The sequence below is a fragment of the Gnatocerus cornutus genome, chromosome 2, assembly GCF_029298725.1.
Source record: "Gnatocerus cornutus isolate USDA-ARS CGAHR chromosome 2, icGnaCorn1.1, whole genome shotgun sequence".
NCBI lineage: Eukaryota > Metazoa > Arthropoda > Insecta > Coleoptera > Tenebrionidae > Gnatocerus > Gnatocerus cornutus.
Window position 1 is genome coordinate 10,158,843 of NC_142234.1, and position 232,662 is coordinate 10,391,504.

General features: G+C 33.9%; 24 protein-coding genes, 1 long non-coding RNA gene and 1 pseudogene across 26 annotated transcripts; 18 read left to right on the forward strand and 8 right to left on the reverse strand.

The window, feature by feature from the left end:
• The first annotated feature begins 921 nt into the window (after window positions 1-921).
• On the forward strand, window positions 922-1,993 carry LOC148178866 (odorant receptor 46a-like). Its single transcript, XM_088029487.1, has 4 exons — window positions 922-1,367; window positions 1,413-1,512; window positions 1,580-1,684; window positions 1,919-1,993. Exons 1-4 carry the CDS (start codon window positions 922-924, stop codon window positions 1,991-1,993), a joined length of 726 nt encoding a protein of 241 aa, XP_087885613.1.
• A 29,343-nt stretch (window positions 1,994-31,336) lies between these two features.
• Window positions 31,337-95,202, forward strand: LOC148178867 (odorant receptor 46a-like). The gene is made up of 8 exons (XM_088029488.1): window positions 31,337-31,662; window positions 31,708-31,807; window positions 31,854-31,958; window positions 34,063-34,787; window positions 34,833-34,932; window positions 34,978-35,082; window positions 94,369-94,524; window positions 94,904-95,202. The coding sequence occupies exons 1-8, from the start codon at window positions 31,337-31,339 to the stop codon at window positions 94,961-94,963; spliced, it is 1,677 nt and encodes a 558-aa protein (XP_087885614.1). The 3' UTR covers window positions 94,964-95,202.
• On the forward strand, window positions 53,056-54,699 carry LOC148178868 (odorant receptor 46a-like). The gene is made up of 3 exons (XM_088031390.1): window positions 53,056-53,264; window positions 53,309-53,513; window positions 54,673-54,699. The coding sequence occupies exons 1-3, from the start codon at window positions 53,056-53,058 to the stop codon at window positions 54,697-54,699; spliced, it is 441 nt and encodes a 146-aa protein (XP_087887516.1).
• Window positions 54,948-55,508, forward strand: LOC148178869 (odorant receptor Or1-like). The gene has a single exon (XM_088031391.1). It carries the CDS (start codon window positions 54,948-54,950, stop codon window positions 55,506-55,508), a length of 561 nt encoding a protein of 186 aa, XP_087887517.1.
• Window positions 66,833-69,250, forward strand: LOC148178870 (uncharacterized). Its single transcript, XM_088031398.1, has 3 exons — window positions 66,833-67,314; window positions 67,361-67,460; window positions 69,233-69,250. The coding sequence occupies exons 1-3, from the start codon at window positions 66,833-66,835 to the stop codon at window positions 69,248-69,250; spliced, it is 600 nt and encodes a 199-aa protein (XP_087887524.1).
• A 757-nt stretch (window positions 95,203-95,959) lies between the features above and the next one.
• Window positions 95,960-97,924, forward strand: LOC148178871 (odorant receptor 46a-like). Its single transcript, XM_088029489.1, has 5 exons — window positions 95,960-96,675; window positions 96,732-96,831; window positions 96,882-96,986; window positions 97,535-97,690; window positions 97,865-97,924. Exons 1-5 carry the CDS (start codon window positions 95,960-95,962, stop codon window positions 97,922-97,924), a joined length of 1,137 nt encoding a protein of 378 aa, XP_087885615.1.
• Window positions 97,925-103,902: 5,978 nt separating this feature from the next.
• On the reverse strand, window positions 103,903-105,395 carry LOC148178872 (4-vinylanisole receptor-like). The gene is made up of 5 exons (XM_088029937.1): window positions 104,659-105,395; window positions 104,513-104,612; window positions 104,242-104,346; window positions 104,035-104,193; window positions 103,903-103,984 (listed from the first exon to the last, which is right to left on the reverse strand). The coding sequence occupies exons 1-5, from the start codon at window positions 105,378-105,380 to the stop codon at window positions 103,925-103,927; spliced, it is 1,146 nt and encodes a 381-aa protein (XP_087886063.1). The 5' UTR covers window positions 105,381-105,395; the 3' UTR covers window positions 103,903-103,924.
• A 2,482-nt stretch (window positions 105,396-107,877) lies between these two features.
• Window positions 107,878-108,777, forward strand: LOC148178873 (angiopoietin-related protein 1-like). Its single transcript, XM_088029490.1, has 4 exons — window positions 107,878-107,943; window positions 107,993-108,263; window positions 108,307-108,537; window positions 108,590-108,777. The coding sequence occupies exons 1-4, from the start codon at window positions 107,878-107,880 to the stop codon at window positions 108,775-108,777; spliced, it is 756 nt and encodes a 251-aa protein (XP_087885616.1).
• A 5,346-nt stretch (window positions 108,778-114,123) lies between these two features.
• LOC148178874 (dopaminechrome tautomerase-like) lies at window positions 114,124-115,468 on the forward strand. Its single transcript, XM_088030028.1, has one exon. It carries the CDS (start codon window positions 114,157-114,159, stop codon window positions 115,369-115,371), a length of 1,215 nt encoding a protein of 404 aa, XP_087886154.1. The 5' UTR covers window positions 114,124-114,156; the 3' UTR covers window positions 115,372-115,468.
• Window positions 115,469-116,431: 963 nt separating this feature from the next.
• Window positions 116,432-163,460, reverse strand: LOC148178875 (sodium-coupled monocarboxylate transporter 1-like; annotated as a pseudogene).
• LOC148178876 (sodium-coupled monocarboxylate transporter 1-like) lies at window positions 120,712-122,811 on the forward strand. Its single transcript, XM_088030138.1, has 6 exons — window positions 120,712-120,948; window positions 120,994-121,494; window positions 121,543-121,683; window positions 121,729-122,218; window positions 122,266-122,477; window positions 122,526-122,811. The coding sequence occupies exons 1-6, from the start codon at window positions 120,722-120,724 to the stop codon at window positions 122,809-122,811; spliced, it is 1,857 nt and encodes a 618-aa protein (XP_087886264.1). The 5' UTR covers window positions 120,712-120,721.
• On the reverse strand, window positions 123,704-125,059 carry LOC148178877 (uncharacterized). Its single transcript, XM_088030142.1, has 2 exons — window positions 124,527-125,059; window positions 123,704-124,476 (listed from the first exon to the last, which is right to left on the reverse strand). Exons 1-2 carry the CDS (start codon window positions 125,010-125,012, stop codon window positions 123,817-123,819), a joined length of 1,146 nt encoding a protein of 381 aa, XP_087886268.1. The 5' UTR covers window positions 125,013-125,059; the 3' UTR covers window positions 123,704-123,816.
• On the forward strand, window positions 127,808-129,325 carry LOC148178878 (protein yellow-like). The gene is made up of 2 exons (XM_088030140.1): window positions 127,808-127,998; window positions 128,046-129,325. Coding segments are annotated over exons 1-2 (1,224 nt in total). The 5' UTR covers window positions 127,808-127,996; the 3' UTR covers window positions 129,268-129,325.
• LOC148178879 (uncharacterized) lies at window positions 129,486-130,850 on the forward strand. The gene is made up of 2 exons (XM_088030145.1): window positions 129,486-129,990; window positions 130,041-130,850. Exons 1-2 carry the CDS (start codon window positions 129,517-129,519, stop codon window positions 130,686-130,688), a joined length of 1,122 nt encoding a protein of 373 aa, XP_087886271.1. The 5' UTR covers window positions 129,486-129,516; the 3' UTR covers window positions 130,689-130,850.
• LOC148178880 (dopaminechrome tautomerase-like) lies at window positions 132,305-133,597 on the forward strand. Its single transcript, XM_088030139.1, has one exon. It carries the CDS (start codon window positions 132,308-132,310, stop codon window positions 133,574-133,576), a length of 1,269 nt encoding a protein of 422 aa, XP_087886265.1. The 5' UTR covers window positions 132,305-132,307; the 3' UTR covers window positions 133,577-133,597.
• LOC148178881 (dopaminechrome tautomerase-like) lies at window positions 139,858-141,081 on the forward strand. The gene has a single exon (XM_088031399.1). It carries the CDS (start codon window positions 139,858-139,860, stop codon window positions 141,079-141,081), a length of 1,224 nt encoding a protein of 407 aa, XP_087887525.1.
• On the forward strand, window positions 141,278-142,568 carry LOC148178882 (uncharacterized). The gene is made up of 2 exons (XM_088030144.1): window positions 141,278-141,810; window positions 141,860-142,568. Exons 1-2 carry the CDS (start codon window positions 141,340-141,342, stop codon window positions 142,517-142,519), a joined length of 1,131 nt encoding a protein of 376 aa, XP_087886270.1. The 5' UTR covers window positions 141,278-141,339; the 3' UTR covers window positions 142,520-142,568.
• On the reverse strand, window positions 142,695-145,040 carry LOC148178883 (uncharacterized). Its single transcript, XM_088030137.1, has 5 exons — window positions 144,793-145,040; window positions 144,371-144,625; window positions 144,167-144,323; window positions 143,124-144,121; window positions 142,695-143,074 (listed from the first exon to the last, which is right to left on the reverse strand). The coding sequence occupies exons 1-5, from the start codon at window positions 144,992-144,994 to the stop codon at window positions 142,761-142,763; spliced, it is 1,926 nt and encodes a 641-aa protein (XP_087886263.1). The 5' UTR covers window positions 144,995-145,040; the 3' UTR covers window positions 142,695-142,760.
• Window positions 145,558-146,897, reverse strand: LOC148178884 (protein yellow-like). The gene has a single exon (XM_088030141.1). The coding sequence runs from the start codon at window positions 146,861-146,863 to the stop codon at window positions 145,661-145,663; it is 1,203 nt and encodes a 400-aa protein (XP_087886267.1). The 5' UTR covers window positions 146,864-146,897; the 3' UTR covers window positions 145,558-145,660.
• LOC148178885 (uncharacterized) lies at window positions 148,947-149,617 on the forward strand. Its single transcript, XM_088031400.1, has 4 exons — window positions 148,947-148,977; window positions 149,072-149,233; window positions 149,280-149,423; window positions 149,490-149,617. The coding sequence occupies exons 1-4, from the start codon at window positions 148,947-148,949 to the stop codon at window positions 149,612-149,614; spliced, it is 462 nt and encodes a 153-aa protein (XP_087887526.1). The 3' UTR covers window positions 149,615-149,617.
• Window positions 149,606-159,594, reverse strand: Prp16 (ATP-dependent RNA helicase l(1)G0007). 2 transcript variants are annotated; one of them, XM_088030135.1, is made up of 11 exons: window positions 158,344-159,594; window positions 158,171-158,295; window positions 157,882-158,121; window positions 156,582-156,734; window positions 156,333-156,526; window positions 151,556-151,819; window positions 151,246-151,494; window positions 150,968-151,195; window positions 150,496-150,667; window positions 150,143-150,445; window positions 149,606-150,095 (listed from the first exon to the last, which is right to left on the reverse strand). In XM_088030135.1, the coding sequence occupies exons 1-11, from the start codon at window positions 159,510-159,512 to the stop codon at window positions 149,662-149,664; spliced, it is 3,531 nt and encodes a 1,176-aa protein (XP_087886261.1). In that variant the 5' UTR covers window positions 159,513-159,594; the 3' UTR covers window positions 149,606-149,661. The 2 variants fall into 2 exon arrangements, with proteins under 2 accessions (XP_087886261.1, XP_087886262.1); XM_088030136.1 differs by lacking the exons at window positions 156,333-156,526; window positions 156,582-156,734; window positions 157,882-158,121; window positions 158,171-158,295; window positions 158,344-159,594 and adding an exon at window positions 151,870-151,960.
• On the forward strand, window positions 151,959-156,325 carry l(1)G0469 (lethal (1) G0469 NlpC/P60 domain-containing protein). The gene is made up of 4 exons (XM_088030146.1): window positions 151,959-152,106; window positions 153,848-154,162; window positions 154,209-154,489; window positions 156,143-156,325. The coding sequence occupies exons 1-4, from the start codon at window positions 152,085-152,087 to the stop codon at window positions 156,206-156,208; spliced, it is 684 nt and encodes a 227-aa protein (XP_087886272.1). The 5' UTR covers window positions 151,959-152,084; the 3' UTR covers window positions 156,209-156,325.
• LOC148178888 (uncharacterized) lies at window positions 160,414-161,296 on the forward strand. Its single transcript, XM_088030147.1, has 2 exons — window positions 160,414-160,703; window positions 160,763-161,296. Exons 1-2 carry the CDS (start codon window positions 160,640-160,642, stop codon window positions 161,224-161,226), a joined length of 528 nt encoding a protein of 175 aa, XP_087886273.1. The 5' UTR covers window positions 160,414-160,639; the 3' UTR covers window positions 161,227-161,296.
• A 1,128-nt stretch (window positions 163,461-164,588) lies between the features above and the next one.
• On the reverse strand, window positions 164,589-166,614 carry LOC148178889 (sodium-coupled monocarboxylate transporter 2-like). Its single transcript, XM_088029986.1, has 6 exons — window positions 166,403-166,614; window positions 165,856-166,356; window positions 165,676-165,816; window positions 165,139-165,628; window positions 164,912-165,093; window positions 164,589-164,864 (listed from the first exon to the last, which is right to left on the reverse strand). The coding sequence occupies exons 1-6, from the start codon at window positions 166,612-166,614 to the stop codon at window positions 164,591-164,593; spliced, it is 1,800 nt and encodes a 599-aa protein (XP_087886112.1). The 3' UTR covers window positions 164,589-164,590.
• A 223-nt stretch (window positions 166,615-166,837) lies between these two features.
• LOC148178890 (protein-L-histidine N-pros-methyltransferase) lies at window positions 166,838-210,117 on the reverse strand. The gene is made up of 5 exons (XM_088029776.1): window positions 209,676-210,117; window positions 200,768-200,958; window positions 168,829-169,038; window positions 167,973-168,151; window positions 166,838-167,931 (listed from the first exon to the last, which is right to left on the reverse strand). The coding sequence occupies exons 1-5, from the start codon at window positions 209,844-209,846 to the stop codon at window positions 167,723-167,725; spliced, it is 960 nt and encodes a 319-aa protein (XP_087885902.1). The 5' UTR covers window positions 209,847-210,117; the 3' UTR covers window positions 166,838-167,722.
• LOC148178891 (uncharacterized) lies at window positions 202,326-205,162 on the forward strand. Its single transcript, XR_015769693.1, has 2 exons — window positions 202,326-202,755; window positions 205,014-205,162. It is a non-coding gene; the product is annotated as an uncharacterized LOC148178891 (long non-coding RNA).
• Window positions 210,118-232,662: the final 22,545 nt, after the last annotated feature.

Consider the following 232,662-nt stretch of genomic DNA (forward strand, 5'->3'; position numbering starts at 1 on the left):
TAATGAATATATCTTAGATATTAGAAGTACTGTAAAGTTTTGCAATTCTATCGATGATTTAAAGAACGATCGTAACAGTAACAGATAATTTAACAAACATACTAACTTAATTATGTCAGGGCTTTTATTTATTAGTTTATTCTTTTATAAGAAGAAGTTTTTTTTTTAAATTATTACAAGTTAAAGATTAAAGATCTCCCGTTGATATTAATAATAATCTGTGTACACTAAATGATTCATAATTTAAAAAATTTGCGTTATTATGTATATGACAGACTATAAGACTACATAAAAGAAACCGCATGATGCGACGTTGGTAAATTATAGATCTGATATGTGGATAATAATACACCATTAGCATATTCTTCTACAAGCATTGGGAAGGGGAGAACACGGATACACCATTGAGCGAAGGACCATAAGGATATTTGCACATGGTTCAAAGAAAGTTGTGGTTAGAAACTGTTCCGCGCAAGACTGAAAGAAAAACGTGGCATGAGACGTAAGGTGGCGTCCTTTGTTTAAAGGGAAGGGGGGAGAAACAAAATTTTACATGTAATAAATTTCAGTTGTCTTTGGACGTGCACACTTGTTCGGATTATTTCAGTGCATAACAACCGTACTTTTCAAACGGTTTGTTTATATTTTCAAAAAATGAAGACATTTGAGTGGAAAACGGTGATTAAACCCAATACTTTTTCGCTAAACTTAGTGGGATTGTGGCCAAAAGAAAAAATGGATAGATTAAACGCATACACTATGTATTCAGTGTTTGTAAGTAGTTGGGCTGGTTGTAACAACATCTTTCAGACAATTTATATTTTCTTTATTTTCACCGACTTACAAGCCTTTGCTGCTGCTATTTTTATACTCTTCGCTGAATGGTTGACTACAATAAAAACTTACTACTTTTGTGTTAAAATGAAGCAACTACAAGAATTAATGATGGAAGTAGATAGTGATGAATTCCAACCGAAGACTCACCAAAAAAATATGCTTATTCCTAGCTTTAATCAGTGGAAGTCTGTTTACTGGATCTTTGAAATTACAGCAATAGTGGCTACAATTTTATTGGCTCTTCTACCTGTGATAAGTGGCGTGATTAAAGAACACAGATTACCGTTGTTTGCTTGGTATCCATATGATACTACCATATCGCCCATGTACGAAATTACGTACGTCTACCAATTTGTGGCTATGTTAATTCTAGCCGTCACTAGTGTAAATATAGATACTTTCATAGTCGCTTTAATGATGTGTGTTGTAAATCAGTGTGACGTTCTTTGTGACAATTTAAGAAATATTACTAGCGCCGGGTTTAAGTGGAAATTACTAAATGCCATCAAACATCACAAGAAAATTTTGAGGTATGATTCATTAAGATAGAATTAATAAGATTTCTCAGCTTTTAGTTTTGCTGATAAAGTGAATAATTTTTTTCAAGAAATCATTTTGATACAATTTTTTAACAGCATGGCTTCGTTAACTTTGACTATGTTTCAACTTAGCTTGGTGAGTTAATTTTGTTCAACAAAAGTAGTGGCCAATTACAATAAAAAATTGACTGTCTTACAACTAGGTTAACCCTTTAAGCAGCGAAGGCTACTCTCTTTTACTCTTTATTAGTGGAATAGTTATGGAAATATTGTTCTTTTGCTGGTTTGGAAATGAAGTGGAATTTAGGGTGAGTTAAGTGTCACAATTTTAACATCTGAGTAATAATCATTGGGAATGGTTGTATTATGGTCTAGCGCACAAATGTCGTAAGGGACAAAAACGTAAAACTGATTTGAAAATTTTGTTTGACATATCTTTGAAAGACTACAAATATCAATTGACTATTTTTTTTATAAAATCACTTACCAACCACTTTTCTACACAGACCATCGTATGGTATAAAGATAATGTTGTTTTATAGTGTAGTAGATCAGAAATGGTAAAAATCCACATGGGCACAATAGTTATTTACAATACAAGTGCCGAAAAGACCTAATAGCGAAACGAGCGGAAATGCAGTAATGAGGTTTGATGGCGTAGCCGGAGAGATGCATATGTGCGAGCTTTCGCTATGAGCCTTTTGTGAGACTACTGTACATGATTTTTTATATTGGGTAGTATCTTTGTTGGGTAGCATTAAATGACAAAACTATGTAAAAGCAGGAAATGTAAATCTGGATTTTAATCATCAAGAAAGTAATGTTATTGATTATTATAGATTATAGTAGTCTTCACAATTACATTAATCAAACGTGTTAAGTTTGCAAAATTTATTTTAAATTTTTTTAATAAAGGTTTTTAAATATTAATTTTTTGCATATTTATCGTCAAAAATGAGATTTGAAATTATAATGAACAAAAATAGAATAGTCCTGAATTTTAAAATCAAAACACATTTTTGTCAACAATTTTGCACTGTCAAATTTGAAGTACATATTTGAAATATTTTAAATAGAGGTATGCCCGAATGTAAAGTGTCAATCAATTTTTGAATTCTAGTTGATAGAATCGGAAGCAAGATTTGATCCAGCTATTTAAAAAGCATGCAACGAAAGTTTGCGTATCTTACCTTTAGTAGAGTTCACATTCACCGAAACGCGGCACATTTTAACTTGTTTCCAACGTTAACTAATATGTAATATTTTTTTGAGAAGTTCGCTAAATATGCACTTTCTCGCCCCTTGTGTTATGCAGCAAATCAATAAATCCAAAATAGCAAGCACACCCACAAACTTGATATAAACCATACACGCACATGGGCGTAACTCGCAATTTAATGATCATTGGTTTCAGTACTTTTGAGGCGGAGTTTAAACACGAAACAAATATCGATAATTTTGTCACATTAAATTGGTATTTCTGCTATTACGTTTGAAGCGGGGTAATTTTCTTTTATTTAAACACCACCTAAACATATGTATAATAGTCTCATATGTGTGTATTGTATCACCTTATGTTTTCTTGAATATTTTATTGCGCAAACTGCAATGGAAAATGTGTAATTTTAAAATGATGGTTAAATAATGAAAAATACACATGAAATTATCGCCATGAAATTTACTTCACCATGAAATATCAATGCCTTGCTAAAGTGAGGCAGAAATAAAATTGAAAGTGCACTGAAAGTGTCGCCAGTTGACTTCCAACACTTTTACTGAGATTATAACTTGTTGTGTGCAATGGCAGTTTAACTGGAAAGAAAAAATTAAGGTTAACACTTTTGGACTGCGATTAATTGGACTGTGGCCCTCACCATCCGTCAGCTTTGAGAAGTACACTCTATACATGGTGTCCCAGAACTCGCGCCCCAGAGAGAAAAGGCTTATGGAGGCAACAATTCTGGACCAAAATTTTGAAACCATATTTTTTTAACTCAAAAAATAACCGAGATAAGACAAAAAAACTGTAGCCAATCCAGAAGCCGAACAGAATTTAAAAATTGGTAACTATGGACACATACTATCATCCATTGGTCAGTTAAGCATTAGACTCGCGTTGCCTAGGAAATTAGGATGGCCATTTACTCCACTTATCAGTTCTCGAATACTATTAAACTTAGTCAATTTTTGTTTTGAAATTTATCATCTGTATTGCTGTCGGCACCCTCCCTTGCTCTCTGGGGCGCGAGTTCTGGGACAGCCTGTATACATCGTTTGCACAAAGCTTGGTTTATACACTGGGTGTTTTTCAAACAATCACTGCTTTCTTCGCTCGCGACCTTTAAGAACTAACTCAGATACTTCTTCTTACTTTCACCATCTATATGGATCTGAGCAAGTCGTTTTTTTTTGCTCTGGCAAATGAAAGGTTTGAAAATCCTTTTGAAATTTGTTCAAATTGACAAATTCAAGCCACAAAACCACCACCAAAAAGACTCTGCATGTGTGGAAAAACGTTTCTTTTGCATTTAATGTATATTGTGTTGGAGCTTTGGTATCTACCGTCATGGTAACCAGTTCTTGATGGAACTCACAAAGACCGTCGACTACCTGATGTGCAATGGTGTTCTTACAATTATATCAAATTTCCGTTGTTCGAACTCATCTATCTAGGTATTTCAAGCCATTAGTTTGAATTATATCTTGCGCTTAGTATTCCTCAAACAAATGGAATGTCAGCAGCTTTAATGACGTTGGTGGTTCCATTGCCAACTTCTTTCAAAGAATCTAAAACACATAAAACCAGAAGAGTACGAATATCAGTTACTACGGTGTATCCAACACCACAAAAAAATTTTAAGGTTCTCAGAAATCTAAGTTATCGTCTTATTAGATTTTACAGATTTGCAGAGGGTAATCATGATTTCTTTGCCGAAATTATAATGATCCAGTTCTTTGTAAGCGTGTGTGTGGTGGCGATGAGAACTTTTTTTCTGTTAAGCGTGGTATGTTGAGTTTTTTTTTTAATTATTAAAATGACATCTACGTTGATCTTTCGAGTGCTGCAGCTTTCTTCTACATGTTTATATTTTAGTGCAGTTTTATTGCAACTTATGTTGTATTCGTGGTTTGGATATGAGGTGAAAAATCAGGTGAGGTGAGTTGTACGTAATTTCTGTAAAAGTAAATGTCGCTTTAAAAATAAACTAAATTTTTTAACTACTTCGAAAGAATCTCTTCAAATTTACGTTTAATTAAATAGAATTTTATAGGATTTCCGAAAATTATATGTATCTTTTAAAATTTTATTTTTTTCATATCTATGTGATGGTGCTAGTATTTCAAAATTACTGTTTTAAAAAAAAAAATTGAATTTTGGAAATGTAAAATTTAACCTTAAACCTTCTTTTTTACATTTTGTAGTCATTATAGACTTACCTTTTGAAATAAATTTTAGATGACAATTTTAATATTTGTCATGTAATACAACTGAATGCTTCTTTCTTAAGCGGCAGTTTTAAAATGCTCTAGCTTTCATTAAAAGGAATCATGTAGCCTGTAAAAAATATATACACAATTTAATTCTCAATAAAAGCAAATATGTAGTTATTGCACATGGGCCGTTTATAGTGTTAATTCTTTAAGACTGGACATCATGATAATCGTAGATTTTAGGAAACATTTCGTGTTATTAAAAATTCAAAACAGACTAATTGTTCTTGGTTTCGTTTAGTTAATCTTTCATTAAACCTTGCCTCTCACCTTTTCGGTTGTTGTGAGAACTGAACAGGTGAGGAACCAAAATTATACAAGTAGAAAAACAAAAAACGAATTTACTTAATGAGGCATTCATTATCTTCTGAAACCTAGTCATTAAATAAAAACTTCAGTCTGATTATAATTACTACAACAATAAATAAGTAATTGATTAGTTAATATTTAAAATTTCGGTTCAGTTCAGTGCGACGATTGTGATAAGTTGGTGGTGATTAGATTGTTTCTTGAGAGTGTAGTTAGTTGCTTCCTTTCAGTAAAATGAACAAAAAAATTAAATTTGATTGGCATAGCGTTATGAGATGGAACCACTTCTTTCTCTACATCTCGGGTTTGTGGCCAAAAATCGGTTTCTATAAACTTAACATTTATACTATCTACGGAATTTTATCAGGCGTCCTTTTCTTTCTCTGCAATACTCTTTCTCAGATTATAATAATAGCGTACGTCTATAGCGACATGTTGGATTTAACCGACGCAATTTTTCTGTCGCTAGCCGAAGTTATTATGACTTCAAAATTTTTCTGGTATATGAAGAAAACGCGGCTTCTTCACAAGTTTATGGATATGTTTCACTCTGAAATTTTGCAACCCAGAAGTGTCAATCAATTCTCTTTAATTCAACCAAGCATCTCTCATTGGAAATTTTTTTCATGGGCTTATGCCTCCACAGCTTTTGGCACCGTATTTCTCTGGTCAGTTTTCCCACTTTTAGATGAGTCGTTTAGAATATACCATCTCCCATTTTCGGCTTGGTATCCATTCAACACTTCCTTTTCTCCTGTTTACGAATTAACTTACTGTTATCAAGTCGCCAGTATTTCTTTCATTGGTATTGCTGACATCAACATGGATATCTTTATTACTTCTATGATAATGTTCATAGGAGTTCAGTGCGATATTTTGGCTGACAATGTGAAAACCATAAAAAATTCGTCGTACAATAAACACCTCGTCAAATGCGTGAAACACCATCAGCTGATTTTAAGGTAGAAATCCGTGAAAAGTTGCCTAAGCGGAAACAGAAATTTGTTTCAGTTTGGCGGAAGAATGTAACAATTTTATTTCATGGTTTATTTTTGGACTTTTTAGTGCTGTTGTTGCTTCAAACAGTGTGAGCCTGTTTCGTATGACTGTGGTGAGTTCCATTTAACGATAATTTTTTGTTTGCTACATAAAAAATTTGATGTCAGGTTGCACCATCCAGTAGTGAATTTCATTCCTTGATTTTTTATCTGGTTTGTAGCCAAGCCCAGATACTTCTTTATTGCTGGGTTGGAAATGAAATAGAAATTAAGGTAAGAGCGCCTACTAACAATATTGAGTAAAACTATAGTGAAGCGGTCTTTCTAAAAATTACTCCTAATATTTTTATTTATATAATTTTTTATTATGCCATATTTAAATGAGATGTTTTTTAATAACAATAGTGGCACTAATAAGACACACAAAGCCAGATTCTGTAATTTTGCAAACACCCAAAAGCCATTTGTTGTACAAATATTTTTTTCTCTAACCGCAAATTTAAATAGCAAAAAAAGAAAAAATAATAAGTTTACATCATTTTGTACCATTTTTGTGGTAACAGATAATCCAGAAATATCCTGTCTATTTAACGAAAATTTGTTAAAACGAGAGAAATGCTAAATTATAAGTGAGTGATAACATATATATATATATATATATATAACACATATATATAAGTATGATAAACGACGTTTATACACAACCGCCCATGCCTAAAAAAATGATCTTAACATTTATCAGGTGCTCAATTTTTTTTGACAAAATGAATGTACCCAAAATGAGATGTATAATAGAAATTTGTGATGTTATGTAGCCACATTATATCACATGTTATATAAATGAGTACGTTATTAAATGCTTTTTTTATTACACAAGTAGATAATGTAGTTAATATCCATTCACAAAACAAAAAAATTACTATGGTAACGCGATTTTTAGACACGTGCCGTTTTTATGAAAATTGTATGGATTATAGTCAGAATTTTATAACTTTGGTTTAACTCCGCCTACTTTTGAGCCAATTGAATTTTAGCTGGAAGTCTGATTTACTCTGCAACATTTTTTTAGTTCGTTGATATATGCTAGAGGCCGGGATAGAAATGTCCACACATTAGAAGACGAAACACGATAAAAATCGACAAAGGTTTCACGAGTAATTGAATTCCCGCAAAACTGCGAATCTTTTTGACAAGTGTGGCACTAGAGTTGTCAAATTTTGATTATGTTGTGTAAAGGAGGCTGCTATTCCTCGATTCGACAAATTCAAATCGTCATTTGTTCATGTGGGCGGAGTTAAACCAAAGTTACAAAATGCCGACTATAATAATTTAGAACAGGAAATAAGTAAACAAAATCAAATTTGACTAAGAAAAACAGAAGATCCTACCTTTTTCGTGTTGATAAAACTTTACCAGTCCATGAATAAAATTAAAGAAGGTGTTTTAAGTGACCAACATTATTTTCAAAACAACACTTTGCACGTTTTAAAAATCTTTCATGTAAAGTCTTTTAGAGCCCAACCAGCATTGCATTTTGACCAGGCTCTCAGAAAATCAATGGTTATCTTAAATGGTTAACTCGACGTTTGAAAAATTAAATATTTTTTTGATTTAAACACTTTCACTCTTCGTAAAACAATGATCTGTTTCCGAAACCGGCAAAATTAAAACTAAAATAATTTATGAAATCAAGTTTAAATCGACAAAAACGTTATCAGTTTTCATTTTTACGTGGCTGCGGTTTGCCGTCTAGCTGGGAATGCGTTTTTCATTTTTCTGGGAATTACGTCTACGAAAAGTGGAGTTTATAAATTAGATTTTCACTCACATTTGAAACCTTATTAAATTTTGATCCATTCTCACCCTGCCCTTGCTTGTTTTACAAATACTTACTTACCTACACTGTTGCGCCATCCAAAATCTATCTAAAAGTATCGTTGGATACTGTTGTTGGTTTTTATTAATACAACATGAATTAGTTCAATTAGCTAATTTCAGATAACTGACTGAATTCTTTGCTCCATTAAACTCTATTATAAGGATGTAAAAATGGTGGAGGCGCCGGGTTATTGATGGTTTTGGTTTTTTACATTATTTTTTAAAATGTTTAATTACCTAAAATGTATTTTTTACTTTTGTGCTTATAACCCACCTTTACATTTTCTTTATATTTAAATTCTCTAATTGTTAAAATTTGAGGAAATTCTACAGCCCAATTAAAAAAAAATAGGATTAATGCTGACAATTTGTTTTGGTACGTTATGACCTGACCAAATCAATTTCTCTACTGAAAGCTCTTGTCCGGTTATAATGTGGTCACAAAACTATTAAATATTTAAACACAAATTTCAGTTTAAGTAAGTTTAACTCCCCTAATTGAATGAAACAAAGATCAAAGGTTCTCATTTTTCTTTGTAAAAGCTTTCTGATTTATTATTTATTGTTTTCTAAACAAAAGCTTTTAATTAAAAACATCGTGATAGTATTTTATCACAAAGCTATGTGTTTTTACGCAGTGTAATTATAAGTTGTACCTATATAACAATAATGTGCTCAAGAAGGAGGTCAGTATTACACTGAGTGCTTCTAATCCAAAATGTAAGTGATCTTTGTCTTTTATAAACTAATTTGTTGGAACTTGCAACACGTTAACATAATTGACTTTCAAAAGAATGAAAATTTGGAGTTGTATTCATTATGTCTTCAATAGAAATGCATGCAACAACTGAATTTTTTTGTTTGCTTTGTTTACTTGGGAGTAAAAAATTTCACCATGTTATGCTGCTTCTTCCCAACAGTAATGTTATTTTATGGATTTTCTTTTAAAATCTAAAAAAATTCAAATGTTTTCTTATAATCAGTAAGATTCTGTTAGTTCTGTTAGTTTCTTCTATTGAGTAATAAAAAATATAGTAGTGAAGAAAGTAGTAGTAAGAAACTAGAAATAAATTTACTAGGAAAACATTTCGCTAAAAATAATGTTTTGCTATAATAATAACATATCTAAAATTGTTGGTAATCATCAAACTGGCTTGAATTCCTAAAGAGACAAAGTGAAGTTTATTTTGTTATTTAATTGTTTTATTGCTTATTGAAAACGGAATTGAGATTCACGCTATAATAAATACATACCCAGTTTAAAACAATCATAACAAGCAACAAATTATTTAACTATAAAAAGCATTATATTTTTAAAACATTTATAATATAAAAAATACTAATGAGCGCAAAGTAATAAACAAATTGAAACTAATTTATTACCATTATTATGAATACAATAATTTAATTGAGATTAAGTTTTTCTCGCATTGAAAGTGATAATTGCTTTTTTCATTTGATTTGGAAACATATGGTCATTTTAGCTGTAACAACCGCTATTTAGTTGAAAAAACTAGGTGGCCCTCGGAATTCTGCAGATCTCGCTTCTTTCGTGAACCTCGCTTTTCCGTGACGTTGAATTATAATTTAAGATTGCTTATTTATTAGATCTACAAAATTCCGAGGACTACCTATTTAATAGTATTTAGTCATTTAACATTTAAAAAAGGAAATTTTCAGATAACTTCATATTTTGTGTTTTTCGATTCTTGAAACTTTGTTAGAAAGTATTCGGCATGGCAAAATGTAAATTTTCTTGATAATTTTAAAATGAAAGAAAAGAATAAAAAGTTTAACAGAAAATAAATTAAAGAACCAACGGGCTTCGCTATTAAAAATTTAACAGTACCACGCAGAAAATTCATAACTATCTGCGCCTTTCGTGGTTTCTAAGTCCATTGCAAATTCTATTTCAATGAAAGAAGAAAAATATAAGACACACGGTGTAGTTTCTCATTTTGGCATCACGTCATAGCAAGAAAAAAAGATATAACAGAATCACGCAAATTTATATAAATTGGTGAGTTTCTAAGAATAATTTCGTTAATTCGCGAATAAACATTGCATTTTAATATCTTTGATAATTAGAATTATTATACATACAGGATTTTTGAGATTGTCGCTGCCAAATTTAAAACAGGCATACCGAAAAATGGTTGAGTCAAGAAACTATATAACATTTTGAGATTTGAGCAATAATTTATAAATGAGCCACAATAATTTAAATTTTGGGGGCCATTGTTTGAGAACAACCTGCCTTGTTTAAGTTTATTAATTTATAAATTGGTATTCACCATTGCTTCTCAAAAATTACATACATCTGAGTTCACCTGATTTCCTCGTTGATTGTCTTGTGATTTTGTCAAACGTTCCCTGATTTCTTTGTGATTTCGTCTAATTTTATTTGATTTTATTATAATGTCGTCTAACTCCTGATTTTCAAGTAATATTCGCTGATTTTCTAATGATTGCCCCAGATATCTTAATAATTTTCCCTTATTGATATTATATTAATTTCTTATTAATGACATAATTTGTCAGAGGTTAATACTTCTCAAAAATGGTATACACTTAACTTCTTCTTATTTCCTCGCTTATTTCCCGTGATTTCCTTTTGATTTCGTCTAACTTTTTTGATTTCCATGTAACTTCGTCTGATTTTTTCCTAACTTCCTATTGATTGCTCCTGATGTTCTAATGATTTTCCAGTGATTTCGTCTAACTTTCTTTAATTTTTTTTTTTATTTCGTCTAAATTTTCCTGATTTTGTAACGATTTCCCTGATTTCTTAACGAATTCCTCTGATTTATAGCGATTTCCTAATACTGATACACTGATTTTCCAAGAAAGTTAATCCCAAAGATTAATATTTTTTTAAAATAGCATACGCCCTTGAGTTCTTTGTGTTTTCGTCTAACTTCCTCGAATTTTCTTGTAATTTTTCAGTAATTTCGTCTTACTTTCTTTCGTTTTTTTTTATTTCGTCCAGGTTTTCCTGATTTCGTAACAAATTCTTCTGATTCATAGTGATTTCCTAAGACTGATACACTGATTTCCTGGGAAGGTTAATCCCAGAAGTTAAGACTTTTTCCTTGTGTTCTCGTCTAACTTTCTCCGATTTTCTTGTAATTTTGACTAAATTTCCCTGATTTCTATGTGATTTTTCTGATTTTCTAGTAATGTTCTCTCATTTTCTATTGATTTTTCCCTGATTTTTTAGTGATTTTGTCTAACTTTCCCTGATTTCCTAATTATTTCCTCTGATTTCCTATTGGTTGCCCCTTATGTTTTAATGATTTCAACTGATTTTCTATTGATTTCCCTGATTTCCTCGTAATTTTTTAAATACACCGATTTTCCTGGGAGGTTATCCTTTCGGGTATTAATAAGCAAATCCGCTGTTTGCGAAAAAGGTTTATTTGCGTTCTGTTTTGAACTCATGCAATCACACAATAATAGATTCTCAGTTTATGAAGAAAGACTGCTGTTGATAATTTTTGTGAGTTTTTTGACTACAGCTCAATTCATGGAATTCCACAGTTAGTTACCTTCCGAAACATTCTATTTTTACCCAAATAGGGACATAAAAAACTCATTTAGCACACCCAAAGCAAATACTTATATCCCAAACATGCATAAAAAATCGTATTTTTTTTGTAAATTGAGAGTACGGTTTCATAATTAATTAATGTCAAATTATGTTTTTTGCAGAGCTCGGATTGATTTTATTAAGTAACGCTTCTCTGGAGGTAGAGAAGCCGCAACCCTATATTATATTTAATGTATTTAAACATTGTGTAATTATAATTAATTAATTATAGACGTACGTTTTGGGGTATTCAAGAGTTCTATTTTTTTTTGTTAAACTACTATAAAACGAATAGAATGTCCGATCCCACTCTTCCGAGATTTCGAATTCTTCATTCCTTGTGGATTTATTGTTCTCTTCGAATTCATATTTATTTATCGGTTCATTCGTAGTGAACATTACTTTATCCAATTCTTATCTCCGCTTGAACACTTGTCGGCATGACTTTATGGCTTAATTGGAGTACTCACTACACAATAGTACTAAACTACCGAATAGCAGATTTTTTTATTGATGAAAAACATCGGTAAAATGTGCCACCCGACTATCCCTGTCTGAGGGTCAGTTTTTTTCTGGTGAGAAAGGGTGTGAAGTGGATGTCGGTCATAAATAACAAAACTATCTCAAGTAATGGTTTACTCCTTTTGTGTAATAAAATACCCCAATTAATCATACATACTTGCATTTTTAGTCTCTCTAATATCTAGTTACTGCTTTAGAACGATTAAAAGTCGGCCGAGTCGTAAATGGTACTTACGTTTTGGGGTATTTATGATGAACGGTTCGGTTTTTTTTGTTAAACTACAATAAAACGACCATCAGGACGTCCTGTCGCATTCTTTATATAAGTTTCGCATTTTTAGACACCTTTTAATTTATTGTTTTTTTCGAATTCATATTTGTTTATCGCGACTATCGTTGTGTGATGGTCGTTTTTTTAATTGTGTGAAGGGAATGGAGTGATGTCAATACATGTCATAAATAATAAAATTTAAGAAGAAGCACCACAATTAAGAAGCCATACGCATTTGCATCCCTCTAATATCTACTGCCTTACAACGATTAATTATTGACCGAGTCGTAATGGTCACCAAAATTTGAATTCGTTGCATCAATTTGATTTATCTGTTAAACTTTTGTTAACTCAAAGTAGAATCCTTTTTACGTCTGCCATGACTTTAGATAAAAACGTATAAATCTGTTTTTTGATATTTTGTCGGAATTGACACTTTGAAAAAAATGGCCTGTTACATGATATTGAAAGTGTGGCAATATTGCGTAGTGAATATTAAAATTAAGCGCCTAACAGTCTCCATTTTTTGTAAAATTATTGTTCTCTTCGAGTTGTTTATCCGTTCATTCATTATTATACAATCAGAACAGAATAAGTTAGGATTTATTTGCAGATATGTTTTTTTTGTAACTTCTTCTCGTATCAAAATCTCACGCTTGCAATAAAATTTCCATCGGTAACTGTTTCGAGAAATATCCCAATATGCGAAAAATTAATGAAAAATCGTATTCTTTCGATACGCTACAGTTTCGGGGGATAATAGAGTACGACTTTGTTGTAGTAGGTCGGGAATGGATTAAAATTTAGAAAAACGAAATTCATTAAACGTTTGGTTCTTTGATTACGCTTTAAATAATAAAGTCTTCGTCACCCGGAAGAGGCCAATTTGTTTAGATACCACTTCAGATCCCGAGAAATGAGGTGAAAAATACTGCTCGGAATACTCGGGCAGTATTTGAAGCTCCGTTGTCAAGTTACAGTTACAGCAGGTACCAAATAGTGATTTTATGGCTTAATTGCATTACTCACTATACAAAAGCATTAAACCGGTAAATTAGCAGATTCTTAAATTTTCTTATTTTTTACTCCTTTTGTGTAATGAGTCCCGCAATTAAGCCTTACACACTTGCATTTTTTGTCTCTCTAATATCTACTGCCGTCGAACGATGAAAAATCGACCGAGTCGTAATAAAATTCGATACTCGTCGCGTTCATTTCATTTATCTATTGTACTTTCGCATAAGTATCCTTAAAAATAGCCTGTTAGATACTTGGTATTTTTGCAAATTTTTTATAGAGTATCTAGAAATGTTTGTCCATCAAATGATGATCTGTGATTAAACAATTAATTCGCGCTTGTAAAGAGGAGCTCCGAAACATGATTCCAGACTTTCAAGTGTAAGTTACGCATACAAACCCAAAACACACCTTGATGGTCAAAGAGATCCTGTATTAAAAATAAGCATTAATAAATCAATTTCCGCTAATGTTTTCTTCCTTGTTCGGACAGATTTAAATAAGTGCTGAGACAAAAAAGCCGCTACCGTATGTTGTGTGTACAAAAAATCAGACCCATCTTTATGACTCTCTCGACTTAATGGTCATGGTTTTGTCCCCACGAAACCGACGTGCGGCGATGTCCCAGAATCCATAGGAATCGAACCCAGAGTTTTAAAAATTTATTTTGCGAAAACCAAACGGCCGAAGAGGACGAAAACCGGCCACTTTGTTAGTTTGGAAACTCGTCGATTTTTCTAGCGGGGCAAAAGGAGCGAGAATGGTACGGTTCGGGAGGAGATAATTTTGAAAGTACGTACACGCTCAAACTCGAACATCTCAACTTCAGAGTGAGGGTTACCCTACACGTTTTAGTATAGAGTTAATAATTTTTTTTTTTTGAGTGAAATCTTGCGTGGAAGTTCTATTTTTGAATTGATCAAAACCTTACACTGCCATCTCATTACTTGTTTAAACTAGGTATAGCGATTTATATAATTTTACTTAAAATTGATATCTGCAACACAAGATACTATATAAAAAGAAAATTCATTTTTTCATTAAAAAAATCAAAAATAATAAAATTGTCACTGGGAAATAAAAATATTTATAGAGGAGACATACAAAAATTTGCAATATTAGAATTGCCATAAAGACTACAAACTAAAAAGGGTCCGACAAAGAATTAAATAATTATTATTACTGTATTATTACTAAAAAAATTCTAAATTATTTTCGATAATCGGTAAAAACGTTTTTTTAAAAACAAACATATGCAAATTAATCTGCATATTTTATAGTTTATGAGATTTTTTTTTTAATTTTTAAATATGGAATGAATTCTACCAGAGCTAACTATAACTATAGCTTTGGTTGGCTCTGGTACTCCATATAAAAAATACGAGTTAATAAGAAAAGAGGGTAAAAACAATTAATAACACTGGTCAACAGTGATTTTGTTGCCCTTGATGTAAGAGTGGTTTCGAATACTTCTATGCCAACAATTCACGAAACTATGAATGGTTTTGGAAAATTGGCTCTGATTTTTTTTCAATCTTGATTTTCATATTTTACTAAAAATCTGTAAAATTGAGAAAGAAATAGCATGTATATTCTCAAATATATTTTTTTGGAAATTATTACAAATTGTTTCGTTTGAATGGTTAATTAATGTACAAAGAAGTTGAAAAAGAAAAAAAATTATAAAACTTATGTTAAACTTTAATGAAACGCATTTTATAAGCGCGTCTTTTATATTTTTTATACCCTTATTTACTGAAAATCCTGAAGCATTTCAACTCTTGTTGGTCACGTGGCGTGCACAAAAGCGAATTTTAACATAATAATGAACAGTTTATTATAATTCGTGTTCTGAAGAGCCGACTCAAAGTCTAAATTATTAAAAATATAAAAAACGCCAAAATCATAAAATCCAGAGCCAATTCAGTACTTTCAAGAATATATTCGAAAACTATGGGTCTTGAAAACATAGAAATCCGCATAGATATTCAGGGCAACAAAAAAAATTTTTTTTTTGTTGAGCTGTGTAATTAGTTTCATTTGTGGAATTATTTACTAAGAAAACCTATTCCATAAAGAGCTAGATTTTGAAACATACGGCAAATTAAAAAATAAAATATACTTACATTAAAAAAATAATGTAAAATTTGGTACCAGACTTTATACAGATAAAAATTATAAAAAACGGATTACATTTTTATTGTATGTGACCGCAAATACTGTCGGGGGGCAAACTGTCGGGGACGAACTGCCTGCAAATTGTTTTCATATGATATTTGGCTTCCATTTAGGTACCAGTTTTTCATTTTTATCAAAACATGTTTGACAGTAGTATATTTATTTTCTAGATAAGTACATATTCCTTATTTTTTCAGTTATTAAATTTTTCTTCTACATATCCTTTTAGTTTATAATCGTACTTTCTGTTTTTTTCCAAATCCTTTTGATTTTTTTTGTTTATTAAATATTTTATTTATTAGTGTTTTTGTCAAGTTTTTCATGTTTTTTTTTGCTATATTTCCGGTCTTCATATTCTTCCTAAAACAATTATTTCTTTTTAGTTGAATATCTACACATTATTTTTTGGAAAATTTATGTGCTTGAACAATTAATTTTCTCCAACTTCATCTTCGTTCAGTAAACAAATTCGATTCATTTAAAGCCATTTCTTTTTGTTTTTCAATATCACTAATAAATTGTACGATTATTATTTTCTGTAACTGCTAATAAAAAATATCTTCGTTTTTTGGTTACTATTTTTGTTCGACATTTAGTTTTTCTTATTGTAAAGTACTTTTCTCGATTGTTACTTGAACATTATTAAGAAAATTATTGCTTTCTTTTTCTACCTGACAACATAAAACATTTATTTCTTTTTAGAAATAACGAAGTTGCTTATAACTATAATTAAGTAATGTTTTATTAATATTGTGTTAATTAAGAGCTGGAATTCAGTCAGATGGTCTGTTTTTTTTAAACTCCAAATATTTCTAAACCCTCTAATTATAAAGGGTTGCGAGTGACCTAGTTTTAACGTTATAAGAATCATAAATAAAATATTATACATTTTTCATTTTACCACTTTTCCGATGGAGAAAGTTCAGTTACAAATTAACAATTCGTGAACATGTTTGATTTTGAAGCAGTTTTTAAAGTCAATGTCTTAGTGTTAAAACTGATAGGACTGTGGCCGAAAGAAAAATACAGTTTGAATTTATATAGTCTTTACTTCTTCATAGTAATATTCCTCTTTGTGACGTTACATGAAATCGTTTTAACGTCCACAATTATTAACGGTTATACAGACTTTGAAGTCGTGGCAGAAGTAATGTATGGCTATGGTTTAGAAACGTTACTTCTAATAAAAGTGGCTTATTTTGTTAAATTTATGCCAGTCATAAAAAAACTCGTATTCAACATGAACTCTGAGCTATTTCAACCCAAGAACAAATATCAAATAATTTTGATACAAACCGGACTAAATCAATGGAAAGTTAGTTACAGCGTATTTTCTGTAATAATGGCTTGTTGTATTTTTTTCTGGACGTTTTACCCCATTCTGGATGGGTCAGTTATAGAGAGAAAGTTACCATTTGTGACAGTTTATCCGTACGATGTCAAGAAGACACCACTTTACCAACTCACATATTTTCATCAAATTACAAGCACATCTTATATGTCATTTTTTGCTATTAATATTGACAGTTTCTTATTTGGGCTTATGACATTTCTCCGTGTGCAGTGCGAGCTTCTTTGCGATAATTTAAAGAATGTTGAAAATGATGAATTTAATACAAATATTCTAAGATGTATTTGCCAACACAAGGCAATTTTAAAGTACGTTAACTTTTTTAATTTGGAAACTTAATTTTTGAAATTTTAGGGTTGCAAGCGATTTTTTAACTTCTTTTGATGTCATGATTTTGGGCCAAATTTTAACAAGCGGTTTCACCATTGCATTAACTTTGCTTCGGTTGATCTTGGTAAGATATCACATTAAAATATTTGGTAGTAATTAGTGTTTTATTAGGTGGTTCCTTTAAGCTCAGAATTTTATTCAGTTCTTTTCTATCTGAGTAGCGTTTATTCTCAAATTTTTCTATACTGTTGGTTTGGAAGTCGAGTTGAAATTGAGGTAAGACATATTGAAAAATTGCTATAAAAATTTAATGCACTTATAAATAAATTGCATGCATGTTTCTAAGAATAAATTCTGAATAAAGTTAGGAAAAAAAAAGATTATTCTAAGATTTCTCTTCTAAAGTAAATGAAGCACTTTCCATTGTTTACACCTTAATATAAAAATTTAAATATGATTGTAATCACGAGCAATCTAATGTGTTAAAACTAATGTGATGGCTAGCGACGGCTAACTGTACCTTGACGTAGAATACGGATTGTTCGTATAACTTACAACCTTTTTTCATTGATCATTCACCTATGCCTTTAAAACAATGAATGAAATTCTCCATTGAGTCGTCTCATCAATACTAAAAAAATCAATAATATGGTAATAGCCATGGAAATGGAAATTATCGTGTTGCACTGTTCTTACGAAATTGTTGCATGTGGCGATATCGTGGCTTCTAAGAAGTTTATTTTTTTCAATCAATAATGATTTGTTTCACTAGGCTAGAAAAAGTTTCTTTGGAAATACCAGAAAAGTACTGAAGTCTGAGCCCGAAGAGCAAAAATTTCAATTTTCAAGCTATTCTAAAATATTTTTGAGGCGTTTTAAACACAACATTCTGTGCGCCCTCAATTTAGAGTTATTTAAAAATAAATATTATTTAAGAATCAAATAACCGAAAATTAATTTAAGTTGAAATGTCAGAATTTCGTGCTTCATTAAACCAATTATTTTAAATGTCACAGTTGTGCTTCAACACATTCAAAAGATGGTTTTCTTACCGCAAATGACGTATCACAAATGCTATGAAAAATAATGAAGACGCGTTAAAATCATTTTAATTATTAATTGTATAAATTAAATAGAAAGTTTAATGTTGATTTCTTTACTAAATTGATTGTCAAATAAGTTTGATATTAAGATAAGACACGATTTGTATAAAAAATTTGTACGTAATTAAACTTAAATGTTCTTTGAATGTTTGTTAATATTTTGAAAATTATTCAGTGATAAATTTAATAATAAATAATTCGTTCGTTCTTTGCCTTATCAACAATTATACATAACTAAAACAATTTTTATCTTGTTATTCTTAAAGATATTTTTAAACAGTAAATTAAATAGTCGTGTAAAATTAATATAAAAATTAAATTTAACAAATGGTGGATGCGTTGGGTTCAGATATAGTATAACTTGCTATAGGCAACTTCTTGGATGCTTGGTTTAACTCCATCTACATTTTTAACCAGCTCATTTGTCAAAATTATGGTATGTTGTGTAAATCCGATATTTATTCTTTTATTTAACGATAAGTTAGAGTGTTAGAGTTTAAATTATTCTCTTTTTAATTCACTTTTACGATGTATAAAATGTCACATTTATATTTCTTGATCTTTGTTTCATTCCAAACTGTAGTATTACTTCATAAAAGTTGTATAGTTAGAACTATAATTTTCCCTGCAAGAAACAAGAATAATCATTACTTTAAAAAATCTAACGTTCATCTCATTAATAATGAAAAATATAATTGCAAGGTACATAGATACAGATACATATAAATTTCTTTTTCTTCCTGAATTTTATCAGTCACACTGAAACCACTACCGCGAGCGGACTTTTCTCCACTTGTCCTGTCGAAAAAATCATAGTTCTTGTGTCCCGTGTCTGACGTGGTTCGAGTGTAAAAATCATCTCGATATGGAAAGTAACTCCGACTTCTCCGAGTGGAGAAACGTTTTCAAAATCAACTTGATAGTATTAAGATTAGTAGGACTTTGGCCGGGAAAAAAGTATCGTTGTGATTTCTACAGCTTTTACACCTTCACTCTTACAATATTCATGATCACCTTACATGTCATCGTTTTAACATTTACAATAGTTATGGTTTATTCTGATTTTATCGTGCTATCCGAAGTTTTGTTTGGTTATGGACTTCAAGTTTTGCTTTTGGTAAAAATGTATACTTACATCAAATATTTTTCATCAATCAAAGAACTGAATCAGCATATGAATGGTGAGTTATTTCGGCCCAGGAATTCACATCAAATTTCGATGATTCAACCCTCGTTGAATGAATGGAAGGTGGTTTATTACATAATGTCTTTAAGCGTACTTTTCTGTCTGTTTTTTTGGACGTTTTATCCTATTTTTGACGGGTCTTTAAAAGAGAGAAATTTGCCGTTTCTTGCAGTGTACCCTTACGATTTCACTAAAGTACCTCTATATCAATTTACGTATTGTCATCAGCTTATGGCCGTTCTTTTTATGGGTTTTTGTGGAATAAACATCGACAGTTTTTTTTCTAGTGTGATGACATTTATAAGTGTACAATGTGAACTTCTTTGTGATAATCTAAGAAATGTTAAAGGTTATAAATTTACTGAGGATTTTTTAACATGTATTCGTCAACATAAAGCTGTGCTAAAGTACATCTCCGTTGTTACGAATTGTTTACTTTTTACTTTTTTTAGTATTGTGGATAATCTTGAAAGATATTTTAATAGGATTATTTTAGGGCAAATATTTGCAAGTTGTCTGACAATTGCTTTGGTATTGTTTCGATTAGTTTCGGTAAAACACCATAAACTTTTTGTTTTAAAATTATGCACATATTCTGTTATACCAGGTGGTCTCTTTCAGCCCGGAATTTTACTCTCTAGTGTTTTTTCTTTGCTCGTCTTTTGGTCAAATCTTTCAGTATTGTTGGTTTGGGAATCAAGTTGAAAGTAAGGTAAGATTTTTTACATCTTTCATTTCTTCATATTCTTCATAAATATGTAACAGTGAATTAATTTAAAACTTGACGTGGAAGATTAAAATAAATAATTTAGGTTTTCGTTATATCAGCTTAATTTGTTTTATATGTATAAAAATAGAGGTACAATTTAAATATAGGACATTTAAAATAAGCAAGTTGACCATTACTGCCGATACTATTATACTATTATTAGTATACTCTTAGTATTAGAAAATCTCGCTAGATTTATTTGATTCTTCTCGTTGCTTTTTTAATCTTGTCTTGGCTGTATAGTATATGTATGAATACTGTATACAGGGGGTTTTTGAAATGCATATACAAAAAGTGTCTCGTAATTCGCTACCACAAATTGAGCCTATTAAGAGAAAAAAGTTTCAGTAAAAGTCTTTTGATTTTCTAGAAATTTCAATAAATTTGCTTGTGCGCCTCTGATTTAAAAGTGAATAAAAAATCTAGTTGTTGGTTGCTTAGGAAAGAAGTCAGTTTAGTTGCGTTTTTTGTCAGTAGTGTAGAAAGTACGGGGATTGGGGTTAATTTTACCTTATCAGTTTTTTTCATACTTCATACTCCTAGAATACCGCAGAACTGTTTTATACATGCATTTTAAAAACAGCCTTTTTGGTATGTATTGAGAAAATTTAAACTTTTCGACACATTACGTATAGTTCATAATAGTCGTGCGGAAAGACAACTAGTTTATGAATATTTTCAGTTATAATCAAAGGCATTGACAATTTTCTCAAATTATATGGCCGGCCGCACACACAGAGAGATGAACGTGTACATCAACGCACGTTCATGAACGCACGTTGATGTTCGCTGGTGTGGGGCATGAATGTTAATCATTTATCTCCGTTGAATTCATATGCACACAAACATGACTGCGGGTGTCTGGGCCAAATTTATCAACGCATAGACTTTTACGTCAGTACCGTGTTATAGGAGAGAGCCGAAGTAACTTAACCTTAGAACTCTACCAATACTAATTTTAAAATTTTACATTTTATTGGGAGTAAGTATTGGTAGAGTACGGTAGATTTAAAAAAAAAACAAGTCCCAACATTTTAAAACTATAATTTTTATAATAAAAGTAGCGATGCAATCACAAATAAAAATAATGACGTCGACTTAAGTCGTAAAGTTGCTAAGTCCAATTTGCAAAAAGTCCAAAAAGGTTTAGCGTTGAATTTTTTTTTTTGTGTTATTATTTTAACAAACATTTTGTTTTTAGTCTCTAAAGGGTCAATTTCAAGTTATTTGGCGACGTCGCTAAAGGTGTTTGAGACGTAGCAACGTCAATCATATCATAGCTAAATAGCGACGTCGCAAACGACTTGAAATTGATCCCCAAGTTTTTAAGTTTCAGATTTGAAAATAAACATGAAAAAAAGTAAAATTTCCCGATCTGCGATAAAAAAATTGAAAACGGACTTATGTTAATTTGCTTAACGACTTAAGCCGACTATTCTATGCTTATAACTTAACATCCAATCAGATTTGATATCTACCGTGGTATTATCGTGGCAAGCCATAGCACGGTGCTGGTGTTGTCAACTCTAGTTACATAAGCAAATATTTTTTTATTATAAAAGATCCGTTTAATCAGTATCCTTAGGGCCACAATTTGAACCATGCGGCACAAATCTCTAAAGCCATTATTCATTTTAGCAGAAAATATCCAACCCACATGCTCCCTTTTCTGTTTATGAGCAATCCGTGACTATTTTTTATACTTTTGAAAAGATTAAAAAAAAATGTACCATTTAATTATTTTTCAAGCTAAACTATCTTAAAGAAAGTACTTCTGTTGAAGAAGATGTTGACGTCCAGATTTTAAAATTGGGGTAATAAGATTTCTCTGTTGTGAATATTAAATTAATTTTGAGTACCTTTTTTGAAAGTTGGTGTCTTGTAATCTAAACAAAGTGCTTAACAATATCTTCATCTCAAAAACTTTGTATCACGTACCATTTTTTTGTTATGTCAATTTAAAAAATAGTTAAAAAACATAGAAAAGAACTTGTTTTTTTTCAGGTTTAAAACTTCCTTCAAAAATTGGAAATTTGCAGAACTGTTGAGTGATATTAAGTAATTCATAAAAAACTTTGACGTTAACAAGTAAAGTTCTCGTTCATTATGAATTACTTAATATCCTTCTCAAATAAATAGCTATAAATATGTAGGTACTATTGACGACAATGAAATGTGTACGGCAAAATTGTTTAGCGTGATTTGCACTTTATGTCATAGGCGTACTTTTCAAAAATTAAATTAAATTAACAATTAAAGTCAATTGTTAATAAAAAATACCTAGACATTCAACTGTAGTCAAAAAAGCAAGAGCCATTGCAAAATTAGAAGAAAACTGGTCGCTAAAAGCAGTTGTTGCTGATTAGCAAATGTTGTATAGCTAAGATAAAATGTTTAGAGAAAAATAAAAAAACGCCATTGCATAAACCCTGATTTACATTATGGAAATTTAGAGAAAATTCCCTGACAACGAAAAAATCATTCACATTTTGGTGTCGTCAATAGTATATTCGTGTCCGACTTACGTCTTTCGCTTTAGTTGGAATATTTTGTCTAAAACCAAACTATGCACACAATTTTCGTAAATACGTATCTGTAAAAACCAAACGAGTATTTGATTTAAATGAAAAAAAGAATAGTTTGTATAAAATGATTTGTCAGTGGGGTTTCTTTATTTGAACATAAATTTTTTGAATGTGTCATTTTAACATATTTCCCTCTTTATATTCAAATTTTCAATATCACAATAATACTTACGTATTCAATTATCCATTGCCAACCGGAACAGTGTAATCAGAATCACCATTCATGACGGTTAAAAATTATAACCACCTGTTGCCTTCTCACCCTTTGCTCATTTTCAATGAAACGTTCAACAAGAAAAAATTGCTCATTTTGTAACCAATAATTTAAATAAAATCTTTCACTGTAACGTGTCATTGGTAGCGAAAAAATAATTGTGAAAACGTGCGGCAATTATCATTGCAAATGGAACTTGAATTATTCTGATTGGAATTTAAAAGGTTCGTTTACAATGTTTCTGACTTCTAGTTATAAATTTTCTCAGTTTATAATTTAGATTAGGTATCATCTGCATGAATTTCAAAGCTAAATGTTTGTTGATGTATTCAATTGTCTGAGATCAAATTAGTGTAAAACTGAAGTGTAGAAATCGTTGCGGTAACCAGTTACACTTCAAAATGGGCTTTAAAATAATAATCTTTATAAAAGGCGATTCTGGAACAGCCCTAGAACCAACCGATATTATGTGCAGAGTGATAAATAAATAAATAAAAAAAAAAGTTTAATTTGTTCACAAAAATGGTGGATGATGATGAGGTTAACATATCTGATCTATCTAGCTCTTGTTAAATTTTAATTTACTATAGGCCAATTTAAACTCAAATTAAGTTAGTCTCGTAACTAATTTAACGATTACTGACATTTGATATATATAGATATATAGATAGCGGAAAAACGATATCATATGTCACTTTAACATGATGTTAAGTGTTTAATCAAAGTTAAAGGTTTAACATAGCTTCTGTAAACCCGCCCTAAATATTATGACTGAAGAGAAATTACAATTGTCTCTAAAATGTGTTATTTTCGTAATTTGAACATCCAGAAGTTTACATTCTAATTTTACCAGATTTTGGTTATTTACATTTTTATATTTATTTGGTTTTTTATATTTCAATTGGGTTGACAATTGGATTAAAACATTATTAAGTTTTCCTATTCACTGAGCTTACTTGAACGTTTGACGATGGTGATCTCACCATTCAACTAAGCTCATCAGTGAATAGTAATAATGTTCCGAAGATTTGTCCTCTGTTCGGGAGAATTCGGGTAAAGACCCATGAAAGGGAAAAGGTCCCGACCAGGGTTTACCTGAGTTCTTCCCGAACAGAGTTATTCATTCCCTCTGAATCATCTAACCAGGGCAGATGTTTTAAGTACTTAGTCGACGGTGTAAATAGTTAGTAATAAACTATATAGTTAAAATAAATCTCAATTCATATGGTCCTTCGAGCTTACCTTAATCGAACCGGGTTTGGCAAACGCTTCAAACCCGCGATTACAAATCCCAAAAACAAATAATAATAGTATTAATAATAGTCATAATAATAGTAATAATTTGTTAACATTTTCAAATTTATTTTGCCAGAATGCATCAATTATTTACTTATATTAAATAAGTTCTATTGATCTACATTACGAAACACCGTGATAAGAACGCAAAATTAAATGGCTAATGCTATGCACCTACAAAAAGAATTCAAAATTTTTGTTATGGATAACAGAACATCTGGCAAAAAACTCCTTACATAAAATTTATTGATTTTATTTTTATTTTACAATTGCAATGAACCTGTTAATTGCTTTTCACTTTGTGGGACAATCGTATAATTATGAGACATAACCAACCGTAACATTATCCAAAAATATCATTCGATGGAACTATAATTTAATAGAAACCAAGGTTTCCTACAGCGTCTCATTAATAATAAAAAATATAAATAACACAGAAAATCTATCCACTTGATCCATTTGGTCAGTTGGCTTGAATCCTCGATTCGAAGAAGACTGATATATTACGTTTCAATTGGTCAGTGAAAATAATTATACTATTGGAGTGAAGTGTTTTGTGTCACAATACCGAATAGTGTATGTTTGTTTTTGTATTTTGTGCTCTAAAACAAGCTACGCCAAAATGCTTCATTGGGAAAATATCTTCAAAATAAACATTTTCGTTCTAAAATTAGTAGGACTCTGGCCAAACAAAACGTTTGGATTTGATCTTTACAGTATGTACTGCTTCATTGTCGTTGTGCCCATCACCACATTTCACAACTTAGCTTTAACATACACAATCTTCAAAGTTTATTCTGATTTTGAAATGCTTACGGAAGTTATTTTTGGTTACGCAGTCCAAATGTTGCACCTATTAAAATTGTACGTTTTCATAAAACTGTCATTACCCATCAAAGAACTGGTTCGTCATATGAATTCTGAAATATTTCAACCAAAGAATGCAAATCAAATTTCTATAGTTCAACCAGGATTGAAGGAGTGGTACATTGTTTATATGACAATGACTGCAAGTATGACAATGGCATTACTATTTTGGGGAGTCGTTCCTATATTTGATGGCTCTGTGCATAAGAGGAAGCTAACATTTACCGCAGTTTATCCTTACGACCACACGACGACATTGTCAATATTTCTTCTAACTTATTGTCATCAATTTGTTGCCGTTTTTTTTATGTCATACAGTGCGTTAAATATTGACAACTTTATGTGTGCTGTAATGACATTTCTTGGAGCACAGTGTGAACTTCTGTGCGATAATATACTAACTATTATAAGTAGTAATTTTGAAAGGGATTTATTTCAAGTTATTCGACAACACAAAGCCATTCTGAGGTATGTCTTTAATTTTGAAACTTTATGTAAACTGCTTATTTCTAGTATCGCGGAGAAACTTGAATCTTTTTTCAGTCTAGTTATATTTGGGCAAATTTTTGCAAGTTGTTCGACATTAGCACTAGTATGGTTTCGTCTAGTCTCGGTAAAGTTTTACTATGTTTTGAGGTTTAAATCTTTAATTTAATATTAATATGTATTGTCATACCAGGTCTCTACTTTAAGTTCAGAATTTATGTCTATATTAATGCTTCTCGGCGGGGCTTTGTGTCAAATTTTCGGATATTGTTGGTTTGGAAATCAAGTAGCTCTCAAGGTAAGAATATTAAAATTTATGAATGTTTTAAATAATTATGTGTTTTTTGTCGGAATGTACGTATATGGGCAGTTGCAGCCACATAAAAGTAGTATTAAATTCGATTATCTATGCCTACCTCACCGCTTTAGTTGTAGGAGTAATATTTTGTCTAAATGTTTTTTTTATAAAAACTAAACAAAAGTATGCACAATGTTTTATTGATTACGAGTAACTGATTTAAATGAAAGAGGAAACACTGTTGACAAAATAACTTTTACTTTATTTAAATAGGAGTATTTTTTATTTTCTTAAATACATAAATGAAACATTTATCATTAATTTTCAAACTTTCTCTGTTAAACGATCGATAATAAATTAAAATCACAAGTTGATTTATATTCACATTCAAGCCAACTTTTAACGATCGAATAGAGCTGGGACCTTTATAAATTGTTCTGATATCTTTCCACCCTTTTTTATCGAATGGAAAAAATTGATACCTTTTGATTATCATAATTTGAGCGCATTCTTGCACAAAGAAAAAAATGTTGCAAAGAGAACTTTCTATGTTTGTGAATCGAATTTCTTCAACAAGACATTGCGATCAGTTTTTCTGTCTTTCAGATAGACACATTAATATAATAAACTGGATGTTTTTGAAGTACACTACCAAAAATTAAACACCGTCTTTGTAGTAGGGGAGCCCACGATGCTAAATCGGGATTTACTCGAGCGTCATAGAGCCTTCTGGGCTGCGAAGCTTAGATGATAAGAAAAAAAAAATGTCATATAATATATACCTTTTGATCGGTGGGGGGAGCGGCTATAGATTTTCAAAAATGTAAAAAAAAACTGTTGCATGGACATACTCGAGCGCGTCAGATATTGATATCATCCATGTCCTACATATTTCTAAAAATGTATGTATGTTAATCTGATTGTTTCCATGATGGCGGTGATCGTCTGTAAGGGTTAAAAATGAAAAAAAAAAAAATTTGATCGAGCGCGTCAGATTTTCTAAGGAGATGTTAAGTGAACCTAAAAAAAAGCTCTTATATGATAATCTGACGATTTGTATGTGACGCAAACTCTCAGCCATTATTAGGATGTGCAAAAAAAAATCGCTACTTTGAAATACTCAAGCGCGTCAGATTAAGATATATATCGTTTATCTTTATACCCTAGACATGCTATTACATAATCTGACGATTATCTGAAGGGATTCGCCTAATCTGATAATTAAACAAATTTTTTTTTATTTTTTTAAATCGTTGAACTTAATTAATTGAAAAGCACAAGAAATAGCATGCAAATAAAAAAGTGTAGGTTTTTTTAAATAGAATACTTGTATTTATAAGAAAATAATTATAAGAAATTAAATTATAAATATAGGCATCACGTATCTGCACGCATTAAAGTTTATCGGTGAATTTTTATTACTTCGGCTTGTGGAAATCGTCAGATTATATGTTTTTCGTAATCCTTGAATTATTCCCTTCAAAATAAAAAAAAGTTCAGCCACGCTCGAGAATGTCACGATGACGTTTTTTTTTTACAACTTTGTAGCTCTCCCCCTTTTTTATGTCACTCTCAAATTGTCAGATTAGTGGAATATATGCGTTTTATTATGTAACTAACTCATCCTACCTTAATCTGTCGAGCTCGAGAATTTCAGATGATCAATTTTTTTTTACTAATCTGATCCTTTATCCTTGACGAGCGGCTATATATATGGAGCTCATGTTTGGTGGAAGTACTTAACCGGGTACAAGGATTCTCCCTGTATATTAATCTGCCACGCTTTAGTAAATCCCGAAATCCCCGCTTGGGCTCCCCTACTATTGGCAGCCTTTAGAAATCGATTTGAATATTTATTAATTTTTTTCTCATAATAAAAAAAATAGTACATTATGTCATTAAGAGCAAAAATGAAGCTTTGTGTGCTGAGCCTGTTTGTGTGTCTGCCAAACGTAGCCCGTTTTTAGTGTCAATCTAATTGAATCAATCTACTTTATTCATTTTTCAATACTGGCCTTAAATAATCAATGAAATGGTCGATTTATTTCAAGATTGTCAGTTTGATTGATCGTCCGGAGACGATATGACAACAACGATATGACTGACTAATTGAGAATTGACAACCCAACGATTGTGGACTAATTTCTAATAGCACAGCAACTACACGATTATTAGTAGAAATTATATTCTACACTTGATAGTAGTATGCCATCTAGTAATTCTCATTTTCGCTTTAATTTCTTTCAAAATAAAATAATAAATAAATTATCCACATTTACTTAAATTTTATCTACCCAAACTTCAAATTAGCAAGATGAGACCGGACTAAATTAGATGCGGACCAACAATGAGGTTAAAATGTTTACATTATAATAAAACATCTGACCAAACCCACGTTTCATTAAAATTAAATTGATTTACATTACGATTACAAGACGTCCCAGTTACTTTGTAACCTGTACTACATTTGTATATTACCCTCGTAACCGTAACATTATCCAACTTCATAAAATGTTTATAGAAAAAATGTCATGGATGGAACTATAATTTTAATAGAAATCCAATGCTGTCTCTAGTGTCTGATCAATAATAAAAAATAACATATAATTAACATAGAAAATCCATCCACTCGATGTATTTTATCAGTCGTATTCATTATCAGCCACCATTCGCAGTTGACTTTGATTTTTTACTCTCGTGGTCGTGAAAATTATTTCAGTTCTGTGTAGTGTTTTGTGGCACATCTTTAAAATCATACTGTGTTATCATTTCATTCTTATCTTAAGTGTCCGAGTAGAAATGTTTCACTGGGAAAATTTCTTCAAGACCAACATCTTCTTTCTAAAATTAGTAGGACTTTGGCCAAACAAAAAATATTTCTTTGATTTTTACAGTTTGTATTGCTTCATTGTCATTGTGCTCTTTATAACTTTACATAACTTTATTCTAACATTCACAATTGTCCAAGTTTATTCGGATTCTGAGGTTCTAATGGAGCTTATCTTCGCCTACTCACTTCAAATTTTCCACCTATTCAAATTGTATTTTTTTATAAACTTTTCTTATCATATCAACCAATAATTGAAAATCCAATTTCTAACATTCAACGGGGGTTGAATGGAAGTTAATTTATTTCGCAATGTCTTTAGGTATGACATTTTGTATAATATTATGGGGATTAGTTCCAATTTTTGATCGCTCTCTACATAAAAACAAGTTGACATTCACCGCTATTTATCCTTACGACTACACCAATACTTCTTTAATATACATCCTTACTTATTTTCACCAAATCATTGCCATTATTTTCATGAGTTACAGTGCGGTAAATACTGACAGTTTTATGTCTGCTGTAATGACATTTATAGGGGCGCAACGTGAACTTCTTTCTAACAATTTAGTGCAAGTTAAAAATCGTAATTTTAACAAAAATTTATTACAATGTATTTGTCATCACAAAGCTATCCTAAAGTATGCAGATAAATTTGAAACTCTTTTTAGTCCAATTATTTTAGGCCAAATTTGCGCGAGTTGTGTCACTATCACTTGATATGGGTAAAGCTCTACACTTTTTATATTTTCATATATATATACATATATTAATATTTATAGTGTGTTATAATACCAGGTGACTCCTTTTAGAAGAATTTCAGAATTTTTCTCTGTGATAATTTTTCTTGGCGGTCGTTTTTGCCGAATTTTCGAGTATTGTTGGTTTGGAAATCAAATTGAATATTAGGTAAGACTTTTCTTAAATATTTATTTTTCAGTTTGAATGTGTTCTCATTAAAATCATAATTTGTATGTAGGTATTTATAACTAATAACACTAATACATAAAATGTGATAACATTTAAATAATATACCTACACTTAAATCGTTTACAAAAAAATTATAAGACGTGTAAAAAACTCATACGCAAGTGTCAAATCAATTTTCAATAAATTGATCTGTGTACTTATTCTACAAGTTTTATATAGGATTTTTCTGACATACCAACAAAGAATGAATGGCTATTTACTACAGTAAAGTGTTATTTTTAATTTTTAAATTTTAACCGATATTTTGTCCAAAAAGACGAAATTGTTTTATCTCGGCAACTAATTGATCACAGACACTGAAAAAAATGCACTGCAAAACATTTCCACATTCTCTGTACTTACAGTCATCCTATGTTGTAAAATATGTCAACTAGGCAACAAAAGTTTGGATTAGATTTAAACCACTCTCGTCAAAAATGAGGGATACATCGTTAAATTTCTTCAATTTTGAAATTGATAAAACTATGTGATTAAACGGGTAGGCCTTCCACATAAATTTTTAAAGAAACCCAAACTATTTTAATTAACTTCAGACTTCAAAAACTTAATTTTTTTTGCAATTGAAAACTATGCTTGGAATTAGTCAATTACTTGTTTTTTCTTTATTTCCACAGTGCATCTAGATCTAATAATGAGATTGTTTTACTAACACCAATTTCATCTTTTCTCATTTAACGTAATGATAACCCAATTTTACCAATAACACCCTTTATAAAATTAATAAGTTACTTGTGCTCTATTTGTCTTTTTACTGGAATTAAATATGCAAATTACTGCTTACATTAATAAGAAAAATTAAAAATTAATTACCGTTCGACCGAATTTATTTTTCATTAATTGCTTTAATTATAATATTGTTCTTTCATTTGTAACCTACTTTATAATTTCCCTTAAACCAAACTGTGAATTTACATCTAATTAACGTTCAGCCTAAAACTCCGTATAAAATCTTAATTACCAAGTTAATAAGAAGACGACGCGACGTAAAGTTTCAGTTAGTTCGTGATGTTGTCTGTGTGGAAATCAACAGTCAAAAAAAATATTTTAATGTTGAGACTAGTAGGATTATGGCCTAAAGAAGAAGAAATTTTTAGGCCGAAATTATACACGTTGTACGCTGTCATTTCAACGTGTGTGTTTATTCATTGCCACGTATTTTTCCAACTCTTGCAAGTGTACAATATTCATGATATGAAGGCGTTAATTTCACTCATTGTTGGATTATGTTCTGAGGTACTTGCTGTAATTAAAACTATTTTCTTCATGAAGAACGCGAGGATTATAGTCAAAGTGTTCCATAAGCTAGACATAGATTCGTTTCAACCAAAGAGTAAAGAAGAAACTATTGTAATAAACCAAGATTTACATGCATGGAAACTAATGGCAAAAGTTTTTACCATAATGTCTTACATGACAATTTCACTGTGGTTGTGTTTTCCAATTCTTGACCACAGCGTGAAAAATAGACGTTTACCTTTTGCTGCATGGTATCCATTTAATACTAATATATCTCCAATTTACGAACTCGCGTATCTATACCAAGTTGTGAGTCTCTATTTCTTAGTAACGGCTCATATTAACATGGACATGATAATGATAGCTTTGATAATTTTTGCTGGTGTGCAATGTGATATTTTGTCTTGTCGGATTAAAAAACTTCCAAAATGTGGGCCACAAGTTGCTGAAAAAATCAAGGATTGTGTAAAACATCACCATGACATTCTAAGGTAGATTCTTACCACTAAAAATTCTTTAAAAACACACAATTTTAGCTATGTCGAAGACTGTAATCAGCTGATGAGTATGATCCTTTTAGGACAGTTTTCAACGAGCTTAGGGTCGAAAGCTTTGGCAATGTTTGAACTCTCAGTGGTACGTTGTAATTTTTGTTTTCTTACCAATAAAATGGATGACTCAGGTGGAACCTATGAGCAACGAGTATTACACATATGTGATGTATGTGGCTGCCATAACATCGCAAAATTTTTTGTACTGTTGGTTCGGCAATGAGGTCGAGTTTATGGTAAGCAGTTTTGTGTTTTTAATAGAACAGATACTTGCCATTGCCTTCAATAAAAAATATCACACATATTAGACTAAAAAAATTGCATAGTAGGTATATGGCATATGGTATTCGCATTGTCCTGTTACTGGAACAGTTGCTGTTTTCAGAAATTGTCGCGTCTAAAAAAGCCTTTTATCTAAAATGCATTAATAAAGCAGTACTTTATTAACTCATTTTAGACAAATAATAGATATTTATTATACTCGATTATTTTTTGAGCTAAAAAATTTTTTTTTTTAATTTTGGTTCCGAATTGTTGCCTCTATAAGTCTTTTTTTTCTGGGTCACGAGTTCTGGGACACTCTGTATAAGAGTGTAAGGACGCAAATTATTCACGACAAAAATCAGTTATTCTCGATCGTAAATCGAGAGAATAAGATTTTTGGAGTGAATAATTTGCCCTTACACTCCAATATAATACTATAACAGATATGATTTTACGCAAGTTGCAGCTACGTGAAGTTGAATTATCACGTGCTAATATTTTGATGCGTTGACTGGTCTTTTTGGACATATTATAATGTCGAAGTCGAACGGAATAAATAAGAATAAATTATATTTGGGCATGGATGACTTGAAACTTAGCTTATAGTGAAAGTGTATAATTTCATCGAATAATAATCTATTAAGAAAATTGTTTTTTACATGAACGATGAGGTATTTCTATTTATTTTCAATCAAAAATATAGAAACGTTTTTTCTAACCGTTTCATCTCATTTTTATCTTATTTTAAATTTTTGCAGCGTTGTCGATCAGTTTTAGAATTTAATAATTGGGATTTTTTTTATTTTGGTCTCTGGAGAAAAACGCCCACCGTAAACTATTATATAACCTTATTCCTTTTGGGTTACTTTACTTCAGTAAAATTACATACCTATATTAGATAAAATGTATGCTAGCTGTGCGATTCTTATCTTGGTGTTCTATCGATCAGTTTCAGTAAAATAATACTATTATATTTTGCGTAATGTTTATAAGGTAATTACCTTGTGTTAAACGAGGTGGTGTCTTTAAGCTCGGAATTTTACTCGGTGGCAATTTTTCTTAGTATGGTTTTTGGTAAGTTTTTCAGTATTGTTGGTTTGAAAACTAAGTTGAAAGTACAGTTATAATAATGGTTTTATTTTTACATTTTTAATATTATGTTGTAATAAATATAAATGACATAAATTGTACATGTACGTTCTTCAGAATTAGTGGAAAAGCTAACATTTTCTTCTATCCGCCGGTAGCTCAAGTTTTTTTTTTGAGTTTCTAAAATAAGTTTTGTAGTGTAGTTCACACATCCTTAGCATCGGATTTGTTTTTTACTTACATTTTGGTTTGTCATCACACTAAAAAAATGAAGAAATTATCTTAAATTAATTTAAATTTTAAATTGATATAAAAGTTCTAAAGTTTGGTCAAAGGATTAAACGAACAATTTTTTCGTAAAGAACTATATCAATACATACCTACCAATAAAGAATTTTTTGCTGCTAAGCAAAAAAAATAGAATAAGCTTTTTGTAGATTTTAAAAACTTATCTCCGAAGATTGTATTAATACCTACCCATATTTTCACTCTTCAATAAAAGTATAAGTTTTTCTAAAAGAAATAGGAATTTGTATTTAGTTTTCTTTTATATTTATCACCATTCTACTTTTCCCTATTGAATACTTCGGTTCATTGCTTCTGTTTGTTTGTGACAACAGTGCACTTTAAAGCTAAGATATTTACACCATTTCTACACTTCATTCTCTCATTTAGTATAATAATAACATCATACAATACTCGTAATATAATTAATAAGTTAGTTGTGCTCTAATTGTTTTTTCACTAAAATTAAATATGCAAATTACTGGTTACATTAACGAGAAAAATTAAAAATTAATTACGGTCCGACCGAATTTACTTTTCATTAACTGCTTTAATTACATTGTTCTTCTATTGGTAACCTATTTTATAATTTCCCCTCTAACAAAACTGTGAATTTATATGAATTTAACGTTTAGCCTAAAAATCCGTATAAAATATTAATAACCCACTTATTAAGAAGACGACGTCAAATTTCTGTGTCAGTTCGTGATGTCTGTTTGGAAATCAACAATCAAAAAAAATGTTTTAGTGTTAAGATTAGTAGGATTGTGGCCTAAAGAAGAAGACATATTCAAACCTAAATTATATACGTTGTACGCTGTTATTTCCACGTGCCTGTTTATTCATTGCCATGTGTTTTTCCAACTTTTGCAAGTGTACCATGTCCACGATATGGAGGCTTTAATTTCACTGATTGTTGGATTATGCTCTGAGGTACTTGCTTCAATCAAAGCTATTTTATTCATGAAGAACGCGAGGATTATGCTAAAAGTGTTTAATAAACTAGACATTGATTCGTTTCAACCAAAGACCAAAGAAGAAAACATTGTAGTAAGCCAAGATTTATACACATGGAAATTAGTGGCTTTGATTTTTACGATAATGGCCTACATGGGAATTTTACTTTGGTTGTGTTTTCCGATTCTGGACCACAGCGTGAAAGAAAAACGATTACCTTTCGCTGCGTGGTATCCTTTTAATACTAAAATATCACCAATTTACGAACTCACATATTTATACCAAGTTCTGAGCCTCCTATTCTTAGTGACGGCTCATGTAAACATGGACATGATAATGACAGCTTTAATGATTTTTGCTGGAGTTCAATGTGATATTTTGTCTTCACGCATGAAAAACCTTCCAAAATTTGGGCCACAAGTTGCTGACAGAATTAAGGATTGTGTAAAGCATCACCATGAGATTCTGAGGTAGATTCTTCCTGCTGAAAATTTTTCAAAACAACGTGATTTTAGCTACGTCGAAGATTGTAATCAGATGATGAACATGATCCTTTTAGGACAGTTTTCAACGAGCTTAGGGTCTAAAGCTTTGGCAATGTTTGAACTCACAGTGGTACGTTGCAATTTGTTTTTCTCATTAATAAAATTGATGACTCAGGTGGAACCTATGAGCAACGAGTATTACACATATTTGATGTATGTGGCTTCTATAACATCGCAAAATTTTTTGTACTGTTGGTTCGGCAACGAGGTCGAGTTTATGGTAAGCAGTTTAATGTTTTTCAATCGAACAGATACTTGACATTGGTTCCAATATAAAATATTACAATTGGACTAGAAACATTGCATATTTTATGGTATTTTGATTGCACTGCTGCTGCAACAGCTGCTCTTTTCTTAAACTGCCACGTTTATACCTGCCATTTGTGCCTAATTGAGCAAAAAAATTACACTTTTTGTTCATTATTTAGGAATTCTGTCACGATTATTCTATATTATTAGGTTACAGCTGACGATTAAGTTACAGTTCGAATGACGTCACTTATTACCACTGCATTTCCGTATAAACTGAGTAATAAGCACCTTCTCTTTAAACCAGTAATTTTATTGTTGCGCTATTTGCATCGCCCTGCAGAACTTTTTATGAATTATAAATTGTAATTGTTTCAATTATTTGAGAATATCAATAACCCAATTTCTTTGGAGTCGACATAACTGTAGATTTTTTGGTGTTTTAAACAACAAACATTTAGAACGTGACTTTGATTTAGTGAAATAACTTCGGAGTATCAAGGTAAAGTAATTCATTTATGGGTCTGATTCCGAAAGATTTTGTAAAAGTAATGCAATTTTATCCGCATTCTCTGTTGAGTCCATCCATCAAACGTTTTACATATGACATATAATTAACAGCAGGTGTTTGTTTATTTTATGGACTTCTGTAAATGAGGAGAGAATAATATAGTGATAATCTTTTGTACCCGATAGCAACGGTGCTTAAATTTATGATAAGTTTAAGAAAATTGTTCGTTTATAAGAACATATGTATACAGGGTGAGTCAAGATTGCGTAGTCCTTCAGTGACGCTTTTATAAATAACTATTTTTAAAAAGATGAATGTATATGTCTAAATAAAATGCACATCTTATAATTAATTTCAGTTCTCAGAAGTGCACCAATATTGCAGGGCCGCATTCAACTTTTTTTCTTTAGTGGAGAATTTTAATGAGTTATTTAGTAAGCTATTCAAAACTATTAACTTTTAACTTTTTGGTCGTAGCGTTGTCAAGGTATGGTTTGTTTGATTTAAAAATTAACATTATATTAAAATAAAACTTGACACGTTCAGTATTATTACTTTAATTATTTAAAGTATGCTTTTCCTCTTAATTTGACCAGAAATTAATTGTATGCTTAAATGAAAAAATATGACGATTTTAAATTTTAGGATTTACAAATGGCCAGAACTTGATTTTTTCAAATAGAACCGACTGTAAAAGAGACGTTTTTAACGGAAAACGTGTAATCTCCAGAAATGTCACTAATTTGACACTTGTTTTTTTATCAGATAATTTCTCTAGGCGACGTTGCTGATTGTAAAGATTGCGGTGTTAATGGTTTAAAAAAAACTCTAAATTAGTTCTACGAAAATGAGGTAAATTACTCATTGCTCGCATTTGATGTCTCAGAAAAAGCTATAACAGCTATAACATAATTAGTTTATTAAGGACACAAATATAAAACAAAACAAAACATAAATGAAGTTGAATCATAATTTAAAAAAAAATTAAAAAAAGTGATAAAATAAGAAAGCTAGCGACCAAAAGACTAAATAAAGTGATTTAAATAATGTAGTGATGAAAATCTAAAAGTTTAAAAGGTCCTGAAAAATCTTACTAATTTACATAAACTAAAAATCCAAAATAATTGGTAGAACAAATAATTTTAAAAGTTGGAGAACCTGGCAAATTATACAGGTAATATAATAAAATTTGACAGATAATATTGAAGAACATTATGAAACATCAAATCTATTTTAAAAGCTCAGTTGCATATTTTCGCAATATTTTTATTTTTCTAAAACAGGTATTGGAAAAGTCTTAAAGAAACCTTAAGTTTATCACGTTGATTCAAAGACTTTACATACCGACAAATACAGTAGACTCGCGATAGTGTGAACTAATTAAGGTAATAATTAAGGTCCACATTAACGAATTGTTCATAGTGTAAGTGAAAAATACAGCCGACGACAAAAAATCGGTCATCTAATTGTCACATGGTGTAAAACTCCACTTAGAATTGGTAACCTTACTTTTTGCATTGTCAATTTTTTTTATCTCAAAATGGTTAGAATTTTCCAATATTGTAAGAACTTGACTGTAGATCATACCACTCTGTACTAAAGAGACTATTCTAATTGTATCGGCTTTAAATACTTGAGTCATGACAATTCTGAATTGACAGCTTGCCAATATTTTGATGTTTTAAACGTGAGTAATGACAATGACAGTAATGCACAGACTAGTCAGAAAAATAACGTCAAAGATTTTGTGTCCGCGGCTGTGTCCTTAATTGTAACTTTAATCGATGCCAATTTTATTTTTTAATTCAATTTTAATTTTTTTAATGTGAAAAATGGCAAGCAAGAATTTTTTGACAGAAGCATATGGCTGTTTCTTCAATCAAAGACAAACTTGAAATTTTAATGCTATCTGAGTTTTTTTGATCTTCTTAAAAGTAGGCATTTAAAATTTAACGCCCTCTAGTACTCTTCTATTGATTGATTTTTAAACAAAATTGAAATAAAATATAGAAAAAAATATATGCAACAACATGCAACTGAATTATTATTATTATGAATTATTTTGGACACAAGTTTTTACACACATGTAAATTTTTTCAAATACAATTGAAGATTGGATATAAATAAACAACGGGCTTAGCACCAAATCATATTTTAAGATAATCAAACGTTTTCGGTTAGGTACATATACTAGACATTGTTATCTTAACATGACGGCTAAAATTACACTGCAAGTCCATTACCCCAAGGCTAATTATATAATTTTTGCAGTCAGGTTAATATGACAAATTAACTTATAATATCAGTATGATTGGCGCTTAGCCCGTCCTTTATGTCAAGTCTTTAGTTTATTTAACAAGATGAGACAGATTGAAATTTCTTGAAAATTTAGTTTACCCCAAAGTTTTATTGAATGCGCTTTAGTAATTCGTGAATTTTCCGAATTACGAAACATATAGGTAAGGAAAAAAATTGATCCGAATTATCGCAGGACTGGAGTATCGAGTCACTGCTGTAATAAATAAATGATTACTTTAATTCCTCCTAGAATTTTTTCAGATAGCATTTTGGTTTTCTCATAAAGATGTAATTCAATTAATTTTTATTTTTTCTGCCACTATTCAGAATTCATTTCAAAAAACTGCAAGCAATTCAGTATTACCACCATTAAATAACTTAAATAATATAGTAACAATAATAACTGCCCTGAATATTTGATGATATTTGAAAACAGTAAAACACTTATTTATTTTTCACTAATTTAAGAAACGATGGCTACGTTTACACAAATTCGACTCTTCATAGCAAACGTAATTTACATTTATTACGATATTAAAAGTTTCACTTATATTTGCAAATAATGCTTTTTTAAACACATGTTTTTTACAACTGCCATCACGTTTTCTAAAAAAAGGGGTCTCTTACCCTTTCACATTTTCGTGTAAACTGAACGAACTGTATTTATTCTAAACTAATAATTTTCTTGTACAGTTATTTGCGGAATTACTATAATTTTTTACGAAACCGTTGGAACAGAGGAGTTTTAATAAATAATAAAAGACATAAATGTCTTCAATTGTTGGGGTGGGCATCACTATATAATTTTAAAACGTTTCAGTATGCTCAAATTATTTGGGGAGTTCGGTAGAAATGATAACATAATTTTAGATTTTAAATTTTTATTCCTACAAATTCCACAAACTCATGTGAGTTATTTTTTATAATATTTACTTAAATTATGTTAACGTGTTATTAGTGTCCTTGCTTACATTTTGACGACCCCACCTTTTTGTAGACTAAATATTCGAAATAGTGAAAATGGCCACACCGACCTCAGTATGGAAACAAACAATCCAACGAAACATTTTTGTTCTGAAACTTGTTGGTTTATGGCCCGACTCTACTGAAATCTCCAATCCCAAAATTTACTTTTGGTACGGAATCATTTCCACAACGATCCTCATCCATTGCTACGTCTTTTGCCAAATAGTCAACATCTTTTTCGTCCAAAACCTAGAACAATTAATTTATCAAATAGTTGGATTGTGTTCTGAATTTCTTGCTGCAGTCAAAACATTTTTCTTCATGAAAAACGCGAAAAATCTATTGAACATTGTTAAGAAACTAAACACTAAGTCTTTCCAACCAACGAAAGAAGAAATGGAGCTAATTAAAGGAGACTTACAGAAATGGAAATTCGTGGCGAATTCTTTTATAGTGGTAGCGTACATCGCCATTTTCTACTGGCTCTGTTATCCAGTATTGGATGGCAAACTTGGGGAGTATCGCTTACCGTTTCCGTCTTGGTTTCCGTTTAATTATAAAGTGAAGCCAGTTTACGAAATCATGTATTTCTATCAGTGCATCAGTTTGTTTTTTCTATTGTCTGCTCATGTCAATATGGACATGGTTGTTACTGCTTTGATTTTATTTATCGGGGTTCAGTGTGTGATTTTGGGCCATCGCATGAAAAACATTCCAAGAGAAGGAAAAGAAGCGAACATTAAAATTAAAGAGTGTGTGGAACATCATAAACGAATTTTAAGGTACCTGGTTACAAACCGAACGCTTAAATAGGCGAAAACAAATATACAGGGTCGTTTTTTAGTTTTGCAAAAGACTGTAATGAAGCCGTTAATATGATCTTGTTGTCACAATTCGGTACTAGCTTGGGATCTAAAGCTTTGGCGATGTTTGAGCTTTCAGTGGTATGTGTTTAATTAATTTTATTTCTGAAAATAATTTGGCGAATTAGGTGGCACCCACGAGCAACGAATTTTTTACTTATGTGATTTATGTCACTTCCATTACTGTACAAAATTTTTTGTACTGTTGGTTCGGAAACGAAGTCGAATACATGGTAAGCATTAGATGTTTTATAAGTCGTAAATGCATTTTTGGAGTTCTGCAACAGTAATTTTTACAGTATTACTTACTGTTAATCAATTTTTAATAAGAAGCCTTAAAATTATCTAAAATATTCCGCGAAAAGATTTTGTAGATTTACTTGCACTCTATCTTTACTAGCATCAAATATGAAGAAAATTACAATATAATCGATGCGCTTTCAATTAATCGGCTATAAACTTTGAACACTGGATTACCCACAAATCAAAAGAAAATTAAATATGCAATATCTCATTCAATAACGGTCCCGACTAATTACCCATTCTCTTTAGCAGACCACTCATAAAATATTCATTAAAAATATTGAAAGTGCCACTTTTATATTTCATTTTTCTTAATCAAAGAGACTGATAATTGTAAATTATATTTACCTTACTCAACAACTTCAATAATGAGTAATTCATGTCAGGTATCTAATGCTGTATGGCAATTATGTTAAAGAGAAATAAAATGTTGTTTTTTGTGAAGAGGTGTTAATGTGTTATTGCTGAGCGATGAAAAATCGAACACTATTTACCGTTTCGAGCAACACAGTTCACACCTGAAAATTGTTTTTTTCTTTATAGTACCTAGATATGTAAAAATTAAAAATATATCGACTTTGTTTAAATAAAATCAAATTAGACTTCGCAACTTAACGATTTAAGTCGACGATACATGTTAAAATGATAATTTTCAATAATCACATTATTGAGGCCACTAACCGACACTTTTGTTTAAAATAAGTTACTTGAGAAAAAGGAAGAAAAAATTAATGTTACTTACCATAAAAAATGTTTCTCACATGACGTTGTTTTTAATTTTAAGAAATCCTTCTAATAAACACAACGATAGATAAAATATTAAATTAGAAAAGTGGTAGTTGCACCTGGAAAATTGAAACTTATTTAGAAAATTATTTTGACATCGACCATAATATGGAAATGACTAAATTCAAATTATTTATAAAACCATTGCATTTTTCATAAAGTTTCTGCGAAACCGGGGCACTTATTTAGCATCTACCATCCACTGTATTCAAGGACAAAGCTAACCACGTTTGTATTGACCAAAAACATTTTATTGTTTAAACATTTTGCAGTTTTGTTACCTCGTAATTTTCGCTTATTTACATGTAACCTCCAGACGTTTTTCTATTTTTTTTTTCATGATTTTTACGTCATTTTTTTGATACTGTATCCTCTTCGTGTAAACTGAGTTTCCTACTTCAGCCCGAAACCAACAATTTCCATAGTGAGCTATTTGAAAATTACTATAATATTTAAAGTCCCTACAATTGTGAGAACATTTTTTATTAATAATTAAGTATATAAGTGACTTCTATTATTTGAAATATCAATAGATAATTTGTGTTTTGACCACAGTTCAGGGCAGACAATTTTGAGTGGTGGTGACAGACAGATAGTGTAAATTAATTAATATAATTTGAGGGGTGAGGTAACTTGACGTTTTTGCTATGGATTTATGTAAAATTGTTGAACCTTTGCTCTTTGTGAGATATTACCATCTGCTTGATTAAATTTGATGTTGGCATGATCGCTTCCAAACCACAAAGAAAAGCAACAACAATTAAAAATTCAGTAGCTAATCGAATAACAGTAAGCGGCTAATTACTTATTCTCTTTCTAAAGTCAGTAATTAAAAATGTAGTGTTAAACATAAAAGTTCAACTGTTTTATGTCTTGGCCTATCAATTATCATTTTAGGTAAAAAAGCTGCAAAAGAAATGTTTCAAACCTTCCTCAACATTATCAATAACGTGACACTCCTTGCAGGTTTTGACACAACAATCCACTCTCAATAATGTCAAAAACCAATAAAAGTGAGAAAGAATTCTCATGGATAGTCCCAACACATTTTAATATTATGATATTGAAAATAGTGGGTTTGTGGACCAACTCTAGAAAACTGTACAAGATATACTCCAAAATATTAATTTATTTTTTTGCTCTAGGCAACACTTTATCTTTAGGAATGTTGTTTTTTAACATCTCGGATTTGGATCAGTTTTCGGAAAAAATGTTTTTGCCGGTTTCGCAATTATACGTCGTAGTGAAGTTAATTTTCTACTCGTTCAACCTTGACACCATTAGATATTTTAATGACTGCAAAAAGGAAGTTGAATACCAACCGAAAAAATCACAAATCACCTTTATTCAACCAAGTATAAATTTTTGGAAATTGTGCTACCACCTTCAGATATTTGTGGCAACAACGAATCTTTTTTGGTGGACGTTTACTCCTATTCTTGATCAGGCATACAAACAGAAATCGTTGCCTTTTGTAGGATGGTTTCCCTACAATACTCAACGAATCGAACTGTACATTGTTACCTATGTTTACCAAATTATAAGTGGGGCAATTTCGGTTTTTGCCGATCCTAGTATGGATATGTACATTGTTTATATGTTAATGTTTGTGGGGGCTCAGTGTGACATTTTATGCGATAATTTTCGAAACATAACTTTTGAAAATTATGAAGAACAATTTATGAACTGTGTACGTCATCACTACAACATTTTGGGGTAAAATTCATGTTTCTCAAAATTTTATTAAAATCATAATTTTTAGTTTAGCTGAAGAGTGTATGAATTTTTTCAGTTGGATTCTATTGCCCGCATTTTTTCTTTGTGTCGTTTCGGGCGCTTCTATTATGTTTCGTCTAACATTGGTGAGATACAAATAATGGAATATTTGTGATAAAATTTAGTTTCGATAGGTTGACAATTTTGCAGACATTTTTTCGCTTAGTGCTGGTATAGGACTGAATACAGTCCAACTGTTTATTCTTTGCTGGTTCGGGAATGAAATGCATCTAAAGGTGAGTCTAAATTATCATTATTATTACCTACAAGATTTAATCCCAATCGATTTCATAATTATTATCACGTAGGTATATAATGTCTTTTCTTCAATTTTGACATGTAATAAAGCACTTTCTGTCATAGTTTGATAACTTAAAAGTTTAAAATTTTACTTACGAGTGATTTAGCTGAAATTTCTATTTATTAGTGAAGTAAATTTAAGCCTCTCTATTACCAAACAATAACAGCAAGACATCTGAAGTCATCTGACATTTAAAAAATCACTGATTTTTAATTTTAAGTTTCAACGAATTTGGGAAAAATCGTGTACTACGCTTTTGAAGTAATTTAATTTCTAATCACTCGTTAATTGTTTTCTCATAAAGCAAATCGGATCTTACCTCATAGGTTGAGTAATGTACTACTTCTAGTTATGAATGAACTGTTCAATACAAGGTGTTTCTAAATGTTTCTAGCATCAAGAATCAGTTTCTTTATTTTTTTTTTTCTTAAAACAATTTCAAAATCGAAACCTGCCAACTTCCTTCGTATACAATAAGCAGTAATGGATTTTTTTTCCGCCTCTATTTCAGAATCACCCTGTATATGAAACTTAGATAATTTTGGTTTTTAAATTCGTGAACACACTGAAGCCACTAGCTTATACTTTTGTTCAAAATAAGGTACTCGAAAAGATGGAAGAAAAAATTAATGTTACTTAGCATAAAAATGCTTCTAACATCACGTCGTCTGTAATTTTAAGAAATAATAAACACAACGATAGATAATATTAAATTAAAAAAGTGGTGGTTGCACCTGAAAAATTGAAACTTATTTAGAAAATTATTATGTCTTCAACCTGAGTATGGAAATAACTGAAATCAAATTAATTTATAAAACCATTGCATTTTTGATTATGTTTCTCCGAAACCAGGGCACTTATTTAGCTTCTACAATTCACAGTATTTAAGGACAAAGCTGTAACCACGTTTATACTGACCAAAAACAATTTTTTGTTTAAACATTTTTCAGTTTTGTTATCTCATACATTTTGCTTATTTAATTTTAAGCTCCCAACATTTTTTATAATTTTTTTTTCATACGTTTCTCTTTTTTTTTTGGTATTGTATCCTCTTCGTGTAAACTGTGTTTCCTACTTCAGCCCGAAACCAACAATTTCCATGGTGAGCTATTTGCGAAATTACTATAATATTTAAAGTCCCTACAATTGTGGGGATATTTTTTATTAATAATTAAATACATAAGTGACTTCTATTATTCGAAATATCAATAGATAATTTGTGTTTTGACCACAGTTCAGTGCAGTCAAATTTGAATGGTGGTGACAGACAGATAGTGTAAATTGATTAATACAATTTGAGGGGTGAGATAAATTGACATTTTTGCCATACATTTATGTTAAATTGTTGCATTTTTGCTCTTTGTGAGAAATTTGCTTGATTAAATTTGATGTGAATAAAAGTGGGCAGCTAATTACTATTTCTCTTTCTAAGTCATTAATTAAAAATGTAGTGTTAAACATTAAAGTTTATTTTTTTATGTCTTGGCCTATCAGTTATCATTTTAGGTAAAAAAACCGCAAAAGAAAATGTTTCAAACCTTTCTCAACAATATCAATGACGTGACACTCATTGCAGGTTTTATGAGAACAATCCACTCTGAATAATGTCAAAAAAGAATAAAAGTGAGAAAGAATTCTCATGGATAATCCCAACACATTTCAATATTATAATACTGAAAATAGTGGGTTTGTGGACCAACTCGAGAAAATTGTACAAGATTTACTCCAAAATAGTGATTTATTTTGTTGCTCTAGGCAACACTTTATCCACAGGAATAATGTTTTTTAACATCCCGGATTTGGATCAGTTTTCAGAAAAAATGTTTTTGCCGATTTCGCAAATATACGTCGTGATGAAATTAATTTTCTACTCGCTCAAACTTGACACTATTAAATATTTCAATGAGTGCAAAAAAGAAGTTGAATACCAACCGAAAAAATCACAAATCACTTTTATTCAATTAAATTTTAAGTCTTGGAAATTGTACTACAAACATCAAATATTTGTGGAAACAACGAATATTTTTTGGTGGACGTTTGCTCCTATTCTTGATCAGGGATACAAACAGAAATTGTTGCCTTTTGTAAGATGGTTTCCCTACAATACTCAACGAATCAAATTGTATCTTGTTACCTATGTTTACCAAATTATAAGTTCGGCAATTATGATTTTGGCCGATCCTACTATGGATATGTATATTGTTTACATGTTAATGTTTGTGGAGGCTCAGTGTGATATTATTGTATGCGACAATTTTCGTAAAATAACTTTTGAAAATTATGAAGAACAAATTTTGAAGTGTGTACGTCATCACTACAATATTTTGAGGTAAAACTGCATGCTTCTCAAAGGAATACTAAATCCTAATTTTTAGTTTAGCTGAAGAGTGTGTGGATTTTTTTGAGTTGGATTCTATTGCCTGGATTTTTTCTTTGTGTCGTTTTGGGTGCTACTATTATGTTTCGATTAACATTGGTGAGGTATAAATATACAAGGTGTCCCAGAATTCATGACCCATAGAGCAAGGGAAGGTGTCGACAGCAATACAGATGGTAAATATCAAAACAAAAATTGATTAACTTTAATAGTATTCGAGAAACAACCAATTCCGGACGCTTATTCTAGAGATGTAGTAAAATATCCTAGGCAACTAGAGTCTAATGTTCCTCTGACCAATGAGCGATAGTATGTGACTATAGTTACCGATTTTCAAATACTATTCTGCTTCGGGATTGGCTACCGTTTTTCGTCTAAACTCGATTACTTTTTGAGCAAAAAAATTTTGTTTCAAAATTTTGGTTCAGAATTGTTGCCTCCATAAGCCTTTTTTTTCTGGGTCATGAGTTCAGGGACATTCTTGCCGCAAATGAGTATCACAAATCTAATGAAAAGTGACGGAGGCGCCCAAAATTAATTTGTTTGAAATACATTGGGCCCTTAAAAGGGCCAATCTTTTTGTCGATTGAGTGGTGGTGAGGTGACTTTTCCCGACTCGCTTTGTGGGGCAAACTGAAACTTTAACTTAATTTTAAGAAACTAAATAATAAAAAAAGTTACCTGAAGTTGTTAGGAAAAATGACCAATGTCCTTCATTGGACAATCCACAATGTAATCAGGTTATTACGCGTATAAATTCAGTTTTACCAGTCCACAAATCACTTTTTATAACGTTAAGTTTATCATAACACTAGCAAAGAATAAAAAATAACCCAAAACAATCCAAATTTGAACAATTTGGCACTGTAAAACCCACATTTCTGTACCACGATTATTGATAAACTGACGGGAACTCCGAAAAAGAAATTTTTTGCTGCTTGTTTATTAGCGTTTTTCTTCCCAACACTTAACCCATTCCGTGACATTGATATTGAATCCTCGACCTGCCCCAATAATCAGTGTTTCGCGGCATTTTTTACAGAAAACTTTAATAATTTTTTTCTCAAAATCGGTGACGTTTCGGAACGCGAAATTTGGGCATTATGTGAAAGAGCGTTCTCTGATATTGGGGTTAAAATCTTTGCACTTTTTCGGGTTCACCCTGTATTATGTTGTTTAACCATCTTAGTGTACCAATACGACAAAGGAAAAACAGTAGAATTTAATCCGTAAAACTTGTTGTAGATCACAAAAATTATTATGAAGCGCTTGTAAAACACACAACGATATACGAGATACGCCACTAGCCACTGAGCAGTTTGATTGCTAGGCTATTCTCTTGTCGATAGTACATACTCTAAAAAATAAAGTTTAAAAATATTTGCTTGAATTATGTTTTTAAGATTTTTTTTATTTATCGTTAGTATGTTATAGCGTGACAAGTGGAACCCATAAGTAGTTTCTACCCTACATAATTTTGTTTCACTTAAAAAGTACTGTCTTCAAAATGATCTTCACAAATTTCTAGATTCAATTTTTTACTGAAGAAAAGCCAGCTGAAAACAAAATTGCTATTTTTCCCCCTCAATAAGCTTTTCGAATTGTCCGACTTCGGTTCTGTAATATGAAATATTTGGAACGATTCTACTTGTCCTATCAACAACAAAAACAGAACCACATACTTGATCCACTAATATTTTCTTTTTTATTTAAATTTAACTACTACTAAAGATTTCTGGACAATTAGTTAAATGCATTTACTGAAAAAAAAAATAGGAAAAGAGGAAATTTTGATTCCATTGGTAGCACAAAAAAATGTAACAGGTTACATCATATGCAAATTTTTGTCTGAACGCAAGGAAAATTTCTGTAATTTCTTTACACCTCAGGTGTTTTCGTCAATATATTTTAAATTTAAAGTGGAGCGTATTCAAAGTAATATAACTAATAAGTTAACGAAATTGTGTTATGTTCCACTTACCCCGGGATATTTTAATAAAAATTGACAATTTTTGGAATTTTACCATAAACAGTAAATTCGTGCTCGCATTTTTTCTGAAACGTAAATCTTGGACAAATAGCAAATGACAACCTAATGGGATTTTTCTTTTTTGACCACACATTATAAGGTTCATTCATAGTTTCGTTGAATAAGAACTGATAGAATACTTTGTTGTCTGTTGTCATAATCACCTCTAAACCACAAAGAGAATCAATTAAAAATGCATAATTTGATCGAAAAAACTAAGTGGCTAATTAGGAATTCTCTTTCTAAAGTTAAGTCACTCATTAAACACGCAACTGTTTTATTTCTTGTATTATGAATTTCCTTTTTAAATATAAAAGCCGCAAAAAATCTCTAAGCTTCTCCGAAAAAATGTCAATAACGTGCCACTCATTCCAGGTGTTACTAAAACAATCCACCTCCCATAATGTCGAAAAATAACGAAAGTTTTTCGTGGACAACGCCATCAAAGTTAAGCGTTTTTATATTACAAATGATGGGTTTGTGGTCAAGTCCTAAAATTTGGTACAAAATTTATTCTAAAACCATAGTTTATTTTTTTGCTGTAGGCACCACTATTTCCCAAGTAATCACAATGTTTAACGTTTCCAATGTGGATGAATTATCAGAAAAACTGTCACTACCGCTAGCTGAAACATACCTCATTATAAAACTTATTTTCTGCTCTTACAATGTTGACACTCTTAAATACTTCAATGACTGTAAAAACAGAGTTGAGTACCAACCAAAGAAGTCACAGTTGTATCTCGTTCAACCACCGATAAATCTTTGGAAATTTTTTTACAAACTTCAACTAATAATGGGAATAATTAATGTTTTTTGGTGGATGACTATTCCAGTTTTTGACCAGGGATACGAAGAAAAAATATTGCCCGTTGTAGCATGGTACCCTTACAATACCCAAAGAACCGAGCTTTATGTTATGACTTATATTTATCAAATTATAAGTGTGGCAATATTGTTTTTCTCCGATTCAACCACGGATTTGTATATTTTTTATATGGTGATATTTTTGGGTGCACAGTGCGATATATTATGCGATAATTTACGAAACATGAATTTCGAGGCAAATCAGAAAGAGTTTAGAAATTGCGTGCGTCACCACTACAATATTTTAGGGTAAAACATTTTATTTTTTAACTAAATCATAATGATAATTTTTAGTCTAGCTCAAGAATGTACAGCATTTTACGGTTGGATTATTTTGCTTTTCTGTGCAATTTGTGTAATTTCGAATGCTGCCTTGATGTTTCGACTTACATTGGTAAGGTAAATTTCGTGGAATATTTGAGGCTTAATTTTATTTTGTTAGGTTGAAAGTTACACGAGCGAGTTCTATTCTCTATTTGCTGGTTTAGGAATGAATATGCTGCAGATATTTATTGCTTGCTGGTTTGGGAACGAAACGTTACTTAAGGTGAGCCTTGAATTTACTTAAAATCCTATAACATAAAAACATGATTAATACTGTTTCTTGCATACCAAAAAATTTTCTATTCAAATTTTACCTTCATTTTTTTTATAAGTGCCGGTTACTAAAAATCGCCTTTTTGTTTTAATACATTTAAGCATTAAGATCTAATACACTAGTCAACAAATTTTGGAAAAAAATTGTATTTGTACTGAAACAGTCAATAGTAATTTCTAAAGTAGAATTGTCTCCGATTCAGCAAAATCCGAAGTTTCCATCATGTCAGGGTCTGAGATATTAAATATAACAATATGTATATAAAAAAAATTTTTTAATACACCGCGTCAATTTCTGTTTTTTTTTTTCAGTTTTGCTTAACGTACAAAATCATCAAACTATGTAAAACATACATTATTGAATTAAAGAAAATTAAAAAAGCTTTTCATAGAACTGTAAAAGTCGGTGATAGAGTCAGTGTTTGCCAAGATATTTGATAGAAACTAATGCAAATGTCAAAACTATCATTTTTGAAAAAAAATAAATTCAATAAAATCAAGTGAAGCTGCAAGAATTTTCAGTCACACTCACTTTGTGGTAACTTCTCATCAAATTGGCGGCTATTTGTGTTTAATTAATTAACTAAGAACTTTTCAAAAATGCATCATTTAGCACTACGTTTGCATTAAAATCGTCTTAAATTTTAAAATGTGACTAGAAATTACTATTTTCTAAGCAAAAGCATCGATTTTTTTTAAGAAATTGTCATAATATAGAATTTTGTACAGTAAAACCTAAAAAACATTTTTTTTTAAATATCTCTGCTTGATAAAGCGAAACGACTTCCGATTCGGAATCAGGCCTTGTCGACTAGTGTTGTGCAATGAAATATTATGGATGATTACTAATAATACTGGCCGACAAAATAAGAGTTAAAACATGTCGTCTTGATAAAAATTAATGTACCCTATGTAATTTTGATCGGAGAACAAGATGGTGACCTTGAAAATTTTCCAGGACGTCTAGTTTTTGAGATATGAGAAAACTGCTAATTTCAGTGCAAAAGCATCTAAAATCATCTTAAGATAGTGTGTGCAAAATATTATGAAAATCGGTGAAACCGTTCTTGAAAAATAAAGATTTTATATTAAAATTTCCGAAACTAGATATTATATATTTGTATCGTTTTCATTTACTTATTCATCTAACTAACTGGAAGTCTTAGTTTTAATTCAAAATAATTTTTTGATAAAGAAAAAAGAAAAATATGTAAGGTGAGTTGGGGTAATATCGGGCGCGGGGTAAGACCGAACGAGGCTGCCTATGCAGGCAGCAAAAGATTTGTAGTGGGCTGTCCACGTTTGAAGTTATTTTTGGCACATACTCTCTTGAAAACACAAAATTTTTTTTATGAAAATTGATACAAAGTCATATTTTAAATGTTACCTTTTTTTCTTTTTTGATTTTTTCATCATCTCAAAGATCTTTTGAATAGAAAAAAGTGTTTATCTTGAGTTTTTATAATATATCTTAAAAAACTGGGGGTCCTAGCAAAAAAATTTTTAAGATCACCATCATGTTCAGGAGATCAAATTACATAAGAATCTCAACTTTTTACGCCGACGACAAAAATCGTGTTGACCACTGTAATTAAAATTTCTAATTTAATTTTAATTGTAAAAACCACTAATACTGTGCTTTATTTATCATTTTTTCATGAAATGACTTGTAAAGCGATGAAAACTTCCGTTTGTATTGAATCCTTATACAGAGAAACTATTCCGACATTAAAATTTAAATCTAAATATAAAGTTTCCTGAAAACATTAATAAACGGTATTAATATTTTACAACAAACCCAAGAACTTAAAACAGTTTCTTTCGATTTTAAATTAAGCACGTTTACACAACGCTCAAATCGTAACTGCAAAACTAAGAGTAATTTTTATGAAATTTCAAAAAAAAAGTTAGTTAAGGTTTAAACTTGTTTTTAACTAACTTTGTTTATTAACAGAATGGAGAATAATATAGAAAAGTTATAACATCAGTCTTAGTTCTGCGTATAAACTGAGTTAATACCAACTGCTGTTCCCAAGTAATAATTTTCTTGTTCCGCTATTTGCAAAATTACTATAATATTTCAAGAGACCGCTACAACCCTTCAGAGCATTTAATAAATAATAAAATATATAAGTGTCTTCAATTATATAAAACATCAATAACTCAATTTGTGTTTTTAAAACTGCTCAGTCGAAAGAGTGCTGTTTCGGATACGGGAAGCAAACTGTCCTGTGTTGATTTGCTTACATTTTTCATTTTTTTATCGAGGTAACGATCCTAAATTCTAACAGTGTAAAATGTGTAAACAAATTTTCTTTAACTGGAAGCACGTCACAAGATTGAACCACTTTTCTCTATACATCTCTGGTTTGTGGCCTGACGGCGGTTCTTATAGCTTGAATGTGTACACATTATACGCCATTCTATCCGGTGCTTTTTTCTATCTGTTTAACACCTTATCCCAGCTTCTTATCATCGCATACGTTTATTCTGATTTTCTGAATTTAACGGACTCTATTTTCCTATCGTTAGCTGAAATCATAATGACTGTCAAATTTTTTTGGTTCATAAAGAAAATCAGATTACTTCGCCAGTTTATTAATACTTTTCAAGTTAAAATTCTCCAACCCACCAATAATACACAATTCCCTTTCATACAAGAAAGTATTTCCAAATGGAATTTTCTTTCATGGGTTTATGCTTCCACAGCAGTTGGAACAGTACTTCTATGGTCCGTTTTTCCACTTTTGGACCAATCATTTCGAGAGTACCAACTCCCATTTTCAGCTTGGTACCCGTTCAACACTTCAGTTTCTCCAAATTATGAACTAAGTTACTGTTACCAAGTTGCTAGTATTTCTTTTATCGGTGTTGCTGACATTAACTTGGATATTTTCATCACTTCCATGATGATGTTTATTGGAGTTCAGTGCGATATCTTGTCCGACAATCTTAAGAATATTAAAATTTCCTGTTATAACAAAAAACTCGTGAGATGTGTGGAACACCATAAATTGATTTTGAGGTAAATTTACGTGAAAAATTTCAGTCAAAAACACAATGTGTTTCAGTTTAGCAGAAGATTGTAATTATTTTATTTCTTGGCCAATTTTTGGACTTTTTAGTGCGGTGGTTGCTTCAAATAGTGTGAGTTTGTTTCGTATGACCACGGTGAGTTTACATTGAACCTTATCTCAACTTCTTACTAAAATTTGATAGGTTGAGCCATTAAGTAGTGAACTTTTTTCGCTCGTCTTTTACCTGCTTTGCACTCAGGCCCAGATTTTTATTTACTGCTGGTTTGGAAATGAAGTAGAGACGAAGGTAAGGGTTAAATGTCACTCAATTATACAAAATTAGTTACCTTTTACAGTTTATATACTTATTTACAATAGTTTCCTAAGTAAATCTTAATTATCTTTATTATTATTAATATTATTTTAAGAAACTAATATTTCACAAATAATATTATAAACTGCTCTTTAATTTTTAACTCGCTTTCATTTCGACCTAAAATTTACCCAACAGAACTCGAACCTTATAATTAACATCGGTAATCTAAAGAAATTTAACAAACTAACAATTATCAAACCATTAATTAACTTTAATTTTTCGTTGTCCCTAAACACAACTTATGAATAATGAAAACTCGCTTTATAATAGTGAACCTTTTTTATTATTAATGCCACCAAAAATTATCAGTTTCGGTAGTAAAATCAGTTAGTCACTCCACGCTTTTGAAACCATATCTATCATGCCAAAAATCTGGTGGGCAGAAACCATAAAAACAAACATTCTCACACTAAAAATCGTGGGTTTATGGCCGAAAAACAGTGAAAGTTATAAATTTAATTTTTACACTCTCTACGCCCTATTTTCTGTAATTCTATTCATTGATGGTTCTATACTATTTCAAATTATGCACATAGTCTACAACCACTCAAATCTGGAGGTGATAACAGGGCCAGTTTTTTTTATAATGACCCAAACACTCGGATCCATAAAAATTTTGTACTTTATCAAAAATATAAAAATTATAAAACAACTAATGTGTGACCTGACTGATGAGTTATTTCAACCAAGGGCGCCACAACAGTTAAAATTAATCGAACCAGCTCTTGCAATTTGGAAAAAGACTTATATTGTGTTTTGGACACTTGTAAGTACTACAGCTTTGTTATGGTCTCTTTACCCGTTACTAAGCAAGTCGTTTGTGGATCATGAACTACCGTTAAAAGCTCATTATCCATACAGTATTCAAAAATGGGTCATGTATATGGTAACATACTGTCATCAAGTTGTGGGTCTCTTTCTCGTGTGCATTGCTTCACTAAATGTAGACACACTCATGGCAGCTTTCATGATGTACACTGGAGCTCAGTGTGACATTCTCTCCAACAATCTACTATGTCTTCAAAAGTGTGAGGAATTTAACTCAACACTAATTCAATGCATTAAACACCACACGAAAATTATCAGGTAAATTTATGTTACGTGGAGCTAAAATAATATCGTTTTTCCAGTTTTGCCAAAAACACAAATAAATTCTTTAGTGAAATAGTTTTGGGGCAATTTTTCACCACCTCGGTTTCAATAGGATTAGCTATGTTTCGCTTAAGTTTGGTTTCACCTTTTAGTAGCGAAACTTATTCTTTGTTGTTTTATGTGAGCGCTGTCGTCGTACAACTTCTTTTGTATTGTTGGTTTGGGAATGAGGTGGAATATAAGGTAAGAAATTTATTTTAATTTATGGGAGGAGGGACAAAAAAATAGAATAGATCGTTAAGTCGTGAATGTAATACATAGCTATTTATGGTATAAGTCAAGAAAGACGAATTTTATGCACATAAAAATAGTCAAACCAAATGCGATAATGTTTTTAATTGAGTATTATTTATTTTTTTTTACAATTTAGTAGAATTTAAAATCAATATTGCTTACAGATTCTTTTCCGTAAATTAATTTTTTTGGTAATAAATTGGATACTGCAACTGTAGAGTCGTTCATAACATTTTGTGGGATGCTTTTTTTGGTTATTTATCATTTCAAACACTTTTATTTGCGTGATTTGCGTCAAGTGTCACGTATTTTTTAAACAAGCTATCCGTAGCAACGAAAATTTTAATGGTGGTGCGAATTTTAATTTTTTATTTCTTTATTCACGTTGCCAGTAGCAGTGTCAGTAAAGTGTTGTTGTAATCATTTTATTAATATTTTTGATTAAAATATTGTTTTAATAATATTATTTATTATATAAAATAAGCATTTTATTATAAGGAATTGTAAACAAATTAAGTTAGCCCGGCGCATTCACCATTTTTATAACCAGCTTTAATTTTTATTTTTTTTTAATTTTAACATAAAATATCTAACTTAACGGACAACTGCTAACTAAATTTAATTAATTGAATATTATTTTTATTGAAAATTATAAAGATTAAATATAGACAATAGACAAGCGGATACAATTTGCAATGCCTAAAGTCTGTTGAAGCTAATTGAACAGTTATAAAATAAAATTGACAGTGATATAAGTTTTGCTATATCAAAGTTTAAATTTTATTATGATGGCTTTGTACCACAAATTATTACAAAAAAATCTGAAAGTTTTACCATATTTGTATGCATGCAAGTTGATTGCGATTTAATTAAATTTATCACATTACAAATTTACCCAGTGCAGCTGATTAGCTTCAACTATTATTTCCTTTACACTAAATCGTATTTTTAACAAAACCCTTAATTACTACTTTCCGTTTACTTCCCAACCAGTTATTATCTGTATCCAAACATTTTACAGTATTTGTAATTTTTATTTTCGTCATAATAATTACAGTCGTAATTAATTACCTAAACTAATCATTTCAATTTGTGAGATAATTATTAGATGGGTAGCAAACTCAAACATGAATAATGAAAAAACCGAAAAATTGTAGCCGCCATAATATTTAGTTTCATTGTCATTCTATTATCAGTCCTCAATGTGCACGGTGTAAATGTAGTGTAAAAATGAAAGGTTTTGATTATAAATTTACAATTAAACAAAACCTTCTTTTTCTAAAATTAGTGGGTTTGTGGCCCATCAACTGTTCAAATTTTTACAGACTGTACACTCTAATTGTCACAATTTTTATTATGGGTCTGTATAATTTCTTTCGTGTCATGAATATTTTTCACGTTTACACAGACTTGAAAGTGCTAACAGCGACTATTTATCTAACCGTGACGGACGTCGCTGTCCTCGTCAAAAGTTGCATTTTTATTCACAATATTAAGCCAATACATGAGGTGATAAACACACTAAATTGTGAATTTTTTCAACCAAAAAACGAAGTTCAAAAAAAGTTAGCTGAAGACGGATTAAAATCGTGGACAGTGGCTTATAGATTGTTCTGGTCCTTGGTTTTCACTTGCTTATTTATGTGGACTGTGTCTCCTCTGTTTACACCTGTAAGAGAATTACCGGTTCCCGCTTGGTACCCATTTGACACCACGGTTTCGCCTTTTTACGAAGTTACTTACATTTTTCAAGCTATCAGTATTTGGGTTTTAGCAACGGCCAACATGAATATGGATTCTTTCGTTGCTGCATTAATGATGTACATGACAATTCAGTGTGATATTGTGTGTGACGATTTGAAAAGAATTTGTGGTAATCAGTTTAAAAATGATTTTGTTAAAAGAATAGTTCACCATAAACAAATATTGAGGTGCAAAAAATAATATTTTGAAAATATAGTAAGTGGTACAATTTTTTTTTAGATTTTTTGAGGAAAGCAATCGTGCCTACAATTTTATTATACTAACTCAATTTTGTACTAGCTCTTTAGTGTTAGCTCTTAGTATGTTTCAACTGACGTTGGTAAGTGTTGTTGTAAGAAAAATTGTTATTCATGTTGTTTTCAAAGATTGATCCTGTTAGTATTGAGAGTTTGCCCCTTCTAAGCTACGTTTTTGGGATGGTTTTGCAAATTTACCTTTACTGTTGGTTTGGTAATGAAGTTGAAGCTAAGGTGAGCCATTTTTAATGTTATTCTTCTGAAACTCTGTGTCTTTGGAAAATTATGATGCTACTATCACAGAAACTTTAATTGCTTACATACTACTACTTTAAATCACCTAGATTTAATTTAGTTTAATTCATTACTTGCAATATTTTTCTATATTGAATTTATTACCAAAGAATGAGTAAAAACATTTAATGCAGGAATTTACACAATTGGGCTGATCAAGATTTCTGGCAGGACATATTTTCTTGTAATTTACTTCATGGGGAAATATTTATTTATGGTTTAATTCTAATTAATAAAATAAACAACGTGTGAAAAAACTGAATTGAAAGAAGTTAACTAGCAAATCACAGAACTGAAACTGACCTTTATTTTATGTTTTTTTAATTTTATATATTTTTTTAAAATCCGCAACAATATACTTTGTAAAGTCTTGATTTAATTAGAAACATGCTAGCGTCAACGTCGTATTTTCAAAATTACGAATTTAAAAGTGATTTAAAAATTGAAATTTTGAAATAATTTTACTTTGGACTGTCGTTACTACGAATTAAGTATAAATTTGTATAGAAAGAATTAAAAGCTTAATTGATGACATTATTTTATGTAATGAGGCGAGGCAATTTTCCAGTGTTTAAGTCGTTAATTTTTACGTTCCAATTTATTATTCATACTCTTTTTATATTACACAATATGTTAAAACAAGCGACGGAATATATGCGCCGTAATAGATCAATATACGAACAATATAAATATAATATGAATCTTTTATGAAGAAGTTTAATCTTTCGATGTCATAATCCTACGTTGTTATCAAATCATAACATTTTATTGTTAGATAAATTGATAATAAACTAATATCCATTCATAGTTTAATAAGCAAGGTTGAACCATGATTTTCGGTAAATGAAGCTCTAACAAGTAGGTAAAAATTTTAAATAATTGTGTGCTTATATTTCCTATGAATAAGAGAAACCTCACCTAATTCTACATGATTTAAATCGGAAACTAGTAATAAAACATAACATCCTCTATACTTTACCAATCTTTACCAGCCCCACCTACAACCCTCATTTCCTTTGTATGTCTCTTTTTTATAAGTGTTATGCGCAGTTATAAAATGTCTTTTCTTAGTGCAAGGATCAGTATTTCAAAGACTGCTCGCGATTTTACACAATGAAAAAATTTTGCTGGAGCTCAGGTATTCGTTTAAACATTTTAATGTTACATTTAACTGGTTTGTGGCCAAAAAATAATAGTTTCTATTTTATTCAAACCATAATAACAACAGTGTTCTTCATAGGCATCTACAGTCTGTTCCAGCTAATTCAAATTTTCTGCGTTTATACAGACTTGGAAGAATTGTCAGAAACAACATTTATCACAATAACCAATTTGCTAGGGTGCTTAAAACTGTGTTATTATTTACAAAATGTTTGAGAAGAATGTTAATTAAGTTAGAAAGTGATATCTTTCAGCCACGGGAGGCCCAGTTTAAGTTGGCTCAAAAAACATTACGACAATACAAAGGAATATTCTTTTTTTATACCTCATCTGTTACGGCCGCGATTATTGTATTTTGCTCGCTTCCACTGTTAAATGGTTCGTACCAAAATTATCTGCTACCGTTTTCATCGTGGTATCCTTTTAACACCAAAATTTCTCCATTTTTCGAAATCGCATACATTTATCAAGTTATTTCTTGTATTCATTTGGCGTATGCAAATCTTAGCATTGAGATGTTAATTGTTGCTTTGATGATGTATACTAACAGTCAATGTGATATACTGTGTGATAATTTAAAACAAATGTCCCAAAGTTTTAGTTCTGAATTAATCAAGTGCATCGCACATCATCAAGCTATTCAAAGATTTGATTAATAAAAATGAATTTTATTTTTTGTCTAAAATTTTACGCTTTTAATAGCTTTGCTGAAGAAAGTAACAAGTTTTTTGACAAAATTATTTTGGGACAATTTTTCACGTCCACGGTTGTTTTAGCCTTTACAATGCTTCAGTTAAGTCTGGTGAGTTGTTCAATTTCGAATATTCAACCCCATTTGTTTTTAGATTAATATTTTTAGTTTTGCCGGTTTCCGGTTGTTAATGTACGTTATAGTGCTTATTACTCAGATTTTCATACCGAGTTGGTTTGGAAATGAAGTATCCTTTAGGGTAAGTCATTTGATTATATAAAATTTTTGTTAAAATGCACGTTGTGTTGTGTTAAGTAATCTTAATACTCAATAAATTTTAGATCCTAATTTCGAATTTGATAATATAAGAATTTAAGAATCTCAGAATTTTTAAATCTATTTAACCGAATTTAATTACAAATTTCTTGTAATTGAGCTCAAAATATTTTAAATTTTTGATTTTTCAAATTTTATTTTGATGTTAATTGCGTCCAGATTTTTATAAACTTAAAGAGCGTCTAAGACTTTTCTGAACATATCAGTGATAAGACAAGACAATTGAAGAAATTCTCATGTTTCCCGGCGCATCCACCATTATTCTAATTTTATGGATGTAATTTAATGATATCTAAGTTATTTTATCTCCGATTGTGTAAAAAGTAGGCGCTTTTTGCATTAAAAATCGTTGTGAACGTTGCAGTTTAGTGCAATAATAATATATTAAAACACCCTGACTTTTTACACTTGTATCTTAAATATCTATTGATTGTCTAGTTGATTATATTTTGCTTCTTGAAAAATGCGATTTATATTTTGTTTCTCGAAAAAAGTTAAGTTTTAGAACATTTTGTCCCGATTATCCGATGTTTTGTCCCAATAAAGAGAAGAAACTTTACCTATCTATATTTGATTCCATTTTTTATTAAATGTCTTAATAAAGCGTTGTCCCAATTATCCGGAGGCCCAACTAAGCGGAATTGACTGTATAATGAATAACCGTTCTTGTTTCTCCGTTGTTATTATTGTTTTCAATTTCAATTTAATTTTTTTTACATAAACCTGTCACAAAAATAATATGTATTTATATTGAGTTTTGGAATCGCTGTCAATACTTTCAAGATATTCTAATTATTCAAATAGACTTTAATGTCCTCTTTTCCTATCGACATGGGGTTAGATGAAAAATAGAATTATACATTTTTTTTTATTTTTAAGTTTTAAATGGTCACATGATGCCAAGATCTACCAGTTAATATTTTCTAGCCCCTGTACAAATTCGCTTTTTTTACTAGATATAATTTATGTAATTAGATGTTTTTAATAATACAGGTAAAAGTAAAATGCCTGCCTATTCATTTCTGATTATAAAATTCTTGTTGTAAACCAATATATAATTGATCCGGCCCAGCACGGCGCACCCACCATTATAAAGGTTTAGCAATTTTTTTTTCATATTTGTACTACTTACAGCACTGAAATCGTTTATTATTACACAATTTTCAGCAACAAGATCACTTAAATTGTTGCCATTAGGTTTATGAAAAGTAATTTTATGACAAAAACTATCTTTATATTTTCAAGAGAACTTCCATTTTTTAGTACCATTTTTTTGAATTGACTTTTATTTTATAAGTTAAAACTTTAATGCTTTTAATAATATCGCGTAGGTACACTTACAATATCAAGTAGCAGCATTTTGATAATTTTTTAGCTATGTGGCTGTGGGTTTTCTAGAATTAGAATATTTCAAGCTGACAAATACTGTTACAATCATTCTTCGATTTTGATTAATTTTTCATCTGTCAGTGTCACTATAAAGGCAAACTCAATCTAGTAAAAAATCTCAGTGTACACCAATTTATTGAAAGCCAGTATACATTACAGAAATCCTGCCAATATCTTTTAGCTTCATTTTTACTAATTCATTCCTAGTACAACCTGTAAGTGCAATTTTAATTTTAATTTCAAATACATTTTAGGGGAGTACTTTTTTGTAAAATAAGTATACCCAGACAGATGTCTACACATTTTTACTAATAAATACTTGAGCTAAAAAAATTAATTAGAAGTATATGTAGCTATTCTTCCTACATTTTTTTTTTTCATTTCGTCGTTACACATACAGATTCAAGTTATGTTTTCTTCACTTTTATCATTGTATTAGCACTAAAGTGAAAAAAATATGTACGCGTTTATGAATCTACTTACACACTATAAATTATACGAACAAAATTAATCTTCTTTGTCATTGTTGTAAGTTATAAAGAAACCACTAAAGCAATTGCCTGCTTCTAACTCTGCTTTTCAAAAATAAACCCAACATCTCAGCTAAAAAATTATAATTACAAACCTATCATTAAAATCCAATTCAAATGAGACCGTGCCTGCTTATTAGACTAACCATAAAAAAGCTCCTTAAATTTTTGATGAGCCGCTGTTAAAAATCTAAATGTTTTTGAGCCCCACAATTAAATCGCCCATTGTAATTTTTTTAAGAAATAATTTATATGATTCAATGAATAATATAGCGCGATAAGATGCATTACTTTTACAATAATTTCTACGCGTAGTTAACCAGTTATTTTAGGTTTTTCCTAAAGTGAAGACAATGTTAACACCAAAAAAATTCAATTGGAAATTTACGATAAAAATGAATATTTTTATGTTACGATTAGTAGGGCTATGGCCCAAACGCAACGTGTATGGATATACTCCATACACAATTTACGCATTTATTTCGACTGTTGTGATAATGGGTAGCCACGATATTTTTCAACTTATAAATTTTTATTTTGTGTACAACGACTTGGAAGCCTTACTGCAGACAATTATTATTACAGTAACTGACATTTTCACGTCGTTTAAGATATATTTTTACATTCGCAACATTAGATTGTTGAAAAGCTTAATGAATATTTTAGACAACGATTTGTTTCAACCAAGAAATAAAACACAAGCCGCAGTGGGACAAAATACTGTAAACCAATGGAAAACTATGTACAACTTTTTTCATGTCAATGGTTGGATGTCGATGTTGTCATGGTTGGTACTACCATTTGTAGATAAATCCTACAAAAAAGGAAGACTGCCATTCGTTGCATGGTATCCTTACGATACCACGATAACTCCTTTTTACCAATTTACGTACATTTATCAATCTGTCGCCGTCATTTATTTTGGCATCGCTATTATTAATATGGACTCTTTAATCCCAGCTTTAATGATGTACGTCGGTGCGCAATGCGACATTTTATGTGACAATTTAAAACAATTGAAAAACACAGAACTTGACAGTGAAGAGTCTTTTTTTCGAAAATTTGTCACCTGTATTCAACACCACCGACTTATCATACAGTATGTTTGTAAAAAGTTTGGCTTTTAAGAATCGCTTGGTTTTAGTTTTGCTCAAACTTGTAACGATTTTTTCAACATGATAGTGTTAGCACAGTTCTTTGCTGGCATTGTTGCTATCGCGATTTCAATGTTTCAAATGAGTTTGGTAAGTTTAATGTTGTACGTTGATGGTATTTATCGGTGTTTTTGAAAGGTTCCTCCTTTGAGTAGTGCAAGTTTGTCCCATTTGGCGTATGTTACTGCAATTACTGCGCAGGCTTTTTTTTATTGCTGGTTTGGTAATGAAGTTGAAATAAAGGTAAGAAAATTGCAGAACATAAATCAATAACATCAGATCTGTAAAAATTGTCATATTTATACATATACAGAAAACAATTTAATTTAAATTAAAAGTATTTTCGGATTTGAATCTTTGTTGGGCGTTTGCACCGCTTTTTGTTTAAATATCGATATCTAACTTTTTACAATTTTATCTTGTACAGAAATCAACACAAACAATGTAAAAATAATAATTGCATAAAAAAGTAAAAATTTTGTGTCGAGTGGGATTCAGTAATGTAGCTAATTAGTAGATTTTGTTATACAGCAGAAAAGTAGTCCTTTTTGTCGAGCAATTAAATTGCAGCAGCAATTGCGAGACAGCAAAGCCACTTTTCGACCAAATAACAAAAAATACTACTTTTTTTTTCAAACGTTAGATTCAGTTCCAAGACCGACAATGAGTGAACGCAAATTAAATTTTAAACATGGATGGCTATGCATGTAGTTGTCATTGATGACATTTACTGTGAAAAACATTAGTTTCAAAGAGTTTCAAAGTTAAGATCGTGCAAGTTACATACAAAATGTATGTCTCAAATAGTAACCGTCACAAAAAGTGCTTTTTCTGCCTAGGCAGAAGAAGTGTTTCCATGTCAACGAGCGCTTATCATTACTTATAACAAAATTGTCTACTTTCCTGTCTAAAAACGACTAAAAATAGTTTGAAGAAAAACACATTTCGTCGTCTAAGCGGCAACTTCCGCAATCTCAATTTTTTCAAAGTCAAGCGGGGGCGCAAACAAACTGATTTTTTGGCAGTGTAAATAATTTTGCTCAATGATTACTTGGTATTAAATCTTAGCTTAAGATTAAATCTATTCAAAAATATGAAAAATAATTTCCACCAGTAAGATTCCCGTGAAAAATTCATCTGAGAAAAAGTAGATACAACATATTTTCACAACTGAGATAGCGGATGTTGCCGCTTAGACGACAATTTTATTATTCTTGAGTTTTTTTAGATTTGGGAGTTCATAGTGTTCATGCAATTTAAGTTGAATTGTCTAAAAATCTATGCAATTTACAAACACAAATTTGAATTGAAATTGTGCACTACTGTTGTAAAACAGAGACTCAATTAAATTAGGTCACAAAATGGTGGATGCGCTACGATACAGTATTGTAATTACTATTGCAAATGAACATCTAACCGTACGCATTCATAAAACTTTAATCGTCCACTATAAATGACGTTGCAGTTGACTTTTTAACCTGTACTGCATCTATATAATTATCATGAACAACCGTAATATTAACCCACTTCGAAAATCGTTTATCGAAAAAAATGTCTTAGATAGAACTATAATTTTAATATAAAATTCCACGTGTACTACTGTGTCTTATATCAATAATAAAAAGTGTAGTTTTAGAGCATTTATCCACTCGATGCATTTCAACAGTCGTAGTGACACCACGTTTGGATAGACGTTGATATATTACTTTAAGATTATAATCAATAACGCCTGTCGGTGGAATTCATTTTATTGCCATAAAGTGTTTTGTGCCACAATACCGAAATCACAGTATGCGCGAAATTTCTTCTTCTGTTTTTCCGATGTTTAGTGTTAGGAGACAATCTAGGCCAGAAATGTTTCAATGGGAAAATGTTTTCAAACTGAAAATCCTAAGCTTAAAATTGCTCGGACTCTGGCCAAAGGAAACGTATCGCTTTGATCTTTACAGTTTGTACAGCTTCTTTGTTGTTGTGTTCTTTATGATGATAAATGATTTAGTTCTAACATATACTATTATCCGACTTTATTCAGACTTTCAACTTCTAATGGAAGTAATTTTTGGCTACGCAAACTAAATGTTTCACTTAGCAAAATATAGCAAACTTAGCAAAACGTTTTCATAAAATGTTCGGCTTCTGTGAAAAAAATTTTTCATTCTATGAATGGTGAGTTGTTTCATCCAAAGAATGCAGATCAGGTTACTAAAATTCAACGGGGATTGACGCAATGGAAGGTTTATATACTTCACAATATTCAAGTATGTCCGTTTGTGTATTTTTATGGGCACTTGTTCCAATGTTTGATGGCTCTTTGCAGAAGAAAAAGTTAACATTTACGACAGTTTATCCCTACGACTACACAAAAACATTTTTAATATACCTATTTACTTTTTTTCATCAAATTTTTGCCGTTGCTTTCATGGCTTACACTGCGCTGAATATTGACGCGTGATTATGGGGTGTAATGACATTTCTAGGAGCGCAATGTGAACTTCTTTGCAATAATTTAACAACTGTTGCCAATCGTAACTTTGACAAAGATTTCTTGCGATGTATTCATCAACACAAAGCGATTTTGAAGTATGTCTACAATTTAAAAAAATTAACGCAAATTATATTTTTTAGTATTGGGGATAAACTTGAAACTTATTTTCAGTACAGTTTTTTTGGGCCAGACATTTTCAAGTTGTCTCACTATTGCATTTGTTATGTTTCGATTAGTTACGGTAAAAAAATTTCTACAATTCTAAAATTTTTATATTAATATTGTCTTGTACTAGGAGGCCCCGTTAAGTTTAGAATTTTACTACGCAATAATTTTTCTTTCTGTGGTTTCTTTTTAAATGTTTCAGTATTGTTGGTTTGGAAATCAAATTGAAGTGAAGGTAAGCGTAACTTTATACAGGCTGTTCATAATTGGCGGACCATTTATTCAATACGCGAATCTTTAAATTAAAACTAGCACGTAATTGGCCTTACTTTCGAGTCGCGTGCTATACTTTTTCTACGACTTCCTCTCCCGCAACCTTGTAAATTTGTTCGATTATTGATAAATCACAACTAAAGTTGAATTTTACATAATTTTTATTAAAACATTGTAAATTCAAACATTTATAATAAGAAACCACTCAAGAGGAACAAAGAACAATTTTCACAAATTTTATACTAACTGATTGTGCCGGAATTTTGGGGGGTGTAGCTTGCGGTTGCGGAAGAGGAAGTCGTAGAAAAAGTATAGTACACGACTCGGGGGTAAGGACAATTACGCTTTCGTGGAATTACTGCGCTCGGCTTTGCCTCGCGCACAATTTTTTTCCTCATACCAAAATACCACCAAAATAAGTAACGAGTGTTCCAGTTTCCTGTAATATTTAAAATTATTTAACGCCTACAACAAGCTTTAAATAAATCTTTTGAATTGCAATTTCTTGACATAGAGTTACATCGGGTCATTTTAAAACACCCTTAATGGATTATATTCTTTTTACTATTTGTTATGCTCACTATTAATAACCAACTGAATTAACAACATTTAAAACAAAAAAAACTCCAACTAAATTTATTGTGCCGTAAGTTTTTCTAACGTGCTCATTACTGCCGTGTTAAATTATGGATCTGTGACTTTACCTTTTGGAAAGTATACATTATCGCATTATATTTTAATGACATTCACGAAGCTAACTTAAGCTGACCAAAAAGTGTTGAAACTAGATTAATTTCATTAAAAATGAACATGAGTAAATTTGAGTCGTAACATCAGTTACGATTTTTGCTTCCATGTGATCAGTGCGTGTTATCATAATGAAAAAAAACTATTTTTTATCCGTTTTTAAAATCAACTTAAATGTTTTATCAGTGCTGGGGTTATGGCCAAAAACGCGGGGCTACGCTTTCACTTTCTATACGATTTACTCGATTTTATTCATTATTTCTTGTGACGTACTTCCTAATTTTGTTCTTCTTATGGACATTGTTTTAAACTCGTCAAACCTAGAAACGTTGACTATGAAAATATTTGTTCCTTTGTCGGAATTTTTAGCTCTCATTAAAGTGATTTATCATGTTAGAAACATTGGAGAAGTGCAAGAACTTTTGGATAAAACGAACGACGAACTTTTTCAACCTAAAAGTATATCTCAGCGGAAATTGACGGAATCTCTTTTAAAGGGGTGGAAAAACGCTTATTTTATCTTTAGTTTTGCCTGTTTCTGTTCATTTTTTTCAATTTATACCTTGCCACTGCGCGACGGTTCTTATAAAGAGTTTCGGTTACCGGAAACATCGTGGTTGCCTTTTAATTATAAAACGTCTCCGATTTACGGAATTACTTATTTCTTTCGGACAATAACAGTTTTTTTTCTTGTTGCTGGAATCTGTAATGTGGATATGATTGCGATGAGTCTATTTGTGGTAGTCTGTATTCAATGTGACTTGTTGTGCGACGAATTAATAAACAATCTTAAAGTTTCAAACTATGACGAGCATATTCTTCGTTGTATTAAACATCACAAAGAAATTTTGAGGTAACATTAAAAGTGAAATAATTTTTTTGTAAGTTGGAACTTTCAGTTTTGCAGTAATTGCAAATAAACACTACGAAAATGCGATATTTTGGCAAATTTTTACTAGCAGTTTAGCTCTTGGTTTGACTATGTTTCAACTAACTTTGGTAAGTTTTGTTTGTTATTACTTACCTTAATTTTGTTTTTGGAAGAGTTCTTTAACTGAAGATGATATGTATGGGATTGTTACGTATGCTGCTGCATCGGCAACCCAAATTTTTCTCTATTGTTGGTATGGAAATGAAGTTTATTTTAAGGTAACATTGTATTTATTTCACAATATTTTCTTGGGGAAGTTTTGTCATTACTGTTTTTTGACCACTTCACGTTAATTTGAGACCATTTAACTGTGTGGAACTTTCATATCGGTCGTAGGAAAATGTCACTTAGAGTAAGTGAGAATTGTCGAGACTTATTGTTTGCTTTAAATTCAAAGTCCTAGTAAAAATAGTGTACATAACTTGTCGGAAAGACTCTTTCTTCCACGTGTTATATCTGCACTCCCACTCGTACGAAATTTGGCACTTTCCGCACTTGTTATGTAGGTAAATATCTATTTTAAATTAGCTTAATTAATTCAGAGTAGCAGTAATCTGGATCCTGGTCTAGTCAATAAAACTACAACTGTGCTATTATCTCAAATTAGGTGCTTCCGAACAACCTCTCTATAATCAGCAAATAATGATTGAAATCCAATACGGCAGTCAAAAACATGCACTTTTATTATTCCATTCTCTGTACTTCGCAAAGGTAAAAATATTAAATAATATATGCATCTCCGTAAAAGAAAGAGAATACATTAATCCCATTAATAATAAAAACCCTTTATATTCTAAAACTCTACTTATTCTGTCAGTTAGTGGTTAACTATGTGAGCAGTTGTGTATGTATGTACAAGTAGTGTGTGTCTGGCAATGGAAAAGCACAGTTACTTTTCGACCTTCGACATTAATTTAAAAGTGTTAAAGCTCGCGGGATTTTGGCCTAAAGATCGATACAAATTCAGTTGGTATACAGCATATACATGTGTGTCTGTGGTCTCCCATCTTATGTTTATAAACATATCTAAGATAACGGAACTTTACCTTAATACAACAGACATTGCGTCTTTAGCATCAAAATTACACATAACCTCATCATTCATCTTATTGATGCCGAAAGTGTTTTGTCACGTGAAGAACATTGTTAAATTGCAGCTGGTGGTGAAACGTATGAAAACTGATATTTTTAAACCTAAAACCGAAAAACAAAAGAAAATAGTTGAGTCTCAAGTTAAACTCTGGAAATATTTTTATATTTTTGCAAACATTTTTTGTGTTTTTGCCACATGTTTGTTGTGTTCTCTGCCTCTTCTCACAAGTTGTTATAAAGAGTACTGTTTACCCTTTTTGGGGTGGTACCCATTTAATACAAAGAACACTCCAATGTACCAAATTATATACATATACCAAACTATCGCTGTACACTTTATGATTGTGATTCACGTTAACATCGACCTGTTAGCTATTGCGTTACTGATATTTACTGGTATTCAATGCCTTGTTCTAAAAGATGATTTAGAAAACAACTGGGGCAATCATAGTTATCACGAAAACCTCATAAGTTGCATCAGTCACCACAAAGAAATTTTGAGGTAACAAATAAAAACGAATTTGCGACAGAAACCTTGTCCGTTGTAGGTTTGCTGATTCCTTGCAGAATATGTACGGCTTTACAATGTTTTGCCAAAATGCAATTACTTGTATAACATTGGCAATAGCTTTGTTTATGTTGACTCTGGTGAGTAATAATTTGAAGAAGATTCTGAAGATATTTTTTTACCCTTCAAAGGTTGATAATAACAGTGACCTTTATGGAATGCTTATTTATGGAGTAACAATTTTGGGACACTTCTTTTATTTGTGCTGGTTTTTTAATGAAATAGAACAAAAGGTAAGAGTTATAATTATGTTAAAATTTGATGAGGATCCATTTTCTAAATTGAGTTTCCATTTTTTGCTATTTATTATAATATTTTCTTCGCGCGGTGCGATTTTCATTTTCATCATTTGGGACTACATCGATTATTAACTCCTATACTTTTTTTATTGCTTCTTTATTTTGTATATCGATTTTCTGCAGCCAGCTACTTGTTATCCTTTTTATCTTTATTTGCATCTATTTTACCTCTACTATTAAAAGTTTCTGCTCTTTCGTTATTAATCCACATCCATTTTCTTTGTTAATTTCGTCAGTCAAGAATTCGCTCAATTGGTTGTACCGATAAAATAATAATCTAAAAAATTTCATCTCTTACTTACCTATTTACATTAATTTATTAGTAAAAAATTAAAAAAATGCTATTATAATAATATCAAAACTGCACATCACTCTCATTTCATTTTATAGTTTTCAACATCACAAACGTCTCTTAAAAATATTAAACTAGTTTTTTTTTAATTAATTCAGCAGTAACACCAATTTGCATCCGTCCCCAATCGTAAAAAACCCAAACAATATTTTAGATCATTAATTAAAAATTTGATTTAATTTCACCAACTTCCCTAATTATAGTGTAAGAACGACCATAATTATACAGATAACCTGTCATTAACTCGTTGTTACTCACAGAAATATAATAAGAGCGCTCTTGAAAATATTTTCAATTAAGGTAAACCTGAAACTGCTTATTACGATTCAAATAAAACGGTCTTTTTTATGATCAATTTAATGAAAATTTAATATTTGTTCTATTTTCCATCAAAAGATTCAGTCTTCTCACGACCAGGGGTCGAATAACAGCAATAAAATGTCTTTTGACTGGTTACACACATTCAAATTCAACCTTAAAATGTTGAAATATATTGCATTGTGGCCTGAAAACGGTCGTTACAAGATTAATTTTTACTGCTTTTACACAATTATTGTAATAGTCAGCATGATCCATTTGTATAATTTTTGTATCTTTATGGGCATTGTCTTCGCTTCGGAAAATTTAGTCACATTGACATTACGTATTTGTATGGCTGCCTCCCAGATAATGATGTCAGCGAAAGCTCATTTTATGATGTGCAATATGAAAAAGTTGAACGAGTTATTTGTAAAACTCGAAACCGAACTTGTTCCACCGAAAAACCAACAACAGATAGAATTAATTAAACCAGACATTGGTATTTGGAAATTCGCCTACAGTAGGGTTCATCTTATTTTTTAACCAGTGCTTTCATTTCAATAGCTCCTCTTTTGAATGGAACTACGAAAGACTTTGAGTTGCCAACAAAAGCGTGGTTTCCTTATAATACCGAAATTTCACCAAATTACGAAATTACGTACATATACGAAACATTGGCACTTTTTTGTGTTTGTGCGGCCGCGGTCAATGTGGACCTTTTTGTTATGAATTGGATGATGACCAGTGGATTACAGTGTGACATTTTGTGCGATAATCTGAGAAATTTGAACAGTACCGATGGTAATTTTAACAAAAAATTAATAAACTGTATCAAACATCATCAAGCGGTTTTGAGGTATTTTTTTTAATGTTAAATGATGTTTTTCTAATATAATTTTAGCGTTACCACGAAGTGTAATAATTGTTATCATTTACACTTCTTGTGGCAAATGTCTAATAGCTCGATAACGTTAGCGCTGATGTTATTTCAACTAACTGTGGTAAGTTTACTAACAAATTTTACAAAAAATGCTAATTCTGGTTTTGTGAAGGTTGATCCTTCAAGTAGTGATGTTTACACGATTTTGACATATGCATCTGCTGCTGCAACTCAAATTTTTATGTATTGTTGGTTTGGAAACCATTTGGAAATGAAGGTGAGCAAAATTGTAAAAAAATATTTTAATATTTTTTCGAAATGTGTAGTCAATTATTATTTAAGAAATCACATTCCAATTTCAATTAAAAGCCCAAAGATTTTGAGATTTCTGACACTGTCTCAAAAATGATAGATTTTTATTTATTTTTATTATTTTATTTATTTATATTTTCTTTTATAAAGTAAAAATTATCGGCCTTTTTATGGTAACAGAGGTTAAAGTTAAAACACAAAAAACAATTTTGCGAATCTAGCCCATGTGTTATATGCCTAAGTATCCATATCTGCTTGTTAAAATCAGAAGGTTTAACATCAGCAGTCTTTCTTAAACAATCATTTCGTTTTTTAATGAATGCCCTTAATTTTCTAGATCGCATCATGTTTTATATATTTTTAAACATTTCTTTAGAGTCACGTAAATTTTTTGATTTTTTTTGATATACAAAATGAATCTCATGATAACTAAACACTGACGATCTGCAAATGCAAGCAAAATACTCATTTCATTATCATCGCTTTGAAATTTCTTCCTGTAAAACTTTCAAACATAGTTTTTCAATAAATTTGTGATTTGCAATACAATGAAAATGGGTCCAAGTATTTGTTATTGTAGATATGGTTCTCATTATCGACAAATGCCCAAAAAAATGCTGTTTCAGGCGCCAACCTTTATGAGATCTAAGAAATCAAAATTCGTAAATGGGGCAAAGTGGATATTCACCTACGACAATTATTAATTTTTTGATATCTAGTGACAAGTAAAATATGTCAGTTGAAATACTTTTGGAGTCCCGTTATTATCACTCACCTTGTATATTTTATCTTATTTTCTACATTTTCAAATTAATATTTTTCAAAATCTTCTAAAATAACTCTAATTTAAAATATATTAAAATAAAAAATGCAGCTCTTTGATTACTCGTTCAGTAGAGCGAGTTACACAATGCTGATTTTTTTAAAACTTTTGCAATTTCCGCGACATGTCGCAAAGGAACTGTCATCAAACTGTGAGAACATCAGCAATAAACTTGTTTTTGTTATTTTTAGTGCAGGCAGATTCACAGGTATTTAATGATAACTTAATTTTTCATGATAATATTTTGCGATTAGTAAAAAAACATGACAGTTGTTTGTGGAGCCATCTAATTAACAAAATTGTCATATCTTCACAAGTATTTAAATTATCCCTTTCAATCCAGCTGATTTCCATAATTTCTCCATTATAAATTGGTAGGTAAATCTTCTTCAAGAAAAGTGATGTATAACATTTCGCCCTTACATTCTGTTGATTTGATTTAGGGTAGTATTTATTATCTGATTTCATAAACGGAAAAAAGGTTATTTTTATTTTGTTATAATTAAGTTTTAAATGTTACCAAACATTTTCATATGGTGGTAATATGTTAACGTATTCGGATGGAAATTGAGTACACCCTGTGTAATATGTATGTTATTCTTTAACCAGTTGCAATTTTTTCTGTGAAAATCTAAATTTTTTTCTATGTTTAAGGGCTTATTCTTGAGCTCCAATTTTGTTTCTTCTTCACATCTATCTTCTGTTTCTGCAGTTTGTGCATATTTTTCATTCTTAACTTTATTCAAACTTACAACTCTAACATAATGCATGTATTGTAGCTTCTAATTTTCTTATGTCTTCCGTTTATCATTAAAGTGTTTGAAGCAATCTATTCTTGATATCTCCAGTGAGAAGATTGCAGACGTTGTAATTATCACTTAAACATTTTACATTTATTTAACTATTGTTGCAACTATTAATTAATTAAAATACATAAATATACTTACAGAACGTGTCTTTTAAAACAATTTTTATAAATTATAGGCCCGGTTTACAGAAGATATATTAAAATATTCAACGTTATGTGATTTTCCAAAAGTAAGATGGCATCAATCAGCAAATTAGATGCGAAATTAACTGAATGTGCCAATTATTTTAAAAAGCATTTTTATTATTCTAGTAAAATACCATACTTAACAGATTTAGCATTGTACAATTATATATTAACAAAAGTTTTCGACAATTTGTTCCCTAAAATAAGAGACCTCTTAGATTGAAGGAACACCACTTTGCTTCTGTCTTCAATCGCAATAAACACAAACAATCGTTTGTTCATTTTAATAATTAACGATTAGAGTTAATTTAACTAACTTTTCTAATTATAGTGTAAGAACGACCATAATTATACCTGCAGATAACCTGTCATTATCTCGTTGTTACCCTCAAAAAAATATTATAAAAGCGTTTTTTAAAAAATTTATAATTTAGGGCAAACCCAAAACTGCTTATTACAATTCAAATTAACCAAAAACGTTTATTTTATTCATTACTTACTTGATACAAATTTAATATTTGGTCTATTCTACAAAAAAAGATTTAGTTCTCTTAAGACAACGTAAAAGTAAGAGAATAATAGAATAATGAACGAATCCTTTAAATGCAAAAAAGTCAGCGTATACTTGATCAGTCAGTGACGAGCGATTAGAGTGACCGTGTGCAATAGTTCCGTTTGTGAAATTATAAAAGTTTTCTTCAAAATGGTTAAACATATCTCAACGAATTTAGCTTGATACTTAAGTTTCACAAAAACAATAAACTTTTTATGAAAACTCACTTTTCAATTTTTAAGAATGGTGAAGTTTGACTGGTTGGCCGGTTTCAGATTTAACACCACCGCGCTGAAGTACATCTCTTTGTGGCCCGAGAATGGTCGCTACAAACCCAATCTTTACTCACTTTATGCCTTTGTAATAATTGTTCTCCTGGTCCATTTTTATAATTTTTTTATTTTTATGGGAATTCTTCTTTCTTCCGAACAATTTGTTGATCTCACTTTACGCCTTTGCATCGCTTCGTCACAGATCTTCATGTCATTCAAATTGCATTGCATGGTTAAAAACATGAAAAGTCTAAACGAAATGAGTGTGCAACTTCAGACTGAAATGATTCCACCCAACAGTTTGCAGTTAAAAAAAATTAAACCTGATATTGATATATGGAAATATGCGTATTTCTTATTTTCCTTTTCGTGTTTACTAACCACGGCCTTCATTTCACTAGCACCCATTTTGAACGGAACGTCGCAAAATTACGAATTACCGACGAAAGCGTGGTTTCCTTACAACATCGAGATTTCCCCAAATTACGAAATTACTTACATATACGAAACTTTCGCAGTTGCCTGTATTTGTGCCAGTACTGTGAATGGGGATCTTTTGGTTATGAATTGGATGATGCTCAGCGGGATACAATGTGAGATTTTGTGTGATAACGTAAGAAATTTGAATAATAGACACGGAATGTTTCATCGAGATTTAATAGACTGTGTTCGACACCACAAAACAATCTTAAGGTAGTTTATTTTTATTCTAACAAATTCTAACGAGAAATTTTAGTTTCACGGAGAACTGTAATAAATGCTATAAGTTACATTTTCTGTGGCAAATGTCAAATAGTTTGATAACGTTAGCGTTAATGTTATTCCAAGTAACAGTGGTGAGTTTAGAAATGTTAAATTTTGGAAAAGTTGGTAATGAAGTTTTCTGAAGGTTGACCGTTCGAGTAGTGATGTTTACACGATTTTGACATATGCATCTGCTGCTGCAACTCAAATTTTTATGTATTGTTGGTATGGAAACCATTTGGAAATAAAGGTGAGCAAAATTGTGAAAAAAATTGTTTTTTTCGAAATATGTACCTAGTCCATTATGATTTGAGAATATGAATTAAGAAATCATAATTCCAATTTCAATTAAAAGCCCAAAATTTTAAGATTTCTGACACTGTACGTCTCAAAAATGATAGATGTTTTATGTAAAGAAACAGGAACATTATAAAAATTATTGGCCATTTTATGGTAACGGTGGTTACAATTGAAACACAAAAATTAACTTTGCAAATCTGGCCCATGTGTTCTTTATGTATACATATCTGCTTGTAAAAATCAGAAGGTTTAACTTTAGCAGTCTTTCTTAAAAAATCATTTCGTTTTTTAAAAAATCGGCCATTTCATGAATTGTCCCGTCTGTTATCATTTTAAATCTTTTTTTTTCTTAGTTGACATCAGAACCATTTCTGGGTCAATTATCAATGTGTTTTGTGTCCACAAAAATTTGTAAATTTTTCATATATTTTTCAATATTTCTTTAGAATAATGTAGATTCTTTGATTTCTTTAGATATACAAAATGCATCTCATGATAATTGAAGACTGACGATCTGCAAATGCAGACGAAATACACATTTCATTGACATCGCTTTGAAATTTTTCCCTATAAAAACTTTTAACATAGTTTTCCGATAAATTTGCCATTTGCAATAATTCTGTCAAATAAACGATAAAAATGTGTATTTGTTATTGCGGATAAGATCCTCATTTTCGGTAATTGCCCAAAAAAATGCTGTTGCAAGCATCAACCTTTATGAGATCTAAGTAATCAAAATTTGTAAATGGTACAAAGTGAATATCCACCTACGTCAATAAGTAATTTTTTGATATCTAGTGATAAGTGAAAGATGTCAGTTGAAATCCGTTATTATCACTCACCTTGTATATTTTATCTTAATTTCTACATTTTCAAATGAATATTTTTTAAAATCTTCTAAAATAACTCCAATTTTCTCTTTGATTTTTTTGTTATAAATAATTTGAATTCTTTATAACGGTATAATATCCCTATGGGCTGTTGTTTCAAATTTCCCTAGATTTATCGAAATATAATACCTACATTTTTCAAATTTTTTTATAGTATTACCATAACTAATGACATTTACGATTTACAGTGCGTATTTCTGGAGTAAAAGTTTTTAGACGTTCTTTTTTATGCTTTGGTTTAATTTTCAAACGAACTTTCAGCTAAAAGCATTAAAATTGTGACTTCAATGAAGACGTTTGTTATTCTACAAACTAGGTGGCCCTCGGAATTCTGTAGACTCGCTTTTTTCGTGGACCTCGCTTTTCCGTGGCGTTGCATATTAATTTGAAATTGTTTATTTGTTAGATTAAGAAACAAAAAAGGCGAGTTTTACAGAATTCCGAGGGCCATTTTGTAAAATTTTAATTGTATTTTGTCATTTAACATTTAGCAAAGAAAGTTTTAAAATAACTTCATATTTTGTGTTTTTTGATTTTTGAAACTCTGATACAAATAACTACGCATGGCAAAATGAAGAATTTTCTGAAAATTTTAGAAAAAAAACAGACTGAAAGGTTTAAAAAAAATAACCAACGGACTTCGCTATTAAAAATTTAACAGTACTACGCTGTTGATAATTTTTGTTTATGACGACAGTTCAATTCATAGAATTCCACAGTAATTAAGGCGATTTCTAAGTTAGTGTCCGCTAAGTCATAAAATGGTTGGAACCCATGACAGGTCCCACAGCTTCTCAAACGCAAAACCGACAGCAAAAAATTGAACAAATTTTGTAACTTCAATTATCCCCGATAACATCATTGCTACTTCAATATTCTATTTATTTTGTATTATTTTATTTCTATGTTTAAATGAAAATGTAGGCAGAAGGCGAATTCTGTTATTCTTGACAACCTTTTTTGGATAAGTTTTGTTCTATTATCGATACCGTTTGGTGGTTTATTGTTTTCCTTTTCCAACGCCTGTTATCATAAGTTATGAACGAAGATGAAAGTTATGAACGAAGATTAGTCGAAAGTCGTACCCGTACCACATTCACAAAAGAAAAGGGTAAATAGGATGTGATTATTACTGATTTACAGCAGCTCTATTTTATGGTTTAGAGGACACCAACTCAGAAATCGCCTGTACCTTCCAAAATATTCTTTTTTTTTACCGAAATAAGGACCTAAAGAACTCATTTAGCACACCCAAAGCAAATAATTGTATCCGAAACATGCATGAAAAATCGTATTTTCTTGTAAATTGAGAGTACGGTTTCGTAATTAATTAATGTCAAATTATGTTTTTTTCAGAGCTCGGACTGATTTTAATAAGTGGAGATTCTTTCAAAGAAAAGAAGCCGCTACCGTAAACTATATTTTATGTATTTAAACATTTTGTATAAACATCGTGTAATTGTAGATGTACGGTTTGGGGTTTGTCCAAGGGTTCTGTTTTTTTTTTGTTGAACTACAATAAAACGACCATCAAGATGGTCAGTTTTTTCTGGTGAGAAAGGGTGTGGAGTGATCTCGATACTTGTCGTAAATAACAAAACTAATTAAGAATCATGTAGTGTGATGGTTTACTCTTTTTGTGTAATGAGTACCCCAATTAAGCCATACATACTTGCATTTTTAGTCTCCCTAATATCAACTGCTTTAGAACGATTAAAAATCGGCCGAGTCGTAAATAGTACTTAGTTTTGGGGTATTTATGTTCAACGATTCTGTTTTTTTTAAACTACAATAAAACGACTATCAGGACGTCCAATCATTTTTTATATAGGTTTAGCATTCTTTATCTCTTGTTATTTTATTGTTTTCTTGGAGTTCATATTTGTTTATCAGTTCATTCGTAATGAACATTATTTTATTCGATCGTACATCATTAATTCCATCAGTTCCTCTCAAATTACTACAGACCCCGCGAAAGAATCGAACAACATTCGAAGCTCGGCTATGAACTTCTAGTTGTCGGTACCAAATAATGATTTTATGGCTTAATTGGGGTAGTCACTACCCAATAGAACAAAACCACCAAATAGCAGATTCTAAAATTTTCTCATTGTTAAAGACATCGGTAAAATTCGCTCAATTTGTTTAATCCCTCTAACATCTGCTCTCTTACAACGATTAAAAATTTGACCGAATCGTAAATGTTCACCAAAATTTGAACTCGTCGCATCAATTTAATTTATCTGTTGAAATTTTGTTAACTGCAAGTATATAGTATTCTTTTTACGTCTGCTTTGACTTTCGATAAGATTGTGCAAATCTGTTTGTTGATATTTAGTCGGAATTGACACTTTGAAAAAAATAGCTTGCTACTTGACATTGAAAACATATCAAATTGTGTACTACATATTAAAAATAAGCGCCGAACAGGCTCCTTGAAAATTTTTTGTTATCTTCGAGTTGTTTATCCGTTCATTCATTATTATACAATGAAGAATATTTTTTTATATCATCGGAACAGAATAAGTTAGGATTCATTTGAAGATTTTTTTTTTGTAACTTCTCCTCGTACCAAAATCACACGCTTGCAATAAAATTTCCATCGGTAACTGTTTCGAGAAATATCCCAATATGCGAAAAATGAATGAAAAATCGTATTTGTCTCGATACGCTACGGTTTCCAGAGATAATAAAGTACGACTTTGTTGTAGTGGGTCGGGAATGGATTAAAATTTAGAAAAACGAAATTCACTACAGGTTCGGTTCTTTGATTATGCTTTAAGTAATAAAGTCTTCGTCACCGAGAAACGGCGGTCAAGTTTGTTTATACCACTTCAAATCCCAAGAAAAGAGGTAAAAAATACTGGTCATAATACTCGGGCAACACTTGAAGCTCCGCTGTCAAGTTACAGTTACAGCAGGTACCAAATAGTGATTTTATGGCTTAATTAGAGTACTCACTTCACAAAAGCATTAAACCGGTAAATTAGCAAATTCGGTAAAATTCACCAGTCGCTTGTCTGATGGTCGTTTTTTTCAGGTGAGGATGGGTGTGGACCGTGGAGATCTGCCTTGACTTTCGATAAAATCACGGCAATCTATTTTTTTATAGTCGAAATTTCAAAAAAGACCTCGTTAGATACTTGCTATCTATGCAAATTTTTTATACAGAGTGTCGACAAATGTTTGTTCATCAAATGAACAATTAATTCGCGCTTGTAAAGAGGAGTTTCGAAACATGCTTTCAGATGTTCAAGTGTAAGATACACATACAAAAAAGATTCTGTATTAAAAATAAGCCGAACTCCATTAATAAATCAATCTCCGCCGATGTTTTCTTCGTTGCTCGGACCGATTGAAATAAGTGCCGAGAAAAAAAGCAGCTACCGTACTTGTTATGTATACAAAAAATCAGACCCTTTTTTGGAACGGTGATAGATCTTTATGACTCTCTCCACATTATGGTTATGGTTTTGTCCCCGCGACGACCGACGTACCGCGATATTTAAAAATTGATTTTGCGAAAATCAAACGTCCGAAGAGGACGAAAACCCGCCACTTTGTTAGTTTGGAAACTCGTCGGCAAAAGGGCAAAAGGAGCGAGAATAGTAAAGAATAGAATAGTTCGGTCGTGAAAACTGTCAAATTTTTGACGTTTGAAAAAATAGATTTTTTTAGACGGCAGAAAAGTGCTACTTTTTGTCGAGCAATTAAATTGTAGTAGCAAGGCGAAGCGTAGCGTATGCAAAATTGCGAACAGCAAAGTCACTCTTATTTATCCAATTCTCATATACCTCCTTCTTATCTCCGCTTGAACAGTTGTCGGCATTACTTTAAAACTCACTACACAATAGTACCAATTTACCGAATAGCAGATTTTGTTATTGATGAAAAACATCGGCAAAATGTGCTACCCGACTATCCCTGTCTGATGGTCGTTTTTTTTTCTGGTGACAAAGGGTGTGGAGTGGATGTCGGTACTTATAAATACTCATAAATAACAAAACTAACTCAGATGATGTACTCTTTTTGTGTAATAAGTACCTTATTAAGTCATACACACTACTTGCACTTTTAGTCTCGTCTAATATCTATTTACTGCTTTAGAACGATTATAAGTTGGCCGAGTCGTAAATGGTACTTGCGTTTTGGGGTACCTATTTATGATGAACGGTTCCCTTTTCTTTTTTTGTTAAACTACAATAAAACGACCATCAGGACTTCTTAATCCCTTGTTAATTTATTGTTTTCGTCCAGTTCATATTTGTTTATCGCGACTATCGCTGTGTGATGGTCGTTGTTTTAGTTGTGTGAACAGGAATGCAGTGATGTCGATTTAGAATTAAGAATTAAATTATAAAGAATATTTTATTTATATCGTCAGAACAGAATAAGTTAGGATTTATTTGTAGATATGTTTTTTTTGTAACTTCTCTCCGTACCAAAATCACACGCTTGGAATAAAATTTCCATCGGTAACTGTTTCGAGAAATATCCCAATATGCGAAAAATTAATGAAAAATGATACGCTACGGTTTCGAGAGTTAATAAAGTACGACTTTGTTGTAGTAGGTCGGGAATGGATTAAAATTTAAAAAAACGAAATTGATTACACGTTCGTTTCTTTGATTATGCTTTAAGTAATAAAGTCTTCGTCACCCGAAAGCGGCGGTCCAGTTTGTTTACCACTTCAGATCCCAAGAAAAGAGGTAAAAAATACAGTAGTACTTGAAGCTTCGCTGTCAAGTTACAACAGGTACCAAATAGTGATTTCATGGCTTAATTGCAGTACTCACTATACAAAAGCATTAAACCAGTAAATTAGCAGATTCTGAAATTTTCTAATTTTTTACTCCTTTTGTGTAAAGATTTCCCGCATTTTTAGTCTCTCTAATATCAACGATTAAAAATCGACGGAGTCGTAATAAAATTCGATAATCGTCACGTTCATTTCATTTATCTGTTGTACTTTCGCATAAGTATCCTTAAAAATAGCCTCTTAGATACTTGGTATTTATGCAAATTTTTTATACAGAGTATCAAGAAATGTTTGTCTATCAAATGATAATCTGTGATTAAACAATGAATTCGCGCTTGTAAATTGAAGTTTTGAAATATGCTTAAAGATTTTCATGTGTAAGTTACGCATACATACCCAAAACACACCTTGATGGTCAAAGAAATCCTGTATTAAAAATAAGTCGAATTCGATTAATAAATCAATCTCCGCTAATGTTTCCTTCGTTGCTCGAACCGATTTAAATAAGTGCCGAGAAAAAAAGCCGCTACCGTACATGTTGTGTGTACAAAAAATCAGACCCTTTTGAGATGTTTATAACTGAGTCTCTCGACTTAATGGTTATGGTTTTGTCCCCACGAACATTAAAGCATTTTGAAACATCTACCACGTCAGCAAAGGCGGACGAACGAAAACGACTTTCAAAAGTCTCTCACGCGAAAAGCAAAAATCGGAAAAGGACCAAACCACAACCACCGGAATCTCGGGAAAGTGTACGTTTGGGAAAGCTCGGCGGAAGTGTCGAGAAAAAATCGGTGAAAGAAGGTACTCGCGCAAAACTACGTAACTCGTTCGCCGGTATTCTCGTTTTATTAGAGGCGCTCCGCCTGTACACGTTTTATATATATAGTAATTAACGTTAATTTAAACGACTTGTTTCATTTTGGTTTTATGATTTAACAACTTCATTCAAAATATTTGTATGAGACCAACATTTTATTTTACTTGATTTAGATTTTTTTTAAATAGGTAGGTACATAAAATGTTTTAACTGCTTGATTTTGACGACCTGTTGAATATTAAAAAACGTTTTAGATTTTAAGTTAGCTTTGGTTTTTACATTTTGTTACATAATTTTATGATGATTTTATAAAGCGCCAAGTTTGAATTTGTTTAAGCAGTCCAATTTACATTTTTTTTTAATTATCGCTAAAGTTTCGACATTACAAACTAAATTGACTGCCACTTTAACTGTCAAATTATCGCCAAATGTATAAGCTTAGGCAATAAATTTGATTTTGTCATGTTGGATGGAGATTAGCAAATATTTTATACAGGATGTCCCAGAACGCTTGGACTTCCTTTGTAATGAAAAATTTTTCATCCAATTCTGAGTTGATTGTCGTATCGTACAATGGTCAGGCATTTACAGTATTCACATAACAAGCATCTTTGTGCAACTTAAAATAAAATATTCGCAGGTAACGTAGCAACAGAATGCTATTTAATGATTTTTTTATGGGCTGTGATTGCCCAAGTTAAAGTGCTTATAACTTAAAAACGGTAAGGGCCTAAATATTGGTGCAATACAAAAATCAACACAAATTTTGATAGAGAATTTCCAGATAAAAGGAAATGCGAGCGTTTTGGTTAGACCAGCGAGTTACACAATGATGTTTTTTTTAAACTTTTACAATTTCCGCGACATGTTACACAAGAACTCTCACCAAACTTTGAGAACGTCAGCAATAAACTTGTTTTTGTTATTTTCAGTGCAGATTCACATGTATTTTTTCATAACTTTATTTTTTCATGATGATATTTTGAGATTAGTAAAAAACATGACAGTTACATGTAGAGCCATCTATTAAACAAAATTTATATGTGCTTATTCACAACAGGTATTTAGGTAACTTGTCCTTTTGAAATCCTGCTGATTTCCAAAATTTCTCTATTGTAAATCAGTAAATCCTCTTCAAGAAAAGTGATGTATAACGTATCTCTTCCAAATTCTGTTGATTTGATTTAGGGTAGTATTCTCTGATCTCATGAACGAGAAAAAAGAATTTTTATTTTGAGATAATTAAGTTTTAAATGTTACCAAACATTTTCATATAGTGCCAATATGTTAACGCATTTCGATGCAAATTGAGAACACCTTGTGTAATATGTATGTAATCCTTTAACCTGCAAGAACTTTTTTCTGTAAATAGCTAATCTTCTTTCTATCTATGTTCAAGGCCATATTCTTGACCTCCAATTTTGTTGCTTCTTCACATCTATCTTCTGTATCTGCAGTAAGGGCCTCTTTTTCATTCTTCACTTAATTCAAACTTACCACTCTAACAAAATGTACATGCATGTATTGTACCTTCTAAATTTTTTGTTGTCTTTCATTTATAATCAAAACGTTTAAAGCAATCTATTCTTAATACATATTTTCAGTGATAAGACTGCGGACGTTGTAATTATCACTCAAACATTTTACAGATACTGAAATTTAACTATATTTGCCAACTATTAATTAATTAAAATCCATAAATATACTTACAGAAGGTGTCTGTCTTTTCAAACGACTAGTTTCTAGGTCTAGTTTACAGAAGATAAATTAAAACTTAAATATTTAACGTCATGGTGAAGCATGTGATTTTCCAAAAATCAAATGTCATCAATTATTTCAAAAAGAATATTTACTATTCTATTAAAATACCATACCTAACAGATTTAGCCATGTGCAAATATTATTAACAAAAATTTTCGCTATTATTAATTTGTTCCTTAATATAAGATACCGCTTAAATTGAAGGAACACTAGTTTGTTTGCTTCTGTCTTCAATCGCAAAAAACACAAACAATCGTTTGGCTCATTTCAATAATTAACGATTAGAGTTAATTTAACTAACTTTTCTAATTATAGTGTAAGAACGACCATAATTATACCTGCAGATAACCTGTCATTATCCCGTTGTTACCCTCAAAAATATTATAAAAGCGCTCTTGAAAATATTTCCAGTTTAGGGCAAACCCAAAACTGCTTATTATGATTCGAATTAAACCAAAAACGTTTATTTAATTCATTACTTACTTGATACAAATTTAATATTTGGTCTATTCTCCAAAAAAAGATTTAGTTCCCTTGAGAAAACGTAAAAGTAAGAGAATACATTAATCATATTAATAATAAAATTCCTTTATATTCTAAAACTCTGCGTACTCCGTCAGTAAGTGATCAGTCATATAGCTCGCGGTGCAACAAGTAGTGTGTGATTGACAACAATGAAAGAGAACAGTTACTTTTCGACCTTTGACATAAACTTAAAAGTGTTAAAGCTCACGGGATTTTGGCCTGAAGATCATTACAAATTCAGTTGCTATACAGCATACACTTGTTTATCTGTGATCTCTCATCTAATTTTTATAAACATATCTAAGATAACGGAACTTTATCTTAATACAACTGACATTGCATCTTTGGCATCAAAATTACACATTACCTCGTCATTCATCTTATTGGTGCCTAAAGTGTTTTATCACGTGAAAAACATTGTAAAATTGCAGCTGGTGGTGAAACGAATGAAAACAGGAATTTTTAAACCTAAAACAGAAAAACAAAAAAAAATAGTTGCATCTCAAGTAAAATTCTGGAAATACTTTTATATTTTTGCTAACATTTTTTGTGTTTTTGCCACGTGTTTGTTGTGTTCTCTGCCTCTTCTTACAAGTTGTTATAAAGAGTACTGTTTACCCTTTTTGGGATGGTACCCATTTAACACAGAGTACACTCCAATGTACCAAATTATGTACATATACCAAATTATTGCTGTACATTTTATGATTGTGATTCATGTTAACATCGACATGTTAGCTATTGCGTTATTGATATTTACTGGAATTCAATGTCTCCTTTTAAAAGATGATTTAGAGAGAAACTGGAGCAAACATAGTTACCACAGAAATCTCTTAACTTGCATCAGTCACCACAAAGAGATCTTAAGGTAACAAATATAATCGAATTTTCCAATAGAAACTTTGTCCGTTGTAGGTTTTCTGATGCCTTACAGAATATGTACGGTTTTACAATGTTTTGCCAAAATGCGATTACTTGTATAACTTTGGCAATAGCTTTGTTTCAGTTGACTTTGGTGAGTAATAATTTTAAAAAACTTTTGAAGACATTTTTATTACCTTTGAAAGGTTGATAATAACAGTGACCTTTATGGAATGCTTATTTATGGAGTAACAATTTTGGGGCATTTCTTTTATTTGTGCTGGTTTTTTAATGAAATGAACAAAAGGTAAGATTTATATGTTACAATTTGACCATAATAGGATTCATTTTCTAAATTAAGTTTCCATTTTTTGCTCTTTGGTGGTTCTTCCGCACCATGCGATTTTCTCATCACTTGCAATTTCGTCATTAACTCATTAACGCTCTTGTTTTTTTTTATTGCCTCATTTTTTGTATATAAGTTTTTTAATTTAGCTAACAAGTTGTTATCATATTTATCTTTATTCAAATACAGGTTTTACCTTTATTATCGAAATTTTCTACTTCGTCATAAATTATTTTGAAATTTTTGTTGATTAACCTTGGTTTCATGTCGTGTGGTAATTTTTTTAGTAATCTATGAAAATTTTTTTGTCAAATTGACAGGTCTGAAATCTTGCCATACTGGGACACAAAAATCAATTACAGCAACCCATTTCTGACGTGGACATGACTATAGTTAGATGATAATAAAGCAAATGTTAACAAAACGGCAGTATTCCTGTCTCGAGAAATTTTTTTTTAATCAATTTCAATTCTGACACCTGTGTCACAGTGACATGTCAGAAAGACGGGTTCAGCCTGCAATAATAGTGCCTACATAAACATTTTAGTTTTGAAAGTGTTTATAGGAACATGTTGTCTCAGTTTTTTTATCGCGATGGTACATATACATATTCAGTTGCCTATATATGTAGAATAGTGCACACTTAATTATCTAGTAGACCGATTTCTTCTTTTTTCCATAGTTTAAACGGATTTTGTAGATCAAAATGACATTAAATAACAATGGCGTATCCAAATATACATGTATTATCCGTTCGCTAAAAACAGTGACATAAGAATGACAAGTGTGACACTAGAGTTGTCAAATTTTTGATTAGGTTGGGTAAAGGAAGCTAGCCATTCCTTGATTCGACAAATTCAAATCGTCATTTGTCCATGTGGGCGGGATTAAACCAAAGTTACAAAAATTTTTGTCCGAGATAAATAAATCTTAACTTTTTCATATTTATCGCCAAAATTTAAATTGGAAAACTCGGGGAATAGAAAACGAATGTTTCTTAATTTTAAAATTTTTAATCGTTTTTATAAAATCGAGAAAACTCATTTGAGCCCAAAATTGTGTGTTGTAACTTTTATGTTTTAATTAAAAAAAATTGACATTTTTATTTCAAAGTGTATGTAGTAATAGATAAACCTTTGTATATTACTCGTATATTATAGCCTTTATTCACTTGGTTGATTTGGTTTACTCGCTCGGGTCACAAACATCAACCTTGTGAAGAATAAGCCTCATAACATGCTTGTATAATAATATATTCATTATTTGATTTGGTGATTTGATTTGGTTATCGGTGTTTTAAAAAACTCCTTGAAGCACTGTTTTGTGAGCTGTTACTTATGTCAATTGCTTGTCAAAATGAGATTTATCCACTAATAGAAGACTAATAGATGACAGATGACACTTGAGTGACGTTTCACTAAGTTCAACTGTTCCAGGACAATATCTCTAAACGGAAACTTCAAAATGTTTTTCTAAAAAAATTGTTAAATTAATGGCTTAACAAAAAAATTAATATAAAACACACGTTACACGTCATATTAAATTTGTATTTTAATATACCTACTACTATTACCATACCGAACTGTTAACTTTACGTACCGATTTGTATATTTTATACGACGGATTTATAAAATACCACTTTTACAAAATTCTTAACACACTTCGGATGCAATGTCATAACTTATAACCTCATAACAGTGTTATTAGATGCATTAAAACTAAGCATTTCCGGCTAATTCTTTACTTCTGCCTTCAATCATAAAAAATACAAACAATCGTTTGGCTCATTAATTAACGATTTGATTTAATTTAACTAACTTTCCTAATTACAGTGCAAGAACGACCATAATTATACCTACAGATAACCTGTCATTATCTCGTTGTTACCCCCAAAAATATAATAAAAGCGCTCTTGAAAATATTTTTAATTTACGACAAACCCAAAACTACTTATTACGATTCAAATTAAAACAAAAAGGTTTATTTTAGTCATTACTTAAGTAATGAAAATTTAATATTCGGTTCACTCTCTAAAAAGAAATCTAGTTTGCTCAAAGCCAGTAGTCTGCTAACATCACTAAAATGTCTTTGGATTGGTTGCACACATTTAAATTCAATCTTAGAATGTTGAAATACACAGCATTGTGGCCTCAAGATGGTCGTTACAGAATGAATTTCTACGGTTTTTACACATTTATTGTAATTGGAAGCATGATTCATTTGTATAATTTTTGCATCTTTATGGGTATTGTCTTCTCTTCAGAAAATTTAGTAGCATTGACATTACGTATCTGTATGGCCGCCTCTCAGATCATGATGTCAGCAAAAGCTCATTTTATGATGCAAAATATGAAAATGTTAAACGAGCTAAGCCGACAGCTGGAAACTGAACTAGTTCCACCGAAAAACCAACAGCAAATAGAATTAATCAAACCGGACATTGCTACATGGAAATTAGCCTACAGCATGTTGTGTTCTTCTTGTTGGTTAACCAGTGCTTTCATTTCAATAGCTCCTCTTTTGAATGGAACTACGAAAGACTTTGAGTTGCCAACAAAAGCGTGGTTTCCTTACAACACCGAAATTTCCCCAAATTACGAAATTACGTACATATACGAAACTCTGGCACTTGCCTGTATTTGTGCCGGTACTGTGAATGTGGATGTTTTTGTTATGAACTGGATGATGACCAGTGGACTACAATGTAACATTTTGTGTGATAATCTAAGAAATCTAAACAATGATGATGGTGATTTTAACGACAAATTAATAAATTGTATCAAACATCATCAAGCGGTTTTAAGGTATTTTTTTTCTTTGTTAAGTGATCTACTTCTAATATAATTTTAGCGTTACAACAAAGTGCAATAATTGTTATCATTTACACTTTTTATGGCAAATGTCTAATAGTTCCATAACGTTAGCGCTGATGTTATTTCAACTAACTGTGGTGAGTTTTTTTCTAATTCAAGGTACAAAAATTTGTACTTGTGCTTTTGTGAAGGTTGATCCTTCAAGTAGTGATGTTTATACAATACTAACGTATGCGTCTGCTGCTGCTACTCAAATTTTTATGTATTGTTGGTTTGGAAACCATCTGGAATTTAAGGTGAGCGAACTTGTTAACACGTACACTGTGATTTCCAAAAATTTATTCTAGTATATTATACAGGGTAATAAAAAAAAGGTGTCCATGAGTGGAAGTACCATGTCTTTTTCAATTAAACCGTCTCAGAAATCAAAGCAAAATTAATCCAAAACCATCCTCTTTACAATATGATTTTTTTTTAACTTGGCGACGTTGCTCAACTCTTTCTAATAAAATTTTACATTTGGCAGTCTTCGTAATTAGGCAACTAATACTAAGAGCTTTACATTGTTGCAACATTAAAAAAATTTCTACAAAGTCAAGAAATGAAACTTTTAAAAGTTTAAGAAACTTGGTTTAATGCACATTTTATCCTTTGTTTAATACAGAATATCATTAACTGTAAAAAATGTGATGTCTAACAATTAAATTGTTATAAAAAATTTATCCAAATAGAGTTTGGTCGTTTATAAAAGAACGCTTCTATCTTAAAAGAAAATTTATTGGATCAATTCTTGGTGTTGTTGACAAATTATCAAAATTACAATTTATTCCTCAAACACCAAATTTGACTGTTAGTTTAATCATCGCTCTGATAATGATAGCATTGCTATTGAAACGCGCGTCAGCATTTTTTGTCAAATTTGGTGTTTGGGGAATAAATTGTAATTTTGATAATTTAAGCTTCTATCTTAGTTAAAAAAGCGCAAATTTCGATTTGGTTTTCAATTTTGGGTTCAGAAAAAAATTAGCTGTAACATGATAGGTAGAATGGGCGCTTTTTTTGTTAGCCTGTATACTATACTTACTTATACAGGGTGTCCCAGAACTCGCGCAGGATCCGTTAACCACAGATTTTGTATAGTTACTTGTATATGAATTTGCAAAAAAAATTTTTTTTAAGTCATTAGATTTTGAATTAGAGCAATTTAAAGTTGACCAATCACATACTTTCAACTAATTGTACCTGAACTACACTTTACTTGTTGCTTAGCAATATCAAAACTACCGGAAGAATACGTAGAAGGAATATTAATTATCACTGGTATCAGCATGATGGAGCACCTATCCATTCTGTTCTTAGTGTTAGAAAATTTTTAAATGAACAACATCCAAATCGGTGGGTAGGGCGCGGAGGTCCAATATCTTGGCCCGCCAGATCCCCAGACCTCACACCTTTAGATTTTTTTTTGTGGGTTCACGTTAAAAACTGTGTTTACCGTGTGCCAGTAAAAATGTTGATATTTTACGACACAGGAGTCAACAGGCGATGGCTGAAGTAACACAACAAATGTTGGCAAATGCCAGGAACAATTTATTAGAAATTGTATTGAAGTTGGTGGTGGTCACTTCGAACACTTCATTTAGTTAGTTTAGTTAGTTTAATTTAATTTCGATTCCTTTCTTTTGGTTTAGTTAAGTTTAGTTGCTCTTAGGTGAAATGTCATTGTGACAGAACACACCAAAGTTGATCAAACAATTTATGGATATTTTTTTTCAACAATTCGCATAAATACCATAAAATACCTTTCGAGAAAGAGATTTGATTGGTTGAAGTAAAACCGTTTTTATTTGAATACTAAACATTATTTTACACTTTTTCTTGTGCAGTTCGTTTCAAATTTAACATTTGCATCCGCTGTTAACGGGTCCTGCGCGAGTTCTGGGACAGCCTGTACATACAGTCTGTTTCACAAACTTATCCCGATCTCTCATAAAAGCGTTCAGAACAAAAAATGAAGTACGTTTATGGTTTTATCTCTTTCTATCCGATAACTGAAGCTAAAGCAAACCAAGAACGTGTAGCATTAAGATTGTGTTTCTCTCTGTTCTTTTCCAATTTATGAATTAAAGAGAGACAGAAGCTCTCAAATATGCCGAGTGTTAGATCAGCTCTCAGGGTGCAACTAGGAATGCGAATATCGACAACCATAGAACACAAAAATAACTAAATAATTGCACAAAATTTACTCTAAGAAAACATAAAAAAATTTGCCTCCATGTAAGTTCACTTGAGTACCTGAGGGATTAGTACCTGTGACTCACTGAACCTGACTTGGAACAAAATAATGAGAATTTAAATTTTTAAAAAGAAAGTAATATTTGACAGCGTACTCTGTCAAATACAGACAGAGCGGGATGTCGGTACTTGAACCGTACTCTTAAATTTTTATGAGAGATCGGTATAAGTTGGTGAAATAGACTGTACATACATTTGTAAAAAATTTATATCATTTTAAGTAATTTGCCTACACTTTTCTTGTATAAGTACCAATATTAGGTTTAAACAAATTTTCTAATGCAATTTAAATTATCTATTAATGATACAATTTCTAATATTTTCATTCTTACATTCATGCGTTAAAAATGTAGAAATGTCAATACAAAAATGGTGGATGCGCCGGGCTAACGTATCTGTATCTCCACAAATTTCAAATATTACATAACGTAGAATCTACCTGTTACCACATATTTTAACTGCGGTCAATGCACTAATGCTTTGGCATGTAATTTAAAAACTTGTGACGATCTTGCTATGTAGCCAGCCACGTCTCTGTCTCTAACAGACGTTTTTCTAAGATTATAAAATATGAATTTTGTAATTTGTTCTCGATGTAAGGTCTCTATTTATTCTGAGTAAAACGTACATGTTATTTCTATCATAAAATACACGATACGAGAATACATTAATCCCATTAATAATAAACGAATCCTTTAAAAGCAGAAAAGTCAGCGTATTTGATCAGTCTGTGACGAGCGATTAGTGTGCAATAGTTCGTTCGTGAAATCATAAAAGTTTTCTTTTAAATGTTTAAATATACATATCTCAACAAATTTAGCTTATTACTTAAGTTTAACAAAAACAATTAACTTATCATAAAAACTCAATTTTCAATTTTTAAGAATGGTGAAATTTGACTGGTTGGCCGGTTTCAAATTTAACACCACCACGCTGAAATACATGTCTATGTGGCCCGAAAAAGGTCGCTACAAAGCCAATCTTTACTCACTTTATGCCTTTGTAATAATTGTTATCCTGGTCCATTTTTATAATTTCTTCATTTTCATGGGAATTCTTCTTTCTTCCGAACAATTCGTTGCTCTTACTTTACGCTTTTCCATCGCTTCGTCACAGATCTTCATGTCATTCAAATTGCATTGCATGGTCAAAAACATGAAAAGTCTGAACGAAATGAGTGTGCAACTTCAGAGTGAAATGATTTCGCCCAATAGTTTGCAATTAAAAAAAATTAAACCTGATATTGATATATGGAAATCTGCGTATTTCTTATTTAGCGTTTCGTGTATACTAACCACGGCCTTCATTTCACTAGCACCCATTTTGAACGGGACGTCGCAAAATTACGAATTACCGACGAAAGCGTGGTTTCCCTACAACACCGAAATTTCCCCAAATTACGAAATTACTTACATATACGAAACTTTCGCAGTTGCCTGTATTTGTGCCAGTACTGTGAATGGGGATCTTTTGGTTATGAATTGGATGATGCTCAGCGGGATACAATGTGAGATTTTGTGTGATAACGTAAGAAATTTGAATAATAGACACGGAATGTTTCATCGAGATTTAATAGACTGTGTTCGACACCACAAAACAATCTTAAGGTAGTTTATTTTTATTCTAACAAATTCTAACGAGAAATTTTAGTTTCACGGAGAACTGTAATAAATGCTATAAGTTACATTTTCTGTGGCAAATGTGTAATAGTTTGATAACGTTAGCGTTCATGTTATTCCAGTTAACGGTGGTGAGTTTTGAAATGTTAAATTTTGGTAAAGTTGGTAATGAAGTTTTCTAAAGGTTGATCGTTCAAGTAGTGATATTTACACGATTTTAACATATGCGTCAGCTGCTACTGCTCAAATTTTTATGTATTGTTGGTTTGGAAATCATCTAGAATTTAAGGTGAGAAAGAGATTTACTTATAATCAGTTTAAACAATAATTATTTGATCGAGATTAATTTAATTCTTAAAATTTAGTTGGCTGAAAAAAAGTCATTTCAACATCATCCAATAAAATTTTTAATCAATCAAGTTTTAAATTATTTCACGTAAACTAGATTCTCATCTTCACCATGTTATATAAAATTGTAACACTAGTTATTTTTCAACAATGTTTCAATCAACATTTTCACAAGTGCATCAAACATTTTTTAGTTACAGATTGAGCCAAAATAAACTATTACCTCCTATATAACTTTTTTGTGTTTGCATCTATGAAAAGTGTTCTTATGTTACCTTTTAAGATAAATTTTGATAGTACATATTTTTAAATCACAATTATTTGACACCGTGTTTTAAATAACATAAATTTAAATAACATGTGTGCGTTAATAAACTTTCTATTTATAATTGTAGTTGTACTATATTTCTAGCGCCACCTATGATTTTTTAATTGTAATACTGCGTAAGCATTTAAAATATATGTACATCAGACAGGCCTTCACTTTGAGTGAGATTTTGGTAACACTGAATATATCAATCAATTTTTTGAAATTGTCTCATGTACAAATTGTCATTCAAATATGGACAATAAAATTGCATTTTACATTGTTTTATCAGTGTTACCAAATTATGTACCAATGTCATGGCCTCCGTAATTTATTTACCACGAAAAAAGATTAAAAAATGTGCACCGTTTTAAGTTAGCTTTGGTGCATATTTAAAAAAAATCGATGCGTGCTGAACTTCTACTTACTTAGATATACTTAAGTGTGTAAAAAAAATTATTTCATTTTAAGTAATTTGCCTACTCTATTTTTTTGAATAAATACCAATATTAATTTTAAACTAATTTTCTGATTATACAAATTTTACTTGTAGTGCAAACATATGAAAAACTAAATCAATTTAAATCACCTATTGATATAATTTCTGAAATTTACATCACAAGTAACGGACGCCATAAAATGTAAAAATTACAGTACAAAAATGGTGGATGCGCCGGGCTCACGTTGTAAACTTTGTTCGGTCACTGATGAAAAATGTTTGCATAATTTTACGTGCAAATATTTCTGTATGTTAATAAATTTCAAACATTAAATAACTGATTTCACTTTGTTTTGTCTACGTGTTATCACATATTTAAACTGCGGTCAATATACTAATGCTTTGGTCTGTAATTTGAAAACCTTTGACGATCTCGCTATGTCGCCAGCCACGTTACTTCATTCAGTCTCTAACAGACATTTTTCTGACATTATAAAATATGAACTTTGTAATTTGTTCTCGACAATGTAAGGTCTCTATTTATTTTCAATAAAACATACATGTTATTTCCTTCATAAAATGCACGATATGAGAATACATTAATCCCATTAATAATAAAAGCACCCTTTAAAAGCAAAAAAATCAGCCTACTTGATCAGTCAGTGACGAGCGATTAAAGTGACCGTGTGCAATAGTTCGTTCGTGAAATCATAAAAGTTGTCTTCAAAAATGTTGAAACACATCTCGACAAATTTAGTTTACTACTTAAATTTAACGAAAACAATTAACTTTTTATGAAATTTTAATTTTCAATTTTTAAGAATGGTGAAGTTTAACTGGTTGAGCACCTTCAAATTTAACACCACCGCGCTGAAATATATCTCCATGTGGCCCGAAAATGGTCGCTACAAACCCAATCTTTACTCACTTTATGCCTTTGTAATAATTGTTTTTTTTATCCATTTTTATAATTTCTTCATTTTCATGGGAATTCTTCTTTCTTCCGAACAGTTGGTTGCTCTCACGTTACGCGTTTGTATGGCTTCCTCACAGATCTTAACTTCACTCAAATTGCATTGCATGGTCAAAAACATGACTGGTATAAACGAAATGACTGTGCAACTTCAGAATCAAATGATTCCACCCAAAAGTTCGCAAGTAAAAAAAATTAAACCTGATGTTGATGTATGGAAATTTGCGTATTTCTTATTGTGCTTTTCTTGTTGGCTAACCACAGCTTTCATTTCACTGGCACCAATTTTGAACAGGACTTCAAAAAATTACGAATTACCGACGAAAGCGTGGTTTCCTTACAATACCGAAATTTCCCCAAATTACGAAATTACTTACATATACGAAACTTTGGGACTTTCATTTATTTGTGCCGCGGCTATCAATGTGGATCTGTTAGTTATGAATTGGATGATGCTCAGTGGGGTACAATGTGAAATTTTGTGTGATAACTTAAGAAACTTGAATAATAAACACGGATTGTTTTATCGAGATTTTATAGAGTGTGTTCGACACCACAAAATAATTTTAAGGTAGTTAATTTTTATTCTATCGAATTCTAACAAGAAATTTCAGTTTCACGGAGAACTGTAATAAATGCTATAATTTACATTTTCTCTGGCAAATGTCTAATAGTTCGATAACGTTAGCGTTGATGTTATTCCAATTAACGGTGGTGAGTTTTGAAATGTTAAATTTTGCAAAAGTTGGTAATAAGGTTTTCTGAAGGTTGACCCTTCGAGTAGTGATATTTACACGATTTTAACGTATGCGTCAGCTGCTGCTACTCAAATTTTTATGTATTGTTGGTTTGGAAATCATCTCGAATTTAAGGTGAGAAAGGGATTTACTTAGAACCAATTTACACAATAAAATTAGTTTATTGCGATTAACTTGACTTTTGACATTTAATTGGCAAAAAAACAATCATGGAATTAAATGTTTAATCTCAAATAAAAAAATTTAATTTAGTTTCTGTAAAGCAGGTCCTGATTTTTACCATGTAACACTAGTTATTTTTCAACAATGTTCCTATCAACATTTTCACAAAGGTTTTTTTAATTACAGGGTGAACCAAAAACCATTACCTGCGATATAACTTTTTTGTATTTGCATCTATGTACATATACATACAAATTGTTACCTTTTAAGATAAACTTTGACAGTATTTTTCTAAACACAATTATTTTACTATATTTTTTATGACACATATTGAAAATTTTAATAAAATATGTGCGTTAAAGAAACTTTTTTTTTTAAGTATATAGTGCCTCTAGCGCCACCTATGACTTTTTAATTGTAACACCGCGTAAGCATTTAAATAATAAATCAGACAAGCCAAGATTTTCAGTAAAATTTTGGTAATACTGACGTTCAATCAATTATTTAAGTTATGTCGTGTATGAATTCTCCTTCGAAATGTCATTTTACTTGTGTTACCAAATTATGAAAGAAAGTCATGGCCTAACCGAAAAAAATCGGTGCGTGTTGCCCTTAATTGTATACAATTTTAGATCGTTTGAACTAGGTTTTAGATTTTATTTATATTTTCAGATTAGATTAAAAATACTGTACTTTAAATTCTTTCTATTTTTTTAAGATTTGTTAGATTTGATTGATACCTTTACTTTAGATTTTTTGTAAACTTTATTATCATCTTTAAATGTACTAGAACTTTGGATTTTAATTTTATTCTGTCGATGTAAAAGGAGAATTATAGTTTTACAAATATTCTTCGGATTCTTAACATAAACATTTTAATCAAACTAATGCATTTTAATTTTAGGTTTTGGAATGAGTCTTATAATCCTATCTCTATTGCTAGCTAGAATGTTAAATATTACTTCTATGATTATTACGAGATGCCCAAATAAGTTGGGTAAAGCGGCATTTTACTCCACTAATGCGCTAAAAAAAAAACATTTTATCGCATTAGTAGGTAGTGCCAAATAATTTCTACTACTACAATAGCTTTGTTTCCATAGCCACTTGGGATCGTTTAAAATACAAATTAGGAAAAACTAATTAAATATTAAAACTCAATCAGTGAGCAAAATATGTAATTATTAATTTTTGTTTGCGACTTTAACTAAAGTTTTGTGTGAGATTCGTATCGCAACACCATATTATGACTCTTATCTCGTGTTATAATACGTCACGTAACGGAACTTGCATCGTAAACAACAACCACAACAAAATTTTATGAAATATCAGAAAAAAGAGCTTCTTTTTAACTGTTACTAGGTACTCAAAATAATTTTTGGTCTGTTTAAATAATAAATAAAACAAATAACAATAATAGCAGTAGAAAAACTCAAAATCAGTTTATCTTCCTGTTAACAAATTAAATGCAAATTATTTTCAGAGCAGCCAAATCCCATACTCAGCTTTCGAATCGGATTGGACAGGAGCACCAATAGAAGCGAAGAAGAACCTTTTAATTTTCATTATGAGATCTCAAAAACCAATCAAAATGTCGGCTATCAACCTATTTTCACTCTCACTGGCCACCTTCACAACGGTAAGCAATAGACTTTAAGTTTGAGAACCCGTAATTCCTTTGAAACTTCACGAAAACCTCCGATGTGCACTTACTTTCACACAGTATTGGTGAATCATCCTTGGAGAATCTCGATAGATATTTTTTTTTTCAGTAGTAATTATTTAAGACACAAGATTACAATATCATTCTTCACTACATAAATGGTCGATTTAAACCACGAGTTTATGAGACCTTTTAAAAGTCTATTTTATGTACGATTGTTCTCCAGTTATAATTTATGTTGACAATAATAAATAAGGTTTAAACTCTGCTTAAAAACGCCCACTGTTTAAACGATAGTAGATAAAATAATTTATATAATAATGTTATGTTTCTCATCCGTGTTTTGCCTTTTCAGATTTTGCGAACATCTTGGTCATACTTCGCTGTTCTGCGTCAAGTGAATGCCCAGGATTAACAAAATTAAGCTTCAATTTACACTTTCAGACACGAATTACGCTTAGCACACCGTGCATTAAGATAAGTTTATGTTATTCTTATAAAATAGAAAAGTGTATTTTGATAGGTAGGTGATGAAATAATTAGAATTGTAGTTAATATATTAGGTCTTAGGTAAGTAAGTGCACTCTAGTCAGTTGTTTATGTACTTTATATAGAATTATTTTTGAGACTGTCACAGCTTAGCTTTTAATAAAACGCCGCAGATTTACAACTTGTTTTGCTTTTAAAAGAAAAAATCGATATTCTACTTAGTTTCGTAGCTGCACAAGAACAGTTTCTTTTTAAATCGATAAATTATACGTATTTACAGGAAACCATCACTCTCAATAAATGTAGTTTAGTTACATAATTTTTATTTATTCATTTCAGTTCACCCAATTTAAAAAACATCTGTTATTTATCGTTATGTATGTGGGATCCTGGAACTTACTTTTATTAATTGATACTAAAAGTAGAAGTTACTATCAGCTGACAGTAATCCAGTACTGTCATTCCACCAAAACCTAAATATTTTATTATTCTGACGTGGAATTTTTTCATTTCATTCAACACCCACACACAAAAGCTTTTTACTCTTGACCTACTACTTAAAATTACAACTAACCGAATGACACATTTTCTTCAAAGAATTCAGCCATATAAAAAATTGATCTCAAATTACCGCATTAAAATTTTCTAAGTCTTTCCAATTTACATATTTCAATTAACTCACAGTTTATTACTATTTCATTTTATTTTCCACAAAAAGTTGTTTTCATTAGCATTTTTCTCCCATCGAAATCATCAATGTCCTTAACCCTCCAATTAATTATCCCAAACCACTTATTATATCATTTTTCTTTTATGACTTAACGGCCGCAATAAAATCAATAAAATGTAAATAATAGAAACGAGCAGCAAAGATGAAAACTCGCAGTCCAACTTTGTGCATCCACAAGTGTAAACGTCCATTATGAATAGTTTCGACTGGACCTCCACAATAAAACCAGATTTTTTGATGTTGCGAATTGTTGGGTTGTGGCCACAAGAAAAATACAAGTTCGATCTGTACACTCTATATACCATCCTAACAGTGAATTTACTGATCACAAGTCATGTTGTTTTTCACACTGTCGAGGTCTTCATGGTTGGACTAAATTTGAAGTATTTAATTGGAGCTCTCTATATGTCGCTCACCGAGACGTTGGTACTGATAAAAATCTGTAGCTTTATTATAAATTCGAAAAAACTTAAAGCACTGATGGTGGATTTACAAGATGAAAGTTTTCAACCGAAGAGTTTAGAACAAATAGAGTTGGTACTACCTGATCTGAATTTTTGGAAAAAAGTGCATCGGATTTTTGCATTCTTAGTTTTCAACACTGTCTTTCTTTTTATTTCGATGCCTATTTTAAGCAAGTCATTCCAACATCACAGGCTACCACTAGACGCTTGGTACCCATATGATACTACGAAACCACCCAACTACCAAATCACGTATTTATACCAAATGGTCAGCATCTTATTCCGTGGTACTTCCAGTGTTGGTATTGACACTTTTGTTGCTGCTTTGAACATGTATATTGAGACACAATGTACTATTTTATGTGATGATTTGAAAAAACTCGACAAGGTTAATTTTAATCAAAACTTGATAAAGTGTGTCAAGCATCACCAAAAAATCATAAGGTTTGCTGTGGGATATATTGAAATTGAAACTGGTAACTAATAAAACTGTGTTGCAGCTTTGCCAAAGATTGTAACGAATTTTACAACGCCATCGTCTTGGGACAATTTTTCACCACTTCCGTTGCGTTGGCATTAGCTTTATTTTTGTTAAGTCTGGTAAGAAAACAGAATTTGAAAAGTCAAGTTTTAATTGATGTTTTTAATAGGTCGCGCCTTTGAGTACCGAAAGTAACACAATTGCGTTTTATTTGGGTGCCGCAACTTCTGAAATTTTTCTGTATTGTTGGTTTGGAGAAGAGGTGCACATTAAGGTAAGATTTTAAGGATATTCTAAAACATTTATCAGTGGAGTTAGTCACTCATCTTGCAAATTAACTAATTAATTTATGTCAAAATGCCGTGCAAATAGGAATATCATTTTACCCACATTTTACCCACATTTTACTATCTTCTATTCATTGTGAAATACAAAACTTAAAAAAATGAACAATAAATAATGTGCGTTGTATAATTTTTGACAGAATTCGGAATATGATTAATGGGAATTTATAAAATTTAATCGTCTTTTTTTACATTTGGTTCCCTAAACAATTTTTTTGTACCAATATCACAAAAACCTCTTTCTCATAAGATATGAATCCTTGTAAATTAGTATAAACTAGTGTTATTAACAATTTTATTGTGTATTGCCTGCTCATCAGTCACTAAAATGAATAATTTTAAAATTAAATTCAATAACAACAACATTCCAAATTTGTTTATTTTTAATGAAAGACCAAAATTTTAATAATTTATAACATACCTACTAAACTTTAAAAAAAAAAAGAAATTTAACAAATTAAATTTATGCTATTTGCAGAGCAGTCACATACCTTATTCTGCTTTCGAATCGGATTGGACTGAAGCGCCACTGGAGGCGAAGAAGAATCTTTTAATTTTCATTATGAGATCCCAAAAACCGATCAAAATGTCAGCCATCAACCTATTTTCACTTTCATTGGCAACTTTTACAACCGTAAGTAAACGGACTCTAAGTTAGGCAGCCAACAATTCTTGTATTGTCGGTATTTTACACCGTTTAATTTTGATTATAGATTATGTGTTTTTTATTACATTTTTATATCTTTTACATTTGCCACAACTGAAACTGCGTCATCAATCCTTTACTAACATATTTTTTTGTTTCCAGATTTTACGAACTTCCTGGTCATACTTCGCTGTCTTGCGTCAAGTGAATGCTCAAAATTAAGCTTCAAGTACACTTTCAGACAAAAATAATGCTTAGCACACTATACATTAAATTAAGCTTATTGCAAACTAAAAATAGATACTTAGTATATATTTTCAGAGGTAGAAGATTTAATAAGTAGAAATGTAACTAATAGTGATTAGGTAGGTATGAGTAATTTAGTTTCTGTTAATGTATGTACCTACTTACTATCGCGGAATCAAAATTTCGAACATTACTTTTTGACATGACAATGTGAAGCAAGCTTTATTGTCATTGTGACTGACATACAAAGTAAATTTCTAAGTAAAGGTTATAAAGACAAAGGACAGTTTACAATTTTTAAACATCAATCAATTTGATGTTCGAAATTTTGTTTCCGCGATAGTAATTAGTAAATGTAATTAGAACTACATATTTTTAGGATGTCACAGTCTAGAGTTAAATAAAATTAAGCAGAATTAAAATTTATCCTTGCAATTCGCGTTAGTATTTCGTAGATATAATAATCCATAAAGTTCAAATTTTACAATGCCGTAGTTTTAGTCACTTGTGGGAATTATAGTCAGAATTTTATAACTTTGGTTTAACTCCGCCTATCTTTTGGGCCAATTGAATTTTAGCTAAAAGTCTGATTTACTCTGCAACATTTTGATAGTTCGTTGATATTTGCGAGAAGCCGGAGTAGAAATATCCAAACATTAGAAGACAAAACACCAACATAATCGACGAAGGTTTCACGTTTAATTGAATTCCCGCAAAACTGCAAATCTTCTTGACAAGTGTGACACTTTAGTTGTCAGATTTTTTATTATGTTGGGTAAAGGAGACTAGCCATTCCTTGATTCGACAAATTCAAATCGTCATTTGTTCATGTGGGCGGAGTTAAACCAAAGTTACAAAATTCCGACTATAAAATATAAATTGTATTTAAATTGAACAAAATTACGTAATAATTATGTTAAATTGATTTATATCGAATGATCAAATTATAAATTATGGTCAGTATCTTTGGAATTCCACAGCGGTTTCCTTAATTGTCGCTTTGACAGCTGCTAATTTTGTGTTTATTAAATGTACATACTGTTTTGAGATGTAAAAAATAAAGAGCAATAATAGATACCACCGCGATCAAAAAGATTAAAACTGCATGGTCCTCTAAACACTTCCAAAACTGACATGTTGATGTAAACACTATCATTGCAGATTGAGTCCGTCTTTTAAACATGTGCCACATTTGAATTTAATACAAAAAAATTTACTTTAGACAAGAATACACTACTTTTTTGTCAACATTTGCTTTCTTATCTTGCAGTCGTAAGCAAATTTTTATCACAAATAGGTTGCAGTCACTGCTTTTTGTATTCCATTATTACAAGACTTCAGACCTTCAGAAAAATAGTTTTCATAGTTTTCTAAGTAAATTTACCACACGAATTAAAACCTAATTTAATCAACTAAAGTCTCACTGCCTTGCAATTAGACTTTTTTGAGCACAATACATGTGAAAATGGATAAATTCTTAAACCAGATCAAGAAACGTTTTTTTTAATATAGAGCGATCAAATAAAAACTCTATTGTACGATAACTGAGATCTTTGAAATTCTAAAGCTTTGTTTAATTCCCACTTTGGCAGCTGTCAATTTTGGAGTATTGTGTTATGCATCTGCCTTAATATGCAACTGTTTCTTCAGTCAAAGACATGACAAAAACTTTAAAACCAACTGTGGATGAAAAAAAATGGCTTAAACGAGATTACAGTTTTAACTACTTCTAGGTACTTATTGTGAGGGCACATTTTTGGTCACTGATTTATTTAGCAAAATATATATCTTTTGGTACATTTGTCAGAAATTGATAAAAAATCATAACTTCTGGGTAAATTCGACAAAGCCTTTTGTTAGTATAAACGAGATTTTCCCTCAAATTCCAAATCTATGCTATAAATTATATCCAATGCCCCTGCTACTATCTCGAACCTGTGCGGGCATATCCCACCTTCATTACCACAACCCCAAGAATCACTTCGCACCAAGTCAACAACACCTATTTACCCAACCCTGGACAAACAAAAGCGATTAGAGTGACCAGAAACGTGACCTAAACCGTCTTCACCTGTTTTTTTCTCCTAAATTAACACACGCGCGAAAATTGAAGCATGAGCGGCCATTTTCCTTTGTCATTATCACTCTCGACCCTTTCACACGTCCTTAATAAAAGGTGTTCAAGTAGTATTTGTTTGGTTTGTCAACGATGGGCGAGGAAAAGCACACCATTGGTGTGGTCTCACCTTCAATTAGGAGTCGTAAAATTTTTACGGCCACTTCACATAATAGGAGCGAAGAGGCATTGTACCATAAAAGTTGCCTATATCGAGCGCCTGACAATTTTATGGGACGTCTGAATTAATGGGATGGGTTTTTATGTGGCGACTTGTATGGGACAATGGTTGTTGCAGATGCAAATGGGGCACGGTGATGTTTCCTGGTCGATTTGGAAAGAATGGGTTGTTGGTAATACAACTATTGGTAAAAAAAAAAGAAGATAGAATTTTTTTTGTGTTTTGTTGCCGATGCAGCATTGAAATCTCTCAATTTTCGCAAAAAAAACTAGTCGAACTAACAATCATCTTTTTTCCATACATTCCTCGTCTATTTTCCTTTTTTTTCTTGGTGTGAATTGATGGCAATCCCAGTGGCGCCACAATCGTAAAACAAAGTGCTTTATCCAAGGTACTAATGGAAGCAACACGACTTGTGAAGAACAACCGCACCTCCCATACCACGAAGGTGGGTGTGAATTATTTGTTTTAATTTTAGAGCCACCGTGTCAAAAATAATGGCGTTATCTATTATACCGCAACCCCCGCATGCACGCCACCCATGGAACACGATCCGCCCACTAATTTGTCCCAATTTAAAAATTCCACCGATTTACATAATTCCTAGACAGAAGTTGGCGTGCAAAAATCCGCTGAGAATACAAAAATTCCTGACTTTTCAGAAATCAAATCAAATTTGTATTATCTTAATCGCTATAACAGTGAAATTTCGCATATTAATTGAATAAAAATCAAAGAATGTTCAGCTGCTCATTTTTTCGCACCGCTTTATTAATTTTACTCTTTCAAGCTGAACCGGTAAGGAAGAATGCAGTTTAAATTTCTGAAAATAAAAGCAGTAGAATGTATAATAAACTTAGATGATCGTCATCTTCTGGTCTCAATTATATACGCAAACATGTCAAGACGGACGTGCTTTGGAATTAATGAAAGTAAACAGTATAAACACGCGTCTGCTAGTAATTGTCGTTGCTTAAAACGTTCTTGAAGTTAAATTTTGTCGCATATTGAAAAGAGAATTTTTGTCATGTTGATGTCAATATTTACAGAGATTGTGCAAATGACAGCTCTTAATCTGACATTAGTATGCGAATGGTTTTGGAAAAAACGTGACCTCTCGAGAGATGTGGTCATCGAGGTAATACTGATTGATGGACTGTAGGATTTTATAAATTCCAAATTTTATGGACTTAAGTTTAATTAAATAAAAGAATTCTGAGCATCTTACATTTGACGATTTAACTGATTTATTGATTGATGCTCATTTCAATCTTCAACCATAGGCAACCACCACCGCTAATCGCTTGTCTACCACTGCTCCATTTATTTTCAACTTTGTTGTTTCAACATTTACCGTAATTATCATCATTACTGATTTATCTGTTTACTTTGTTCTCCTTCATTTAAAAAATTAAGCTGGACTCATAAGCTTCATAAATTTGAGACTTATCCGCGTCGCGCTAATTGCGACAAATTATTATTATTACCTCATCTACATCCGCCGCGTCTTCTTAAAATACTTAATCCACATTCTTAGTGGACTTAATTAAAGTGTAAGTATAGAAATTATATGATTATAGACATCTGCCATCCAACACGGATGGACTGTAATTAAAATTGTACCGTGCTCGAATAAATTCATTTAAATCAACATTCTAGAGATGTCGATTATCAAGGCAACAAAATAAAAGGAAGAAACGAGATGATCAGATTGTACCATCAACAAGCAAATTGCTGTCGTAATAGAGGGTAAGCAAGGAGTGGAATGTAAATGGACTCCTTAATTTGACTGTTTATGGAAAGTTAAGAAAAACTGCACAATTTGTTTATAGAGTTTATTAGACGTCAAAATTTGAATAAACAAAGTGCAACAAGTTTTACTTCAAGTTTTTAACAATTGAATCTCTTAAAATGTTTCTATTTTGCTTGAATATACTGAAAATTGTAGGTAAAATAAAAATGCATTTATTTCAATTCGAAAGAGCCTTAAACTTAGTAAATTTTCCAAGAAGTCAACTTAAGTTTCAAAGAGTCAAAATTTATAAAAATTGTAAAACTTTATAGTTCTTTGCAGATTCCAGATCTTCCAAAGAAAAGAAAAAAGCTCTACGTGTAGCGACCAGGTTTCAACAGATTCATCAATTGTCAATCCCAACAGATCCAGCAAACCGAAGTCTAAAAATCTAAAAACTTAAAAACATCAAAAAAATTCCAGAAAACAACGAAAAAAATCTAAATTTTGTAATTCTGATTGGTCCTAGAATAGATTTTTTTAGATAAATTTTGGTTAACATTAACACAGTTTATCATTTTTTGTTATTTTTAGTAACAATTTTGGAACACCAGTATGAAACTTATATGTTATGAATTATAAATCTAATCAATACAAAAATTCTAAATAGAAATAAAAAGTTAAGCAAAAATAGAATAATCTGAGAAATTTAATTGTATGCAGATTTATTACTGGGCTTTAAAAATTAAAGAAATAGATTTTCGAGACAATAATCCATGGAAAATAAATTTTAATGACTTAAAAATCCCTCAAAAAATAAGAAACAACAGAGTAAACGATTTTTAAATTTTTCGAAACAAAACTAAGCATCTCTAACAAAAATATTATTATTGGTGTGAATGAGTGCAAAATTTAATAAGGATTTCCTCATGCATGCAGAGCCGGACACGCTCACTTAACCCCTGCATTGTCTTTTTATTTTGCTCTAAATTTAGACAAGTTAATTTCGGTAAATTGATTTCGCGTAGTTTCATTGTTGGCGGTTATTTGAAGTAATTATTGTAATAAAAGCGGGATGACGTCAATTGGAACTCAGCACGTGGCATCCGCTCTAAGCAGGTTTATTGTTGTAATTTGTTTGTTGACTTGAGCAAATTACTCATCGGTGATCTAGTGACACTTTGGCCTAAACAACGATGAATCAGCATTGATGTTGCGTTGGGAGAAATGTTCCTTTTACACCAAAAAGAAATGATCTTGTCATCTGGAACCCCCACGGCGAACTACTAATTTCTCAATTTACAATAATTTGTTTCGTGATTTGATAAATTAGACATATGTGATGTTGAAATTCAGAGCAGGAAATTACAGGACAGGAGCCGCCCATTTCGAAGTTCAACGATCCAGCAAGCAGATAGGTTACAACTTTTCGTAATTAATGGACTATAATAAGAATGAATGAAGTTCCTTCAAGTGTCTAATCCCACAGACAAACATTTGCATAATTCTGGTCTCTACACGTGGACAACCTTTTAGCTGTTTTTTTCTGTGACGGGTGATGATTATTACATACTTACATGACTTCTTACAAACTCAATTTTATGATAATTAGATAATTAGAAATTGGTATCTTGTAATGATCTGTCGTTTTTGCGACAAAACGAGATTACCTTTTAAGTCATCCCTGTTATTAACCGCAGCCGGATTGATATTATTTTTTGTAATAATGTTCTTCGTGGTAAGTATCAACCACCTGAACAGGATGTGATTAATTTCGTCGGATGATGGAACAGTACTTTTCGGGTTTTGAAAGGAAGTTCAAGGAGGTGTGCAATTTATTGTCGATTTGCGGGGTTCTTTGTCGATTAGGTCCACCCTTTGTGACCAGCTGTGCTAATTGGCGAAAAAATGGTCGACGACATGGAGGTGCTTTATTTAACTACAATTTTAATCCGCATTATTAATTTGTTGTAACAACGCAAAATACGACCATGAAGATTTCAGAATCTACAAAAATTACAATGAATAAAAATATTTCGTAGAGTAAAGAAATGTACCGAGGTAAATGTCTGCAACGACAATCCAAAGAAATTCACAGCTCTTAGCTTGATCGGTCCCTTGTTTCTCATGAGGAAAAAAACTAAATCTTTCTGCTTGTTGGCGGGTTCATCAATCCAGAAACCGGACTCATAGCCAGCGAAGGATATTCTATTGCTCTGAAATAGTCAAACTAGAATCTTTTCATGTTTCGCAAGTAATAAAACCTTAATTATGACTTCATTTCCGTACCAACAATATACGAAAAGTTCTGTAAAGATTGCAGAGAGGCAGCAGACAAGAGTGTAAAACTGTGACGTCATTGGAGTTGTCTGGAAATTAACAAACAATAGCTTCTCTTTTAAATAAAATATCATGGATTATTTAAATATTAATTTGCTAAAATTCATTAACGTTTTTGGCCAAAATTTGAATCAGCACAACAAGAGTTTTCCTCTTCTGCCTTCGCACTTTATTTAACTCTTTGCCACGACTCACCAGAGTTAACACAAACATAGTCAAGCAAATCGAAATCACACTCGTCATAAACTGTACGAACGTAATAACACTTAGAAATTCATTAGTGTGTTCTGCAAACCTAAAATACTAAAACCCAATGTCTTACGATTAATAGATCAACTTACTTCAAGATTTCCTGATGATGTTTTATACACCGAATAAAATTAACTTTGTTGTCATTTTGAACAGACTTTAAGTTTTTCAAGTGATCATTCAACAAGTCACACTGTGCAGAAACAAACATAAGTAGAGCCGAAACGAAAGCATCTATATTCTGGTTGGTGACGGGAATATAACAATTTGCAATGAGTTGATAAATGTAGGTTACTTCATAAACTGGAGATTTTTGATAATCGTAAGGATACCACGCACTGAAAGGTAATTTCTTCTCCTTGAATGAACCATCAAAGAGAGGAAACAATCCCCATAGAAGTAAAGTCATTACAGATGAAAGAGTAAACATCACGTAAACTCGTTTCCAGTTAGTCATGGTGGCTTGTAATAAACTCTTCTGTTTGGGGGTTGTCGGTTGGAACAATTCTCCATCTAGCATCACCATCAATTTCTTCACTATCTTGAAATTCTTATAAAACAGAGCGAATTTTACCATTCCAGTGACTTCGTTAAAAGTTATAATGACTGAGGCTGTGAGAGTTTGAAGCTGGTCTCGGATAAAATACACGTTGATAACTTGTGTTATATTATGACAAACACCGATAAAGAAGTAGCATGTTAGCGCGTAAAAGGTATAAGCATTTAAAGAATAATCACCTCGCGGCCACAAACCACCGACTCGTAGAATGAAAATTGTCATCGAGACAGGAGACTTCAAATCGAATCGAGTCATGTTTCAGGAATGGGATTTAGGAGGCGTTTATATAGTCACACCAAAGATAAGAAATTATTGGTTAGGAAAAGTCTGTTATTACCGGTATTGATTGTTTCGTGTCGTAGATAATATTTTTTAATATTTTATCGCTGTGAAAAGGGTGAACAGGGAAGCTAGAACGTTGTAAAAAACACATTTCATAAATCATAATGTGAACTTTGTAATACATATATTCAAGGTTGCATAGTTTCAGCCGGTTAGCATTCTTTCTAGACGCGGGGGAAGAAATAATTGCATGCAAAACGGAACCAGAGGCGGTAGCATCCTAGCATCTAAGAATAACAAAAATAATTTCAATCTTACCACCAACGACGTCGTCAAGTGAAAAGTGTTGCGCTCTTCAGTGACGGACGACTCGAAAATGTTGAGAAAAGTCGAATCGATGATGAAAGCACAATTACCTGAAATTCTATTTTGCCTAAAAATTAATAAATACATGAAATATTTTGCTTCATTAATAATAAATTAATTAATAAATTTACAAGGTGGCCGACCTAAGACTTTCCAGTCCTCTATCTTTGTTATTTATAAAAGATTGGTATACAAATGTAAATTTTTATTCTTAACGTGACAGTAAACATTCTGAATAAACTCATTAATTAAAACGGTGGCTAAATTGCATTTTTAACGTTAAAATTGTTTAAATAATATAAAATTAAACCCCACGTATTCAATAATCTTCGTTTTTAATTTTGTTAAAATCCGTTCATAAATAACAAGGATATCGGGCTCGAAGTTCTCAGGTAACGTTTTGTACAATTACCATCAAAAGTTGATTTTTAAAAAGATAAAATAGAGAGACGTTAAATAAAAATTGAAATTTCCTGCGGAGCAAGTAATAAAGTCATTATTATGCGTCGCTGAAGGGACAAGATAATAGATATTTATTATACTATAAGAGTGTAAGGATGCAAAATATGAAGGACAAAAATCAGTTATTCTCGAGGTCGTAGATCGAGAGAATAAGATTTTTGGAGTGAATAATTTGTCCTTACACTCGAAAATAACTCGAGATTTTATCCAAAACCTCTGTTGGTTGCAATTAAGGCATTAAAAGAATTGACAGAAGTTCATCAGGGACAAATTTTTAACGTTTAGAAAGCCATGCTTGCATTGTTGTCATAGAAATAATTTTTATTATTCTAGAGAATAATCGAGTACTTTATCTGTTTTAAATGAGTGAACAAAGACTACTTTATCAGTGCATTTTGAATAAACTATTATTATATTAATTGGCGTATCTTTACACTGCAAGAAGACAATGTAAATTTTAAAAACTGATTTGATTGATTACAAATGTTAATGATCCGATAAAAAATGCTTTAGAGCGTCTTATGTTCTTTATCCAACAATTAATATTAAATTTTGGTTCTACATACAAACCGACATTGCACCTTTTTGGTATTTTATTTTTTCTATTTTTTTATATTTACACTTCTAAAAAAGTTCATTATTTATAATTCAAAAATTCATTACTAAATAGATTTGTTTAGGTTCCTTTGAATAGTTCAGTCTTACAGTATCATAATTTGAATTAATTAAACTTTTCCATTGCTTAAATTTTTATCTAAAATGTAAACATAAACATACTTTGTTGTCAGTTCAAAATAAACGTATCTCTAAAAAAATCTTGATCTTAATTTTTTTCTTTAAAAATATAGGATTGTATTTTATTTTTGACTTACATTAATAATAACAGTAATTCATTATGCATAATCATAGTTCCTTAATGAAAAATTTAAATTAAAACTTTGTCTGCCATTCCAAAAGCTGCTTTTTTTTAGACATTTTCGTCTAATTGAAATTTTCAATTTTCAATTTGACTATACCCTAAACTTTACCTACCCAGAAGTGAGACGAGGGAGACCGATGCATAGTTGCTTCGAAACTGAAATTTACCGTTATGTTGTTAGCAGATCAACCTTAAAATCTATTATCTTCAAAAATTCAGTTAATTTACTACAATACAGTGCATGAAATGTGAAACTCACTTCGCACGTACGTCTCTTGCGTTTAGTACAAACTCGTTCTAGGTTTTCCAAAAAAATGTTTATTTTTGAAACAGCTGCAACTTTTAAGATTGATCCCTACACAACTCGTATTACAGGATTTCTCCTCGATATTGCAACATCAAAATTGATTGAAATTTAATGATTTAATTGTTAAGAATTATATAATTCTCATATTTGGCTTGTTAAAACCCACAGAAATATGTACATACAAAAAAACAGTCGTAGGCATATATTTTTATATATTTATTTTATATTAATCAATTAACGTCTCCTATAGCTCATAAAACAAAACTTTAGTGTTGGTGGTCTTCGTTTAACAACATTACAAAAACAATAGCCAATAAGTAATAATAATAATGACATAAAATTTAATATCAACATTATTATTCAAAACCACAAAATGCATAAATAGACAGAAAATTAAACAATTTTACTAGATCACGATGTCTTCCAGCAGACGTGTTTTCATTTTTATGTTACTTCTAATTGCAACATGGACTAAGGGTGGCGTAAGTAAGCTTAGATTATGAATTTATATATCTCAAAACTTTTCTCTAGTCGGCTGATGATGATGATGAAGAATATTCAGACTGTCAAGAAATCCCAAAAACCTCAACCGAAACTGTTCATATAATCAAGTCAAAATCTGGAAAAGGCAATTTAAAAGTTCGATGTAACATGGAACTGATGGATGGAGGCTGGACTTACATCCTCAACAGAATCGACGACTCTCAAGACTTTAATTTAGATTGGGAATGTTACAAGTCTGGTTTTGGCGATTTTGAGGGAAATTTCTGGATAGGATTAGACTACATACACGAGTTGACAAGTGTGTAGAAACGTTTTACTTCAAATTAATAATCTTCCTTTAGATGACGGCAGCAAATTATTGGTTTATCTCACTGACGAAAAGGACGAGACAAGTTATGCACAGTATGAAGATTTCCGAGTTGACAGTGAAGAAGAAGGTTACAAATTAAAGGAACTTTCAGGATATAACGGTACAGCTGGAGATTCATTAATTTATTCTTTAGGAATGATGTTTAGCACCACCGACAAAGATCAAGATGCGTATGAGCAAGGAGATTGCGCAAATTATTATGGTATACATAGTTTACCAACTGTTGGTTTTTTGGGCTAATAATAATGTCTTAGGAAATGGACCTGGTTGGTGGTATAAGACGTGTACGCATTGCTTGTTGACTGGAAGATATTTAACTCCAGGACCTCAACCCCCTGAATTATATTCTCAAGGAATTTATTGGCGAGATCATGGTGGAATCGAGAATAGTTTTAAACAAGTAATGATGTTAATTAAGCCTACAACCGACAAAAATAAATAAAATGTACAAATGAAATTATTTAATTATTCTGTTGAATATTTTTCTAGTTTCCTTTACGCTCATTAATTTTTGTTTCTTTGCTGGAAACATTAAATATCTCACATTTTTCTGCGATATTAAAATAGTGTAATATAAAAAACTTTTTAAAATCGGCACTTCATTCATTCGCTTTGCATTTATGTCTTCCTTTTCGTGTACTTTCATTTTTGTAAATAACATTTAGGTTGTTGACTACCGGATCAAGTTATGCAAAACGGTCCGCAATTAATAAAAACGTAATTGCATAATTATAATATCAAGTCAAGTCCTTTATTAAAAATTTATCTCATTAAATTCAGCGCAAAACTTGTTCTCATCGCACTCGCATTGTTATAACAAATTTCGCAGTAACTTAATCATATCACTCAAACAGAATTGCAGTATTTTTGCTAATTTGAGCCGACACGACGTCGAAATTGTCGTGGTAATTTCTTTAATGACACGTCTTCAGCATATTCACAAAACGAGGATCGAAAAATCTGCAGCTTTCCATAAATATCTGTAATTTATTTGTCGTTATAGAGACATTCCTCTAACATTTGCGCATTAAAATGCAGACAGACGAAGTCCCTGAAGGCAACTTGCTTCTTATTTAATATTCTTGAGCATTTTTTGACCGTGTTTAATTGCGGCTACCTTTCGGGGTTGGCCGAAAAAAATCACATTGTGTTGAGTATTCAGCTGTGGCTTAAGGCGAAATGAATGTATTAGCCACCGTTGGACTGTAATTCCCAAAAAATGCGCAGGTGCATTTTCGTGAATTTTATCTACACTTTTCTCCACATGTTCGCAATCAAAAAACCAGTGTGTCGCTAATGTCGTCTTTCCGAACCCCCATTTATCACCCCGACAGATTCGTGCGTGTTGTCCAAGGGTTGCATCAAACAAATCTAGTCGGCTGTCACCACAAAAATGACAAATGAAGAACATGACTCCGCCTTTTACCTGTTTCGGCGTTCTTATAATGAAGAGCACGACTGGAGAGCACATTTTCGGAAATTAGCTCGTCATAAAGTGCATGATTTGTCCTTTTTGCCACATGTGGAGTCTGTGTCGTTAATTTTCGTAATTTTCAATTTGCCCTCTATAAAACATTATGGACTTTTTTAGATGTCTGTTATGACAGGCGTAACGGAACTAATTTATTTTGCCAATGTTGGACTAGAGAAAATTATAGTCATTTTAGATTGTAACGATGCAAGAAGGTCGGGGAATTTCTAACAAAGATGCAATCAAGATTTAATTCCAAAATGCTATGAAAATCAAAAAATGTTGCAAATGGTTGCTACGTTTAAATAAACCACAAAAGAAGCACATTTTTCTCAGGATATGGAAATTTTTATTTTAATTTAAAATTTGTACTACTTCCGAAAGTTAAATTACATATTAATGGGTATAATTAAAAACCAGCTAACGCATAAAAATATAAATGAATATTATATTGTTTTGAAGTTCGTTTATGACAAAAAACGAACACAATAAAACACACATTAAATACATAATTCATACTTAAAATAGAACATTACTTGCTTATCCGGCTAGATAAGATTTCCATAAATTATTTAAAAGTGTAAGTATGTAATTCCAAATTTACAACCTGTCATTTACAACATCAATACATGCTTTAAGCCACTTTTTTCATTTCCACTTCTAACTATCAGTGTTAGTAGAATTCTTAAACCAAAATTGTATAACTTAAAACAGTTTTTTGACTACTGGAAAGTAAGTCCTAATTTCTATAATTTGACGATGAACATTTCTAAAGACATTTATGCACCTACATACATACCTACATACCTACCTACATAAAAAAAACTGCAAATTTCTAGTTAGTTCCTAAAATTTTGTAATTTAACAGAGTAAAGCTGACTATTTTTATGATCAAAAGTTACAGATTTCAGAAAACGGTTAAAATTTTTTCTTCGTCGGTTTTGTTTTAACTTTTTTGCAGATATTATACATATAGTGATGAGTAAGTAAAGATTTCACGTTTTCGTCAGTATTTGTCTCCATTTTTCAATTTTTCACCTTAACTAGTTGACGTTTTGACAAACTAAGTATGAAACTTTGAGTGAAGGTAATTTAAAAGCGGAGGAAAATCAATTTGTTAGAGTGTAATTCTTTCTCCTCATTATTTTAAGCACACAGAAGTTTCTACGAACCAACATTTTATTAGTCCTTTTTTCACAAATACAGGTATACATATTTGTAATGTAATAATATTTGTAAAGTATTATAATGTAAAAATTGTTGAAAATTTGTTATTTTTCGTTGACTCTTACATGCATATTTGTTTCTAGACTTTATTATATGCAACCAATAGTACAGCCTGCCACAGTAATCATGGAATTTAATGTAGGCAACCAACGTCTACCATAAATAAAGTACCAGTTTCCTTTTTCTTTATTTTTTCTTATTCCAAAGCCCAAGTCACATTAATTAGAATGACATCGATACATAAACACATTTTGTAAAACATGTGTATGTACTTTGAGTTACGAGTTTTTTACAGACATATATTAATTAAAGCAGACATAAATGTTGAATACAAAAAGCAAACTCGCCATTAGTGTCTACCCATCACTCTTTATTATTTCATTCTGCTAATACTAACCAAACCAATAAACAGTAATTACAGCCTTATGCTCTCAACATCATTCATTAAGTCCAACGCTGTCACATTACCATTCTTCTAAAATCCATCACTCACCACATTTTTAAATCTACCTCATTACAAGTCTCTGACATATCGTGACCAGCAAACCCATTTTTAAAATCTCGAATTAGCGGTTTCATCTATTTCCAACTAACCAACATCTTACCATTTCTTATATTGATTCAGTGATTCAATGCAGCTGAACCGGTCTCTTCATAAAGTTGTTGGAATCCTGCTGTGAAAACTCGTGCAACAAGTGTCGTCGTCGCGAAGGTGATAAATTGCAGCAGGAATCAATAACATGACAAATTCCCTTTTTGCTGCATTTTTCCAACGTTTGGTCGGACAGCGGTCGATCATCGATTGAGATATTAAAAGTTTGTGTTTCATATTTTATATGGGTTTGTTTTATTAATAATAGAAAAAGAGTTCTAGGATTATGGGGAAATAAAGAGAATTTGTAATGGAAGAGGCGTCGTAATGATCGGGCTTTATGTAAGGTTTTAGTCAGAAAATTATTTATATAAGATGAAAAAATTCGGGGATGTTGAGGAATGCGGATTTGGCCAAAATTGTGAGAAAGTCAGCTTAAATGTTTTCCTTATCTAAGATGGCAATTACGTCTTCATTCAATAATTCTAATCAGTAATAAATTGATTTCCAGAAAGTATTTATCCAAAACTCTAGTATTTTTAAAATGAGAGAAACTACTGTTGATTTGCATTATCTATAATTGATAATTTATCATTGCCGCGTGTTCACGGAATTTCCACGTGGATATGAAGTAAAAGTTTCTCCGACATGCACAATTAATAGACAACTAAATTACAGCCTTAGATACGTAAATCAAATTTAAAATTTATCTGCCTATGTACTACAAACGGATATTAGTACTCCGGTAGTAGTTAAAGAAAAAACAAAACCTACAAAACAAACGGAGAAAGTAAAAGTACAATTTAGTGCGAGCAAATTTTTCAAAATTGAGCAATTTATTACTTTTGCATCTGTCTTAATTTAGATCCAGTTTCGATTAAAACAATAAGATAACAATAAACTTGGAGAAGAAAGTGGTCGGTTTTTTCCCAAACTTAGATAATTATAGAAACCACGAATGGTTAACGTAATGACGAGTCTCTGTATTCGGCATTTCTAATTTGATGATGTCTTGATATGTCAGACGTGAAAGTTAACAGAATTTTCTTGTTTAAAAATTTCAGTACTGATCGAATTAGTTTTTATTTTACATAAATTATACGCTGGGATTTCTCTAATCGATCAGCAGCTGCGTGAACATTAGCGGTTCAAATTTTTTAGAGCCATCAGTCCACTTTCAGTTTTTTTACTGTTCGCATTATAAACATTTTCTATACCAACATCAAGTCATTATTTATTGCATGAGTACAACACGAGTTTACAAATGTTCCAAAAGCCACGAATGCTATAAAGAGCCCTTATAAACGTCTTACAATATTTTATCTACGATTGTTATCTACTTCTCATTTATAAAAAGAGTTATTATAAATCCTCTGTCATCAAATATCAAAAGTTATTTATTGTAGTGTTTTGAACAACGTTTTATCCACGCACATGTTTCGCGTTAGTAACGCAAGGATAAACGTGACTAAAACACGAATGCAATATAAAACGTTTTATACATATGTATAAAAGCTCAAATTGTTCAAAATTAAAAAAAAATACTTAAGTGATAATTAAATGTAACAGTTTTGTCTTCTGTGATGTAAATAAATTGGTGAAAAATTTAAAATTTAATTGTGTACAAAATAAATGAAATTTTAAAGCTGATAAGTCGTATCTATAAGCAAAAAGTCTGCAATAAGCAGAGTTCACTAATCACAACTTTTTGCTGTTCAAAAAAACTACTTTTTTATGATCTTTGAAACAGCTTTTATTGCCCACACTCGATAGACGAATCACACGTCAACTGTCATTTAATTTTAATAAAAAACGGAATCTCGTCTCGATTAAACGTGAAAGTAAATAGAGCGTTCCTATATCGATCCAATCGAGTGATTCTCCGTTACGATGACGGGCAGTTTTCCCTTAAATAAAAATTGCGACATATAATATTCCCTGAACTTCATTAACAAGCTTCCGTGTTATAAACTGATGGGCTATAGCAGAAAAGTGTTCGTCAGATAATCGATTAGTATTTTCAGCAAATAAACGAATGGAATGCACGCTTACAGTTTTAGTGATTGAGCTGAGACGATGCAGCGTTATCGATTACCTCCATCAATAAATCATTACGTTAATAATGCAACGGTGCCACATACAAATAACCTCGCTGTGAATACGTTAATGTGTAAAAATGATGAGAAAGTCACTACCGTGAGATTATTAAATCCTGCTACAAACTCACACATTTCCACGATTGTTGCGCAATGACCATGTAAATGTTAAATAATTATCTAGTCGCTTCCATGTTTTTATCTCGTAATTTTCTCTCGATATTGCCTTTAACCCTAATTATGTTAGATCACTTTCGTTACTTTCACTGAAGCATCTCAGGACCGTGCCCAAATCTTTTTCCGATCGTTGCTCCGAGCATCTCTTCTCCGGATGTAACTTGTAGCTTTTCGCATTTCCCCACCGTCACTTCCTTCCAGTACCAACGTTATAAATATATGCGACGAAATGGTACAAGTTGTACTTTCGCTTTCGTGATGAACCCGTTGTGCACATATTTAGGCTATTTGTTTGTTAGTTACTGTCTTCTAGAAAAACCGCAAAATGAAACGAAGAGTAAAAGTGGTAAAGTGTTTTCAATTGAGCATCAATGGCAATACGTGAACTTCACCTGGCCATCACCAAGTTCGTACCAAAGAGCGATTACTAGAAGGAGTTACATTCCGGAGAACGTGGCGATTACTGGGATGAAGGTCTACAATGATGACATCTACGTTGCTTTACCACAAGTTCGGAACGGAGTGCCTGTGACTTTGGGGAAGTTTTCGATAAATGCGCCGAAAAACAATCCCCTTATCGAGCCGTACCCAAGTTGGGACCGCCAGCTGAAGGACTGTACAACTCTCCAGAGTGTTCAGAACATGGAAATCGACAAGCACGGGATTATGTGGGTTCTGGACGGTTTCCGTATTAACAATAACACGATTTGTCCGCCGAAGTTGGTTCTTTTGGACTTGAACAACGAAGGGAGAGAGATTCTATCCTACGTGTTTCCTAAAGACATTTGTTCGTTTCATGGAGGACAGCTAAAAGACATCGTCATTGACCACTCCAACGACGGTTTTGCTTACATCACCGACAACAGCCTGTTGGACCCCGGTCTAATCGTCTACTCCAAGAAGCAAAATAGAGCGTGGAAACTGAGAGATAGAACCATGTTTGACGAGGAGAACTCCAATGCTTTCACGGTTGGGAACTTGACTTTCAAGAGGTTAGCACCTTTGGATGGCATTGCACTCTCACCAGCTCATACCAAAAACGGAAATAAACTCCTCTTTTATTCGCCTCTCTCTGGAATGACTCTGTACTCCATCAAGGCAAAAGTTTTAAAGAACGAGAAATTGATTAACAGTGGCGACTGGAGAAGAGCCATTAAGGTTGTGGGAAAGAAACAGGGTCAAAGCGATGGATTAGTGATCGACAACAAAGGCAACATGTATTATACTCTTCCTCCACTGTACGGGGTCGGTAAGTGGAACATAAACTCAGAGTTTTCAACATCGAAGATTATGGCAGAAGATAAAAACATGGTCTGGACTGGTGGTTTTGCATTTGACGACGTCGGAAATTTGAGATTGCTCACAAACAACATCAATAAGTTCATGGATCCGCAATATGCTTTGAAACTAGGCGACACTTTTATGTTTAAAATTTTTAAGTACTACACAGGGACGAAGAGTTATTTATATTAGTTTATGTAGCATTTAATAGATTGTGATAGTAGGGCAGGGTTTCTGACTGCACTGTTATTTATTGGAATAATTTAATAAACTTTTTTTATTTTGAGTACATATTTATTTATTTTTGTTATATGCTAATTACCTATCTCCGAATTATAATGTGTGTGATAAAAAACTGCTCAACAGGAGAATTTAATAAAATAAGGGAAATACTTTATTTTGTTATTTTAAATGTCCAAAAATTTTGTTACTTTGTTTTTAAAATTTTGTTTAGAAATAATTACTCTTTTCTAAACATTTACGAATTGGTAAGTAACATATTGAAACAGTATAGAATAATAAAAAAAAAGAAATGTTTTACTATTAAAAAGCTAATCAATAAATAAGTAATCATGTAGGTAATAACAAAAATGTTTAAAAATTCGTTTTACGTTTTACCGCCAAAGCAATAAAAGGAGGTCACACTAAAATTTCGTAACTTTAATGGTTTTTGTTTTAAAATAAATGAAATTTGGAGAAGTTTCTGGAATTAAATTATTGAAAAAGTTGAATTTCCAGTCTTAGCCTTGAGATTATATTAAGGATTAAAAATTTACTTAAAATGTCACAAGTCACTCTCAGATATATTTAAATTAATTGGTTATATTCACTTTGGAAAATTTTCATATTACATAAAGTATCTATTCTTTATTACTCCCATAAAACAATTCTCAATTTTTCTAAAATATTTTGTGCGTCACGTTTACGTCGCACGTGAAATTTTAACTAAATTAATAACACCTCTTGTTAAAGAACAATAAAATCTAAATATAGCACAGACGGTCATTGTTACAAGATTAAATAATGTTCTTTATTTATAGTGGAATTTTTTATCTAAACATTTTCTCCAAATGCTGTGATAACTATGATTAAAATTAACTCATTGTAAATTAATAAAATCAAATCCGGATTAGCTAAAATTATAAAATGAAATAAAATTATCTTGTTTAACCACATTTACAGCATTTAAACATAAACAAATTGTCTTAAAACACGTAAAAATTCTTTATTAGAAACAAATTTTTGTAACAAATTAGCTCTTAATCATGTCATTTTCCTTATTAGAGTTCACTGTAACAATATGTAAAGCCTTATCAAGACTGTAATACTCTTTTGTCTTCTCACTCACGACTTCGTCTTCGGAGAGCAACCAGTAAACAACAGGACTCAACAAATCTCGATGAACGGGCGGATCATCACTTTTTACAACGTAACTGATCAAAAGTCCACAAATCATTGTAACTACAGTTCCCAAAGTTGTGTAATAATAGAAAGAGATTCGGAACAAAAAAAAGACCTCGCTTTGTGGTGATGTATCTCTAAAAAAAACTGTTAAAATTCCCGAAATATTAAACCACAAAACTTACTCCATTGTAAAGTTAAAAACTGTGTCAGTAACTGGAAATAAAGTGCTCGTCACTGCTTCAATTTCCGTTACATTTTCAAAGGGTGTACTACACCCTTCAGTAGACATAGGCTTTGACACATCTGCAATCAACCCTTCAGCTTTGTAGTACTGGGTCATCACGACAAGCCAACTCGAAAACAACAAACTGATGACGGCGCCATAAAATGACCCCTAAAAACTATTTTTTTTTCTTGTTTTTTCGTAAGAGACACACTCACTTTGCTTGTGGCTTTTGGAAATAGAATCCCTAACGTAAACATTCCCAATAAAGGTCCAGCTGTTACTGCACCTAACCCTATCGCTAAAGCCAAGACACTTCCCAGTCGCTCAACAATAAAAACAAGCGCTGTACATGTCACTCCGGTCACTACTACCAAAATTTTTAAAATAGTAGCTTTGGTGCTTTCTTTGTGCAATGGTCCGGTGAATTTAAGAACAAAATCTTCAAAAAGAGTTCCAGCTAAGCAGTTTAAGCTGTAAATTGTGTAAATTTTAGAACCAATAGTGGAAATATTTTGTCAAGTCATGCAGTAATTAGCAATTTCCGATAAAGAGATAATAGATCAAGTGATTAAATGATGCAACATATTAAATGTCTTTTTCCTAATTTGTATTTTAAACATTCCCAAGTTGCTATGGAAACAAAGCTATTCTAACATTCCGTATCGAAATGGATATTCTAGCACTGAAAACGAATGCGAAAATAACGAAAATAGCTCTGTTACAAGAACAAATTAGGAAAAATAATATAAAAACCTCGTTCATAAGCCCATTTAGACACTCATCCATTATAAAACTCGCGGCTTTGCCGCTCGTTTTATAAACTTGGATTCGTGCCTAAAAATTTGCCTTATGAAACTCGGTGTTTTAATATACTATTTTCGCTTCCAAATTTATGTATAACAAAAAAAAAACCCTAAAGACAAAGGACACCAAGTAGTGATCCCCATTCAATTTTATATAAAACACATATCTATCTGCACGTACTATGTCCAGTACTTTCCAACCGAAGTGATGTAACAATGACGTTGCATATTTTAGAGGATAAGATAATGAAACCTACAATGGTGACGTATTTGTATAAATGTGTACCACTATACAGGGTCCGGCAACACTTGTGTCCACCCCCAAAATCGTCTTTTATTTTAAAGTTACAATTTTGAAAATTTACATACGCTCATAGTTGACAAAGCTCTAGAAGCTGACGCAAAAATTTGTTTTTTATCATGGTTTGGTTGGCGTCGCGACGCCTAAGAAGTATAATTTTTAGCAATTTTTGAGTTTTTGCGGAATTATTCGCGAAATCAATTTTTTTTCAATATAACTGTGATACAAATATCTGAGTTTTTATTTTAAATCAAATGCAAATTGTGTTTAAAATTTGCGACAAAAACGTTGTTTTATCAAGTTAGTTTTCAAAATTATGGCAGCGCATCGGCAAACTACGTTTACACCAAAATTTCACAAGTGACTTCACTCACTCTTATAAAGGTTAATTTTGATTAACACGGGCATGTTGCACTTTATGGACACCAGAAATCGTTAATTAACATCGACAAAGCGACAATTTCACCAAGTAAGACTTTTGTTACAATCTAAAGCGAGCCAAAAGATAGATGTCATTTGTGACACAAGATGCTGACAGATGGGTGTAAACGTAGTTCCCAACTTTGACGTAATGAAATTGGAAACCAACTTGATAAAACAGCATTTTTTTCTCAAATTTTGAAGACAATTTGCCTTGAATCTAAAATAACAACTGAGATATTTTTAACACATTTATATTGAAAAAAAATTAAATTAGAGGTTGATATCACAAACCCTCACAATTAACTAAAAATGACATTTTAAGGGCGTCGCGACGCCAACACTATCAGTGATAAAAAACAAATTTTTGCGTCAGCTTTTAGAGCTTTGTCAACTATGAGCGTTTGCAAATTTTCAAAATTTTATCTTTAAAATTGAAGGCGATTTTAGGGGTGGACACAAGTGTTGCCGGACCCTGTATAAACAAATGTTTAGGTGATCGAACAAGTTAGATTCCAACATGACATCATCGAAAAAATCAACGCTCTTCAGTCCGGTCACCCTCCGAGGCGTCACCTTCAAGAATCGAATTGGAGTGTCTCCCATGTGCATGTACTCTGCTGAGGATGGCTTTGCTAACGACTTCCATTTAGTAAATTATGGTTCTTACGCCCTGGGAGGAGCTGGTATGGTTATACTCGAGGCTACTGGAGTTGAACCAAGAGGACGCATAACACCTAATTGTCTGGGAATATGGAAAGATGAACACATTGAGAAGTTGGCAAGTATTACCAAGTTCCTGAAGACCCATGGAGCTGTTCCTGGAATACAAATAGCTCATGCTGGTCGGAAAGCTAGTTCTGAAGCTCCGTGGTTAAGTCGAGGTTCGATAGACGAAAAGGATGTGGATGGGCTACAATTGGTGTCAGTCCTATTGCCTTCGGAAATGGTCATGTTAAAGTTCCGAAAGAAGCCACTCTTGAAGATATTGAACAAATTAAAGAAGTAAGTTACTTGACAACTTTATTGTATGTTGTACTAATTTGCACTTGTAGGCCTTTGTTGCTGGCTCTGTGCGTGCAGTAAAAGCCGGATTCGAACTGATCGAACTTCACTTCGCTCACGGTTATCTAGCCAGTACCTTCCTGTCTCCCGCGACCAACAAAAGGACCGACAAATACGGTGGAAGCTTGGAAAACAGAATGCTTCTACCCCTTGAAATTGTAGAAAACATAAGGAAAGCCGTACCAGAAAACATAGTCCTTGCCGTGAGAATATCAGTAACTGACTACACTCCAAACGGCTGGGATATAGATCAAACTTTGATATTAGCCCAGAGATATAAAGATCTTGGAGTTGATCTTCTAGACTGCAGTTCCGGAGGCGTTGTTTCCGAAGTTAAACTAACTCCCTTGTCTGCCAGTAACGAACAAACTGATGCTGCTAGGAAAGTGCATCAGGAAATTGGTATTCCCACTTGTGCTGTCGGAATGATTAAAGACCCCTTAAAGGCAGAAGAATTACTCAGTGATAATGGTGCTACGTTTGTTCTACTAGGAAGAATGTTCCTTAACAATCCACATTGGCCATTCTATGCTGCTGATCTCTTGGCGGATGAACAGTCGTTTAAGTATCCAAGTCCATACTGGTGCATTGGTTGGAGAGCTTTCGCAACGTGGAGGAAATTGTTACCTGAAAATAGTGAAAATTAACATAAGGCACGGCTGTTTGGAAGTGTATTTGTAGATAATGTTCATAAAAAATGTTAACAATATTAAGTTATCTTTGAAATAAATATCTTTTGAAAAAAATAGCTACATTATTATTAGGTCAGCTTCATTTTTGCTATTCCTATATGGATGGATAAAAACAATTTTTAGGAAATAGCGACGTTTTTGTCTTTTGAAGAAACCGCCATTAACATTCTAATGCCATCACCCATTATTATCTTTTGCATTTTACAATATTATCAGTTGTAATCGTGTTTCAAAAACTTGTATCTGCATTAAGTTATCTTTAAAAATTCCGTTGAAGCACAAAAAATTGAACATTGATTTGACTATTTTTAGCCCAGAAACATTTTTGCTGTGTAATCCGACAATTTTACACATTGTCTGAACATTCCACGGAAAATTTTAACGAGCCACGTTTTATCATTAAAAGACATCTAACTGACGTTTATGCGCCTAAACCTATTTATCTAAGAATCTTCCAAACCTTTGTGATCTTATTAAAACTCAAAATGAACTCTCTCTAAATCCTTCGTTTTGTTTTTAGAGTTTAAAATTGACTTTAGATAAAATGCTTTTCGACAGGTATTTAACTAACAGTCTGCGTCCAAATCGTCTTTTACCTCTTGTTTAGACTATGAAGCAAACTTAATTCAAGATGACCCCAGAAAACTTTACCACAAACGCAAGCCAAGTGTTAAAATATGTCTCTCAACTGTCTTTTTCATGGTACGACTACATCCTCTTTTCGGTGATGCTGGGTCTTAGTGTGTTAATCGGTATTTATTTTGGTTGTTTTGGGACTAAACAATCAACAGCTGAGGAGTATTTAATGGGAAATAAAAAAATGAAGGTGTTTCCTGTTTCAGTGTCACTCGTTGCGAGGTAAGTTTTTCGATTCCGTTTTCTTTTAATGAAAACTTCTTTTAGTCACATCTCTGGGATCACGCTATTGGCTGTCCCTGCAGATATTTATCGCTATGGGGCCACTTACTGGTTAGCGGTACCAGCAGTCACCTTTGTCGCCTTAATAAGCATCTACGTCTACCTTCCCGTGTTTTTTAAACTACAAATTACCAGTACCTACGAGTACTTAGAACGGAGATTTGATACCTCAAACAGAGCTCTTGCGTCCTTTTTGTTTGCGCTGGGCCTTCTTTTCTACTTACCCATTGTCATCTACGTACCAGCTCTAGCTCTTTCTGCAGCTACAGGAATTAACATTCATTACATCACTCCTGTAGTTTGCGGTGTGTGTATTTTTTACACGACTCTGGGAGGGCTGAAAGCGGTGGTTTGGACGGATACTCTACAATTTACAGTCACCCTAGGGGCAGTCTTCACAGTTGTGGTCATTGGAATAAAAACAGCGGGAGGATTTGGCGCCGTTTGGAGCAAAGCTTTGGAAGGACAGCGCTTAGATGTTTTCGAGTAACAATACCAGAAGTTGGAGTTAATTAATCTAAGCGAGATTTTCAGTTTTGACTTGGACCCAACAAAGCGAGATTCTTTCTGGATAGTGGTAATTGGAATGTCAATTCACTGGCTCGCCGGAACCGCTATCCATCAAAGCTGCGTACAGAAATACCTCTCTGTTCCGACGTTCCGCGACTCTAAATTGTAACTCCTTCAACTTGTTGGATTTTAAGTTTGTTTTTTTTTCAGATGTGTTGTTTACTTTTATGTTGGTATTAGCATAGTCGTCTCATTCAGCGTCTTCACTGGGTTAATAATGTACTCGCGGTACATTGATTGCGATCCATTTACCACTGGAGTGGTGCAAAAGAACGATCAACTTCTTCCTTATTACATCATGGACGTGGCTTCTCATATTCCTGGGCTCCCAGGACTTTTCATTGCTGGAATTTTCTGTGCGGCTTTGAGCACGCTGTCCGCTAGCTTAAACTGCTTAGCTGGAACTCTTTTTGAAGATTTTGTTCTTAAATTCACCGGACCATTGCACAAAGAAAGCACCAAAGCTACTATTTTAAAAATTTTGGTAGTAGTGACCGGAGTGACATGTACAGCGCTTGTTTTTATTGTTGAGCGACTGGGAAGTGTTTTGGCTTTGGCGATAGGGTTAGGTGCAGTAACGGCTGGACCTTTATTGGGAATGTTTACGTTAGGGATTCTATTTCCAAAAGCCACAAGCAAAGTGAGTGTGTCTCTTACGAAAAAACAAGAAAAAAAAATAGTTTTTAGGGGTCATTTTATGGCGCCGTCATCAGTTTGTTGTTTTCGAGTTGGCTTGTCGTGATGACCCAGTACTACAAAGCTGAAGGGTTGATTGCAGATGTGTCAAAGCCTATGTCTACTGAAGGGTGTAGTACACCCTTTGAAAATGTAACGGAAATTGAAGCAGTGACGAGCACTTTATTTCCAGTTACTGACACAGTTTTTAACTTTACAATGGAGTAAGTTTTGTGGTTTAATATTTCGGGAATTTTAACAGTTTTTTTTAGAGATACATCACCACAAAGCGAGGTCTTTTTTTTGTTCCGAATCTCTTTCTATTATTACACAACTTTGGGAACTGTAGTTACAATGATTTGTGGACTTTTGATCAGTTACGTTGTAAAAAGTGATGATCCGCCCGTTCATCGAGATTTGTTGAGTCCTGTTGTTTACTGGTTGCTCTCCGAAGACGAAGTCGTGAGTGAGAAGACAAAAGAGTATTACAGTCTTGATAAGGCTTTACATATTGTTACAGTGAACTCTAATAAGGAAAATGACATGATTAAGAGCTAATTTGTTACAAAAATTTGTTTCTAATAAAGAATTTTTACGTGTTTTAAGACAATTTGTTTATGTTTAAATGCTGTAAATGTGGTTAAATAAGATAATTTTATTTCTTTTTATTTCTTTCTAATTTTTTATTTATTTTTTTTTATTTCCCATTAAATACTCCTCAGCTGTTGATTGTTTAGTCCCAAAACAACCAAAATAAATACCGATTAACACACTAAGACCCAGCATCACCGAAAAGAGGATGTAGTCGTACCATGAAAAAGACAGTTGAGAGACATATTTTAACACTTGGCTTGCGTTTGTGGTAAAGTTTTCTGGGGTCATCTTGAATTAAGTTTGCTTCATAGTCTAAACAAGAGGTAAAAGACGATTTGGACGCAGACTGTTAGTTAAATACCTGTCGAAAAGCATTTTATCTAAAGTCAATTTTAAACTCTAAAAACAAAACGAAGGATTTAGAGAGAGTTCATTTTGAGTTTTAATAAGATCACAAAGGTTTGGAAGATTCTTAAATAAATAGGTTTAGGCGCATAAACGTCAGCTGGATGTCTGTTAATGATAAAACGTAACTCGTTGAAATTTTCCGTGGAATGTTTAGACAATGTGTAAAATTGTCAGATTACACAGCAAAAATGTTTCTGGGCTAAAAATAGTCAAATCAATGTTGAATTTTTTTGCTTCAATGGAATTTTTAAAGATTACTTAATGTACTCGTAGATACAAGTTTTTGAAACATGATTACATCTGATAATATTGTAAAATGCAAAAGATAATAATGGGTGATGGCATTAGAATGTTAATGGCGGTTTCTTCAAAAAACAAAAACGTCGCTATTTCCTAAAAATTGTGTTCACCCATCCATATAGGAATAGCAAAAATGAAACTGACCTAATAATAATGTAGCAATTTTTTTCAAAAGATATATATTTCAAAGATAACTTAATATTGTTAACATTTTTTATAAACATTATCTACAAATACACTTCCAAACAACCGTGCCTTATGTTAATTTTCACTATTTTCAGGTAACAATTTCCTCCACTTTGCGAAAGCTCCCCAACCGATGCACCAAGAGTATGGACCTGGATACTTAAACGACTGTTCATCCGCCAAGAGATCAGCAGCATAGAATGGCCAATGTGGATTGTTAAGGAACATTCTTCCTAGTAGAACAAACGTAGCACCATTATCACTGAGTAATTCTTCTGCCTTTAAGGGGTCTTTAATCATTCCGACAGCACAAGTGGGAATACCAATTTCTTGATGCACTTTCCTAGCAGCATCAGTTTGTACGTTACTTGCAGACAAGGGATGTAGTCTAACTTCGGAAACGACGCCTCCAGAACTGCAGTCTAGAAGATCAACTCCAAGATCTTTGAATTTCTGGGCTAATATCAAAGTTTGATCCATATCCCAGCCGTTTGGGGTGTAGTCAGTTACTGATATTCTCACGGCGAGGACTATGTTTTCTGGTATGGCTTTCCTTATGTTTTCTACAATTTCAAGGGGTAGAAGCATTCTGTTTTCCAAGCTTCCACCGTATTTGTCGGTCCTTTTGTTGGTCGCGGGAGACAGGAAGGTACTGGCTAGATAACCGTGAGCGAAGTGAAGTTCGATCAGTTCGAATCCGGCTTTTACTGCACGCACAGAGCCAGTAACAAAGGCCTACAAGTACAAATTAGTACAAAATACAATTAAGTTGTCAAGTAACTTACTTCTTTAATTTGTTCTATATCTTCAAGAGTGGCTTCTTTCGGAATTTTAACATGACCATCCCCAAAGGCAATAGGACTGACTCCAATTGTAGCCCATCCACCGTCCTTCTCTTCTATCGAACCTCGACTTAACCAAGGAGCTTCAGAACTAGCTTTCCGACCAGCATGACCTATTTGTATTCCAGGAACAGCTCCATGGGTCTTCAGGAACTTGGTAATACTTGCCAACTTCTCAATGTGTTCATCTTTCCATATTCCCAGACAATTAGGTGTTATGCGTCCTCTTGGTTCAACTCCAGTAGCCTCGAGTATAACCATACCAGCTCCTCCCAGGGCGTAAGAACCATAATTTACTAAATGGAAGTCGTTAGCAAAGCCATCCTCAGCAGAGTACATGCACATGGGAGACACTCCAATTCGATTCTTGAAGGTGACGCCTCGGAGGGTGACCGGACTGAAGAGTGTTGATTTTTTCGATGATGTCATGTTGGAATCTAACTTGTTCGATCACCTAAACATTTGTTTATATAGTGGTACACATTTATACAAATACGTCACCATTATAGGTTTCATTATCTTATCCTCTAAAATATGCAACGTCATTGTTACATCACTTCGGTTGGAACGTACTGGAAATAGTACGTGCAGATAGATATGTGTTTTATATAAAATTAAATGGGGATCACTACTTGGTGTCCTTTGTCTTTAGGGTCTTTTTTTGTTATACATAAATTTGGAAGCGAAAAAAGACATTTAATATGTTTCATCATTTAATCACTTAAACTATTATCTCTTTGTCGGAAATTGCTAATTACTGCATGACTTGACAAAATATTTCCACTATTGGTTCTAAAATTTACACATAGGTACTTACATAGATAATTAGGAAAATATCAGCCTAAAAGTTTGGCCGCCCTAGTTAAAAAAAAATAAATACACCCCACCTGGCTCCACTTTTATAGAACTTTATAAAAAATTATTTATAAATAATAGTAGATTCAATAATGAGCTGTGTAAAAATTAAAGAACACTAACCTATGAATATGTATGAACTCGAAAACTCACAAAACAATTTCTTTTTCTACGACTGTGTTGAATAAAGTTCATTGTGAATCAATTCGTGCTTTGACATAAAAGAGCCTAGAATTTTTTTGTAAAAATAACGAATATGTGCTGTCTTAAAAAATAGGGTAAAATTTGCGTGGCATGTACACGCCGGCTAAATAATTAATCAGTGCGACGTTATTTTAGTGTTTTTTTGAGAACCATAATAAAATTATAGTAAAATTTGTTAAATTTGACGTAAATTAATCGATTTGCAAAGAAGACTTTCTTTAGTCATAAGTATCGAATAAGTTTATGTTAAAGATTTCCTTTCGTTTCAAAGTAGTCTATTTCTGAATCTTTGGAATCAAGTGTTTATATTAACATTGATATGCATATTTCTTGAGTCGGCCGCGGCCGTCTTTGTGGTGTGTTGTGTTTGTGTTGTACAATTGCGTCCAAAAATAATGCACCATCCCATTTCCATTTCCAAACAGCATCGGAAAACATTTTGAGGGCCTCGCCGGGGCGGGTACAAGTTCCAGCACATCTGGGTAGTCATAAAATGGTAATTTTTCAATGTTTGCTAAAACCCTGTTATTTAGGTCTTATTTTGCTGTGCTGTGATGGTAAAAAATACTGTGGAGCGTTTATGACTTTAACTTTTTAAACAGTTTCCACCAAACTTACCGCAAGACCCTATAAACATAATCACTCTCAAATGGTGGGTTTTGTCTGATGACCAGAATTGATCCCCAATAAATTACAATTACTTTTTGTTGATTCAAATTTACTGAAAATGGGAAAAAAATATTTGGAAATAAAGTTTCAGGACATACAGACAAATAATATAGGTAGATTACTCAACGTGTGAAGTTGAGTTTTGTTTTAATCTAATGTAGACTTGTAATAATAGAGTTGAGAAATGATTAAAATTTAGATTAGCTTAAAAGTGCAGTTTGAAAATTAAATTTTCTAATTTCGCTTAAATTAAATAAAAATATAATTGTCAATTTTGACATGTCAAATCACTTGCTCTCATTGTTTTGTAACTTTTTCACTTTCTAGTTAGTAGAAACATAAGTTAATTACTAGTAAAAAAAATGAAGAAAATAAAGAGATAAACAGACAAATAATTTAAAAAAAACACCCGGTTTATAGAAACAAAATTAAATCCTTAATTTGGATCAAAGATTTTTGCGAAACCAAATAAAGTTATTGGGATTTTTACATCAAAAAAACTAAAACTCGAGAAAATGTATAAATTGATGCTTCAAAAATTATAAATGCTAGTTGGCCATAATCAGTAAAACATGTAAACAGCTTAGCAAAATCAAGAAATTGCGAAAAGAAGCATTTACCAACACTAGTATTGTTGCCAAATTTTTAACAGCACTAGGATTGTTAAATGTGCCTTTATACAATCTACTGCTAAAGTGATACTGTTACTTTAACAATTTAGAATGAAATGAAATATTTAACATTATGTTAAAGTGACATAAGTAAGTTGCAAGTTTAATTTAATTTCAATTAAATAAAAAACTAGTATAGGCCGCTATACTTAGTTACTTATATTGATCAGAATTAAAAATCGATTGTTCTAAAATTTACTTTTTAGCAATGAAAGTGAATTTTATCAATAATTTTAAGAAATAAATTAGAAATTAAAAATTACATTTTTAATTAAAATGAATATTTAATTCCATCAAATGTCAGCAATCAAACTTAATTAAATGCGTGATTAATTTAATTGCAATCAACTTATAGTGGCATCGGGGTCATTGACTAAGAATACAAACATAGATTCAAAATTTCTTTCAATGTTCTTCATACCATGTTGTTTATTCGACTCAATCTTCAAGAGTTGTCGAGTAAGTTGTAAATAAAATTTAGATGTCTGACGCACCCCTGTACTGACCGCTCAGATCTCAAGCAGACCAACCCAAAAGTTCTAGGCGTAAAATGTATTGTTGGGTGCATATTATATTCATACCATGGTGCATTATTTTTGGACGCAATTGTACACCCGCTTGGCGCGCCACTGCAAAATATTCGAATATGTATAATAATGAAGCAAGAACGAGGTGTTTTACTGGTTGCAGATAGACGCATTCTTGTATGTGTTTTACAACTTTTGAAAATAATTATTTCTATTATTTATGTACATTTTATCGTTTTACAGTTTTGTATGTACGTGTGTCCATTTTTATTTCATTGCGCAAGACAGCGCTCGAAATAAAACTGAATATACAACAAAACATAAACAGCATAAATAAATAAATACTAAGTAGCCTTATTATTGGATAAATTCCACATTCTCTGACTTACATTTCAAAACAAATCACTCCAACTTTCCCTCAGCACGTACTTTTCTTCTTTTACGTTTATTATTTAATTATAATTACAGTGAGTGACATGCAGACACAATGTAAGTGGTCCTTGATTTTGCAAGTTTTTTCTAATAAGTTCTTGTAGGAATAAAATGCACTTAAAAAGTCTTGTGGCACTTTTTACTGTTTGCTGCGCCGGTGCCCTTGGTGAGTGCGCCAGCAGCCCTCAAAGTTTCGAAGTTGAGTACCAATGGACTCTCATAAATGTAACTTGGGACAAACAAGAAGTGTACAATGATGCGATCACCACCAAAAGGTACATTCCAGGAAACAGCGCACCTGCTGGTATAAAATTCTACAAGAACAAATTTTACATAGCAATACCAAGGATCTGTGATGGTGTCCCTGTAACTTTGGGCTACATCTCTGTCGATAAGAACACCCCGAAAATGAACCCTCTAATTTCACCTTTCCCTGATTGGGAAAAAAACGACCTCCGGAATTATACGTGTGACAAACTGGAGAATGTTCAAAGTATTGAAATCGACAAAGATGGAATTATGTGGGTCATTGATGGTGTTCGGACAAGTCCCAACGCAAAGTGTCCTCCGAAGCTAGTCCTATACGACCTAAATAACAGCTCCAATGTTGTTCTCACTTTTACCTTTCCTGAAGAAATGTCTTTGAGTAAAGGGGGTTTTTTGAATGACCTAGTTGTCGACGACAGAGACGGAGGTTTTGCTTACATAACCGAGCACAGCACGATTGACCCAGGCTTAATTGTTTACTCAAGAGCAAAGAATAGAGCTTGGAAGCTGAGAGACCCTTCCATGTTCGCGGAAAGTGTGGCGTCCAAATTCGCGGTGGATGATTACATTTTTAACCAACTTGCTAATGTTGATGGTATCGCATTGTCGCCTGCAGGCATATCAGGACCACGGAAACTATTTTTTTGTTCACTTGCTGGTTTTAATCTGTTCTCCATAAGCACCGATATTTTGAAAGATGAGAATGCTGTTGCGAGAGGAAACTGGAGAAGGAATGTTACCTTAATTGGACCAAAACAGGCGCAAAGTGATGGGATGATCATCGACAGTAAAGGAATTCTGTATTATGGATTACTCCCACTGTACGGAGTTGGAAGCTGGAAGATTAACGCTCCATTTTCAACAAGAAATATCGTAGATCAAAATAAGGGCACCATAATTTGGCCAGATAGTTTTTGTTTTGATGATAAAGGGTACCTTCACTTACTCGCTAATCATATTCACAAGTACATTATAAGTAGATGCAATTTTCACAAAATGGAAGATATCAAGTTTCGGATTTTGAAGTATGGCACTGGCACTCAAAGTTATCTATATTAAAACAAACCGTTTCACCTATTTGCAAGTAATGAGATAATAAATTTGCATTTACAATTGATTCAATTAAATCATTTATGACTTTATAATTGATTAAATAATAGTTTCCTTTGCCTCATTCCCACCAAGTTGTCCTTGGTCAATTATAAATAAAATCATAAAGAAGCACTTTAAAATCTTTTTATCGCAGAGATAAGATAATCGTACTAGAATATCTAAACAGTGACTAAACAAAATCGGTTTAAGTTCAACATGCCACCGAAGCTCTTCACTCCGCTAACACTAAGAGGTGTAACTTTCAAAAACCGAATTGGAGTATCACCTATGTGCATGTACTCCGCCGAAGAAGGTTTCGCTAATGACTTCCACTTAGTAAACGCTGGTTCTTTCGCTACTGGAGGAGCTGGTATGGTAATGATCGAGGCCACCGCCGTGGAAGAAAGAGGCCGCATAACACCCAACTGTCTCGGAATATGGAAAGATGAGCACATGGAAATGTTAGCCAGAATAAGCAAGTTTATTAAAACTCAAAACGCGGTTCCTGCGATACAGCTGGCTCATTCAGGTCGAAAAGGTAGTTCAAGACCTACATGGTTAGGTAGAGGTTCAATAAAAGAAGAAGACGGTGGATGGACTCCAGTTGCACCTAGTGCGATTGCGTTTGGGGGAGGACATGTCGCTGTTCCTAAAGAAGCGACTCTTGAAGATATTGAGCAGATCAAACAAGTAAATTGATGAAGACAGTTAGTATTGTTATTAAATGTTACTTATTCTAGGCCTTCGTTGTGGGTGCTAAACGAGCTGTTACTGCAGGATTTGAACTAATAGAACTCCACTTTGCGCACGGTTACTTGGTTAGTTCTTTTCTGTCACCAGTCTCTAACAAGAGGTCTGACAAATACGGAGGTTCTTTAGAAAATCGAATGAGATTAGCTCTAGAAATAGCAGAAGAAGTTCGACAATCCATTCCTGAAAGTGTACCTCTAGCGGTCAGAGTATCAGTTACTGACTATTGTAAGAATGGCTGGGACATTGAACACACACTAATATTCGCGAAGAAATTGAAAACATTAAATGTCGATCTCCTAGATTGTAGTTCTGGAGGAGTTTCTGCGGAAAATATGCTCAACTTATATGACCCGGGTTCCGTGCAAACAGACGCAGCAAAAAAAATTCAGCAAGAAGTTGGCATTTCTACTTGTGCCGTCGGAATGATCAACGACCCTTTAAAAGCAGAAGAAATACTTAGTGAGAATGGTGCTACTTTTATTTTCCTTGGAAGAATGTTTTTAAACAATCCACATTGGCCGTTTCATGCAGCCGATCTTTTGGCCGACAAACAATCTTTTAAATATCCGAACCAGTACGAACCAAGTATTGGTTGGACGGCTTTTGGAAAGTGGAGACAATTGTTGTTGGATTAAAGTTACAAAGAATTGTCGCTACTTTAAGAATTAATTCATCATCTATATTTTTCTGTTTTATCCCCTATTAATTATTAATTATGATTTATTATTAATCAATAATCACATTGCAAAAAAATGAGTTTGTTTTGTGGTGTGATGTACCTACCTAAGACCGCTTATCGTTATAAGAAGAAACAAGCAATTTTATGTAAAAAAATGCGCTAATAATGAATTTATTCACGTGTAGCGTACATTTTTTTTCCAATTTCGAAGAATTTAAAAAAATGCTTAGGTTCTCTTTTTTGTAAGCTAATTTTTATTTTTCTCTAGAATTTCTGTTTCTTCACTTGCTGATTCCAAATCAGGAAATTGCAGATTTTGCGTAAATTGTCACATATTTTACAAACAAGTATAAAGCAACTAAAATTGTTATGGTAGTGTGTGAGCTTAACTATATATTTTATTTCTTTATTCGCGGTGTTGCTAAAAACATTTTTTGTTTTATTCCACCGCTACAAAAAAAGTTTTATCTCTATGACGGAAGACACATTTAAATTTCGCTTTTTTTAAATTTGATTAATTTGATCTTATAATTGTGAATAAAACATTATTTTTTTTATATTTTATTTATTATTATATATTATTATATTATTTATTTTTTATTTATTATACGAATTTTACATTTTTGTGTAGATAAAACTTCCGCCTGAATAAGCACAATACAATGAAAAACTCTTCTTTTCATTACGCATTTTTTTACGACAGGTAGTTGGTTCTTTATTGCACAAAAGCAGCTTTTTTTTGCTTTTTTCGCCGTTCTGTAAGATTAAGTACAATGCAAAAAAAATGTTAGTCAAGGTTAGGAAAACTAAGATAACCTCAGAAAGGAGTTAAAATTGCCAAAACAAAAACATATTATAGATAAAAATAAACGAATGAGACCGGGAAAAGCCACATCAAAACCCAAATCAATTAAACACATTACATTATCTTAAAAAGTCAGCAATTTTAAACTGACACGAAACCTAAAAAATAAGCTTATGCGACCGAGAGAAATCCCAAAATGTTAAAAATTCAGATTAGTTTTAAAAATTAAACAATATCTTCGAATTTCTGAAATTCCAATGACGACAAAACATTTTAACCCAAGCGAACCATTAGGATATATAAGCCTAAAATTAAAACGAACAGAGCAGAAGCTTACTGTATTAACTAAAGTAAACACAAATACAAAACTACATAAAATATCCAAGATGATGTTGAAGACATTATTGGTTCTTTTTCTCCTGAATCTGTGCCATTTGACGTTGCAATGTCGCCCCGACTGGTTCAACAATTGCAAGAGGAACTCTGACTGTTGCTCTGGATGGTGCTTCCGTGGAAATAATGGAGATTGGCTCAACGGACTCTGCAAACCGACGTAATCATATTTTCACAATTTTAAAACAATGTTTCATGGTTTTTTAATTACCTACATACATAATAATATGCGTTTGCATTTTTATCTATCAAATTCATAGTTTCTTATCAACCATATACCTACTTAACTAAAAGTTCATAATTAGGTATCCACAGGCATTTTATTTTAATGGTCTTATATCATTTATGTATAAAATAAAATAAAGGTTTTATAACATATGTATATAAGTGGTTTCCGCGTGTACAGCCAGCAGTCTGCAATTTCCCTCAAAATGAATTGTGTTGTCGTTTTAGGAGCGATATTTATACCACTAATTTACACTACTCATCTAGGGTGCAAAGAAAAGAGAAGTAACCAACGGTTTCATGTCGAATACGAGTGGACGTTTTTCAACTTTACGTGGCCCAACGAGGAAGTCTACAATGATGCAATCTTCAGCCAAAAGTACATCCCAGGAAACAGCGCTCCGGCTACTACAAAATTCTACAAAGACAAATTTTACATAGCAATGCCAAGAGCCTGTGAGGGTGCTCCTGTAACATTAGGCTACTTCTCTGGCGATGAAAAAATGGATCCTTTAATTTCACCTTTTCCTGACTGGGAAACGAACGACATTACATCCCATTCTTGCGATAAACTCGTAAACGTGCAAAGTATGGAAATCGACAAGGATGGTGTCATGTGGGTAATTGATGGACTCAGGCTAAGTCCCCACCAAGCGTGTCCGCCGAAATTAATCTTATACGATTTAAAAAACAACGCCAACGTTGTTTTAACTTTCATCTTTCCTGAAGAAATTAGTTTGACGCAAGGAGGTTTTTTGAATGACATTGTGGTCGACGATACAGACGGGGGTTTCGCTTACATAACCGACCACAGCACGATTGACCCAGGTTTAATTGTTTACTCAAGAGCTAAAAATAGAGCTTGGAAGCTCAGAGACACTTCCATGTATCCTGAACAATTTGCTGCCAACTTCACCGTAGACGGATACTTGTTTAGCCAACTTGAAGGAATTGATGGTATCGCATTGTCACCTGCAGGAAAACCAGGACCCAGAACACTCTTCTATTCTTCCCTTGTTGGTTTTGATCTCTTTTCTATAACTACAGATATTTTGAAAGATGAAAAAGCTGTTTCACAAGGTAACTGGAGAGCGAATGTCAAGCTAATTGGACCAAAACAAGCGCAAAGTGATGGTATGGTCATTGATAACAGTGGAGTTCTTTATTACGGGTTACTTCCGCTGTATGGAGTTGGAAGTTGGAATACCAACGCACCATTTTTAACAAAAAACATCGTAGATAGGGACAGGAAGACTATGATTTGGGCTGATAGTTTTAATTTTGATGACAAAGGGAATATGTATTTGTTCGCTAATCAACTGTACAAGTTTTTCTTAACTGAATGTAATTTTTCCTCTAGGGAAAATATTAAGTTCCGGATTTTGAAGTACTACACTGGTACTCAAAGTTATTTATTTTAAAATAAAATTAAATATGCTATACATCTTTTTGTATTTGTTGCAAATAATACCCATAATTTCCGTATCCAAGACCACAAAAAGTTATATAATGTTATATAATAATACTTACATAACTTTCATACTTACAGAAACTTGAAAAATACTACAAATTCGTAGCATTTTCTGTTAGTAGGTATGTACATTTGAAATTTTTCTATTCAATTTACTGTGTATATACAAGATGTTGCAAAATTGCCGCAAACAATTCAGCAAGATTGAACTCATTAATATGAACAGGTTATCTTTAAAAAGTGGTAGTGCTTTAAGTTGGCAACGTTTAACTGATTTAATTAAGAAATTTGAAGATAAAACTAGAAACAAACCATGTTCAATTACATATTATACAGGGTGGCCCATCTAAGACTTTCGGGCTCAATATCTTTGTTATTTATGAACGGATTTTTCCAAAATTTAAAATATAATTTCTTGAATAGGTAAGGATGATGTGACATTACCAGCGTCATCCTTGTCTTAAAAATGTTAATTTTACTTGTCTTATTTTAAATTTTAATTAGTTAAAAGTTATGTCATTTTATAAAACAGCAATAATTATATGCGTGTGCCAAAAATCAACCGTCTAGCAAGTCAAGTTGCCGAGAAAAAGACAAAAAAGGACCTCAACATTTCCAAAAGATACTAACTGATAGTCGGCTATGAAACAATTGACTTCTACAGCGAGTTTAGATTTTGGACATCCCTGACTTGTTGATGAATCCGTGACATTCATGACATTTGTGACATTCATTTGAGGTTATGTTTATTTTTGAGCATTATGATGAGGACTATTGATTTAAACATGCACATTCACGATTTTTTATCTCGATCTTTTAGTAACTAATCACAATGCATTGAACCGAGCATCGTTTCCCGACATTTGTGATATTTCTCGTTTGAGGTTATGTTTACTTTTAAGCATGATGATGAATATCATTCATTTAAACTTGCGCAGAACGATTTATCCCGATCTTTTGAAATTGAAAACTAATCACAATGCATCAGACAGCGTTTTGGTGCAAAAATTTCATAGGCACAAGGAAATGTGAGCGAAAAACTTGTTGAAAGGTGGTCGTCACCAGAAAAATGATTGCAGAATGGTTCGTTATGAGGTGCAACTAGTATTTACGACTTCTTTAGCACTGTCACAGGTTTATTGGAAATAAAAATTCAGTGACACGTATGCAGTGAAGCGATTTGACTCATTTATGATTGCATTTGCGTTAAAACAGTAATTTATGATGAAGACAGAATTAGATGATCACAAGATTTCGTCCTTTTTCAGGAAACTACTTTACTTTGATTAACAAATAATTTGTTACAAGGTATTTTATTGTAAGGTACAAAGTTTTAACAGTGAATAAACTATACCAGTGACAATTATAGCAATGTAACACCATATTTTCTACAATAGTAATGAACGAATGTACAAAAATTTACAAATGTATCAGATATTTACACTGTTACAACATGTGTCTGTACTTTGAACATTTATAACAAGTGCAAATAATGCTGGAATATTGTAAGCGTTTGGTCACTGTCATTTTGCTTGTTGGCGATGCGATGAGATTTGGCTTTTTTTAACTAGAAATCATTTCTTGAACTTTCTTGTAACGAAATGGACACAAACAATTAGGGGCAGCATAAGTTTTTGGATATGTTCTGTGATGGCGAAGAATGAATTTGAAGCCCCTTGGTCCGAGCAAATCGCTTGTCGCTTTCAACTGGAACAATTGCTTCGATGATACTAGTCATTTTCCTTCGCTGAACACTTACCATGTAATGTTGCGGCGACTCTTCATCGAATTCATCAACAAGCAGGGTTTTGCACTTTTAGCAGCTTGGTTACTGTCCGTCAAACATATCCACCCATGTTAGAAGAATCCAAGTGGCATAGTCGTTCATGGTGGTCAACAACACCGTCCAGAACGTTCTGCAATCGTTCTTAATGCTTTCAGCAGGGTACGATAGGGTGTCAATAAGAGTCCTTTACATGTTTGCATCTTTTAGCGGTTCATTGAGAAAAAACAGGTTTAATATTGAAAGTAACAGTCCGTGTTGAAGTATCATTTTCAGTGTGTTTCTTTCAGTCTTGTTCGTCTTTTTTCACTCGTCCAAGTTATTAATTGGTTGTTTAAAGAATTATATCCCATTGAAAGAGTCGACCGACGATACTTTGTTAGAAATATCATGTGTGCAATTTTCATTAGAACGCAGTTATAAATGATGTTCATTGTCATTTTGTTTCATTTTTTTCTTGCACTACTTCTTTGAGTCGTTATTCTTTCTTAGTGAGAAATTGTCTTGATACCGTGCAAGCACATTTTTCATATGATAATAGAGGGGGTATAGTGGTCCTAGATCGTTAGGTAGTTCGCAAGGTTTGTTGAAGCAACAAATACAACTCGCAACATCATGCACCATATTCAGTTCGAAAACATGAATCTGAAATATCAGATGTAAACAGTGTTCCTACAATTTGCAATGACCTTAGAAAATGTAACTCACTATTATGCGTTTTTGGTGATCCAAAACCGCTTAGTTGTCGGTAAGTACATGTATCTGATTTCTATATTACTTATACGTCTTGGTATCATTAGTTGGTTTCCTATTCAAAGTTTCATTTGCTAATCTTTCGAAACGGAATATTAATGGTACTGTACGACCAATTTGGACTTGAAAAAACTTTCATGATAACACCTTTTAGCATGGCGGTCTTGAAAGTGTGCAGAATTGTGCCTACATTTGTCGATTCGACTTTGTTTCTACAAATCATAATTGAAACATACGAATTTATTAGTCGCATAGCCACTAAATACCACAAAACTCCGTTTTGACATGGGTAAGCTTGTCTTTGCCGTTGCTCTTGTAGGTTCTAAGCCACTCAACGATACAGCATTCTTCGTTACTTTTGCATACCAACTATACCGACTGCACCAGCATTTTTCGATAGCAGCACTACGTGTCCTAGATTTCATACGTATTGTGAACCAATTTTGACTTCTTGACTACGGCAGTTCACATATTGGAGCTTCGAGCTTAATCTACTTTGGATTAATGACATTATTAAACAAAAGTAAAATGTTAAAAGTATCTAGTACCATACATTTTATAGGCGCAGTAAAGAAGTTTGCCGAAAAAGGATGAAATCAGCTAATTCTGTCTCCATCATAATTGAAATAACTGTTTTAACGTAAATGCAATCATAAATGAGTCAAATCGCTTCACTGCATACGTGTCAGTGAATTTCCATTTCCAATAAACCAGTGACATTTCTAAAGAAGTCGTGAATTCTAGTTGCACCTCATAGCAAACCAATCTGCAATCATTTTTCTGGTGATAACCAACTTTCAACAAGTTTTTTTACTCACATTTCCTTGTGTCTACGCATTTTTTGCACCAAAACGTTGCCTGATGCATTGTGATTAGTTTCCAATTTCAAAATATCGAGATAAATCGTTCTGCGCAAGTTTAAATCAATGATTTTCATCATCATGCTCAAAAGTAAACATAACCTCAAATGAGAAATATTACAAATGTCAAGAACGTCACTGACGTCAGCGATTATTGACAGACCGAACGCAGGGATGTCCAAAATTGGGCGTGGGAAATTATTTTTTTCATAGCCGACTATGATTTTGCATCTTTTGGAAATGTTGAGGGTCTTTTTTCTCTTTTTCTCGGCAACTTGACTAGCTAGACGGTTGAGTTTTGGCACACTCGGATAATTATTGATGTTTTATAAAATGACATAAATCTTAACTAATTAAAATTTAAAATAAGACAAGTAAAATTAACATTTTTAAGACAAGGATGACGCTGGTAATGTCACATCACCCTTACCTATTCAAGAAATTATATTTTAAATTTTAGAAAAATCCGTTCATAAATGACAAAGATATTGAGCCCGAAAGTCTTAGATGGGCCACCCTGTATATTCATAAGAATCTACATTTACCATCTTTTTATAATTTTTAGATTAAACAATTTCTATGAATTTTTGATTGATTTCCATGTGGCAAAATAATATTGGAAAACGAAACATTGGTTAGGCTGTATGCTGCAAATAGTTACCATGACTAAGGTTTTGCCTATTTGTTGTCTTTTGATTTCACGGAGGTAAAAACTGTTGCGATGATGTCAAATTATCTCCTATAAATGTTCCAATTTCTTTAAGATGATACAACAAAATAAAATTCTAACTGTAAATTTCGACTTCCTTATTTATCGTCAATTTATTCACGTCTATTATTGAGAAATTGATACTTATTTTATTAATTTATTATTATAATAATTATACTATTAATTAATGTCCCTGCATAATTTAATAATTTTTTATTATTATTATTGTACAACATCTTTACGGCACCCTGCGGCTGTGTGCATGCATTACTTGTGTATGACAAAATGACGTAGCTTTCTAACAAAACGCATTTTTTTATTATACCACCACAAATGGTGTAATGGAGTTTACCTTGAGCTTATAACTAAAAAACATAATAAAAAATATGGAAACTACTTATCATTAAGTCATACGTAGATAGAAACGTAAAATTTATTGTTGCTATTTTGCACTTACAGCACTTACAGCACTTACAGCAGTATACTAGACACATAATAGATGATTAAAACTAACAATAAGTAAAATATGTAGTTAATGTTTTTGAGAGTATAATACATAAATATTTACTTAAAAGTCAGGAAAGTGACACATAACTAAAAAAGAGCTAATATTTGAATTTCGAAACGCAAGTATAGATACGCGTAATTCTAAAAAAATAAAAATTTTCAAATAAAATGTTCAAAAGTCTGACATTTTGTAAATCTGTCATAAAAAATTGATAATTAGGATGAAATAGTAGATATTGTTATACGGCAGAAAACTGGTACTTTTTGTCGAGCAATTAAATTGCAGTAGCAAGCCGAACCGTTACAAAAAGTACTTTTTCTGCCTAGGCAGCAAAATTGTTTCCATGTCAACGAGCGCTTTTCATTACTTGTAACAAAATTGCCTATTTTACTGCCTAAAAACAGCTAAAAAATCGTGACTTTTTGTGACGTTTGAAGAAAAAAGCTTTTACAATACAATGGCAAAGAAATTTAATTTTTCTGTGGATAAATTAACGTAGAAACGTTGTTTACCTGGCTATTTTCGGAAAAAGAATGTAAAGTTTATATCCAAAGCAAACAATTTTTTTTAATTTGTACCTTACCAAATGCATTTTAGACCGAAATGAATAAATCCAATACAATTTACAATTCGTTTTTTTTAATGTTGGGTAATATAAGATTAGTGCAACTTAGATAACCTTCGCACCATTAAACCATTAATAAATAAACTTCTGCGACCGGGAAAAACCACATCAAAAAAACCTTTTGCTTGCATCTTTTTAGATTATTTTTGTTGCATCAAGACAGATTAATTTAAAAATATCTCGAACTGTTTCAAAAAGAAATTGATATTCTTCGAATTTCTTAAATTCCAATGACGGCAATATTTTACCCCTACTGAACCATTAGGATATAAAAGATTAAAATGACACGAAGAGAGCAGAAAGAATCATCAGCTAAAGTAACCACAAATACAAAACTACATAAAATATCCAAGATGATGTTCAAGACTTTATTGGTTCTTCTTCTCCTGAATCTGTGCCATTTGACGTAGCAATGTCGCCCCGACTGGTTCAACAATTGCAAGAGAAACTCTGACTGTTGCTCTGGATGGTGCTTCCGTGGTAATAATGGAGATTGGCTCAACGGACTCTGCAAAACCGACGTAATCATGTTTTGTGAAACTGAAAGCACATTTTTTCGTTTGTGTTGCTTTTTTAATGATAATTAAATTTTTATACTACTGAAATTCAAAAATCTTCCTTTCCCTTGTCTACCGACCAATCACTGGTATAATATAAACGACCAAAAAAATTGAGATTCATAGCACAAGGTTAAAACAACCACATATGTACAATACTTTTTTTACAACGGTGAAACCGTACTTACTTATTTACTTACCGGAAGCAACCACAGCTTGGAGCTGAAAAAAACGGAAATAAACAAACTTTTTATCTTTCAAGTTCCTTGTTCCGGTAATTAATTTAATAACATATTCATATGTTTTTGATAATGGGTACCCACAGTCTTTATAATTGACTAACTTGTATCATTTACATTCTAAACAAAAAAAAGTATTATACACCACATAAATTATGGTTTCCGACTACGATGAGCAGTCTCCATTTTACCTCAAAATGAACAGTGTTGCAGTTATTCTCGGAATAATATTTATACCCCAAAGTTACACGACCCATCAGTGGACAGAAAAAAAGATCAACCAACGGTTCCACGTCGAATTCGAGTGGACCTTTTTAAATTTCACTTGGCCCAACGAAAAAGTCTACAATGATGCGATTATCACTCAAAAATACATCCCAGGAAACAGCGGTCCTGCCACAATCAAATTCTACAAGAACAAATTTTACGTAGCAATACCAAGGATCTGTGATGGCGTCCCTGTAACAATGGGGTACGTCTCTGCCGACGAAAACACCCCAAAAGTGAACCCCTTAATTTCACCTTTTCCTGACTGGCAGACAAATAACCTTAAACCACCCTCTTGTGACAAACTCTTAAATGTACAAAGTATGGAAATTGACAAAGATGGTATCATGTGGGTCATTGATGGGTTGCGGACAAATGCAAACGTACAGTGTCCGCCGAAACTAATCTTATACGACCTTAACCACTACTCTGCCGTAATTCTCAATTTCAATTTTCCTGAAGAAATTTCGTTGAGTCAAGGCGGTTTTTTGAACGACATTGTTGTCGACGACAGAGACGGAGCTTTTGCCTACATAACCGACCACAGTGCGATTGATCCAGGTTTGATTGTTTACTCAAGAGCTAAAAATCGAGCATGGAAACTGAGAGACGCTTCCATGTTCCCTGAAAATTTTGCTTCCAACTTCGTCGTAGACGAGTACCAGTTTAACCAACTTGAAGGCATAGATGGTATCGCGTTGTCCCCTGCAGGTTTGCCAGGATCCAGAAAACTGTTCTTTACTTCACTTGTTGGTGTTCATCTCTTCTCGATAAGTACTGATTTTCTAAAAAATGAACAAGTTGTTATGGAAGGTAGCTGGAGAGCGAACATCACGCGAATTGGAGCAAAACAAGCGCAAAGTGATGGAATGATCATCGACAGCACTGGCGTTCTATATTACGGATTACTCCCGCTGTACGGAGTTGGGAGTTGGAATATTAACACACCATTTTCAGCAAAAAACATTGTAGACCACAACAGGAAGACGATGATTTGGGCTGACAGTCTTAGTTTCGATGACAGAGGATATCTTTATTTGCTTGCGAATCAGCTTCACAAGTATTTTTTAAGTAGATGTAATTTTTACAAAAAAGAAAATATCAGGTTCCGGCTTCTGAAATACTACACAGGCACTCAAAGTTACTTGTTTTAATAATAAAATTTTTTTTTTTTTGAATAAAACCGAATAAATGCAACATACTTTTTGCACAACTTTCATATTTTTGTCATCTGCTTTCGTCAATTTGAAACCAATAAACCACTCAAAAATTATTATAAAAAGATAATAAAAATTTAACCAGTGATATTGCAAAATTTTAATGGACGAGATAACACCTAATATAGTCAACTGATCTAGTCACATCAGTATAAAAGTAAAACATTTATGAAACCAATTTAGTTATATCTCAAGATGACTACGCTCTTTAGCCCCATAACTCTTCGGGGAGTTACTTTCAAAAACCGCATCGGTGTTGCACCCATGGGAATGTGCTCTGCTGAAGATGGTTTTGCAAGTGAGTTCGATTTGGTACACATTGGGTCTTTGGCTACGGGAGGAGTAGGAATGGTCATGCTTGGAGTTACTGCTGTTGAACCAAGAGGACGGGTAACACCAAACTGTCTCGGAATATGGAAAGACGAACAGGTTGCGAATTTATCCAGAATTGCCAAATTCATTAAAAGTCAGGATGCTGTACCTGCGATACAGTTGGGTCATTCTGGTCGAAAAGGTAGCTGTGACCTTCCATGGTTAAGTCGGAGTTCCATTGCAGAAAAAGATGGTGGATGGCCTACAATTGGACCTAGTCCTATCGCGTTTGGTGATGGTTATAGTAAAGTTCCAAAAGAAGCTACTCTTGAGGATATAGAAGAAATTGAAGAAGTAAAAAAGTTAGTTATACTGAAGTATCTGTAGTAATTGATTTTTTTAGGCTTTTGTTACCGCTGCTAAGCGAGCTGACAAAGCAGGATTTAAACTAATCGAGTTGCACTTCGCACATGGATATCTAGTCAGTTCTTTCTTATCTCCAGTATCTAACAAGAGAACCGATAAATATGGAGGTACTCTGGAAAACAGAATGCGCCTAGCTCTGGAAATAGTAAAAAAAGTAAGAAAAGCCATACCATACCAAACAGTCCTTGCAGTGCGCATATCAGTAAGTGACTATGCCACAAATGGTTGGGACATGGACCAAACTCTAGTACTGTCAAAAAGAGTCAAAGAGCTTGGAGTCGACCTTTTCGATTGTAGTTCAGGAGCGATGAATTCAGAAGTCAAACTAAATCCTTTGGTTACGAAATTTACGCAGATTAATGCAGCCAGAAAAGTCCAGCAAGATGTTGGTATTCCGACTTGTGCTGTTGGAATGATTACAGACCCGTTAAATGCAGAAGAGATCCTCAGTACTAACGGTGCTACTTTTGTTTTGCTTGGTAGAATATTACTCAATAATCCACACTGGGCGTTTCATGCAGCCGATCTTTTGGCGAATGAACGATCGTTTAAGTATCCAAATCCATATTCTTGGTGCATTGGTTGGACGGCTTTCGCAAAGTGGAGAAGATTGTTATCTGAAAATGCTCAACAATGATGGTTAATTAACTACAATAAATTAAAATATATTTTTCTTAGAGCATAAAGCTTTGTATTTATTTTTAAATTACATTTATTACATTTTCAGGATAAAATGAACACGACCCAATTTAGTTATACCAATTTACAAAAAAATAAATTACATAATTGTAGTCGATTACCGACGACACAGAAATAAAAACTGGCTTTATTTTATTAAGTACCATATAAACATACAAAAAAATTATATAATAAATCAATCATGTACAACGCTTAGCCTTGCATGGTCTCGATGGAATGTAATCCTTTCCGAAATTCAAATTAAAAACGATGGCACTATGATCGCTAACTCCGTCAACAACATGTGCATCAGTAACAAACCTGCTATCATAATAAACCACCTGATCTAACCCTCTTCCACCAATATGAGTCGATGGAAATGAGGTGTTATAATATTTGCTAAATCCAAGTGTAGAAACTTTTTCACAATTAAAATCACCAACCATTGCAAACGCGTCGTGACCATTCATGATCTTATCACAATTATCATTCATCACTTCCACAAGCATTTTGTCTATAAAATAGAAATAGTTCAACAATATTATTTTTATTGTATGTATTACCTTCTGAACTTGATAAGCCAGGTGGTCTGTATGCAAGAATAAAACCGAATTTAAAAGGACTCGTGTTTCTTCTCACGCATTTATTACACAAGTATTTGTAAGAACCCAGAAAATTCATCAAGTTGTCTTTGTAATCCAGGTGATTAAATCTGGAGAAAGAAAATTTCGATTCGATTGTTCGAAACGCTACTAACAAACCACCGCCTCTTCTGTCTGAGCCTGAGAGATGTCGAAACATGCTAGAATCATGATCAGCGCCTCTGTCTTGTCGAAATATAGAATATCCCGTCATAGAAAGAAGTCCTTCGATCTCATTATCTTCATGAGTGTTGTTCAACCATGTCTCACAAACAGCCACAATGTTCGGCCTATGCAAGAAGAGTAACTCTCGGATCTTCCTCATTTTTTCTTGAGCATAAGCGTAATCAGAGTTCATACTTCTCGAGTTGAAATACAGAACTTTGAGTCGGATGTTCTTACACTTGCACGCCTCGTCATCATCATCAGACTGTTTCTTCATTGTTTCGCTTAATGCGGAAAGTTCTTGTTGTTTTTGTTGACAGAAATTAATAATCTTTCTTACTTCTTCTGTAAGCACATCTTTTTCATTGAATTCTTTTATTAAACTCCCGATTTCATAAGCGGTCAGGACCACGGAAACCCCCACTGTGGCCACTGACAAAACTTTTCCAGCTGTGCTCATTCCTGTTTTAGTACCAGTTTTAAGAGCCGCGCTAGAGGCGCTAGCCCCGGCGCTTCCAAAAGATGCAGCTTCTTTTGCAGATATTTCGACTGTTTTTAAAATCTGTGCCGAAGAAGTGACACCGAATTTTCCAGCAGCAATAGCCGACGACACCGATTTTTCCAAGCTATCATAAACTTTTATCATTCCGAGAGTTCCAGAGAGAGCCGTCAGGTTTATCTCGAGAAATGTTTCAAAACCTGGTTCTGCTATTAATACTTTCCTATTTCGGTCCAAATCCATAACTATTCGATTTCTACATAAATAAATAAACATTAAACTTAAACGCGAGAAGGTTTACCTTAGTATGTCTTTGACGATAATTCCTTGGCACGCAGACAAATCGTGCATCGCTTGTTTGGAGTTGCTTAGTCTAACTTTCGGAGTATTTTTTATGATTGATCCATACAAGAATAGTTGAGTAGACTCCACCAAAGACAACACATTTTCTTTCAAGGCTAAATAAACAAAGTTAAAACAAGTTGTACTGTCAACATTTACTCACAATCCAAAGAGATGCTGTGAGCTGTCTCTTGATCGTAGTTTTCTTTTGCTAGATAATTTAAACACGCTTCGTAGATACCAAGTTTATCATCCAATTGTTTCCCTATTTTTTCTAATTGGCTCACAAAGTCTTTCAATTGTTCTAGATGTACTTCTTGAGCCTTTTTATAAGCATAATCAGAAATAATATTTGTTGCTCCTCCAGCTACCGATGCAGTTACTCCAATACCCGCAGCAACTACTAGTGAAAGCCCGGCTAAATAATTGTGGAAAAAAAATTAAGAAAAGCATGTTTAGACTATTAAGTATCTATCTAAATGGTGGAGGTCAAACAACGATCTTTACAACCTTGATACACAAATAACTATGGATACCGGTATATATTTGGCAGAGTAATTTTAGTTATTATCTACCATACAATACCTGTGAAAGGTGCGAGAGCCGCAGCAGTAACAGTCCCAGCAGTTCCCACTGTGCCCAGAACTGTACCACTGGTTTTAAGTCTCAACTTGTCCTCGCGTTCTTCGACCAATTCTTTTTCCAATTTCTTCAGAGATTCAATAATCGAATCCAATTTTGTAACGCTTGAACAAATCGATTTCAAAAAATCATCGAAGTTTGTCATCTTGGCCTTAACGCTCACAGAGCATCAACTTCGCGAAATCGTAAAATAAAACTGACGCTTACATCAGGGTCAATTGTGCTGATAGCTAAGACGCAAATAGCTCAGAGCAGTTACTATCAACATTTGAACAATGAATCACTGTTGAAGTATTTGCCAATTGCCGGCATTCCTGTGATTCCTCTTTACGAGGAGATATTGTAATTTACGGGTTGCTTAGGAGAGCGTTCAATAGGTTACGTCATCTCCAGGTGCAAAAAACTGATAATCGTAGATATTGACACGATAATGACAGACACGCCTTCCAACAGTAACTGGGGAGGAATTTTTATTTGATCGCCCGATACTCGAAACGCAAAATTACGTATTATTGTATAATTACTTTTGAGAGATAAATTATAAGGACCTTGACATTGAAATTATTCTTCGAACGTCTGAAATTCCAATGATGGCATGTCGGTAAAGTCTTATCACAATCACTTTTACGGAATTGATAAACCAAAAGTGCAATAAACAAAATTTTTTGGTTACATTGAAAATAATCACTTTTTTCATTCTGCGTTTATTCGAATTTTTTATTTTCACCCCAAATGAAAACTACATCTACTTACTACATCTTACAATTATAATCCATTAAAATTTTCATCCCAAGCAACATCTTGCAATGATTCAAAACAAATAACTCTTAGTACCAGTGAAGTACTTTAAAATCCTAAAATTGATTTCAATTTTCTTCTTTTTATACTGACATTTTTGAATAGCAAATTTTTCCATGTGATCTGCTAGTAAATAAAGATATCCTTTATCGTCGAAAGCGAAACTATCGGTCCACACCATAAGATCGTAATTTTGATCCACAATTTTTTCTTTAAAAACAGTATTGGTGTCCCATTTTGCAACAGCATAAGATGGCACCAACCCATAATACAACACTCCAGATGAATCCACTATCATGCCATCACCTTGAGCTGACCGTATTCCAATAAATTTAACATCATTTCTCCAATCACCTTTAGCAAGAGTTGTTTCGCTTTTAAGGATGTCGGTGCTAATCGCAAAAAGCTTGTAACTTGAAAAAGGAGTATAATAAACAAATCTTTTTGAACCTGCTGGTGATAGTGCAATTCCATCTATGGGTTCTAGTGTTGTCAAAGGAACTTTTTTTACCTCAAAATTCGAATTGCGTTCTGGCATCATCGAAGCGTCTCTAAATTTCCAAGCACGATTTTCAGATCTGGAGTACACGATTAAACCTGGATCTATGTAACTATGATCTGTTATGTAAGCGAAACCTCCACCGTCATCATCGATAACTAAATCATTTAAAAATCCACCAATAATCGAGCACACTTCTTTCGGAAATTCGTAACTTTGCACCACAGAATTCTTGTTTAAATCGTACAGAACTAGTTTCGGCGGGCACTTCGATTTGGGGTTAAGCCGCACTCCATCAATAATCCACATGATGCCATCTTTATCGATTTCTATACTTTGCACGTTTTCAAAGAGTTTGTCACAACTCGACTTGCTGGGATCGTTTGTTTCCCAGTCTGGAAAAGGTGTGACAAGAGGATTATGTGTTAAAGTCTTCTTATCGGTGGAAAAGTAACCCATTGTAACAGGAACACCATCACACAGTCGTGGTATAGCCAAATAAAATTTGTTTTTGTAGAATTTTATACCAGCCATAGCGGTATTCTCTGGAATATACCTCTTGGTATCGATAGCGTCCTTGTAGATTTTTTCGTTGGGCCAAGTGAAATTCAAAAGGCTCCATTGATATTCGAGTTCAAACCTTTTTTTTTCTGCATGGGCACCGAAGTGGCAGTAACAGAAAGACAAAAATATCAGAACGATAACAACAGCGTTCATTTTCAAAGTGCTGACTTCTGATCGTGTGCAGAAAGCATTTACTTATATACGTTATCGAAAAGTGTTCAACAAAACTTCTTAATAAGTCCATTTTTATTTTATACGGCGCATTTTGTCAGATAATGATGTCCATTAATCTGTTGTTAAAGCTTATCTACCTGTTGGTAAAGTGCTATGAAAGGTGACATTGGGAATAGCAAAGATAAAAATATATAAATATTACTTCTATTAAAAAACAATTTAAAAACAAAATTGGCATTTTAAAATTTTACAAAATGTTATTATGTCGGTTTACACAGTCCGTTGAGCCAGTTTCCATTGTTTCCACGGAAGCACCATCCAGAGCAGCAATCAGTGTTCCTTTTACAATTGTTGAACCAATCGGGGCGACATTGCAGCGTCAAATGGCACAGATTCAGAAGAAATAGAAGAAATAATGTTTTAAGCATCATCTTGGATGTTAAAATTATATACTTTTGGTTACTTCAGTTACAAATAAGTTTCTGCCTTCTGTTCACTTCAATTTTAGTTTATATATCCTGATTGGTCAGCAGGGTTATTGCCGTCATTGAAATTTAGGAAATTCAAAGATGGGATTTTCTTTTAAAAACAAGTCTGTTTTTTTTTAAGATAACAATGTTTGTCTTTTTGAAGCCATAAATAAAAATATGTGAAAACTTGAAATCGTCGGATTTTTGATGTGGTTTTTCCCGGTAGCATGAGTTTATCGTTATCTTTAATGTTTTTTTGTCAATTTAAAATTTCCCATCTGAGGTTATCTTAGTTTTATAACATAACAGAGGAGCACTCAATATTCTCTAAATGAAAGTATGGAAAAAGCGAAACAGGCCAAAAATCCAATTTCAACAAAATTTTTATCTTTAAGCTTTGAGAGTATTACTTTTTAAACTAACATAAATTTGAGTCAGTAAACAGCTTTACTAAAGAATTACGAGGACCAGCCTAAAAAATGTCTTTTTTCTTCCGTAATTTATCATAAGGTACTTTTAAATTATTATTTATATTCTTAATTATTATTGTATTTTAAAAAAGCCTTTCTCCCTATTTTTGATGAATTGTTTTGGGAAATACCAGGTTCGAAAATGATAAGATGATATAAGTCTCTAATTTTAAACTAACAAAAAACATAAAACGAACTTATATAAAATATACATATCTCAAAATTGCCAATTGTTCAAATTTTCTAAATTTGACCAAGTACATTTTTTTAGGATTATTTTTCTTAAATGTTGTTATTGCAGTTCATAAAAGAAAACATTAACTTATCGCTAAAGTCTTGACCTGTTTTTCAAAAACAATCTTCCAAATACCTATATAAACCAAAATTGTAATAAGCACAAGCAAACCTTTGCTTCGTCTGAAGTGTTAATAATCACAAATCCAAGGCTTGTTCAAGATGATGTTCAAGGCATTATTGCTTTTTCTGCTCCTGAGTCTGTGCCAATTGACGTTGCAATGTCGCCCCGACTGGTACAACAAGTGTAAGAGGAACTCTGACTGCTGTTCTGGATGGTGCTTCCGTGGAAACAGTGGAGACTGGCTCAATGGATTGTGTAAACCGACGTAAACTAGGCTTTAGGAATTGGAAACGAAGTTCTTGTAACGAAAAATGTCAGTTTTGTTTTTTAATCATACTATTAATTAGCAATGCATTATTTTATTTGTGTATTTATCGTATAAAAAAATAAGTTTTTAATAAAGTGTATCGATTTAACCGATATTTTTTTATGATCGAATAAGGTAGAATTGTAACAAGCTCTAAAAAACTGCAGTTTTGAATTTCCTGTAGAAATTTGTGAGAGTAAAGGCAGGTATTAACGAGTTTGGTTTAATTAAATAATTTAACCTTAAGAAAAAAAAGTTATTACAGAATTGTGTATTTCCTGGTGGTAATGGGTAACTTATAATTAATTAAAAACTGTAATTACAAATGAACAAATATAAAAAACTTACGATCTGTTAAGTTTTTCTTTAAACGGGTTTAGACTAAAAAGTTCACACCCCCAGTAAAATAAATTTGAAATAATGTGCTATTGTGGACCGGCTATTGTAATTTGCTAACATGAGAAAAGCGCCAGTTTTCTTATCGTATAGTATTGTCAAACTGAAACTAAAAAGACTATTTTTAAATATGTACATGTTTTAAACGACAGGATAGACATATCATTGTATTTTGTTTCCCCGTAGTTTGTCTTTCATATCGCCGTCAAAATTTCAGCTGTCAACAAATGCTCAATCCGCCAAAATTCCTCCGAACAAAGAAGTCCAAAATACTGAACGAAGATATAGAAATAACCTTCGTGAAAAGTAACACCACATTCTGGCCGCCCGAAGACGAGTCCCGTAAAAGTAAAAACAAAATGTGAAAAAAAGTCCTCCAACATTCAAATTCTAGAAAAAATCAATCAAGAAACTGAGTTGAGTTATCCAAGCTTTAGCTCTTTAGAGGTCCAATACGATAATGACAGCGAAATCAGCGAGTTATCTTCCATCTCCAGTTTCGACGGTCCCATCGAAGACACTTATCGTAAACGCAGAAGCTATTATGGTAAACCACATTAGATCATTTGTATTAGATAGCGACTTGTTCTAAATGAAGTTTTAGATGGTGTTATCAAGAAACGCACACGAATCGAGCCGTCAATTCTTAACCATTTCCTAGACTTTCTTTCCGCTTGTTTCTGGAAATGCTCAACAGGATGCCAACAATTACCAGATAAACACCATTGAAGTTTTGTATTTCTCTAATTAAACAAAATAAAAGTTTGAATATAAAATTAGAGTCCAAATCGCGCCGGAGTCCTCCGTGGAGTAGCCCCGGCTGAAACAATCTCTTGTCCTTTGTTCAAAGCAGCTTCTCTCTTATCCGCCGCTTCTTTTCTCGCCCTCATTTCTTCCTGTGCCACTTGCATCTGATTTTCCATCTCTTGTAAATGCTCGGCGGCTTGTTTCTTCTTAGCACGGCCACTTTTTCCAGTTTCTTTTAATGAAAAGAACATCGGTCCCAACTCCGCCAACCAATGACCATCAACAGAAGTGACACACTGCATGTACTCACGGGCTGTCATGACAAGTTCATGGTAAACAACATAATCGGGGGTGCTACCAAGACCGAAAAGAGCTGAAGTTGGGTGGAGATGGCATGGCATGCCAGTACGACAGTTCACATACTCACCGATGCCTTTCAAGCGAGCCGCTTGATGAAAGTACGCTACAAAAAAGAGTTTTAGAGGTGCTCACAGAATTGGAAGAAGTTACCAGAACAGATGCACTTTCGGACGATATCCCAATCAGTCCCACAAGACTTGATTTCCAGTTTTTGTTGTACGAGAATATCTTTAAGTTGTTGGCGGACTTCACGAACTTTTCGCATGGCTTTGATGTGAATGAAGTGTTCGTTGCACCAATGCGAAGAGTATTTGTTTTGTTTCCATTGGTTGTACACGTTGAGATATGTTAAATGGTCGCTTTCAGGGACTTGGAACTTCTCTCTGACACCATCAGCTTCTTCTTCGCGGCCTTTGGGACGATAGAAAATTGAAGGTACGGATAACATCGAGACTGGAATAATGAAACGATGAGCTTAAGTTTCAAGAGACGAGAAATTTTACCAATGATGAGGATTTCGGCGGTGCAGCCCATCTGACTGGACACTATCAACATTTGGCATTGAGGGGGATCAAGAGGGAATTCTGCCATTTGGCGACCTAATTTTGTTAAGACTCCCGTGTGGTCCAGAGCTCCCAGAATCCATAGTTGGTATAAAGAATTAAGGATGTTGTCCTAAGGAAAATAATTCTAATTAATTCTGAGAATGAAAATAATAGAAGCGATATGATTTCATGCTGATAATCAGCGAAAATAAATGATAAATAATGTTTCAATACAAAAAACTTACCAACATTGTGGTAATTGCAGGAATTACTTAATACCTAATAAGAGAGACAATAGAAACCGGTACAATTCCGTTAAAAAACTTGCTAATGTAAAAGAATGAGTATTGTAAATTTACTAAGACGCTGTCACTTTAATGCAAGAGAAACCTAACAATTTACGTTTTACGTTTTAAAAAACGATTTTCACCTGAGGTGGAGGATCCATGAAATGAAACTGCAGCAAATCTTGAACACCCAGTGATTTCAATAACAGCACCGTATTAGCCAAATTGGTCCTTTGAATTTCAGGAACCGTCGTAATTAACAGTTCTTCTTTATACTGCCGTTCTGTGTATAATCTGAAAGCTTGACCCGGCCCTGTACGCCCGGCTCTTCCGGATCTTTGGTTTGCATTTGCTTGACTAATCGGATAAATCTGAAAAAAAATGAATAAAAACAACCACAAAATTACAAAAATTTTTGTACCTGTAACGCGTCCATACCAATCCTAGGATTGTACACCTTCAATTTGCAATATCCCGAATCGATGACGAAAATAATCCCATCTACAGTTAACGAAGTTTCTGCAATATTCGTCGCAACTACACACTTCCTTATTCCTTCAGGCGATCTCTGGAAAATCTTTGCTTGCAAATCTGACGGCAATTGCGAATAAATCGGGAGAATTGATAATTCTGGTGCATTTTCAATTTCAGCGAGACGCTCAGACAAAACCTGAAAAGATCTGTTCGGTCAAAAAGTGCAGATTTATAGAGAAAAAGCGGTGAAAACCTACCTCGCACGTCACTTCAATGTCTTCTTGACCGGGCATAAAAATAAGAATATCTCCAGAAGGTGGTTGGAGGTGGATTTGAAGAGCCTGTTTAACAGCAGCATCGACGTAGTCTTCCACGGGATTTTTACTGAAGAGAATCTCTACAGGGAAAGTACGTCCGGGTATGGTAAAAGTGGGAACGTTACCGAAGAACATCGAGAATTTGCTGGAGTCCATGGTGGCGGAAGTAACGATGAGTTTGAGATCATGTCGGCGAGCAACGATCTAAAAATTGAAACTCACTTAAGACACATGCCAGGTCCGGTCCTGTTTACCTATTTAAATCCTTTTTCGCCAAAACAAAAACATTTATTTCAAAACAAATTCTCGGGTGCCCCCTAGAGGCGTGTACTCGTTTTACAGATAAGCAAAAACCGCGTACTTTCATTATTTACGAACATTCTCGACGACAGTTTCTCGTTGTCTGACACGTTTTAGTTCTTTGAAAGAAAAGTTTGCATGGTCGACTGTTTCTCAACCAGAAGCGCAAATGGAGTACGCTTACGTCGAGGGTAAGTGTGGGTCAAGCGGCTATCTCACTGTCATTCATTTTTACAATTACATTTTGATATTAAAGCTAATCAGCTTCAGATTCAAATGTTGTTGAAAAACGGTTAGAAAGCGGATATCCTGTGGTTCCCTTTCGGGCAACCTACGCGCCAAAATTACTGGACATTGGACAAACCATTTTTTTGTTTTAACACAAAAGATTCCCTTGTTTGTTGTTTCAAAATATTTATTGTTCTTTACTATCGACTTATATAAGCTTCTTAATCTGTTTTCTTACGTCGATAATCCACAATCGCCTCGTAAAAAACATATTTGTTATGTTCCAAAGATCCTAAAAACCTCTATTAGGAAAATCACAACCGCAATCGTGGCAATGCGGTTTGAAATGCTCTTAATTATTTCTTTGTAGCTAATTTGTTTACATCAAACTTTGTTGCGTGTAGTTGTTGACGAGCCCCTTTTTGATAAGTGCACTAAAACACAATCTTATCTTTCACAACAACAAGTTAAAAATAAAGCACGTTTCGTGACTAATTGTCAGTGGGTCAAATTGTATAGCTGAGGGTCATTTATTCTAATGAACAACAAAAATTTGAAGAATGCTTGGAATTATCTAAATGTCTACAATTACAATTAGTTGTCATAAGCACCACGCGGGAGTTCTCAAACTGTTTTTCTTCTTATCTAAAGCATACATAAAGTCTCCGAAAATACGAGTTTCAAGCAGAAGTTGGTCCCTTTTTTTCTGAGTTGAATTTTATTTTACCAGATTTTTAATAGAAATTAAGGAAAGAACATAAAAGAGCTTAAAATTGTAACCAGCAAACTTGCAAATTTTTAGCAGAGCAAACTAGTGCGATTTTATAAAATTAAATTTATCAAATTTTTTATCTTATCTTATCATTAAACTAGATCAAATTATCTGTGCAAATTGAAATTTACAAACAAAACTTCTGATTAAAAGAATAGAAAATCAATGTACAGAAGGAAGAAGCTCACAGAGTTGTGATTATAAATAATTCTTAGGTGATGTAACTTTATTTTTGACGAATATTACGCCGCTAGCAAGCTACTGAAAAACAGGCTCATTTATTAGCCGCATTTAACCCTTGAAAGAATCTTCATGTAAACATTTCGTTGACAAATATATTTTTTTTTAAATCATTATCTAAATTATCGTCCTCAAAGCTAGATAATCCATGAAAAAATCTTGAGTGTTCTTGAAAGATAACACTGATTAGTAGTTAGTTAATCGCAATTGTCACTAAACAATAACCGTCTGATTAATGCTGAAGGGCATTATAATTAAGTCCAAAAAATGTATCTTTATGAAAATCTTCTGACCCGAAACCCTTTCTTTGTACGATGTGCTTATATTTGTCGAAGTGAAAAAACACCGGCGCCTTGACTTTAAAATACCCACGATAACAGCCAGGGCCTTTAAATTATGTTGTGTATAATTATCGCTATTGGCCGGTAGTCTGGCGATCACTTTTTCTATTTTAAACCATCGCGAATTTTTGCCGCTTCGAAAATGTTCTGCAATTTGTTGTGAGTGCGTACGCAAGTCAGGTGCGCGTTTTCGTCGAGAATCACATGGCGGTACATACGGGACTTTATCTCTGTTTTGATAAAAGCACTTGTTTTACGTCCTCTGTATACTAAACAATCATAGACGTATCAACGAGTGTATAGCTCTGTTTGAATTGTGACTAAGTGTTAATTTTTCCAATATGATGACAGAAACGCTGGCTAATTTCCATATGAACAAGCAGCAGAGTAGGCGAGAAAGAGCCAACAGCACTGGTGGCTCCCAGAAACTCAGCGGAAGTCCACCAAAAACCAACGGAAGCATCATGTATCACATGCGCCAGCAGGAACCGGTGAAAAGAACTGCGAGTTTTGTCGTCGGACAAAAACTACGCGAATCGAAATGGTTCTTACATGCAGAAATGAAGATATTCTGTGCTGTGGTAGAGTCTGGGTTCATTGTCGAACAGAAAGAAGAAGATCAGGAAGAAACCAAATATGGAGTGGCGATGTGGGCCCCCAACTACGGTGAGTACCAAGCTTTTTTCTACTATTTTTTTAGTGTGACTTTTAGAAAAAAGCAAGAATCCTGAATACCTGACCATCTATACAATCACACAGTGCAAGGGTGGCAAATTCAAAGTCCTACCCTGTAAATTAGTGGAGTTTTGGCCAGACGGGACCACCATCAAAATCAACAACAAATCCGATAAAACGGAAACTCCGCTACCGGAAGAAGTGATCCGGAATCAAATAATAGCCGCCGAAAATTCGAAACGGAAATGGCACAACACCGAACATTTCGCCTATTACTGTCGGTATGGACCTGTCGCCAACAATCTCAGGATAAGGAAGGTTAGTTCAAAGAGTTAAATTAATCACTTCGATAACGATAAAATTTCGCATCTACTACTACGTCGAGACCTTTTCTAAATTCGACGTAGTACCAGAAAAAATTTATTTGCAAGTCAATCATGTGCAGTACTGATCATGTGCAATGTTTGGCACTAACTTCAAGGTTACCAAAGCCGCACGGACGAGGAAAAAAACAAAGGTTTAAGTTGATCTAATTATGTTAATACGTGTCATAAATGACGTCGCGTAAATAAACAAATAACTCATAAGGGAAGCATTAAATTGAATTAAGAGCGAGCGTCTGGCAAATTTTATTTTGTGCGGAAAAACCGGTGGATCTGTCGTCGGTGGGGCCAAACATAAATATAACAAATTTGTTAGCTTTGACATTTAATGTCGTCGCATTATCTGAAGTCTTCCACGTGACTTTAGTTGGCAGTAGCACCTGAGGTTGTTGACTAATTGCATAACTAACGCGACTATTTTTACGGTGGGCGAAGACAAGTAATAGAAAATTTTATATAGTCTTTGGCATTGACCAAAAAAGGACTTTTTTCAAATTCATGTTTTTTCGACTTTTAATTCAACAACGGTCTAATTTTAAAAATTAAACGTAGTGAAAGTGTGTCCGAGATTTCACATTAAATATATGTAATTTAAAAATACTTGGCACGTAAAACCAAACAACTTCATATGTTTAATCGCGATCCGAATGAACAAAATTCATTAATAAATTCGGGTTATAATTCATTCACACTTATCATGTTCATAAAAAATAAGATATTGAAGATCATAAATTAAAACGCCTTAATTGAAACCGTCTAATTTGAGCGTAGTTTATTGGTCCCAATATGTGAAAAAAATGGGTCGGATCTGATTAAATTCACCACTTTGAACATCACTTAGGATCAAGTTGACCCAATTGATAATATCCATATCAAAATTGCGTAGTTATTTCGATAACCAAAATTTAGAAAAAACAGAGTTATAGTCAATAAATTAAAAAATCTTATGAAACGGTTGATTTGAAGTTCAAAAGATATTTGAGAAAAACAGTTCTTTCCAAAAAAAATTAGTGTTTGAACTTTTTTAAATATAATTTTACATTTTATTATGTTATAACTTTGTAACTCATAAATGGGAAAAAATTGGAGAATAAAAAATGCTGATTTTAATAAAACCAACAAAATAAAAGCCAAGTTTTCAAAATAGTCGTTTCTAGACATTTATTGGCTGTCCAGATCAGTAAATGCTAGAAATCATCCATAATTGTCTTGGTAAAAAAAAGGTAACTGAATCCTGATATAATAGTTATTTACTGCTCATTTTTGGAGTAACATTTTCAATTTTATTCAAAATCTATAGGCTTGTTATTTTACCAATGGCCGTAGCTCTGAATAATATTTTTTGTTGTTTTCAACTTTGCGGTTGTCACTATAAACAATCTCATTTTTCATGATTCTGATACGAAATCGAAATCACATCTAAAAACCTGATCCCTCGTAAGTGTACAACTATTGTACCGCAGATATCAGATAACATTGCATGTAAAAAGACTAAAAATGACCGCGATGTCTGATGATATGATAATGTAAATCAGGCTCGGCGCCACGTATCGATGAAACAACAAAAAACTTATCACTTTTTTTCCAGATCACGGATGGATTGAAAAATACCGGCACGTTCTTCCTGAAAATCCGGAGTTTGACAGCTAAATAACCGTAGAATTAGTGTTAAGTTTAGTATTACCTCCTAAGACTGCTATTTATTTCTTTTATATGAATATAATGACTTATTTTTATATGTAGTCAGTTTTATTAAAGATTGTGACTTTGATTCTTACCTCTCTGAGCAAACCGAATAAGACATCTGTACTAAGCGACCTCTCGTGAGCTTCGTCCATTATTACAGCACTGTAGTGGTCCAAGTCGGGCTCCCGAAGACTCTCCCTCAAGAGAATACCGTCCGTCATGTATTTTATGACTGTATTTTCGGACGTGCAGTCTTCAAAACGAATTGCGTATCCCACATCGTCTCCTAATAAAATATTGTTAATCGAAGATCATTTTAAAAGTTGCATTTCTTTCTATACCTAATTGTGTCCCCATTTCGTCGCTCACACGTTTGGCAACAGACATCGCCGCCACTCTTCGGGGTTGGGTGCATCCTATCATTCCGTATTTGCTATAACCATCTTCGTGCAGGTATTGAGTCAGTTGGGTGGTTTTACCACTTCCAGTTTCGCCTTTAAAATAGCATAAATTGTAAATCCCCATTCTATGGTTTGTTCGATTTTCCTCACTTTCTGATATTACTATTTTGATTATCATTTATTACTGATTTCAATGATTCCTTATAGGAAATATCATTGGGGGCACCATTATATAAAAAGAACAAAACAAAACAAATGGTATTGATGTTTATAAAGTAATGAACTGTATATCAATAAATAAACGATAACTCCGATTTTTGGTCAAGGATGAATATTTCAAAATATTAATGATGCAGATAAAATCATCAACAAAAACAAGAAAAATATAAATTATGTGCAAATAATTTGACGTTTTCATAAAAAACATAATAAAAAACGACGGTTATCAATGTTATCATTATCACAAGTATCTCCATTATCGGTCAAATCGATATGCGACCTGAATTTTTAGTTACCACTTCTAGTTGCTAATAAAAAGTTTACAAAAATGCTGTAGTCCTTAAGATTACAACATTATTGTCTTTATTAATCAAAATAATATCACAATACTATAAATCCTCTGCTTTTTCATTACAGTTATGTGTTTTCACATGCATCGACATTGTCTAGAGTCTAGACACAACAAACAAAGCAGCAATTACGTAATCAAAATATTGCACTAAATCCTTCCCAAAACACCAAACATTTTTTCAAGTAGATTATCATTTTGTCGTTCCGTTATCAATAATGAAGACAATATTTTACTGAAATGTGACCCAATTTCTGCCCATTAGCGCCGAGATTAACTCCCTTTACCACTCTAAAAATTCATTACGACAACGTAACAAAATAGCAATTCAACTAAACAATTATTTTCAAGAACAATAATTACTCCCCCAGTTAAAATAACCACATGCTAGAATTAAATAAATTCCGTAAAATCCATCAAAATAAACAATAATCTGGATCAAAGTCGTTCTTTTTAGAGCGCATAAATTCAAGTTTATTTTAAAATTTAACATCCCCTCCATTCCATTCTAATCAGAGCGCAATGATTTTGAATTCCATGAGATCATGGAAATATGCTGTAGGGAAACTACGCATTTCTATGCATATCAAAAAATGACTGTTTCCGATTAGATAAATAACAATAACCAGTTATCTAATTTTATAACGTATTTCGTGGAACGCGTTTACTCACCGACAATAATGACGACAGAGTTCTCTCTGATAACATTCAATAACTCTTGCCGGACTGCGAAAACTGGCAGATATCGTCGTTGTTCTAAGATTGTCTTTTTCTTAGCGAAATCGCTGGACGCTTCTGTAGACTTCATGTGCTCTGCGAACTTTTGATCGGTTTTGTAGTCAGCGGTGTCGTCGTCTTTGTTGTAGCGTTTGTCTTCCTCGTCTTCTTTCTTCTTTATTCCCATGATGTTACCTAATACAGACCAAATTAGAACAGAAAGAGTGAAAGACAATAAAAGTACCGATTTTGGTGCCACTGAGCTCCCAGTGTTTTTTCTGAGCTTTCTTTCTCTCTTTCTGTTCGCGGTAGACTCGGACTAAATGGGAGCCCTTCCTGGATACGATCGCCATATCAGATGTGGGGTCCCTATTAAACATCATTACTACTTTATTCCATGGAAGCAGAAATAAGTACCTGACGGGAATAACCGGCTCTGGTTGCTTGGTAAACACAATACGACCGTCCAGAAATGGGGGTACGATATTATGTACCAATAAATGAACCCTATCGATTGATTCTTCGTCGTAGTCTTCGTTGAAATCAATGGAATGTACAGCCCCTGAAGTCAGCATTCTGTTCCTTTCCCACAACTCGTTATCCTTATTTATCTGTCTCTGCTGTGCCGACAACCGCTTCTTCTTCCTCTGTTCCAACTGTTCTTCCTTCTTTTTCGTGTATTCTTCACTAACGCTTGCGAACGGATTGTTCCCGTCATCGTAGCCCTCGTCCATATTGTACCATTCTCTGTCAATTCTTTTCTGTTCTTCTTCCCACAATTCGCGATCAACTGTATCCTCCCATTTAATCCCTTCTCTCCCAGGTGCGGGTGTAGCCCCACTTTTCTTCCTGTCTTTCGCCCATGAATTGTACTTATGAGCAGGTGTGAATCTCGCGCTTTCATCTTCATATTTCCGCCTTTTGCTCTCTTTGGTGCTTCTTTTAGAATCTTCATATTTACGTGGTTTGTTGCTGTGTTCAGACCAGTCGCCTCCACCTCCTCCTTTGTATGTGGATGGCGTTGGGAAATCCCATGAAGACCTCCTGGAAGGAACATCATCGTCGTCGTCCCATGAAGACTTGGAAATTTCATCTCTGTGCCCCAAATTGGGTGTTTTAGGTTCATCCTTAAACCGCGGTGTCTTGGACCTATGCGACCGCTCGCGCTCTTTACGTGGAGACTCCTTCTGTTCTTTTCTATGCCTGTCTTTTGTCGTGGCATAAACCCCCTTTTCACGATGTTTATTCGCGTTCAATCTTTCAACTAAACGCTCCCGGGCTTGTTCGCTAATTCCTCCTGTGTAGGTCGGTGTTTCAGTATGGGGAGCCCGAAATTTCCGACCGTCTTTTGACTGTGTTTCTCTCAGACTTGATGAAGGATCATCAGGATGGTCATCATCCTCCATGGTAAACGACATTTTACGAGCCGCCTCTTCCTTTTCTTTGCGTTTAGCAGCAGCAAGACGATCCAAACCTAATAAAGACGGTTGAGGCACCTTGAAAGTCGGGGGCTTCTTTTTCACAATTAAGCCACCTTTTTGGTCGTTGAGACCTTCTAAACGATGCAAGTTTTCTTCAGGATCCATTATTATACGATTAGACGAAAAACTTGATAAACGTAAATATAACCTTGTTTGAATCACATAACCTCAAAATTGTAGGGAATTTTGATGGGTAATAGTGGCAATAGTTAAAAAAACGTTGCGTGTATTGTGAATTGCCGAGCAACAAGGCGGAAATATAAAAGTGTATAACTGGTTGCATAACACATTTATCTTTAGCGTGTATAAAGTGAAATTGTACACACCAGTGAATTAAGAGCATATGACTATAGCCCCTTGGCTATACGTAAACTCGTCTATAATCGCTTGTTGTATTACAAGAGCTAAAAGTTGGATATCTCACATGAATGTGACGCAGGCCTGTTTGATTACCTCATACTTAAAAGTATTACTTTATCAGTTAAATGCAGCCAAATAAAATGATCACAAAATTTGCATATTTATAAAATTTTAGTGGTTACAAAATATTGCATATTTATAAAATTTTAGTGGTTACAAAATATTGCACACTAGAAGGAGCCGAACTCTTTCTACCAAATTGTTATCCATTTGAACAAAAGCATAAAAAACTAAAATTAAATTAACCAATAATTCTGAATCGAAACAATAAATTAAAATAAAAATAACACGGTCTAAATAATTTTGATAGCAATTATGAATCGATGTCCGTGAATGTCCAATTGTACACACAAACAGTTACAACCATACAGTCATCGTCCAGTGTTACTTTTGCACGAATAAATAAACATGTGCCGTCATAAAAAAACTACAGTGTAAAACTCGCATCGAAAGTGTTTTCCCACTCGTATAAATTGCCGCACTCGTCTTCAGCTCGTGCACAAATGTTCGTACTTGTGGGAAATGAGTACCATCCCATGTTAGTTGTGTATTATACTATTTTTCGTAGAAATAATTGCTATTTTGTTTAAAAAATCTCAGAAAATGTCTATATGAAATTTAGAAGTTTAGGATTCCTTTTCTTTTGAGAGCTTAGATGTTAGTTTAAGTCATGTTCATAAAAATTGTTTTACAGCAACGCGCGATTATTTAAAAAAATCTGCTCTTGACAACGACCCAGAACGTCTTATCAAGTGGAAAAACCCAACTTTAGAAATAAACATTCTCTAATTGCGGCGTGGATTTATATCAAAATGATATTTCCAACTCTCCTCGTCGTCCTGTCATCTTTAACCCTTCTTCGTTCGGAGAAATTTGGTAAATACTCGGGCAAATACATGCATTCCAATCTTTCCTAACTTCACCCCCACTTTTAGATTATTACTGGAGAGACTACGTGGGCGAAATCCCAGAAGATGCTTTTCCTGGAGGACAAGATCGCAAGCACGCCCCGACGTACATCGGACAAGTTTATATTCCGAATCAAGGACTTCTAATAGGACCCATTATTGAAGGAGTAAAGTCGGTAACTACCACGAAAGTTAACGTTCTCACATCTGATGTTTTCGTCAAAATTTTGTGTACAAATTCACCTGAGAAGCTATCTTGGGTTCCAGTTTTTGTAAGTGATGTGAAATTTTCAAATGGTACTTATCCTATTGCGGGAGGTACTGAAAATGGTGAAATTCTCAATATTGGACGGGTAGCGTACCAAGGAGAGATTATTATTGGGAAAGTTTGTAGGTATGAAATAAAGAACAAATCGTTCTATTTTGCTTATCACGCCAAGGAACTGGCTGTCACGAATTATGAAATGCTTGTGTACAATAAAAATGCTTAAATTTGTAGTGATAAAATAATACTCGTTTGTTGTTTATGGATTATAAATAAACTACGACTCCTACAAGTTATGATGACAAGTAACTTTTTTTTTACACGAATCTTTATCTTTATAGACAATTCTTTTGTATTTTCTATGGTGCTTCTTTAGCCATGGTATTTATGAAACTCAAATAATTTAGTCTTATTGAGATTATAATAAGTTACGTAATTACGTTTTTATTTGATCACAATTTTTGTCGGAATTTACAGTAACCAAATGAAGCGCTTTATCCAAGCTACAGTAGTTCTTACTTTTTTCTTCTTTTTCGGGTAACATGAAATAAACAATAGGACTCAACAAATCTCGATGAACCGGAGGATCGTCACTTTTAAAGATGTAGCTAATTAACAGACCACAGACCATAGTCACTACAGTACCCATAAAAGTATAGTAGTAGAAAGACACTCTAAACAAGAAGAATGGTTGATAGTCCGGCTCTTCGTTGCTAAAAGTGGTAGTAAACACTCGTTCGGTCGTCGTAAAATCAGTAAAAGAATTCTGCATCGTTGCATTAACAAAACAGCCTTCAATAGATAACGGTTTGGGTACATGAACTATTAGCCCCTTTGCTTTATAATACTGAGCCATGGTAACAATCCAACTTGAAAACAAGAGACCAATAATAGACCCATAAAAAGCACCCTAAAAATAGTCTACATTATCACAATTTCATTTTTTTAACATACTCTGCTTGAAGCTTTCGGGAAGAGAATTCCGAGAGTGAACATCCCCAACAAGGGTCCAGCTGTGACACCTCCTAAACTCATTACCAATGGTAGAATTCCACCCAGGCGCTCCACAACCAAAACCAGCGCCGTACAAGTAACACCACTAACTACGACCAACAATTTTAACACGTACGTTGTGGTTTGTTCACTCTTAAACCGTCCAACGATTTTCACAATAAAATCCTCAAACAAAGTTCCTGCTAAACAGTTGAGAGTCGCTGATAAGGTGCTCAAAGCAGCACAGAAAATGCCAGCGATAAAAAGACCTGAAAGTCCTGGAATGTGCGATGCTACATCCATGACGAAGTAAGGAAGAAGTTGGTCGTTCTTTTTAATCGCGCCACTGGTCAAAGGATCGCAGTCAGAGTACTTGGCGTACATTATAAGACCGGTGAAGACACTAAAAGAACCAATGATGGTCATCCCAATGCCGAAGAATACAACAGATCTGAAAAAAAAAGTTAACCTTTTGGTATAAAAAAAATACTTACAGTTTAGCTTCACGTAGAGTTGGTAATGATAGAAACTTCTGGACGCAGCTCTGGTGAATCCCAGCCATGGAGAGCCACGCCATAGAAATACCGATTGTGACGATCCAAAAGGAATCACGTTTTGTAGGATCTGGATCAAAACTAAAACAATATATAGCCAAAGTCGTAGTAAAAATCTTACTCAAAAATATCCAAGCGGTGTCCTTCCAGAGCTTTCTTCCAAATTGCTCCAAATCCTCCAGCTGATTTGATACCAATAATTACAACAGTGAAGACAGCACCTGTGGTCACTGTAAACTGTAAAGTATCCGTCCACACGACTGCTTTCAAACCCCCAAGAGTGGTATAAAAAATACAAACTCCACAAACTAACAGTGCTATCAAGTGGACGTTCAACCCGGTGGCTGCTGCAAGAGCCAGAGCCGGGATGTAGATAACCACAGGTAGATACAAAAAAACACCCAATGCGAACAAGAACGATGCAAAAACTCTAATTCTGTTATCAAACCTCTTTTCTAGATACTCGTAAGTGCTGGTAATTTGAAGTTTATAGAAAACAGGAAGATAGATAAACATAGTGCCTAGTGTTACCACTACGACCGCTGGGACAAAAAGCCAATACGTAGCTCCGAATCTGTATATGTCTGCTGGAATTGCTAAAAGAGTGACTCCAGATATGTGACTGATAATAAAGAAAGATAATAAAAAAAAATATGAATCATGAACATTGCTCTTACCTCGCAACTAAGGATACAGAAATTGGAAACACTTTCATACTTTTATTACCCATGAGATACTCGTCTGCTGAGGATTGTTTGGTACCGAAACAACCGAAATATATTCCTATTGCGGCACTTAAGGCCAGCATAACCGAAAAGAGAATGTAGTCATACCACGAAAATGAAAGATGGTGCGCATTTTCGGCAAAGTTCGATACCGTTGTTAAAATTCTTGTAGTGGTTTTTTCAACCATCTTTAATGAATGAATTTTGGTTTTTGAATTTCATTCATTTAAATAGCCGCGAGATTTATTTAAAATAAGCTTATAGATAAGCAGACTATTTACTTAAATATGAAGAATTAGCGGCAAGTTTACTCTTCTGAAGGTGAAGGAGATTTATTCTAGTTCCGTGGACCGTATTAAAAGGCGATAAGGCTCATGAAACAGTACAAAGCAACTAATTGTTTGGATTTGTTAGATTTATTTTATGATTTTGATTTAAATTTTACAGTTTATGAACAAAATCGAAAAAAAAAATCTTTAGCGGTCCAGGCTGGTAATGTGTGCAGATTAACGGACTAGACAAATAAAACTGCATTGTCATGATGACAATGTTAATTTTAATATAAAAAAATGACTTTTTTTAGTGTACGCTTCCAAAAGTAGCTATTAAGTCCTTAAATATATTCTTTTTTAGACTCTAAAAAAGTTGCTATGACAACAAATAAAGCATAGTGGTCCAATATAACGATTAAACATTATTATTTGATGTAGGTACTTCAATTTTAATAATTTTTGAATTTTTAAATAAATGCAATACAAATTTCTTTGCGTTTTCGGTAATTTTGTCAGGATTTTGCACTTTATGCAAAAAACCGTCATTTTTTATGTTTATTTTAAACAATCACATGGTTGCCATGGTGCATGGTAATTATAAAATCCGAAACGCACTATTTTCGAGAAATAATTGGTAAGTAAATAATAAAAGATTTGAATGTGTTTTAAAAGCTTTCACTAAAAAAGATTGTTTGTAACACGTACTTAAAAAGTTTTTGGAGACTCATCTACTATTGCGGACTCGCCTACGCCTTGTCCGTAAGCAGCAACGATTAGTCCACAAAAACACTACTTTAGGTAATTAAAAAAATTATTAAGTACACTAAAAATATTGTATTTTTATATTTATATTTTATATTTAATTCAAAATAGTAAAATATTAAATCCGAATGTAAATTCTAGTCATATACATGATTTCCAAACATTTTATATAATACAAGCATAAGTGTACACTCTCAATTTTATTTCGTTAAAAAAAATAAGACATAAGCGGATTATTAATATATCAGTCGTCGTAATCTTTTTACGAAATTTGGGGTCAAAAGTTAAGTTCCCTTTTCCTCGTCCGGTAAATTTGTCGTGATCAAGTCTAGCGCCCTGTCCAGTGTACAATAGTCCTTATTGTCAATACCTTTCTCTCTGTCTTCTCGCGAGGCAAAGTAAACCACAGGACTTATAAGATCTCGATGTACCGGCCGATCTTCGTTCTTCGTTAAGTAACTAATTAACAGTCCCACAACTATAGTTACCAAACCTCCCAAAGGAGCATTATAATAATGTGTCAATCGAAATAAAAAGAAGGGTTGAAGATGTTCCGCTCTGCAACATAAAAACCGTAATTGTTGTTGAAATAAAAATGAATTTACATTGAACTGGTAGAATTCACCGAATCGTCAGAGATTGTAGTAAAATTAAAAATTCCTGGACAGTTTTCAACAGACGTGGGTTTCGGTATATCCACAATAGCTCCTTGAATTTTGTAATATTGGTTCATGGTCACTATGACTCCCGAGAAAAGAAGTCCGATGATGGCTCCATAGAAGACTCCCTATAAACTTGTTTCATAAATTGGTAATTCCTTTACTTCGACTACCTTGCTGGATGCTTTCGGGACCAAAACTCCCAAAGTGAACATTCCAAATAAAGGTCCCCCTGCTACACCTCCTACTGCAGTCACAAGTGCCAGAAGACTTCCTAACTTTTCAACGACGTAAACCAAAGCAGTACAACAAACGCCACAGACCACAACGATCATTTTTAAAATCACTCCTGTCTTCTTCTCATCTTTAATGGGTCCGGTTATTTTAACAATAAAGTCTTCAAAAATTGTACCCGCTAAACAATTGAGACTTGCTGATAATGTGCTCAAGGCTGCACAAAATATTCCGGCGATGAAAAGTCCGGACAAACCCGGAATATGAGAAGCTACATCCATGATGTAATAAGGAAGAAGTTGGTCGTTCTTTTTCACTGTTCCAATAGTGAAAGGGTCACAGTCGGCGTATCTTGCATACATGATCAAACCGATGAAGACACTAAGTGACGTGATAATGATGATGCCGATGCAGAAATAAATAACTGATCTGGAGAAAACATGACAAAAGTTACGCGAACATTGTCAGTGACTTACAATCTCGCCTCCTGGAAAGTGGAAACTGCTAAGAACTTCTGAACGCAGCTCTGGTGAATTGCTACTATCGCTAGCCAGTAGACAGTCAAACCAAGACTGGTGCTCCAAAAAGTGTCGCGGATGGTTGGATCTGGATTAAAACTAAACCGAATGTTTCAAAGCTGTCCAACAAAAACTTACTCGAAAATATCCAATCGTTGTCCTATCACCGCTTTGCTCCAAATCGCTCCAAAACCGCCTCCTGCTCTAACTCCAATCACAGCAACTGTAAAAACTGCACCTACAGTCACAGTGAACTGAAGAGTATCAGTCCAAACCACCGCTTTCAACCCTCCAAGAGTAGTATAAAAAATGCAGACTCCGCAGACTATAGGTGTGATGTAATGAATGTTAAAACCTGTAGCTGCAGACAATGCCAGCGCAGGGATGTATATAACAATCGGTAGATACAAGAAGAGTCCCAACGTGAAAAGAAACGACGCAAACATGCGATTTGTGGCGTCGAATCTTCTCTCTAAGTATTCATAAGTGCTGGTGATTTGCAGCTTGAAAAACACCGGAAGGTAGATGAAGATGGTGCATGGCGTGACTATTAAAATCGCCACGACGAAGAGCCAGTAGCTGGCGCCATATCTGTAAACGTCTGCAGGAACGGCTAAAAGAGTGATTCCAGAAATGTGACTAAAAGTTTTTTATTAATACAAAAAAAGTACGAGTGGGAATTCACCTCGCAACGAGTGAAATCGATATCGGTAATACTTTCATTTTTTTGTTACCCATGAGATATTCGTTCGCTGTAGATTGTTTAGAGCCGAAACACCCAAAGTATATCCCGATTAAGGCACTTAAGGCTAACATAACGGAGAAGAGAACATAGTCGTACCATGAAAATGACACTTGGGCCACGTTTTTTAGAATTGGTAAAACCGTCGTCGACATTTTCACACTTTGGTAAAAAATGAGAGAATTGGAGCGACAACCGTGCAGTATATAAATCTTAAACGCTTGTTTACTTGTGATAATTCCAGATTATGTTGAACTAGAATTTAATGTGAATTTAAAAATCCCGGGAACAATGAATTTCTACATCTTTTGTTGTGACGATTTTGTAATCTGTTGAAACAGTGATTAAAATTACGTAACTGATAAGAAATAAACAGTGTGTGACAAAAGAAGTTTATTAGTTGTAGACGTCGCAGAAGAAGCGGACGACAATGGAAGAATACAGGTTTTCAACTTATCATTAATAAATATAATTGACATCGCATTTAGAGCTGATATGTTTCTATTGTCTAAGATTGGTACGTCAACTCTGCCCATCTACTATCTGAAAATATATGAACAAGTGTAAAAAAACGGTATTTTAAATGGATGTTACGCTGTGAAGTCGTTCCGTTTTTTTCTTTCGATTCTTTAGTGTATTTGTCTTCTTATGAAAAAATTTTACGTCAGAGTTATTCTGTTTGGTCATAATAATAATAATTACATAACAATATTTTTGATGTATACATGACGTTTGTTTTCATACCCATTAAATATTTAGCTTAATATAGGCAACCCAAGATACACCTTTCTTTGTCTACTTGTTAGAAAAAATTAAATTTCACAGTTCGAAAGCAGACGTTATCATCAGATGTTCTCAAGCTAAAGGTAAAAATATATTTTAATTTTTATCCACAATCTGTCAGATAATTAATATTTTCCACCGGCCAGAAAGAACGCGAATTCAGTTGGCAAATTTTTGCCAAAGACTAATCCAGACATTCTTGGTGTGTGCAGTTGTCCATACATTTTGCAAACAGTAAATGGTGACAGCACTACATTAAGCCGACATTTATCACAAAAATTTTGAAGCAACAATTGGTCAACATTTAGTTTAGAGTCCACATCGACATCGTAATGTGTTTTTTCTCCAAAACGATAGAGTCTTTCTTATAAAAGAAATATTACCACAGCCCATTGTTTTTGTGGATTGTTTTCGTTGCAAGAATGAAGAAATATGTTCATTTGTAAGAAAATAGATCCAGAGATTTTCGTGAAGTTCTGTTCAATTCATGACTTTTAAAACAAAGACCACGTCATCCAGCCAATAGTAGGACTGCTGGAGATCTCCTTCGCATAAATAAGGAACTCTAGTCCATGACACCACTTCGAATCCTAAAGGAGTCAAGACTTCATGAACAACACTTTTCACTTGTTCTTCAAAACATGATCCTCTTATTGGTAATAATTCGGTGGGTTTGTGGTTCCGTGACCCTAAAAAACGTTAATTTTGTTCGATTCAAAAGTGCTTTTACCTGATTCGACATATGCTGAAAACGGAAGAACCAGCGCTAGGAGCAACACACCATCAGGTTTGAGCGAATTTTTGATCTGTTGAAGGATCTGGTTGGGAGCATCGCAGCGGTCTAGGAGATTTAGACACGAGACGACGTCGTATTTCCGATTTTGGTGCCACTGATCGATGTCCAAAAGCCTGTAAATGACAAGAATTTGAAACCACGTGTCGAAAGTAGATGTATGCAACAAGGTTGCTCTTATTGCCGTTGTGGTTAATGAGGATGGGCACCTGCCGGTACGGTTGGCAATGATAATAATTCGAAAGCAATAAAAATGTCGCTATTGTTCGAGTTAAAACGTGGTCGTTAAATTGAGAGTAATTAAATTTAATGCAAATGTTTCTGGTCGCTGCAAAACGGCCAAATATGTCCGCGTTATTGCCTTATATAAGTAGTCTCACTGTTGCATTTAATTGCAACTTTTCCGAAATGCATCGTAAAAATTACGAATGTTGCTCCTTCGCACATCCGCATATTCACAGGTGATACCTCTCCGCCTAATTAACGGAGTAAATCTTGATCGGCCCTCGTAAACTTAAATTGTACACAAGAGAATTCTCCTTGTCCCAATCTGTTAAAGTAAGTCTTAATTAACTCTGCACTTAGTTTTATGAGCAAAGTTTTACTGCATCGAGAACTCAATTAACAATCTGACATGGAACGACTTTAATTACTCGAGATACTAGCAATACCCATCATCCAATTGCCGGAGTCGAGCAATTAAACATTATCGCGAAGGCTACAAAATTGCATTATTCAATCTCGAGAGACGCTTTATCGCCTTTCAAAAAGTTAAGTTATAAAAAACACGCACTCATAACCGCGGCTTTGCAGAAGACTCCGCATGGGATTGGAGACTTCAGTGACGTAGGTCTTCTTGAAAAGGGGTGAAAGGTGAGCGGTGACTTCTCCATCACCGGCACCGAGGTCCAGGAGGCTGTCTCTTTGGAAGGGCAAATCTGTGCGCAAGAGACGGAGGAATTGATGCATGGACAAGACGAACATGGAGCCTCTTTGCAACCACCTGAAACAAACACTTACTATAAAGACTCTTAGCACGAATAATTCTTAAATTTACAGTTGGCAGATTGTGGTTATAAAATTTCTTTTATAACAATTTTTGAAATAGTTTTGTTCCATTCCCGCGCTATAAAAGCCTACATTAACTGCATAATTATTTGTTTTTAGAGTTAATTCGCATCGGCACAACCTACAGTTATTTCTTTTTGTAAATAGTTTTACGACTAAACTGTATAAACGTTCATTAAGGAAGTGCTAATTGCCCACTTTTACAGTTTACTACGTTTTATAAACTTGTGAAAATTACCCATTTAATCAATTAAAACGTAAAAGTGCGCAGTTAATTACCGCGCGAAATCTTTAAATTAAATATAACGCCACAGAACATTCATCTCAGGTGCAAAAAAATAGTACGCTTTGCACAAAGAAATTGCATGTGTGAACATTATTATTAAATGTGAGCACTGTTAACGTTCCCGTTACATTTAAATACGCGAAATTACAATCGCTCGTGTTATTACGTCGGTTGTTATGATAATTTCTGTTTGTTTTCTGGAATATAATTCACTGAGCAGACAAACGATTTATCGACGGTGATTTTAAGATTCACTGGGTTGGGTGACTTGTAAAGGTCATGTTGACCATAATACATTTACAACATGTGCAGATCCAAGTAATTAGAAGGATAGCGTGGTAATATCGTCGTCATAAATTCAAATTACGTCACTGAAGCTGCTGCGAGTCAATCCAACAATAAAAGGTCAACTTCAGTAATTTGCATGGATGCATATTTGGACGGTGGCTGCAAGTAATTGAGATTATTTACACTACACTCGTGCACACCTGGAAACTCAATTACGTTTTTGACACTGCGTAAAAATTTAGAGCCCTAAAGCTGATCCTCTGGTAATTTTCTTTGGATATTAGTGTTCCTAAATCTTTATTATTTCCCTTCGGAGTGTCGTGAATGATATTAAAAAATCCAGCGGTCGTCGATGTCCGGCCAAGTGACAGCATACACGAACCTCCCCTCTCCCCCCAATCAATCCCCCGCCCGCTCCGGGACTAAAAAACTCGATCAATACATAAAAATTTCATATTGAAAATGATTGAGGGCGGCAAGACGACGGGAGAAGGGCGGTGGCTCTTTCTATACTACTCCGATTCCACCTCGGAGCGAGAGGTTTCCTCCGCTTTAATTTTGGTATAATGGCGTAATTGGCTTTTCGTCTAATTAAATATTTGTAGGAAACGAACGGGTAAACACGCCACAAGGATTGGGGCGCTTGATGTAATATTCAAATTATCCGAGAGGGTTTTGGGGTAATCAGATGGACAAACTGAATTTTTAAAAGGCAGAGACGGTTCTCAGTGTTTAGAGAAATGAAAATATTGCGGGCGGATTTAATATTTTAACTGGAAAATGGTCGAGATTGGTTAAGTAATGAAAAACGGGAATTCATTGCATCATCAGCGCCAAATCAGCCAAGAGAAAAGGAAGTGAACGTTTTAAAATGGTGACTTTAACAATATTTTTCAAGGTGTTAAGAAGATTGGTATTTTTCTTTTCGCCTACAAAATTCTTGTACCTCTGGGTTCATTAAAAAACGCTTGTATTATCAATTAAACCTTGGAAGAAGTACGGCATGTCCGCGATATCGTTGCAGCTGAAACAAAGATCGTATCTTTGATCTGGCGGCTATCCCGCGAGCCTTCGGCGTTAACAACAATCCTGCCTTTACCGACCGTGCTTTTTAATCGCGCTTGAAATGGATGAGGATAGAAAATTACACGTAAGTACGGCTTGGCCAGCGAACGCTCTTCGGACTCTGCGTTTAATAAGTGATTTATATACGAATGCAATCGCTTTGAAAAGTGGCGCATTAAGCTCTTATTGCAATATATCAAAATTATATATCGACCACATTATGTGTTCGGAGTTCGACACCCACAGTTGTACCGTATGATCGAAGAGAACGGAGGCTTTCTTCAGGATTCCTGGTACAAGGTGGTAATGAACGAAATTAATTTGGATGTGTCACCTGTTGGCGAATTCGGGTCAAATCTTCGTATTGAGTTGGGCTTCAGTCAAAACCATATCCAAGTCAAAAGTTAAAATTTTCAAAATCTTGGTCTGTAATTTGGCCATATTGGATCAACATTGGAGCAAATGTGGTCAACGCTGGTATAACTTTTATGGGAATTTGGTAATAAATTTCAACTACTTTACCACACCTGAACGAACCGTGCAAGGGTTATTGCACTTGGTGGATGTTTAGTACGTCTTCAAGGGAAAATAACAGGCCATTTCTCTCAACAACTTAAAATTTTGAATACAAACATAAAATTCGTACTAAACCACTTTCAAATTTTTTAACTTTATAGTAAAAACTTTTTGTTTTGCTCAACTTTCCCTTTTGAAATGAATAAACGAACGCACGCAGCCCCGCTGATGACTATCGGTCCTCTGAACGGCGCAAACCGCTCTTCCAACAAACAAAAACCGCATTCGATTTAAAATTTTAACCGAACTACACACAGGTGCGCTTAATGCTCGAGAAAAACGACAAAAAGACCGCGTGGTTACTTTTGTTACACTGTATATAGGTAAAAGCAACGGTCCAAAACATTCTTGTTCGTTCCTGCGTCGTTGTTCTGGTAGCAGGATTAGCGTTGGTCCGTCGCGAAACGACCGCGTTCATTTGCCTAATGGCTGGCCTATTGTTTCTGGACAGCAGCAGCGCTCGCAGACACAAGATATATGTCCCGTGTCCGATATGTCCTCTTCACTCGGTCGCGGTGTGGACCCGACCATCAGATTAATTAGAAAGTTTATTTTTTGGGTTGCCGCCTTTGTCGTCTGATCCTGTTGGGGTCTGGTCGTTTTGTAAAACCTGATTTTCAGATTTCGGCGCTGGACGAGATATGACTTCAGATTTTTCGACTTAGGCCTATTCGCCATTTTTCATATAATTATTTGTCTGAAAAGTGTTTTAAGACGCACGTATTGCTCCAAGTTCATTTAAATAATTTTTGATATCTGTACACAAAGGTGCCCCACATTCAAAACTTATTAATTAGTTAAACTGTTATTAAAATGTTATTAAAAAGCAAGAAAAATAAAATATAAAGATAAAGAACAAAAGATGTAAAATCGAAGAATAGAAGAGAAAAAAAAATGTTCATCGATGGCAGTCGCAGTGTTGTTAAGTTCGCTTTGAGTTATCCGCTACTATTTTGCCGCGTTTGTTGTAAACACAAGTTATCATTATCACTGTTAACAAAAAGCCCCCTCTAGCTCTGCCGCGATAAATCAGCAAGTTGTCTCCGGTCATGATGAAACCGTTTTGCCGGTACGGCCCTGTCTCCGGGCGTAAAATGGGCGTTAAGACGCGTGAAGGCATCCAACATTGTATTTCGCTGCCAACGGCAGTGCTGATTACCCTAATCACCCTAATCGAAGATTTACAATAAATACACGTTTCCAACATGCGCATGCGTACAACTTATGATTGAAATTTAATTTTTCACTGGAGGCCATCGATTTTCTGCTTTGCATACTTCAAACATAATATATTGCTTTGTCGTGTATTTTTGACAAGACGTATTTTGTGGGAACTGTAAGCACTATAATTAAAAAATTTCAAGACGGCGTTTACGAGCACGAGCGTCGAGCTGTGCTACAATAAAAATTAACGCCTCGTTCTGATTGGTCACTTTTCTTGAAGTCACGCCGCTTTTTTCTCACTTTAACGAGCGCTTAATGTACTGTTCCAAGAGATAATTCCACGTTTTTTCTTTGCCTTTGTGGATTAAAAACAAGAAAACGTTTTGATAAGGTTCACGCACGATTTGTTATTCCTAATAATTCGTTAAGTGGCGGTTTATGACGCCCTCGTATCCAACAGAGTGTATTTTATCGTGTAAGTACGGATTTGGATTTATCTCATTTACATTGAGTTTATTGCTGCCTCGTGGAATATCTACTCGAATCCGTTTATATTAATACAAAGTATATCGAAGCTCGTTTAGAACCGCGCAGGAAATGCATTGTGTGCGACGGTTTTAATGATTTTCAGATCCACTGAAACAAGAAAAACTAACGATTCTCACACGACGAAACTGCAGTAATGACGCTTCAAATGCTGAAAATTCGCTCTTTTTGTGTCTCGTACTTCCAAGCTGAGATGTAAAATGCGTGAAAGTTTTGTTCAGAATAGTTCAGGAAAAATAAAATCTGGAGGTGCAATGGAGATATCAATTTGCTGGAAAACGATATGTTCAGACCATGACAGTTAAAGAGCTGCTAACTTTCAAAATTGAAACAATCTGACTTAACTGGTTTCTGAAAAATTACCTACATTTTTAAGAATTTTGCTATTCAACTTGACGCTTCATGAGCTTTTAAGGATTTAGATCCTGAGGAGTTTCTGGGAAAAGAAAATGATTAAACTATACACTTCCGGAAGTAGTGGACACTTCTTTTACATTTCTTGCAATGAATCAACTTAAATCATCTGGGAAATCTGCATTCAGTGCTTATTGATTTCCTCGTTGATGATAAAAAAATTGCTTGCAATTTAATATTGAAAGAAATGCTTCATCGCATGTCGCAGCAATATAAATATTGATATGATTCTACCTACACGTATTTAAATCAGAAGGAACTCAATAAAATATAAAAGAGTTGAACAAAAATTTCTTTAATTTGCCATTCCATAGAAAAGAAAAATGTTGCCCTTTATTCCTCCTACTTTAAATCTTAAAAAATTACAAATTTTAAATAGTCAAAATATAAAATAGGAAGGTAATTCTATAATGAGCTGAAAAAAATAGTGGAGCCCTTTGAATTAATTGTATAAGTTAAATTTCTAATTAAGGAATTTCAAACAGAAAAAAATATCCTAGCTTTACCACAATAAAATTACAGTAATGCCAGATATATGGTATTTGTTTCAATCATGGGTACTTTAGAATGATTTAGATAACTTTACAATTTATGACATAAAATGACGTAATGAGTTTACATAAAGAGTTATAATTTTGTTATAGTGTGTGCCTATTATGAATGTTCATAAGAGCATCGAGCGTCCTTCTTGGCTTCTGGAATGCTTTGAAAAAAGGCAATTTAGTTTTTTGTAGCGGCTATTAACACAGTGATCAGAAGAGCCTAAGCAGATGGACTGCTCGGCGAGTGCGGACGCTCAGGAACGTCGCTTACAAGAAGTGTTGCCTTTGAACAGAATACAATATCACACGAAATAAGCGATCGCTTTGTGGCAACGCACCATCAACAATAGCCGCAGACTTGAATAAGAGGCGGCATCGACTCTTCTAAACGCTCAACGTCGTACACAAGGCATAAAGAGCGGTAGCAAAAACATTTAGATCTTTTCATAATCATCGTTCGAAAAAGTCCGTGACAGATATGTTGCCACTGAAGACGTCTTCATAAGTGGGCGAGAGATCGTCGTCCTTGACACTTTTTGGTGGCGGCGGTGGCCGTTTGTCTTCGTATCGCCGCCGCCGCTGCCTTTTCCCGCAGGTAAGAAGCACACTAGTTACGGACGCCTGTCAAGATAATAACCGGGTGGGGGCGGCGACGCGGGGGACGGCCGCGAACCCGGGACGCAGAATCTTATTAAATTGCCCGGGCGTCATATCAGGCCGAGGCTGCGTTGCCAGGGAAACGGCCGGGACACTTTGAAAGTCTAATGCATACATCTCACACTTGGGGCCGAAAGGGGGCGGCGACGGGTGGCTTCATTTTGTTTTCACCCATTCTTCTATTATAGGACTCGCGCGCACTGTCTCCCGGCTTTTTACTCCTTTTGCATTCCTGGTGTCGCGGGGCCTTCCTTCCGCATATATCGAGCCGAAGAATAAGGCGACACCTATGGTTCGAACGTGTCGTTACACACTGTTTTATTCATGGCCGTTCTTCGTTCGCCGCCCCCGACTAAACGATCCAAATGCATTAATCTTACGCAGCGGAAGCGCCACTGGATTACTGAAATTCGATTCTTGACGCGAATTTATGGACTTATTATAACGGTTTAATTATCTCACGGGGGTTAATTTTTTCATGGAGATAAATCATCCATCCCGGCGCGGCAGCAGCGACGGCGGCAGCAACGGAGGTGGTGAGGGATGTTTAAATCCCGCGGATAAAAAAGCTGATTCACAATCATTACACCGGAGGGGAGACGAGTCATAGTTTTCAACTAAAAAATAAAAAAAATTGGAAATTGTGCCACGGTCTTTCAGGTTCTTCTGTCAAGTTGCTCCAAATTTACACATTTACAAAAAAGAACCGCAGTTTCTTATATGCCCTTTTTTCAGAAATATTTCCATAACTCCATTTTAACTTGAATTTCTTTTTACGGAGCTTTTTGTCCAACCTAGAACTTGTCAACTCAATTGTTTGCAAACTGTACATTTACAGGTGCCACAAAAATTTAACACAACGCATTTCCATCCACTATAATTTGATTACTTAATAAAAAAAGTTCTTTCTCTTCCTGTGAGGATTCTACACGTTTCAATTATCCGATATTATGGGCATCAATAGCTCTCCTAATGATCATGCGAACGCGATATTACCGTTACTAAAGTAACTCTCACCCACGATAAATCAAATGAGTTTTAACATCTCCGAAAAAAGTCATAATGATGCCATAAATTTGTTTCTCAGATTACCGAAAAAATTACCGATCAGAGATCGTTAATATCATAACAAGCATCGATGTGAAGTTCTTCAGTGCGCTGCTTTCATATTTATAAATTTGTTTTTTGTGTCTTTTATTTTAGCAAATTAGCACTTCTCTATTTGTTTTTTTTTCCATTGGTCCCAAGTAAAACGTCTTGAATTTGAAAAAATCTTTCAAGTTCTTCTGCAGTTGCATCTGCGTGGCCGATGGGCGATTGGTTATCTGCCACTGTGCGAACAGTGGGCAGGACAGGCTTGAGTTATTGGTCCTAAATTGAATGATAATACGATCCTGTCGTCCGCCAACTTGAAATCAATATATTTACGAGATATTAAAATATGACGGCGCGAAACAGATGCGGACGAGCTAATTCATACACATGTCACATAACTGCGTACAGTGTTATTGAATATCGAAACAGGAGATATAAACCATCTTTGATAGAGACGTAAAGGTGGCCCGATGCGCATAATAAAAACCATCAAGTGTCGCCGCTCCCTCCAGGTTTAAATCCAATTAAAATTATACTTTGGCGGGTAAAAAGTGAAGCTGTATGTCACCAGTATAAGTTAATAAGCACTAAATCAGGTAGGACTTATGTCATGTCAAAACGTGACTTTAGTGTCCAAAGCCACTAATTTATCGATAGATGGTGACCTTTTGTGCTAATTGGAAACGGCGTTCTAGTACCTACAGCTTCATAAAATTGGACGCTGATTTATAGTCGAGAACAACAAAGCTTTTACTTACTGGTCTTTGTCTTAAATCATTCTAATAGGGAGAAAGCAAGGAATTGTAATAGTTGGAGAAACCCTACACCATCGATGGGTTCTTATAGGTACCATTTAGTGGGTATTGAAAGGACACGTGTGCAAGGGTTGGAGGACCCACCTATACTATTGATATAACACAATTATACAAGTGGGGAAGAAAACATTAATAGGGTCCTTGTCCTCGACAAAGAGTGTTGGACTTGAAGATTACTCCTCAAGGTCAGTACGTAATTAAATTTCTCGCTATTTGCAGACGTACCTGGATAAATATTTATGAATGGAAGAGTGTACGGAAAATACGAAATGTACTTTTAGATGTCTGATTAATTAATCTTGCACAAGACACCACCGCCGCTATATCAGGATAATAAATGGGCGATACGCCTGAAATTCCTCCACTGAAATTTTACCCAGTTAAATTCGATCGTTCCTACGTCTCGTTCCATTTCCATTAGACGAAATTACATTTTAATGATGAATTTAATAAAATTCAAGCATTCGACGGTCATTTATTTATGATGATTGCATACAGAAATTAAATTTAAATGAATTCAACGAATCTTGAATGTACCAAACCTATAATTATTCCTTATAATCCATAGAAGAATTTTTAAATTAAGGCTGATTCATATTACGTATATCCTACAGCTATAATATTAATAAGACGTCCAACTCGTTCATCACAGGACCAAACATTTGACTACCTTAAAATACTTGCAAATATTTCATTAACTTTTGGGACGTTGAAAAAATGCGTCTTTTTTCGACTGTTAGTTATTATCATACTGTCTGAAAGATTGTCCGATTTTCAAAGGAACGTGAATATATAAGCGCGTTCTTCTTCCCCTACGCTTTTCTTTATATATTAAATCTCGAATTTCATTATACATACATATAATATGTCGACGTTGTTTACATAACCATTCTCAGTGAGCTTTTAAGCTCGATATTCGTGTTGTTCCAACCAAACATACATGGTATAGTTTTGAAATACTGGGAAGCCTAGAGGTTCTTCAGGGTTTTTTTCACTACTAACTTGAGAACATGTCATTATGTCGTCTGCTTCCGAACTGTGAAATTAAATTTCCCTCCTAAAAAACGCGCATTTTGAGATACCTGTAATAAGCTTTTTGGTGGGCATAGAAATAAACTTCATGTAAACGTCAAGAATAAAGACGTTTTATTGGTTTTAGGTTAGAAATTTGAATTCATCATTTGTAAATAACGATAATTATACCTTGAGGCCTTTCCACCCCACTTTAACTTTTTCTGTAAAACACACCACTTATCATTGTAGACGTAAATGTGCTAAAAGTGAAAAAATAAAAAATACAAACCACGGGAGAAAAAAAATTCTTGCCCTCGCTTTCTAATTTCCCCCGATCTTTCGGATTTTGGGAAATAATAACGGGCTAGAGTCTTCTGTTTCTTGGTATATAAGCACTCTTCCAAGTCTGAAGGTAAAAGTTCTACTTTCTATCTTAGCTGTTTTGTGACGAATAAAGCTCACATTCAAATACACTTAAAAAAAAAAAAATAAAGAATTTTTTTGTTTCACTTATCTTGAATGTATGCAATAGCAAAAAAGATGACTAAAAATAATGGTGTCTATTGTAGAAATGTTGGGGTAAAAAAGCGATCAAAATACGCTCTCCTTCGGTCTCCTTTGGATGTAATGCAGTAATAATCGTGAGTAAAGTAAAAAATCTCCGTAATTGAAAATGCTAAAAAATTTTAATGAATCATTTTGAAAATAAATGAGGTTTCTGGGAATCTCGTCCGTTTTTATTTTAACCTGTAAAAAAACTCCTTTTGAATCGTTAACAATGTGTTAATGTTTTGTGTATTGCTCTGATTGATCATGATCTCGGCTGCGTCCGAATCCGAGTGTATCAAATCGATGGATGGACCGTGAGAACCAATAAAGTCTTGTAATTACAATAATGCTTCGATTTGGCTATGCCAACAGATCGATCTCATGCGTTTAATGATCGTTAGAGGCTGTCTAAGTTTTTGTGTAGTTGCCTCGAATTAGTCGATCCCACAAAACGCTTAATAACCACCTTCGCCTCTGTACACGTCACGTCAAATTAAAAAATAAACATTTCTTTTGAGTTGGTGTCGTCCTCCCGCAACGTGGAAGTTGTGATGGTGTCGCTCAAACAATGCGACGGGCGGCTCGTTAGACACATGTTGCTCTCGTCCGTGAATATATTATAACCTCTGACGCAGCATAATTTTAATTTGATTTGATTGCTCATGTATAATTTGATAATAATCGGCCTGAGATACTGACAGCCGAGGAATGCCGCGATTGTTTTACGTAAACGATGCGAGGCGGGGGCGGCGATCGACGATGCCATATGATCTTAGCTAGTTTTGGTCAATTCATCAGCCACATTCTTCTTCAATCGACAATCGGAGGATTAGAAGCAAGTTCTTATTGTAACTAGAACCTCTATTCTTCAGAAGCTCAAATGCAAAATCGAGCACAGATGATTGTAATCCAAATTGAAGGTTTCTTCGCTATTAATTCCAGCATCTTCTTTATCTCATAATCCACAAATTGTTCGTTCTTCATTGTCTACTGGCCAAGACGAAAATTTGTGGTCATGGAGGACCGTTACCTCCCATTTGGTGGTCGGGTTGTGATTTCTGCTCTCGTTCCCTCCAATGAAAAAACCCTTTAAACATTGACGTCCCAACAGTCCGGAAACAATGCCTGAACCATTAATTACGTCTTTCTTGATCGGACGTGTGCTGGTGCCCTAACAAAGCGTCGTGTCTGTCGAACGCGACAATTAGCTGTTTTCTAAGATATTACACACATTCACCTGTAGCACGCTGAGTAAGGAGTCTAAAGAGTAGTTAATTACCCAGCAATCACGAATTTATCCTTGCGCGCGAGCCACAAAAGGGCAAATTATCCGGGCGCGAATGGCGGTGTGTCTTTCGCTCTGTCCAAAGCCTGGCATAAATCACGACGAAGGACATTAATTAGGACGAGGAGACACGACGCAATATGTAGATGCACGTTCAGATTAATGTTATAGAGCCGGATTATTATTTAAGGCGTTTTTGTGCGATCCTTTCTGGTTCTCTGTAAATGGTAGCGGACATACAATATGACTCGAGAAGAAACTGGCGGAATACTTGCACTGATAAATAAATTGAACACCGTTGTACTTCATCATTCTGAGTGGTGCAAAACAGAGCAATTTTGACACATTTGAGTGAGATATCCTCTTTTTTGCTCACGTTTTGTTTTCCTTTAGAAAAACTTTCATAAGTAATTTTTTATAAATATTATTGTGTATATTATTTTGACTATATTTTGATTTGATCAGAAAAGTAATTTGACAACTGATCGTCCATAGGCCTTCAAACTTCATTATTTCGATTTCCTATTTGTGTTTTTTATTTTCAAATAATCAAAATGATATAAATAGGCTAAACTCTTCAAAATTGTTATGTTATCCCACTCGTCCTGCTGGTGGAACCTAAGCTGATTTGTCAGTTTTACTAGAAGACATGTGCATAATACCTCAGGATACGTTCAACTTGAAACGTGAAGAGCAATTTGAAACAAATATTTTTAAAAATATTTTCACCTTTTATCCACAAACTGAATAGGTTGTAGCGCAACAGAAGCTCTCTTTTCATTTTTTATTGTTCATTTTACCTTTGTTTCTTTAACAGATTCCGCTTTGATGTTTATAATGCATTTCTTATAAATTCTTTTATAAAACAGACAGCAACATATAAACGATAACTTGTAATTAATTACGTTCCGTTTCGTCGAAGCCACAAATAGCCTCATTACATCTAACTACCCCAGAAAAATCAATCAGAAATTACATGATTTGAATTCATGTTTTTTTCTTCTTTAAAATCTCCTTATTTAATAACGCAACGACTCTCGTGCAATATTTAATGACGAATAATTTGAATATTAAATTTCCTTCCTGCTACATTTTTCATGGACGACCCATTTAATGTATTATTAAAGCAAACAACGCATCATTTTCGTCGAAACAATGAACGTTGAATGCAGTCGATCAATCTGACTTCCACTCACTTAACCCATTATTTAATTTAAGTAAAGATTTACACCTTCCGTTCATAGACCCGTCTTGACAAGGATATGACTCCTCGACGCATTATTATAGTCTCTTGATAAGAGACGGCCGTATAAGTCGCATAAATCACCACCGAAGAAAAGTGATAGCTGTCGACTCTTCTTAAATAATTCCAATGAGCTTTAGAATGAAAATTACATGAACGTGAGATCAGTACGATAGATGGCGTGACTTGTTCCTTCCGGGCGTAAAAATTCTAATTACCGACCTGATTGGTCATTGTCTGGGTCGCTTTTTTCGAAAATTCGTGATTATGAGTGCAGACTCTGATGGTATATGCCAATAAAACATATTTACACGCTAGAAATTGTTTAATGGCAATAAAACAGTCGTAAAATAAATTATTTTCTGTGCTCGACAGTAAAAGGAGTGTACGTATCGATTTTGATATTTATGTAGGGAAATGTCATATCGTCAACTCGACGGTAAATGCCATTGACAATTTTATTATAACCGTATTCTAATTACTACTTCTAAAAGGTTTTCACAAACAATGTTATGCCGTAATGACGCGGCGACTTCCCTCAATAAATCAACACCGATTTCTCGTTTGTAATTTTACATGAACACGTCGAAGAAGAAAAAACGATGAAAATTGTCTATCTTGCGCACCAACAAACGTTTTTTCAGCCCCCACTCTCGTTCTTAGAAAAGTCGTCAAAACACCCCAAAGCCAATTAAAACCTCCACTTCCTCTTCTAAATCCACAATTTCCTTGTTCCCACCCCGAAAAATTAATTATTGGCTGGCTGCAAGCTCGGAAATCGCGCATTCCGGGGGCGTTTATTGTCTTTAGCAAAATCGGACTAATTACAACGCCTCCGGATACCCAATGACGTCGAGTCCGGGCACTAATGAGGCTGTTAATTAGGGCGGAGGCTGTAAAAGGGTTGGTCCAGCGCGCGCATGATAACGTCGCGGCGCCAATCTAGCGGGGCGGATTAATTAAGGGGTGGCCGCGACGCCGCCGCCGCTTCATCGGGGTCGGAGTGAGAATTAGTTGAGTTGACCTATTACAGCAGCGACCCGGACCGGACCGGATTAACCAATTAGACGCTGCCGGAAGAAGATATTGCCAGCGGAAGGGAAAAGAAAATGTAACTGACGGCCAATGGGGGTTTTGGACTAAAAACACTTTCGAGCTAATAATAAAACACTCGAGCCATTTTTAGATATATAATCCCCCATCCCCCATCTGAGAATTTTATATTTAGACCACAAAAACTGCAATTAAATTTCAAAAAATACAATTTTGCTCTTTTGCTGCAAACCTAGCAACTTGACAGGGCCATAAAAAGAGCGACTCTGGGTTGCAGAGATGGTTTTCGCTCGTTCGCAGAATATGAAATGTAAAAAAAAAGGTCGTAAATTGGTACGCAACTCCAAGCTGATTACTTTTGTGCGTTGTTGTTGCTAATCTTTTATCGCTCGTGGCCGTCGATGGCGTCTTTTCGGCAAATGAATTTACGGCTGGAGTCATAAAGTGGTTCTGGTCGTGATGTATCGGTCAATTTTTTCTTTTAAATGATCGGAAAGGTGCTCATTTGTCGTGATTTAGACACAGTAAAAATAATAAGCCTTTGCTCAGGGCCTATTAACGTTGTTGAAAATCGTTTCGAATCATATTCCGGGAAAAATCGCGCCAATAAAAAATGTCAAAACTGCAACAACTTTTAAAGACGACGGCCGCAATAAAATAACACGAGAGCATCTCAAACTAGCCCCGTAAGTTATGGCATGCAGTGCGCGAGTCTTCGCGATCGAAGTGGACCTTCTGCAAAGAGGGTCTAAGAGCCATCCGGAGTCTCTGGACCGGTGTAATAACGCGCCTCGTAAAATTAACCTCGTGCAATGCACGACGCAATGCTTGAAAACGCATAAAAGTCCACATAAATAGTCTCGGATATCCAGGTGGAGGTCCACCTCTTCGAAATGGTGATGTTATTGCTTATTGGCATTCGCAATTACCGCCGGAATTAACGGCCAGCGTGGGCCGGTACGGTCCTGCTTTTACAACAATTTCGGAGTTAACACGAAGACACACATTCCCACACGAAATTCGAAGCACGTCGATCGTTGTTTAATTAAAACGAATTAAAAATAATTCCCAATTAAAGGGAGTTATTCCAGTAAATCAGAGAACACGGCTCGCTTTGTGGCGGGATTTATCTGATCTACGACGGCGTGCAAGCATTAATCCTGATGGCGGTCATATTAAGGAAGAAACATGTAAATCAGGAATCAAAACGGGAACCCAATCCAAGGGATGTACCTCTACCTCTAGTCACTAGAAACAGCAGGAAAAAAAATGCCCGAAAGGTCAAAAAATATTTCGTCGCTGTTTAATTCAAAGAAAAATCAAAACCATCACGATTTTTATCGTGAGCGTCATTATCTTGGACGGCGTGATCTCCCTAGTTGGCTCGACACCAAGAAGAATAATTTCTTAACACCATCAGCTTTGCTGCAGTCCCTGCACTATTAATAAACCAGAGCATATCTTAAAAATCAAAAGGAATCTTTTTGGTTGACGACCACTCCTTGGAGAAGGCGGACATGATAAAACCATCGTACACCCGATCCAAATAAATTACGTAAATTGTCTAATGGCCTAATGGTCATAATTAATCTTGTAGCGACTGACCAAAGGTGTGTCCATAATTAATTATTATAAACGGGGAATGTATAACTACCTCTTTAAGAATTCACACGAACGTGTAATTAAACCTTCACCTCATTTTCGCCCGCGTAATGGACTTTTATGGCATAAAGGTGCGATACGAAAATCATTTTTCAAACAAGAGTTTCGTGTCGATTGAAGAAGGTGCGATTGATGTCAACACCGTGGACGTGCGTTGCTGGTTCAACTAACGATGTGATGGTGTGAACTTGGCCCTGAAACTTGACAGCGACACGATTAGTTATGGAACTTTGAGGAAATGTTGGGTTTGCTGCGGTTTCAGCAACTGAAGAAGTACATTGAATGTTTGAAGGGTGGACTCAAACGTGGAGGTGATAATGGCTTTAGAAGAAATTTACCCAAATAGAGAGAACATGACAAGACAAGAAATCAGTTTTCAGCTTTTTTCAAGTAGCTGGAAAGTATTGTTTCTGTATCCCACGGAATTGCCTTATACTTCAACATCACAGAATAATTCTAAAACAACTTCTGTTACTCCTCCGCTCCCAGTTGCTGTTCTTGTCCTCGCCTTCACGCTTATTACCCTGGCAGCTCCTGTTTCACTTCTTTTTTTTTTGTCTTAATTTTTCCGTCGTGTTAGTTTTAATAAGGCCTCTTCGCGTTGTTCTCTTCGTCGCATTCAGATGAGGCCGTTCGGGCCCATGTTGGCCGGACAGACGTGTGATATGTGGCTCGTTCTCCTGTGGTCCTTATATGAGCAACCCGACTGACGGCTGTCACTCACTGACAATCACATCCGTCACCCTGAAGACCGTTCTTCGTTGCGCTCCGTTCCCTCCACCGTCGATGAAAACGCCGCCGCATGCATTATTAACCTGCCGCTGTCTGTCCGCAGACTGCATTTCGCCATTTTCACTGCATTCCGCTCTCTTCTTCTTTGTCTCTTTTATTGAAAACGTGGTCGTTGCAGGAAAAGCGTAAAAAAAGAATTATTATCAATGATGCATTGACTTTCTTCAGAAGATGGAACCCCGAAACACGTATGAAAAATGATGCCCTCTAGACGCACAACAAATCTTCATTTCCTTTCTCTTCCAATTTGTTTGTATTTATTCAAATCCTTCATCCTGTAACGACGTCGTTATTTCTTTAAGTGAGTGACGTAATTTTGCGGTGGTCCTGTAGCGCAGTGGCGTGCGTCGCTCTCCAATTTATTCAAATCATACTAGAGCGTTTATCAATACTTCGATTGGGACGGGACGTTGCAGGTAATTTACGCCTCCCCATTCACGCAAAGCAGAACATTATTTGCCAAAGTATTTTCAATAATTTTCAATGAGATCTATTAAATATTCATAACATGTTTCTCAAAAAAAATGTAAGTACACCTTAACAATTCATTTAAATCATACAAAATCATTAATTTGTCAATAATCGCAGGTAAATTGCGCCTGGCTTTCCTTGACGCAAATCTGATAATTTAGCTGACACTGTCCACGGGTGGTTCACCCAACGAATTTCGATAAATTCAAGCCTATAAGTTGTCCATTTTTTGTATTGTGATTCTCAACATAATCTTAATAAATTAAGTGCTAAGGCGAGATCTCGTAATTGATGTATTATTTAGAAGCTAGAACGGTGACTACCGTTAATCCCGGGCTTTATGAATCGATCCGTAATTACAACGATAAATTTCAATGGAAAAAGGTGTTTTGATAAAAAAGTCACTTGTTTGAAGACGGCCCTGATAAATCACATTCCGTTTTTCGTGTTTATTTAATAAAGCGAGTGGGCCGAACCCAGAAGGATTAAGACGAGCAGTCGTAACTTAATGAAGGCTGAAGTCCTTTGGAATATTTGCAGACACCATCGACTTTACGGTCGGGCAATTAATATCAAGCAGGCATCAGAACCGTAAAGCGGTTAACACATTATGGGAGCACATATCCCAGTTGACCAGCCCACTTTTCGTAGACCTCCAGGACTGCGGCGATCACGACATAATATGGTCGCGTTTGTTGGTAATTTGCAAGCCATATAAATTGTAATTACTGAAATGTCATAATTTCTGTTTTAAAACGCGTTACTAAGCTTCGTAATAATCTTGCGCTGTTTATTGTTCAGATGCTACCTTAAACAAGAATTAAAGATAAATTCAATTTCGCATACTTGCTCACCTACGGTTTTATTATTTTGATGGGACACTGCTGTAATTAGACCGGAACGAGGGTTGGAAAAATGTCGTTTCATATCAGAATATGAAAGGTAATTTTAAACAGCGATTGTGGCCGTGTCAAAAACGGGCAAATGTGACATGAACAGACAGCAGATACGTGCGTCGCCTAACATCTTCTGGAAAAGGGGACTATGCTCATATTCTCGACGACACTTCCATGAACTCGTGATGCTGTTCTTTAAAAATACATCTGGAAGAGACCTGCAGTCGCGGATGGCTTGGATGCACAGGAAATCTAGCTAAAAACATTTAAAATTCAAATTTTTAAGTTCACAAACAGATGGCTAAAAGCAAAAAGTATCCTCGCAACATTTAAATAGATATTTTCATTATTTGAAAATGCTCCTTTTTATGTTTTTAAGTTGATAAAAATCAATTGTTATCCCATGCAAAACTCAATCACTACAATTTGATTAGTATTTGGCGCTTCAAATTGTACAAAATTATGGGTCATATTTGCAGCCTTTTCTAGAATGAACCAGATTCCGCAGTGAGTTTCCAGATTTCCTAAATGCATATTCCTTGATTTTCCTAGTTTTTGTTCTTTAAATTTTTTTCAATACACAGTCCCTGATTTTCTTTGATTTCTTATAGATTCCGTAAATTATAAGATTTGTGAAAAATTTTCTACACATACATACTATGTGCTCTTTCAATTTCTTTTTTCCTTATCGGTTTTTGTGACAATTCTAGACTTTCCAAATCCTTTTAACTCCTAACATTTTTTGAAATTTACCTATGGATTCTTCAAATTCTTCAGCTTCTTCCTGTTCTTCGGATTCCTAAAAATTCTTCAGATTCTTCTCTTAATTCTTTAGAATATACAGAGCGAATCCAAATAAAGTATACATCAGCGAGTATTGTAGACAATAAATTCGTGAAAAAATGTCAAAATTCTAATGGGACAGTACCTCTGGGATTACACTTTTAGTTATTTTAGACAAAAACAAAATAATTCGAAAATTGGGTGTTGCAAAAAATTTATTTGTTTGAAATAAATGAGAGCCCTTTAAAGAACCAATGTTTATCTCGATTAATCTGCTACGTAAAATGACCTTTTTCGACTTCCTCGGTAGACCAAACTGAAATTTTAATTAAAAACGATCAATGAAAAAAAATCTCTGAAATTATTACAATAGTTGATCAAATTTTGCCTTACATTAGATAACCTACAGTGTAAATTTACATGTAAATTTAGTTTAGTTACACCAGTAAACAATACACTTGACGTGAGCCAAGATAAAGAAATTTTCCTCCACCAATGATTTAATTCTGAAATTTTTTCAGTGATTTTCACTGACATTGACACTGAAATTGACCTACTAGCCCAATAATTAAGTTCGATTTGCTAACGATTTGGACCAGGAAACTTGGCTACTTCCAACTCATTTAAACTAATATCCTCTTTTAGCTTACTATTTTATTCTAATTCACCCTATATAATCAACTTTTAAAATTTATTATGCAAGATGAACACAAATAAAATAAATGTAAAATCCACCTGCCTAGAAAAATAAAAATCTGACAACTCCCCTTGTGAATTTAAAACCACGCAAAAAATACAAAAAATTTGAAACCAAGACTCTAAAGAAAGAAATGATAAAATGGTAAAATTAAGTTAAATGCTTGTAAACACATAATTAGATGTGTATTTTCTTATAAATTAACACAAATACAATTTTTATCGCAAATAAGTAATTAGTTCCATAATTAGGTCATTTTTGTATTTTTAAAAATATGATGTTAATAACAAATTGTTATTTTTCCTCCATATTCTACTTAAATGTTAAATCCGCGTTTATATTCAAAGACACTTACTGTGAATAATTAAGAATGGATTGAAATCCTGTCGAAAAAAACAAAGCCATCCAGATGCCCTATTAATTCTGGTAAGTGCCACAACCGCGCCTCCTCGCGCCATTTATCACGGATTTTTCTCATCCCGAATTTACATATTCCATCCTGTTTTAATTAAAGTGACTAATGTTTATTTAACATAACAAAACGTATAATCATAAAAATCAAAGCGGGGAGCAAGGCGTGTGGCCCACACCTGGACAGGTATGCAAGCACCGAAGAAAAAGAGGTTCGTTCGGTGAGGACAGGAGGCGGACACCGAACGTAGCACTTAAAACGCCACTACCTAAACTCGTACATTATTAGACGGCTTCCAACATCGGAAAAGAAAAATAATGGGCTATGTTGTAAAACGATATAAAATCTACGAGGAAATTTGTCACATTTTTCATTTTGACCGCGGGAAAACGTCAACGCTCGTATTGAAACCTGTCGGTTTTACAGCTGAAATTACGTGGAGATTTCACTTTTGATGTCTTGATTAATGAAACTATTTTCATATGGAAATAAACAGAAAAAGGAACGAGAGATAAACTGTTACATAATTCTTGTCTTGTTCTGAGCAAAAAATTATGCAGACTGCGTAGAAGCTTTTAAAAGCTCAATAACCTCGCGAGTCTATTTTAACCCCTAGTAAAAACAAAAAGGTACGAACAAGACTACCATCATAAAAGTCATATATTTAGCAATTAAAGTTCCCGCGGTATTTACAGTTGATGTTATTGCAACGATTATACTTGCAGAAACCAGGTGGAGACGCCTTTATTCCGTTTTGTTTATAAATTTATCACGCCTCACTAATAACGTTTTCTTCGGTGCTGTAATTACCAGAGGCTCGCAATTTTATTGCATGCCCGGATTATTCAACAATAACCCAAACATTTGTTATTGTGGCACGACTGCATCACCACATAGCCTATTAAAAACATATTTTAGCGCGACGCACGGGTAGATTAAAATTTCCTGGTTAAATGAAATTTGTTATAAAAGGGACCGTGAATAGGTTGTAAAGCTCGGAGAAATCCATAACGCGGTTAAAAGATGATGCGATCTTGAGTAACAATCATCTGTCATGTTCAACAGTTTACCATTTGTATAAAATATGAAGGTTGATGTCGCTGTTACCTGTCAAAAGGTATTACAGCGACCAGAACAAGTCTCGTCAGCGGGTTTTCGGAGAGAAAAATTGAGAATTATGCTTCCGAACGAACCGATTATTGAACATTGCTTTATTTCGCCAGTTTTGACATCTGTCAGGGGGTGCGAAATTTAAATGAAGAAGAACGGATTCTCTATAGTTTCTTTTTGAACAATTTTTATTAGTTACTGCACACAGAAATTCAAAATTAATTAAAAAAAAAAAGAAAAAAGTAAACCTTCTGAATTTGATGCAGCAAGACGAATTATTTTTGCCTCCTTTATAGTAGGTGGGCAAATGCTTCCCAGAATAGTGCATATCAAAACTTGTTCACCTCCGCCTTTTGTCTCGCGAAATAAGCGCCAAATCCGGAACCGGCGTCACTAATTGAGTTTGGTTTTTGGCGTAGCTTACACCATGTCCACTCTCATATGTAACAAAAGCCGACGAATGCGGTAGCTAAGAAATAATAATTAAATGTTGTTTAAAATGCATGCCGAGTAGGATTATTTCCACGGTTAGATGATTTGTTAAAAGAATGAATAATGAACGAGCACGAAAACAATTTGTTGGCAGCTCGAGTCCGGAATAATTAAATACGCTGTAGCAGTGTCGGGTACCTGTGTCCAGGAATGCAAATCTAATCAAGGAACCAGCGGCAATTACGGCTTTTTTCGATGGTAATAGAACCGCTGGGTTATACATAGAAGGGTTTTTACGACCGCTGCTGTTAATCGAATCCGAAAATGCCGATTAATGGAGTAAAAGGTGTTGTGGATAACAAATTAAGAGTTTTTGTGGGTGTGGATTACGGGTGTATCATTTTGCGAAGAGGTAACATAGATGGGCAGTGACGCGGAGGAAGAATGGGCCTCTCTCTTGACCCTTATTCTTGATTTGATAAGCTATTTAGTTTTTAAGCAAGTAAAAAATTGATGGTGTTTACAAAGTGTTTTACTTTCATATTTAAATCAAGATTTCCTATTTTTCTCTCGATAGATTGCTGAAAATTGAAAGCTCAGTGACGATTAAGCAACTGTTTAAAATTTAAAGCTTGACAGGTCCAAGTAAAAAGTAGACTTCATTTCCACCTTTGCATCTTTTTTGTTTTGATGGTCATTAAAGTAAAGCGGTTTCTCCGTGTGGTTAATTACTTTGGCAACAGCTAAAACTCATGTCGTATGTTGTTTTCTGCGAGCTTTTTTCCCGGAGACCCCACTCGGCGATGAGGCGACGAACCCAACCCATCCCTCATCCTCGCCGCATCCATTCGGACTTTAATCCTTGTTTTTTTGCTCTTTTTCCTCTGTCGAATCGTCCATTTACGATCCCTCGTTCACGCACACCGGCGCGTAATTCAATTACGCACGTATACATACATACACATATCGCAGAACAAGCAAAAAAGAGAAAAGCGAGCCGTCTCTGTGCAGCAAGGCCAACCTACTTCTGGTCCGCGAGTGCAGCATAGTTCGGCAGCTCTCTTAATAATAATAAATAATCGCGTATTAATTGGTTTGATATATTGCTGGCATTACAGGTTTTTACTGCATTGTCCTTTGTGTGAAATCCGACCCGGCTTTTTGCCCTGGTCGCAAAGGAATGTGTTTCGTTTTACGGTGTTAACTTTTTAGCCAAACAAAGAACCTCGATGTGGCGGTAATTATTAAAAGCGCTGATTATAAAAACATAATTAGTTCAGCGGCAAAACTCCAAGTCGAGTTTAAATTACATCAGAAGTAATTATTTTCTTGGATTTCTGGATGTTGCACGGTTTTTTTGAGTTTTCAGGAGGACACAACGAATGTAGGTAATTAAACCGGTTGGTTTCACCGTCATCGCCCTGTAAATATTTTCGAATAATAGAGAAAAAATAATGGTTGTTTCGTGATTGTAACAGCAGCTGACATGACAAGCAAAACTAATTGTTTCCTTATATAAAAGCTACTGCATAGCTTTGTATTATCTTTAGCGGCGTCCCGAAAAAAACTCATTAATTAATACCCGCTCGATACAAAAGTGCCAAGATTTTTGAGCGGCCAAGACAATAACACCAACCTCCATCTTCTCAATTAAGTTATACACAACTAAACTTTTAATAAGAGCCGTCCAAGGACACTAATTCATAAATTCCACCACTATTATTTTCATTATTCGCCGGTATAATTAATAATGACTATCAGAATTAACGACCGACCGGACAGAAAGTTCCCCTTTCGTCTGGGACTGGTCGTCCGAATCCGAGACAAAACAGCAGGTATAGGAATAACAATGACTGGTGCATTCGGACTTGCAACAAATTTTTCCGGATGATGATTCTAAAAGAGCGTTTTATTTCGGTTTTATGGCGGCTTTTGGATTGTCGTATAAATTTTAGCTCGAGTCTATACAGTCCGAAAATGTTAAATTTACTGTGGAATGCATAATAATGTCGGTGTAAAGGCGACACTTAAGATCCGGACCTTATTTATTTTTATTGGTGGAAAAATCCGGTTAGAATTTCGAAAATTTAACTCGCTGTGCTCATTTACACGGATCTGATAAATATCGGAACAGTTTTTGAGACATAAATGTCGACAGCTTTTACTAGCGATAAGCTCACAGATTTCCAAAGCGATACTGCAGCTTTACCCGGGCTTGATTACTGGACACGTTAATTAAGAGTTTGAAGTCGCGAGTGCCTTTGAGAAAAAACAAAATTAAACCATTCTCTCTGCTCCTCTTAGTGGAGCTTGAAACATTTAGCCTCTATAAAGTTGAGAATGTAATCATGCAATAACTTGAAAGCTCCAAGTTTGATCTTTGTAATTATAAGAAAATTCGAGATTTGTTTGTTTTCCTCTACACGTTTCTCGCATATATCAGCAATCATCAAAGAAAAACTTTGCATTTATTCGGCGTCTTCGTAACTTCCATAATATCGAATCTGCGAGCTGATAAACCGCGCCAGGCAATATCTCAAAAAGCGCTAAACTCATTTGAATAAAATCCAAATTGTTTCAGCATATCCTTTTAAAACTTTTCGAATGCGCCTTCTTTGAAGAGGAATCGATTCGTGTTTGTTCAGGACCTTCAATATTCTGCATCAATCGCTCTTTATTATTCAACGCTGCAACTCTATTTACGTGAAAAAAGGAGCTTTCTGAAGGATTTTCGCTCGGTGCTTAATTCTCAACCTAATTACAATCGCGATTCCACGTCTTGTCTTGTTAAGAGAGTTACGTCACTCGCAGGATTTTTTAAGTGGAGCAGGAGGCGTTGCGTTAATCGAACCTTGAATAATAATGGGGTTGCAATAAAGACTTTATTGCGTTTATATGGCACGATTTATTATCATTCGAATTAAAAGGAGGTTCCGGTCGGTCGCTTCGAAAAGAAAGCGCAACAATGGAGAGAAAAAATCAGTCTCTTCTAGATTCTGTGAATTTCGAGCACTGGAATAAGCTATTAAACATGCACCGAATGATTTATTTAACACCCACATTTGCTAATGCAAGTTTAGAACGTAAACCCCTCGAGAACATAACAATGTCTAGTAGACAATGACCGACGGTACAGTCACAGTCTGCGGACTGAACTCACCGCCGGACTCCATAATATAACAATCATAATGTTATGTACTTAAATTTAAATTATTATTGCCCGGTAGAGGCGTCATCAACGACACTCTCGGGGGTGTAGAAACCGTGTCGTGCGTTGCCAACTCCAGAGACGTAAGTCGGAGATGCTTTCGCTGAATCCACCGGGAGATTGACGTTTACGAGCGTTTCTTTTTATTTAATTTTGTGCATTGTATTTTTAGCGATTTAAAAGTTGGAGTAAAATTTCAAGGCGTGACATTTAAAGGCGCGTTAAAACGGCACTTAAAGTATTATTTACGGCTAGTAATTAAGAAAAGGTTTAATTATCACGACTGATTGGAACGGAGATTATTCCTAGAATTAACCACCGCAGGTAAGGAAAGCTGAGAGGTTTTAATTGCGAAATTGCAGGGACCATCGGGACTTAATCAATGCTAATAACAACCGTTTTGCGATTAGGCAAATCCAGTAATTAAGTTGGCACGACTGTTGGATGACGTTGATTTTTCCCGGGGCTTTTGTACAGATAATTGCGTCCGTAAAGAGCTCTCATTAAAGAATTAATTGCCGTGTTGCTAATGAAGCAGAATGTTCCAGAAACGAACAAAACTGTTCTTATTTCGAGTCTTTTGTGGGTGCATCGAGACATGCAGAAAATCGTAATTGTTTCGAGAATTACTTTGCAGATTCGGACAATGGCGATGAGGGTGCGGTTAGCACCTAAGTCAGAACGGTCTGTATCTACCTGACCGCTAATTAATGACCAACACATTCTCAGTTAATTACTCCATCCGAGACTCGGCCAATTAATGCATCGATTCAAGAAACCCGCTTTTAATTATCCCACATTTTATTATTCCGTGTCATCCCAGACGGTCGATACAAACATTATACGAGAACACTTTTATTTGTAAACAAAATGTTAACGAAAAAACATTCATTAGAATTTTAAGCGGCCCTCCTCGAACAAGCGATAACATTTAGTGTGCACGTTCCCTCTTGGAAGGTCAACTTGTGAACAATGTCAACGAATTCGAACGTTCGATTGAAATTCGATTTGAAGAAAGCAAAAATCATTACAAAACATGATTTGTAATACCAATTAATAATGACAATAGTGACTGGTAAAATAAAGAATTTACTTTTACTGAGAACTTAAATTCGCAGTTTTGAGATCACTCGTTTATTTCTGTTCTAGCTAATTACCGAGATGAAATTTTTCTCAAAAGCAAATTTAAAAGCATTCGAATCAAGTAAAAGCTCGGCTAGATTCGATTTCTGTACACTTGTAGTTAATTACATGTTTAAAAGCTCTAAATTCAAGTAAAAACTGCTAAAAGCTCTCCTCTCATCTCCATGAAATTGAATTTAATTTTGAGTTTTTTTGTACAATGTTATTGTTTAGCTCATATCTGATCACATTTAAACCACTTTTCGCTGTCCTCCGGAAGTTATGCTCCGGGCCCCTTGGATACCTCTCGAGTCAGTCGACATGAAAAAAATTAAAATTATATTTTTTCTAAACAGTTATTTAAAATGTAAAAAAATACGAACATGACTAAAATGAAAAATCATAGTTCACTCTATTTGGTGATCCCATAATGTACAGCTGGGGGTCGAAAAGTCCCAAGTTTGTTGCTGTCGAAGATTAATAACCCGTTTCAAATTGTATTGGTTTTGCCGGAAGTGATATATTTCTATTAACACCGCCATTAATCCTGTTCTCCGCAGTCCAATAAATTATATTTGGTCATTTCCATATGGAAAACCCACTCGTTCATTAATTTTCGGACACGTACATGAAATTCATTGTTCAAACAATCAAAACACAAAAAATTTCGCCGGTGGTGAAAGCATGAATAAAATTATAATTAATAAAAATCAACCCTCGTTTGTTGACGTATCTCGGTCGTGGCACGCGACTAATTAATAGCACGCACTGTCCTTCGTTTCGCTTTTCGTAACGAATTCTGTCAATTTGCTGTCCTCTTTATTAATTATTTATGATTATTTGAGAATGTTTATACACGCGATCGATCTGCATTGAATTAAGTAGTGTCATTTGTTAAGATCAGACGGCGTTCGAATTACGCCACGTGATTAGTCGGCTATTTCATTTCGAGACGTTTAGAAATTTAAATCGACATTTAGTACTTTATTAAACGACCAGAGCGGCCATTAGTGACACCATGGAAAAAACTGCTAATCTGAATAATAAACCGAGTTGTGCGAGTTTGTTGGCGACTCGAGTGATGGATTAATCTAGGCTCAGACCAAGGCTGATGCCGACTTATAATTCGGAATTATGGGAGAAATGGAAAACCAACTTTACGTATGTAAATTAAAAAAATATATTAGCATTAATTGTTACTCTGTGTTGTAAGGACTTTGGAGCGATTCCCACATTTTGTCATCCCGTAAAATTTGTATCAATTTGGAAGGAGCCCATTCGCGACCCAGAAACCTGCATTATGGAGTTCCTGATATTATTCATACGTCCCGAAATCCACAGAAAGACAATCGCCCGAAGCTTCAATATCCGCAATCTTCCTTGGAGATCTGATACCCATTTAGATGATTAGATAGTGAAGACCCTCGAGAATGACAGCGGCATATTCCGCGCCCATCGTATTCAAATGCCCTTTTCCTCTCGGAATCGGTACGGTTTAACGCGTATAATGATGTGGAGCCGTCTTGGAGATGTTGTGATTTTGATGCGAGCTCGTTATCGAGAGTGAACCTCCTCGGTCCGGTCTTCGTGATATCATCAATATCATAATTCCTCGCGTAAGACAGTAGCCGTACAGCATAACAACCAGGAAAGGAGCGTCCATAACCGGACGAGTTGATGGGCCGAGGCCGAGTAGAAATCACCGTAAAATTAGAAAAATTCTCGACGCTCGACGGGGGGACCCATTTTATTATTTAGAGAGGAAATTCGGCCGAGGAATAGAAATCTGATCGGATTCTCAATTGAAATTTGATCGGAGGAATGAATTAACAACGGACGACGCTTTTATTATTTATAGCGTAAATTTCGGAGTGTGTTAGTGTGGTTTTTCAATGTTAATATTCGAGGTTGAGAGTTATGAGCCTTCCGACGGTTCTACAACTTTCATGCATCATTTTAGATCGTTCGATGATAAATCACTTATGAATGACTGAATGAGATATCCAATAAATATCTTCATGTAATAGTATACACGTAGTGTACTATGTCATTAACAATTTTATGTTTCCCATTGTGTCGCACAGGTAATGGCGAGTTCACCACCTTCTCCTAATAATTAAAAAAAAATATAAAAGCTTTCCTACAAACATTTCACGTATAGAAATTTTCGCCAAAAAAGAAAAAACTCAAAAATTTTTTTCCGAATTTTCAAATAAATACATATATGATAGACGGATTATAAACAATCAACTACAGACAATATACTGTTACCATAGAAAAGAAATTATGTTCGTCTTATGAAAATAGAATCCAGTGAACGCAATCTGTTAAATTCCTTCAAAACTCCCAACTCATAATATTGTACATTTAATAATACCAACAATAAAATCCGTCCGGAATGAAATAATAACTGCGAAACCCGAACAGATGTAAGAGTAATGGATTTTTATGAATAAACCCAGAATAAAATGTTGTAATAACAGTAGGAATGCGGTTCGGCGAACACTTGATACAATCCAGTCCAAGAAGAATTGTTATGAAACAACAATCGGATAGAAAGACAAAGAATGGTTGATGAACTCGTGCTTGACCGTAAACAAATTACCGAGCTTTCGAGCCCGAAATCGTAGTTTTTGCTGTGAGCACTCTCTAGCCTACAATGGGTGTAACACAGGTAGTGAAGAGCAGATACGCCGTCAAGTGTGCAGTAAACAGACGGTTACAAGCTAGAAAAGCTCGTTTATTGCCGCCAAGATAAGCTCTTCTCTCGACGGTCACGGAGGAATAATTAGTCGTAAGTTTTTTTGAGTTGGTACCACCTGTGCTGTTGTCTAGTAGCAGCGCGCGTTTCGGCAATTAAAAAGAGTAATTTTTAATTTCGGACCGAACTTCACGCTTAAATTCAGAGTTTTAATGGAGCCAACACCATCACCGACTAAAATAATCGAAGACCTCGTCGGAGATGATTAAACTTCAGCGTTCAACAAACAATAAAGTATGCGTTGAAAATTTGATAATTCTTTAATAAGCACACATCCTGTCTCTTCTTGTCTCTAACTCAACAATTTTTAATCCCTTCGGTTGCATTCATTCATAAATTACTCTCATTCTGCGCTTGATGGGATTTTTTTAATTCCAACGGTAATAATTCATGTATTCAACGTGTCCAAAAAAATTCACAATCGGAAATTTCATTAACGAAGAAAATTCGGTTTCAACTTACTTTTGTTGCATTCCCTCAATGAAAGAACAACAAAAGAGACAACAAAAATAGCGTTTAGAATGTTGCGGTATGCGCTACTGTGCGCTAGCAGGTATCATCTTAATAATATCGTAATTTTTTTGGTTGTGGTTTTTTTGTGGAGAGGTGTGGTTAGCAGTCAGGTTGTATCAGAGCCCAATCTTCTTTATGATTTGTTCTGAACAAATCCGCGCTGTCGTCTCTCTTATGAAATTATAAATACATCAATGTACCGATTGCATTCATTAACGTGGGAATGTTCTTTAATTGCTTTTGGACGCTGTAATTAGCGTAATTGCTGCGAAAACATGTTATTAGCGTTTTTTCGTCAGGGCTAATAACCATTGGAACATTTCTAATACATTGTGTAAGAAGAGTTGTTCGAGTAATTATTAGGGCTGCGGGCTTGACGGCTTTGTTCTGATGCTTTCTTTTTTTACATTTCTCCGCTTTGTAATAACGCTTTTATTGAAAAAAGATGGTTATTAAAATCCACGACGATCCCGTTAATAGAATACCAGTATTATTCTTATGTTGGATCATTTAAGTTTTTGCTTTTCAACAAAAATCTTATTAAAATTTCGGTTTAATAAGGTGATTAAATCATAACGGGCACATCTAAATTAAATCGAAATACGATACGTGTTCGCTCTACGATAGAAAGTAAATAGATAAAGGAAAACTAAAAATAAATTACTTAATACATTTCCATCTCAAATTTAGCACAAATTATAGGATTAAAAGTGGTAAAATTCCGCTTGTAAAAACTTCTAAATTTACATCATTCGTAATAATTTAATAACAAATAGATTTTCGAAATAAACCTATACCAAATATTTTTCGTTCATATTCGTTGATGTTTCCGTACATCTATTTACGAAAGCAAAAGTCACACGTGCTATATGAATATATCGCGTAGACCTGTCAAAATTGACTAATGTCACAAAGATCAATCATTTAAGTGTGGAATATGGGTGAAATAGAATCTTAGGAAAAATAAAATTTAAATTAATTAATAAATGTTCTATTGTCAAAACTTATTGTTTCTTTTAGATGAAGGGTCCTAGAAAAAATAGTGCACATAACTCGTCGGAAAGTGTCTTTTTTTTACTCGTGTTACCTGCATTCAAACTATTTATCAAATGTCTATTTATATTTCCTTTGTGATTAAGAATTCACTGCATATTTTGAAAATGCAAGCGTTTTTACTAAACTATGAAATCCGAAAAATTAATTTTTCATATAGTTGGTGTCTACCAACATGTTACCTTTATTTAGTAAAACAATCTTCTATTATATTAAAAATTCTTCCTCTTTTGATCTAGTTTCTGTTTAAAATGACAAGATTTCTTGAACGCCGTATTGTTAACGGCATCGGCGTTTTACAAAATCCCCCCGAAAGTGTGAAAAATTCTCCATCCCTCGTCGTTGTTTAACAATTTGAGTGACAGCGTTGCCAACTCATCGGTTCACAATTAACGCCATTAATTTCGTTATCGTCGTCGATCCATGCCAATTGTGTTTCCGTTCGTCACCGAAACGAAATTACTCGATTTTTCATTTCCAACTCGGTTAATTATGTATAATTCGACGTGCACATTGCTAATGACACGTTATCCATATTGAGTGAATCTTAATTAAACCACCTCAATGTTTAGTTTTTACCGATGTCTGCACACTTTTTTCCAGTGGGAAAAGCTCAATTCGTCTATACAACCTCGAATAATGCTAGTACCTTTCGCCATGCTCCAATGTAATATCGTTACGCAAATTTCCGACACAATTAAACAAAGATTAAAACGTCTTTTTTCACAAATTCCCCCGAATGAGTAAACATGCGTAAGATTATCGCTACCGAAAAAATCTCTTTAATCATAGTCGGATCCGACAAAAAACAACGTAAAGCGCGGCCGTTTAAAGAATGTTTTGTAGGAAGCCTCGAGTTGATTTTTTCTTTCGGATTGGAATACACAATAGTCTGTACTGTTAATTTTTCTAATTGCTCATTTCCCAGCCCTAATGACGGACCATCGGACATATGGTTATAATTGCGGCCCATGCCGGAGGTAATGTGCTTATGATTGCAACGTAAAAACCGTACAAAACACATCTTCCTGTTTTTAAATTGTCATTCTTTAATAATTTTATAATGATGCAAGCGTGTGTGTGACCTGCGTTTTATTATCGTACAATGCTGAAAAGCTGGTATTACCGGAGCATACCGGAGCAACAAGAAGACCGGCATTTTTTGTGCAACCAGACTAAGGTCGGGTAATTCTTGGCTTTGCATATTCCGCACCAAACGACACAAAGAGCTTTCGGGCTTGCCAAATTTAAATTGCCGCAATGCATTAAGAGAAATAAGACATTCAAAAAGGCATCACAACAAAGGGTTGGAAATTTCAAAATTTTAACACCGAGAGAGTTGCAACTATCCATTGTACCAGTTAATAAAATTTAACAAGACATTCTTGAAATGCATTTTCAGACGGCGTTTGGGTTGAAAAGATACAAAAGTACGGCGTCATATGGAATGTTTTATATTTTTGCTCGAGTTCCGGCAAACGTTCCATATTTTAAGCTGACACACTTAATATTAACTTGTGAAATGTCCCTGCGTCGATTTAATCGGAGACACGAAGCAATCTGCACGAACGCTTTGTCAGAATCTTCGCATGAATCCTGACAGGTTAATTAAAGCTAAGAAAATTGATAAAACAGTACTCTTTCCGTGTCCTTTTTTCATTTCGCGCCCCCAATATCAATTATCGTATAAAAACCATCATTGTGTTCGTTCTGAAAATAAACCAAATCTCGGCGTTGCAATTTTGCCGAAATACTTAATTAAAATTGCATCTCACTGGCGAATTAATCCGCGTTTTTTCCTCAAGATATTTCACAAGTCCGAAGATGGCGAAGATGTGAAGAGGGAGAGAATTCCGCGGTTTTATTTGTGCGATTTTTAACACGGCGACGGCTCCTTTAAAAAAGAGAAGCAGCTTAATAATCCGTGGTACTTATAGAATTATGCATGGGCATTTTTTTGTCGGGTAACTATTTCGACGCAGCTTCGCCATGTTTAATGAGAAGAAGACAGGGCTGCCAGACGGCGAGATCCTGAATTAATTCGTCGCATTAATCTTGCCGACCAGCAATAACTAACCTACACAAAGGGCTGTCGGAATTGTTCAGCTCGAATTGCATTAATGCTAATTCGCGGACACCGGAGTATCACTTGTTAGAACGCACGTAAACGGCGAAGAGGACGCCGACAGAGGCGATAAGAAGGAAAAAACGCACGGAGAACACCTCGACGCCGAATTGCTATAAAGTGAATTATGTATGGACTTTTTACGTTATGCTTCCTGCGGTTGTTTGACGTCGAGGACCTAACCAACCACCAGGAGCTCACCACAAACCGCAAAACACTACTTCGACGATGAAATAAATTTGCACTTCGCAGCACTAAGTAGAAAATACCTCCGAGTCAATGCAGCTTTGAAGTCTTCTGAAAAAATGCTACAAAATACGGAATTTCAATAGTTAAGAAACAATTAAGTTAAAATCAAAACAAGCGAAAATTACTGACTGACGTCTTGTTTCATAAATCATAAAAGAAAAATTCGTAATCGGAGATCTTAAGCTTTGTATAAGACATTTGGTTGCAAAAGCTCAAATCATCAGCGTCTTTAGCCCTCTTGACATAATTACGACAATTAAGACTTAATCGCCGCTTCTCGGAAATTCGTTAATTAAACAACACGGGAATTCGTAATTGTCGCGATAAAAACTTTTGTTATAATCTCGTCAATGCAGCTGCCGTTTGACCAGGATTTAGTAGCATATGACGGCAGTCCGAACTGGCAATTCATCACCGAATTAAGCTCTCGTAAAGTCAAGCTTTACTTAGAAAAAAATTAATTATACTTTCCTTCACTTTTGATTTTTTCCCTTGCACGATTACAGCCAATTTTTCATAATTACAGTTTTCCGACACCATTCGTCGCTACGATAATTATCGAATAATACGTTTTTTCCCTTTCTTTATTCTTCATCGAGTAAATTCTCTCGGCCTAATGACTGTCGACCGGCGGACAAAAAACGTAATTATATAATTAGTTATGCTCAGAATGACAGTCAGGTAAAAGTTAGACAAGCCTTCTATTATAGTTGTTAATGAACAAACATTTTTCAATGGGTGCTTTTTTGCTCACGGTATTGTGGCAGTAATTAAATTAAAACTCACCCATTGATGGACGTTTGGGTCATGAACCATCCTAGAAGAGCTTTGACGACTGAATGCCAGATTTGAGTCAGAACCCAGTCCGATTTTTCTTCCGATTTTTGCAGGAATTTGATGGTTTCGTCGTCTGGGCTGAGTTCGATGAATTTCGACGATAACTCAGGAGGGAGCTTGCTGAGGTCGCAATGGTACCACTGGAATTTCAACGTGTAAAGCTATCAATACTTTCACACAATGAGATAACTTTTCAGATGAATTAACATGATAAAGACGCGATATATTTAGCGCAATTAACATAACAGACGGAATATGAATATGAAGGAGGTCATTAAACAATGTGAACATTAATCATGAGTAAGTGAATGCATTATTCACGGCACTTTTGGGAGACAAGAGTCATTTAATGTTCGTTTCTTCACACTTTTAGGCTTTTTACGTCTTTGTGTGTTGATTTCCATTCATTAACAAACTGAGAAGGATGTAACAAATAAAAGAACTTTTTTTACGTTGAGTTTTTGAAAATTTTAACTGCTAACGAGACAATTATTCTGATTTCCAGACTGCTAAAAACCTCTAATTCTAGATATTAAACGATTTGATACATTTTAACGCTGTGAGAAAACTCTTTCGCTTGCGAAGCCTACGAGCGAATAATCCGAGAATTCGCTCGCTAACAATTCAGCAGATTACTTAATTGTCTATTTAAATCCTGAACTACTTGTCGGGTGTAAGCCTTTGGCGCAGTACCAGGCCAATTAACGTCTCGTTGTTTTTGTTTTACGATATGAATAATAATGCGTCTCACCAAAGGCGCGATTCCCTATGCATACACTATATAAATATTCATAAGATTTGCATTCATTTTGACGAACACCTGAAGTGATTATTTTGCACTGACAAGTAAGGGAATTGTATCATTAATTATTCTCGCGGAAACTTCACAATCGACTGCTTGTTATTCGCCAAATTGAAAAGTTCGCTTAGAGACGTGAAAGGTTCGCGTTCGGTAATTAAAACTGCTTATAAAACATTGTTTCACGACTCTTCAATTATTTCTGCCTCGTTTGCTTCAGCTTTTCAACGATCCTCTTGTTATAAAACATCGATGTAGTTTTAAGAAACCGCAGTGAAGGACACAAAAAATTTCTTCATTTCCAGGACAATTAAAAAGCGAGTTGAGCGAAACATTTTCGAGTAAATACTCGGATCGCTCTCAAAATTGTAATTATAGTGCTTGCAGACAATCACGTACTAAATCCTCCACGGTTCATCGCACAGTATCTTGGGGTATCGACATTATGACCTCTAATACGCCAAGTACTCGACAATTCAGAAATTTATTCCTCATGTTGAACTATTAGATATCCAGTTTTCGAAAAAAGCCTCGACTATAGAAAATACCATTAAAAATAATTGCCTCACACTAGCGATAATCTCCTAATCTCCATTACCAAGTGTGTATAAGCTCTAAACACGTGAGGGACTTTCCTCCACCTCCTCCTTTCACGTTATTGGTGTATGGAACAAACAAGCACATGCTGCTCAAACTTTCGATCAGATTCCCAAAGTTCAATAAAACAGTCCAATTCAGACGTTGTTGGAAAAAAAACGCAACAAATCGAACTCACTGTATCAATTCCAAAATGGATTCTTCCGGTCGTAAGTTAATAAGTGCAATTTGTTTATTAAATGTCACTTCGGGTGCCTGATGCACATGAGGCCAGGACTGTTTTTCAGGTAAGTGATGGATGGATCCCGAGGGTAAATTTCCATCATCCCCGACCAATCAGCCAAATGCAAATTTTCAGACGAGACGAGATCCGTTCAGACAATTTTCAGGAATTTCTCGGACGTCAACTGAGGTTATTACCGATAATTGGCTAATCACGACGGTGCGATATGGAGGCGACCAGCGGCGGAACGACGCAATTCAATGCAGTTAAAATGGGTTTTGCAATCTTTCACGTCTAAATATCGTTCTACATTAATTTGTAAGTGTACATTGTAAAGCTTTGAAAATTTAACGCATCTCCGCCGCCACTGGAAATATTCTGTGCTAATTACGCAGCAAGGTGGACACCTGGGTCTGGTTATTGTGCTCGAATTCCATTCAGACAACCTGTATTTTAAATTTAATTTATTTACAACAATAGTTTGTTTCACTGAGTTCTTTATTTACATGTCTGTCGAGACACGTTCATTTCATGTTACTTCATTACGGAAAATACGCCGATGACGGTTCGTTACGGGTGCGAATCCACACAAATAAGGTAGTTTCTCAACGGAACTCGACTTCAGACAAGACAAACTAAAGAAATTGTTGTATTGAATCTTCGCAGGGTAAGGCAGTTCACGAGGAAATTTTTGGTGTTTTTTTTGTGACATATTTTAGAATTTCGTGTAAAAAACTGTATCAGATCACAACTGCACAAAAAAAATTCCAGGAACTCCTTTAGAAAGATTTTTTTGCTTCTTTAGAACTCGTCGTGTCCCAGTTCTGTCCATCGAACTTGGCATTACAGCTTAATTACGTTTTTCCAAGAACGCAAATACAAAAAGCATAATTTGTTTATTCGCGCTTGACAATGTGTCTTTAAGGAAAAAGCTCGCTGCCGAGTCGGATTAAAGAAGACACGGCCTAGTAAAAACCGAATCGGTTGATATTTTTATGGCGTGGACAGAAGGCGGCAAGTTTCATTCCTTGCATGTTTGGAAGAGGATAAAAAGCGCTGTTAGAGGTCCACAGATTGTTTTGTTGAAGCAACTTTACTGTCACATATTGACATTCGATAATCGGACGAAACGCACTGATAGTTTTTAATTGTTAATTACTTGAGCTTCCCGGACACCTGCCAGTCTGCTCGACCACGAAATCACCGACCTTGCCCAGATTTTTTTCCATTTAACGAAATTAAATAAATTGCTTTCTAATATCAGAGCCAACATGCCTACTTTCAATTTTACAACAATATATAATTACTCGTCTTAATATCCGGTCAGTGAGGTCTATAGAGTTTCCTCTTGATACCATAGACAACATTCGATTGGTTGACTGCATTTGCTTTAATTAGTGGCAAGATGACGGGCGATTTTAATTCAAATTATGTACACTATAGCGCAGCTTACAAACGTACAAATTACATTTCAACCATTGTCAATCCGGTACTGTAAAATGTTCCCTTTTTTTCGTCTCTTATTTACGTTTATTTATTTATATACGTATGTATTTATTTATACGTCTGTCAGACTTGTAATTTGGTGTGACTGTGTTTAGGTCTTATTGTTATCATGAAAAGTGTTGACGTCACTTCAATATCGCGCGTCTGTCAGAAGGCTTTGTTCATTTTCTTAATGCTGCTACTGGCTGGCTCACTTTTGATCGTGCTGCTACTGGATTCCACATAGATTGACTCGCTGATGCCCACTTGTCTAGCCTCTTGACAACAGCTACCAGCAACTAAACATGCTCATGTGGGAACCAAATGAGGTGCCATTGAAAGCGAGATTCTCGTCCAACGGAACCCCCCACAAAAATAAAAACGAAAAGAAATCAAGAAGTCTTCTCCCGCGCGATTTTCATTTTTCCAGAGAAAAATCGACTCAATTCAATTGCAAATCCCAAACAATGTTTGCTCAGTTGTCAGTCTTTTTGTCTTGTCTTCTGCTTAAAACAACAATATTTTCAAGCCATGCCCTTCTAAACTAAACGTTCAAATATTTTCTAAAAATGTTTCAATATCTCCGTCCTTATACATCAAAATTTTATCCAGATTCTTCAAATATGCCTAACTTCCCCACGCTCTTTCACTTTATTGTAAAATTTTGTTAAGGATGAGCATATTTTGTCTGAAAATTCGGCTTTAAATTTCCCTGTGGACAGCTCGCATGTGTCCCTCGAATGCGTTCGTGTAATGAACAGGGCCGGCTCGTGTCCGACAAGGCAACAAGTTGTCTGACGGAATTAGCATCGATAGTGGGCTACCTGGTCGCCAATTCCCGACAGTAGTAATCCCATTTAAATATTAAATGAATAAATCGGCGGTCGGCAGGTATGTAAACACGGTCTATCTGATCCCGACAATCCAACCGGATTCCGGCCGTTTTAATTATCAGGTCCGCCTCGATGGCATTCCAGACCGTTTATTGTACTATTTGCTACTGTTGGAGTTATGATTGTTATTAACATTGCACTTATCTCCGACTCCTCATCAACATAAATAATGAGAACTTAATTAAAATCATATTTCAGGATGCCGGGATGGGAGGGACCCGCCGTCTCTTCTGTTAACACCTGACTTTATGAATGACCTGCTCCAACTAGGACCGCCACTAATTATTTTATTTATTGTTTATTGTGTGATTAAAGTTTTTACTAATTGCGGCGAGAGCAACGTTATGACAGGCGAAATTACGGCTTCTCATTAAAATCCGAGACGAATAAATTAACTTTTCAAGTGGTTCAGCATTCTTCTTACACCTTTTAATTTATCGAGGGCTATTTATTAGGAGCAGCGTAAAATTCATAATTTTCACGGACGACTCGACGAGGTGTCTTTTTAAAATAAATAAAAAAAAACACAATTTTTAATGTTTTTGAATGATCACATTGAAACCACTAACTGTCTAATGGAACGGACCTTTGTAGTGGCTCAAATGTGATCACTTAAAATTCAGTTTTTTGCCGATATATTTTATTTATTTTCGTCTAGGTTTCAAAGTAAAAAGCTGTGTCTCTTCTGTCGTAGTAGCTAGTTAAATAATGAAAATCCGGATGCGAATAGAGAGTGAGAAACAGGCGGCATCGCTAAAACCGCGTTGAACGTCACAAATCTGCATCCTGAAGGTGCACCGAGTCGATCAGTCTTCCATCTCCGGTGTCTTTTACTTGTATCTCCTCGCTCGTTTGCATCCGGGGACCGGAAAGGGAGGTTGACTGGAAGCGTTCGCTTGCATGTGCCACGTTCACACAGAAGAGGGTTGGGAGACAAACACCACCGCCCTGTATTAAACATTTATGACAATGCGTGAATGGTGAGGTGACACGACAAACGACTGTGTACGGCATCTTCACGCAAAGACAATGATTGACCGGAATGGAAATCGCGCTTAAACAGACGGATTTATGTTCGAATTTAAATATTTTTTCTCGTTACCACTACCGGTTCGCTCCCGACTTGTGATTACGTTCAAAGTCATCAATCTTCGTTGGTATTATCACCTCATTTCGGCAATTCGCTAATCAAAGAATTAATTCAGTCGAAGATGAAAAAATACGTTCGTTTTCCTTCCGGAACGAATGGCCGTCATTTTAGCCCGTCTCAAAATCCCGAGATTAATTGCAGTTGTTGTCGAATGCAGTTTGTTCTCCTTTGATTGTATAACAGAGTCGATATAGCGGTGGCTAATGTCTTGTAAACAACAAGTATTGGAATAAATTTCGGCGAGGCAGGAAAAGAGGCCGAAACTAATCAAGGCGGATTCGTATGAAATACAACTAAGGAGAAGACGGGAATGGAAAAATGGGAGGGCTTAATAAAGGAAACAAAGGCCCGTTCCCGATGCTATCAGAGTTATTTTCCCTACTTACGAATGTGAATTTAAAATGTATCAGAGTGTCAGGCACGGGATTCGATTCCAATACTCGATACATATATTTTTACTTAAGGGTGGAACTGGGGGGTTGGCTCTCTCTCACAATATATGGGAATTTATGTATTTCAGAATACCTCGCGGCGCGCTCGATCACATTTTGATTGCGACCAAAGTAAAATACTCGGACCCCTCGCAACTCAAGAATATACGAGAGCTGGCGCGAGTACAGAAACGTGTTCACACAATGCAGGCTTTATTCAGATAAGTTATTTATAATAAGGGGATGATGGCCAAGAAGACGATTCTAATGCATCTGGGGCACAAATGCCATTCTTTTCGATATTTACTTGCGTCATAATTTTGGACCAAAACGCAAACGAATAAAAACTCTTCTATACACAGCACAATTTGCACCTGTAATCTGTAAATTTAGATTTGATTCGATTTAATATCTAAAATACGTAATTTGCCATCTATAGAGAAATAAAATGCTAAACAATGCCAAAAAGACGCACAAATCAAAATTTTAATCATTTTAGAGCCTCCACCATATAACGCAGTTGTGAATTTCTTCACATTCTCCCCAGCGTCGGTTTTGCACTTAAAATGAAATATTTTTGTTTCTTTCGTCCTTTCTACCCTAACGCCATTTCCTCCCTCGCTCAAAAACAAAACCACCCTTACACCCCCAATAATTGGCGTAAATAACAACCCTACACGATACGCCTTTAAAAAAGAAAATGAGAACTCATCAGATTACAGAAAAAATCTAAATCACAAATGATACAAAGGGAGTAAACTTTCTTATAAAAACTACATTCCATTGTACAAAATCCAGTTAACTCATTTCAGAAGAGCGAGTCTCCTTTGCGAATTAAACATTCCTGCTTTAGATGAGCGGCACACGATGACAAATTCGCCCTCTTGTACGAAAGTGAATTTCCACCCCCACGCACCTGTCGAATTGTGTATCCGAGTAGTATTCTTTTCTTTGAAGTATTTTAGGGAGCGAGCTCGGTAATGACGTTGCCGGAGTAATCCATGCATATACGGGCCTCGAAACTACCCTCTACACATTCGGTTTCTTTTATTTTGCGAATCGCGGAAAAGATTTGATGAAAATCCCCTATCGCGCCGAGGGCTGGGGTCCAATCAGCGCGAAATTTAAGATCATTATCGAACGCCTTCAAAAGAGGGCACACTTCAAACAAACATGGAAGATTTTGAACCGTTCGTCAAAGTAAATAGGCACGTTGGATTTCAGGTAAAAATTTAATTTTGCAGCAACTATATTTTGGTGCCAATCGTTTGGTTCAACACGTCTGTTTCGCGCTGTTTGTTGTCTTCATTTTGCTTTTTCGCCCTTGAAATATTCAGATTTAGAAGCGTCGTAACACAAACTGTTGTTAACCCCCGTCATGAATACATCAAAAGTCTAGTAGAGACGCCGTCAAAGTGTAAATTACAGAATATAGGCGTTTTCTTGGTCTTTTCCCGATACGAATACATTATCAGAAAAGAACGATATGTTGAAGTGGTGCGTGGCAGCGTGCAACGCTTCTGAGTGGGTTGCTAAAAGGGAAGGTACGTAACTGGAGGTTAGCATACCTTGGGGACTGCTCGTAAACTACATCCCTTGACGAACTCCCTCAAAAAACTCATAATTGTCACGCGCGCTCTCTCGCAGAATCTTACAATGACCTCCAAGAATTCCAAATGAATTACTAGTGGAAGAAGGCAAAATTTTACCTGGACGCTCAGCATCACATCACACTTCTCGAAAAGCATGGTAAACACCAACCGAACAAGCAACCAACCGAACAAGCAAACTTCACAATATTCACTGCACAATAGTTTCTTAATCGTGGGATTCTGATAAGATAGCAAAGTCATAAAAATTGTATTTGTCAACGACATGCAAATATTCTGAAAATTTATGAGTAAAAAATGAGCGTCAGCTAAGGCAAAATAAAAGAAAGGATATACGGTGCTGTTGGAAAATGGAACTAACAATACGTGTATCTACATACGTTGCTGGTACTATTATCGCAAAATTTATGACATGTTGATACACGAAAATTTATGGTACCATAAGAAGATTACGTTAAGTCATGGTGGAATTTTAGGATAGTCTATTATTAGTAGATCGATTTTATTCAATAGAAACCTCAAAAAAATTGTCATCATCATGTAAAATTTGTCTAAAGTTTTGCCTTCAAAACCAAAAGAGAATAAAACATATTTTAACAAAACAAAATTAGAAGTTGTAGAAATGGAACAAGTGTGTTTTTGTTTACAGTTGTGCAAATATTTTGCAGCTTTTTTCCATGGAGGTACGTCATAAACCTTTCAGTATCTGCCATTTTCCATTGTGATGGGTCATATTGAATGCAGTGTTTGTGCAAATTGCATATAACGGAAAACGTGGATTTCCATCTTCGATCACATTTATTTATGTTTGAGAAGACGTGGCGCAAATATTCCTTTTTCTCCATCATTTCGTTTTTAAGTGCTATCGTTGATAATCCCAGCAGTTAAGTAATTTCACTTGTTCCTATTGTTCTGAAAGATTAGATCATTCTGTTTTGAGCCACAGTTCGTTTGAATATAAAATCAGTTTTTTATTGTTGGGCCTCCCTGCCAAACTTGTTGAAGTAAACTACTTTAATTAAAACAACATTTCATCGTGAAAATACCAAAAAAACATCTTCATTTTCCTAGTGTCAGGCACGTAAGAAGTTAATATTGACAAAAAAAATAAGGCTGGTATTCAATTTTCCCATTATGAATAAAATATCACCCAACATGTACACCGTCCACCAATCAAACCTATATTATTTTTTCCGCAGCTCCAAGGGTGTACTTTCCCGATGTAAAAATAAAATGTCAATTACGAGAACTGGTCCCGCACCCGCCTCTGCTTTCTGAACAGACCCCAAGTCGCCTTCGCCGTTAACTACATTCCCATAAAATATTCACAAAGCAAATACTGATTTATTATTGAGTAATTGTTAATGATTGGTGGACGCTTTGATGACCTACACGTAAAGAAAATTGACGATAATTGGGTTTGCACAGTGCATGGATTATTTATGTAATCATTGTTCATAACGAGGGGAAAGAAAGCAAAGAAACCAGATGGGAACGAGCGCTTTTTAATCCCTCGATAAAAACCGCGGCTGTGGCTTTATGGAATTATAAGAGAGTGCACTCAAGGGGGCCCCTTGAGGGCATAACCTCAAAACTGAGTAAAAACGCGATTAATCGTGATGACAGTAAGGTGCAACGACATGCAAGCATAATTAACCTGGTTACTAACCTGGGCTTTGTCGAACTGACTGAGAAAATGGTCGGTTTGCTGCTTCTCATACAGGGCTCTTGCGAGACTCCCTCGAGGTCTAAAAGACAGAGTTGGATGCTGGCTTTGATTGGTATGAAAAATTGGGACGGACTCCTTCGTGTCAGCATAACAAACCCCGTCTTCTACCATTATTCAACCAAAGAAACAACGATTGTCAAAGTTGAGTCAAAAGTGGGGTTATGTGTACTTGTCACTGAAACGCACAAGAAAATCACAGTTTCGCGTTTACACCCTCAAGTGTATGTAAATCTGCACTATAACTGTGTTAGAATGACGGAAATGATAGTACGTGGACGATTTTAGAGAGTGTTTGCTTTCACTTTTGACAGAAATAAACAATCATGACAGGTTAGGTTGGCGACACTGCTAAGCCGAGTGACAGAGCTTCGCGCGGCAAATTCAAACTAAACCGGTCCGTAACGGGTCGTGCTAAATTGAAGCGATCAATTCTTGGAATTGTTCTTCGAAATGAGCTGAGTAACAAATTGTAATGAGTGTGCCAGTAATTGCGTAATTGTCAAAAATATCTTCCATACATTACATTAATAACCGAAGTGAAAATCAGTTTTGAGTCGAGGTCCATTAACAAAAACCAGTAGCACGATGTTAATTTGAAAGAGATTTTCTTTTTTGTTCCTCGTCGGACGTATTATGAAGCAGTGGCTAATGTACGCCCGACCAGATGGAATTACAATTCACATTAATCTCAATTGTTCACAGAAGAAAATGAAGAAGACCTTCTTCGTTTCGATAATCAAACACGGCCTGCGCCCCAGGCGGGATACATGCAGAAATTTGGTTTCTGTGTTTCGAAATTGCTTTCTTTTATGAATAGGTAATGGCTTAAGGTTTTTCTTTTTCTCAACTAAAACTACGAGGTTTGTCGGAACGAATCCGCGCATTGTCGACGAAAAGTGTTGAAATTGAAATTTTAATTAATCGATGGCAAGAAATCCGTGTTTTAATACTTCGAAGCAAAAAGTCTGTCATTAAGACGTGACTGGCGAGGAAAAAACCGAGTTTCCAGTAATTTAAATTTAATTATAATCCGAAATTTATACACAAACAAAAATCCAATTAAAACGACGGAATTAAATTCGAGAAACGTTTTAACACGCGAAATCTCTAAATCGCATAAAAATTATCCGTGCGCATGATACTTTATTAGACGACGATGGTGATCGGGGAAAAACGACTCAACTTAGCCAACCCTTAAGGACCGAAATTCCTTAAGGATTTCCCCGGTTTTTTAAATTGCATCGTGTAATTTCTACTCGAGTATAAATGAGGTTTTTTAATTGGAAATCCGAGCGCGGATCTGAAGGGACGAGGGGAATATAGTTAGCGATTTATTTTAATGAGAGTTTCGTTTCTTGCACCGAATCGCATGCCAAGTAGTCCAATAACGAAATATTATTACAATCGCTCTTTGCTGCTTTTATTGCCCTTTTTTATTCGACGGTAATGAACGTCGTAAAATCCTATTAAAACCGTTGATGTGCTGTGCAACCTCTTTCATCGAAGCAAACAAATTATACTACAAAACTGTGACGACATCAATTGTCCCCAACATATTTGTTCTACCGTCCAAAATCGGTTCCATATTTCGACTTTTTATACCAACAATAAAGAGGAAGTGTACGGTAATATTTATTATTCTTCCATTATTAGCAGCGTTCTTAAATACCACAAACACAAAAAATTCCATCCATCTCTCTCTTAAAAGTAATTGTAATTTGAATTATGCGCGGAACAATGTATCCAGCGCCTAATTTACCCGATACAAAAAGTCTTTTAATAACCTTCATGTGCTTAATGACACTTTTTTCGGTTGTTGATTGCAGGAAAGACATTCTTAACTGAAACGAGATTTTCCTGAATTTAATTCAACAGACACAACGAAAACAATATTCTCAGAAATTCATAATACAGTTGGAAAAAACAATCGAATCTCTGCAAATTCGATACGATGAGAATTATGAACTGTGTCTAAATTGGAATGTTTCGAGTTTTTCTTGACAAGAATTTTAAAGACATGTTTTGGTTTTATCGTTGTTTCCGCGGTTCTTTTCCGCGTTTTCACTCTTATTTCAAAGGTTTAAAAACGATCAATTTTAATACAATGATTGTTAAATGTAATAATACTACAAAAACACTCCAAGGATGTAATCAAGCTTAATCAAATGTAACAGCAGTAGCCACAGATTGGATAACCTTCACTTCAGTTCATTGTCTTTTAAAAATATGAAATATAATTGTCAGTTGTCCGATGCTCATTGGAGCTGTGCTAGAAAAATTATATTAAGTACAGAATTAAATTAAATTGAACACAGCGCACTTTAAAGTTCATTCAACAAACAGAAAAGCTAAAAATTTAAGAGAAAATTACAACTTGATTATGACTTAATTTTGACTCGGACTTTCATTATTTCAGGATATGTTTTACTACAAGACGTTTAAAAATGTGTCAGTTATTTTCTATTTTAGGGTCACATGTTAACCATCTTAATTAAAAAGTTTATATGTATTGTAAAGATTTAAAGCAAATGACTAATTTAACGAGCTTTCATGACCTGAGAATTCTTCACTTCTTAAGTCTTTACCTCTGCTAATTCAATTTCCACCATTGCGTGTTCCGATCTTATTTAATTGCTTAACAACAGCTTCGAACGCTTTAAAGTCTGTCATTATAATTAATCAACTAAGTAAAACACAAAACCGGTCCGATTAAGCAAATAGCAAATAAAAATAGCATTCCTCCATGCACTCAATAAAATGAAAAACCCTAGTGTCTTGGGCGCTAATACCGACGAAGCAAATTGATGAGCGTGAAGACGACGAATCCTTCTCCCTCGAAAATAATTAAAAATTCGAATAAAATTCGATCCAGAGGTTATTATTGAAGCGTGAAATAGTAATCCGACAATATAACAATTAAGTTTGATGAACCTGAGCGTTGGACTCGTACAGTTTTTCTTTCTCTCTGGTAAGGACAGATTTGAGACGGTCATGTCATTACCTGAGGTAATTCGATTGGTAATTTGCGGTCTGGCTGACAATGACCGTTCTTCCACGCGTCGGAAACAAATCTGTAATTGTACATCAAACTCTAATCACACTGCCCAACATTCTTCGGATAATATTCCATCCTCAATCAAGGACGGTCGCTCCGATGGAACATTTTGTAGACGGGAATTGAAGATAATGGTGGCATTTAGCGCGAAGAAGGTGGTGAAATGACGAGAAAGGTATCACATTCTTTTATCAACACATAACGCTGCAAGAAGAGGATTTTCTTCGCGACATATTTTTTATAGTTTTAAAGCAGTTACCGATTGTTTCTGATTGCTCTGGTCTAAATGATATTTGCGAATGTAGACGAAGAGAGGGAACTTATTTACGGAATTTCGCAGCATTGTTCTTTCGATCACGATGTAGATTAGTTCTGTGATTATTTTAATTCCTTTCTTCGAATCGGAATTGAATTATTAGAAGCGAAACGTCCGATTCGATAGTTGAAAAATTAAAATTTCCACTAAGGTCGTCATTACGTGAACTGTTGATGATGTGAGGAACGAGAGGAGGTTCCTCATCTAAACGTCGATCGACTGAAGCGTGATCTATGACTGAATGCCAATCCGTAGATCCATAGATCAATCATGCATCGATCAGGAATCAATAAAAACCCACTCGTAATTATGCCTCCTTATTTTGGAATCCTACACATGCATTGTAATTACTGTAAATGGTCTCAGGTATAAAAACATGATGGGCAATTGGACAAATAAATCTTGCTTTTGAACAGTACTTCCGAACAAAAAGGAATTCCATTACTGCTAATGGGATTGTAAATATACGTCATATTTTATATTTTTAATATCGGTTTGGATTTGTAACCTTTTATAGGCAAAGGCTAATGGTGCGATCGCCGCGGAAAATTCATCAAATGCTCGACAAGTGCGCGAAGACGTCCAGACGCATTCTTACATTTTTTTACTCATTTACCATAAGGTTCAAACGCGGCCCTCAAACCAAACTTTAAAAGGACATTGTATTCAACCGATTTAAAAAGTGAGCAAACCACAAAAAAAAAGTACAAACTCAAAATTACTTTTTTTTATTTCAGTGTCTTTTTACACATTTTAATCTTTTAAAATCAAAATGTTGCTGCTTGATTGTACTAAATAAATTAAATTACACTTTTAAAATTGTTTAATCCACATTACAGATTCGTATACAGTGTTTTGGAAATGCATGTACAAAAAGAGTGTGGTAATTCCTTGTCACAAATTGAGCCTATTAAGAAAAAAAAGTTAAAACAGTTATTTGAATCATAAGGCCGGAAAATGCTATTTTGGAAGTCTGAGTGAAATTGCGAAATACGAAGACTTCCAAAAGCATTTTCGGACGTGTGAACCACACAATTTTTTAGGTCAACAAAATTTAAAATATCAAAAAAAAAGAGATCTAGTGACTTTTACTCTTTAAGGTTGCTCTTCTAGTAACTATTTTGGAAATAAAACATTCTAACTTTTTTAAAATACTTCCGCTTCCGTTTCCCGTTTTCCGGCTTATTTATATGTCTCCAAAAACGTTAAAAAAGGACGGCGGCCTAAAAAAGTTTCCGAGTTAGAATCACACAAAAATTTCTATAAATTTGCTTGTGCGCTACTGATTTAAAAGTGAACAAAAATTCGAGTTGTTAGTTGCTTAGGAAACAAGTCATTCCAGGTGCGCTTTTTGGCAATGGTGAAAAAAGTACGTGGATTAGGGTTAATTTTACCTTGTCAGTGTTTGAATTAAAAGTTGATTTTTCATACTTCATACACCTTCTAGAATAGCGCAAAACTGTATTAATATAAGTTTTTTTAAGGCATGAGTTTTGGCGCAGGCGTCCCGAAATTTGAAAACAAACCCATAGCCGAGGGACAAGTGCGCCAGACTATTTCATGATAGTTTGCTTTTTCTTTTGTATTTTAATGTAATTTTACAAAAAGATTTTTAAGTTTTCATTTAGGAACATTTTCCTAAAACAGTTCAGTTAGTGAATCGCCATCAAATGATGTTTATTATCGGATGAATACAATTTGCAATGAATCTAAATTGACAATTGAGATATTTTGAAAACATTTATATTAAATTTATATTGATTTCACAAACCCTCACAATTAGCTAAAAAATACATTTTTAAGGCGTCGCGACGCCAAAACTATCGGTGGTAAAAGCAAATTTTTGCGACATCTTCTAGAATTTTATCAACTATAAGCGTATGCAAATTTTCAAAATTTTATTTTTAAAATTAACGACGATTTTGGGAGTGGACACAAGTGTTGCCGGGTCCTGTATAGTGTAACTCTTAAAGCACTGAATCAGAAAATAGCTATTTTTGCAAGAAGTTGTAAAATGGTAATATTTTAGGCACTAGAACGTAGATCAAATTTGAACAACACGTCTGTATAAAACATCCACTTCGCACGAGTAAGAAACAAGATTTTTTTCTACAATCGCAGCAATGTGTAAAACTTAGCGATAAATACTTCAAATGACAAATCTGACAATTATTTAAAAATTGACACTTTACTTGGCCACACTTCCTTACTGTTTTGGGATACAGAATCATGACTTTTAACGCAGATTTAACGGTAAAAATTTAAAATGACTGTTTACTTACAATTTCAATTCGTGCCAAAATCTCATACGCACTCGCATGTCAGTTTTAAGCACTTGTGCCTAAAAGAATGTTATTTGCAAATTAAAATAACAAACAAAATGTCAACTTAGAGTTTTTTATTACAATTTTTTTAAGAGCCAAAGCCAAATACAGGGAAACTTTGCAGCAACTTTAAATTGTTTCACAGCCTCCTTCTTCCTCGGGCTTTGTTCTCTTCAACCTCTAAATACATAATTAACCACCCCAGTTCATCCCCTGTAATAATGCACCCGAAATTTTTTAATTTATGTATGACGCATCTTTTCGAAGGGGCCGCCGCCGCTGCCGTCTCCTTCTCGTTAGAGTTCCGTTCTCTTCAGACGCTGTTTATTCTTGGAGTAAATTTAAAAAATCGATCGGCCCCCTTGTCATGTATGCCATTAGCGCCGTAGAGCTGGCGTTACCGTGGAGACGCGTGAGAGACCACTTTGCAGTTATAATGATGTCATTTACACTTGCCGCCCTCTCTTCCTTATTTCATCCCCATATGTGACGCCCCGCGGCCTCTTCGTTCGTCGAGGTGCGACTCTAAATTATCGCAAACGGGGATGGAAAAAGACTTGTTCGTGAAACAATTGCTATTAAAATTCCATTTGCAACTTCTTAGACTTGGAATGTTTACGTTCGATACAGATGTGGCGGCGAGAGGGTGGCGAAAGTATGGAAATTTTGAAAAGGGTGGTTTCAATTAGAAGACGACTGCGGTGAAAAAAGAGAATTTAGAAACAAAGTATTTACAATTCTGTACTTTTCAACAAACCTCATTGTCAAGAAACTTCGAAATTACAGTTTGATCTAATTGTGTAATTTTCCTCTAGCTTTCCGTCTCTCGGATAATTCGGTGTAATTACCGCAAAGATCCCTCACTCTCCATAAAACGGAATTTCAACCGTGAATTATTAAAATGACGAGAGGGTGAGGTGAGCCGCTGGTGCATTCTCAGCGATTGCCGGTTAATTATGTACTTAATAAATTCTCGAGCTTACCAATAATTACAAAGATAATTCTGCTTTAGTAACCCGATAATATTCCACATAAAATCGTGACAAAGCCCCAAGTAACAAATTAATGAAATTATGAATTATGAAAATGATCGCCGCCGTCAATACAGTCGTCCAAACGTGGAATGAACGTGGACGTACGAGTCACGCCACTAATTATCTTTAAGGATATCCTCATCTACGCTGTTGCAGATTTTATTTTACATCCCTCATTCGGTTTAACCACTCATTTTTTAATTATGTAATTATGTTGTTGTTACGGTGGAAAATAGTCTAAAAAATAAAAAATGTTTTGCTTATAATAAGCGAAGAACTAATAGCATACACGTATCAGTGTCTAATTTTTCCCCTGATAGCATTAATAGTAAGTAAATAGATACCAAATTGATCGTTCCCATTTACCATTTATTAGGTTATTCAAATCAATATTTGTTAATACATAGTAAGTATTTACTTAGGCAAAATTTTCCATTTTGACATAATCAAATCTTTACGTCAATATTATTTTCTTTTATTAACACTCTTCACTGTTTAGATAATCAAAGTTGTTGTTGAGAATTTTCATAAAAGTTTGGGATAAACAGGTATAATTTTTCTGTTTATACTATAAGAAAGATTTACTTAAATTAATTTTTATATAATTTTTTAAGTTGTTTTATAGTAACAAGAAAGAATTGCAAACAAATTTTGATTTAGCATAAAGCTCTGTTATCAACAAGAACCTTTGTACCCCTAAAGTAAAACGCCGAATCCGATTTATTTTTGACGTTGAAAGCAAATGCTTGAAAGGCAGTTCCCCGAACTGATCATGATCATTTCAAAATAAAAGTGTTCAATTCAAAGTTCAATTCATGGTGTCCATAATTGATATGTCGAAGAAAAATTTGTGTTTATCGTATTTATTATCAGAAAGTGTTGTGTTCTCACTGTTTCATCTATCATCTTCCGACAATTTACCAGTGTAGCCGAAGAATGTTCGCTGGTGTCTAATTGCTATTAATCAATGGTTAAGTCCGTCTCATAGCACGACCGATCAAATTATAACTCAGCGGTAAAATGCTGTTGGCTAAAACAACTATAACCTCGGTAAACAGTGCGTTTACACTTCCATAATTATTTATGACTAACAGCCTACACAATACCGGAATCTAATCGTCCTCTTTAATGAACAGATCCTCGATCTTTGGATATTGTAACCACAATTTTTTTTCGGCTAAAATTTCACTAATTCAAACAAGAATTCTTCAGTGGAGCATAACGTCATCGATGAGCAATCTTTGCCTCCCAGGTTGAGAAAAGATTTTCGCCATCATTTCTGATTAATTATTTTTGTACAGTGGAAAAGAGTTAGCACGCAACCGCCGCCCACACCACCGCGCAACAATTAACGTTCGTACAAATATTTGAAATATTATTATCACCGGTGTAAATGAACCTGAGAGTCTGAAGGCTGTATAATTGGAAAGCGAGTATTTATTATGCATTGGCACACCGGGCCAGATAGTTAATTATCTCGAGCAACAATTAAAACAAGAACGAATGCTCCATCGGTCGAACACATCGGAATAACGCATTCTTATTTATGGTTCATTCATTATTTGTTTACCGACTAATTGCTGCTCGATTCTTTGTGTGCGCGTGGTTTACGAGCCTGGGGGCGGCTGGGGGCGAACACATTCATCGTCACATATTGGCTAGTATTAATAACAAGACTTTTTTAGAAGTAGGTGTCAGCAACCACTCACCACTACTCCACATATCCTCCACTTTTTTTCTCCGAACGCCGTCCATCTGCTTAAGGTCGCAGCAAGGGTAATGACAGGGTATACTAATTTGTCAGCATAATTGGTGTGTTGGCGGCCCTGGGTCCGGCAGGCGGGTTTTAATTGTCAGATCGGCGGCCGTGTTAATTGCCGGTTTGATCCGGAGCTCAGGTAGATAGAACACAACGTTCGACACATCCGAATTCTAATAAACACAACCTCACACGATCACGGAAATTACAATGCGTCACTCTGATGTCAAACATTAGAATGTGGGGTCAGCGATTAACATGAAATAACGATATTAAAAACACCTCGGGATAATTAATAAGACGCAGTTAACATAAAACAATCAAAGAAGCTGTCGTAAAACGTTTGAGAAACTGGGAAACTCACCAAGAACTGTTATTAGATTCTTTGATGGCTAAGTGTGCAAAGAAAAGGTTGCAATTGAAGCATACTTTATAGTGCAATTGTAATGGAGCAATATTAAATACGTACAGACTCTGATTTCCAATTCTAAAAAAGAAATTTTGTAAGTTTTGTTCCTTCTTCGATTCTACTAATGTCTCCTCTTTTAACTCTTGGTGTTCTTTTTATTTTTTCTTCTCATTTATTACTTTTTTAGCTCTACTCTCCAGCTTTGATTGGTGGTTCCTCTTGATTACATGTGCTTCAAAATAATCTGGCTTTTTCCTCAGGTTTGTCTTTTGGAAATACTTTGAATTTGGTTCCATAGATAGCTAGCTATGCATGTAGTTGTCATTGATGACATTTATTGTGAAAACTATTGGTTTCAAAGAGTTTTAAAGTTAAGATCGTGCAAGTGGCATACAAAATGTAAGTCTTAAATAGTAACCGTCACAAAAAGTGTTTTCATGTCAACGAGCGCTTTTCATTACTTATAATGCCTAATTTACTGTCTAAAAACGGCTAAAAAATAGTGACTTTCTGTGACATTTGGAGAAAAAATTGGCCTACAAATCACCCTGTGATTATTATTATTATTATTTCCAAATTAAAGGAGCCGTTTTCAATACATTATTGTTTCCTTTATCTTGAAAACAAATTTTCATTTTTTTGCTCCCATGTTTACGAAAATTAAAAATAATTTTTTTGTTTTATTTTTTTTAAAGCAATTTTAAATGGTACATTTTAAGATTAGCAGCACATTACACGCAATGTCCTCTCAGTTTGGATGCAGAATTCAAAAATATCCATTTATAATAATCAAGTTGACTACTACTTCTGGTATAACCAAATGTGTCACAAAAATGTAAATATTTTCATTCCATTTGTTTTATCCGCTTACTTTTGTTTCGAAAATTTTCATATTTCTAGATTTTGAAAAAAATTTTGAATGAGCTTATTTTGGACCCCCATATTTATTATTATTCCAAAAAGTTACATTGTGTCATTAAATTCCTCTGCCAGATTACAAAATTTTAGAACAAAAAAAAAATATTTCAAAAATTAAATTTTTGGAACAAATACAAAATTTCATAAAATCTGCGTTATCGTTGTACATCAAATGAATTAAAAATATAGTTAAATTTCTGCTTTCGGCATTATAAAATTAACCACTTAATTGAATCAACTTCAATTTTGTTAATGCAATAAATTAATTTAATTTTTTAATTGTAAAAGGCTTTTTCACGTTTTGTAACTGTTATACTGCAAACCGCTAAGTAAAATTACCTCCAATTAACGCTCTCAAGTTTAATTATATCAAGCGAAGGAAATTCCATTTTGTGCGACTCATTTCCCCATTTTGTTCTTACAATTACACAAAGTAGCGCATTTTGTCATGCCTAGAATTAATAGAATAATTGAATTAATTAGCATAATTAGAGATACGTTAGGTGCGTCAATAACATAAAATATGCATTTACACGGTGTCCGTTCCTGCACTAAAAGCCCAAATCCTCTTCCCCCAGGAAATGATATAATGGAAGTGTTAATTCAGACACTGATTGTTTAATAAGTGAAGTAAATAGCTAATTGCCGTTCTTGTCCTTATCTCAGCATCGAACATCCTGGATTTGAAGCATTGTGTTAACAGCACTTAAAAACAAATTACATGTTTAAGTAAAAAAGTCAATTAGCTCCCCCTTAATGAAATTAATTAAAACGGAACCGACTACGTAAGAACGCAATTTAGAAGTCGGGAAGGAGTGACAAAGTAATTAGGGCTCCGACGCTTTTAAACAAAGAGTTTCTGAGTTTATCGTTAATTGTGGACCCAAGTTGATTAATTTTTAATTTAGTGTAGTGATGACCGGCTGTGGCACAACTGTTCTAATTATACGTTGTAAGCAGAGGAAAGATAATTGGCCAATGGAAAATTGGTCTATTAAGTTTGGTTTATTCAAGGAGGGTGTTTTGTTTAATGATGTATCGACTTTGTGAAAGTTTCACCAACTTTTTACTTTGATATCATCGATGATATTACAAAGAGGGGGCGAAGGGAAGGCTAATTACGAACTTTAACTTTCACGGATTTGACGCATCGCATATGGTGTCTGGGGAGAAGTGATGCTGGAAAAAATACAATATCGATTTGGAATTTTCTTCAAAACAAAAGTGACTATTACTCACAAATCTCTATAAATATGCACTAATTACTGTGACACATGCAAGAGACGATAATTAACAAACTGAGAGTTCCAAGAAGCATCTGTTGTGATGCAAATGTTGCTAATTTGTTCCACGAAAACAATATCAAATTCATTAACGCTAAACATGTTCTTGAAACACTTAATTAGTCTCATTACAACGTTGCTTTATGTAAAACATTTTCTTTTTGCAATTCCTTCTTGGCCGCACTTTCCCTCGCAAAACGCCCTGAAATTGTTATGATGGGTTCGAAAAGCCGGCCCGAAATAATTGATAATAATGAAGTCTCCTATAAAGAAGGAAAATATTCCAATTCCCCGTCTTTTATCGATTCGAACCCATTTAGACTGAAAACTAGCTTTTTCCTTATATCTACATACTGGAGTGCTATTCAAACACGGCGCACGACCAAACCTATACGACCTAACGAACCCCACATGTGCTATTCTGAACATATCTGGTCCGCTGTCTCGGTAAGATGCAGCTTTCAATTTAGCTAATGACGTTTCGTCGACTGTCACAAGCACACGTAGAATGCACGAAGAATCTCGATTTAGCAAGATAAAGGTGTGCTAACTAGTGCGACTGAGCGGACGCTTATTACAATACAATAACGACGGATTACAGTCATGATAACCGAGCTTTATTGCTCGGAATTGAAAAAGCTCCAACATGCATAATTAGACCAAATCGGATTGGCTAGGGCTTTCTTCAGTTTTTTCCATAGCAGGAATTTTCCAACCGCGCGCAGAAAGCTCTATTTTTCGTTTTACGCTAAAGTGCGGCAGGTGCATGGAAAATTTGAGAATATCTCAAAATTGAAAAAGTATCTACACAATTCTGTCGGTAATACCCTTTTAGACACAATTTCTCTTATTTTGCACTTTAAAATCATATGAATTAAAATACGTCCCACTTTTCCCAACTGAAATTAACATCATCGCGATAACGTTAAAAGCTCCAATTGTAAAAGCTCATATTCGGCTTTTATCTTCCCATTCTCCGCACTTTTAATATCCTAATGAAAGCTCTCGTATGTGCACTTACCCGACTATGTAAAAAAAACCTTAATTACGTGGAGCTTTTAGAGACAGTGGAGTTCGTGCTGGTCACACTAAGCACGTTTTTAATTTCATCGAGTCGCACAAATATTGTCATTTCACTTTCTTCCAGCGCCACATTTTCCGTTAATTTACTGCAATCTGTGCTCGCTGATTTATCTCTATCAGGATTTATGTACACAGGAAATCTGAAACGTGCACTTTTGCTGGAAAGACTAACGAAAAATAATCGGCAGAGAAAGACGGAGTTTTTTAACGGCGAGAAGCTTTTATGGAGTGACCTCTAAAAATCGTTCTTAGACCCAAGAGCTTAATTATTGTTTTTCTAGTAAAAATTAAGCTCGCTGCTAAGCCTAAAATAATTTTCCGGCAAAGCTCGTTTTTAAGCTCGCTATCGCGAATAGCAATAGATCATGCTAAGGCTGAACGTAATCTTCATTATTTCTAATTGTCCCCCCCGAAACGTGCTCCGTGGAGGCGGCGGCCCAAGCAAGAAAAAGCGACTTTCGGTGGCGGCGACTTGCTGAAAAGCACGATTTAGTTGGGCTACTCCACACATATGTATCTATACCGGGCCAGGGTAGTATATTACCATTAGAGCGACTGCAATCGACCAAGTGGAGCAGCCAGCGTAAAAGCGTCCTTACAACGAACTTGTCTGCAGAAAAACACTTGGGGTAGTGTTATCTTAATATTGAAATATTTTTGCTGGAAATTGATATTGTTATGAGTTTCGTTTCGAATGTGGCATTGTGCAAATCTGGAAAAGAATTTGCAGGTGGCGGAGAAACGAAGAGATATTAAAAACGGAAATTTAGCAAAATACTGATCTTTTGCGATATTTCGTCGGTGGTTTATTCATGTGTAAGTTGGTGCCTGGATCGACGATTAAATAATAAAAGGGCAACAAACGTGCTGTCCTCCCCTGCATATCCGGCTTCCTCGTTTTTATTTATTCATAGCAATTACAAACGTCAAAATTTGAGAAATAATAACAAGGACACAAGACGAAAGCGTCCGTAAACGTGTGAACGTAGCAGGTGTCCTACCGATTCCTAAACAGATCAACTCTATTATCAGACAAGATAATTCAAAACACGTCTATCATTGTCACTGCTTTGACACAAATATCGAATAATTGTTTTCTTTCCATTATTTCTCTATTAAGAACGATTGCATGCGATTTGGAGGAATTGATAAACATTTACTTTGTGAATGTGAACATCTGAGTGCTTTTTTCCACAAATGAAGTTGGAAAAAATGGAAAAATTCTTCATGCACGAGGTTTTGATTGACTTCCGATTCGTTATTTTGGCGACTTAATCGAGCGATTCCGCAAACACGAAATGTAGCCTTTTGCTGGAACGAACTACAGAAATCAATCGGAAAGTTTATTAATTTAATACAAGGGAACTTCGGCAAGCGGTTCTATAGATTTATATTGTTTTTAAGGGGAGTATCTCTTGTTAGCAAAGAGCAATTAATTCTAGGAAACTGGAGGTAATTGAGTTGGATTATTGCTTTTCACTTTGTATGATTAAGTTTTTTATATGCCCAAACCTGGCTAATCCGCGTCGCCAGTGACAAATCGTTCCCAAACCGTCCTAATTATCGGTTTCCTTTTATGCAAACCAAATCGCCTCGGGTATAATCCAACTCGTCCGATCCTAATTACAAATAATTGCATAATTGTCAGCATTACCAGCTCAACTTTGGCCGTAAGAGGTAATCGATAGCCGCTTTTGCGGCCTTAAATATTAAAATTCATCGGTGGTAAAGTAGGAGTAATAAACTGTAATTAAAGGGAATTATTTTTAACATGCCCAGTACCTCGAGCTTAAATATACGATTTGTTATTTTGATTTATCAGAATAATTATTAAATAATGTGCACTTAACGTAGCGGACCAACCATTTCACATCGAAGATAACGCGCAACGTGCTCGCAATCCAATCTTGGTCTGCTATGGTAAAACGTATGCTAATTCCCCTATTATATTCAGTGCTATATGGACTGAAAGAGCGTGGTGGTGACCATCTAGTGCCAACTTTGTCCAACTGGAAGCTCTGACGGAGACGGACGAAAGTGTGGATGACCACGAAAGAAGCGATTATACACCCACGACTTGGTGTAATTGTGTACGTTCGTGAGACGAGATCTGACCCCAGGCCTTTCAGAGGTACCAACAAAACTGCACGGTGAAGCACAATGGGACACTAAATTGTGGAACTCATCGCTGTGGAATTTTGGAAATGCTAAATGGCGTTCAAATTAATATTGGGCCCCGCGATCAGAAGGGAGTCCAAGATCTCCTCGAACTTGGAAGTTCCGGTGACCCAGAAAATTTTTGATTCCAAGACTGAACGACATGACCGACTTAAAGACAGCTAGCTTTACAGGTATTCAAAACAAAGAATTTTTTTTTGACTGCGTACCCCTAGGACTGCATGTGATCGAGCTTTCGCTATAAGTTTTTTTTCGAGAATAGTATACACAATTTTTTATACTGGTATCTCTACAATGATTGTGTTTTTATCAATTATCAAATGCATGTTGATCTGCTATGTCAAAGTAAAAAAAAATCAGTTGTTAGAATCAAAATCTACTACAAATGCTTCGATTTTCGATAAATTATATTCTAAAGTAACAACAGCACAAAAAGCATCAACACAAGAAACCTAAAAACGCGTATTGTATTGACCAAAACCTGCTCTATTTTAGCAAGTAGATTTAGAAGAAAAGAAAATATGGGAGTTTGAAGGATGCCTTTATTTAATTTTTGGTGTGTATGCGGCGTTATTGTATTAGAAGCTTTCAATATAATAATCTGTTTGTAGATTGAGTAGTGCGATAGTCCGTATAAACCAACATTAAAACAATCAAGTTAAGGCGAAGTGTGCGGATGTCATACATTAGGTGATTGCGGACGGCCAAACAAACAACTGACCGATTCATCAAATCTGAACAATACCTGCTTGACTGTTTGCCCGCCCTTAATAATCTTAATGATCGCGGATAAAATCTGTGTATAATTTTATACGTATCCGTGAATTCCCTTTAGGCCAAGTCTAGTATCACCTCGTCGCAACAAGCCAACGCGTTCCGCACGTGTGAACACACCTTAACCAGCGACAACACTCGTCTGGACCGCTGCACTCACAAAGTTGAGGCTATAATTATAATCTCGAATCCCGATGTAATAATTATTCTATAGTTCTTGATCTTATATGTTGCTCTCTGTAGCATAATTTCCTACAATTATGGGTTTTGATCAGCGGTTCTCAAACTTTTGGCGAGCGCTTCAGTGGGAACGAGCACGAGGAAGATGTGATAAAAATTAACGGATGTAATAATGCTAATTGACCACGTATGTTTCAATTATCAAACTGCTTCTCTGAATATAATCTTACTGTCAATTTCAAAATAACACGGAATTAGATGATCACATGATTACAGTCTTGAGCATCTGATGATTATATCGAAGCAGTTCATAAGGTCGATGCTGAAATTATTGCTTGCCTCGTTTGTATGATTAAAAATTACAAGCTGTAACTAACAATTTGGTTTAGTGATTGTCCGTTAACTTTACTCATTTTCGAAAATTGACAACCACGTCGGAAATACACTCTTTAAGTGACAACACTTTCTTGCAGATAAAGTTACCTCCTTGGCAAGCATCAATTATCATGTCGATTTTTCTTTTAATAAAATACTAGTCGGTTTTATAACAATAACTCGTTCAACATAATTTATCAAACTTGGTGTTAGTTCGACACACTTTCTTGTTTTCACAGCTTTTAAATCAGCGGTAATGTTTGTTGTAGGACGATGACGACGATGCAAGAGTTGTAAATTTCATAAATATCACATGTGAACAAAGCTGAAGCGACAATGTTTGAAATAAATCAGAACTTTTCTTCTTGGAACCTAAACAGATTTCGATTCCTGCTGTACCAACATCTGAATTACAACAATTACACAATATCGAAACGATGATCCGTGCCGAATTTCATGCTCAACTTTCAAAGACGTTCCGTTCAAAAGCTGAGCTCTAGATAAAAAGCAATCGTAGAAATACAATATTATGCGGGGACGATGGCCAATAGTAAGCAAACAGTGTGTTCGAAAGGAATTTGGAAGAGGAGCAATTTTGGCTTTTCACGAGTTTAATAATCTTGGCAAATATCACATCGGTTATTAAACTTTGATTCGTTTGATTCAACGCCAGTTAATGCGATTTGATTTGGTAATACTATGATCCGGATCGGTTTGTGTAAATATTGGACGTTGGAATTTTTAAGGATTTTTTGGGCTGACAAACAAGCGGCAAATAATTTTTTTTGCTGCTTGTTCTGACCCAATTTTGTATGTCGGATTGTATAAGCTTTCGGGCGTTCCTTAATTTGACAGCGAGTTTGTAGTAAATGTCGATACTGACGATGACCGTAATTATCCCTCTTTTGTCCGAAACGTGTTTGTTTATATTTTTGAAGCGCATAAAGGCTGTCTGCGACTGTACTCGGGTGTGTCGGCGCTCGGCGCTCCGGGCGACCCGGAGCAAATAATGAATATTCATGGTATCAGTGGACATAATACGTGGAAAATATTCAGGTGCAATAAATCAGCGGCTCCCAAAAAATATTACGAAAATGCTAACCTTGGCGCTGGCCTTTGGGCCATCACTAGTTCCGAATGATTAAAATATTCGATAAATTAGGAGAATTGGCGACGGTGCCCCTCTAATTAAAATGCGGTCGTGACGGTTCTCGTTTTTTATCCCTGTCTCATCGTCCCGAAAAGTTTACTTTGTGTTCAGACTAATTTTAAGATTTAAACACACAATAATTGCACACGGCCTAATTGCCGGGTCGCCACTAGAGTCGAAATTCGAAGGTTGAGGCTGCAAGAGTCGATCTCTATCGACAGCCCACACCGGGGCCCAAGTACCTGTTATTACCGACTAATTTTGAGCGCAATTAAATAGCCGTTGTAATTATCTCATTTTGTGGCGTCTTTTAAAAACCGACCGTCTGACCGCGGCCGAAGGAAATTTTTAGACGATTCTCTTCTCCTTTCGACAAAGAGATACGACGTGACTCGACTTGAACTGAACGTAATTAACGTTATTAGATTAATTAGCAGATTCAAAAGATACAACGGCCTCGAACTAGCACCGACCTCGACAACAGACACACCAATTTTAATTATCGCAACTTAACAACTACATAACACCACATTTTATTGAGAGTGTTTGGCTGTCTAAAGTCTTTTGACATGAAAGTTTTATCATTTTTCCAACTGTAACTGTGGAAAAATATTTAGGCGACATTAATCGTGCTTTTAAGTCTTTTTTTAGGCATTACTTGTCATTTTTCTCCGTCGAAATTAGAAATATAAAGCCGTGATGAGAATCAGCCAGCTGACATTCTTCGTTTTCGTACCTCCTCCCGTCGTCAGGGTCACAAAAACAATTTTTTCGCCCTCGTCGACTAATTTAATTAATTGGCTGTCTCTCAAAATGCAGGAGAACGATTAATATAAGAATCTGTCTTATTGTCGCTTAAGCGTTTTTTCTTGTTACACATTACCGAAAATTCATTAACATTAGAAACGCACTGGCACAAATTCGAACGTGATAAATAATCGGAATCATTTATCATAATTCCCCGAATCGTGGGCGCGATGTTAGCTAATGGCATAAATAAATAATAAAATTATAGAAGAAATAATAATTTGCATTATAAAATCAATTAAAGTGTTTTATAACACAAGTCGTCGATTTGCATAATAACGTTAATTTTATTCTTAAACAAGTTGTTAAATAACTGTCCAACATTAATTAGCGTCGAAGCATCGAGTTCGTTTTTCCTAGTGTCCACAATACGCATTCAAAATGAAATTATGCAAATCGGATGGGTCTGTGTTTTAGCGTTTTTTTCGAAAACATACAGTAAAATTTTTATTGGTCGTAAATTAAACAGTGTCGTATTTTATACACACACCTTGCTTTTATAGGTGTTTCTCTCTCTATTAACATTTACATAAATTAGTGTTATGTATTAATAAAATTAAAGAATGTTAGTCGTCTCATTCACTTATGCTGGACCGTAAAACGACGATTTTTACCACTAGCTATTTATTTAGAACAATCGTTTTTCTGTTTCTCACGATTCAACGAACGCATTCCTTTCAGAAATTTATTTACTTTACGCCTTCGAACAATATGCAACACGAGATTAGCGCCATTATTGTCAAACGTCGTGGGTTGATTGATATGCTTCTTCGACAATTGGAAGCTTCTGGCTACCATGACGTGCGTCCACGCCTTGAGTACGTGTGTGGGCAAGCAATTCACACTTTCCTTCACAAATTAAAGCATTTTCTAACTGTTGCTTTCAAAACACTGTTACATGTGTTACAGCTTCATAGCTAACGAGCTTACTCAAAGGACAAATCGTGGCGTAAGTTAGATTGCCTAAATTAGCCGGTGCAGGGGTGCAAATTTATCCTTCGGAGCTAAAGTAAGGCATAATGGTCCGGTCATTGAAAACCATAAAGGCAAAAGATTGTCCAAAGTTCCCACATCCTTTTCAAATGCTTGAAGATTTTTAAGTTTTTGGCTTCCAAGTTTTTAAAGTTAACATTTTACATTTGATTTCCTAATAAAAGAAAATACATTTTAGTTTTTATATTATCAATTCTCAGACCAAAAGGGACTTCTCCAAGTTAAGGTTTTAAAGTTTTGGACTGCTCAAACTCAAAACCTGAAAAGCAAAGAATCAAAGCACTTTAGAATGTAGAAAAGATAAAAAAACCTTGAAATTTTTTATTCTGACAAAATAAGAGCAAAAAAATCCCAAAACTGGAAAGTCCGAAACATGAATTCAAGACCAGAAGCATAAAACACAATCTCAGAATGTATAATCCAAATGTTTTTGATTACTCTTGAAAAATTTTTCTGTTAAAAAATTACTATTTGTGCAATAAGTTGCAAAATGGTAATATTTTACGCACTAGAGTTTGAACAACATGTATTTAGCACGAGTACAAAACAAGATTTTTTCTACAATCGCAGCAAAATGCCAAATTTATCGATAAATACTACAAGTGACAGTACAAACAATTGATAGACACTTATTTTGGAGTGCAGATTCAAGTACAAAGTATGCGCAGCGCCAGCGGTTGTGATTTGAGAAATCGGCGCGAATATGCGTGAAATATAAGAAAAATGGATAAATAATCTATAAATGGAGGGTGCAAGATTATCCTCTCTTATATCACTTGTACGCACTTGGGTCTAACAGATTGTTATTTTGAAATTAAAATAACAATCAAAATGTTTATTTTATACCTATAGCAATTGTAGAAAAAAATGCTTTTAAGTAATTTTATTTTTTCAGTTTTTTCTTTCACACCTGTGCAATCTTCCACTATATTGAAATTCTTAAATTAATCAAATTATCAGCGGTCAGTCCCAAAAAAACCTTCATTCTAAAGCTAAGATTTTTTTAAATTCGGTTTCAGGTCAAAATTCTTCGCTTTTTGTATTTGTTTTTGATCTCAGTCCCAGACAAACTAACGATAGCTGACGAAGATTGATTTAATTTTTCGCAAATTTGTTTTATAAGTAGAGCCTTAAAAAATGAAAAATGCATCATTATTAATTTACAAGAGTTTCTTCGTTGTTTTCTTTGTAATTTAACCACCTTCCCCGTCTATTTACTCATAACTGCCATTTCCCTCTGCATAATTTACCGCGTTCCAAGAACCAATCCTTTGTACGCCACTAATCGGTCCTGTTTTATTCAAGAAAAGGAAATTTCGTGATGTCCCAACCGATTAAGCCGCAAATAAATCAATGTTAAAAACACCAAGAGTCCAAGCGACCGAACCGTCCCAATTACACCAACTCACCGTTCATTATTTTATTACATTCCTCCACTATTAATAATAATTGCGCGGTAATTTCACCCGGATTCGAATAAAAGATTGTCTTAAATATGTAATTTTGGAAAGTGGAACGTAATTGTACACCATTACAATAATATTCACATTAATAACGATTTTTATGGCCCCATCGCGACTCCTTCGGGTGCCAATTTAACGCCGGCGTAAATAAACTTTTTTTTTCATAAGAGGGGACGCATTAAACAGTTCGATAAATGAAGAAACTGTGCGTTTGGAGCGCGACTGAAGAAATCCTTTTACGAGCATCGTAAAGATGGGGAGGAATTAAAAACACCGCCATTATAAAATTATTATCAGGAGTTTTTACTGCCGGTTGAATGTCGCACAGCGGGGGCAGAACTGTACTGCTAACCGAAGAGAAATAGTGCGATAGGTAAAAGCGGGGAACCCCTGGTAGCTGCTGGGGTCACGCAGAGGTCTCGATGTGGGCCGCTGCTATTAACAGTATCGACACGTCTGATATTGAACTTTAATTCGTGATCATTCAATAACAAAATTTCGTTGTTTAATGTGTCACTGCGCTGGTGGATTGCCTGCACGAAAAGCGCAAATGGGCAGATTTCGTCCTTGACTTTTCCATTTAGCGATTGGTTGGGGGTTGTCGCAGGAACGTCACAGGAATTGTGAGGTATTGGTGGTACACGCGGCCAGATGTGATGTGTATGCATGCATTCCAATAAGATTGTCTGATTGAGTCTCTCAAGATGGCGCTGAGTGCAATGAATAAAACATCAAGAGCTCGTAGGGAAATATTGAAAATTGAAAAGAGTCTCGGAGGAGCCGCGATCGACTCAATCGATGTCGTTATGTAAGCTCATATACATGGCATACTCGGATGCGACACCACAGGGTAATTAAACGAGATTAGGCCGATCCTTAGTTCCGAAAATCACATTATGGCGCCGCTTCCTGTTGATATACACCTACGTATGTGTATTTTCTATAATCGAACCCCAAATACATATATACGTTAGGTGAGGATCAAATATCGGGCGGACCAGCGCAAGGACAACAATCCTGTGGCGAGGACGAGTCGAAGCTTTGCTTGGATGGCTGCGCGGGGTTAAAAATCCTCCTGATGAAAAATAAACACGGCTTTCGTTTTTCCTGGCAAAGCAGATTTCAACGTCGACTTCGGACGCCCTTTTAAGAATTAAGTAGAACTCTGAATCTGTAATTGGTTTAATTATTTAACCTGAAGCGCCGTCGAAAGGCTCCTTAATTCTACTAAAACCAAAGTCTACATGCTTATGAAAACGCGGAAAATTTGCTCTAATTTCACATACTTTCACATTATTCGAAATTTGTTAATTGTAAAACTATTGTGTACCAAAAAAAACCGAATGATTGGATCATTACCCACCAAACGAACTAAGTAGAACTGATTTCCTTGTATTTATACAAACCAAACTAATCGAACTGTGTAATATCTTTAAGTTTGTTCAAAAACAAATTAACGCTACAAGAACTCGAATACAAATAACGAAGCAATAACAACCGGAGCGGCATGAACTGGAAAAAATTAGCAGAACCACGAATCGACGATGTTAAATTCTTCAGCTCTTCGTGAGATGAAAGAAACGATCTTGAGATTGTAATTTCCTATCGATTTAAGTGCATTTTTAACTTGGCCGCTTCTAAAATATTCATCATCTCTGGAATCGATGCCGGTGATAATTTAATAACCAGTATAAGTTTCAAAGGCCCTCTCTAATTGGTGGCCTGACTTATTGAATATTAATGTATCGAATTAAAGATTGTTTTAAAAATGGGTTTCGCCGCTCGAATTACCATACTGAATTAATAATGCCTCGATATAATAGTCCTGTGAAAAATGGTGTGGTTTACAGCGGCGTAATGAAGGTTTTGCCACAAGAAAACAATAAGTTGATATTCCTTTTATTTGTAGTTGCGAGCAGAGAAAATTGAAACGTCAATGTATTAAGTAAAAAGCGAGGAAAACGTGTAGTATTTAACCTTCTTTTGATATTCGTTATTAATCAGAAAGAACGACGGAATTTTAATGGGGATCTGATCATTTTTTGAACGTGCTAAATTCATGGTTGGGCTTTGAGAAAACTTGCAAAAACGGACAGAAAAAGATAACAAGCAAGAGCGTAACATCCGAGATACTTAAGTTTTGATCTTATATGTAGCTAAAAAATTTCGCGATGAACAAACTTTGGGCCTCAGAAAGAAATGGTAGTGGACGTCTTGTTAAGTTTAATAACAAAACAAAGAAATAGCTATAATAATAAAATTTTTAAATCAAAAGGTCTTAATTTTTAAACAGTTTAATAAGCATCTTCACAAAGCAAGTTAAACAAACAACATAAATCCCAAACAAATTAAATATGAAAACACTGAAAAAATAGAATCAATTCATTTTTAATTCAATAGTATGATAGAAGAAAGAAAAAGTTTATTACAAATAAATCGACCACATTTTACCAATAGAAGGTATTTAATTAGACATTTACATAAAAAGTGCGGAAAGTGTAAAATTTCGCACGAGTAAGAATGTGTATGCAGATATCACACGAGTGCAAGAGAAACACTTTCCAACGAGTTATGTACACTATTTTTTTAACGTCTTTCCATCTAAAACAATGAGTCTCCACAATAGTCCATTTCTTACTTATTCTAAATGTCATTTTCCAACGACCCATCCAAAACTTCCAAACAGTTAAATGACTCCGGAAGTTGATGTTTTCGTACGTCTATTTACGAAAGTAAAAGTTACAAGTGAGGATATGAATATATCCGCACAGCCTGTCAAAATTAAATTATGTCAGAAACGACCTTACCAATTCATTTCTTAATAAA

Excerpts from the sequence above, each read along its gene's own strand:
- LOC148178866 (XM_088029487.1), top strand. The coding sequence starts at position 922 with ATGAAGCAACTACAAGAATTAATGATGGAAGTAGATAGTGATGAATTC. Across the intron at positions 1,368-1,412 it reads CATCACAAGAAAATTTTGAG|TTTTGCTGATAAAGTGAATA; the intron begins GTATGATTCATT and ends CTCAGCTTTTAG. Across the intron at positions 1,685-1,918 it reads GAAATGAAGTGGAATTTAGG|TGTAGTAGATCAGAAATGGT; the intron begins GTGAGTTAAGTG and ends GTTGTTTTATAG.
- LOC148178867 (XM_088029488.1), top strand. The coding sequence starts at position 31,337 with ATGTCTTACATGACAATTTCACTGTGGTTGTGTTTTCCAATTCTTGAC. Across the intron at positions 35,083-94,368 it reads GCAACGAGGTCGAGTTTATG|AGCAGCCAAATCCCATACTC; the intron begins GTAAGCAGTTTA and ends AATTATTTTCAG. Across the intron at positions 94,525-94,903 it reads CACTGGCCACCTTCACAACG|ATTTTGCGAACATCTTGGTC; the intron begins GTAAGCAATAGA and ends TTGCCTTTTCAG.
- LOC148178868 (XM_088031390.1), top strand. The coding sequence starts at position 53,056 with ATGTATATGGTAACATACTGTCATCAAGTTGTGGGTCTCTTTCTCGTG. Across the intron at positions 53,265-53,308 it reads CACCACACGAAAATTATCAG|TTTTGCCAAAAACACAAATA; the intron begins GTAAATTTATGT and ends TCGTTTTTCCAG. Across the intron at positions 53,514-54,672 it reads GGAATGAGGTGGAATATAAG|ATGGGTAGCAAACTCAAACA; the intron begins GTAAGAAATTTA and ends GATAATTATTAG.
- LOC148178869 (XM_088031391.1), top strand. The coding sequence starts at position 54,948 with ATGAATATTTTTCACGTTTACACAGACTTGAAAGTGCTAACAGCGACT.
- LOC148178870 (XM_088031398.1), top strand. The coding sequence starts at position 66,833 with ATGCCGAAAGTGTTTTGTCACGTGAAGAACATTGTTAAATTGCAGCTG. Across the intron at positions 67,315-67,360 it reads CACCACAAAGAAATTTTGAG|GTTTGCTGATTCCTTGCAGA; the intron begins GTAACAAATAAA and ends TGTCCGTTGTAG.
- LOC148178871 (XM_088029489.1), top strand. The coding sequence starts at position 95,960 with ATGAATAGTTTCGACTGGACCTCCACAATAAAACCAGATTTTTTGATG. Across the intron at positions 96,676-96,731 it reads CATCACCAAAAAATCATAAG|CTTTGCCAAAGATTGTAACG; the intron begins GTTTGCTGTGGG and ends ACTGTGTTGCAG. Across the intron at positions 96,987-97,534 it reads GAGAAGAGGTGCACATTAAG|AGCAGTCACATACCTTATTC; the intron begins GTAAGATTTTAA and ends TGCTATTTGCAG.
- LOC148178872 (XM_088029937.1), bottom strand. The coding sequence starts at position 105,380 with ATGACTCGATTCGATTTGAAGTCTCCTGTCTCGATGACAATTTTCATT. Across the intron at positions 104,613-104,658 it reads CATCATCAGGAAATCTTGAA|GTTTGCAGAACACACTAATG; the intron begins GTAAGTTGATCT and ends TTAGTATTTTAG. Across the intron at positions 104,347-104,512 it reads CTATGTTTGTGTTAACTCTG|ACAACTCCAATGACGTCACA; the intron begins GTGAGTCGTGGC and ends GTTAATTTCCAG.
- LOC148178873 (XM_088029490.1), top strand. The coding sequence starts at position 107,878 with ATGTCTTCCAGCAGACGTGTTTTCATTTTTATGTTACTTCTAATTGCA. Across the intron at positions 107,944-107,992 it reads CAACATGGACTAAGGGTGGC|TCGGCTGATGATGATGATGA; the intron begins GTAAGTAAGCTT and ends ACTTTTCTCTAG. Across the intron at positions 108,538-108,589 it reads AGATTGCGCAAATTATTATG|GAAATGGACCTGGTTGGTGG; the intron begins GTATACATAGTT and ends ATAATGTCTTAG.
- LOC148178874 (XM_088030028.1), top strand. The coding sequence starts at position 114,157 with ATGAACCCGTTGTGCACATATTTAGGCTATTTGTTTGTTAGTTACTGT.
- LOC148178876 (XM_088030138.1), top strand. The coding sequence starts at position 120,722 with ATGACCCCAGAAAACTTTACCACAAACGCAAGCCAAGTGTTAAAATAT. Across the intron at positions 121,684-121,728 it reads ACGTTCCGCGACTCTAAATT|ATGTGTTGTTTACTTTTATG; the intron begins GTAACTCCTTCA and ends TTTTTTTTTCAG. Across the intron at positions 122,219-122,265 it reads TTCCAAAAGCCACAAGCAAA|GGGTCATTTTATGGCGCCGT; the intron begins GTGAGTGTGTCT and ends AATAGTTTTTAG.
- LOC148178877 (XM_088030142.1), bottom strand. The coding sequence starts at position 125,012 with ATGACATCATCGAAAAAATCAACACTCTTCAGTCCGGTCACCCTCCGA. Across the intron at positions 124,477-124,526 it reads ATATAGAACAAATTAAAGAA|GCCTTTGTTACTGGCTCTGT; the intron begins GTAAGTTACTTG and ends TTGTACTTGTAG.
- LOC148178879 (XM_088030145.1), top strand. The coding sequence starts at position 129,517 with ATGCCACCGAAGCTCTTCACTCCGCTAACACTAAGAGGTGTAACTTTC. Across the intron at positions 129,991-130,040 it reads ATATTGAGCAGATCAAACAA|GCCTTCGTTGTGGGTGCTAA; the intron begins GTAAATTGATGA and ends TACTTATTCTAG.
- LOC148178880 (XM_088030139.1), top strand. The coding sequence starts at position 132,308 with ATGTATATAAGTGGTTTCCGCGTGTACAGCCAGCAGTCTGCAATTTCC.
- LOC148178881 (XM_088031399.1), top strand. The coding sequence starts at position 139,858 with ATGAACAGTGTTGCAGTTATTCTCGGAATAATATTTATACCCCAAAGT.
- LOC148178882 (XM_088030144.1), top strand. The coding sequence starts at position 141,340 with ATGACTACGCTCTTTAGCCCCATAACTCTTCGGGGAGTTACTTTCAAA. Across the intron at positions 141,811-141,859 it reads ATATAGAAGAAATTGAAGAA|GCTTTTGTTACCGCTGCTAA; the intron begins GTAAAAAAGTTA and ends TGATTTTTTTAG.
- LOC148178883 (XM_088030137.1), bottom strand. The coding sequence starts at position 144,994 with ATGACAAACTTCGATGATTTTTTGAAATCGATTTGTTCAAGCGTTACA. Across the intron at positions 144,122-144,166 it reads ATCGTCAAAGACATACTAAG|AAATCGAATAGTTATGGATT; the intron begins GTAAACCTTCTC and ends TTATTTATGTAG. Across the intron at positions 143,075-143,123 it reads TGGCTTATCAAGTTCAGAAG|ACAAAATGCTTGTGGAAGTG; the intron begins GTAATACATACA and ends TCTATTTTATAG.
- LOC148178884 (XM_088030141.1), bottom strand. The coding sequence starts at position 146,863 with ATGAACGCTGTTGTTATCGTTCTGATATTTTTGTCTTTCTGTTACTGC.
- LOC148178885 (XM_088031400.1), top strand. The coding sequence starts at position 148,947 with ATGAGAAAAGCGCCAGTTTTCTTATCGTATA. Across the intron at positions 148,978-149,071 it reads GCCAGTTTTCTTATCGTATA|TTTGTCTTTCATATCGCCGT; the intron begins GTATTGTCAAAC and ends GTTTCCCCGTAG. Across the intron at positions 149,234-149,279 it reads CGAAGACGAGTCCCGTAAAA|AAAAAATCAATCAAGAAACT; the intron begins GTAAAAACAAAA and ends TTCAAATTCTAG.
- Prp16 (XM_088030135.1), bottom strand. The coding sequence starts at position 159,512 with ATGGATCCTGAAGAAAACTTGCATCGTTTAGAAGGTCTCAACGACCAA. Across the intron at positions 158,296-158,343 it reads GAGCCGGTTATTCCCGTCAG|GGACCCCACATCTGATATGG; the intron begins GTACTTATTTCT and ends GATGTTTAATAG. Across the intron at positions 150,096-150,142 it reads CCGAAAGTGCATCTGTTCTG|CGTACTTTCATCAAGCGGCT; the intron begins GTAACTTCTTCC and ends TCTTTTTTGTAG.
- LOC148178888 (XM_088030147.1), top strand. The coding sequence starts at position 160,640 with ATGATATTTCCAACTCTCCTCGTCGTCCTGTCATCTTTAACCCTTCTT. Across the intron at positions 160,704-160,762 it reads TCTTCGTTCGGAGAAATTTG|ATTATTACTGGAGAGACTAC; the intron begins GTAAATACTCGG and ends CCCCACTTTTAG.
- LOC148178889 (XM_088029986.1), bottom strand. The coding sequence starts at position 166,614 with ATGTCGACGACGGTTTTACCAATTCTAAAAAACGTGGCCCAAGTGTCA. Across the intron at positions 165,817-165,855 it reads CAACGATTGGATATTTTCGA|TTTTAATCCAGATCCAACCA; the intron begins GTAAGTTTTTGT and ends CATTCGGTTTAG. Across the intron at positions 165,094-165,138 it reads TCCCGAAAGCATCCAGCAAG|GGAGTCTTCTATGGAGCCAT; the intron begins GTAGTCGAAGTA and ends ACAAGTTTATAG.
- LOC148178890 (XM_088029776.1), bottom strand. The coding sequence starts at position 209,846 with ATGGTAGAAGACGGGGTTTGTTATGCTGACACGAAGGAGTCCGTCCCA. Across the intron at positions 169,039-200,767 it reads ACCCAAACGTCCATCAATGG|GTGGTTGCAAAGAGGCTCCA; the intron begins GTGAGTTTTAAT and ends TGTTTGTTTCAG. Across the intron at positions 168,152-168,828 it reads CTGCAAAGCCGCGGTTATGA|GCTTTTGGACATCGATCAGT; the intron begins GTGCGTGTTTTT and ends TGTCATTTACAG.